The sequence below is a fragment of the Bos mutus genome, chromosome 13 (assembly GCF_027580195.1).
Source record: "Bos mutus isolate GX-2022 chromosome 13, NWIPB_WYAK_1.1, whole genome shotgun sequence".
In the NCBI taxonomy this organism is placed as follows: Eukaryota; Metazoa; Chordata; class Mammalia; order Artiodactyla; family Bovidae; genus Bos; species Bos mutus.
The window spans coordinates 17424703-17668495 of NC_091629.1; the positions used below are offsets into that span (position 1 = coordinate 17424703).

Here is a 243793-nt window from a genome sequence, read left to right on the forward strand (position 1 = left end):
CGCCAGGCTCCTCAGTCCATAGGGATTTTCCAGACAAGAATACTGGAACGGGTTGCCATGCCCTCCTCCAGGGCAGCTTCCCAACCCAGGGATAGAACCCAGGGTCTCCCGCACTTCAGGCAGATTCTTTACCAGCTGAGCCACCAGGGAAGCCCAAGCTGCGCAGTACACCACCCCACATTCCCATCTGGGCATCGCCATGTGAATCTGCTTTGGTTGTTGAGGTTCCTAGAAAGGACATCGCTTTATGAATTAAAAAAAGAAACCACCACAAAGAGAAGGCTTTTGTCTCTGCCTCCTTCTACCAGCCTGGAGCAGGTGCAGCCATCTTGTAACCATGAGGATAAACGCCATGTGCTGAAGATAGCAGAGAAGAAATGTGGAAACCCTTCCCTAAAGGCATTCTTGGCAATAGAACTGACCCCAGCTTTCCTCTCCCAAATGCGTGGTGGCATGCAGCACATAAATCTTCATCTGGAGAAACCATGGAGTTTGCTGTTACCTGTAGACACACCCATTCCAGAACGATCTATCATGGCATACACAAGATAAAAAGAACCTTAGAAAAGACCCAGCACGTAGTCGAAGTGTGTTCCTCAGGAGACTAGTGCAATGAAATGTTAGTGGTCACGTGTGAAGCATGGACAGGGTGTCTGTCAAAGAGCACGGGAAGTTCTCAGTCAGCAACGCAAACAGGGCTTACTTCTGTAGGACTTGTCAGGGCCTTCAGGATGCCAACGGACCTAGGGATCTCCTAAGAAGATAGACCCTAAGCTATTTGACTCTAAACTGTCCTTTTACAGGGCAGCGTTTCTCTGAATTGTTGTTTTTGTTCACTAAGCCCTGTTTCTTTGTGACCCCGTGAACTGTAGCACACCAGACTTCCTTGTCCTTCACTCTCCTGCAGTTTACTCAGACTCATGTCCATTGAGTTGGTGATGCCATCCAATCATCTCACCCTCTGTCGTCCCCTTCTCCTCCTGCCCTCAATCTTTCCCAGCATCAGGGTCTTTTCCAATGAGTCAGTTCTTCACATCAGGTGGCCAAAGTATTGGAGCTTCAGCTTCAGCATGGGTCCTTCCAATGAACACTCAGGAATGATCTCCTTTAGGATGGACTGGTTGGATCTCCTTGCAGTCCAAGGGACTCTCAAGAGTCTTCTCCAACACCACAGTTTGAAAGCATTGATTCTTTGGTGCTCAGCCTTCTTTATGGTCCAGCTCATATCTGTACATGACTACTGGAAAAACCATAGCTTTGACTATAATATACCTTTATTGGCAAAGTGATGTCTCCACTTTTTTTATTTCTCTGAATAAAGCTTCTCAGAACACACTGAAAGGCGGTCCACGAGTTTAGCGCATGAGGACCTGACAGTATCGGGCCGTCTGACACCCAGTTAGGGGTCCACGAGATGGCTGTTGTCTTCGGGCCGCTCTTCTTGGAGGTCTCATGAGCTAATTACAGCCCCTCTCTGGAGGTTTCTAAAAAACTCCAGAAGAAGAAAAAGTCTTCTTTCTCTGTCTGAATGTTGCCGAGATCTAGTGTTCTATGGCCAGGATTGCAGCCTCGTGGGGACGTGGACCTGAAAGGCTGGAGCCGACAAGGAGGAAGCTACAGGAAAGACAGATGGGATTGTCCTGGGGGTGTGAGGCCCTCAGCAGCATCACCCATGAAGCCAACTCCTCAGGAACCCTGTTCTGTCCTAGTCTCGATTTCCTCCGGGAACCTCGGTGTCTTCTCCTCACATATTGTGACACAAAGCAGCCTGCCTCCCCGCCACACCCCAAACCTCCATTTCTGGCTGACACTGATGGGCAGATGGGGGCGTGGAGGATGGCAGAATGGAAGGTGGAACCTTACCTTCTGCCTCACAAAGGCCTAGGTCTCCTTGCAGGAGTTCAAGGGCAGGCACTTTTCTGCCTTTGAAAACACAGTGTTTCCTGGGCCTGAGCAAAACAGCAGCATTGGTGTCTTGACACTGAGGGGGTTCAGTTCAATTGCTCAGTTGTGGCTGACTCTCTGCGACCCCATGGACTGCAGCACGCCAGGCCTCCCTGTCCATCTCCAACTCCCGGAACTTGCTCAAACTCATGTCCATTGAGTCAGTGATGCCATCCAACTATCTCATCCTCTGCTGTCCCCTTCTCCTCCTGCCTTCAATCTTTCCCAGCATCAGGGTCTTTTCCAATGAGTCAGTTCTTCACATCAGGTGGCCCAAGGGGGTTCAAAACAGCCCAAAACCGATGGCTGTGAACTCAGGCCCTCGAAAAACAGCAAGTGCCAAAAAGTCTGTCCAATCTCTCCTGATCTTCCTGAAAGCTGGAGATGAACTCCCCCAGGAAAGATGCTCCCCCACACCTGGAGGAGGAGAACATTCGAGTCACAGGAGTCCTGGGGGTGGGGGCTGCTTTGAGCCCAAGAAGAACCAGAAGGTTCTGCATATGTTTTTTATTTTATTTTTTTGCCACGAGGCTTGCAGGATCTTAGTACCCCAACCAGGGATTGAACCTGGTCCCTGGCAGCAAAAGCACCGAGTCCTAAGCCCTGGACCACCAGGGGATTCCCAAGGCTTTGCACAAACTTTGTCGAGAAGCTCTCATCTGCCTGTAGCGTCCCTATAGAGTTTACTTTTCCACAATCTATTAGACTGAGGGTATAAGCACTTAGGCCCAACTGCTTGCTTGCTTCTTTGGTTCGATATATCCCTTTTTAAATGTATTTTTATTTGGAGTAAAATTGCTTCGCAACGCTGTGATAGTTTCTGCTGTGTGTGTGTGACTCACTCAGCCGTTTCGGCTGTACAGTGAGCATCAGCTGTAAGCATACGGGATGCCCCTCCATCTGGAGTCTCCTTCCCAGCCCCCTCCCCAGCTGCCTTCTGGATCTTCATGTTCCTGAAGGGCTCCCATGTCCACGTCATAAAATTATTAAAGTACAACGCAGGAATTAGGGGTGCCAACCCCTGGGTGATTCAAAACCAGAGGTAACATTACAGTCAGCCCTCTCTTCCTGTGGTTCCACATCTGTGGATTCAGCCAAGCGTGGGTCGTGCAGTATGTATTTAGTGAAAAAGATGCGCACCTGAGTGGACCCACGCAGTGGGCCCCGTGTAGTGCAGAGCTCAGCTGTGCACACTTTTCCCTGTTCATCTGTCCTGTGTCAGCTTAATTCTCAGGCTTAGTCAGAGACCCTAAAAGTAGAGGAAAAGTTTTGCCTCTCCTACAATATTATTATTCTTTTTTTAGGAAGCTGGAATGATACCTTGTTTATTTTTTATTTTCAAATCTGAGTGCAAAGCAAACAGGCACACAGTAAACAGCTTTTAAGTGATCTTTTCTGTCTGCAATGATCTATAAATATTAAATAGTACAACAGCAAAAAAGTGGTTTTGTATAGTCAAATCAAATATTCCCCCAAACCACAAAATAAAGCCCGTGATCTATATGGAAGTGACAAACTCTCCACGTCTCTGTCCTCTCAGTTTTGTGGTTTAGCTGCTGAGTCGTGTCTGACTCTTTGTGACACCCCCCTACCTCCCATGGACTGTGGCCCTCAGGCTCCTCCGTCCTGGGATTTCCCAGGCAAGAACACTGGAGTAGGTCGCCATTTCCTTCTCCCACCTCTCCTACAATAGTATCTGTCTTAATTCACAGCCGTATTTTCTTTAAAGTGAAATATCATTAACTTTGCCTTCTGCGCCTTCTCCTTAGCTGTCGTCCCACCCAAGAGAGCACCACAGTCAGGGATCAAGCTTCTGCGGAGAGGCTGGTCTGAGTCTTCCCAGGCAGGATCAATGGGGAAGGTCATGATGACAAAAAGTTATCTTAGGAAATGGAGACTGGATCCGTCCTGGAGGGAAAGAGGCAGAGCTGAGAGACTAGCCCGGGGCAGGGGTTTCCAGGCCCCAGGAGCTGGGTGAGGCACCCCGCCCTCCCTTTCTCTCTTTCCACCACACTCCTCCTGTTTTCCTGGGTCTCCCTCCCATCAGCCCCTACTCCACTCTGTTCCAAGTCCAAAGCAGCTCTAGGGGAAACAGCTGAGTCTCACTAATCACAGCACGAGAAAAATCTAAATCAACCACAACTTCCAATTATTAAGACTCTTCCTCAGCGAGCTATAAACGCAAGCAGACCGAGTCTTGTCGTATCACACTTCACTTTATTGTGTTTGGGAGATACAGCATTTTTTTTTTTTTTTTTTTTTTACAAATTGAAGGTTTGTGGCAACCCTGCATTGAGCAAATCTATCAGCACCGTTTTTCCAACAGCGTTATTTTTTTTTAAATACTTATTTATTTGGCTGCACTGGGTCTTAGTTACGGCGTGTGAGATCTAGTTCCCTGACCAGGGATCAAACCCGGGCCCCCTATACTGGATGGGTCCCAACCCCTGGGCCACCAGGGAAGTGCCAGCAAGTTTTTTAAACAAGTACACATTTGATTCGAAATATCTATGCCCCTGGGAATGTTTCAAGGCACCAATTCTTCTGATTTCATGTTTTTTAATTTCATATTTTTAAGACTAAAATATCACACCAGCAAAACTATCAATATTGCAGTTCTTAAAAACCCTATACAAGGATATTAAAATCTTCCAAAGTGGCTTTGCAATGAGTAACTGCTAATTGCAAATAAAATTTAAAAGGAAGGGAGAGTGGCTGAGTAAATACAGTCCTAGACACGGGGTATGTGGGGTGAAGGGTTGGAATTCCACAGAAGGCTTTTCGGCGTGGCTGTACAAGTGAAGAGAACCCTCCACTTGTTAGGTTGTGTTTGATCATGTGCTCCTGTTAATAAACTTGCAGGACTCCAATTGGGCAAACACCCAGCCGTGCTGCAAAAAGCCTTTGTCCCCAGAACATATTTAAATTTCAAATGCACGCCTAAAATAATAAGCCCAAGCCTAGTGCGGGTTAAATTCTCTGTATAACTTGAGGGGTTGTTTCATTTCGCTCCAGCTCTTTGGAGCTCTGCAATTGGGTTTTGTCTACTACCCGCCCTCCCCTCCCATCCCCCCACTCCACCCCCAAGCCCGTCTTCCTTTCTCTCTGCAATCTCTAGTGGCAATTAGCCTAAAAGATATACCTCTCTGCTCTGGTTTGGTTTAAAAAGGCATTAATCTTGCTTGTGGGGAATACTCTATGCTAATGTGTGTTTTAGTTCAGCAAGTCTTATTGATCTGCACTTTCCATTCTTCCTTATTAATGTCCAGCAGCCCAACTTTTAAAGGGTCCAATTTCAAAGAGACGACATCCTCTCCTTGGGAAGTACTCCCCTTCATGTTTCTGGAAACACAAGTAGACTCTGCCCGCCGCCTCCCATCCATATGCATGGATGGGTTAACGTGAGCATCCTGGGTTGGAGGGCTCTAGATGCAGGCCTGGACGCTAAGGGTACCTGAAGGAACATTTCTCACTGCACAGCTGAGTGTGTGTGTGTGTGTGTGTGTGTGTGTGTGTGGGGGGGCACTGGGGAGGGGGTGGGAATCAAAATCACCTCTTTTGAATTTGAGAATCTCTATCTTCTGTTTGGGGCTTCCCTGGTAGCTCAGCTGGTTTAAAAAAAAAAATCTGCCTGCAATGCAGAAGACCCTGGTTCAATTCCTGGGTCAGGAAGATCCCCTGGAGAAGGGATTGGCTATCCACTTCAGTATTCTTGGGCTTCTCTGGTGGCTCAGACAGTAAAGAATCCTCCTGGAACGCGGGAGACCTGGGTTCGATCCCTGGGTCAGGAATATCCCCTGGAGAAGGGCATGGCAACCCACTCCAGTACTCTTGCCTGGAGAATCCCATTGACAGAGGCGCCTGGCGGGCTACAGTCCATGGGGTCACAAATGACTGATCAACTAAGCACATGCACATATCTTCTGTTTGGGACCACCTAAGCTTACCATTTACTCCTGCTTTGTACGGCAATTAATGTCGTCACTTTAATGGCTGCTGTTAATGACAGCAATAGAAACTTCAAAGCAGAGAGATGAGATTGTTCCAACTGCTGGACCTATCCTTTTCAAATAAATTTCTCATTTTGGGATCATTTTAATTTTACAGAAAAATTGTGAAGATGATTTTAAGAGTTCCTACATGCTCTTATTACCTCAGTTCAGTTCAGTTCAGTTGCTCAGTCGTGTCCGACTCTTTGTGACCCCATGAATCGCTGCATGCCAGGCCTCCCTGTCCATCATCAACTCCCGGAGTTCACTGAGACTCACGTCCATCGAGTCAGTGATGCCATCCAGCCATCTCATCCTGTCGTCCCCTTCTCCTCCTGCCCCCAATCCCTCCCAGCATCAGGGTCTTTTCCAATGAGTCAACTCTTCGTGTGAGGTGGCCAAAGTATTGCGGTTTCAGCTTTAGCATCAGTCCTTCCAAAGAACACCCAGGCTGATCTCCTTTAGGATGGACTGGTTTGATCTCCTTGCAGTCCAAGGGACTCTCAAGAGTCTTCTCCAGCACCACAGTTCAAAAGCATCAATTCTTCGGCCCTCAGCTTTCTTCACAGTCCAATTCTCACATCCATACATGACCACTGGAAAAACCATAGCCTTGACTAGACAGACCTTTGTTGGTAAAGTAATGTCTCTGCTTTTTAATATGCTGTCTAGGTTGGTCATAACTTTTCTTCCAAGGAGTAAGCGTCTTTTAATTTCATGGCTGCAGTCACCATCTGCAGTGATTTTGGAGCCCAAAAAAATCAAGTCTGACAGTGTTTCCACTGTTTCCCCATCTATTTCCCATGAAGTGATGGGACCAGAAGCCATGATCTTAGTTTTCTGAATGTTGAGCTTTAAGCCAACTTTTTCACTACTCTTTCACTTTCATCAAGAGGCTCTTCAGTTCCTCTTCACTTTCTGCCATAAGGGTGGTATCATCTGCATACCTGAGGTTATTGATATTTCTCCCGGCAATCTTGATTCCAGCTTGTGCTTCTTCCAGCCCAGCATTTCTCATGATGTACTCTGCATAGAAGTTAAATAAGCAGTGTGACAATATACAGCCTTGACATACTCCTTTTCCTATTTGAACCAGTCTGTTGTTCCATGTCCAGTTCTAACTGTTGCTTCCTGACCTGCATATAGGTTTCTCAAGAGGCAGGTCAGGTGGTCTGGTATTCCCATCTCTTTCAGAATTTTCCACAGTTTATTCTGATCTCTTTACCTAGGTTCCCCTAATTTTCACACCTAACATATCATGGTTTGTGTTAGTCGCTCAGTCATGTCCCACTCTTTGCAACCCTTTGGACTGCAGCCCACCAGGCCCCTCTGTCTGTGGGATTTCCCAGGCCAAGAATACTGGAGTGAGTTGCCTTGCCCTCCTCCAGATGATCTTCCCAACCCAGGACTTGAACCCATATCTCCTGTGTCTCCTGCATTGCAGGCAGATTCTTTACTCTCTGAGCCATCAGGGGAGGCCCACATATCACAGTACCCTTGTCAAAACTGAGAAATTAACATTGATAAAATACTATTAACTAAACTCCAGATTTTATTATGATTTCATCAGTTTTTCCACTGACTGTTACCCTGTTTCTGCTCCAGAATCTAATCCAAGATACCACCGTGCATCTTTAGTGGCTTTAAAAAAAAATCTTGTTTTGTTTTCATCTCATCGACCTCCCCACAGCATTGCTTTTTGTTTTCTGGGTTTTTCCCTTTTTCCTGTTTTTGCCATTAATAATAAGTCACAGGGGAATTCTCTGATGATCCACTGGTTGTGCTGTTCAATCGCTTAGTTATATATGAGTTTATGACTCCGTGGACTGCAGCACGCCAGGCTTCCCTGTCCTTCCCCATCTCCTGGAGTTTGCTCAAACTCATGTTCTTCAATCCAGTGGTTAGGAATCCGCAGTCTCACTGCTGAGGGCCTGGGTTCCATCCGTGGTTGAGGAACTAAAATCCCACATGCTGTGCAGCACAGCCAAAAAAAAAGTCACGGGAGAATACAGTCGTCTGAAAGGAATCCTTGAATCTATTTATTTCCTAAGTGACGGTATACATCCCAAAGGTGGTACACATGAGGTATTTCAGGTGTTATGCCAACAGACACTTTTCATTTCAAAAATTATGTGTATATTTCAGTGGCTTTTACAGAAAATGTAACAAGCCAGTAAGACCATTTTACAAACATCATTTGCCAGGATGAGGTTGAATGTAAAAAAGTGAGTCAAAATCAAGAAGACTTAAAGGAAAATGCTAAGTAAATAATTGTGTGATTCACAGATAAGACAAGGAGGGTGCTTAAAGGCCTCAATTTTGGAAGCAGTAGGAAAGCTATGACAAACCGAGACAGTGTATTAAAGAGCAGAGACATCACTTTGGCAACAAAAATCCACATAGTCACAGCTATGGTTTTTCCAGTAGTCATGTATGGATGTGAGAGCTGGACCATCAAGAAGGCTGAGCGCCAAAGAATTGATGCTTTCGAATCGTGGTGCTGGAGAAGACTCTCAAGAGTCCCTTGGACAGCAAGGAGATCAAACCAGTCCATCCTAAAGGAAATCAACCCTCAATATTCATTGGAAGGACTGATGCTGAAGCTGAAGCTCCAATACTTTGTCCACCTGATGCGAAGAGCCAACTCACTGGAAAAGACCCTGATGCTGGGAAAGATCGAAGGCAGGAGGAAAAGGGGACGACAGAGGATGAGACGGTTGGATGGCATCATCGACTCAATAGACCTGAACGTGAGTGAGCGTCAGGCGATCGACAGGGAAGACTGGAGCGCTCCACGGGGTTGAGAAGAGTCAGACACGACTTAGTTAGGACAGGGAAGACTGGAGTGCTCCACGGGGTTGAGAAGAGTCAGCCACGACTTAGTGACTGAACAACAATTGACAGCACCTGGTCTTGTTTGAACCCTTTCTTATGCACACGAGGAAACTGAGGCCTGTATCACCACTGCCAGGCCCACTTCTTTCCAGGTGGCCCCATCCCCACGGAGCGGACAGAGCCGGGCACAGTTCACGGTGACCTGTGTGTCCTGGAGGGTGACGGCCACAGTTACAGGCTTGAGATCATTCCAGTCCAGCAGACGGGAGAGTGGAAGCTGCCAGGGGCTTCGGGAAAGTCGTCCTTCATCTTAAAAAGGGATGCGCTCAGAACTTCGCTGGTGGCCCAGCAGTTAACACTCTGTGCTTCCACCGCAGGGAGCGCAGCTTCCATCCCTGGTCGAGGAGTCAAGACCCCACATGCCGTGTGGGGCAACTAAGCCCACGCATCACAGCTGGAGAGAAGCCAGCTCCCAGCAACGGAGATCCTCAGTGCCGCCACGAAGTGCAGTGCAGCACAAAATCAATAAACTTTAAAAATCAAGAAAAGAACTAAAAGTAGGAGGACCTGGTACACGAAGGGGGCTCAGTAAAGAGCTGTAGAGTGGCTGGACTCGTGTGCGGCTGTGCCTCCATGTGTGTACACCCAACCTTTGTACGATGTGTGGACATACGTAATTGGAGAAGGTGATTTGAAGGAAAATTTATCATTTGACCATAGGCTATCACCTGCCAAAAAGTCACATTCAGACTGAAGCAGAGGAAGGCACAGCACCCAGAGATGCTGAAATGGAGACAGATGCAGCCCCTTGGATGTTGCGATGCCACTCTTAGGGTTGAGTAAGTCTGTTTTACTACATTAACACTAATTAGCAGAGGCAACATTATGGACATTTCACGCAAGGAAGAGGGATATGTATGTCTGTGTGATTCTATGAGAATGGTGGCCCTGCAGTTGTACCGTAGATTGCTCTCATCTTCCCAGCAAGATTGTCCTACCTCCTTCAGGAAAGTTTGTCTGCACTCCACAGGATCCTGCAGATCAAGGTGCCTTATTATGTAATTCCACCCTGCCCCTGCCCATGGATCAGCCAATCAGAGATCTCTATTCCACTCTGGCTACCAACACTGCCTCTTTGATTGGTTCAGAGATGAATGAGGGATCACACTGAGCCAATCAGAGCCCTCCCTGGGACTCCTATGCCAGAGTTATCATGGAGAATACTTTTAAACTTAAGGAAAATTTCCCAAATCAAGTGTCTTTGTTGTTGTTGTTGTTTAGTCGCTAACCTATACCCAACTCTTTTGCAACCCCATGGACTATAAGCCCACCAGGCTCCTCTGTCCATGGGATTTCCCAGGCAAGAATACTGGAGTAGGTTGCCATTTCCTCTTCCAGGGGATCTTCCTGACCCAGAGATCAAACCCCTTAAAGGTAATAAATAACATAAGTTAATTTATCCATTAAAAGAAGTATAATGGAAAATACACCAAACTCGTAACAGTGCCTTTCTCTGAGGCATGTTGTAGACTTTCACTTTTATATCATATATTCATACCATATTTGAATTTTCAAATGATGATAAGAATTTATTTTGAATTTAAAAAGTAAACAAATCCCATAAAATAAAACCAGATTCTGAAATTTGTCTCCTGTATTGGCAGGCAGATTCTTCACCACTGAGTGCCTTTAGACCCTTGTTAGTCTCCCTCCAACTCTAAGCCAGGTAGGATCAATCTACTTAATCGCATCACCCTGAAGGCAAAACAGATTTCTGTCCCTCCCTCAGTGCTCTGTGGCCCATCCTCAGTGTTGATCCACAGATACCAGATATTAGACTTTGGGAGGGAAAGGGGTTGGCAGTTATAAGGAAAAAGGAAGTATGGGCCTCCTTCCTTTATTTAGAGTGTTCTTTACAAAACAAACAAACAAAACCTGGTTGCTTATTGGTACCAACAAAGACGAGGTTTCAGTTGGATGCTGAGTTCCCGGCAGCGGCGGGTCTGGGTCATTCTCTGCTTTTGTCTCTGTCTGTTGCGCAGCAAGTCGACGCCATTCGTTGTGGGGAGCACTGGGGTAAGGGGCGCACTGCCGAGGCTTTCAACCCGCCAGAGCGGCAGAGCAGTGCAGTTCTGCTCTGCTTCTTCATTAGGCATAAAAACTGCTTTCTAAATCCACCTACCAAGAGCCCCAGGCCAGCCCCGCCTGAGTGGCTTCACAGTTGCCAGCCCCATCCTCTTCCTCAGGGTACATGAGATTCTGATAATTACTCGGATTTGTCCTCTAATCATGTTACCTGTTCATTCAACTCGATGGGATTTGAAATTTCAGAATTTGGTTTTACTTTATGGGATGTACTTATTTTTTAAATTCAAAATAAATTCTTTTCATCACTTGAAAATTCAAATATGGTATGAATATATGGTATTAAAGTGAAAGTCTACAACATGTCTCAGAGAAAGGCACTATTACGAATTTGGTGTATTTTCCATTAGACTTCTTGTAATGGATAAATTAACACATGTTATTGATTACCTTTTAAGGGAATTATTCCCTTCTTACTATTTTTCCACCAGCTTTTTTCTCTAAACAATACATTATAGAACAATGCATTCTAGACGTGTGCTGCTCAGTACAGTACCGTGAGCCTCATGTGGGTACCGTTATTGTTCAGTCACTAAATCACGTCCGACTCTTGGCGACCCTGTGGACTGCAGCACACCAGGCTTTCCTGTCCTTCACTATCTGCCGGAGTTTGCTCAAACTCATGTCCATTGAGTCAGTGATGCTATCTAACCGTCTCATCCTCTGCCACCCTCTTCTCCTTTTGCCCTCAATCTTTCCCAGCATCAGGGTCTTCTCCAATGAGTCAGCTCTTCGCATCAGATTGCCAAAGTATTGGAGCTTCAGCTTCAGTATCAGTCCTTCCAATGAATATTCAGGGTTGATTTCCTTTAGGATTGACTGCTTTGATCTCTTTGCAGTCCAAGGGACTGTCAAGAGTCTTCTCCAGCACCCCAGTTCAAAAACATCAATTCTTTAGTGCTCAGTCTTTCTTGATGGTCCAACTCTCACATCCATACCTTATGTGGGTATTCAAGCTTAAATAAATACATAATTAAATAAAATTAAACCTTCAGTTCTTCAGTTACAATTGCCACATTTCAAGTGCTGTGTGTGTTGAGTGGCTACTATACAGGGCAGACAGAGAACATTTTTATCATCACAGAAAGTTAGCGCTGCTCTAGATAACTTTCTGTGTTCCTCTATAGACTTTCTACTTCATTCTTTTTTTTAACCTCATCATTTTTCTTTGCATGAATATACATCAATGTATTTCATTTCTACTAATGGACATTGAGTTTGTTTCCAGTTTTTCACAGTTGCAGCAATGCTGCAAAATATATCTCCATATATAAAACAAGCCTTACTTGTGCCCTGACTCTGCAGAATGAAATCTCAGAAGTGAAAATGCTCAGTCAAAAGTTATAACACTTAAAAAAAGTTGTACAACTTGATTCAAAGTTTCAGTTTTTAAAATAAAACCTTTGTTCTCCAGGAGCTGAGACTGAGAATAGATATTACTGTTGATTGATCAGACAGTTAATCAATAGGAATATCTATTCTCAGCCTGTATAGGGCTTCCCTGGTGGCTCAGCTGATAAAGAATCCGCCTGCAATGCGGGAGACCTGCGTTCGATCCCTGGGTTGGGAAGATCTCCTGGAGAAGGGAAAGGCTCCCCACTCCAGTATTCTGGCCTGGAGAATTCCATGGAAAAAGAGTCAGACACGACTGAGGGGCTTGCACTGCCCTGCACCGCATGTCCGTATAGGGTAGCAGAAAGGAGAAGTATCCGTAGCTTTGGGTGAGTTTACTGTCCACAAATTATAGCAGTACAGTTGTGAAGTTGCATCTTAAGTGGAAATTTGGTTTGGAAGCCAGTATGAAAGTAAAAAACACATATAGTCATAAAACTATCCTTAAAAAAAAATCTGTTAATTTGTAAATAAAATGCAGTCTGCATTTGCATGCCGCACCATATAAGTCTGATATAGCCTGTCATTCATTCTCTATGGTAGGAAGCACTGAATGTTTAAAGGGCGGAAAGCCAGATAACGGAATGGTCACGGAACTCCCCTGGTGGTCCAGGGGTTAAGGATCCACCTTGAAATGCAGGGGACGTGGGTTCAGTCCCTGGTCGGGGAACTAAGAGTCCACATGTCAGAGCAACCCAGCCCGGCTCGGAGACTGCTGGGGCCCGCACACACCCCAGAGAGTGCTCATGCTGTGACAGAAGATCCCACGTGCTGACTAAGGGCTGACGCAGCCCAATCAGTAAATAAATGTGTTTTTAGAAAAAAAGAAGTGGCCCCACTTTAGTTATCAATTTTTCCATCCATTCCATTCCTACCTGAAATGGGTAGGTTGAAAGTCCCAAACTCTTTTCCAGGCAGAATGGTCCATGACACCCAAAAACATTCTGGCTGGACAATATCCATTTAGTGACTGCCTGTAAGAAACAAACTCTGCACCATAGAAGCCAGACATCTAAGGAAAACAAATAGCCGTCATTCATGAAATGGTGTTTATGAATCCAGTATTATAACACAATGCTTCTCAAGCCACTCACTATTTGAGGATGTTCAAATAGACTGTGTATATACAGATTTCCACTTCTGGTCACGGTGGGTAACAGACACTAGATCTACCTTCATTTATTATATAATTAAAAAACAAAACTGCACTGAATATTCAGTCTACCTTTTCAGACACAGGACGATAGGAAAAGATCATGACAAGTTGTCCCAGAAGAAGGAAACACGTCCGTGAGCCTGGTGGTTGCTGGATTTTGCCTCGAGGCACAGTCAGCAGTGCAGAACATTTCTCCAAAGAAGGCACGGGTGGCCATCAGGCACATGGAAAGATGCTCCACATTGCTGGTTAAGAGAAATGCAAATCAAAGATACTCAGAATGGCCTTCATCAAAGAGTCTACGAATAATAAATGTTGGAAGGAGCATGAAAGAAAGGGAACCCTCCTACACTGTCGGTGGGAATGTAAACTGGTGCAGCTGCCATGGAGAACAGAATGGAGGTTCCTTAAAAAACTAAAAATAGGACTTCCCTGGTGGTCCAGTGGTTAGGAATCCACCTGCCGATGCAGGGGACGTGGGTTCAATACCTGGTCAGGGAACTAAGCCAAACAGTTACAGCCCCACCTCCCACCCACGCCAAAAAAAAGTGAGGATAAATGGTACATTTCAAAATGAAAACAGGGTCAATCCACCAAATGCCATAATGCTAAATCTATATATTCTTAGTAACACAGAACTGAAAGTAAAATACAAGCACATAGTGTGGAACTCAAGACAAACAAAAATATCAATTGTTTGACATACGGACTGGGAGTTTGTGAGATAAATGTCTATCAATTTAAGTGCTGGATCAAAGCAGATATTGATGAAAAGTGTGATGGAGACTGCCCGATTACTGTCCATGGGAGAGCGTGGAGTAAAGGCACAGTTGCTGTTAACAATAACCTGATAACAGCCAAGATTGTTTTGAGTACCTAGTGCACGCCAGGCAGTTCTCACTCATTAACTTTTTACTCTCAGGGAGGCACTCTGCGTCTCTCCCATTTTCTGGAAGACTTCCAGGGTAGAGGATTATGAAAAGGACTGTGAATGTAGGGAGGGCAGATAAACAAGCCATGCTCATCACAAATGCTGGAAATCTTCATTAATGCGCATGTTTAATTTTTCCTGTGTTCCTGGGTAGCTAAAAACGGAGAAGACAGTAGCCATTTCATCTTCATGACTTTTTTCCGCTCTTATTTTGCTCTAGGCTGGAAGCTAGAAGGCTGGAAGCTGCCTTCCAACTCAGTTTTCTTAACGGACATTGAAAACATGAATTTCAAAGTTTTCACACATAATCTTCTTTGGATTGTTTCTCAACCATTTAGCCAGAGTAAAGTGCTTCACCGAAATTGAACACCATGCCCCTCTCCTTCCCAGATTTTCACCTCAGTACCCCTACCCTGCCCCCACCCAGCTTAACATGCTTCCTTCTATTGTGAAAAGAAAATTCCATGAATGCAGAAGCAAGAGACTCATGAATTTTCCTTTTTTCCCTCCTCAAGGTGCTTACCTAAGATGAGCTTTGTGATTGGAATGCAAAGGGGCATCAAACGGACTCCCAATCGCATTAGGGAAGATAAGCAGTTATCAGATGGTTTGACTGATTGGGTGGTTAAGTATTTTCCTGAGGAAGCCACTTTCAATATTGCCTTCCAAGGGGCTTAACAAACTAGCTCTAGCCTCCTAAAGTCATGGTTGCTAACTTTTGCTTTTGGTACACTATTTTTTTTTCTGATCAGTTGCAGCCAATACAGGTTTTGATTTTGCAAATTTTACAAAAGGGCTGGAGAATCTCCCAATGTTTTTGCCCACGAAGGCAACCTCCAGATCACTGAATGTTACCCACTGTAATCACGGGATCATCTCTGTCTTTTCTAAAATGGAAGGTGTGGGACAAAGTAAGTTTCTTTTAGGATTTTCTTTCAAGATGCCACCTTTCATTTCTAAAAGTAAAATTCCAAGCTGAATTGAGAGCCAGCGGCAATGCCTCCTAATGTGAAAATTCTCATGGATTTAAAAAAAAAAAGAGATCCTCAACTGCTCCCAAAACATACTAATCATTTTTAATCAACCTGTTTTTTGTTTTTTTTTTCCCTTTCTGACTAAAGACATTCTCAGCATTTGGAAAAACCCATTCACCAACAAGTTGTAACAGTCATTATAATCATAAAAATGACAAGGATTTTAAAAGCCAGATGCTAACCTGGTGACAAAGAGCTTAACAGGGCTCGTGGGCCGAGAAGCCCAGGGAGATTTTGAGTCTGCAGTGAGTGACTTGAAGGGAAATCCTGACTCCAATTATAAAGCAAAGACAAAATCCTCTCGGTCCTTTCAAACCATCCACTTCTCTGACCAAATTGTATTGTTTCTCCTCCCCACAGCCTCCCCCCCTCCAGCATTTCCATAAACAATATAACCATCAGACCAAACCCCTCGGTCAGCAAATAAAGGCAGAGAGCTAAGTAAATTTGCTTCCCAGCAATTATTTTTGTGAGGTCATGGAGTTAAGCATTAAAAGCGTACTACTGCGAACGGAGGTATTCAGTAACTGTATGATTTGTGCTGCGGAACTGACAGAAGACCCAGACTCTCTCCTGCTCTCATACACGGGGGTCTTTGTTCCCTAAATTCATCTAAGAGGAATCTTTCACATGAACGCCCCTGCATTCCTGTTAATCCCCTCCCGCGCTCTGCTTCCCAAAGAAAACCCGTTTGGTCATTCGGTCTGAGTCTCCACCTGCAAATTATCAGGATAATTATGATCTGGGCGGGAAAAAAAAAGAAAGAAAATAGAAGCAAGCAAGAAAAAAAGGAAAAAAAAAAAAATCCACCAAGATGTTTAGTATCCAGAGAAGGGATGAGCAAACTTTTTCTGTAAAGGGACAGAGGGTGAATGTTTGCAGCTTTGTGATTTTTAGTTTCCGCACGAGACTGCCCACCAATGTATGTGAAATGAAAACAGCCACAGACGCTACTTAATTACACTATAGTGTCAGCCGGGCTCCGATAAACGTGTGGACACCGAAATTGGAATCTCTATAATTTTCACATGTCACAAAAGTAGTATTATTTTGGTTGTTTCTCTACCATCTCAAAACGTAAAAAGCAGTCTCACCTCATGGGCGGATTTGGTCCAGGGACTGTAGTTTACAGACCCTCGATCTACAACAATCTGGCCTTGGAAACCGCTTCTGGTCTGAATGATGTGGATCAGTTTTGATGGGTTTTGCTACTTTCACTGGAGATGGAAGTGGCAGCCCACTCCAGTGCTCTTGCCTGGAAAATCCCATGGATGGAAGAGCCTGGTAGGCTGCCGTCCGTGGGGTCGCAGAGTCGGACAGCTACTGTCACAGGCAAATGTACACATTGGACAATACAGCTGGAGGATGATTTCTGGATTTTAATATCCTATTCAAAGATGTAGGGAGGAATTCCAGGAATTGAAGCCAGGAAACTAGACTTCATGCCACATACACCCAAAAGTACTCACCAGGCTTTTAATTACAAATTAAACCATCCAAATCCTAGGACACTTAGCATTCTGGTCAAACAGAAAACTGTCACCTACGTGCCTTCCCGTAAGCCGTGTGCCTCAACCTCAGCACTCTCGGCGTTTGGGCCAGCTGGCCCTTGCTGAGGGGCCACTTCCCGCACCGCTGCTGGCAACGTTGCTGGCTTCTACGCCCACTAAATGCTGGTCGCATCTCCCCAGTCGTGACCACCCGAAACGTCCCCAGATATGGCCAGACACCCCCGGGGGACAGTCAGCCTCCTCGGAGAATCACTGATCTCCATCAGCTCTGCCAGCAGACCTTTCTGATGGTGGAATCATTCTCTATCTGGACCGTCTCCTAACTGTGAGACAGTTGTCCGTGCTGAGAACTTAAAATTTGCTAGTGAGCCAGAGGAGCTGAATTTTTTAATTTATTTAAGTTTCATCACTTTGAAGTTAAATTTAAGTCGCTATGTGTGGCTAGTAGCCATTGCATTAGATGTGCTATTCTAACTCGACCATCTCTGACCCAGCCCCAGCCCCAGCCCCAGCCCAGAACAGGAGCTCAGGCCCTGACGTTCATCCCCTTACCCTGTTAGTACGCATTTATTCAGCATCCGCTGCGGGTCTGGCACTGTGCTGAGGATACAAGATGAACAAGAGGAATGCAGTCCCTGTCCGGATCGATAGTTCAGTCTAGTGATGAGGAGAGAGAAATATAACTTAACAGAGAGTAATTGAAACTTACGATCAGGGCTCTCTGCAATAGAAAAAGCAGGTTGGGGGAGGCTGTCTTTTAGATCACGTGTTCTAGAGATAGCTCTCCAAGTGATGTTTAAATTAAAATTGCCGGGATTTCCCCAACAGTCCAGTGGTTAAGACAACAGCGTCCAATGCAGGAGGCACAAGTTCGATCCCTGGTCAGGGAACTATAGACCCCACATGCCGTGCAGCCAAATAATAAATAAATGCAGTTTAAAAAAATTAAGATTCCATTGTGATTTGCTTGACACGGTGCGCAATGGAATGGAACAAAGCCTATATGACTGTCAGCTGCTTTCCTTAAGAGCCAGCATTTCTTGAACTTCTATGACATTTCCTCCTTGCTGGGAACTCTTCTAAGCCTCACAACGTTACACCTATTATCCCATTTTATGGATGAGGAAAACTGAGGCATGCTAACTTGCTTCAGTGCATATCTAAGATGTGACAGAGTTAGGATTAGAACCCAAGCAACCAGAAGGTGTCTGGGCCTGCTATTCTACGAACCGTAGCAACTCATGTGGCTCTTCCAGGGCACCCTGGGACCAAACCATACCAGTGTCAGTTTTTAAAGAGCCAGGCCTGACAAACTAGAGGAAGGGAAATAATAACAAGTGTGCTTTCCTCAAGATGTGAGGGAGAGGGACCTCCGCATTCCTCATCTCTTGACTGAAATCTCCCAGCCACTGAGAACTCTAGGTAATAAATCGTAACTCGTCTTGGCTGTGTGAAATCTCTTGTTTCCGGGTGCTAGGGAAAACACTGCCAGGGCTTCATAATTTCTGGTGAAATATGAGGCAGAGTCAGCTAGGAGTCTCTCAGCCGCACATACGTGAGACATTTCAGCTCACACGTCTCCAGCCCTGAAAGCTCGACCATCGGAACGAGGCGGCTGCCTCTTCTGACTGCATCCCCGCCACGGTCGTCCTCCAGAGACAGTCAGTCCTCACCGCTGCAGAGGTGCGTGCTTCAGCCTCCCAGCAGAAGCGCATCTGCTACCGCACGTCAGCACGTGGTTCTCGCTCAGCCTCTTGCAGACACGCGCAGAGCGGGCGGGACACCGCTCTGCGGCTGGGCTCAGCTCTCACTCCGTAAGCAGCCTTTTCTCCGTCCACCTAGTGCGATATTTCTCCCCCTTGTGCTCTGTGTTGATGTCATTGTTTAAAACGGTCCCTGAGCGCAGGGCTGACGTTCTGGCGACAGTTGCTAGATTAAGGAGCTGTGTGTGCCGTAGAGGGAATCGCACGTGCGACCAGCTCCCCCCAAATCAGTCCCCATGTGCGGTAGTCCCCTTCTGCCGCTCCTTAATCTGATTCTGCCTCTGTGGGTCATGGAGGTGGAGTCACACGGAGCCCCGGTCCTCTATGTCTGGCCCCTTTCACCTAACCTAGCAAAGCATCTCCGAGGCCCACCCATGTTGTAGCGTGAATCAGTACTTCATGCCTTTTTGTTTGTTTTTATCAGCTTTCTTTGTTGTTGGTGTTATTTTAATTTATCCTCGAAACAAATTTTCAGTGTATGTTATGGTCTAACCATAGACCCATCCTTGTACAGCTGATCTCGAAATCTTTTTCATTTTGTTAGCTGAAACTCTAAACCAGTTGAAGAGTAACTCCGGGCTTTCCCCTCCTCCCAGCTCCTGGTGACCCTACCCCCGACCACGATCCTTCTGCACTTTATTTCTACAGATGTGGTTTTAGATATTTTATATAAATGGGATTATGTAGTAATTGTCTTTTATGATTATTTCACTTGGCATAATGTTCTCTAGGCTCATCCACATTGTAGCATATGACAAGATTTTCCTTTTTTAAGGCTGAATAATATTTCACTGTATTATGTATGTAGGCCACATTTTCAGAGAAGGCAATGGCACCCCACTCCAGTACTCTTGCCTGGAAAATCCCACAGACGGAGGAGCCTAGTAGGCTGCAGTCCATGGGGTCGCAGAGAGTCGGATACGACTGAGCGACTTCCCTTTCACTTCTCACTTTCATGCATTGGGGAAGGAAATGGCAACCCACTCCAGCGTTCTTGCCTGGAGAATCCCAGGGATGGGGGAGCCTGGTAGGCTGCCGTCTATGGGGTCGCACAGAGTCAGACACGACTGAGGCGACTTGGCAGCAGCAGCAGGCCACATTTTATTCATCCATTCCTCTGTTGGTGGACACGCTGACTTCACATCTTGGCTACTGTGAACAACATGACGATGAGCATGGGGGTACCAGTGTCTGTTTTGGGTCCTGTTTTCAATTCTTCAGGACATGCCCGGAAGTGGGCGAGCTGGGTCATATGCTAGTTCTATTTTTAATGTTTTGAGGAACCTCTATACTGTTTTCCTTAGTGGCACCATTTTACAACCACACCTACAGTGTGTGAGGGTTTCAGTTGCTCCACATTCTTGCCTGCACTTGCTACTTTTTTTAATGTGGTATCCATCCTAATGAGTGTGAAGTGCATCTCCTTGTGGGTTTTTTAGTATTTGTCGCAGTTGCACTGCGTCTCAGTTGCGGCACGCAGGGTCTTTAGTGGCGGCGTGTCCGCTCTAGTGCCCGGATCAGGGCTAGAACCTGGGCCCCTGCACTGGGAGTGCAGAGTCTTAGCCCCTGGACTGCCGGGGAAGCCCCTCCTTATGGTTTTGACGTGCGTTTTCCTGACGACTGTTCAGCAGCCTTTCATGCACTTGTTGACCATTTGTATATCTCCTTTGGAGAAATGTCTATTCAAGTCCTTTGCCCATTTTTTAATGGTCGGTAGTGTTATTGAGTTGTAGGGTGACTCAGACGGTAAAGTGTCTGTCTACAATGCAGGAGACCTGGGTTCAATCCCTGGGTCGGGAAGTTCCCTGGAGAAGGAAAAGGCAACTCACTCCAGTACTCTTGCCTAGAAAATCCCATGGACGGAGAAGCCTGGTGTCCAATGGGGTCACAAAGAGTCGGATACGACTGAGCGACTTCACTTTCACTTGATATATTCTGGATATTAACCCTTTTCTGATATTTGGCTTACAAATATTTTGCTGGGTGCCTTTGCACTCTCTTGATGGTCTCCTTTGCTGTGCACAAGTTTTTAAGTTTAATGTAGTCCCCTTTATCTATGTTTTGCTCTTGTTATCTGTGGTTTTGGTGTCATATCCAATAAATTGCTGCCCATTCCAATGTCATGAAGCTTTCCCGCGATGATTTCTTCTGGGGGTTTTATAGTTTCAGGCCTTATGTTTAGATTTTATTCTCTTTTGAGTTAACGGCTGTATATGGAGTAAGATAAGGGTTTGTCCTCATTCTTCTGTGTGTGGATACACAGTTCCCCAGCACCGTTTGTTGCAGACAGTCCTTTCCTCATATTGTTATCTTGGCACCATTTTTGAAGATCATTTGGCCATGTACATGGGTTTATTTCTGAACACTCTATTCCGTTTCACTTATATTTCCTTTTTATGACTGAATAATATTCCATCACATGGATATACCATACTTTATTTATCAATAAGTAGATATTTGGATTATTCCACTTTTTTGGCTATTATGAATAATGCTGCTGTAAGTATTTGTGTACCAGTTTTTGTATAAGCATATGTTTTCAATTCTCTTGACTACATACTTAAAAGTACAATTTCTAGATCAACGGAAATTCTATATCTAATATTTTGAGGAGCTGCTGCTGCTGCTAAGTCGCTTCAGTCGTGTCCCACTCTGTGAGACCCCATGGACAACAGCCCACCAGGCTCCCCCATCCCTGGGATTCTCCAGGCAAGAACATGGGAGTGGGTTGCCATTTCCTTCTCCAATGCATGAAAGTGAAAAGTGAAAATGAAGTCGCTCAGTCGTGTCCGACTCCTAGCGACCCCATGGACTGCAGCCTACCAGGCTCCTCTGTCCATGGGATTCTCCAGGCAAGAGTACTGGAGTGGGGTGCCATCGCCTTCTCTGTTTGAGGAGCTACTGAACAGCTTTCCAAAGTGACAGCACCATTTACATTCCCACCAGCAATGTATGAGCATTCCACTTCCTCTGTATCCTTGTCAACACTTTCACTGTCCGTTTTCTAAGTTGTAGCTACCCTGCTGCTGCTGCTGCTAAGTCGCTTCAGTCGTGTCTGACTCTGTGCCACCCCATAGACGGCAGCCCACTAGGCTCCCCCGTCCCTGGGATTCTCCAGGCAAGAACACTGGAGTGGGTTGCCATTTCCTTCTCCAATGCATGAAAGTGAAAATGAAAGTGAAGTTGTTCAGTCACCCTAGAGGGTATGAAATAGTATCTTATTGTAATTTTGGCTTGCACTTCCCTGATGACTAATGATGCTGAGTATCTTTTTATAAGCTTATTGGCCATTTATATATCTTCTTTGAAGAAATGTATATTCCATCTTTTTGCCCATTTTTCGTTGGGTTATTTGTCTTAAAAATAATAAAATTGTTAAGTTGCAAGAGTTCTATATATATTCCACATATTTGTCCCTTATCAGATATACGATTTGCAAATATTTTATGGCAAAGAGTTAATCAGGCAATAAAACGATCAGACTAGTGGTTTACAAAGATATCTTGTACCAGCTAATCCATCCTTAGCTGTTAACCAAGAGAGGGAGTTGATAATGGTACCCCGTGGATTTCTTTGTATGTCAACTCATCGACCAGGAATGGTGTGATTTTATTAGTGGTGGCTAGAATAGTGATTTTATCTGTGTGTCAGTCACCATGTATTAGACACTGTCTTGAGCATTTTACATGTTTTAGTCCTTCTGTGATGATTCTCATCCAGCCCATTTTGTAGGTGCAGAACCCAGGGAGAATCTGTGTCCCTTCCCCAGGGTCACACAGCTAGTGAGTGATGGCACTTAGATTCGAGCCCAGGCTTCTGGATTCCACGTCAGAGTATTTAATCACAGTACCGTGGTGAGACTCGGAGACACCTGGGGATCTTTCTTCTCCTCTGAGATCCCGTTCCTACTTTGTAACCGAGGGTGGGCTCTCAGGCTCATCATTCTAAAACTGGGTTCTTTAACCAGGTAATTCATAGTGCCTTTTTCTTCTCTAAAGCCTGTGATGCCTTGGCCACACCTCCCTGAACCAGGCCTCCGTCGTGTCTGACTCCTTGCAACTCCGTGAACTGTAGCCCACCAGGCTTCTCTGTCCATGGGGTTCTCCAGGCAAGAATACTGGAGTGGGGTGCCATTCCCTTCTCCAGGGGACCTTCCTGACCCAGGGTTGAACCCCAGTTTCCTGCATTGCAGGCAAATTCTTTACTGTGTGAGCCACCTGGGAAGTCCTCTGAGCCACCAGCGAAGTCCCATTACCTAAGTGTAAACTGCAATGAAAATAGATATTCGTAATATAACAACTATCGACATAGTTATTATTGGTTTCACTTTACTAATAAATATATTTGGGAGGGAGAGTTTCCTGGTCGTCCAGTGGTTAGGATTCCATGCTTTCAGGCCGAGGGCATGGGTTCAATCCCTGGTCTGAGCATTATGATCCTGGAAACTGAATGACGCAGCCAAAAGAAAAACAATTCCAGTCCAGTGGCAGCGCGATGGAACGGTCCTGAGACCACACTGCACGATGGCGAGGTCCTGAGACCACACTGCTGCTGAGTGTCACCAAGATTTTCACTGTAGCCTTCCAGCACCAAACGTTGTAGGGTTTTTCCTCCCATAATACTTCCCTAGGGATATTATTTTCCTAGAGAACCAAGGGAGCAAATATATAGATTTTGCATATGAATTAACTGGGTTTCCCTCGTGGCTCAGACAGTGCCCATGCAAATGTCAATCCCTGGATCGGGAAGATCCCCTAGAGAAGGGAATGGCCACCCACACACCAGTATTCTTGCCTGGAGATCTCCATAGACCGAGGAGTCTGGTGGACTACAGTCCATGGGGTGTTCAGTCAGGTTCTGAAAATACCATAAAATCCTGCATGACAAAATAAGTCACACACTTTATATTTCACTCAAGTGAAATGTAGATATATGTTTCCAAGTTAAATATTAATTGCATTCCATCAAAAGGAACTATGAAAATAATAGAGATTGTGTAAAATGCTGATATTACAATTTAATAGCTATGAAAAAATTCAATTATGAGATTTTTTAATTGAGCTATCACTGACATATAACACTGTATAAGTTTAAGGTGTACAGCGTGCTGATTTGATACATTTATATGTTGTAATGTGATCACCATCACAGCCTGAACTAATATCTCTGTCACGTCACATACTTACCTTCTTTGTATGTGATGACAAACATTTCAGATCTAGTGTCTCAGCACTTTTTTTATTTTTGTTCTTTGGCCGCTCTGTGCAGCATGTGGGATCTTAATTCCTCGACTAGGGGTTGAACCTGCAGCCCTCACACTGGAAGTGTGGAGTCTTAACCACTGGACTGCCAGGGGAGTCCCTCTTTGTACTTTTGAAGTATTTAATACAGTTTTATTGACCAATTTTCAGTTTTAACTGCGTAAAGTTAAGAAGGGTCAATATACATGGTGGAATACAGGTTTTTCTTTAAAATATATGTATATGTGTGTGTATATATATATATATTTCCAAATGAGAAGGATATAAAGGGTTAAATCATTTCCTTTTTTGCTCAAATTATAGACTCCAAGATTAAGCCTGAGGTATCTGGGCATCTCTGTGCATCCCAGACGTTGGTGTTTTTCATCACTGACAGGTAGCATATCTTTTGGGGTGGGGGTGTGGCAGGGAATAAAAACCCCAAGCCTTAAATGAAGCCTATTTCAGGAAGAATGCTGACTGATTAGTACAGCTCCACCGTATTTATTTGCCAAGGCACTCCTCTCCCTGCTAAGAAGCAAAAGTTGTCCTTGCTTCTTTTCTTTCCAAGCATCGCTGTTCATTCCTCACCAGTGAGGAGAGAAACACGAACAGTCAAGTCCTCAGATCCTTCTGTCCAAACTCAATGGAAAATTGCCTTCATGGCGGGTGGACCCGGCCGACTTCCTCCGCAGTGAGCAGCCTGGCGAGGAGAAGCCTTGGTGACGTTTAATAAGGTTTAATTCAGCTTGCGGCTGAAGCAGCTTGGGCGTGTGAATTGTCGGAAGCGCCCCAGAACTAAAGATGCGCCCTCGGAAGCTTCCGTCAGGAAGGGGTGGTATCCAGGGTCATAAATCGCCCTGTGGCTTTTCAGGAGTTTATGCTCCCAGGCCTCTTGCACAATAGGCTACAGGATGACTCTTAACACCTCATTAAGGTTGCTTTTTTACCAAATGCTAATAATAAAAAGGAGCCCTAAAAAGCCTGGCTCATTTTTATTCAGAATCCTCTCCTCTGAAATATAACAAGATGTCATAAAGTGCAAATACAATGGCGTGCTCACATCTCGGGTAGACTCATTAAAACCCTTGTGTTGACAGGAATCCGGGGAAGTCAAGGCTGGGCTCTGGGTGGGAAACTGTCTTACCCTCTGGGCCACGGCGCCTGCAGTCTGCCGAGAACGGCCAGGCCAGTGGGGCCGTAATGCCTTTAAGGCTTCATCTCCTGCTGTGAGGTACCATCTCCAACTTTTTCTTTCTGATCCCAGCAGGGCTTTGCCAATGGGGCCTTTTCTTCCGCTGTCCCCAGAGTTCTTCTACTTATTATATGGTCCGTGGCACCTATTAGGGCCAAAACTAATTAAAAAAAAAAAAGCTCAGTGCTGCGAAGAGTGATGTATGCATAACTCCCAGGACAGTGAGACTAGTCACGAAGCCCTGGAAGCTGTTCGTTTGCAGAGACTCTGGAGTGACACCAGGCAGCGGGGCTGGAGACGGACTCCGCCGCCGTCCAGCTGTGTGACCCTCTCCCTGCACCCTGGTTCCTGCTCCATAACCCAAGACTGGAGGCTGCAGTGCCTGCCTCTGAGACAGGTTCTGAGGAGTGAAGGAACCAGATGGTGCTGGCAGCTTGCTGGGCGTGAAGCCTGGCAGATAGAAAGCCCTCGATGAACGGTACTTCATATTCATCCATTCATCATGCAACAGGTATTTCCTGGGCGCCCTTTTTCGTGCCTAGCACTGTTCCAGCATCAGACAAACACAAAGTCTGTCCCCTCCTAAGCTGACCTTTGATTGTCCTCTGAGGTACAGGAAGGGGAGGACAAAGCGGAGCTAATGGCTACCTCGCCCCTGGCGAGGCCTGAGACTCTAGGTGAACCCCTCAAGCTCTGGGCGATAAGGCCTCTCAGGAACCAGGGACCTTTTCCTGGTTTACATTTTATTTTATTTTTCTGGCTGTTCTGGGCCTTTGCGGCTGTGCAGGCTCTCTCTAGTCGGGGTAAGCGGGGGCTCCTCTCTGGTCCTGGGGCACGGGCTCCTCCTCGCGGGGCTCCTCTTGCTGCAGAGAGCGGGCTCTAGGGTGTGTGGGCTTCAGTGGTTGTGGCCCGTGGGCTTGGTTGCTCTGTGGCCTGTGGGATCTTCCCCGACCAGGGATCGCACCCATGCCCCGTGCCTTGACAGGTGAATTCTTAACCACTGGACCAGCAGGGGAGCCCCACAGTGGGTAATTCTTAACTGGGGGAGAAGGGGGCCGTCTTGTGCATTGTGGAGCATTTAGAACATCCCTGGTCTCTGCCTACCAGATGCCAGTAGTGCACCCCCCACCCCCCTCCCCGCCAGCTTGTGACAACCGCAAGTGTCTCCAGACATCGCCCGTGTCCCCTGGGGACAACATCGCTTCAGTTTCCTCAAGCCTGAGCTGGAAGAATAGCCTTATCTATTTCACAGATAGCGGAGATGTGGGAGAGGAATGAAACCGAGCCCAGCCTGGCACCTCATAAGCCTCAGGCTTTCCCCTCAGTCACAGGTGCTCTGGGCTCCTATCCGCGCAGAATGTGGCGGGAATCCTCTGCTCCTGCTGTCTCAGGGGCGCCCCGGTGGTAAAACAAGCAGGGTGGGGTTCACCCAGCCACGGCCAGGACCCATCTGCAAGTGATTTACTGACCACCCCTGGAACCTGGCCTTTGCCGATGAAAAGGTCCAGACAGTTACAGAGAATTAGACTTGACTTTTGAACACGCAGACGCAGTTCAGCCGCAAGCCTGACCCTCTGGGGCCTGCTCCCCCTTCCTGGTTCATGAGGACTGTGTGCAGGCTTCCAGACCCTTGTTGGTGGAAAGTTTCTAGAAAGCCCAGAGATCCCCACTTGTGCGTCCATGCGCGCTGAGTCGCTTCAGTCGTGTCTGCCTCTCTGTGACCCCACGGACTGTGGCCCGCCAGACTCCTCCATCCATGGGACTCTCCAGGCAAGAACACTGGAGTAGGCTGCCATTTCCTCCTCCAGGGGATCTTTCCCACCCAGGGATCAAACCCCTGTCTCCTGCAGCTGCTTCTGCATTGCAGGCAGATTCTTTTCTACTGAGCCACCAGGAAGCTCTCTCCATTTGTTCAGGAAGGAGGCTGATTCAGAAAAAAAAAAAAAAAAGGAAAGATAAATAGATCCGTTCAGAGCATGAGCTGTGGAGGCATGGATACTATTTCAGTGTGACCTTGGGCAAGTCACTTCCACTTTCTGAGCCTCAGTTTCTTCACCAGTCAGTTGAGAATCACAATACTACTACTACTACCCCCCAGTTGCTTATGAGGATTAAAGGAGAAAATGCCAGTAAAGAGCCCTCGTTGCCTGATCCACAGTAGAACCCAAAAAATGGTAGCTCAATATGAAACAAAAAACTTCTGTTGCTGAACTGAGTCCCAGGCTTGTCCTCAAGGTACAGAGAAAGCAGGATGACCAAGCCACCCGGGTCTGCCTGTGACTTCCCCAAATCTACTCCCAGGAGTTCTGCAGTACCTGGCGAGCTAGGGAGAGTTGACCACCCTGAGAAACGACTTCAAAAGTGATTTTCTGGTCCAGGGTCCTGGACCCAGGGCTCAGCAAGGTGAAACGGGGACTAGTGGCCAGTTTGGGAAAGGCGGTGAGCCCCTCACCACGTGGGCTCCTCCGAGAGGGAATATGCTTTGTGAGTTTCAAGGAGAGGTTTACGAGCACTCTTCTTGAAGGTTTAATGGTCCCAAGTGATTTATCTTATCTGGAGAGTCATTGCTATAGGAGAAACCTGCTCCTCCGAGCTTCTGCTTTCCTTTACCATCAAACCTTTCATCTTCTCAGAGAGTTGTCTCCCTCCTCCATAAATAACCTTATTACGGCCACACAAAGGCAGGGCCCAGCCGCCTGCAAGACAGGACTCCTCAAATCGTGGTTTCGTAAACCAGTTTGGCCAGAACATGGGACTACCTCATAGGATCCACTGGGGTGTTTTAAATGAGCGGAAGGATGCAGGGGGACTAGGGTGGCAGGTCCATGGGATTAAATAGCCCAGAATCACACGTGACCTGCTCTCAGAAGCGGGGGCTTAAGGAGAAGTTATCCGCCAAACTACCTTCCCTTGGCTGTCTCTGAGTAATTAAGACACAGGATGCCTTTCCACAGTGGAAATCCTGTCAAGTGTGGTAAACAAAAATGTTTACATATCGTTCTGCTTTTAAGCAGTACTGTCCAGTAGAACCTCCCACACTGATGGACCACGCAACATAGCCACTAATCAAAGTAATTCTCGGGCCTTGGAAACGGTGCTCATGTGACTGAGAAGCTAAAGTCTTAACATTATTTTACCTTAATTAATTTACTCTTAAAGAGCCATATGTAGCTGGTGGTTTACCATATTGGGCAAGGCAGTTTTTAGGGGATAAACTTACAATAACAAATATCACTCAAAGGCTGTGCTTATCCTTTCCTTTACAGATCCCAAAAGTATGGAGGGGATTTCAGCAACTCTATCAGAGCAGCGGTCCTCTGCTTTTGCACGGTTATATCTGCTGGTCATGTCAATGTTACACACCAGCTCGGGGGAAGCAGGTCACTGGAGCTTTGCTTTCCATTCCTGTGATGGTCAACAGAAAATCTGGACACTTAGAATGAATTAAACCCCAGAAAAATGTTTGCTAAAATGCTATTAAAATGTTAAATTACAGAATGAATGCATCTTGTCTTAAAGACTGAAGAAAATACCCAAACAATTTTAAAAGACTATAAAATGAAAAGTGAACCAAACATATACCACCTCTCCTTTCCCTGTCTTGCCACCACCCCTCTTCTCACAATCACTCTGGGTGAATTATTTCAGGCTTTTTTCTCTATATATTTTTTAAAGTATGTGTGTTTTTGAAAAATAATTTCTATATTTTTTTCAAAACTTGGATCAATAATGCATGCTGATCTACATGTTGCTTAGTTTTTACTTTAATTTTAATAAGAAGCAGATGAAACATTTCTGTTACAAAAATAAATATTAAAACATGCCAAAACTATACAAAAAAATAACCCTGGAAGTTGGTGTCACAGCCCTCCTTTTTCACTCTCTTCTTAAAGAGAATCAGTACCGTGGTGTGTAGCCTTACAGATTTTCCTGTACATTGACACCCATATAAAAATATATTGCTTTATTTTTGTGTGTTCAAAAATACCTAAACTGGATCAAACTGTACATATTTTCCCTAACTATCCCTTCTCGCTTGAAAACACTGCCACTGCTACTACCTGGAGTATCCCTCATTCTCTTCACCTGCTTCAGTACATTTTCTGAATGTGAGTGAAGCCGTTTATTTGGCTCATCTGTCCCTAGTGGAGAGCTCGCTGGTTTCCAGCTCATCACTAGCAGCACGGGGCCGCAGTGCGCATCTGACACCGGCCCTGCCATGCCCTTGTGGGAACGGTCCTTCTGGACATACGCCTGGGAGAGGGGGTGCTGGGGGAAATGGGATCCGCATCTAAATTGTCTTCTTACTGAGCTGAGCACTGTGCCCCTAAAATTCTTTTCCTTCCCAGAACCTCAGAAGTTGACCTCGTTTGGTATTTCCATGGGTCATGGGAGATGTAATTAATTAAGATGAGGGCATACTAAAAGTGGGGCTTCCCAGGTGGCTCGGTGGTAAAGAACCACCTGCCAATGCAGGAGACATGGGTCAGGAAGGTCCTCTGCAGAAGGAAATGACAACCCACTCCCGTATTCTTGCCTGGAAAATCCCATGGACAGAGGAGCCTGGCGGGCTACAGTCCACGGGGGCACAAAGAGTTGGACAGGACTGAGTAACTGAGCACGCACACACACATACTAAAGTAGGTTGGGCCCTTAACCTAGATTTGGTGCCCTTATAAGAAGAAAGGAGACAGGAGCAGAGACTCGAGGAAGATGCTGTGTGAAGACAGAGGCAGAGATCAGTCTGATGCAGCGACAAGCCTCGCAACAGTCAAGGTTGCCAGGAGTCAGCAGAAGCTCCTGGAGCCTTCAGAGCCTGGCCCCGGTGACACAATGATTGCAGATGTCTTGCCTCCAGAACTGTGAGAAAATCATCTCTGTTTTACACCACCAAATTTGTGATTATTTGTCAAGGCAGCCCTAAGAAACTGATACACGCTTAAAACAGTGACACTCCCAGTAACCAACATGTAAGTGTGCTTGATAGTGCTGAAGTCCACACCCTCAACAGCACTGAGTGTTACCCTCTTTTCATCTGTTTACTTGGCTACCCTGGGTCTTAGTTGCAGCATGTGGGATCTAGTTCCCTGACCAGGGATGGAAGGCTGAGCGCTGAAGAATTGATGCTTTCAAACTGTGGTGCTGGAGAAGACTTTTGAGAGTCGCTTGGACAACAAGGAGATCAAACCAATCAATACTAAAGGAAATCAATTCTGAATATTCATTGGAAGGACTGATGCTGAAGCTGAAGCTCCAATACTTTGGCCACCTCATGTGAAGAGCCAACTCATTGGAAAAGACCCTGATGCTGGGAAAGATTGAAGGCAAAAGGAGAAGGGAAAGCAGAGGACGAGATGATTTGATAACATCACTGACTCAATGGACGTGAATTTAACCAAACTCTGGGAGACGGTGGAGGATCGAGGAGCCCAACATGCTGCATTGGGGTCGCAAAGAGATAGGCACAACATAGCAGCTGAACAACGATGACAAAAAGCTGGAGGAAAGCAACTTGAGGAGAGTCCGTCAAATCTTTTTAACAAACCTCTTAATAATTGTATATTTGGAACTATTTCAAATGTTCAGAGAAAAGCAAATAAATAACAGATAGACCTGTTACTCCATCCCTATTTAGTCAACACTAAGACCTACAAGCCCGTGATTCTTGATCTGCACTCACAGAATATAAAAAGCCCTGAAAACCAACAAGTGCTGTGAGGCTGTCTATTACCCTAACACTTCACCTCATTTGGAATACTGACATTTCATTGCCAATACAGCAGTATTTGATTACAGGGGCTGCCCCAGGTTCCCCTGGGAATATTGTGGATCTCTATCAAATTAGTTTTAAGTATCTTTTCATACAATTTCTATTTTGTTCAGTCACTCAGTCATGTCCAACTCTTTGCAACCCCATGGACTGCAGCACACCAGGCCTCCCTGTCCTTCACCACCTCCCAGAGTTTGCCCAAGTTCACGTCCATTGAATTGGTGATGCCATCCATCCTCTGTCGTCCCTTCCTCGTCCTGCCTTCAATCTTTCCCAGCATCAGGGTCTTTTCTAATGAGTCAATTTCTATACAATGTTAAAATCATAACAGGTAGAGTTATCCTCCCACTCACCTTTCACGAGCTCATTTCCCTCTGTCCTTCCCTCAAGGGAAAACCACACCCTGAAGCTGGAGTTTCTCTTTTTTCTGGCTGTTTTGATAATTTTACCTAAATAGTTGTGGAGGGCTTCCCAGGTAGCACTAGGGGTAAACAATCTGCCTGCCGATGCAGGAGACAAGAGTTCAATCCCTGGGTCAGGAAAATCCCCTGGAGGAGGCTATGGCAACCCACTCCAGTATTCTCGTCTGGGAAATCCCATGGACAGAGGAGCCTGGTGGGCTACAGTCCACGGGTTCGCAAAAGGGTTAGACATGACTTAGCGGCTAAACAATAACAATACTTACAGAAAGAAATGATATCATTTTGTGTTCTTCACTACAAAAATAAAGCACGCTTCATCCAGTTTCAATTTTATCTTTCATACCGTGTTCTCTGACTAAAATGTTAGAAATCAATAACAGAAAGATGACTACAGAAACCCCACACATTTGGAGCATTTAAAACACATTCTGGACTTCCCTGGTGGTATTCAATTAGAGGAATATACCAGAGTTTGTTTATCCATTCTCCTGGAGATGGACTTTTGGGCTGTTTCCATTTTAGATCTATTGAGAATAAAGCTATTATGAACATTCTTATATAGTGTTTCTGTAGACATAGGTTTTCATTACTTAGAAACGAAATTGCTGGTTAGAGAACTTCCAAACAGTTCTCCACGGTATTTATCCCACCAGCAATCTGTGAGGTTTTCAGATGCTACACATATAATCCGGTATCGGGTGTGATCACTCTGTTTTTAACTTATTTATTTTTAAGTGAAGGATAACTGCATTACAGTGCCGTGTTGGTCTCTTCCATACAACATGAATCAGCCGTAGGTGTACCTGGGTCCCGCCCTCCTGGGCCCCCCTCCCCCATCCCACCTCCAGGTTGTCACAGAGCCCCCGTCTGGCTCCCCGAGTCACACAGCAGATTCCCACCTGCTGCTTTACACATGGTGGTGTGTGTGCTCCCACGCTACTCTCTCCGTCCGTCCCCCCCTCTGCTTCCCCCGCCCCGACCCCGCCCGGGTCCGGAAGTCTGTTCTCTGTCTGCATCTCCACGGCTGCCCTGCCGATAGGTGCGTCAGTCGCATCTTTCTAGATTCCATACGTGTGCATTAATATACGACATGTGTTTTTCTTTCTGACATACTTCACTCTGTATAATAGACTCTAGGTTCATCCACCTCATTAACACTGACTCAATCACGTTCCTTGTGGTCAGTCTTTTTATTTTATCCATTCTCCTGGGTCTGTACTGATAGCTCATTGTGGTTTAATTTGCATTTCTCCAGTGAGCATTTTTTCATGCCGAGTTTCCTTTTTAATAGATTTCAGTCTGACTGCTGGTAGAGACCAGACTGGAAAGGTTCAGAAGAGGAAGTGGATCCACTTAGAAGTGGCTCTTAGAAGGGGTCTCTTAGAAGGCTAGCTGCGAAGTGGTGAGGACGGGTTAGAATGGGGAGACACACACATCTGGCTTCCCTAGTGACTCAGAAGGTGAGGAATCCGCCTGCAGTGCAGGAGATGTGGGTTCAGTCTCTGGGTCGGGGAGATCCCCTGGAGAAGGGAATGGCAACCCTCTCCAGTATTCTTGCCTGGGAAATCCTATGGACAGAGGAGCCTGGCGGGCTATAGTCCATGGGGTCATAAGAGTCGAACATGACTGAGCGACAAACACACTCAGTAAAATATAGATTTTACCTCGCAACTTGTGGGATCTCTCTTCCCAGATCAGGGACTGAACCCAGGCCATGACAGTGAAAGCCCAGAATCCTAGCCACTAGCCACCAGGGAAGTCCCAGGATGGGGATATGTTTTGAGATACAACCAGGAGGAGTCCTTAGTAGATTGGATAGGAGTTGCAAGACAAAGAATCAAGAAGGATGTTCAGCTTTTGCCCTGAAACAAGGGGTGACTGGTGATGTCAGTCACTGCGGTGGCGACTATTAGGGAGGAGCAGGTCTGGAGGGAACAGGTCGCTTGACTCTTCCAAGACCAAATGTCCATCAGGTGTTCAATGGTGATGTTTGAGGGGAAAGATAAGCCAATCTGGAACTCGAGGAAATGGTTACAAATGGAGTCATCTGCCTGTTTAAACCCGTGTGTGTGTGTGTGCGCGTGTGCACGCCAGTGCTTAATTGCTCAGGGTTGACTCTTTGCAACCCCATGGACTGTAACTCGCCAGGCTTCTGGGTCCATAGGATTTTTCAGTGCCGAATACTGGAGTGGGTTGCCATTTCCTTCTCCAGGGGATCTTCCCAACTCTGGGATTGAACCTTAGTCTCCTGTGTCTCTTGCTTTGCAGGCAGATCCTTTACCCGCTGAGCCACCAGGGGTGCCCCCTTTAAGGCCATCAGATCAGATCAGTCGCTCAGTCGTGTCCGACTCTTTGCCACCCCATGAATCGCAGCACGCCAGGCCTCCCTGTCCATCACCAACCCCTGGAGTTCACTCAGACTCACATCCATCGAGTCAGTGATGCCATCCAGCCATCTCATCCTCTGTCATTCCCTTCTCCTTCTGCCCCCAATCCCTCCCAGCATCAGAGTCTTTTCCAATGAGTCAACTCTTCGCATGAGGTGGCCAAAGTACTGGAGTTTCAGCTTCAGCATCATTCCTTCCAAAGAAATCCCAGGGCTGATCTCCTTTAGAATGGACTGGTTGGATCTCCTTGCAGTCCAAGGGACTCTCAAGAGTCTTCTCCAACACCACAGTTCAAAAGCATCAATTCTTCAGCACTCAGCCTTCTTCACAGTCCAACTCTCACATCCATACATGACCACAGGAAAAACCATAGCCTTGACTAGATGGACCTTTGTTGGCAAAGTAATGTCTCTGCTTTTGAATATGCTATCTAGGTTGGTCATAACTTTCCTTCCAAGGAGTAAGCGTCTTTTAATTTCATGGCTGCAGTCACCATCTGCAGTGATTTTGGAGCCCAGAAAAATAAAGTCTGACACTGTTTCCACTGTTTCCCCATCTATTTCCCATGAAGTGATGGGACCGGATGCCATGATCTTCATTTTCTGAATGTTGAGCTTTAAGCCAACTTTTTCACTCTCCACTTTCACCTTCATCAAGAGGCTTTTTAGTTCCTCTTCACTTTCGGCCATAAGGGTGGTGTCATCTGCATATCTGAGGTTATAGGGATGGCTAAAGTCACTAGGCAGTGGGTGTTGACTTTGGCTGCGCTTCTGAAATCAACTGGGGAGCTTCAAAAATACTGATGCCTGGACTCCACCCCAGGGATTATGATGTAATATGTCTGGGGGTGAGGCTCAGGCATAACGATTTTTAGAAGTATCCTGAGTTATTCCTCTTGGACTGCAAGGAGATCCAACCAGTCCATCCTAAAGGAAATCAGTCTTGAATATTCATCGGAAGGACTGATGTTGAAGCTGAAACTCCAATACTTTGGCCACCTAATGCAGAGAGCTGACTCATTTGAAAAGACCCTGATTTCTTTGCTGGGAAAGATTGAGGGCAGGAGGAGAAGGGGACAACAGAGGATGAGATGGTTGGATGGGATCACCAACTCGATGGACGTGGGTTTGGGCAAACCCCGGGAGTTAGTGATGGACAGGGAGGCCTGGTGTGCTGCGGTTGATGGGGTCGAAAAGAGTTGGACACGACTGAGCGACTGAACTGAACTGAGCTGAACTGAGTGATTCCAAAGTGCAGAGGTTGACCACCTCTGATGGGAACAACACAGCGTTGTAGAGCAGATCTCTGGGCTTTCACCTCGTGTAATTGAAACTTCATGTCCATTGACCAGCAGCTCCCCATCCAGCCCCTCTCCTCTGCCCCTGGCAGCCACCATTCTGCTCCCTGTTTCTATGAGTTTGACTGCTCTGGATGTAAGTGAGATCACACAGTATCTGGCCTTCTGTGACTGGCTTTACGTCACTTGGCATTATGTCCTCATGGTTCATTCATGGGATACTTCATGCCAGGCTTTCCTTCCTTTTCAACGCTGAATAATATTCCCTTGTATGTGGTTATCACCTTTTCTGTAGTCATTCCTCCCTTGATGGACATTTCGGTTGCTTCCACATCCTGTTTCTTTGGTTGGTTAGTTTCTTCGCCACACCACGGCATATGGGATCTTAGTTCTCAGACCAGGAATCTAACCCATGCCCCGCTGCAGTGGAAGCGTGGAATCTTAACCACCAGGCCATCAGGGAAGTCCCTACACCTTGATTATTGTGAATAATCCTGCAATGAACATGGGAATGCAGATCTCTTCAAGATCCTGGTTTTAATTCGTTTGGATACATACCTGGGAGTCAAATTGCTAGATCATGTATTACTTTTGGTTTACAGTTTGGTTTAACTTTTGAGGAACTTTCAAGCGGCCCAGTTTTCATTCCTGGAGTTTTCAGGTACATGAACCCAAGCATCAGCGCAGAGGGTAGTATAAAAGGCAGGTGCTGGATTCTGAAGTCTGACTGCCTGGATTCAAATCCACCGTGCGACTTTGGGCAAGCTTTTTAACCTCTGTGAACCTCGGTTTTCTCATCTGCACAATCAAAATTTATCTATTAAGGAAATACTGATTGAGTGCTATAATGCTTCTAACACAGGGGATGGCGACTGGTACAGAAGAACTTTGGCCCTCTTGATGCTTACATTCTGTTTAGATTAAGTAGATTAAAAATTTACTTCCTAGTAAAACACATGGCAACTTTTATTGGGATCAATGCTAATGAAAAAAGATTAAAGCAGGAAAGAGTTACAGAAAGCATAGCTTTGTGCCCACGCAGTCGTGTCCAACTCTTTGTGATCCCATGAACTGTAGCCCACCAGGCTCCTCTGTCCTTGGAGTTTTTCAGACAAGAATACTCCAGTAGGTTGCCATTTCCTTCTCCAGGGGATCTTCTGGGGCCAGGGATTGAACCTGCGTCTCCTGCATCTCCTGAATTGGCAGGCAGATTCTTTACCACTGAGCCATGGAGAGGCCCTTGAAATGCTTCCTTGCCATCATCAAATTGTCACCAGGAGGGAAATTTAAGAGTCAGTTTCTCTGGAGACTCACTGCAGCCCCCAGCCCTGCTCTTCAGCCCTCAGAAAAGAAACCTGGAATCCTTTTTAGGAGAGCTCTCCTTTACAGATCTTGTTAATCTAAGGCGTTCTGTTTTCTCTATAAATAAGGCAACAGTCCCCAGCGTGGCCTGGGTGGTATCTCCTCACTGTGTATGGTATCTGGTGCAGAATAGAGGTGAGGGAGTTTGTGGAAGGAAGCAGGGGAAAGATATGGAAGAAACCCAGAAGAGCCTTTTACTTTTGAAGAATGCGATAGCCTGTCACCCTTGAACCCAAATTACGCCGTTTGTTTGTGGGGTGGGGGCCTTTCGCAGAAGCTGAAGCACCGCACTCTTACCGACTGTGCTGATCAAGCCCTGTTCGTCCCCTGCACTCTGAGCCATCAGGAGTCTCGGGAGACGAGTGGGTATCACATATCTTCCTAAACAACCCCCAGAGCTGGGCCGGAAGTTAAACAGTTCCCCAGGCTTTCTTTCTCTGTTCCCTGCAGGATCAAATACTCCCTACAGCCAGAGGCCTAACTGTGTCTTTTCATCTAAACTGGGATCTCCACGCAGTCAGGGGTTCTGTCTTCTTTGTTTTTGTAATCGCCACGATCTGGCATAGAGCACCAGGCAAGGGAGGCGTGAAGGAGTGGATGACGGATGGATGGATGGATGGATGGGGAGATAAGTATATGGAAGGAAAGTAGGAAGACAGGGAAAGGAGGAAGTTTGGAATGAGTGGAGATGTGGAAAGAAGAAAGGAATGAGGAAGGAAGGGAGGAGGGAGGGAGAAGGATGAATAGATAAATAGATGGTGACTGAGTGAATGAACAGAGGGATGGATGATAGATAATAATAGTGAGCATTTTGTAAGCGCTTATTATGTGCCAATTTCATCTTCTCCACCATTTTCAATATATGAAAAGTGAGCTTCAGGAGAGCTGTCAGAAACCCAAAATGATATAATTCTGCCTGACTCCTGAGTGAGCACACTGACCCATTATACCTGATGTTGAATATATGGATGGATAAATGAATGATTTGTCTGCATGCAGACTTTTCTTAAGGGTTTCCTGGGTAGCTCAGCTGGCAAAGAATCCGCCTACAATGCAGGAGACCCCGATCAATTGCTGGATTTGGAAGCTCCCCTGGAGAAGGAATAGGCTACCCACTCCAGTATTCTTGGGCTTCCCTGGTGGCTCAGACAGTAAAGAATCTGCCTGAAATGTGGGAGACCTTGGTTTGATCCCTGGATTGGGAAGATCCCCTGGAGGAGAGCATGGCAACCCTATGTAGTATTCTTGCCTGGAGAATCTTCATGGACAGAGGAGCCTGGCAGGCTACAGTCCATGGGGTCTCAAAGAGTCGGACACGACTGAGCAACTGAGCTCAGCACAATACACCGCACAGACTTTTCTTAAAGGACGTACGGAAACTAAACGAGGACAAAACTGATGTCTTCAGCGTTACCTTTTCTAGCAACAAACGGGAACGTTTCCCCCACTGCTTTGCAAACCAAACAGTGGAGATTGGAAAGACAGCAACAAAATCGTCTAGGTGTGTAAGAAGGTTCCAACTTACAAATCTGGGGGCCTTTGACTGTAAAAAGGTTAGAAAAACTGTGGATGGAGCAGTGGTCTGAGAGTCTAGGAAGAAACTGATTCTGTACCTGGCTGTCCCAGTTTTGACCACAGAACTTGCATGGGCTCTGTCGACCTCAAAATCCTGTGGGTCCCGTGAGTAGCTTGGACTGAATGACTGACTGTGGAGCCCTTTCCCCAGACTCTTCTGGTTGAGATTTACACCCACCCTTGGCCAGGACAGGACGTGGTCCCCACTGTGACAAGACGCATTGTCGGGAGGGGGGTGATGAAGCCTGTGGGCTCTGAATCAGGCAGCCTGGGTGCCATTCCGACTCGAGTGGCCTTTTAGACTCCTGATTTCACCTTTGTGTCTCAGTTTCCTCTTCTGTAAAGGCAGACGTGACATACTTTATACCTTGTAGAGTGGTTGGAGAGCGTTATCACCGTGTCTGGCCACTGGGAACCTCAATTTCATGTCAGCTCTTATTGTTTTTTTTAAAACTTTTTGTTTCTACTATTCATTACAAAATTAAAGCTGTACAGATAATTCAGCTTTATTTTAGAATAAAATTATTTCAAATACAGCGATAAAAATTAATCAAAATTTACCTTTAGTGCCCCATTGGCCATTACTCTCCCTAGACATAACGGCTTTGTCTATTGTCCTTCTAGAGTTTCTTTTTATGTGAATTCAGTCATTCCATGTAAAGGCTTTTTGCTTGATAGTGAGTCTTGCAAGGATTTCTACAGAAGGGCCATGGATCTGCCTCACTATTTTTCATGCTACATTGTAATTCATGGGTTGTTTGAATTACAATTGTTTTTAGGCTTCGCTGATGGCTCAGATGGTAAAGAAACTGCCTGCTATGTAGGAGACCCGGCTTCAATCACTGGGTCAGGAAGATCCCCTGGAGAAGGGAATGGCTACCCACTCCAGTACTCTTGCCTGGAGAATCCCATGGATAGAGGAGTCTGGTGGGCTATAGTCCATAGTATCCCAAAGAGTCAGACATGACTGAGCGACTATCATTTGGATTACAATTTATCTAGCTGTTCTTCTATAAGTGGACTTTCTCCTTTTCTTGAATTAATTTTTAGGCTCACTAATAATATACGAACATATTCTCTTTGCAAAAAAGCTAAAATATTACAAATAAGACTGAAGTCCCCTTTGACAACCTGCCTGCCCAAACTTCTCTTCCGCCTCTCCCCCATTAGAAACCTCAGCCATCCATTTGAAATGTAGATTTCTAAGACTTTTTCAACGCACGTCCATAATGACGCATCTGTAGAGGATACATAGCATTGCTTTGTGTTTCCTGGTTTTGTCTTGCAACTTGCTCTGAGTCACTTACTAGTGTACGTAAAGCTTCCCGAGTCTCCATAAGCCTGCCTCTTTGTCTTTCAGTGCTACAGAATATGGCCTTCTTCTAGCTATAGTTTGGATATACCCCTCGCCGTAATGGTTCCCTGTTGGTTGACATTTGAGTAGTTTCCAGTTTTTCCTCTCTCACCATTAACGCGCCAGCCTGCATCCCACCACCAGCGGGGACCTCCGTTCATCCGTAATTTGAAAGCCATGTATGTAATACAGAGTAACCGACCAACGAAAGCCCTGTGTTCTTGGGACTTTAAACTTAGTCATTTTTTAGAAGCGAGTGTACTTCTTTTCCATCGGTTTAGACAGTGTGACCCAGTGGGAAAGAGAAAGGGCTGCAGAGCCAAATAGTATTCATTTCACCCCAGCTTCTTGCCACCTTGAGTAAAGCTTACTTCTTCAGAGTTTTGATGCCCTCAGTTGCACCTCTCATAGGACTAATTGTGAAAGCTGACTTGAATAGTGTGGGGGTCACCTGCCCCTTGGGAAACCCTCAACACATACAGAGTGTCATTGTTAAAATCTAGTCTATCTCCTATCTCTCAAAGGATCTGAGGTGTCTAGCTTAGACTTTTCGTGCTGCTGACTTTTAGGTTAACTCTAGCAACCCCTTTCTAAAGTGACAATAAAATAATTAGCAAAAAACCAAAACAGAGCTGAATATTTAGATTTCCTGCCAACTACAAATCAGCATTAGGTAGCGGTACCTGGCCCTCAAGAGAGAGGACACTTCTAGAGGCTAGTTCCGACGATTTGGGGCTTTTCCCACTCACCCCAACCCGATAATTAATAGGAGTCAGGAAGAAGCCCCTCTATTTCTAAGTGCCGATTCCCGCCTTGCTGGCACTCCAAACATCTGAAGGAAAAACAGTTTGTTAATTGCTGTCTAGACAGTTTATTGCGGCAATAAGATCAAAACCCAGAATCCTAAGGTTTGTGGTATGAATCATGCAGACTAAACAATTGTTTTATTGCATTTACAGAGAAGTTGATTTATCACATCACTGGGTAATAAAATTCCTTCATGGTTTATCCGAAATAATTTTGCTCCTTTTACACCACTCTGTGATAATTCCACCTCTCTGGGGCTGTTAAAATGTGTTCTCTGTCACATCTAAAGAGCTTCTTATCCGGTACCCTGTTGTCATCAAGGGTGAGGGTTCGATCCACCCTGGGAGCCTTTGTGAGGGCGGGCGGCCTGAAGAGAGTGGCTGTCATAGCTGTATCTGCTCACGCCAAAGTGAGCAGACAGTCCCTGAACCTGAAAACCTCTTGTTTGTTGGCAGAGGCCAACTTGGTGTTTGGTTTTTTTTTTGTTTTTTTTTGCCACACTGTGCAGCCTGTGGGACTTTAGTTCTCTGACCAAGGGATTGAAGCTGTGCCCCCTTCATTGGAAGCACAGAATCTTAACCACTGGACCACCATGGAACTCCATGGCAAAGACCAATTTGATGGTTTCACCCCATTGACTATCTGGGTGAAATGGACAGGTGCCTCTGAGGCTCTGGCTGATGCTCCCTCTGCTCGCCGCTGAATGTGTACCCTGATCGCCTGTGGACTATGAAAGAAAAGACCAGCAGTCCACCCTGCATTCGTCACCGCCCCAGACCCCACAGCCGCCTGTGGAGTGGGGCCGCCTCCACGAAACAGAGGCTCAGGGAGCTTAAGGGGCTTCTTTGGTGCTACGTCCAGGGCTTTGTGACACGGGAAGCCAAGAGACTTGGGAGATTAGCATCAAATACATTGCAATATCTTTGCTAAAGGAGGCACTCCCCTTTTGCTCTTCTCTTTTATGTCCCTGCCCTGGCGACAGTAAAAATCCAGGGTGAGGAGCAGCTGGTCTCCAAACCCCTGGAATCAAGTGATAATTTTAAAAACTGAGGGACTTCCCTGGTGAGCCAGTGGCTAACACTCCATGCTTCCAGTACAGGGGGCGTGGGTTTGATCCCTGGTTGGGGAACTAAGATCCCACATGCTGCACGACGTGGCCAAATACAAATACAATTAAAAATTGATGTGGAATTTGTAAAACATAAAATTATTTTAAAGTGAACAATCCAGGGAAATTTACTGCTAAGTCACTTCAGTCGTGTCTGACTCTGTGCGACCCCATAGACGGCAGCCCACCAGGCTCCCCTGTCCCTGGGATTCTCCAGGCAAGAACACTGGAGTGGGTTGCCATTTCCTTCTCCAATGCATGAAAGTGAAAAGTGAAAGGGAAGTCGCTCAGTTGTGTCTGACTCTTAGCGACCCCATGGACTACAGCCCACCAGGCTCCTCCGTCCATGGGATTTTCCAGGCAAGAGTACTGGAGTGGGGTGCCATATTGTGCAACCAGCACCTTGGTCAAATACAAAACGTTTTCATCACTTGAGAAGAAAATCCCCTGTCCATGAGGCGGTGCTCTGCATCTCCCTCTCCCGCCAACCCTGTCAGCCGCCAATCCTTATGGATTTACCTATTCTGGATATTTCATGCAAGGGAATCCCGTAACGTGGCCTTTTATATCTGACTTCTTTCACTTGCCATAATGCTTTTGAGATTCATCCACGTTGTAGCATGTATCAGTGCTTCGTCCCTTTTTACGGCTGACTAATATTCTGTCGTGTCTATAGCCCTCGTTTTCTTGTCCATTTGTTATTCGATGAGCATCGGGGTTACTCACCGCTTCTGTCTGGAGTGCTTCAGTGCACATGTATTGAGCACTTGTTTGCAATTCTTTTGACTATTGCACCTAGAAACGCAACTGCTGGATCACACAGTGATTCTGTGTTTAGCCTTTCAGGAAGCCACCAAACTCATTTTCAGAGGGACTGATTTTCAGAGTGCGGGTTTCAAGTTTTTCCACAACCTTGTCAACACTTATTATTTTCCATTTTCGTGTTTCTCTAAAAGATATTTTTGCTGTGAACCATTTTTAAAGTTTTATTGAATTTGTTATAATATTACTTCTGTTTTATGTTTGTTTTTTTGGCTGCAAGGCACGTGAGATCTTAGCTCCCCCACCAGGGATCGAACCCTCACACTGGCATTGAAAGGCAAAGTCTTAACCACTGTACCGCCAGGGAAGTCCCTGTGTTTTCCTTTTTGCTGACTGCTGTCCTTCTGAGTATGAAGTGGTGACCCACTGTGGCTTTGATCTCCATATCCCTACTGATGTTGGCAACATCATCCCTAATGATGTTGGCATTTTTTCATGTGCTAGATGGCCATTTGCCCAACTTCTTTGGAAAAATCCTTTGCCCATATTTTGATTGGGCTATTTGTTTTTTCCGCTGTTGAATTGCAAGAGTTTTTTTTATATATTTGACATCAGAGATATGATTTGCAATTATTTTTTCCCATTCAGTGAACCGTCTTTTTCTTGATGATGTCCTTTGATGCACAGATGCTTTTAGCTTTGTTGTTGCTGTTCGGTCGATAAGTTGTGTCCGACTCTGCAACCCCATGCAGACTACAGCACGCCAGGCTCCTCTGTCCTCCACTGTCTCCCAGAATTTGCTCAAATCCATGTCCATTGAGTTGGTGATGCCATCCAACCATCTCATACTCTGTTATCCCCTTCTCCTGCCCTCAATCTTTCCCAGCATCAGGTCTTTTCCAATGAATTGGCTCTTTGCATCAGGTGGCCAAGATTGGAACTTCAGCTTCAGCATCAGTCCTTCCATTGAATATTCAGGATTGATTTCCTTTAGGATGGACTGGTTTGATCTCCTTGCAGTCCAAGGGGCTCTCAAGAGTCTTTTCCAGCACCACAGTTTGAAAGCATCAACTCTTTGGTGCTCAGCCTTCTTTATGTTCCAGCTCTCACATCCATACATGACCACTGGAAAAAACCATAGCTTTGACTATACAGACCTTTGTTGGCAAAGTGATGTCTCTGCTTTTTAATATGCTGTTTAGGTTAGTCAAGAGAACACACTGGTCATAGCAAACACCCTCTTCCAACAACACAAGAGAAGACTCTACACATAGATATCACCAGATGGTCAACACCGAAATCAGATTGATTATATTCTTTGCAGCCAAAGATGGAGAAGCTCTGTACAGTCAGCAAAAACAAGACCTGAAGCTGACTGTGGCTCAGATCATGAACTCCTTATTGCCAAATTTAGACTTAAATTGAAGAAAGTAGGGAAAACCACTAGACCAGTAAGGTATGACCTAAATCAAATCCCTTATGATTATACAGTGGAAGTGAGAAATAGATTTAAGGGACTAGATCTGATAGACAGAGTGCCTGATGAACTATGGACGGAGGTTTGTGACATTGTACAGGAGGCAGGGATCAAGACCATTCCCATGGAAAAGAAATGCAAAAAAGCAAAATGGCTGTCTGGGGAGGCCTTACAAATAGCTGTGAAAAGAAGAGAAGCCAAAAGCAAAGGAGAAAAGGAAAGATATAAGCATCTGAATGCAGAGTTCCAAAGAATAGCAAGGAGAGATAAGAAAGCCTTCCTCAGCAATCAATGCAAAGAAATAGAGGAAAACAACAGAATGGGAGAGACTAGAGACCTCTTGAAGGAAATTAAAGATACTAAGGGAATATTTCATGCAAAGATGGGCTTGATAAAGGACAGAAATGGTATGGACCTAACAGAAGCAGAAGATATTAAGAAGAGGTGGCAAGAATACACAGAAGAACTGTACAAAAAAGATCTTCACAACCCAGATAATCACGATGGTGTGATCACTGACCTAGAGCCAGACATCCTGGAACGTGAAGTCAAGTGGGCCTTAGGAAGCATCACTACAAATAAAGCTAGTGGAGGTGATGGAATTCCAGTTGAGCTCTTTCAAATCCTGAAAGATGATGCTGTGAAAGTGCTGCACTCAATATGCCAGCAAATTTGTAAAACTCAGCAGTGGCCACAGGACTGGAAAAGGTCAGTTTTCATTCCAATCCCAAAGAAAGGCAATGCCAAAGAATGCTCAAACTACCGCACAATTGCACTCATCTCACACGCTAGTAAAGTGATGCTCAAAATTCTCCAAGCCAGACTTCAGCAATACATGAACCGTGAACTTCCATATGTTCAAGCTGATTTTAGAAAAAGCAGAGGAACCAGAGATCAAATTGCCGACATCCTCTGGATCATTGAAAAGGCAAGAGAGTTCCAGAAAACATCTACTTCTGTTTTATTGACTATGCCAAATCCTTGGACTGTGTAGATCACAATAAACTGTGGAAAATCCTGAAAGAGATGGGAATACCAGACCACCTGATCTGCCTCTTGAGAAATTTGTATGCAGGTCAGGAAGCAACAGTTAGAAGTGGACATGGAACAATAGACTGGTTCAAATAGGAAAAGGAGTACGTCAAGGCTGTATATTGTCACCCTGCTTATTTAACTTCTATGCAGAGTCCATCATGAGAAATGCTGAGCCGGATGAAACACAAGCTGGAATCAGGATTGCTGGGAGAAATATCAATAACCTCAGATATGCAGATGACACCACCCTTATGGCAGAAAGTGAAGAGGAACTGAAGAGCCTCTTGATGAAAGTGAAAGAGGAGACTGAAAAAGTTGGCTTAAAGCTCAACATTCAGAAAACTAAGATCATGGCTTCTGATCCCATCACTTCATGGGAAATAGATGGGGAAACAGTGGAAACACTGTCAGACTTTATTTTTGGGGTCTCCAAAATCACTGCAGATGATGATTGCAGCCATGAAATTAAAAGACGCTTACTCCTTGGAAGGAAAGTTATGACCAACCTAGACAGCATATTAAAAAGCAGAGACATTACTTTGCCAACAAAGGTCCGTCTAGTCAAGGCTATGGTTTTTCCAGTGGTCATGTATGGATGTGAGAGTTGGACTGTGAAGAAAGCTGAGCACTGAAGAATTGATGCTTTTGAATTGTGGTGTTGGAGAAGACTCTTGAGAGTCCCTTGGACTGCAAGGAGATCCAACCAGTCCATCCTAAAGGAGATCAGTCCTGGGTGTTCATTGGAAGGACTGATTCTAAGGCTGAAACTCCAGTACTTTGGCCACCTCATGCGAAGAGTTGACTCATTGGAAAAGACTCTGATGCTGGGAGGGATTGGGGGCAGGAGGAGAAGGGGACAACAGAGGCTGAGATGGCTGGATGGCATCACTGACTCGATGGACATGAGTTTGTGTGAACTCCGGGAGTTGGCGATGGACAGGGTGGCCCGGCGTGCTGCAATTCATGGGGTCGCAAAGAGTCAGACACGACTGAGTGACTGAACTGAACTGAACTGAGGTTAGTCATAGCTTTTCTTCCAAGGAGCAAGTGTCTTTTAATTTCATGGCTGCAGTCACCATCTGCAGTGGTTTTGGAGCCCAAGACCTTCATTTCAATGGGGTCCAATTTATCTATACTTTCTTTGCTTGCTCATGCTTTTTGTGTCATATGTAAGACTCTATCACCAAATCTAAGGTCATGTTACAATTGTTGGGGTTTTAGCTTCTATGTTTATGTCACTGCTCCATTTTGAGCTAATTTTTACATATGGTGTGAAGGAAAGGGCCATTTGTTTGGGTATTGATAGCCAGTTGTCTTAGCACAAACACTAAATCTTTTGGATACTCTTCAGGTGTGATTTCCAGAAGCATCTCTGAAGCCTGAAAAGGTTGAAGAATACCTCCTCCTGTGCTCTAGGGTTCAAAATCCCTATCAAGCTATCAACAGTATTTTTCAGAGAACTAGAACAAATAATTTCACAATTTGTATGGAAATACAAAAAACCTCAAATAGCCAAAGCAATCTTGAGAAAGAAGAATGGAACTGGAGGAATCAACCTGCCTGACCTCAGACTATACTGCAAAGCTACAGTCATCAAGACAGTATGGCACTGGCACAAAGACAGAAATATAGATCAATGGAACAAAATAGAAAGCCCAGAGATAAATCCACGCACATATGGACACCTTATCTTTGACAAAGGAGGCAAGAATATATAATGGAGAAAAGACAATCTCTTTAACAAGTGGTGCTGGGAAAACTGGTCAACCACTTGTTAAATAATGAAACTAGAACACTTCCTAACACCATACACGAAAATAAACTCAAAATGGATTAAAGATCTAAATGTAAGACCAGAAACTATAAAACTCCTAGAGGAAAACATAGGCAAAACACTCTCTGATGTAAATCACAGCAGGATCCTCTATGACCCACCTCCTAGAGTAATGGAAATAAAAGCAAAAATAAACAAATGGGACCTAATTAGACTTAAAAGCTTTTGCACAATGAAGGAAACTATAAGCAAGGTGAAAAGACAGCCTTCAGAATGGGAGAAAATAATACCAAATGAAGCAACTGACAAAGAATTAATCTCAAAAATATACAGGCAGCTCCTGCAGCTCAATTCCAGAAAAATAAATGACCCAATCAAAAAATGGACCAAAGAACTAAACAGACATTTCTCCAAAGAAGACATACAGATGACTAACAAATGCGTGAAAAGATGCTCAACATCACTCATTATCAGAGAAATGCAAATCAAAACCACAATGAGGTACCATTTCACGCCAGTCAGAATGGCTGCTATCCAAAAGTCTACAAGCAATAAATGCTGGAGACGGTGTGGAGAAAAGGGAGCCCTCTTACACTGTTGGTGGGAATGCAAACTAGTACAGCCACCATAGAGAACAGTGTGGAGGTTCTTTAAAAAAACTGGAAATAGAACTGCCATATGACTCAGCAATCCCACTGCTGGGCATACACACCAAGGAAACCAGAGTTGAAAGAGACACATGTACCCCAGTGTTCATCACAGCGCTGTTTACAATAGCCAGGTCATGGAAGCAACCTAGATGTCCATCAGCAGACAAATGGATAAGGAAGCTGTGGTACATATACACAATGGAGTATTACTCAGCCATTAAAAAGAATACATGTGAATCAGTTCTGATGAGGTGGATGAAACTGGAGCCTATTATACAGAGTGAAGTAAGTCAGAAAGAAAAACACCAATACAGTATACTAACGCATATATATGGAATTTAGAAAGATGGTAACGATGACCCTATGTGTGAGACAGCAAAAGAGACACAGATGTAAAGAACAGACTTTTGGACTCTGTGGGAGAAGGCGGGTGGGATGATTTGAGAGAATAGCACTGAAACATGCATATTACCATACATGAAACAGATCGCCAGTCCAGGTTCAATGAATGAGACAGGGTGCTCAGGGCTGGTGCACTGGGATGACCCAGAGGGATGGGGTGGGGAGGGAGGTGGGAGGGGGTTCAGGATGGGGAACACGTGTACACCCGTGGCTGATTCATGTGAATGCATGGTGAAAGCCACTACAGTATTTTAAATTAATTAGCCTCCTATGAAAATAAATAAATTAATAATAATAAAAAAAGAAATCCCAAACTCTGTTGCCTGCTAATAAAATGGAGGGACTTCCTAGTCGGTTCAGTGGTTAAGACTTCAACTCTGTGCTTCCAATGCAGGGGGCGCAAGTTCAGTCCGTGGTCGGGAAACTACAGCCCACATGCCACAGCAGGTGCAGCCAAAAGATATCCAAATAGATAGATAAATATTTATTAAAAGAAGACAAAATTAAAGTGCAACCACCACCGGGCTTCCCAGGTGGCGCTCGTGGTAAAGAATCTGCCTGCCAATGTAGGAAACGCAAGAGATGAGGGTTCGATTCCTGGGTCTGGAAAATCCCCTGGAGGAGGAAATGGCAACCCGTTGCACTAATCTTGCCTGGGAAATTCCACAGACAAAGGAGCCTGGCAGGATACAGCCCATGGGTCACAGAATCAGACACGACTGAGCGTGCCTGTGTGCACGCACACACACACACACACACACACACACACAACTACCGTATGTCCCAGCAATGCTCCACTCGCATTTATCCCGAGAGATGAAAATTTATGTTCGTACAAAAATCTGTACATGTTTGTCGCCACTTGATTCACTATAGGCCAGACTGGAAACGACACAGATGTTCTTCAGCAGGTAAACGGTTAAAATCTGGAGTACCAAAAAAATAAAAATAAATAAAAAAAATAAAATAAAATCTGGAGTACCGCATTCCAAGGAGTAAGGTTCAGCACTGAAAAGGAACAAGCGCTTGATACAGTCAACTACCTGGATGAACCTTCAGAGATTCTATGCGTGGAAAAAGCCGATCTCGAAAGGTTACGTACTTCCTGTTACTTAGCATCCTTGAAGTGACAAAACTATAGCAATATAGAGTGGCTATAGACCCAGTGGCTAAGACTCCATACACCCAATGCAGGGGGCCCGGGTTTGATCCCTGGTCAGGAAACTACATCCCGCGTGCCTCCACTAAAGATGCCCCATGCTACCACTAAGACCCGGCACAGCCAAATAAATAATAAATATTTTTTAAAAAACTATAGCAATATGGAACAGACCAGTGGTTGCCCGGGGCTAAGGAAGGGGTCAAGACAGAAGGAAAGCAGGTGTTGCTGTAAAAGGACAGCATGAGGAAGCCTCGTTTGAACAGACCGAGACGTTCTGTGTCTTAAGTGTATCAGCGTCAACATCCTGGCTGTGACATTAGAGTGTGGTAAGATGTTACTGGATCTTCCCTGTAGCTCAGACGGTAAAGAATCTGCCTGCAATGCAGGAGACCTGGGTTCGATCCCTGGGTCGGGAAGATCCCCTGGAGAAGGGAATGGCCACCCACTCCAGTATTCTTGCCTGGAGAATCCCATGGACAGAGGAGCCTGGCGGGCCACAGTCCATGGGGTCGCAGAGTCGGACACGACTGGGCGACTAACACTACAAGATGTTACTGTTCTGGAGACTGGGTACCCAGTTCGCAGAGTACTTGAAAGAGCACCTTGCTTCGCTGCATTATGTCCTGCAACTGCATGTGAATCGATGCATATCTCAAAGCTAAAAGCCTGTTTAAAAAACTCACATAGGGCCTTCCCTGGTGGTCCTGTGTCTGACTGCAAGCAGGGGCCGGGGTTTAATCCCTGGTCAGAGAGCCAGATCCCACAGGCTACAAGTAGGACCCAGCACAACCAAATAAATAAAAAATAAATATTTTTAAAAACGTACATAAACTATATAAATGTATGTGTATTTAAACCGATAGATAGCAGATAATATATATAAATATAGTTTAAAATGCATTTAGCATTGAATCTTACTTGTGTTTATAGGTCAAAAATGGCCTCATGTTGGCACTTTCACATGGCTCAGCCTGATATTTTTTCTTCACTCAAGTGAATTGGTAGCATCCAAAACCCGTTTTGGCAGCTCATTTTTTCATCTCACTCCACCGTGCATAGAATATTCCATATCAGTCCAAACACAGCTGCCTCCAGCTGCAGAAACACAATGCCATATTATAGATGACCGTAACTTATTTTGACAGTTTCCTCTAATGGACATTTTGGTTGTGTCCATTATTTAGCTTTTACCTACAATATTGCCATGTATTTCCTTGAACATACATCATTTGTCATGTGTTCAGTAGAGGGTCTATAGGATAAATTTCCAGCGAATAATTACTAGGTCAAAGGATATATATAGCTTTTATTTCCGTAAATGTTTCCTAATACCCACCAAAGAGGCTGAACCAATGATAACTCCCAGCTTCCCCCATCAAGGCCGTGTTATAAGAGCCTGTGGTCCTACATTTTGTAAAGACAGTATTAACATATCTGCTAATCTTATGAATGGGGAAAAACATATCTTGGAGTAATTTATATTTGCATTTTTCTTGTATGCCTAGGTCAAGAATCTTTTCTTATATAGCCTGCTAACATAGTATTCATTTGCAATCTCCTAAAGGGATTTTGTTTTATATTTCTTTTTATCGCATAGAGTATTTACGTACGGTGGAAGATTAAGAAATCCTTGCAGATTAATCACCACACCTGGCCCCAAACCCCCACCCTCTCTGAGCCTCACCCTCACCTCCTGAGGCTACAAGGACAGAAGGAGAAATCAGAAATATGCCTTAAGATGAACAGCAAATGGAACTGGACAGGAGGAGGGGTCAGATCCAACAGAGAACCAAGGGTTGCTTTGCCTTAATTTTCAGGGTTTTTTTTTCATGGGCGGCTGGGACAGTAGGTTGAGGGGCCCAAGGAGCTTTGCACCGGCTAAAGAAAATACAAAATTCATAAATGACTAAAGTGTCTCATCGATCTAACCGTCACCTGCCACCGACCTGAACTTAGTTTTTAGGTCTTTCAATCCCAAGAGCAAAATATTCCTCTCTTAACAAAATCCATAATCGCACATTTAATTTTGGAACACTTCAAAAATTACATGTATGGTATACATCCCAATAAATACCATTATATTACATTCCCTGTTGTTGGTATATACATGTATATATCTGGTCATTCCAAGTAAACAACGAGACATTCACTGAAACACTAACATTCACTGGAGAAGTATTTACGTGAATTTACAAATGCCCCGGACCTTTCTGGATCCATTAACAGATCCGAAAGAAAATTGCCATAGCTTTTTATTTTGAAAAATGTGTGGAACTCAGGCTGATAAGAAACCTTTCATGCATTCATGATTGCTAACTAGGAAGATAGTTGGGAGCATTCCAAATGTTTATTCCTCTCTCTCTCTGTCTCTCTGTCAGCAGCCCCCCACCCCCACCCCACCTTGGGTGCGCCTAGATAACCATGGTGGAACTTGGAAGGCTCTTTTATTAAGCTGTCCCATTGTATGCTAAGTTATGGTGGGCTTCAGGCTGATCCCTTCACAAAAGTCCTTTGTTTGGGGGTTTCCCTCTATAAACTGGGACTCAGTGAATTATGCTCTTCTAGGAGGCTTTCCTTAGCTGATTATATTTACCTAACCAAGCATTATTTTCTGTCTTGTTCTCTTCTTTTTCTCAAGCATCATTCAGCTCTCAGGAAAGCATGAGAAAGATAAGGAAAATGCTAGAGAAACAAGGAGGTATGTTTGGCTTCTCTGCTCTGAAAATGATTGAGGTGTTTTTGTAACAAGCACGTGCCACTTTTTGGAAAACTGTATTTTTCAACAGAATTTTTCCCCTGGGCGCCGGATCTGCGGGCTACAAAGGACGTGCAACGTCCTGACTTTGACATGTTTTCCTTGGTGTTGTTTCTGTTCACTTTGGGTTTTATTTCGTTTTGTTTCCATAGTTTGGGGGTGAGGGTGGAGGGTAGAAGGAGGAAACCAGCTCTTTCCTATTCCTCACTTTAATCCTAGAATAAGAGCTTTATTGTTTTGTTTTTAAACGAGATGGTTTAGGAGGAAAACGACAGAGGTTTTTATTTGGGGTACTCTCTTTAAAGAAAACTAGTGGGACCTTTAAGAAAAAAGGCTGAGTCACATAAAATGAGAGCAGCAAAGGGTGAAACGGCAATAAAGGGGCATCCGAGGATGTGTGTGTGCCGTTAGGATGGGGACTGTCCCTCTCCTTCCGTGAAAAGCAGCCTTTTCATGGGAAACCAAGCCCGTGGGTTATTAGATTCACAATGAGTTCCCCAGATGGAGTTCCCAGGAATACGGATTCTCAGAGGAATAAAGAGAACCCTAGAGGCTTCTGTTTGTTTTGTTTTGTTCTTGTTTCAGTGAAGTTTTGACGAGGTACGGCATGCAAGTGGTTCAAAAAGCAGAGAGAAGCGACCTCTGTTTCAACTGCGGTCCCCTGTTTGCCTGCTCGGAGTGCAGCCCTTCTGGGTGATCTCGTGCAGTATAATATTCGGAGGTGTTTGTGTGCATCGGCAAGTCTCAGTGTAAATACATATTCCTTCTCCCTCCTTTCTCACACAGCATTAACATGCCTTACAGATCGCTTGGCACTTTCTCCCATGGATGACCCATTGATCTTGGCCACTGTTCCACCTCAATACACAGCTAACTCATCAATCTTTTCTATGGCTGCATACTGTTCCACTGTAAAGGCACCTTAACCTATTTAACCGTTTCCAATGGATGGGCGGTTAGGTCGCCTTTGATCTTTTGCTGTTGCAAACAGTGCTCCCTTGGCTGGTCTTGGTGGGACATCATTTCACACATGTGTGAGTAATTCTGCAGGGAATTTCCTCCAAGTGGAAATGGTGGGTCAAAGAGTTTGTTATTAGCCCATGGGCCAAGAGGGAAGACTTGAGATGTTGGTGTTATCTACAAGGCTAGGTTTTCATGGCTTGTTTTACCCTACCTTAGTATTTACATTTAGGTCCCCCAAATAAGACATTAACAGGTTCTCCCTGTAGCTTAAACCAATAAACAAATAGTCCAGAAGGCTGCATGGTAAAATGTGAAAGTTCCCCTTGAATTCTCAACCCCCTGACCTTCACCACCGCATTCTTCTCAAAACTGACCACTGTGAGTTCATGCAAGTGATCCCAGATCCATCTATGTACTTACATTTCTACTCATGTACATGTTTCTGCGTATATCCAGGGAGATGCCGACAGAGACGGCTGGATAAAGACAAATACAGAGACAGGTGTTTATGCGTGGATACATAAATAGAGAAGCTTACGGTAGTGCTTGTTAAACTTTTCTGTGCTCGAAACTCACCTGTGGATTTCGTTAATGGAGGATCTGACTCCGTGCATCTGGGGTGAGAGCCAAGTGTCTCCATTTCTAACATGCTCCCAAACGTTACCGACACTGCTGAGTTTGGGTATCTTTTTGGTTTTGATTTGTTTTAACAAAAATGAGATTATACCTTCTTACTGTTGTGCAACTCACATTTTCCCCTGACCAGTTCATTTGGAAAGATAATATGGATGAGGTCCTGCGAAGGTACTGAACTGTGTATACACGTTGATACCGTCAACTTTCATGAAAGAAAAATCACTGCATTTGATTTCTCAACTTGGGAAGCCTCAGAGACCTTCCCAAATTGATTTCATTGAATTCCAAGCGTCAGTGGTGGTAATAGAAGCAGTTTTTATTGGCTGACGAAGATAAGCCTCAAATGGCGTGAGAATAGGTTCATTCTTGTCTCCTGGTCCTAATCGTGTGTCTTTTGAGAGGAGAGGAGTTGCTGAGCATCAGTGAGTGAAGCCAGTTTCCATGTGGGCATTTTTATTCATTTATTTCTAATTTATTTTTTTTAATTGGAGGATAATTGCTTTACAGTGCTGTCTTGGTTTCTCTACACCGGGATGAATCAGCCATAGGTGTACATGTGTCCCCTCCCTCGTGAGCCTCCCACCCCAGCACAGAGCACTGAATTGGGCCCCTGTGTTATACAGCAAGTTACCGTTGGCTGTCTGCTTTACCTGTGGCAGTGTATGTGTTCCAGCCGCTGGCTGAATTCTCCCACCTTCTCCTCCCCCCGTGCCCACAAGTCTGTTCTCCACGTCTGCGTCTGTTCCTGCCCTGCAAATAGGTTCATCAGCACCATTTCTCTAGATTCCATAGACATGCATTAGCATATGATATGTTTTTCTCTTTCTGACTTCACTCTGTGTAACAGGATCTGGGTTTATCCACCTCAGAAGAACTGACTCAAATACGTTCCTTTGATGGCTGAGTAAATTCCGTTGAATACATGTGCCACAACTGTATCCATTCGCCCTTCAGTGGACATGCAGGTTGCTTCCGTGTCCTGGCTGTCGCAAATAGTGCTGTGGTGAACGTTAGGGCACGTGTGTCTCTTAGAGCTGTGGTTTTCTCAGAGGCTGTGCTCCATGGGGCATTTTAATTAGCATAGAGAGAACCAAAGAGGACCACACAGTCTTTCTTCAGCAGAGAGACTCCTCTGTCACTTCTTACCTGTGCATGGGAGGGCGGCCGGTGTGAATTTGGGAAGGTCACCGGAAGGTCGCTGCCAGACCAACAGTGAGCCGGAGCCAGGGACCTCTCCTCCCCTGCTCGCCTCTGCTGGGTTCCATCGCCAAGTCTCCACGCTACAGGGGGAGCCCATCTGTCTGCACCTCCACTGACCCCAGCCCTGTCTCAGCAACAGACTGGCAGGACCTTCCTCACTGCTCTTCTCATCCACTCTTACTCCCTCCTGTGGGTTCTCCAGCCCCAGCCAGGCTGGGTTGGACTAAACTCACGCTGATCCCCGTGATCGCCCTGTGTAAGGCCCCAGAGGTGTGCCCTGTCGAGCCTCGTAGTCTGACCTCAGAGCCTTCCCGGTAGGGCTCCGCCATCCCCTCTGGTCTCATCACAGGGCCCTGCTCCCTGCTCAGCATCCTGCAGCCTGCGGGCTTCCGTCCCAGCCTCACCCAGCCTCCCAGAGACCACGCCGTTCCCTCTGCCTGGAACGCTCTTCTGCCCCCTTCACCCCGAAACCTCATCCTACGGGTTTCAGCTCAAACGTCCCTTCCTCCGAGAAGCCTCCTTGGACTAACCCACTCCCCCAGTAGCACCCTGCACCTCTTCATACCAGTTTTCCCAGCGTATAATGGTATCTGTCTACATGTTTGAGGGGGATTGCTGGACTGAAGTCTGCCTCCCTCCAGTATACCCTGGGCTCGATGAGGATGGGAACCGCGTTCGCTTTTCTTTCTTGGTGTGACTCAGTGCTAAGCACAGGGCTTGGCAGGTCACGCGTGGTCACGGGATACTTTTGTTCTTCGAAGGAAAGGAGGGAGGGGCACTCAGGGCCTGTGATGTGAGCTGTTGTGATTGCTGTGGACACTGTGGCGAGAGTGATTTGGTGAAGATGCTGAGTGAGGAGGCAACGAACAGGCAGGCCGGTTTGGAATGGTGGAGGGGCTAGAAAGCGAAGCTACAGCGGTCCTCAGGGGCTGGACCAGAAGGGAGGATGGCGGGGAGCGGTGGCATCTCGGGGCCTACCGGAGGTGACGGAGTTTTGGCAGGATTAGCACTTGACGGAGAAAGAACAGCCCCCGCCTGCATTTCAGGGCAGTGTCTTGGCCCCCCACCCACACCTCAGAAGTAAGAGTCAACCAGACTCCGCCAACCCAGCCCTTTTTTAAAGAAGCAGTTTTTTAAAGTACTTTTGCTTCTTCTTGGCTGAGCCGGGTTGCTGCCCAGGCTTTCTCTGGTTGCAGAGAGCAGGGGCTCCTCTCGAGTTCCGTGCGAGGGTTTCTCTTTGCCGTGGCTTCTCCTGTGACGAGCGCAGGCTCTAGGCGCATGGGCCTCAGTCGTCACAGCAGGCAGGCTTCAGCAGTTGTGGCCCACTGGGCTAGCTGCCCTGTAGCTTGTGGGATCTTCCCGGACCAGAGAGGGAACTCTGGACCACCAGGGAAGCCCCAGATTCAACCCATCTCTGTTACAGTGTGGAGCTGTGAGCAGCACCCACCAGGGGCTGTTCGGATCCACACCAGGGTCGGCCCTTGTCTCGGCCGGTCTTCTTTACCTCGGCCACCTCTCCCAGGGTACACACCAGCTGTGACCTCAGTCTGGAAACCTGGTAACAATCGTGGTCCCACTTAGTGAGGCATGGGGTAGGTTCGCTCGGTCTGTGCATCTGGAGCGCCAGACGTTCGTAAGCACCCAGGAAGCGGGATGTCCCATTGTCAGAGCCACCCCTGGAGAAGCAGAGAGAAAACCCAGCGAAGGCAGGACTTCACAAGAAGGTCAGCAACTCCAGGGTGAGGGGCGGGCAAAACTCCCAACACAAACAGCTGACCACCGTACTGAAAGTGAAAAAAGGCTCAGTCGCTCAGTCGTGTCCAACTCTTTGTGACCCCATGGACTGTAGCCCGCCAGGCTTCTCTGTCTATGGGATTCTCCAGGCAAGACTGCTGGAGTGGGTAGCCGTTCCCTTCTCCAAGTAAACTTCCCGACCCATGGATGGAACCCGAGTCTCCTGCACTGCAGGCAGATTCTTTACCGTGTGAATCACCAGGGGAATCCATAATATCCAGCCTTAAACTATGAAGACCCGGTCATGTGTCCAGCTTTCTTTCCCTCTACTGATGTGTTTTGTTCTCCGCTGGAGCCTCAGCGCCCGGTGCAGTGCCTGGCACGGGTCAGGATGAGAATGGAACAAGGGCCGCCCTCACCTTGGATGCCCCAGCCCCCTCCTTGCCTCATCCTGGTCCCCACCCCGGCCTGGCATATGATGGGTGCTCAATAAATACTTGTTGGATGAATGAATCCAGGTATGTGGAAGCAACCAGATCTCTCAGTTGACTTCTCCCACGTGTTTTGACCTCAGATTTGAGCAGCCTCGGGCTACTTGATGAGTTTCTCTGATCCTTGCCTCCCAGGAAACAGATACGACGATCATCAAAACATCTGTGATAAAACTGATACTCAGCCTTTCTGGCGCCCCACGTCTCTGTCCTCTCCAGACCTTGCCAGAGCGTGTACAGGAGCTCTGTCTGTTTTTAATGTGCCAGGACTGTGCCCTGGGTCCTGTAGGCCAGTGGGAGAGGAGAGACAGAGAGTGGCTTGACCTCCGTTGATGAAGATAATTTTCGTGTAGATAAGGCAGTATGAGGGCTGACTTCACCAATGTTTTCACGCTGCTCCAACCTGCTTGCCAGCTAATTTAGTTCTACAATTAACCTTTACATCAGAACCAAGGTTATGCTGTTATAAAACGTTGAGACATATTGCCTCTGCATTCCTGACTGCTTTCCTTCATTTCCTATTGTTTACGGTAAAATTTTTTTTGCATAGCATTTTTTTATTAAAAAAAAAAAAAAACTTTAACATTTATATCTCCACAGAAGATTTTTTATTTTCATTGTGCCATGTGGCTTGTGAGATCTGAGTTCCCTGACCAGAGATTGAACTCAAAGTCTCAGCAGTGGAAGCGCAGAGTTCCAACCACTGGATCAGGGAATTCCCCCGGAAGATTTTTTTTAAGTAACTCAAATTGTTGAATAGATAATACAGTCACATGGTCTACAACCTGAAAAGAATGGACATGATGGAAAGACTCCCTCAACTCTTGTTCCTCCTCCACCCAGAGCCTGCCCCCATTATTTCTCACAGAGCTCTGCTGAATCTCTACGCGAATGCAAATACGGGCTCTTATTCCCCTCTGTTTCTTTTACATATGTTAACATACTATGCACACACCCCCGGCCCCCAGCTTGCTTTTTCCATTTTAATCAAATTATCTTGAAGCTCATTTCATATCTGTTCTAGGAGCCTCCTCCTTCTTTGAAAGGACTGTATTACAATGTACATAAATGTGTGGTGTATATACGGAGTATGGGATAAAAACTCTGCATCTGTTCCCAGCGCGAGCTCTTACACGCTGGAGTTTCCCACTCACCACTGCTAATAGTTCGTGCTTCTTTTCTTTTATTGGAAACGTATTTTTTATTATGTCACTTTCAAGTATACAACACAGTGATTCAATATTTCTATAGAGTCTCCTCCATTTCAAGCTTTTATAAAACGTTAGCTATGTATATTTGTGCTGTCCGTAACACCCTTATATCTGTTTTCTTTTTATACTTACCAGTTTGTACCTCTGAATGCTTTTGCCCCGTCTTGCCCCCACCACTTTCCACGCTGGGAACCACTCATTTGTTCTCTGTGTCTCTGAGTCTGTTTCTGTTTTGTTATAGCCATTCCTTTAAAAAACTGTTGAGGTTCCACACAGAAATGAAAACGTGCGGTATCTTTCTGTGTCTGACTGACTTCCCTGAGCGGAGCACCGTTCCCGACTCCCACCCACCCGTGTTATTGCACGTGGCCAAATCTCATTCCTTTCCTGGCTCATATTCTATTGCGTGTGTTCATATATGCGTGTGTGTCCCACATCTTCCTTATGCATTCATCTGTTGAGGAAACTTAAGTTTCTTCCGTAGCTTGGCCACTGTGCGTTTGTTTGTTTTTGGCTGTTCTGGGCGTCCGCTGCTGCTTGCGGGCTCTCTCTCGTTGCGGAGAGCGGGGGCTGCGCTCTAGCTGTGGCGTGTAGGCTTCTCCTTGCAGTGGCCTCTCTTCCTGTGGAGCACCGGCCCTAGGGCGCGGGGGCTTCAGTATTTGCGGCAGGTGGAATCTTCCTGGACTAGGACTCGAACCTGTGTCCCCAGCATTGGCAGGCAGAGTCTTATCCGCTGTACCGTCAGGGAAGTCATTGGCTTTCGTCAATAAGTGACTCTTCTAGACCTCTTGGCGTTCGCACACAAATACCTTCCGATAATTCAAGAATATTTTTGCAAATGTATTGAAAATATTAGTTTTTCTGAAACTTACTTCTTAAATACATGATATGTCTTGGGAATTTTCCCCCAATCGTTATCTCTAGTCTTAGCTCTTTTTAAATTGGTTCTATTTTCCGACAGCTGCGTAGTATGTCATGACTGAAACACACTTTCTTTAACCCTTCCTCAACCAACCTGGCCAAAGTTTTTATTTCCCAAGGAATGAGATTTTCAGCATATTGTGAAAAATAAGTACAATGTGACAAAAGAAGAATTCTCTGCAGCAGTCATAAGGAAGGAATCACACTTAGCATCATCAGTAGATCTGAAAATTATGAAGATAATACCTCAACCAAGGGATCAAGGTCAACGTCACTAACCCTAAGACATATTGACAACACACAGGCCTCAGTAAGACACATCACTTCTGTAGTTTCCTTGCCAAAATGCATAACCTCTTTCTAATCAGAAGAAAACATCACATACTCTCAAATGAAGGGACATTTAACAAAATAACCGATGAAAATTCTCTAAAAATGTCAAAGTTATGAAACATAAGGAAAGATCGAGGAACTCTCACAGCTGCCATATGGGATCCTGAAACAGAAAAAAAAAAAATCAATGAGAAAACTTGAAAATTGAAAAAAGTCTGCCAGTTCAGTCACTCAGTCGTGTCCAACTCTTGGCAGCACGTCAGGCCTCCCTGTCCATCACCAGCTACAAAAAAGCCTGTAGTTTCGTTAATAGTGTTGCACCAATGTTAACAGTAATATGCCAAAGTTAATTTCTTGATTTTGATCATTGCATATTCAGTTCAGTTCAGTCACTCAGTTGTGTCCAACTCTTTGGGACCCCATGAACCGCAGCACGCCAGGCCTCCCTGTCCATCACCAACTCCCGGAGTTTACCCAAACCCATGTCCATCAAGTCAGTGATGCTATCCAGGCATCTCATCCTCTGTCATCCCCTTCTCCTCCTGCCCTCAATCTTTCCCAGCATCAGGGTCTTTTCCAATGAGTCAGTTCTTCGCATCAGGTGGCCAAAGTATTGGAATTTCAGCTTCAACATCAGTCCCTCCAATGAACACCCAGGACTGATCTCCTTTAGGATGGACTGGTTGGATCTCCTTGCAGTCCAAGGGACTCTCAAGAGTCTTCTCCAACGCCACAGTGCAAAAGCATCAATTCTTTGGCACTCAGCTTTCTTTAAAATCCAACTGACTATTTAAAATCTGACTATTTAAAAACTGACTATTTAAAATCCCAACATGACTATTGGGAAAACTATAGCCTTGACTAGACGGACCTTTGTTGGCAAAGTAATGTCTCTGCTTTTTAATATGCTGTCTAGGTTGGTCAGTTAATATGTAAGATATGAACATTAATCGTAAGATATTAACATTAACTGGAGAAAAGTGGTGAAAGGTACAAAGAAATCTTTGTAAGAAGTTGCAAAATATTATTTATAAAAGTTAAGCTTGTGCAAAATAATACTGTGTACACGCATAGACACATATATGTGTATATTTAAAGATATACAACATAAAGAGAAGATGTAGAAAGTGGATTGGTAGGACTCATTTTAAATACACAAGGGTGGCTATACATGACAATGAAAGAAATAGAATTGAAGATGGAGATGAAGGGGAAAATTGTGAAATAATTTGTAGGGGTGGGTGCCAGTATTCTACTCTGTATACTGATCTAATGACTATTCTTGCACATGTATGCAATTATATATACACATCCATGTGTACAAAATTATACACACACTGCATCCAGCCACTAAGCCAGAGAATTGCTTATCATCACAAAATACTAAAAACAGCCTAAATACTTAGGTATAGGATAAGGGTTCTGACCACCTTAATCATGGTCCATTCATTTGGTGAAATACTATGCAGTCATCAAAAAGAATGGTGCAGGGACTTCCCTGATGCTCCAGTGGTTAAAAAAATCTGCCTTCCAATGCAGGGGACATGGGTTAGATACTGGTCAGGGAACTAAGATCCCACGAGCCGTGGGGCAACTGAACCCATGCCACAATTAGAGAGAAGCCTGCATGCCAAAACTAAGACCTTACGAAGTCAAAATAAATTATTTTTTAAAAAGAATGATGTAGTTCTATAGGTGAGGCTAAGTAATAAACTCCAAAATATATTGTTAAATGAAAAAGCAAGAAGCAAGACAGTGTGTAAACAGGAGGCTCCTCTGTCCATGGGATTCTCCAGGCAAAAATACTGGAGTGGGTTGCCATTTCCTTCTCCTGGGGGTCTTCCTGACCCAGGGATCCAACCCAGGTCTCATGCATTGCAGGCAGATTCTTTACTGGCTTAGCCACCAGGGAAGCCCTTCCTTTTTTTTTTTTAATATTTATTTTATTATGTATTTGGCTGTACAAGGTCTTAATTGTGGTGTGCAAATCTTTAGTTGTGGCATGTGGGATGTAGTTCCCTGATCAGGGGTCGAACCTGGGCCCCCGGTGTTGGGAGCTCAGAGTCTTAGCCTCTGAACCACCAGGGGAGTCCCCAGGTAAATAACTTTAGAAGCATCTTCTTGCACGGACCAGCGATAGAAGCCTGAATGGAACCCATGATCCATTCCACTGTGTGCCCTGATTCCTCCGAATAAACCCGCAGGTCAGTGACAATGCAGACAACAATACGGGGATGCGTTCTCTTTCCTTCAGGAGACCATCCTTGGAAGAGCTCAGACTCTGGACCCCAGCTCCGGTTAGTTTCGTGACCTTCAGTGGGTCATCACACGTCTGTGCCTCAGTTTCCTCATCTGTGAAACGGAGACAACACCATGACCTTCCCGGGAGTGGTATGGGGAAGCTGAAACGAGATTGTGCACACATGGCTTCCAGAACTAGCCTGGCACAGAACACGCTCCCGAGGGCGCCTCCCCTTCTGGGTTTTTTTTTGCCACCTCTACGTGTTTTGACAGAGATGACTTCAGGAATTCAAAGCACTGATCATTGGGAGAAAGAAGAAAATATGCCTAATTCCAGAGATTGTTCAAGAATCTGCTGGTGGCAAGGGCTGCCTGTGGCTGCCTGGGCCCCCCCACCCCCGCCTTCTTTAAATAAAGAAGCGAAGTCTCTGGGTTTCTGCCGGAGGCCACTGGGCCAGGGCAAACCTGGCCATTTATTCTCCCTCTTTCAGCCTGTTCCTGTGTTTATACTACCCTGTTTAGTTTAATGCACATCCCAAGATTACCCCTAATACACATCCTCAGAAATGTTTATGGAAATTCTTTATAAGCAAACGGCTTTATTTCCCTTGAGTAGCTGCAGATACAAAGCAGCGGTCACTTTTTTTATTGACAGGCTTAAACACCTCGCAGAGCTCCCGCCACTCCCCCCCGAGTGGATCTGTTACCCCAGCCCACCCACGCGTCCCATCGCGGGATACCGAGTTCCAAGGAGCCTCCGCTTGCCTCCCCAGCCCCCGGCCATCTCCCCAAAGCAAGAATCCTGACAGCTGGTTCTTTCCCCTGCTGGTGATTCTGTTGGGGTCAGGGGAGGAAGAGGGAGAAGAAGGGGGTACATGTTGGCTTCCCCTCCCCACCCCCATATGGGTCCACTCAGTGTCTATTACATGCCAGGCGCCGTTCTAGACTCTGGAGATGCAGCCGTGAGCAAGGGAGTCCTCAGCTGTTAGAGGAGCTACGTGCTGATGATACAGGCAGACCGTAAGCAGACAAGTACACGCGTGCGGTTAACTCCCGGGGGTGAGAGGGGCTACTGAGGACGACACCATAAAACGAGGCAATTCAGCGGGGGAGCAGATGAGCCAAAATCATCGAGAAAAGGATGGCCAAGGAAGACCTCCATGAAGAGGTCATATCTGAGTGGAAACCAGAATGGAGTGGGGAGGAAGGCCTGTGTTCCCGAAAGGGCATTCCAGGTGACGAGAACAGCAAGCACGAGGAGCCTGAAGCTGGATCTACCTCTTATGCTAGAGGAAGAGCGGGAAGGCCCGTGCGGCTGGAATGTAGCGACTGAGGCGGAGAGCTGTAGGAAGTCAGGAGGGAGAGGCAGGCAGAGGCCAGCAGGAGCACGGAGTTACACAGTTTGCACCAATTTTAGTAGGAAATCAAGAGTTTTGAGAAGGAAAAGGCATAACGTGATCCATGTTTTCCTTTTTTATTTAAGTAATTTTTATTGGAGTCTAGTTGGTTTACAGGAGCTTCCCAGGTGGCTCAGTGGTAAAGAATCTGCCTGCCAACACAAGAGACACAGCTTCTATCCCTGGATCAGGAAGATCCCCTGGAGGAGGGCACAGCAACCCACTCCGGTGTTCTTGCCTGGAGAACGCCATGGGCAGAAGATCCTGGCAGGACCCGTCCATGGGGTCACAGAAGAGTCGGACACACCTCAGCAGTTACAACGTTGGGTCTCTGCTGTGCAGTAAAGTGGATCAGGTGTACACACATCCACTGGTTTTCAAATTCTGTTCCCATCTAGGTCGTTACAGAGTATTGGGTAGAGTCCTTGTGCTATACAGTAGGTTCGTAGCAGTTATGTATTCCACATATGGTGGTGTGTATATGTCCATTCCAGGCTCTCAGCTTATCCTCCCCCCACCCTGGTAGCCGCAGTCTGCTTTCTATAACTGTGACTCTCTCTCTGTCTTATTTGTGCCATTTCCTCTAGATTCCACATAAAAGTGCTATCACATGACGTGATTCATTTTTGTTCTGGCTGTATCGTCCAGCTTGTGGGAGTCTAGTGGCCTGATCAGGAATCGAACCCCGGTCCCCTGCGATGCGAGCGCGGAGTCCTCACCCCTGGGTGGTGGTGTTCCGTCGCTCAGTCGTGTCCGACTCTTTGCAACCCCGTGGACTGCAGCACGCCAGGCTTCCCTCCTCACTGTCTCCCAGAGTTTGCTTGAGACTCTGGTGCTGGGAAAGACTGAAGGTAAAAGGAGAAGAGGGCGACAGAGGATGAGATGGTTGGATGGCGTCGCCGACTCAACGGACATGCATTTGGGCAGACTCCAGGAGATGGTGAAGGCCTGGAAAGCCTGGCGTGCTGCAGTCCACGGGGTCGCAAAGAGTCGGACACGACTGAGCGACTGGACACCAGCAATAAAAGATGTTGTTCATGTGCCAGGCCCTTTGCATCCTCCCACTCTTTATTTCATAAGATGCTTGTGGGCATCCTGCAAAGTGATTGCGACATTATCCCCATTTTTCAGCTGATGAGATGGAAATAGTTATTTCAACTATCTAATAGTTTAAATAACTTGTCCCGGAGTGACCCAGACCAGATTTGACCTCACCGGTGCTGGACTTGGTTACGGGTGGAGCTGTGTCTCCTCAGAAAGCATACATTGCCATCCTCCTTCCCAGGACCCCGGAGTGCGGCCCTGTGTAGACACAGGGTCTTTAGAGAGGTAATCAATCAAAATGAGGGCATCCGAGTGGCCCTGATCTGGGATGGCTGACGACTTTTCTCGGAACTTTAGATGCTGAGACAGTAATGATGGAGGGAAGACACTGTGAAGGCCCACCTCTACAAGCCAAGGAGAGATGCTTAGGACAGACCCTTCCCTCTCAGCTCTCGGGAGAACCAACCCTGCCGGCACCTGGATCTTGAACTTCCAGCCCCCGTATCTGTGATACGATACCTTTCTGCTGTGTAAGCCACCCCGCTGGTGACAGCGGCCTTAGCAAACTCGAGTGCTAGTACCAGGACCACGCTAAGCCACGTTCCTCCTGTACTATGATCTTTCTATTGAGTTGTGTGTCTTCTCTGTTAACATAGATGTTTTCTGGACAGTTGAGATCACGCATAGCTTGCACCTCTAGTAGGCAAAAGGCACCTGCTGCTGCTGCTAAGTCGCGTCAGTCGTGTCCGACTCTGTGCGACCCCATAGACGGCAGCCCACCAGGCCCCTCTGTCCCTGGAAATCTTTTCCAGGCAAGAATACTGGAGAGGGTTGCCATTGCCTTCTCCAATGCATACATGCATGCTAAGTCGCTTCAGTTGTGTCCGACTCTGTGCGACCCCACGGACGGCAGCCCACCAGGTTCCTCTGTCCATGGGATTCTCTAGGCAAGAATACTGGAGTGGGTTGCCATTTAAAAGGCACCTGAAAGATATCAGATATTTAGGGGTTTGGGCTACAGTCCTGAGCTTGACCTCCCTCTACAGGACGGATTTTCTTCTCATTGGGACCACAGCATGAAAGTTCAAGCTCATCTAAGAGTTTGATTTCTAACCTTAATCCACTATTAATGTCAGTCCATGTTAGGGTCCCAGCAAAAATCAGAAGGCTTAGAACTCCCCCGGTGGCCCAGGGGCCAAGCCTCCTCGCTCCCAGGGGGCGCGGGTTCTATCCCTGGGCAAGGAACTAGGTCCCACCTGCTGGAGCAGGGAGTCTGCGAGCTACAGTAAAGATCCCGCCGGCCTGTGGATCACAGGTCCTGCGCACTGCAACTAAGACCCGGAGCTGCCAAATAAATACATAAAATGAATATATCAGAAAAAATAATAATCAGAAAAAAATAATCAGAAGGCTCACTCCAGCAGGGTCACGGAGGAGAGTTTCAAGAAGTAGGAATTTACAAAGGTGCAGACAGGTACAGAGAAGCCTGTAGGGGTAGGGGAAGCACCCTGGGGCTACTGACAGCAGGGAGCCCTTGCCTCCTCCAGGCTGGAAAAGGCAACGGGAGGGAGCAGTTAGCAGGACCTGGCCTGAGCTGCAGGGAGGAGCCGCCCCCCAGGAGCTGTGCCTTCAGTGGTGGCCGGCCAAGGGGTCAGCACCCCAACCGCACTCTCTCCTGACTGCCCATCTCCAGCACCTCCTCCCTGTGGGCCGAAAGCCACAAAAGCCCAGATGTCACAGGAGCCAGGGACTGAAGCCCCCGAAGGCCGGGCTCCTAGGCACAGGGCAGGAAAGAGAAAAAACGGAATATTCTGCACTCTCGGGATGTCCGCAGAGCTGGTACTGGCGACGCTTCAGACCCCACCTCTCCAAAATCATCCTTTCCCGCTGGTTATTTATGTTGCTACCCTTTTGCAAGGACCATATAAAATATTTTACATGCTTTTAAAACTCATAAATGTAATGAAGCCAAGATGTTTCAGCAAATGTGCTTGACAAATCCTGCCACAGATCCACTCTTAGCTGACATCAGGACCAAAGGCACATCTCATGACCCTCTCAGCATCTGACGTGGAAGCCAATAGATTCATCTCCAGACCTGCTCAGCCCCCAGGATGGCCGAGCTGTCACTGGGTTTTGAGATTGTACCTATCCCTTCATTCATGTACAGCCATCCACCTCTTACAAATAACCGCTGCTTTTTGAAAAATGGGATTCAGTCAGTTGGAGATATGTTGGTGAAGAGAGATTCTTGCAATGTGTTCAGGCGTTGTGCCTATAACCTCCACTCTGAGCTTTCTGGAAAAAGACGCATGCCTCTGAACTTGGGCTGATAATCTCAGGGGCTCAGAGTAAAAGTCGGTAAGAGCTCAGCACAAAACCAGGTATGTGGAAAGAGTAGCTCCCTTGAGGACACAGTATGCATGCTTGAAGGCCTTCAGCCCTGTGATGGGTGTATAATGTATATATTATTATCCCCATTGTACAGACGGGTAAGTGAGGCCCAGAGGGAGCTGAATCACCTTAACTGGGGCCACACAGCTGGCAAATAGAGCCAGGAGTCAAATCCAGGCAGTCTGATTCCAGAGGACACTCAACATTTATGCAGTGTCATCTTTCTATTTTTTTCTCCAAACTTTAAACTTTTTTTTCTGTGTTGGAGTTTAGCCGATTAACAATGCTGTGATAGTTTCAGATGAACAGTAAAGGGACTCAGTCATACATACACGTGTGTCTATTCTCCACCAAACTCCCCGCCCATCCAGGCTGCCACGTAACATTGAGAAGAGTCCATGTGCTATACAGGAGGTCCTTGTTGATGATCCATTTTAAATACAGCAATGTGCGTGACCTTACCAAAGTCCCTCAATTTCCCTTCCCCCCGACAATCATGAATTCGTTGTCTAAGCCTGTGCGTCTCTTTAGATTCCACATATAAGGGACTCCATCTGATACTTCTCCTTCTCTAACCCACTTCACTCAGTACGACACTCTCCAGGTCCATCCGTCTTATGCAGAATCATCTAAATAATCGGAAGCTCTTCTTGGGAAAGTGGGGCCGTAACGTGTGTGGACCGCATGGGTTTGGGTGCATGATAAATGCGTCCAGGTGGCATATTTCAAACCTTTGTCTTCAGAATGGGGGTCCGGCTGAGCCATGGTTCTGATACAGGAGAATGCCCGAGGGCCACGGCTTAGGGGATCTGCTAAGTCCTGGCACTGTACTGGGAACACTCAGGTGGCACCTTTAGGGGAGACAGATCTTGGTCAAACTCACAAATAAGCCAAATTGTAGCCGTGATAAATGCTAATAGAGAGGTATCTAGCGCTCCTTGGAAAGAAAGCTATGACAAACGTAGGCAGTCTGTTAAAAAGCAGAGACATCATTTTGCCAACAAAGGTCCACCTAGTCAAAGCTATGGCTTTTCCAGTAGACATGTACAGATATGAGAGCTGAACCATAAAGAATACTGAGCACCGAAGAATTGATGCTTCTGAATTATGGTGCTGGAGAAGACTCTTGAGAGTCCTGTGGACTGCAAGGAGATCAGACCAGTCAATCCTGAAGAAAATCAACTCTAAATATTCATTGGAAAGATTGATACTGGAGCTGAAACTCCAATTCGCTGGACACCTGATACAAAGAGCCAACTCACTGGAAAAGATCCTGATGCTGGGAAAGATTGAAGGCAAAAGGAGAAGGAGGCAGCAGAAGATGAGACGGTTAGATAGCATCACTGACTCAATGGACATGAATCTGAGCAAACTTTGGGAGTTAGTGGAGGACAGAGGAGCCTGCTGAGCTGCAGTCCATGGGGTCACAAAGAGTTGGACACAACTTAGCCACTGAACAACAACAAAAATCCAGCTCTCCAATGGCCATGTGTGAGACAGCCAGAACCTGAATTAGTCAAGGAAGTACAGGAGACAGGACTGAATGCAAGATGCCTGAGTTAGGGCTCAAGTTTTGCTTTGTTAATTAATTTATTTTTCAATTGAAGGGTAATTGCTTTACAAAATCAAGTTTGAGTCATCAAAAAGATTTCAGGGAAGACAGAGTGTTCCAGATAGGGAGATGCAAAGGCCCTGTGGTAGAGAGAAGGTCTGAAAAGAAGCTGGTGGAGACTTGGAGGCTGAAAGTGGGAGGGTCATGAAAACTTGATGAGAATTTTGACTTCTTCCCCTGGCAGAATATGCTGGTGTGCACAAAATTTGTTATATCATGGCAGAGGCTTCATGGTCCCAGCCCCAGACCTTGGACTTCAGGTTAAAAATTGCTGCCTTCAAGAAGAGCTTCATTTACACGTGTAAAGGGAAGCTATTATCATAATAACTGGTGATATTAAGTCACCTGATGAATTGAGCAAGAAGCTTCCATGCCTCCAGTTTAGATTTTTTTCAGCCACACCCTATAGACCTCAAGCAAAACACTAAAGGAATTTAAAAAATAGAGAGAGGGAGGAGACAAATAATCTAGAGGATATTGAAATGTAAGCATAACAAAAGAGATCTTGGAGACCTGAAATCCAAAAAGAGATTTCTGTCTTTGTCCCACCTTAGAACACACCTAAAACCCCACCTGGGGATGCTTCCCTTTGATTTTCCAGCTCAAAATCCAGAATCATTTTAGGCAACTGTCTTGAAATCATGCCTTAAAGCCACGCTGATGAGTCTGGCTATGGAATGTAGCAGATCTGGGTTCCAATGCAGACAGGGCCCCAGCACTTCAGAAGGTCATTTCACTTTTCAGTAACTTGGTTTTCTCATCTGTAAAACGGGGAGAATAGTAGGTACCCTCCCCACCCCCCACACTCTGCACCTTCCTTTCTTGTTTGAAAGTGAAATTTTAGTCACTCAATCGTGTCTGACTTTTTGCAACCCCATGGACTGTAGCCTGCCAGGCTCCTCTGTTCATGGGATTCTCCAGGCAAGGATACTGGGTGGGTTGCCATTTCCTTCCCCAGGGGATCTTCCCAACCCCAGGGATCAAACCCGTGTCTCCCACATTGGCAGGCGGATGCTTTACCACTGAGCCACCAGGGAAGCCTAAAGCCCAGATGCACAACCCCAGTTAATCTCACTCTCCACTTTCTCCCTACCGAGTCTCACAAGTCCTCAGATCTCTGACTAGCTCCCTGCTGCCCCACACCCCAACACCACAAGTCTCAGTCTCATTCCTTTCATTGTGCAGGAAGGGGACTCCAATCAGAAGGGTCAGCCCCAACTTGCCCCAGCTCGATATATAAATCCACTTATCCCTACATCCATTATCTGCCCCCCACTCTACCAGGAAGTGGGGCTTCAGCTGTGAGACTAAGGCATTAAGAGGGAGCAGATGATGAATCAATATATGCGAAATGTGTGATACACTGCTTGTGGATTGTGCTGGGAAACCCGCGCAGGACAAGGACAGGATGTTGATGACAACAGGGACCTGCATGGCAGGAGGGTGCTGATACCCACGGCGGGGGTTCTGCAAAGGGGACGGACCGCAGAGACCAACCAGTGAAGGACTGAGCCCGGTGGCTCTCTGTTTGTGTCCCAGGTAGAGGGAAAAGCGAAGGGGAGAAGCCTGGTTGGAGGATTTGAAAACAGGGAAGGGAGGAACTTCCCTCGTGGTCCAGTGGTTAAGACTCTGCACTTCCACTTCAGGGGACGTGGGTTTGATACCTGGTCGGGGAACTAAGATTCAGCAAGCCTCAGAGCCAAAAAGAAAAAAGAGAGAGAGGAAAAAAGAAAGAGAGGCAAGGGGGCAGGTGGCAGAGCAGAGTGAGTAAGAGGCTGATGAGGGAGAGGAGAGATGAGGCCAGAGAAGAAGTGGAGACCCGTCCTGGAGGGGTTCCACTGTGCATCTTTGGAAGGTCTTCAGGTTCCCTCTTGTTGTTAAAGGATGTCTTCCTTCCACCTGAGGAGACTCCACCTCTTTCCTAGGACCACAACCCCAAAGCACCGTGGAGAGCTCCAAGGACCTTGTCACTTCTTGCTGGATACTCTCACCCCAGGATCATCAGTCTCTGTACCTCCTAAACCACCTGTTCACCAGTGTCTCCCCACTTTCTCCAACCCAGACTTCCCTTTTAAGATGCAACTGTTACTGCTGCTATTTAGTCCCTAAGTCCTGTCCGACTCTGCGATCCCATGGACTGTAGCCCGCCAGGCTCCTCTATCCATGGGATTTCCCAGGCAAGGATACTGGAGTGGGTTGCCATTTCTTCTTTAGGGAGGCTTCCCGACCCAGGGATTGAACCCAAGTCTCCTGCATTACAGGCAGATTCTTTACTGCTGAGAGAGATTTCTCCAAAAACCCCCAAACTCCATGGGGGCTTGCCTCGGGGTCCAGTGGTTAAGAGTTTGCCTTTCAATGCAGGGTTGCAGGTTCAGTCCCTGGTTGGGGAGCTGAAACCACCCCTCTTACCCCATGGCCCTCAGGGAAAACACGAACCAGAAGCAATATTGTAACAAAGTCAGTAAAGACTTTTAAAATGGTCCTCACCAAAAGAATCTTCAGCAAAAACAAAAATTCCATGGGATTTCCTGCTGTGAGCCAAGCTCTGTTCTAAAGGCTGGGATTCAGAAGTGAAAGAAACAGCCCCAAATCCCTGCTTTTTTTCTAGTGGACAAAACCAGTTATGTTAAGAATACAGTGTCAGGTATGAAGAGTTTCTGCTGTGAAAACAATAGAGCGGGGTAAATAAAGAGCAGGCAGCCAGGGCGCCGGCCACTGTGGGGTTGCCGGCCACAGCGGGTGCGCCGGCCCTGACTGCGGGGTTGTTGGCCACTGCGGGGCGGGCCTGGATGCCAATCCCCAAGACAGGGGTGAGTCTGCAGGCTTGGCACATGGCAGGTGTTCAGGGAATAGCTACTGAGCAGCTCTAAAGTTGTCGTGGTAGAAAGAGAAGGATGAAATACAGAGCGTGCAGTCTGACCCGCACGGGCTTCCCTGGTGGCTCAGTGGTCAAGAATCCGCCTGCCAATGCAGGAGACGTGGGTTCGATCCCTGGGTCGGGAAGATCCCCCAGAGAAGGAAATGTCAACTCTCTCCAGTAATCTCACAGACAGAGGAGCCTGGGGGGCTACCGTCCACGGTCACAAAGAGTCAGACACGACTTAGCGACTAAACAACAAAAAGAACAATCTGCCCCATGCTAAGCAGAGTCCAGTCCGAAACACTGATGGCTTGGATGGATAGTTTAGAAATGTGTATTAAAATAGTTCCTGTTTGTGGTGATGATGACATAATTCCCCTAGTGCTCTTATTTTTTTAATATTTATTTATTTTGGCTGCACTGGGTGTTAGTTGGGGCAGGCAGGATCTAGTTCCCTGACCAGGGATCAAACCCAGGCCCCCTGCCGTGGGAGCGCAGTGTCTTACCCACTGGACCCCCGGGGGGTCTTGGGTCCCCCTCTAGAGCCCTTAGTGCACATGTGGTGGCAGGTACAGGACCTCCTTGAATCCCCTGAAGCACTGGGGCGAGGTCAGCATTGTCAGCCTCAGGGTCAGGTCCCCTGGGATGACCATGGCTTAGGAGGCTCTGATTGCAGGCGGGGAGGGGAGCGGTGCCCCCGGGCAGCAGGACCTGACGTGCCCGGCGCTCAGGACGGGCAGCTGCTGTCGCCTTTCTTGTCTCAGGGTCCTCACGGGCCATCTAGAGCAGGGGTCTCCAGCGGGGGCTGTTCTGCCCCCTCTCCCGTGGACATTCTGCAATGTCTGGAGACGTGTTTGGCTGCCATACTGAAGGGAGGGGCTGCTACTGGGATCCAGGAAGAGGCCGGGGATGCTGTTCCACATCCCATGATGCTGTTCAACATCCCATGATGCCCAGGACAGCCCCCCACAAAGCACTATCCACGCCCCAAGCCGTCACTAATGTGACGTTTAAGAAAGCCTGATGGAGAGCTTAGATGAAGGGCAGTGAGTGGGAGGGGCAGAGGCGCCCTGGAGAACCTCAGGAGAGCTTCTCCCCAGGAAAAGGCATTCGATCTAGGACCCGCAGTCAGGAGGCTCAGCCATCCAGGGATCCGACTTCAGAGGACAGAGCGGAGGTTCTGAGCCCTTGATTTCAGGAAGGGCTTCATTTCCGCAAGTGATGGTGTTCAAAGTCTTGACAACTATGTAGCAATTTTTAAAGGAGCAGATATTTGGTTCTACCCCCTCCCCAGCTGAACAATTTCGACCTAGAGTATTTTCTATCACCAGTGAGACCTCAGGGCAAAAACACACACAGAAAAAGGAAAAGAAGAGGGGGGAAATGGCAATGAAGAATGATTGCAAGTAATAAAAAGACCAGTCCCAAAGGTGACCGGTCCCAGCCAGCTTCAGCCTTGCTCCAAACCTTGACGCGAGCTCGCTCCGCCTGGGGGGCGCTTCCTTTGAGGAGGCGCGGGTGCCTCTTCTGCTGGGCACTGTCCATCGGCCTCATTTCTGATCTTCAACTTGTCCAAGCTCATTCCAGCCTCAGGGCCCTGGCTGTTTGTGAAGCATTCTTCCTCCGCGCATCAGCAGCTCTGGACTCATGAACCCATGAACTCAGGTGGCCTCTGCCTCCGGTCACTCTGTAATCATCTGTTCCCTGCACGGCATGTATGTACCTGTGTGTCTGCCGCCTGTCTGTAGTCTTCCTCACTGGGCTCTGAGAGCTGGCTCTTCTTTACCGAATCCTGGGGCCTAGCACCTCGCCTGCCCCATAGGTTGTAGCAAGAAGCAAATGGGTGGGACTTCGCGGGTGGTCCGGGGGTGAGTCCACCTGCCAATGCAGGGGGCACGGGTTCGATTGCTGGTCAGGGAAGATTCCATCTGCCATGGGGCAACTGAGCTCCTGCACCCCAAGTGCTGAGCCCGCGCTCTGCCGCAAGAGAAGCCACCGCAACGAGAAGCCTCTGCGCAGCAATGAAGACTCAACAGTACATTAATTAGTTAGTTTAAAAATTAAAAAATAAAAAACAAATGGGTGACTGGCAGTCAGAGGAGCTGATAGAAAGCCTGGATTGGCTGCTTTTGAGGTGGGTGCCCTGGGTCACAGCTATTCCCATCCTCAGTTTCTGCATCTGCAAAATGGGAATAATAATACCTCTCTAGGAATTGTGAGGTTAGTTCCATAAGGGCCCCAGAATGTTGTCTTTAATTTAGTTGGAACCCGATAAATACTGGTCTTTCCTGATAAACTCTTCTCAAAAGACTAGCCTTCCAGAATCTTCCCCTCCCTCTCCAACCACACCCAGTTCTTTTATACTCCCTATAAAAATATCCCAGAGGTATACAGGGCTTTCTGCATAGCTATGGAATTTTCTGTCAGAGGTCAGATACCGGAGGACAATGGTGGGTTTGCTTAGATTGAGTTAGCATTTCCCTGGGTTTATGCTGACCTAATCAACTCTCATCTCCAACAAAGTTTCTGAAACTAAACTCACTGCTTCTGACCCTCCCCGTCTTGATATGCTCTCTGTCTTGGTGAAGGACACTGTCACTCTCCACCCCCACCCCACCTCCAGCCTCTCCGCCCAACCACTCATTCATTCATTCACTCATTCATTTAAGGGCTAACATTTTGGATGATGTCACCCACAAGATGACTCACAGCCTGGTTGTTTTAAGTCCTAAGAATTAAGTGCCAGTGATAATTACAGCATCCTGTTTCCAACCTGACATGTTGAGCGTTTCCTCCACTAAGAGACGGTTGAATAGAATACAGAGTTTGGCAAATGTTCTCTGTAAAGGATCAGATAGCAACATTTTAGGTTTTGCGGACCAAGGAGCAGAACTGAGGATTTTTGTTTTAAGCTTGTACCCGGGTATTTACAGCAGCTTTGCTGTTTGTTCAATCGGCTGTGCCAGGCCTTAGGTGCGGCATGCAGAATCTAGTTCCCTGAGCAGGGATCGAACCCGGGCTGCCTGCATTGGGAACTCGGAGTTTTAACCACTGGACAGCCAGAGAGGTCCCAAAACTGGGGATATTATGTGGATACTTATGTAAGGGAGAAAACCAAATTTTCAGTTAATGAACTTCAAAATATAATAACAATACTTGATTATAATTTTTTTTTCAATGTTAAGTCTATGAATGAAAAGAATGGAATTCTTTTGGAGGATAACATTGCTAGATTGGAGTTCAAAGTCATGTTTTTTATCCTGAAAGAGATAGTGAAGTTTTCTCTGTAAGAAAGAAAGAAAAAGTGAAGTCACTTGGTTGTGTTCGACTCTTTGCGACCCCATGGACTGTAGCCTACCAGGCTCCTATGTCCATGGGATTTTCCAGGCAAGAGTACTGAGGTGGGCTGCCATTTATCTGTAAAGTCCCTGGTTAACGCACAGGTCCTGCAAACCAAAGGCAGGCTGGACTTGGCCTTGGGGCTGCTATTTGCTGGCGCCTCGCATGGCCCTCAGGAAGTTGCTCAGTTCTGAAGGTCGGCCCTAGCCCTGTGGGGACTTGGGTAAGTCATTTACCTCTCTGTGCCATAATCTGCTCCCCTGGAAAATGGGGGTGATAGCGACAGAAATTACCCCATAGGGTACTTGATTTTTTTAATATATACATGCGTTGGTTTTTGTTTTGTTTTTTTGGTGCTGGGTCTTCCCTGCTGCACGGGCTTTCCAGCATAACAAGTCCCAAGTGAGGAGTGAAGACCCCAGCGCCATACTGACTCCCCCCAGCCTTCCTGTTTCTGGACATGACGTGGCACTTGGGTAAAACATCTAGGAGCCATCCTTGGCCTCTCTCTTCTCTCCCTGTATCCAGTCATCCAGTCTGTCTGCACGTCCCACGTATTCCTGTCCAGGCATCTCTCCTGGAGCCGCCGGTCATCTCTTCCTCCTGGGCCCGTTGCCGGAGTCTCCACCGCCCCGCCCCCTCGAGCTGAGGTCCATCATCACATTCACACTTCTCCTTCTAAAACCTAATGAAAGTCACGTCATTCCTCCACTCCAAACCTTCCAGCAGCTTTTCATCTCACTAGACAAAAAGCAATGTTCTCTTTAAAAACAAGGCTGTTTCACTCCTCTTAGCAGTCATATCAAGATGAAAAGTGAAAGTGTTAGTTGCTCAGTCCTGGCTGACTCTGCGACCCCGTGGACTGTAGCCCGCCAGGCTCCTCTGCCCATGGGATTCTCCAGGCAAGAATATTGGAGTGGGTTGCCATGCCCTCCTCCAGGGGATCTTTCCAACCCAGGGATTGAAGCCGGGTATCCTGCATGACAGGTTCTTTGCCATCTGAGCTGCCAGAGAAGCCATATTAAGATGAAGCTTCTTTAAAAGTTTCAAGTCTTATGTGTTTTGGTGCAGGACAATTAAGATTTTCGTAAACATCCATCATAGTTACCCCCTCTTGAGTAATATTTTACATCTCTGAAATGTCCTGATACTTATTTGGGTATCTATTTGGTAGGGTGTCACTGTGATATGACATTTAATATAAATGGATGGGGGATTTTTTTTTTAATAAAATAAATGGAAGGAAGGAAAAAAAGAGGTAACAGAAGCTTTTATTTCAGATAGACAAATAATACATAGAAACCTGGGAAAAGATACTTAACACACTAATCGTTCAGTTCAGTTCAGTCGCTCAGTCGTGTCCAACTCTCTGCAACCCCATGAATTGCAGCACGCCAGGCCTCCCTGTCCATTACCAACTCCCGGAGTTCACTGAGACTTACGTCCATCGAGTCGGTGATGCCATCCAGCCATCTCATCCTCTGTCATCCCCTTCTCCTCCTGCCCCCAATCCCTCCCAGCATCAGAGTCTTTTCCAATGAGCCAACTCTTCGCATGAGGTGGCCAAAGTACTGGAGTTTCAGCTTTAACATCATTCCTTCCAAAGAAATCCCAGGGCTGATCTCCTTCAGAATAGACTGGTTGGATCTCCTTGCAGTCCAAGGGACTCTCAAGAGTCTTCTCCAACACCATAGTTCAAAAGCATCAATTCTTCAGGGCCCAGCTTTCTTCACAGTCCAACTCTGAAATCCACACATGACCGCCTTGACTAGACGGACTTTTGTTGGCAAAGTAATGTCTCTGCTTTTGAATATGCTATCTAGGTTGGTCATAACTTTCCTTCCAAGGAGTCAGTGTCTTTTAATTTCATGGCTGCAATCACCATCTGCAGTGATTTGGGATCCCCCAAAAATAAAGTCTGACACTGTTTCCACTGTTTCCCCATCCATTTCCCATGAAGTGATGGGACCAGATGCCGTGATCTTCGTTTTCTGAATGTTGAGCTTTAAGCCAACTTTGTCACTCTCCACTTTGGGAAATGCAAATCAAAACCACAGTGAGAAACTACCTCACACCCTTTAGATAGTTACTAACAAAACCCAGAAAATAACAAGTGTGAGTGAGTATGATTTCCATTCTAAAGGAAATCAGTCCTGAATATTCATTGGAAGGACCGATGTTGAAGCTGAAACTCCAATACTTTGGCCACCTGATGCGAAGAGCTGACTTTGAAAAGGTCCTGATGCTGGGAAAGATTGAAGCCAGGAGGAGAAGGGGACGACAGAGGACGAGATGGTTGGACGGCATCACCGACTCAGTGGACATGAGTGTGAGTAAACTCTGGGAGCTGGTGATGGACAGGGAGGCCTGGCGTGCTGCAGTCCATGGGCTCGCAGAGTCGGACATGACTGAGTGACTGAACTGAACTGAGTGAGCATGCAGAGAAATTGGACTGTTGAATACTGTCAGTGGCGATGTAACTGGTGCAACTGTTGCTGAAAATAGTATGGCAGCTTCTTGAACAATGAAAAATAGAATTATACACACTATGCTATGCTATGCTAAGTCACTTCAGTCGTGTCCGACTCTGTGCGACCCCATGCACACCACTATATGTAAAGTAGACAATCAGCAGTGAGCCACTGTATGGCACAGGGAACTCTACTCAATACTCTGCAATCACCTGTGGGGGAAAGGAATCTGAAAAACAATAGATATATGTATGTGTTAATTGCTCGGTTGTGTCCAACTCTTTGTAACCCCCTGGACCGTAGCCCACCAGGCTCCGTTGTCCATAGAATTCTCCAGGTAAGAATACTGGAGTGGGTTGCTATTCCCCTCTCCAGGGAATCCTCCTGACCCAGGAATCGAAGCTGGGCCTTCCTGCATTGCATGCAGAGTCTTTACCATCTGAGCCACCAGGATGCAGATTCTTTACCATCTGAGACACCAGGGAAGCCCCAAGATATACGTATAACTAAACCACTTTGCTGTGCCCCCGAAACTCACACCACATTGTAAATCAACTATCCTCCAATAAAAACTGAAAGAGAAAAGTTAAAAACTAAAAAATTGAATTACCATATGATGTAGCAATTCTACTTCTGGGTATATATACCGCAAAGAATTAAAAGCCAGGTCTATGAGAAGATAGTTGTATATTCATATCCATAGCAACATGATTCCCAATAGCTAGAAGGTGGTAGCAACCCAAGTGTTTATGACGCATGAATCCATAAGTTAAATGTGGTATATACATACAAAATAGTATTATTCCCTTAAACATGAAAAATTCCAATACTGGGCACACCATGGATGTACCAGAGGATATGATGCTAAATGAAATAAGCCAGTCACACACAGGCAAACATTGTATGATTCCTCTTGCATGGAGTACCCAGCGTGTTCAGACAGACAGTAGAATGGTGGCTGCCAGGCCGAGTTGAGAGAACTGGGGAGTTTGCGATTAATGGGTACGGAGTTTCCGTCTTGCTAAATGAAAAGAGTGATGGAGATGAATCGTGGTGATGGTTGCACAACAATGTGAATGCATTTAATACCACTGACCTGCATTATTTTGAATTATTAAGATGCTACATTTTATGTGTATTTTCCACAATTTTTTAAATTGTAAAATAAAACCCAAAAAACTAGAGTCATGACCTCTAAGGCCATACGTGTGCTTGCCTCCCCACTACCTCTCATTCACTCCAGTCCCGCCCCAGTGGCCTCTTTAAATTTCTCCAAACAGGGCAAACACATTCCTGCCCCGGGGCCTTTGCACTGTCTGTTACCTGGAATGCCCTTCCCACAGATATCAGCCTGGCTGTCACTTCCTTCACGTCTCTGCTCACATGTCTCCTTATCAGTGAGGTCTTTCCTCATTCCTCTGCCAAAAAAGCATCCTCTGACGTTCCCTATCCCTTTATGCTGTTGCACTGTCTTCGTGGTATTCGCTTCTAGCTGACATGTATTAAAGGTATTTGTTTATGCAAAGACGAATGAAGTGAGCAGGGTGCCTTCTGTCATGGAATGACAAGTCTGCGAGGTAACGTGTGCCTTCCACAGCTGCATCCCCGCATCCCATCCCAGGGCCATTCTCGGCGGCGTCCATGCACCCTTGACCGCCACTTTTTCGCGTGGCCCAGTAGTGTCCACGTTAGGTTTGTGGTGGGAAGGTGCCATTTTTTTTTTTTTTTTGAGTGCCTCGCACAGCTTGTGGGATCTTAGTCCTCTGCCAGCGATTGAACCGGGGTCCTCTGCAGTGAAACGCAGAGCCCTGACCCCTGCACAGCCAGAGAATCCCCTTTTTGCCCATTTTAGACCACATGAGTTTTTTCATCCTAAAATTCTCAGCACTCAGCCCAAGGCCTGGCACCTAGAGGACAAAATAATTCTTCATTGAATGAATGATAGTCAAGTAAATCAAACGACTCTGGCCCCCAGGCTATCATGTATGTTGTGGGTCTACTTAATATTATCAGAAACCTTAATCTTCCTACTATAGCCTGAAAAAGTGTGCGTGATAACCATATGTGCTTCCTGAACACCAGTATAAGCCGGAGGCTTTACTACCATCATTTCTAATTTTTGAAGCAGAGTAGAGATTAGTCTCTCCATTTACTGGCAAAGGAAACCCGGTTTGGAGAGACTGAGAGAGGCCAGAGGATAATGGCAAAGGCAGGGCGCACATCCCGGCGTGTCCATGTCGCCCAGGTTAAGAAATGAACTTTCAGGACACTCCCTGGTGGCCCAGGGCTTAGGAGTCAATGCCTTCACGGCTGGGTCCTGGATTCGATTCATGGCTGGGGAACTAAGATCCTGAAAGCTGCATGGCACAGCCCCAACAAAAAACTCAAGAACAAATCAAACCAACAGCCGTCCTTAGCTCTTGTCCTGTTTCCTAGGCGCGCCTTCCTTTTCGGCGTCTATTTCTTCCTCGACATTTGTCTCCCCTCCCTTCCTCCCCTCCTATGTTTCTTCTTCACCCTTTGCTTCTTTCTGCTCTTTTCTGCTCTCTCTCTGCTTTTCCCTCCGTTTCAGCGCCTCATCTCCAGTCTTTGTAACCAGACCAGAGCCAGGTCATTTGTTTATTTGGAAGTTGGAGCTGAGAAAAGAAGTCAAAATCTCTCCCTGCACATTAAAACAAAGACGGGGCATTTTATATTCCCTTTCATGGTCAAAAGATGATCCTTCCTTTCTTCCCCTTCACAAAATCCACTTCGGTGTTTATAGACCGGTTATCTTAACAATGACTGCCCTTTGCTTTTCTCTCTGTGCCAATTAACATTCTTAATTGCCTCGCTCTAACCCACTCACTTTTTGTGTCTTGGGCAGAGTTCTCTGACAAGTTTATTTTCAGTTATAATTTATATTACAATGATAGATAGATATTTATGACAGTAAACTTTCCAGTGCTGGGCTTTTAGCTCTTAAAGGTTTGTTATAATAAAGAATGTTTGTGGCACATTGACAGAAGTGCCTTCCCAGTGTTATTTTTTTTTTAAGACAAGTTCGGAATAGGTATTTTTTGGAAGGCGGGGAAGCAGGGTGTGTGTCTGGAAGGTAATCACAAAAAAGAAAGAGGAAAAAGCAAGAGAAAACTTTTAGGAAAGGTTGTGGGGGCCAATACAGAAATGTTTAAAGATTGAATCAGAACAGCTAGCAAAGGGAATGCAGCGGAAAGCGCTTTTTAGCAGAAAAATTGTTCAATCAATTGAACCTTCAACTTGCTTTTGAAAATCTATACATTTCTCCTGTCCAGTTACGAAATATCTGAATGTCCTGATAAGCATGTTTATGGTTTTACCCTTTTAGCTTGGCCACTCGTGTTACCCAGGCTCGTGTCTTGCACAAGAACTCACAAAGGAATGAGAGAGTATTTTCGGAAGCTTTTGATGGGTTGTGAGTGTGAGAAGCACCAACACTTATTGCAGAAAAACTCAGGGTGTGTGGTCTTAAGAAAAGAAAGCCCAAATTTGCACAGAGCCAAATCAACAGGATGTTCACTCTCATATTCTCTATAATAAAGACAACTCAATATATAACAGGGATTGGTTAAGTGGATTAAAGGTTCATCCATAGAGTGAAAAAATGACATGATAGAACACATTGACAAAGATTTGTTGTTAGCAAAGTAGAAAAGGCTGATGCTATCCCATTCAAGTAAAATAGAACTGCAAAATGTTTTCTTTGTTTTTTTAATGTATTTTCAAATAGATCTCAACTCTGTAAAAGTTATGATATTCATGAAAGAAAGATCAGAAGAAAATTCACTCAAATATTATCTTTCTCTCATCTGTAGAAGCAGCAGAAAAATTACTCAAATCATCCCAATGTGGGAACGAGGGAATTTAAGCCTGTACAATCTGAGAGAAAGGCGGGGATGCATGGGTTCGAGTCAGTTGGGGGGATTAACAAGGTTCCCCTGGAGAAGCTGTTGTTGTTCAGTCGCTCAGTCGTATCCACTCTTTCAGCTATATACCCAAAAGTGGACATGCTAGATCCTATGGTAATTCTATTTTGATTTTTTTAAGAAATCACCATACTGTTTTCCATGACAGTTGCACATTGTACATTTCCATCAGTGGTCAGCTCAGTTTAGTTCAGTCACTCAGTCATGTCCAACTCTTTGCGACCCCATGGACTGCAGCACGCCAGGCCTCCCTGTCCGTCACCGACACCCAGAGCTTGCTCAAACTCATGTCCATTGAGTCGGTGATGCCATCCAACCATCTCAACCTCTGTCTTCCCCTTCTCCTCCTGCCTTCAATCTTTCCCAGCATCAGGGTCTTTTCAAATCAGTCAGCTCTTCGCATTAGGTAGCTAAAGTATTGGAGAAGCTAAGGATTCTGTTTTAGTTGAGGTATAGGCTTAAAACTCAGCATTCAAAAAATGAAGATCATGGCATCCAGTCCCATCACTTCATGGCAAATAGATGGGGAAGAAGTGGAAACAATGACAAATTTTCTTTTCTTGGGCTTCACAATCACTGCAGACGGTGACTGCAGCCATGAAATTAAAAGACACTGGCTCCTTGGAAGGAAAGCTATGACAAACCTAGTCAGTGTATTAAAAAGCAGAGACATCACCTTGCTGAGAAAAGTCCGTCTAGTCAAGGCTATGGTTTTTCCAGTAGTCATGTATGGATATGAGAGTTGGACTATAAAGGAAGCTGAGTGCTGAAGAATTGATGCTTTTGATCTGTGGTTTTGGAGAAGACTCTTGAGAGCCCTTTGGACTGCAAAGAAATCAAACCAGTCAATCCTAAAGGAAATCAACCCTGGATGTTCATTGGAAGGACTGGATGCTGAAGCTGAAGCTCCAATACTTTGGCCACCTGATGTGAAGAGCCAACTCATTGAAAAAGACCCTGATGCTGGGAAACACTGAGGGCAGGAGGAGAAGGGGGTGACAGAGGATGAGATGGTTGGATGGCATCACTGACTCAATGGACATGAATTTGAGCAAACTCAGGGAGATAGTGAAGGACAGAGAAGCCTGGCGTGCTGCAGTCCATGGGGTCACAAAGCATCAGACACAACCTAGTGACTGAACAACAATAGTTGATGTACAATATTACACAAGTTACAGGTGTACAGTATAGTGATTCACAATTTTAAAGGTTATACTCCTTGTATAGTTATTATAAAATATTGGCTATATTCCCTGTGTTGTACAATATGTCCTTATATCTTATTTATACATAATAGCTTATACCTCTTAATTTCTACCTGTTATCCCTTCCCGCTTCCCTCTTCCCACTGGTAACTAATTGGTTCTCTATAGAAGATAAGAGGATTTACTGTGATTGTGATTTAGTACCTTGTTTCATTAGAAAGGGCTTCCCTGGTAGCTCAGATGATAAAGAATCCACCTGCAATGCAGGAAATCCGGGTTTGATCCTTGGGTTGGGAAGATCCCCTGAAGGAGAGCAGGGCAACCTACTCCAGTATTCTTGCCTGGAAAATTCCATGGAAAGAGGATCCTGGTGGGCTACAGTCCTTGGGGTTGCAAAGAGTCAGACAGGACTGAGTGACTAGCAGTTTCACTTTTATTAGGAATTATTATTTTATTTTTAATACAAATTTAAAGAAATAAAAATTATTATTTTATTATTATTGGGGGAAAAAAGGATTAGATAGATACTAATATGGCCAACCAGTCCATCCTAAAGGAGATCAGTCCTGGGTGTTCATTGGAAGGACTGATGCTGAAGCTGAAACTCCAATACTTTGTCCCCCTGATGTGAAGAGCTGACTCATTTGAAAAGACCCTGATGCTGGGAAAGATTGAGGGCAGGAGGAGAAGGAGACGACAGAGGATGAGGTGGTTGGATGGCATCACCGACTCACTGGACATAAGTTTGGGTGAACTCTGGGAGTTGCTGATGGACAGGGAGGCCTGGCGTGCTGCAGTCCATGGGGTCGCAGAGTCGGACACGACCGAGCGACTGAACTGAAACTGAACATGGCCTTGAAAATCATATTACCTACAGACCTGGTTTCTCAGCTTTGGCACTACCGACTCATAGCTCTCTGTTGTAGGTGGGCGGCTGTCCTGGGTCCCGTGGGGAATTAGCATGCTCTCCCGCCTTAGCCTGCTGTCTTGCGGCTTCTACGTACTGTGGATCAGCAGCTCTCCTTCATTGCCGTGTGTCCCCAGGCGGTGGGGAGGTCAAATCACCCCCGTTGAGAACCACTGCCTTGGACTTAACAGTGTAAGGCCTGACCAATCTTCTCTAGAGCATGTAAGTGCCCCAGATTGCCCTAAAGACCTGTAGGCATGGGCCACAGTGGGCCCGTCAAGGGACTGAGGGAGCACAAAATCCCAGTAGCCTCAACTTTCTCATTCCTAGTCCATCTCCTCTTCAACCGAAGGAACTGGTAGAAACTCCTGTTTCTGATAGTTCATTCCTGCTTTAATGAACTTGCTGGAGTAGCTATACTTTTTTTTTTCCTTTGAGTATGCAGTTGTGGGATTTAATATATTAGAGGATGTATTAACAGGGAAGACTAATTGGAGCTAGAAATTGTTCAATACCAATTTGGGATTGATAAAATGTTAACAAGCAGAGAGACATTAAAACAGGAATAGGGAGAGTATCATCATTTAAGCGGTGATTACTGCAATTAGCCAGATTTTGCAAATATAAATCATCTCAATAAAAGAGTTCTGGGCCAGGACACTCAGAAGAGTGGACAGTTGGCCCCATAATAAAGCACTCCCAGTGAATGACAAAGATGAATTCTGAAGCAATTTTCGCTCAACTTCTAAATCTCTAGATTTGAACGGCTGCTTCCTGATATACAAAGCCTTCTATTTGAGGCAGGCAGATATCAAATCGATGAGTCCATAGCCTCCAAGAGGTTGGTCCATGTTGAGGAAAAAAGCCACTCTTTTACTTCCTGAATTCAAACCTTAGATTCCCAAATTAAAGCAGCAGGTGTTGCCACATTGGTCCGCTTAGCTGTTTCCTGGTACAAATAATTAGGGACCCAAAGGGGCGATCATTTCACAGCGGCACACTGTGCTTTACAGACACCAGCCTTGCCATCCCTGTCTTTTCAAGACTGAGATGTTGGGAATCCACGTAGGAAAAAAGCACGCAGGTAATTATGGCTCTTACGATTATAGGGACAACCAACTATCTAATCGGGAAGCCCAGATGGCTCAGTGGTAAAGAATCGGCCTACAATGCAGGAAGACATGGGTTCCATCCCTGGGTCAGGGAGATCTCCTGGAAGAGGATGTGGCAACCCACTCCAGTACTCTTGCCTGGGAAATCCCACGGACCAAGGAGCCTGGCGGGCTACAGTCCACGCGATGGTAGAGTTGGACATCACTGAGCACTCGACGTAACATAAATACCTAATCACCTTCTTAACATAAATACCTAATCACCTTCTTAACCACAGCGTCATTTAGACATGCTGTACACGTCATAAAACTCACCCACTATGGGTGTACACTTCAGTGATTTTTAATAAATACATATGGTTGGGCAGCCATCAGTTTGTAATTGCCTTTTTTTCCAGTTGTGGTAGAATATACATACCATAAAATTTCACCATTTAACCGTCTTTAAGTGAACTCATCAGTGGTAAGTAGGAATCATTGTGCAGTCTCCAGCACTCTGCATCCTGCAAAACTGAAACTCCGTACCCTTTAAACTACAACTCCCCGTTTCCCCCTCCACCCAGCCCCTGGTGATCACCCCTCTGCTTTCCGTCTGCACGAATGTGACTTCTCTAGGTACCTCATAGAACTGGAATCGTATTTGTCCTTTTGGGACTGGTTTATTTCCCTTGGCGTAATATCTTCAAGGTTCATCCAGGTTGTAGCAAGTCAGAGTTCCTTTCATTTCTAAGGGTGAATAATATTTCATTGTATGTAGACACCACAGTCTGTTTAGCCATTAACTTGTTGATGGTCTTGGGTTGCGTCCGCCTTCTAGCTCCTGTGAATAATGCTGCTGTGAATATGGGCGAACAGGCTCCTGTTGACGTCCCGGCTTTCAGTTCTTTCAGTTACATACCTAAAAGTGGAAATGCTGGATCCTGTGGTAATTCTATTTTGATTTTTTAAGAAACCATGACAGTCGCACATTGTACATTTCCATCAATGGTCAGTTCAGTTCAGTCACTCAGTCGTGTCCGACTCTTTACGACCCCATGGACCGCAGCACGCCAGGCCTCCCTGTCCATCACCAACTCCTGAGCTTGCTCGAACTCATGTCCATCGACTTGGTGATGCCATCCAACCATCTCATCCTCTGTCGTCCCCTTCTCCTCCTGCCCCCAATCCCTCACAGCATCAGGGTCTTTTCCAGTGAGTCAGTTCTTCGCATCAGGTGGCCAAAGTATTGGAGTTTCAGCCTCAGCATCAGCTTCACCATCAATGGTACCAGCTTTTAATACCCTGTTTTATATTCAGCCTCCCAAAATCCTTCTCCAAAGTCACTGACTGTGATTTCAGTGTTCTGTTACTATGGCTGTGCTAGAGACACAGGGGTGAAGGTGTCTGCCCTTGTGGAGCCCGCACTGTGCAAAACCAATCATAAATGCATACACCATTCAATCTATAACTATCCATCTTGAACTATGCTATGAAAGGAAAGAACTGGCTTCTAAAAGATCTAGACTAACAGGCGAGACTGTTCTAATTCGGATGAGAACATACCGGTTTTAGGAAAAAAATTCGAGCTGAGACTGGGGGCTTAGTAGAAATAGGCAGGTGAAGAGAGGCAAGGAATAGGAGGGGAGAAAGTTCCTTGCAGAACACCGCAGAGGTAGGATTCCATGGACTTGGAAGGTTTGAGTTCCACAGACAACTATACCTTTAACTGGAAAGTTCCTGAATTTATATGTTCAGCATACAACTGTTAGTACCCAGGAGGCGTTGGGTGAAATGGGAATAAAAAAGGATTTTAAAGATGATAAAATGGGATTATGTATCCCAAATACCCTTAAACACAATAAAGCCTCAGTGTTCATAGACTGCTCATGGAAAGGTATAAAAGAAGTCAATTTCCCGACAATTTCTGTCTGGGGCAAACAGGGAGAAGAACCTGATTATACACAAACCCAGTCATCTAACAAAAGGCATTACAAAGTTTAATCCTGTGCAGTGATCTTTTTTTTTTTTTCTTCCCTGACTCTTATCACACGTGCAGATCTTTTGGTTGTTTAAGGAATATTAAATACTCAAAAAATTACCTTGGCTTAGCGACTAGCCTGCCGCACCACTCAGCCCCCTCCGCTTTGTTCTAAGGTCTTACTTTGCCTCTGGATTACTAGCTGCTGGCCGCAGCTCATCAGTTGGAGGTAGATTTGAAAAGTGTACTGAATCTTTCCTTTCAATATTCATGGAAGATTTTCCTTTGGGGAAAACTTCTCTTTGACTTTATCTGTAGAAGTTATTTCTGCAGACCCTGGATTTTTCAGGACAGGCTTAATGTAATATGTTTTCATTTACCACAATATTTTCTTGTTTGGCTATCTTGTCTATATTCAGCTACAGCTGGATAATGGGCATCGGGGTGTGATAAAAGAATTTTGAAGTTGGGTTTAGGGATTGAGCTCACCCGCTTCTTAATTATGTTACTTTGGGTCCTTAAACCTCAGTTTCCTCATTTTCAAAATGGACACAACAATGCCTCTCCCTCTTGGAAGAGAAAACTAGGAAGTGTCCATCTCGCGAAGTCTGTGGTGCATGCCAGGGGCTCAATCAACTGTTATTATTATCACTTGGAGACTCAGGAGGCACACTTTTACTACCTTGTCCTGAGCAGAACCGACTATCATGTTTTCACTGTCACCAACTAAAATAAGTGAATATAAACACCTACATGAGACGAACTTTTCCTTAAACCACTAATATTTCACGAGCTGTAAGCCTCTGTGCACATGCGTTTACACTGGTAAATTACATCGCCTACCTTACACAGAAAAGGTGTTGGGAATATAAGCAGATTAGTCAGCGAGGCAGGCGTTAATTGGCTTTTTTACTCAGTATGAGAATGCTAAACAGCTTCCATGTATTATGAAACCAAATTATTACCTTTCCAACTTGGGCTGTTGACTGTAATTCTATCTTTTCTGGTTTAGGAACTTAAAACAATTCCAAGTATTCAAACAAAGACTCAAAAACTGGAAGTTAACCTCACTTCCTTCAGTAAATTTTTATTGATGACCATGAATATCAAAAAGACGATCAAGCTGGTTTAGTTTCTGCCTTGGGTTGTCCAAACAAGCAGGTGAACATGTTTATCAGCTTAGCCTTCTATTTTGCTTGCATTCCCGATAAGCTTACAAGAAACTGTTACAAGCTGGGAACCTGATGAATAACTAATCAAGAAAATGTAATGCACAAATGTGGAAGAAGGGTTTATAATTGCATAGTTCCTTACCATGGAGTCAGTGCTAAATTAAGACGCACGCAGAAAGGTACCAGGGAATCACCGAATCAAAGACTTAGAAGGCTGAATATTTCATCATTTATTCAACATTTATTGACATCATACAAGGCAGTTAATGGAATAAAATACATCGAGATTTACTATAGTTTTTTATACATAGAATATTATACACACATACACAATTTTAGAAGATTTCAGACGTCTCCATGTCAGGATGAGGCAATCACTTTGAACTATACACATCTTTTCGACAGTAAAGCTGGTATAGCAAAAAATTCCAATAATGGCTAGTTTGGCAACACCCAGTTTCTCTGACAATGCCCATTGCTCATCCATGGGAGAGGATTGTCTCAGTTATAAAATGATGTTAGCAGACATTTATGGCTTGTGGGGGAAAAAATTCAGCCTCTCCATGTTTTGATATTATCTCTGACTATACTTGTTTTTAATCTGCTTTTTCTATATTTAGTATCCAGTCATTTTAAAGTTAAAAAAAAAAAATCAAGATCTGCACTGTGACAAAAAACCCAGACTTTGTGAGTATGAATCCTGGAGGTTATTATTTAGCATTTAAAGGAAATAAATCATGGCGAGGGGCTACTCTGAAATTTGGGAAATTTGAAGGCCACTTCAAGTGTTGAGATGAGGGGGGAAGGTTGAATATACAGCCATTCTTCGGATATCTCAAAACTCAATTTAAACATTTCAATGAAAAAGGAGATGGGAGGGGACAAGGGTCAAATCTCAGGGTTTTTTGTTTGTTTATTTTTTTGTTAGAGGTAAAAATTGAGACAAAATATTTCACGGAAAAGACCTTCCTCCCCAGCTTGCGCGGATATCAACCTTACAAAAGTAATTTTTGGAGCACACTACCAAATACGCTTGTTCCAAAACTGTTATGGAAACTCCTAGTTTTTAGTAAGTACACAATTATTTTTCTCTTTCTCTCCCAGAACTCAGATAGCTGAAGCGAGGATGGTCCCCCCTCGGATTTCGCCCAGCACCCAGCCAATCTGAGCCCGAATGCTAATTAGTTGCTCTCCCCAGATGAACACGCCTTTGTCGCTTGTAGGGCCGGACTACAAAGCCCAGAATGCCTCGCCCCTCCCTGATCAATGAGGGCTTATTTAAATGATCTCTGAGGTCTTGGACCCAGGCCAATCAGCTGTCAGGGCTCATGATAAATCGCAATGCATTATTGATAATAATAATTACTGGGACATGCGCGTTCCGGCCGAAGGGGGGTAAATTTCCCAACTCCAGGAATTTGTGGCGGAGTGGGCAAATAACCGCGGCTCTCCAGGCGCCCCGATGCTCGCACCATGTCGAGGCGCAAGCAGGCGAAGCCCCAGCACATCAACTCGGAGGAGGATCAGGGCGAGCGGCAGCCGCAGCAGCCGGCCCCCGAGTGTGCAGATGCGGCCCCAGCGGCGCCGGCGGCGGGGGCGCCGGGTGAGTGGGGCTGGGGGGCGCGCGCCCCGGGCGGGCAGCTTCTCAGACGCTCGCCCGCCCCTCGGAGGCGCGGGCTTTGGCGAGGCCGCGACTCCCTCCGCAGATTCGGGAACTTGGATCCGGGGGCTTAGTTCCAGGGGCTAACCGGCAGCCTGGTTCCCCACCCCCACCCCCGCCCTCGTTAATTTTACACTTTTTCTCGCTTCTCTCTCGTGGAAGTTTCACCCCCAGGTCTCGCTCTTACTGTAGGATTGACCCCGAGCCTCTGCCTGCCCCTCGTTCCTGAGAGGTCCCCTTCTCCTCGTCCTCTGCCCCTCTCTTAATTGGCTGCACTCCCCTCACTAGTAACCTCCCCCCCACACTTGTAACTTAGGCTCCCCTCCTCCCTCCCTGGCGCCGCTTTTAAAAGAAAAGACCCCGGGGGTCCCCACTCTATTGCCTCACCCGTTGGGGGCTTTTCTAGGCGCCTGGGGAAGGGGCGCACCTTTGGAAGACCCCCCGGGGGAGGCCGATCTGTTGCACGCGCCCCTCCCGTGCCGTGAGGGGGAGGGGGCGCGACCTCTCCCCACCCCCCAGGAGCTGGGGTGCGGGCCACCCGCGCTGCGGAGGGGACTGAGGGCCGGAAGAAGTGGAGGACGAGGGCACAAGATTGCCTTCTTTTCCGTTTCAAAAATTTCTTTTTTTGGTTTCCCTCTTTGCTCCCGGGGCTACGCCGCCTGCCGATCTTCGCCCTAACCTTTCGGGGCCTGACCTCCAGCCATCTTTGATTTCCGACTTCCTAAAAATAACCGCGGGCGGCGGGAGGGGTGCGGGCCCCGGGCGCGGGGGTCGCGCGCGCTCTGCAGTCCCGCTGGGGTGCACCCGCCTGGCGTTGCGCGTGGCTTTTCTGGCGCGCCCCGCTTTCCGAAAAGCGCGCCCCGGGGGCCGGAGGGGAGAGGTCGCGCCAGGGCTGGGCGGTCGCGGCCAGGGCGAGCTCCCGGGGGCTGACCCGGCCCACGCTTCCGCGCCGCGCCTCTCCGGGGTCGGGAGGAGTTCGGGACCCCCAGCCCAGTCGGAGCGGCCGAGCGGACTCCTCTCTCCCTAATCATTTAACCTCGGGGGCTTTAGGAGCGAGTCGCTTTCTCACTATCTCCCCTCCGCCCTGGCCCGCCAAATTGTCGCCTGATAAGTTTTTCGCGTACGCGTGGGGGGAGGGGGCGTCTTTAAGCTCCTCTCGGGCCTTGTTGGTGGCTTCGCTCCCCTCGCCGCCTGCTTTCTAATTTCCCAGCGGGTGATAGGGGTGCGCGCGGCGACCCCAGTCGCTCCAATCCACTACAACGAGGGGAAGAGCCGTCGCCACTTTTTGGTTACCGTACCCTTTATTTCGGGGAGGGAATGGAATACATTTTCTGAATCTCTAAGATTAATGTAAATCCCTATCCCCACCCCACCCCCCAAATAATTTTTTCCAGGGCAAGTTAAAGAGATCGGCTTGACCAAAGGGGCGTCTCTGCGGTTTTGGGGGCGTCCAATGGTCAGGGCAGCGCGCACCGGAGGTCGGAGGAGGGCGGCCTCTCTTTGTGCCTTGGGAGGGGGGTGGGGGGGAAGGACGGAGAGGCTTCGTTGCCTGGCCCACCTGGAACAAAAGGGTTAACCCTCCGCCCGCCCGCTTCCTCCCGGGAAGGAGGGGCGAGCTCCTGGCTCTGACCCCTCCCCTGGTCCTGCTCTGACCTCCCCTTCCCCCTACCCGCTTCGTTTTGGGTGGGCGCACTCTTAGTGCGGCTTTTGGTGGGATTCGGCACCTTAGGGGGAGCTGGTTACGGGGGGCGAGGGGACGTTCTTAAATGAACGCTAGCTGGAGTCGGCCACCAGTTAACCCGAGCTGGTTAGGATCGCGAGCCTGGCCGTGCGCTCCCTCCACAATTGGGGAGGGGGAGTTGCTATTGATCGCTGGGGTTGCGGTGGCCGCTGAGCTGCGCGCGGGCGTCCCCTGGAGGCCCAGCCGGGAACCTCGCGCTCTGCTGAGAGGCGGGTCCCCTCGCAGGTACCGGCTCCCACCTGATGGGAGGGACGCGATGGGCCGGGGGTTGAAGAGCTCTGGGCTGGGCGCTCCTCGGGACACCAGTCAGTTCTTTGCGCTCTCCCTGGCGGTGCCGAAGTTTCTTTGGCAAGTCTTTAGCATTCTTGGAAAGAATTCTTCGATTCTAATATATGTTTGCAGAGCCCCCAGTTGCCGCCGTGAAACGGAAGGTAGTAGTACATTCCCATTTTAATGGATATTTTGTGTTTGAGCCCCCGTTTTTTTGCGTATAATTAAAGACATCCAGTTTAGACTGATCTTACAGTGCACAGCGAATTTGAGACCATTTAAATGCACTTTTTGAGGGAGGAAAATGAAGTTTGGCGATCTGTTAGATCCAAAAATCTGCAGGTGGTCAGGGGAGTCAGGCCATGTACAGAAAAATTAGCATTTTTTTCAAAAGAGGTTCAAATGGCCTTTGTGCTAAACTGGATTACAACCATCAACGATCAAGATTTCCCCCATTTCAAATAACCGCTTAGCCCCAGTTTCTGAACTGAAACGACCTACATCTGCGGTAAGGAGTCAGAATGGGACACTTGGGAGTTTCTGTTTTAATTGAGGGAAAGGGAATTCTTGGTGACAGTAACCTTGGTGAATGTTGCAGGCCAAGTTTCCGTGTTTGCATCTGGCTTTCTAAAAGAGAAGGGCTACAGTTTGCCCGAACCTCTTTTGTTCCTTTAAAAAGAAGTTGCACAAGTCGCTGCTAGCTGATCCTTCAAGCCCCTTCAGCCTTCCTCCTGTTAGGGAGCCATCTTGGGAGGGAGGGATAGAGTTAATGCTTCCTCTTTTTAAATGAAATGAAGTTTTTTGTAAGGTGTAAGAGTGAGGTGTGCATTCCAATCTGGTTGTAGGACTTTCAGCTGCGTAAGCTTTGCTTTCTGAGCTTCTGGGTTCTTTCTCTGTACCAGGGAGATGAAACACCCTATTTAGATAGCTTCAACTATAGAAGGCCCACTGTGTGCTGGAAATGTGATCGGTAATTAATTTTATTCAAAATAACAATTAAAAAAAAATTGTGTCAGGACAGCTGAACTGCCAAATTGGGATAATTCTGCAGTTTTATCTGTAGCCCACGCCAGGCTGGAGACCTCACGTACATTACCTTTGATTTCCGTTTTTGCTCAGTTTAAACTTCAGCTCCTGGTTGCAATGGCTTGCCAGAGTTTCCTTGTTCTGTTTGATTTAAGCCGTGCTCTAAATCCAAGAAGTTGTGATTATCGTGGTTTTAGAGGAGTTGGTTATGGGATGGAATTTTCTGTCAGTATTCTATCAGATGGAGGAGCCATGCTGCTGTAGGCTTTAGAACTTATTCTATTCCAGGAAGCAATTTGGAAATTAAACAGTTTGCATTTGGTGCTCCAGGCTTTACTGCCTTGGAAAAAATGATGGAAAGTTTAAGATATCCCTTTTTCATCATCCTTCACCTGTGTGCCTTTGATTGTTTAAACAAGCATCTAAACCATCTGTAGAAGCCTCTAAATCCAGATAAGAACTGCATCTCCAATCATTGCCATTTTTCCCCTAAAATTTCGAGTCCATGTCAGGTATTATTCTAAGGGGTTCTGGGGAAGGAGAGAGCAAAAACTGCCTGCGTGAAGTTAACAACTTCCTTTTAAAAGATGAGCTCCAGTTGAGGCAAAGTGGGATCTATCTCTAGCAACAGCAGAGCTTGCACACATTAGCACAAAAAACTTTGATTTTTTTACTTCTTCCTTTTCAGCAAACTTGAATTTTGATCCAAGACAGTTCGGAACAATTTTTTTTTTTGTACCTTTATTAAATGGAAACTTAATTACAGCTCTAATTTGCCACCTACAAATTGAGTTAAAGGCATTTCTCAGATTGCTGAATGCAGATGTAAAATTAAGCACTTTTTTTGAACTGGTTCAGTTCTTAAGGATGTCTCAGTTTCCTTTTGTTTTTTGGTAAGCAGTTATCCTGCTGGTGGGGGTGTGGGGTAAGAGATATTAAGTACTTTAGATAATCTACTCATTGTAGTTCTTTTAATATAGGAATGGGAGGGAAAAAAAGATAAGCTTCAGGCATAATGCTTGTCTCAAGATATACGGTTGGTTTCTTAAGCATTTTCATAGGCTTCAGAATTTGATTGGCCTCTGGCAGATGAGCTTTTCTTGCTATACAATAGTAGGAGTATTTTCTATCCATTTGGCAGTGATTGAATCTAAGCCCCCTGCTGGGTTTCCTGCATTCTTCCAACTTATTGGATAACTAGATGCTGAGAGATAACATTCCTAAAATTCGGGAGTGGGGGTGGGGTGGAAGGATGGAAGATGGAGTTGCTGTAATCCCTCTGAACTTTGCTTTTTCCTTTTGGGAAGGGTTAACTTAAGCATACCCAGCGATTGTTCATAACAGAGTCCTCTTACTCTTGGGCAAATACGCTTTCAGTATTTGCCAATGGTGGTTTGGATGTCGAAGTACTTTACTGCACCAGCAAACAGAGCTCCTGCTGTTTGAAGACTCAGAGTGGGATGTTGCCAGTATTGCTTGGAGGCTCCAGAAGAGGCGAGCCTGTGTATACAGTGCCTGCAAGCTGGTATTCAGGTTGTAAATCACTCTTGGGAACTGCTGGGTCCTTCTGGGGCAGGGAGCTTAACCTTTTTCGTGCCACAGTTCCCTCCCCAACAGAAATATTGAAACGCGTACAGTGAAATACATAGAAATACCAAGGAAATAAATCGTGTTGAGATACACTGAGCGAAAATGATTGGAAACGTTTGTGATACAGTAATACGTGCTTCTTCATGAACACAGTAGAGAAGATCTAGCAGTCACTCAGGTAACCAGAATTTCCAGTAACACAACCGCTTTAACATCATAGGAAAATACCTGCTTTCTGTTGACGACATAGGCACGGGCTCTGCAAATACTGCCGAGGTGTGTGCTCAGTGGTCACGACTGAAAGAATATTGTCTGCGTGGGGGTGAAAACTTTTTCTTGAACGGAGAGAGGGAGACAAAAAACATATATTTGGGACTTCCCCGGTGTTCCAGTCGTTAAGACTTCGCGCTTCCACTGCACCGGGCACAGGTTCCTGAGATCCTGTGCGCTGTGCATCCTGGCCAAAAAAAATATGGGTGTTAACAGTGGTTTGTGGTCTTCCAAAGAATCATAGTGCATAAACAGATACACAGAATGTTTGTGGTATTAAAGTTTTGGACGGGGGTGAGGGGTGGGGAGAGTAGGGGGAAAAAATGCTTTAAAAGCTTTCCTAGAGGGGTAAAATGAAAAAAAGGAAGTGTTCTAGCAGAAACAGTAATAAATGAGGCCGCTAACTTTAGTGCCTTTTTCAGTGTATTTAAGACTAGAGTCCCTGCTCTTGTGTTTTCTAGTGAACAGTGTGGCACCTTGAGTCATTTATTCCTGAGCCTATTTCCACGCTTGCACGTTGGAAGCAAAGATGCTTGTCTATGTGGCTGCAAAGATAAATGAGTTAAGGTGTGAGAGTCTGCAGTGGGTGCTCTGTGGCAATATATGGGGATGCTCGTAGTTGTGCTTTGGCGCTTAACAGGCAGAATGGGCATTTGTACACAGGCTTTGCTAGAGATTTCCAGAAGTAGCTTGGCTGAGACGAGGGGTGTAACATGCTAATTTAAAAAAAAAAAGCCAAAAGTGTATACATTTTGAAGTTTCTCTTCCACCCCAGGCCTGTGCTCCAGAAGCCAGGGACCAGCCTCAGCAACTCTTACTTCAGAAGTTTCCCACGGACATATTTATGTCTCTTCCCAAACATGGCAGGGGGGAAGCACATTATCTGTACAGCCTGTTCTGTGCATTTTTTCCTCCTTTTGAAATCACTCTTGAGTGGTTGTCCTATAGAGCAAGCACCTGTAGTAAAGAGCTACAAAATAGTCATCTTTTTTCTGTACCCTGATTTATTTCATCAGAATCTTGCTGGTGAACCCCAGTGTGTCCATTTTTGTTTGGGCTGTTTCTTGCTATGAGCCCTGAACCCCGGCATCACAGAAAGTAAATTCTTACCAAGGGAGTTGCTGGGTGGAAGAATTGCAGTATAACCATGGTGGTGGTGGATTGTACTCTGAAGAAGTTGTATCTATTTATGCATTTACCTGGCTGGTATATTTCCCTCCCAAGAGAAACTTTCTAAGTTTCCCTTGGAAAGTTCTTGACACATAATTGCCAGAGTTGCACTTCCAGAAAGATGGTGCCACTTAACACACCTCCACAAGCACCCCATTACAAATGTACAGGTAGATACACCATCTTAATGATTCTGGGAACTGATGAATACTTTTAACTTGATTCTTGGGACTTTGGTTGCTTTAGAGCAGCTGTGGAGTTGGAAGGAAGCTGGCACCTACCTACTGTTCCCCATGGACATAGCTGGGGTGGAATTGATGCTTTTGAACTGTGGTGTTGGAGAAGACTCTTGAGAGTCCCTTGGACTGCAAGGAGATCCAACCAGTCCATTCTGAAGGAGATCAGCCGTGGGATTTCTTTGGAAGGAATGATGCTGAAGCTGAAACTCCAGTACTTTGGCCACCTCATGCAAAGAGTTGACTCATTGGAAAAGACTCTGATGCTGGGAGGGATTGGGGGCAAGAGGAGAAGGGGACGACAGAGGATGAGATGGCTGGATGGCATCACTGACTCAGTGGACGTGAGTCTGAGTGAACTCCGAGAGTTGGTGATGGATACGGAGGCCTGGCGTGCTGCAATTCATGGGGTGGCAAAGAGTCGGACACGACTGAGTGACTGATCTGATCTGATCTGATTGTGTCTTAACCCTCCCTGTCCCGCCCCCACCCCAACCTGCCCCTTCAAGCTTTCCTGTCCTCCCCAGGGGTTTCTGCAAGAGGCAAGATAGTTGCCATCTCAGTAAAAGAAACAGTAGGAGAGGAAGGAAGTGCATGAATGAAGAGTGTTCACAGGAAGGATCTGTGCATGCCTGGCTTTAGCTTCACAACCTTGAGGAAGTTAATGCCCCGTGCCTCAGTTTACCCCTCTGTTAAATGTAATAGTCTCTTTTGTTAATTGTTAATAACATACAAATTACACCTGTACATAATAAGTGCTCAAAAGTTATCTATGACTACATTTTTTATTGTGTTGTCTTGGGTAAAAGTCAGTCACATCTCGGAGTCTGTTTTTCTCATCTATAAATGGGGCTGGTGTTTAATAGGATTGGATGGATGTAGCGTGGACCACGGGGCACCTAGAGGTTCTCGTCTGGACTGTAGGGGACTTCCAGGCTGCTCATCTTTGCATCATCAGACCCCTAGCCCTGCCTTGCACTCCGTAGGAAGTGAGAAGGGATGTTAAAATGAGTGAGGCTTTAAATGACTATTAAGTCTTATTTTCAGCAGCCCTAGTTGCCCAGGTAACCAAGCCACGGAAATAGACAAGGTGAAGAAATGGCTGTTCACTGAACACCTGCAGTGCTTGCACTTTGCCCAGACCCTAGGACGGTGCCAGGCTCGTAGCCAGCACTCCCAAACACTTACTAATCACATTACTGAAGCCAGGCCTCTACCTTAGGTCGCTGTCATGATTGTACACATTTAATAGAGATCCTGAGGGGTAAACCTACCATTTCAAACCTGTGAGTGATAGATTACCATAATTTCTGTTTTCTTTCCCTTGGCTCACACCAGCCCACACACACCTTGCTAAACTTCTGATTACTACCTAGTCTGAAATTAGCAAAGATTAAGTCAATTTATTAAGGCTATGCTGTGGAAATTTAAAAGAGTCAGTGTTTGAAACTGTGTTGGAAACTATAGATCTTTCTTAAGAGAAATACACTGTTTCAAGATCAATCCCTCCCCCAAATTGTTGACTGACTCCTCAGTCAAAACCCATGGTGTTGGGAAATGTAATCACCCAAGAAGAGGCAAAATAGGTTCATTTATTTTTAAAAAGTGATTATTTTACTTAAAAAATAAGTGAATACTTCCTGACATCCTGGCCATTTCCCCATTCATTTGTACATTTCAAATAGGTGTGTTTTTTTGTTTTAAACAAAAATGGTCACGTTGCATACTATTCTGTAACCTCCTTCCACCTAATTTCTGTCTCCGAATTCAGGACATACGGAAATTCTACATTGTTTTCATACTGTGGGTATACCAAAGTTTATATTCCCCGTCCTCCCCCCCTTTTTTTGTGGCTGTAAACATTTTTGTGAAAAATACCCTTCTTCCTAGGTGGATCTTTGTATCCATATGCAAAGGTCTGTGATTTAGCTCAGCACACCTGGGATTGCGGAGTCTGAGGTGTGCCTGTGTGACTTCTCCCGTCAGGGTGTACATACAACAGAACAGCCAAGAAATGAAAACAGTCAAGTCACTTACAGAGTCTCCACTCGCCAGGGCCCAGGCATCTGGCTGAAGCATGGCTGCCCAGTAGGTGTTTTGACATACAGACTGATCACTGTGAAGGAAATGGGACCCAACTGGCAAAAGAAACCCAGGGACCAATCATTTTCAGCAATGGAACTGCCCAGACTATGAACGTTGTTTGATTTAATGTAACAGTAGTAGAGGCTGCAAATGGAGGGCGAGGAATAAATTCTATCATTCCATCGTTTCCTGCTTTTCTTGGGCTTCTTTGTTTAATGACTTGTTAATCCTTTAATGTCATGCTAAGGCATTTCTACAGGTTTTCCATAATCAGGAAGGTCAGTAAAGTCTTTTTCTTGGACGTGCAGTCTCCCCCTTTTTTTTTTTCAGTTTTTTTTCCCCCTTCACACATAAAAAACATTCCTCGGGTATCGGCTTTGTCTTATTTAGGTGTCCATATTTTAGGTGAATTTAGTACCACCGTCATAGTTCTTGGCACCTTTAAACTTCCAGCGTCTCTGGTGGGAAGGTGGAGTTCCCACATTGTCTGAAGGAGTGATTTATTGCAGTTTCACTTTTTGATGGACCCAGGGTGGAGATGAACAGCAGGCTTCCAATGTCATTTTAATGAATGACATGAAATCCATTTGCTTTTGTAAGCCAGCTCTGAGGTGGGGCAGAGAGCTCCGTGGGGATTATTTTAATAAATTATATTGAGTTTCCCAGCACTGCCTTAATAATAAGTTGGTACAGATTACTAGATGGCCAGTGCAGGAGATGCAAGATACCCAACTTCAGTCCCTGGGTCGGGAAGAGCCCCAGGAGAAGGAAATGGCAACCCACTCCAGTATTCATGCCTGGAAAATTCCATAGACAGAGGAGCCTGGCAGGCTACAGCCATGGGGCCCCGAAGAGTCGAACGTGACTTAGTGAATGAGCACACACTAGGTTGCCCGAGACAAGTCTGTTTGCACTCTCCTGGAGGCTGGACCCCTGAGGCTGAGGAGCAGCGGGGTCGTTTTCTCTTGGAGGCTCCAAGGTGAGTGCGGCCCACGCAGCCTGCTTGCTGCCTTCGGTTGGGTCCAGCATCCTTGGCTTAGAGCTTTGTATCTCCTGCCTTGGCCTTACGTGGCCTTATTCTGTCTCATGTCTTTTTTTTTTTAATTTCTATTTATTTTTGGCTGCACTGGGTCCCTGTTGCTGCATCCCGGCTTTCTCTAGTTGCTATGCAAGGGCTCATTATGTGGTGGTTTCTCGTGGCAGAATATGGGCTCTAGGCCCATGGGCTCAGTAGTTGCGGCACATGGGCTTTAATTGATTCGAGGCATGTAGCATCTTCCTGGACCAGGGGTCGAACCTGCGTCCCCTGCCTTGGCAGGTGGGTTCTTAACCCCTGGACCACCAGGGGAGTTTTCCTCTTTCCTCCTTCAGGACACCAGGCGCTGGGCTTGGGGTCTACTCTAATTACACTCCAATTATACTCTAGTTATACAGAGCCCCCCCCCACCCCCAGCAAGAAGACCACATGCACAGGGGAACGGGTTAGGGTTGGATATTTGGGGGGGTTATGATTCCACCCACTACACCAACGGTTGGCTCACTGAGCCCCTCATTCCCTTCCACGGTCTTCTCCTTGTTAGGACACAGATCATGAAGACCTCTGAATTGTGAGTTGTGGTTCTCCCCTCCAGAGATCGCCCTGTGCCCTTCCTAGGGTGGAATTCTCATCTCCTCTTTCCCTCTCCTCGCAGGTGCTCCAATGAACTATCTTGGTGGCCGCGGCAACGACGAGCTGAATGGGGATGGAGCAGGGATAAAACGGCCCCGGCGGGAGGAGACCCACGTTTGCGAGAAATGCTGTGCGGAGTTCTTCAGCTTCTCGGAGTTCTTGGACCATAAGAAAAATTGCACTAAAACGCCCCCCGTGCTCATCTTGAAGGACAGTGAGGGGCCGATGTCATCCGAAGACTTGTCAGGGACTGTGCTCAGCCCGCAGCCGCCGAGCCCGGGCCGGAGGGAGGGCCACCGGGACAAGGGCAGCGGCGGAGGGGCCCCCGGGGACTTGAGGGAAAAGCCGGGGGCGGAGTCCGTCCTGTATCTGAAGACGGAGGCCGCCCTGCCGCCCGCGCCGCAGGACATAAGCTACTTACCCAAAGGCAAGGTGGCCAACACCAATGTCACGCTTCAGGCGCTGCGCGGCACCAAGGTGGCGGTGAACCAGCGCAGCGCCGACGTGCCTCCGGCGCCCGTGCCCGGCGCCGGCAGCCTGCCCTGGGTCCTCGAGCAGATCCTGTGCCTCCAGCAGCAGCAGCTGCAGCAGATCCAGCTCACGGAGCAGATCCGGGTGCAGGTGAACATGTGGGCCTCGCACGCCCTCCACGCCGGGCACGCGGCCGACTCGCTGAAGACGCTCGGGGGCCACGTGTCGCAGCAGGTGTCGGCGGCCGTGGCCCTGCTCAGCCAGAAGGCGGGGAGCGCCGGGCTGCCCCTGGACGCTCTGAAGCCCGCCAAGCTACCTCACGCCAACGTCCCTTCCGCCGGCGGCTCCGCCTCCCCGGGGCTGCCGCCCTTCGCGCTGAAGCCGGACGCCACCCGGGTGCTCCCCGGCGTCCTGTCGCGCCTCCCTGGGGCGCTGCTCCCCCAGGCCCAGGGCTCTGTGCTCTTCCAGAGCCCCTTCTCCGCGGTGGCCTTAGACCCGTCCAAGAAAGGCAAAGGGAAGCCACCGAGTGTCTCCCCGGTGGAGGTCAAACTCAAGGACGAGGCTCTCTGCCGGCACAAGTGTAAGTACTGTAGCAAGGTTTTTGGGACTGATAGCTCCTTGCAGATCCACCTCCGCTCCCACACCGGAGAGAGACCCTTCGTGTGCTCCGTGTGCGGCCACCGCTTCACCACCAAGGGCAACCTCAAGGTGCACTTCCACCGGCATCCCCAGGTGAAGGCAAACCCCCAGCTGTTTGCCGACTTCCACGACAAGACGGCGGTGGGCGGCGGCCTTCCCTTCGCGCTGGCCGGCCCCGTCCCCGCTCGAGGAAGCCGGGCTCTCCCTAGACAGCAAACCCGCGCTCGCGGCGGGGACCCCCAGTGTCGTAGGGCTAGCTCAGAATCTCCCCTCGGGGCCTCACCCCAAGGATGTCGCGGGGGGCCCGTTGCCCGGCGACCTGCAGCCCGGGCCGTCTCCGGAAAGCGAGGATGGCTCCATCCTGCCTGGGGTGGGGCCGACCCATCCCTCCCCCAGGGTCGGAGGCTTCCCAGGGGGTGGGCCGCCGGAGCCGGGGTCGGAGACCCTGAAGCTGCAGCGGCTGGTGGAGAACATAGACAAGGCCACCACCGACCCCAATGAGTGTCTCATCTGCCACCGCGTCCTCAGCTGCCAGAGCTCACTCAAGATGCACTACCGCACGCACACCGGGGAGAGGCCTTTCCCGTGCAAGGTCTGCGGCCGCGCCTTCTCCACCAAAGGCAACCTGAAGACGCACCTGGGGGTGCACCGCACCAGCGCGTCGGTGAAGACGCAGCACTCCTGCCCGATCTGCCAGAAGAAGTTCACCAACGCGGTTCTGCTGCAGCAGCACATCCGCATGCACATGGGCGGCCAGATCCCCAACACGCCTCTGCCCGAGAGCCCCTGCGAGTTCGCGGGCCCCGAGCCCTCAGCGGCTGGGGAGAATGGCAGCCCCGGCGCGCCCGCTCACGACGGGGTCATGGAAGCCATCGACGTAGACGAAGCCTGCCCCCAGGAGGCCGCCCCCAGCAGCTCCTCGAGGGTCCTCGGGCCCCTCGCCGGCGTCCTCGCGGCGTCCCCTACCCCGGGGCTGGCCACGGCGGCTTCGCTGGACGCCCCGGTGAAGGCGGGGCTCGCTGCGCTCGTCCTGCAGCGGCAGGGCAGCCGAGAAAACGGGTCCGTGGAGAGTGACGGCCTGACCAATGACGACGCCTCCTCGGTGATGGGCGACCCCGAGTGCGCCAGCCGAAGCCCAGACGTCCTAGAGAGCACGTCCTTCCAGGCGGTCTCGCCGGCCCATAGCCAGGCGGAGAGCGTCAAGTCCAAGTCTCCAGACGCCGACGGCAAAGGGGACGGCTCCGAGAGCAGCCGCACTGAGATGGAAGGTGATAGAGCTTTGGATTTCACTTAGGTCCATTCTGGGCTCGAGGTCATCTGGAAGGAACCCGGGGTGACCTTGACCAATGGAGAGTGAACTAGCTCCTCTGTAGGGCAATTAGTGACCACCTCTGTCATAGTCCTGACATGCTTTTACTTAGGACAGTTCTTGCAGATTGGGCATGGACAGTTTACTTTGCTTGGTTTTGATTTTTGTGTTGGAGGCCCGTGGTGGCCACACGGGGATTCTTTGGAGTTAATGCTATCCTAGAAGAGTATTTCAGGAAGTGGACACCAGTGAGATAATTCATAGTTCCTTGATTCAGAGATCCCACTCCCTAATGTAAGAGTCACAGATGGGTAATTCTTGAGGGAGAAAAGAGAATCTAACCTATTTTAAATTGTGGGGTGCCTGTTGATGGCATTAATGAGGGGACACCATTGTAGAATCAGAAAGATGGTGTCAGAGCAGACTTTAAAGGTAACTTGATGTGGGGATTGAACTTGGAATTGCCTGCATGCGTTTCTGATGCCGATACCTTTTAAAATCCAAAATATTGGGTTGGCCAAAGAGTCTGTTCGGGCTTTTCCACCTCCTGTTTTGGGGAAACCCAAAATATCTTTTGGCTCACCCAATAGGAAAAATTCTTTTAAGTTTTGGAGTTGTCATTCTCTGTGTAGCTAAATAAGAAGAAAGCTGCTTCCAAGGTGTAAACTTCCTGAAAGGTGTTTCCAGACTCTCAAACGGCGGCGGGGCAGTGGTGGGCAAAACTCCTTTCTTGGTTTGAAGGATGAATGAATGACGTGATGATAAAGTTTTTGTTTTTTCCTTCTCTTTTCCCTGCGCGCAGGTCGGAGCAGCGTTCCATCCACATTTATCCGAGCCCAGCCAACCTATGTCAAAGTTGAAGTTCCCGGTGGGTTTGTGGGTCCCACGACCATGTCCCCAGGTATGACGCCTCTGTTGGCGGCCCAGCCCCGACGACAGGCCAAGCAGCACGGCTGCACGAGGTGCGGGAAGAACTTCTCGTCGGCCAGCGCGCTGCAGATCCACGAGCGGACTCACACCGGTGAGAAGCCCTTTGTGTGCAACATCTGTGGGCGCGCTTTCACCACCAAAGGCAACTTGAAGGTGAGCCTCCTTAGGGCTTCCGCTGGGGGTGGGGGGCTCAGTGTTAAGCGGCGACATTTATCCCTAACGAATCCTTCCATCAGGGCCAAGTGACTGCGTGCCTCCACTGCTGGGTCCCAGGTTCAAGCCCAGGTTGGGGAACTAAGATCCTGCCAGCTCTGCAGTGCAGTGAAAAAAAGAAAAAAGAAACAGGCTTTCTCACATTACAGCATCTCTGAAGTTGGGATGTTCGTTGCCTTCATAAAATCCTGCAGATCGGGAAACACAGACTGTGATTGTCATGTTCGTAATATAAAATGGATAAATCCTGTATGGGTTTGTCTTGTGCTTTTAGACTTGATGACTGGTCTTCAACTTTGGGAAAATAATTGCAGAAAGGAGGCCGGGTTGAAGAAGCAGGAGGCAGTAGAGTATCTTTGCTCTTCAGAAGAGTCCCTTTCTTGTTTGCCACCGTAGATGAAATAACATTCGTTCCTGGTGGCTTGTGTAACCTTCCCAGCCAGGCTTATTTTTGCCTCAGCAATGATTGCTTCTGTTGACACTATGTATCTGGGATGTCAGTTCCATCAGGGCAGGGTCTGTTTTGTTCAAAAATTAGTTTTTATAACTCAAATTTTTTATTCGGGTCAGTTCCCACAAAGGGGGAAGTTGCACAGAGATGCTCACACACTTTGCTAATTTCTCCCAGTGGTAGAACTTTAATTTTACTCACCTGTAGAATACATGGGCTTCTCAGGTGGCACTAGTGGTAAGGAACCCACCTGCCCGTGCAGGAAACATACAAGAGATGTGGGTTTGATCCCTGGGTCAGGTAGATCCCCTGCAGGGCATGGCAACCCACTCCAGTATTCTTGCCTGGAGAATCCCATGGACAGAGGAGCCTGGAGGGCTACAGTCCATGGGGTTGGTCGCAAAGAGTTGGACACAGCTGAATTGACTTAGCGTACGTGCAGAGAATCAGTCGTAACCAGGGCATTGACACTGATGTAAGCTCCTGGTCTCACCTGTTTTCCCATTCCACCTGCGTTCAGTGTCTGCATGCCTTCAGTTCCATACCATTCGTTACCTCTGTAGGTTTGTGTGTTAACACCTTGTAACCCTAGCACTCTGAAACAACACTATACTACCTAGTAGGTGTTGACAGAACTGCACGTGAATAGATGGGGAAGATCGGAGTGTGCATCCCCAACTTTGTTTGCCTCTAGGGAGGAATGTGGGTCCATTGTTGCTAGATGGTCTGATTGTTCCCGGCCCCCACCCCCTCAGAGAATAGATAATCTGGATTTTTTAATATGAAATCTAATTTTTCTCTTGGCTGCTCTCTGCAGCTTGTGAGACCCTAGTTCCCCGATGCAGGGTTTTAACCTGTGCCCCTTGCAGTGGGAGCATGGAGCCATAACCCCTGGACCACCAAGGAAGTCTCCGAAATCTCATTTTAAAAACAGAAGTGTAGACGGACCAAGCCTGTGCGCAGACTTGACTGTGATTGGCCTACACGCAAAAGCCTCTGTTTTGGTGGAAACCCTTCTGTCCCTCTTCCCACAGGTCCATTACATGACACACGGGGCCAACAATAGCTCGGCACGCCGTGGTAGGAAGCTGGCCATCGAGAACACCATGGCTCTGTTAGGAACGGACGGAAAGAGGGTCCCCGAGATGTTTCCCAAGGAGATCGTGGCCCCTTCGGTGAGCGTGGACCCCGTCGTGTGGAGCCAGTACGCCACCATGCTCAACGGTGGTCTGGCCATGAAGACCAACGAGATCTCCGTAATTCAGAGTGGTGGCGTCCCCACCCTCCCGGTGTCCCTGGGGGCCAGCTCCGTGGTGAATAACACGGCCGCCTCCAAGATCGACGGCTCCCAGTCTGCCGCCGGGGCCGAGGTGGAGAAGCCAGGGACGGCCGACAACGTCCCCAAACACCAGTTCCCGCACCTCCTGGAAGAAAACAAGATCGCAGTCAGCTAAGCCGCAGGAGGACGCACCTCCGAGGAGCAGTGCACGCAGCGACCTCTCTAGAGAACTGTGTCTTTTATTGTTCTCTCTCTTTTTTTAAGGCCCCCGTCTCCTCCAGTTTTCTTCCTGATGTGCAAATAACGTTTACAGTTGTGGCCACAACCTCAGGCACGGCTTACAATCACAATGTTGCTATGCTGCTTTGCAAAAAAAGAAAAGAGAGGAAAAAAAAAATCCTTACTAAAACAAATACTAGTATTTTTTTAAATTTTGGAAGAAAGCGGGTCTTGCAAAGTAGTTTTGTTACTTGCAACAAACTATATACATAAAAATCTTTGTACAACCTCGAGTAACTGTTTCCAAAGACGGTCACCTCTTTCAAGTTGGAAGGTATTGAACCACCATGGAGAAGACACGTGTTTCACCTGCTTGGGGGTGGAGTGGCGGGGGGGGGGCGGCTGTATACTTAATTCTGCGGGGACTGTATGCGGGTAAATGGACATGGTCTGTCATCTGTTTCGGGACCTGTTTTCATATTCTCCCAACCCTGCACCCATTTTTCTTTTGTTTTTTTGAATGTACTTTTTTTTTTTTTTGAAAACCAAGGTTGTAGAATTCCAAGGTGTTTTTCAACCTTGGAACCTTAAGTAGGATGCCCTCAAGTGGACTGATTTTAGTCCTTAGAGAGTCAGTGTGTGTGTTGCTGCTTATTTAAATACAGTTCAGTTGGAGCCTCAAGAGTGCCAAGGTCCTCTCTACCCTTCCAGATGCCACCTTCTTCCTAAAACCAGGAGAGGTGAACACCTGAGCAGGGAATCTCAGGTGAGGTAACTTAGTTCACCAGTGTGCCTGCTCTGTTGAAGAGCTCGGTGTCCATTCTTGAAGAAACAAACTCATGGAAGGGCATGTTTTCTTATTATATACTAAAAACTTCTTACACTAATTTGTACCAACATTTCCTTGATTGTGACTTAATGCCGAGTAATTATGAAGATTTTTTTTTTTTCTTCTGAGTATTGCATGAAGGCTACCAAGTTGGAACAGGCGAGTCCTGGATGTGAAAGCTTTAATTTATCTACCTCATTCGTGTGTTATTTTTGTAGCTATAGTCTCTATTTTCCTATTGGATGACCGCTGAAGTGTTCCTAGACCCTATCATAAACCTAAGAGTTGATGTATTGGTGGGAGCAGCTGGAAGTTCAAGATGATGTTGTGATTCTTTTTTTTCTTCTAACCCTAACCCCTTTTGTATATGTGATATTAAGCAGACGATGAAGCGTTCCTCTTGAAGATTTAACAAGCGAGGAGAAAGACCCACATTTCCGGGTGGGGAAGTCTTTGCCCCTCTGGAAGAGTGGATTGTGGCTTTTCTCAAGTCTTGTCTCATGGTAATTGCACCTGACTTTAGGATCCCCCCCCCAAGTTTTTTTGTTTTGTTTTGCCAAGTTGTGCCTTTCCTTCTGGAATTGTAAGTGAACACAATGGTAGTGCCTGTTTACACTGTGAAGCGGATATTGTTACAGAAGATAGACCAGAGGCTTTCTCACTTGTTAAGCTTAATAATGCCTTGTGAATGTATGATCTACGGAGAAACCCCTGTAGTTTTTACCTGCTGATGCTGTCTGTCTGTTGGAGAATAAATTTTGAATGGTTCTTTTTTTTTCACCACCAGGCGTGTATGTAAATTTTTCTGTTAGTTTCTGCTCCACACTTGAGAGTCCTTTCCTGACAATCATTTCCAGCTGCCTTGGGAGAAATTCCACCCAACTAAGTAGGATAGGGGCTTCCGCAGTGGCTCAGTGGTGAAGAATCTGCCTGCAGCGCAGGAGACACGCTGGGTCAGGAAGATCCCCTGGAGGAGGGCATGGCAACCCACTCCAGTATTCTTGCCTGGAGAACCCCACGGGCAGAGGAGCCTGGCAGGCTCCAGTCCATGGGGTTGCAAAGAGGCGGCACGACTGAAGTGACTTGAGCTCGCAGCACAAATAGGCCACGTCCAGCTTTCTGAACCAAACAAGCAAAATGAGAAGGCTAACGTATTGAACACTTACTATGTCCCAGATGAGATGGGCATAAAAATTGGTCCCAACTCTGGATCACGAGGATTCTCTTGGTTCAGTCTGTTGAGACTGAGGAAGGCAGGCATGTGGGGCCAAAGCCACCAGGCGGTGGGCGCCTCCTTCACCTTCCAGACAGTGGTTCTTGGCAGTTCGTAACCCAGGAAGCATGCATGCAATGGCATACTTCAGCATTCTCTAGTAATGTACAAAGAAAGTAGGCCGGTGGGGGTAATTTCTAAGGTGGGTTTTCTGTGTGTCTTCAGATATGGACACAGCAACAGTATTTCGGTGGGAGTTGCAGTTTCACCGGTTCCAGTGAGTGCATTTGATCCCCCTCCCCACCACCACCTTCATCAGGCTACCCTAGCACGTTTGAATGCTTGTGGCTGGAAGCTGGAAAACGGCAGAACGTTGGTTGTAGGCTCTTCCCTGAGTTTGGGGGAAGTCTATTTTGAATCCATCAGAGAGGTATATTTGGCTAAATTTGTGATTCTGACCTTGTGCTTTTTGTTTTTTTTTTTTTTTTAATTTGAGTGAACTCCGGGAGTTTGTGATGGACAGGGAGGCCTGGCGGGCTGTGATTTATGGGGTCGCGAAGAGTCGGACACGACTGAGTGACTGAACTGAACTGAATGTGGAGCATGTTTAAAGCCTTTATTGAGTTTGTTACAATACTGCTTGTGTTTTATGTTTTGTGTTTTTTGGCCACAAGGCATGTGGGGTCTTAGCTCCCCAACCAGGGGTCAACCGAGTGCCCGCTGCATTGGAAAGCGCAGCGCTAACCACTGGACAACCAGGCAGTCCCCAACCTGGTCTCTGATTAAGATCTAAACAGTCTCTGATTAAGATCTAAACACCGTTGTGGCTAATTCACGACTTCGCTTTCTTCTCTCCTTGCTTTCTTCTCTCCTCGGCCCGTTTATTTTACGGATTCGGTAACCATAGTCATTTAAAGGGGCACTTTTTCTGGTGGAGAAAGCATGTGCTTCTTGTGGCGTAACCATTGTCCTGGTAACTCCCTCAGTTCTGTTTCCTTGTTTCCAAACAAAATCATTAATGACTACAAGAAATGTGCAATTCTCTTCACAGAAAGTGAGTTATTAGCTTTCAGAGCTATTAACATCTCCTAATAAGCTGAGAGAAGCAACTGCTTTTGGTCTAGGGATCCTGCTTTGGTCCTGGTATACATGAAAATTCAGATTTCCCCCTAAATAAAAAAATACCAAAAAAACCCCAGGTCCTTACCACTTTGCCGTGATTCAACTATTTCTAAATAATGAAAATGGAGCATTAGCTAAACATGGCCAAAACGAGGAGCAGGAAGCAAATTTGCCTCTCAGAAGTGGATGCTGCAATTGAGGTATTAAGGGAAAGACCTCAGAAAGTGTTTAAAAGAAGCATCAAACTGCATTTGAAAGTCTAAAAGAAATTTTTAAAAAATTTTGGATTGTGCTGGGTGTTCGATGCTGCTCGCAGGCTTTCGCTGGCTGTGGCGAGTCGGGCTGCTCTAGCTGCCGTGTGCAGGCTCCTGGTTGTGGTGGCTTCTCTTGGGGAGCCCGGGCTCTGGGGCTCCAGGACTTGAGTAGCTGCAGCGCCTCAGGGTTAGTTGCCCAGAGGCACATGGAGTCTTCCAAGCTAGAGCCAGGGATTGAACCAGTGACCCTGCCTTCCAAAGCAGATTCTTAACCCTAAAGTCTAAATGTTTGAAAGTGACCTTTCTGGGAGAAGAAACTTCCCAAACGATTTGTATTTCTTCCCCTCTTGTCCCCCTCTTCTATCATTTCCACCCTCCAACCCTTTGTAAGTTCAGTTCAGTTCAGTCACTCAGTTGTGTCCGACTCTGCGACCCCATGAACCGCAGCACGCCAGGCCTCCTTGTCCATCACCAACTCCCGGAGTATACCCAAACTCACGTCCATTGTGTCGGTGATGCCATCCAGCCATCTCATCCTCTGTCATCCCCTTCTCCTGCCCCCAATCCCTCCCAGCATCAGAGTCTTTTCCAATGAGTCAGCTCTTCGCATGAGGTGGCCAAAGTGTTGGAGTTTCAGCTTCAACATCAGTCCTTCCAATGAACACCCAGGACTGATCTCCTTTAGGATGGACTGGTTAGATTTCCTTGCAGTCCAAGGGACTCTCAAGAGTCTTCTCCAACACCACAGTTCAAAAGCATCAATTCTTAGGCGCTCAGCTTTCTTCACAGTCCAACTCTGACATCCATACACGACCACTGGAAAAATGTCTCTGCTTTTGAATATGCTATCTAGGTTGGTCATAACTTTCCTTCCAAGGAGTAAGCATCTTTTAATTTCATGGCTGCAATCACCATCTGCAGTGATTTTGGAGCCTAAGAAGATAAAGTCTGCCACTGTTTCCACTGTTTCCCCGTCTATTTCCCATGAAGTGATGGGACCAGATGCCATGATCTTAGTTTTCTAAATGTTGAGCTTTAGGCCAACTTTTTCACTCTTTCACTTTCATCAAAAGGCTAACTCTTTGTAAACCATCTATTAATTCAGTTGTTTTGTTGTGTCTGACTGTGACCCCATGGACTGTGGCTCGCTAAGCTCTGTCCATGGAATTCTCCAGTGAAGAATACTGGAATGGGTTCCCATTTCCTTCTCCAAGGGATCTTCCCGACCCAGGGATCGAACCTGTGTTTGAGGCAGGTTCTTTATCATCTGAGCCACCAGGGAAGCCCATTAATTCAGGGAAAGAGGTAAACTGAAATACCCGTGTTCTAAAGGCTTGGGACAAAGGATACAGAGGTTTATTTTATGCTAAAGGGATAATTGTTGGTCCTTAAAAGCACTGAAACAACCTTCTGTATCATCCCGTGGTTTGTGCTGTAGATACACCTGGTGTCAAGTTTGCCTCTTTAACTGTTTACTTCACCCGAACCAGCTTTTTGTTTTGTTTTGCTTTTTAATGCTTGCTGGCTATCCTGATGGCTTCAGGCCATCCTGGTGGCAGAAATCATTTTCACTGACCTTCCTAAATATCCTGAGTTAATTGTGTTGGAGGCCGATTCTGTCTTCACTTTCTTGTGTGGTAAAGACCCCAGGGGACCCAGGACAGGAAATTATAATGGAATTTAGGGTTGCTCATCTTTGGGATTCCACAAAACAGGAAATTGTTCTTAAAAATGGGGAAATAAAAGAGAATTGCTTACAGTTGCCAACTTTTTATCAAGTAAGAATGATAAACGCACCTCTTTTTTTGTGCTTCCCTTTTGTATTATCTACATGGCGTTTTGCACTCTCTGAAATGTTGGCTTGTTTATTCTGTCTATCCTGTTAAAGTATAACCTTTTGGAACGGGAAAATCAAGACTCCTACAAATGTAAAATGAACATGTATCCGAGATTCTATCAACAGTTACAACTGATTGAAAGAATTGAAAAAAGTCCTCAATTTCAGGTAATCAGGAAGATTGAAGTAAACTGATGAAAAAAGGAGTCAGTCTTCACAGGGCTAGAATCGGCTGCATTCCACTGGGCAAAATTCATTTGCATCTCTACCAGGGAGAATCGTTTGTGTTAACTGCAGTATTCTGTTGGAAAATAGCTCAGTGACCATGAAAGAGGCAGGTAACCCCGAAGGCCTGCTAGACGGGTCATCTGGTCATCTTGATGATTTCGGTCTTTTCTTAGATCTAGGTACCAGCAGAGACCTCAGCTCTGGGCAGCAGGTATTGTGTGTCTTGTTAACTATCCCCAGTGGCTGGAATATTGTAGGTGCTAGGTGAATATGGCTTGAATGAATGAATGTTGAGTGGTATTTTCCTTAAACTCCCCAATGTCTGGGGATAAAAACAGTACCATACAAACTAATATAATTAGATCTTAACTAGATATAGTTGGTAATGGAAAGCACTTAAGAGAGTTCTTTCCCCAAAAAAGGGGAACCGGGAAGATGAGGTCAGTGTTAGAGATACTGTCTTACTAGATTAACATCATGTTCTAGCTGGGTGGGTCTCAAGTAGGGACAGTTTTACCCTCGGGACATTTCGCCATGTCTGGAGACTTCAGTGGAGGTCACAGCCTGGGAGAAGGGGCTGAGCTGCTCCTGGCACGTCACGGGGAGACACCAAGGCTGCTTCTGCACATCGTCCAGTGAGCGGGGCAGCCCCCCACAATCTGGGAATAGCCCCAAAGTAAGTAGCACCCACGTTGAGAAACTCAAAGGGACGACCTGGGGCATTCATCCACAGAAGACTGTAGGCACCAAAGCAAGTCCCCCCAGTCTGGGTTTACCCAGAGCATTAACAAGGTTTGGCTGCCCTGAGTCTTGGTTGCAGCATCTAGTCGGGGCGTGTGAACCCTTGGTTGCAGCATGTTAGAGCTGATTTCCTGACCCTGCACTGGGAGAGCAGTCTTAGCCACTGGACCGCCAGGGAAGGCCTATCCAAGCAGTTTCATTAAGTCTTTGGTCCCCTTTTCCCTGCCTCGCCTTGAGCCCTGCTAGTACCCTGCACTCTGCAAACAGCGTCAGCCAGCTTGGCGAGCTATGGAAATGAGGCTCCAGGGTAGGCTGGACTGAGTCTCAAAATAGATTATGGTCTGGGCCCAATATCTGTTGGTGAGGTTTGGTGACCTCTGTGGGCCTCTGTGGCAAGACGAGGCTGGACTAGGTTGGCTTGTCTGTCAAAGATCATTCTGTTCCAGGTATCTAGGGGTCAGTGACTTGTTGGATGGAGCCTGCTCCAGAGCCTGTTGGGTGGACAGGGCTGTCCAAGGCCGTGAAAGGGGCTCCTCAGAAAGCAGGACCCTAAGGTAGCTGTTTCTAGGGCCGTCGGGAGAAGGCAGGGCCGAGCCGGGAAGAGGGCTTCTGATGCCCTCCCCCCAGCCCCACCCCATCACTGCCCCACTCTGCTGCTCTCCTGGACCCTGGCACTGTTCCCTCCAGCCCCACAGGCCCTCTGCTATGTCACACAAGTATCTGGATAGATAAAAGCCTTTAAGTGCCTCCCTTCCTCAGGGACTGCCTTCCTGGAAGGGAGTCATTTTTGTTTTCTGCAGTGATTATAAAAGCACACAGAAATTTGGAAAATACAAAGGCAATAAAAAAGTGCCTCTCTTTTCATATGAAAATATTTTTACCTTTGGAGATTAGGAGGGGCTCTTGGTCTTTTCAAAATTCATTTAAAGAAAAACTTTTAAAAAATGATACCTGTTGACTAGAGAAAAAGCAGAAAGTAGAGACGAGGAGAATTTTCAGATCCATTTAGATGTACCACAATCATGCAAAATGTTAGGAAAATTGCTGGGTTTGGGATCAGGGTGGATATGGAGTGGGTATATGGAGCTCTCTGCACCTACTCCTACAGAAATGATTATTAAAGTTCAAAAATCTACCTAGAACGTTGTCTGGAGACCCCGTTTGATAACACTGATGGTATTTTTTATTTTATTTTTTACTATTTTAAAAAAAGAATTTTACTTTTTTTTCGTTTTATTTTCTTTGTGCCGAGCCGTTGTTGCTGCAAGGGCTTTTCTCTAGTTGTGGAGACTGGTTGTGGTGCTTGGGCTTCTCACTGCGATGGCTTCTCTTGATGCAGAGCACGGGCTCTCGGGCACGTGGGCTCAGCAGCTGGGTATCTGGGCTCGAGAGCACAGGCTCAGCAGTTGTGGAGCGTGGGCTTAGTTGCTGCTCAGCATGTGGGATCTTCTGAGACCAGGGATCAAACCCATGTCTCTTGCGTTGCCAGGCAGATTCCTTACCACTGAGCCACCAGAGAAGCCTTGTTGTTTCTTTAATTAGTAAAAAATCCTAACATTTATAGGAGGAGGAGGAGGAGAAATTATAATCACTAACCTTGGTGAAAACTTACTATGTGACATGCATTGCACTGCTTTACATTTTGCTATTACTGCCCCGAATTCTTGCAACAATCCTGAGCGCCCACAATTCTCCCTGTATGTATGCAGCTTTCCAATTGCTGTGTGTACACAATTGGTTCTAATCCTTCCAACAATCCTATGAGGCCAGTGTGTGCGCGCACGCGCGCGTGTGTGTGTATGTGTGTGTGTTGCTCAGTTGTGTCCGATTCTGTGACCCCTGCCAGGCCCTCTGCCCATGGGATTTTCCAGGCGAGAATACTGGAGTGGTAGCCATTCCCTTCTCCAGGGGATCTTCCTGATGCAGGGATCCTTTACCATCTGAGCCACCAGGGAAGCCCCCCATTTTACAGATGAGGAAACTGAGGCCCAACTGTTTGTAAGTTGCCTCTGGTTCTACAGTTGTGAGGTGCTGAAGTGATACAGGATTTCAGATGAAGGGCCACTATTATTACTCTGTACCCTAGACAGTGAGGGCACAGCCTGGTGAGTGAAGGCGGCCAGAGGTGGGCGCCCCGAGGACCAGAGGGAGCTGGAAGGTGTTTGAGATCAGGATTCGTAGTTGCCTGGAAATGTCAGGATCACTGGTTCCACTGGTCACTGGAGGGCATCTTTCCTTCCTCTGGAGCAGAGAAGACCAGGCCTGGGAGCCCAGTCTTGTTCCTTCCTGACCACGTTGCTTTGTGCAGGCCGCTCTGAGTGTCTTGTTTCCTCATCTGTGAAATGGGTGTGCTCATTTAGACTCAGCTGGCAGGGCTGCTTGGAGGATGAGATAAGGGATTCCATGGCGTTTTAGGTGCTTGATAAAAACACGAGCTAGCGTTTATCGGCTCCCAGCTGTGTGGGGGCCCTTGGATTAAAGGGCCATGATCTCTTTGGTCTTTTCTGTCCCCTTGTGTGGTGGTGGAGTGGAGAAGAGGCCTTGAGGTGGGTGGGGTTTGAGAGGGGACCTCTGGGGAGCAGGTGGGAGAGGGTGGGGCCCCCTCTGATGCCATAATTGGTGGGTCAGGGTGTTTACATTGCCTCCACTCCATAAGCCTTTCCTGAGAGTTGGCTGTGCATCCTGCCGTGTGCCTGGCACCGTCCTGCACGACGCAGAGCAGATCAGGTCTGTTAGCCAAAGAATGCCGTTTCCCCTTCAAAGGTGCAATACAGCAACCTCTAGCGACATGCTTTTCTTGAGGAACTTCATCGGGACATGAGATAAGTCACACTTCTTGGTTTGGTATCCGCCTTCCTTCACTCAGGGCCCTGGACAGATGCTTGGTGGCTTTGCCCTTATTCATAGCAAACAAATTAAAAGGCACCCACATCCCACATCAGATGTGTTAGGTGTAGCTACTTAAAATTTCCCTTTAGTTGCAGTAGGTTAGTTAACACGGTGTTACACTTTGGGGTTCTTTCATTACACGTGGATTTTTAACTTCCCTCCCTCCTTCCTACACCACTGTTCGTTTTCTTTCTGTTCTTAAATTTTTATCGGGGTCCTTGGAAAGTGAGTGGATCCTGGACACTGGGAGAGGAGGTAGGTGTGGACGCGGGTCTGGGCGGAGGAGTCACTGTGTGTGTCTCAGTGTGGTTGAATGTGTCTGTGTGACAGAGCACACGTGTCAGCCCCAGAGGCAGGTGAGGGGTGAGTGTGAGATGGAGGGTGTGCAGGTGTGTGAGTGCACACTGTGATGGGGAATTTCAGGATCCAGGTGGGAGAGTGAGGGGCCAGCGATGGTGAAGGATGGTGGCTGAGGGAGTCTGGAGAGCACTGAGGCAGTGTGTCCCTGTGATTGTGATTCCTGGGGCTCACGTGGGTGAGGTCCAGGATGGACAGTGGTGTGCGGGTGGCAAGGTGTGTGCTTGTGCGCGTGAGCGAGAGTGACTGAACGTCAGATGCTGGTAGGGGGGAGCGGGTGAGAATGTGTGTGTGTGTGTGTGGCTCGCGTGTGAGTGCAAGAGTGAGCCCGTGAGAGGATGGATGCAGTGTGAGCTTGGTGGCGTGTGCGTGTGCACACAGGCGGGCATGTGCGGGTGAAAGTGGCGTGCGCGGGGGCGGGGGGAGGCCGGGCGCGCGCACGCGGGGCGTGGGCGGGGGGCGCGCGGCCGGGTGGGCGCTCGTGGGGCGCGCGGCGCGGGCCGGGGCGGGGCCTCTGCGGCGGCCGCGCGCGGGCCCGGCGGGCCGCCCCCGTGGCAGGCGCGGCGCGGGCGGGCGGGCGGCGCGCGGAGCTCGGGCCCATGGTGCGCCCGTGTCCGTCGGTCGGGCCGCGCGGGCGGCTCCGCGCGTGGCCCGGCGCTCGCGAGCTCGCCCCGTCGCTGCGGGCCCGGCCCGCCCGCTGCCGCCGCCTCCTCCCCCGGGGCGGCGCGGCGCCGGCGGGCGGTGGCGCGGAGGCCGGACCGGGCGGCGGCCCAGGCTGCGCTGGGGGCGCGGCGGTCAAGGCGGGCGACATGACGGACAACATCCCGCTGCAGCCGGTGCGCCAGAAGAAGCGGATGGACAGCAGGCCCCGCGCCGGGTGAGCGGGGCGCGGGCCGGCCGCCCTCCTTTGTCCGCGCGCGGCCGCAGCCCGGCGCCGGGCGGGGCGGGCCGGGCCGGGCCTGACAGGTCGGCCGGCGCCATGAGCCGGCGGCCGAGCCCGGGGAGGGGCGGGCGGGGAGCGGTCCGGCTCCGCTCGGCCTGGCCCCGCGGCGCGATCGCGTCCCTTTCGGGCCCGAGCGCCCGGCTGCCGGGCACCTCTGCCCGCCTTGCTTTAGGCACCGCGGGAGGCCGGGCCCGCCCGGCGCTGTGGACCTGGGATCAGCCTCGCCTTCTATCCATTTTATTGTTTCCTCATTACGCCTTGTCTTCGTAATTCCGATTTGGTCAATATCGAACCTCGCTCTTCGCCTGGAACCGCCCTCGGGAGCCGGGAAATTCTCGGTTGGCATTGCCCCCGCCGCAGACCCGCCGCGGGGTCCCCGCCCGGCCCCGGCTGGACCGCTGGAGGGCGAGAGCAGCTCCTGCTGGTCGCCTGCACCCCCTCCCCGCGGTCCCCACAATTTGAGGAAGGAGCCTTGCCCGGCAGGGGCGGCGGCTGCCACCTGCTGTACCCTTCCGCAGAGGAAGGGCCCTGGGCCGCCTCGTGAGGGTTGCACTCACTCGGAAAGCGGAGGCGCGGGTGTTTTGCGCCCTGACAGCTTCCCATTGGGAGGAGGGCGCTGACCTGTTGAGGTTTTAAGGGGCTGTGGCATCACCGGGGCAGAGTTAACCTGGGGAGGGGGTGCGGGGGGAGGCGAGCTGGTTAAAATGCCGATTCCTGGCCCGCCCCGGCCCGCTGGTGACTGCTTGGGGTGGGACCTGGAAGCGTGCATTTCCCGAGGCTGCCCAGGTGGGGCTGCAGTCGCCGGAGAAGGCAGCTGGGCGGGGCCGGGCCCCGCGGGCAGCCCTGCGCTTTGGCGTCGGGTTCTCCCCGCGCACTCCCGGGTGGCGGCCGCTTTGTGCCGCGTCGGTTGCTTGATGCAGGGGCGTGGGCCGGATGAACCCCTAGGGTGACTTCACTAGGTGTCAGTGGGATTTTTTGAAAAGTGGGGGAAGGGATGATGCCAGCTGCCATTTTGTGGGGTCTTTGTCCCCAGTCTTCCTTAAACCTTCCGGGGAGGAGGCCCCGTTGGTAGAAGACAGGCCCAGCGGAGTCAGGGCCCACTGCGAAGATGCTGCAAAACGCAGACTGAACTCAGGATCTCTGAGCCAGAGGTGAACTGCCCTCCACAGCTTTCTTCACTTTTGGCCTACGTTTTAGTCCCGACCTCTCGAGGCTAAAGAACGGTGACAGCTTGAGCCCTATGCCTGGAGGAGGGCCTGCGCGTAATAACACCCTCAGTGAATATTTTAATGAGTTTATAAGATCAGTGGACTCTGAGGACTCTAGTTATTAATTCATGCAACAGTTATAAAAATGCCTACTGTGTGTGGAGGCTGTGCTGGGAGATGGGTGCAAAGCTGAATTAAACAAGCCCTGACCAGAGGTGTGGGCCTCCTGTCGCTGCTTGTGCATTGGAATCACCCTGGCAGCTTTAACAATTACCATTCCTGCCGCGGTTTTGACCTTTGAAATAAAAATCTGGAGTGGGACCTTTATCTTTATCTGTCTTATCTGCCTTATTTTTCATGGCTCCCTGGATGGTTTTAATGTGTCCGCATAGTTGAGAACCTCCCATTCAGTGCAAGAGAGAAAATGCAAATAATTATTTAAAAGTGATGATTACCATGGGAGAAATATGCATCCTTAGCATAGGGGCCCAGACGGAGTGTGCCAACAGTTGGGAAAAAAGGTTTCTGTTTAGTATTGGAGTGGAGGATTGCTTCTCCTTTGGAATTTGCCACCTGGGAGCTAATTTATCAAGTCAGGTCTCTGGAATTCCAGGTGTTTGCATATATGTTCTTGTATTTGCATTTTTAGGAGTAGCCATGTCAAGTTGGGGATCTTGGTATCTGGAAACACTTTTGGAAAGCCTTCTTGTAATTTAAGGGTGGGAGGTGAGGTAAAGAAATAAGAAGCAAACATATTTGTGATGGTCAGACTCTCTGCTGGGCACTTGAGGTAAATGCATACTTAATTGCTCAGTTGTGTCTGAGTCTTTGCAGCCCCTGCCAGGCTTCTCTGTCCATGGAATTTTCCAGGCAAGAATACTGGAGTGGGTTGCCATTTCTTGCTCCTGGGAATCTTCCCAATCCAGGGATCAACCTGAGACTCCTGTGTCTCCTGCATTGGCAGGTGGATTCTTACCACTGCGCCACCTGGGCTGTGTTTAAATCCTCATAACCACTGTGTGAATTTTTGGAGTTAGTTTCTTCATTTTATAGCCAGGGAAACTAACGTTCCGTGATGCTAAATAATTTGTTGGAGGTCATAGGGATAGTCAGTGTGGGGGGATGGATTTGAACCTGATCAACTCTTTTTATCTAATGGCTCTAAGCTGTAGGATGGTTGGAGGATTTTGTGGTTAAAGAAACCAAAAACCTAGGTGCCACAGGCCCCAGGAGACAGAGTATAATTAGTGCTGGGATCACTCAGCATATGCCAAGACATGCAGTTGATTTGCTGGAGGAATCCCGTAGCCCCAAAGCTCTTTTCTGTCTTGAGAAAGTTACCACATCCTGATGTTGAGAAAACTATTGCAGTGGCTTTGTTAGGACATGAGCGTTTGCCTCACATCTCTGGAAACCTTTTTTCTGACATCATGTGCTTTGGTTCTGGCTAAGTGAAATCCTCCTCCTGGTGATACTGGTTAGGAGCATGGGCGCAGGATTGGAGAACTGCGTGCAAGCCTGGGTTTTGCCACTCAGTAGCTGTGTGACTCGGGGGAAATTACTTAACCTCTCTGGGTTTTAGTTCTTTCACCTGTAAAGAGGGACTAACAGTAATTCTGTGTGTGTGCTTATGTGCTCAGTCGCTCAGTCATGGCCAGCTCTTTGCACCCCCATGGACTGTAGCCCTCCAGGCTCCTCTGTCCGTGGGATTCTCCAGGCAAGAACACTGGAGTGGGTTGCCATGCCCTCCTCCAGGGGATCTTCCCAACCCAGGTCTCCAGCATTGCAGGTGGATTCTTTACCATCTGAGCCACCAGGGAACCCCGTAATTATGTGTACCTCCTAGGATTGTTTGAGACTTAATCCATCGTAAATCTGGAACACTAAGCACTCAATACGTCTTAGACATTTGCTGGGCCAAATAGTGATAATTAGATTTTTGTGTGAGGTTTGCCTTTGGTAGTTTCTGGAACGCTCCTTTGAGAAGAAGGACTTTTGATGGTGGGAAGTTGAGAAATACAGACTTCATTGCTGTCTCCTGATCAAATCCAGGAAATGATTAACCACATAAATGATTCCAGCCAGATAAGTAGGTGCCCTGGTGTGATAGGTAGAGAGCAGGTTGGGCAGAACTGAGACTTTGCCTTTCCTGAGTAATGATAAGGGCTCTCATGGCCAAATTGGACAGGATGCTTTGACTTTTCCATGTATTTGGACTTGGGGAACAAGGAAATTTTGGATGTGAACTGAATTAAGAAACAGCTGACTATTTACAGTTTACTTCAGCTTTTTTTGGGGGGGCACACAACTTTATTGGGGTTGGTGGCTTCCTGGTGGCTCAGACGGTAAAGAAACCGCCTGCAGTGCAGGAGTGCTGTGTGCTCTGCTTAGTCGCTCAGTCTGTCCGACTCTCTGCGACCCCGTGGACTGTAGCCCGCCAGCTTCTCTGTCCATGGGATTCTCCAGGCAACAATACTGGAGTGGGTTGCCATGCCTTCCACCAGGGGATCTTCCCAACCCAGGGATCGAACCCAGGTCTCCTGAGTTGCAGGCAGATTCTTGACTGTCTGAGCGACCAGGCAATACAGGAGACCCGGGTTCAATCCCTGGGTTGGGAAGTTCCCCTGGAGAAGGAAATGACAACCCAGTCCAATATTCCTGCCTGGAGAATCCCATGGACAGAGGGGGCAACAGTCCACGTGGATACAGTCCTCGGGGTCACGGAGTCCGAAGGGACTGAGCAGCTTACACTTGGGTTAGTTTATATCACATAAAATGCATCCGTTGTTAAGGTACAATGCATTGATTTTTTAAAAATTAAATTTACAGAGTTTCTGTAGTTCCTCACAGTCCAGTTCTTGAACGTCTCCATCTCCCCCAGAAGTTCTCTCATGCCTTAATCCCAGGCTGATTTCTGTTTCCATAGGTTTACCCTTTCTGGAAATTTCATATAAATGGAGTCATAAACTGTGTTGTCTTTGTATCTGCTTTTTTTGGGGTCATTTAACAGAATGGTTTTGTAATTTTAATTTTAATACAGTTTTTAAAGGTCACTGTCCATTTATGTGCTAAGTCACTTCCTAGTTACGTCTGACTCGTTTTTGCAACCCCCTGGACTATAGCCCACCAGGCTCCATGGGATTCTCCAGGCAAGAACACTGGAGTGCGTTGCCATGCCCTCCTCCAGGGGATCTTCCCAGCCCAGGGATCAACCCCAAGGATCTTACACCTCGAGCATTGGCAGGTGGGTTCTTTCCTACCGGCGCCGCCTGGAAAGCCCTGTGCCTTTACAGTTGCCGCAAAATACTGGCTGAGTGTTGTGATACATCCTCGAGCCTGTCCTGCACTCAGTAGCTTGTATTTTTCCCTCAACAGCCCCCTCCCAACTGGTAACCACTAGTTCGTTCTCTGTAAGCCTGCTTCTTTCTTAACGTCTTATTTTATATTGGAGTACACTTGATTATCAGTATTGTGTTGGTTTCAGGTGTACAGCAAACGGATTCAGTTTTGCATATACATGTATCCTTTTCAAATTCTTTTCCCAATTAGGTTGTTACAGAATTTTTGAAAAAAATTTTATTTATCGGCTGCAGTGGTTCTTAGCTGCAGTACTCGGGCTGTTTGCTCTTTATTGCTTCATGTGGGGTCTTACGTTATGGCATGACAACTCAGTTGCAGCTTGGGACCTAGTTCCCTGACCAGGGATCAAACCAGTGCCCCCTGCATTGGACGAGTGGAGTCTTAGCCGCTGGGCCACCAGGGAAGTCCCTGTTACAGAGTATTGAGCAGAGTTGTTAACGCAGCGGTTTTAAAGTTCCCTTTTATTGCTTAAAGATTTCCATCGTGTAGGTATACCATACTTTATGTCTTCACCACGATGGACATTTGGGTTATGTCTTGTGTTTGGCTGTTGTAAACAGTATCACTAAGAACATTCAAGTCTTCATGCGGACATGCTTCCCTGTCTCCTGTCCACGGTGAGCGTTTGAGACGGAGTTTGTCGGTCGTTCCTGGCTCTTCCATGGTGGTCCTGTGGGTTCCTGGTGTCATCTTCCTCTGTCTTCCCGTTCAGAGTTGTGGTTGCTCAGGGCTTGCTCCTGGCCCTCTTTGCCTTTGGAAGTCTGGGTTGAGCTTGTGTGTGCTCATGGCTTTGTGTGTGCAGACTCGGTCGCTTGGTCACATCCAACTCTTTGCAGCCCTTCCAACTGTAGCCTGTCTGTCTCCTCTGTCCATGGGATTTCCCAGCAAGAATACTGGAGTGGGTTGCCATTCCCTCCTCCAGGGGATCTTCTGGACCCAGGGATTGCACCCGAATCTCCTGCGTCTCCTGCATTACAGGCAGATTCTTTACCTACTGAGCCATGGGGGAGCCCTTCCCTGGTGGCTTAGATGGTAAAGAATTGGCCTGCAATGCAGGAGACCCAGATTCAATCCCTGGGTTGGGAAGATCCCCTGGAGAAGGGAATGGCTACCCACTCTAGTATTCTTGCCTGGAGATTTCCATGGACAGAGGAGCCTGGCGGGCTGGAGTCAGTGGGGTCAAAAAGAGTCGGACACGACTGAGCGACTAACACTTTGAACCCATGGCTTCAGTGACCTTCAAGTCCTTCTGCCGTCTTCCTGAGTCCTCCTCTCAGCCTGGCTCCCACTGCGAGCCGGTCTTCCTCCAGTGTTCCCATGCACGGAGAATGGTGTGCCAGTTCTTCAAGGCAAAACCCTGACTCCCAGGATCCGGATGCTGCCTTCAGCCTCCTCCTCCTTTGCTAATCCTTTCTCAGGGCCTCCCCCTTTTGCTCCCTGAGTTGGTCTGGAATCTGTTCCTCTTCTTCAGCATTGCTGCCACTGGCTCAGCCTCCTTGTCTTCTTCATCATCATCGGTTGATACCCTTCATCCAAGCTTTTAATTGTCCAGTGAGGTCTCCACCTCTCAGCCAGAATGTGTGTGCTACGTCGATTCAGTTGTGCCCGACCCTTTGCGACCCTATGAACTGTAGCCCTCCAGGCTTCTCTGTCCATGAGATTGACCAGGCAAGAACACTGGAGTGGGTTGCCATGCCCTCCTCCAAGGGATCTTCCTGACCCAGAGATCAAACTAGCGTCTCCTGCACTGGCAGGCAGGCTCTTTACCACTGAGCCGCCTGGGAAGCCCAGATATGGCCAGATGCTTTGATCGTGGGCATGTTCTGCTCAAAGCCCTCCAGGGAACCATCTTACTAGGCGCTTTGGCCCTGTACTGTCCAGCACGGCAGTCACTAGCCTCCTGTTTAAATTCCGGTTTAGAATAATTAAAACTAGATTAAAGTTTCAGTCCCACGTTTCAGCGTCCAGTCCCCACACGGCCAGCGCCTGCTGTACAGGTTGGCCCAGAGACCAGCAATCCCGCCGTTACCCGAAGTGCTGTCGAACGGCACTGCCAGGACCCTTGCCGCCTCCTGAGCTGATCTCAGCACACTTCGGCCCCTTCCTCCACCGCGTCCAGCCACGTGATCTGTGCTCACTGTCTCCTCCCGGCCCCCTCTGGACGCAGGGCTTCTGCACGTGCTGTCCTCTGCCTGGAAAGTCCTCCTCTCCCCTCTTCATCTGGCCGAAGCTCCGTCTTCCATTAAATCCCACTGAGGCCTCAGGTCCTCAGGGGAGACTTGCCTGACGTCCCCTCTGCAGAGCGGGTCCCATTCTGGGAGCCTCTCAGAGCGCCTGCTCCTCTTCTATTTTGCTCAGTTGCAGTTAGACATGTCCTTGTGTGACCCTTCAGCTGGGAACACTGAGGGGCCCTGGCTGGGGACAGGTTAGTCACCATCGCATGGAGCCTGGCACGGAGTAGGTGCCCAACACATCCTTCTTTTTTTAAAGAAGAGAACAAGTCTACACTTTTATTTACTTTTCAATAAGTTTAAATCCTTGAAGGGCACACCAAGAGTCGGATTCTGTGTCCAGTGGCCTTAGCAAAACAAGTTGCTTTGCAATTTGGCATGAATCACGCTGCTGTTTCCACAGGCGTGCTGCCTTTCCCCAGATTACTCTGGTTGTGTCACGTTTTCCTCCCGGAGTTACTGTGCTGTTCTTTGTTTGGTACACATAAGCACGTCTCTTGCCTAGATAGAACTCAGTGTTATCTTGAGCGCGTGTGTGTGTGACTGTGTGTGAGCACACATGTGCTTGCTCGCTTGCTTGGTTGTGTCCGACTCTTTGGGACCCCATGGACTGTAGCCCACCAGGTTCCTCTGTCCATGGGATTTCCCAGGCAAGAATACTGGAGTGGGGCTGCCAGTTCCTCCTCCAGGGGATCTTCCTGACCCAGGGATTGAACTGGCATCTCCTGCATTGTCAGGGGGATCCTTTCACCACTGAGCCACCTGGAAGCCCAGTATAGCTTCAGTTTTCAGGCTGTGTGCCCCCTCTGGTTCCATAGGCCCCGCTTGTAGCCAGCGAAAATGGCCACGGACCGCAGCCTTGCAGAATGTTTGTCGTTTTACAAGTCCTCCTCCTAGCCGCCTCCACAGGGGCCAAGATGACTGAAAGGGCTGTAAATCCTTGTTGAGAGAAAGCGTGCCTGAAGCAGGTCTCCAGTTTATAAAGAAACGGAGCCGCCTCTGCTGTTGAGAATGGGGCGGAAGGGACCTTCCCAGCTGGTCCAGGCGGAGTCTCGGCGTCCTCAGCTCTACGTCCGAAGGACGCCTGTTGGACGTTCTTGGAGTGCTGCTCACTAACCATCTGCTCCTGTGTTTTCCTGGCTCAGCGGTCTTCCCTGGTTGGGGGGATCAAGTCTGCCTGTCTTAGCCGTGTGGTCTGAAGGCAGGGCTGGAGGTGCCCGAGGGGCTTGTGACGTGAGTGCCAGGAGAGGGGAGTCTCAGGCCAGGAGACTGGGTGCCCTCTGTCTGCCTCTCTCTCCCTCCGCCGAGGGGCGCCAGCCCGTCCACTCCTGTGATGGGCTCTTGGCTGCCTTGGATGAGAGAACAGCCCGGGCAGGCGTTGGCAGCGGCCCACCCGGAAGCGGCCTTTGTGCCCTCTGCCAGCCCCGCTGCACCGGTGCCATCCATTTCCTGGTACGGCCTCCCTGCCGTGGGCCCGCCCCGGTGCTGACCAAAACCAGACCAGTGCTCCCTGCCCAGGTGGGCACAGGTGGTGACATCAGCTGTGGAATTACACACCAACCCAGGTGGAGATGCTGAAAGGGAGCAAGTGGGCACAGGACCGAGGAAGGCCAGGGCGCCTGCTGCACACCAGCCCCAGGGCAGCAAGGCGGCCCTTTGAGCTTGACCTCTGGCCCCCATGCGTGCAGTCAGTGGGAAGGAGGAGCCAGGGTCACAGGGTATGGAATAAGCCATCTTCAGACTTTTTGGGCTGTTACTTTTCAGCGTAGAAAGTTCTCTCAATATTTCTACCCAGGTGCAAATGATGGAAGTCACTCGTGAGGGCTGTCCAAACATGAAGGCCACCTTTGGGAATGGCCATGGAGTGGCTCGAGCTTCACTCCCGAAAGCGACTGGGCTTTGGTTTAATTTGGAAAGAAGAAAACCCATCGTAGCATATCTTTTTGATGACTTTTACTGAAAGGGAGAGAATGTGCTTAGTCACTCAGTCCTGCCCGACTCTTTGTGACCCCAAGGACTGTAGCCCGCCAGGCTTCTCTGTCCATGGGATTCTCCAGGCAAGGATACTGGAGTGGGTTGCCATGCCCTTTTCCAGGGGATAGTCTCAACCCAGGGACTGAATCCAGGTCTCCTGCATTGCAGGCGGATTCTTTACTATCTGAGCCACCAGGGAAGCCCAAGAATACTGGAATGGGTAGCCTGTCCTTTCCCTAGGGGATCTTCCAGACCCGGGAATGGAAGGAATCAGGGTCTGCTAAATTGCAGGCAGATTCTTTTCCAGCTGAGCTACCAGGAAAGTCAAAGAGAATGGTGCTGATTTTTTTTAAAGTGAGCTTTTGCTGAATTTATGTGATTTTGAAAGATTGATTTACGCATTCAGAGCTTGGCCTGTGGAAAGCATCACCGAAGATCACTTTAGGTGGCTCAGGGCCAAACATTGAAAGGCTTGCAATTATGTTTATGGTTCCTTCTGTTTATGCCAAACGATACTTGTCTTCTTTTTGAAGTAGTGACAGGAAGTTGCCTTTCTCATACGTTTCAGTAAAAAAAACACAGAGTCAGTTTAGACGTATGAAGTCAGTAGTAGTTGGGGAGCTTTGTAGATGTGCTCGCGTCATGGCTGACATTTAGGAAGCGCTGGCCTGTGCTGACATGGTGCTCTTGGTCTAAAAATATAATGGTATTGTTACAAAGGGGAAAGAAGAGGGATAAGCTGGTTGTGCTAATAGAGTTAAAATTCTAAAAAATTATTTTTCTAATTTTATTGAAGTATAGTTGATTTACAATGTTGTTAGTTTCTGCTTTATAGTAAAAGGATTCTGTCATGCATTATGCATTCTTTTTCATATTCTTTTCCATTATGACTCTGTACAGAATATAGTAGGACCTTGTTTATCCATCCTGTGTATAATTGTTTGCATTTGCTAATCTCAAACCTGGCTTCCCTGGTGACTCAGTGGTAAAGAATCCACCTGCCAAGACAGGAGGCCTGTGTTTGATTCCTTGGTCAGGAAGTTCCCCTGGAGAAGGAAATGGCAACCCACTCCAGTATTCTTGGGCTTCCCTTGTGGCTCAGCTGGTAAAAAATCCACCTGCAGTGCGGGAGACCTGGGTTCAATCCATGGGTCGGGAAGATCCTCTGGAGGAGGGCATGGCAGCCCACGCCAGTATTCTTGGCTGGAGAATGCCCATGGACAGAGGAGCCTGGTGGGCTACAGTCCACGGGGTCGCAAAAGAGTCGGACACACTGAGCGACTGAACAACAAACCACAGCGATCCGAAATCCCCAAGCCACCCTCCTGCACCCCTCCCCCCACCGCCGTTGGCAGCCACAGACTGTTCTGTCTGTGGGTCCGTTTGTGTCTCATGGATGCTCCTTTAGATCATACTTTAGATTCCACACAGAAGCGACATCATGTGTTCGTCTTTGTCTGACTTACTTCACTTGGAATGGTACCTCTAGGTGCATTCATGTTGCTGCAGGTGGCATTATTTCATTCTTTTTTCCCACGGCATGGGGGGTCTTCCCCAGCCAGGGATCCAGCACGTGCCCCCTGCATCGGAAGTGCAGAGTTTTAACCACTGAACCACAGGGAAGTCCATTTCCTTCTGTTTCATGGCTTAGCCATGTCACTGTGTTTGGTTCCACATCTTCTCTATCCACTCTCCTGTTGATGGGCGTTTAGGCTGCTTCCACATCTTGGCTGCTGTGAACAGTGCCGCAGGGGGCTTTGGAGGTGCGTGTATCTCTTCAAATTACCGTTTTGTCCGGGTGTGTGGCCAGGAGTGGGACTGCTGAGTCATATGGCAACTCTGTTTTCAGTGTTTAAGGAACCTCCATACTGCTTCCCAGAGCGGCTGCACCGGTTTGCATTCCCAGCAGTGTGGGAGGGCTCCTTTTTCTCCACACCCTCTCCTGCAGTTGTTATTTGTAGACTTAAAAAATCCTTTTTCTTTCGCCAAGTCATCCAGGAAAGAAATGCTTTTAAAACCGTGGTTGGTTTGCCCTGTTGATCGGGGATCTTATCGTTGCTTTAATCATTGTCTAAGGTTTGAGGGGATTGTGCGAAAGGACAGTTGGAAGGGGCCCCATGGAAAGAAAGGCTTCTTGTGTGAACTGGCAGTTGGGGTGAGCTGAAGGCTGTTACCTCCTTCCCCTTAAATCTCTGTGGCGTTTGCCCTGTGTCGGGGCGGAGCCTGCTGGCTGCCCTGCCTGAGAAAGAAGCCACCTGCGGAGGGAGCAGTGCCCTCCCCGTGGAGCCGGGCCTGGCAGGGCGCCTCCCTCTGCCCGGCCATCTGCTGGGCCACGGATGAAGTCGGGTTTGGCCAGGTTAGACGTCAGGGTTTGGCTAGCCCTCAGCCTCCGCCCCGTCAACGTCTTCGGTTTGACAGTTCTCTGCCGTGGGGCCTGTCCTGTGCGTTGTGGGAGTTTGGGCAGCAACCCTGGCCTCCACCCTCTGGAGGCCAGTAGCCCTCCTATAACCTAGGGTCCCCCAGCTGGCACAGCCCGAAGGGCCCCCAGATGTTGCCGCGCCCCCGGGGGTGGGGGAGTAGGAGTGGGCAGGACCGCCGCAGTTAGGAACCCCTGGATGAGTGGAATGTACGTGTTCTGTGAATGGCCGTGGCCTTTGTTGTCCTTAAGGTGAGTCATCGTCTCTTTACAGAAATAAAAGAAAAACCCGTTGGGCAAGAAATTCACGTTTGGACCATGTTCTCAACTCTGAGTTCAGCTTCTCGACTAAGGAAGCCTTGAGCTGTTGGAATAGAGCATTTGGGAAGTATTCTGGGCTGATGTGTATCCCTGGTTGAATTTACACACCAGGGTCCTAACTGTGCATCTTTTAGAAAGTACTGTGTTTGCACACAGGGCCTTTAGAGAGGGGATCAAATTACAGTGAGTCATCACGGCGAGCCCGTAACCAAGCTGAGTGGTGCTCTAGGAAGAGGAATTTAGGATGAGAGGAGAGACACCAGGGACAAGACGACAGGCCACGAGGACCCAGGACAGAGGTGGCCATCGGCACGCCAAGGAGCAAGGCCTCCGAAGGCACCAAATCTGCTGACACCTTGATCTGGGACTTTGCAGCCACCAGAATGATAAGAACATAAATTTCTGTTGTTTAACCGCCCAGTCCGTGGTGTTTTCGTATGGCCGCCTAAGAAGGCTTAATGCAGGAAGCGTCTCCTAGTTATTTGTAGGTGAGGAGTCTCTTGGTGTCAGTGGTAAACTTTTATTTTAAACCGATGGATGAGTTCTTCAGTGATTTTCTTTAGACAGTCCAGTCTCCCTAAGCGTATTGCAAGGTCATGTGTGCTAGAGCTGAGTACCACCCGCTCCCGTAACCTAAAGCACACCCCGCGTGCTCCCCAGGGAGGAGGCACCGGTTCCAGATGTTTCCTTGTGTTTACAGAGTTTACGGTGGTCACATTTCCAGGTTGTGCTTTGGATGGTTGGTTTGTTAATTTGGACTGTGCTAGATTAGTCTGATGAGGAGTATAATAGTTGCTCACCCCAATGTGTGCTGATTGGGCTTCCCTGGTGACAGCTGGTAAAGGATCTGCCTGTGATGCAGGAAACCTGGTTTGAACCCTGGGTCAGGAAGATCCCCTGGAGAAGGGGATGTCTACCCACTCCGGTATTCTTGGCCTGGGGAATCCCATGGACAGGGGAGCCTGGCGGGCTACAGTCCAGGAGGTCCCAAGGCGTCGGACACAACTCAGCAGCTAGCACACTATTGGGCTTTTCTGTAAGGGCTTGCGGATACAGATGAGCGAACTTTTTGGCTAAGCCAATACGTGCTTTGCTTCTGGCGGAAGCAGAGAGCAGAAATGATGTGACGGGGAACTTTTAGGAACTTCAGATTATCCCAGTGATTGTGAATTCTTCAGAAGCGCAGTTTCTGTTTTCTGGGTTAGTTTGCATGTTGATCCGTATTTTCCTGATTCACTCTGTGTGAGGGAGACGTTCCTGGTAATGGAGGAAAAGGGCAGAACACGTGTTTCTAAAACGTCTGGACTCACCCTTTGAATACCTTTTAGCTTGTATAAAGCAGTCAGTCCCCAGGGAGGGCCAAAGAAAATGTAAAACCGGAGAACTGCCCCACCGTCCTGTTCTTCCCTCTTTTTTTGTTCTCCAGATTAAAGGCAATTTGAGACTCTCCTAGAAGGGATGACACAATTGTGTCCGGCTAAGTCAAAGGACCGGGAAGTAAACAGATAAGGCCACTTGTCCCGCGGGCAGGGCTTTTTTTCCCCTAAATCACCTGATTAAAAACTATGCACATATACACACAGGGGAAGTGCGTAAATCTTAAACGCACAGCTTGATGAGTTTTCATGAAGTGAACACACCCCTGTAACTGGAGGTGAGTAAACAGGCTGTGACCTCAGAAGCCTCCCCTCCTCACCTTCCTCCCCCGTCCCATCGGCATCCTGACTTCTAACAGCAGAGACTGGGCCTGTTTCTGACCTACAGGTGAATGTGGTCATGGAGCGGGCACCCATTTGTGCCAGTTAATTCTCGCTGCGTCTGTTGTTCGTAAGGGGTGACCACGCTGCCGTTTATTAGAGTTTGCTCACTTCTGTTGCCAGATGAAGTCGGTGTAGGAATAAGTCATTGATCTGTGAACAAGGAGGGGTTTAGGAGTGTCGACCCTCAAACAGTCAACAGTCCAAGGACTGGGCTTGCTATCTTTGCCTCAAAACCAAAAGAATTGATAAATGACTCACCCAAGGGCAGAAGCTGAAACAGTTTGGGTAGAATCAGGACTCAAACCCTAGTTCTTTTTTTTTTTTTTTTTTTTAACTCTTTGTTTTGTTTGGGAGTAGAGAATCTGCCTGCAGTGCAGGAGACCCAGGTTTGATCCCTGGATCGGGAAGATCCCCTGGAGAGGGAATGGCAACCCGCTCCAGTATTCTTGCCTGGAGAATCCTGTGAACAGAGGAGCCTGGTTCTTCTCAGATATATTCTTGGAAGCAGCTTGGTCTTTCTTTCTTTTTAACTTGGCCATGAGGCATATGGGATCTTAGTTCGCTAACCAGGGATCAAGCCCATGCCCCCTGCATTGGAAGCTCGGGGTCTTAACCACTGGACCACCAGGGAAATCCCTTTTTTATTTTATTTTTTTTGCATTTCTTAGTTTACATTTTTTTTTTAAGAATCAAAGTACCATTGGTTTCTCACCTTATGTGTTTTCTGGGAGCAACATGTTATTTCTGCTTCTGTTTACTCTACAGCCAGAGACCCCTTCTTAAGGGCAATAGTAAAAAAGTCTCAGTTGTATTTTAATTGTAAAGTCAGTGCATGTGTATTAAAGAAGAATTGGAGAACAGAGAAAGCTACTGACTGAGATGCGGGTGTTAACTTCTCCGTTCAGCGGCACCGCAGTTAGCGCAAACCTTTCGGCAGACGCTGTCTTCTCCCTGTCTTGTTTCGTGTGGACGTCGTTTGGTGAGTTAGACCCATGCAGCACGTGTGCTTTTTTTCCCATTTTTTCTCACCCAGCATTTTAATGTAAAGCTTTTGTTTGGTGTCCTGACGTGCTTTGTAAACGACACTTTCAGTGGCAACCTGCTGTCTCTGAGGAGGCATCTTTAATTCACATAACCCAGGACCCTGGATGCTCACAAGCTGGTTCTTACCGTGTTGTCACTTTATATTCTGAACGCTGGCCCTCCAGAGCAGAGGCACCCTGTACCCGCGGAGGCCCAGGCCTGGGTTGCCGTGACCTCGTGTTTGCTGCGTGACTGGAGATGCCCCCGTTTCGGTCCACCTGGCCGCTCCCTGATGCAGCCCACGATCTCTCATGTTTCCAGGCTGTTGCGTTAACTGGGGTGGACCTTTGTCAGACAGGCGCTGATCGCCCCTAGACAGCCGGGGGGTGTCCGGGGAGCCTGGGCTCGCTGGAGAAGAGCCCCTGTACCACCGCCAAGGGTGGCTGCCAGGCCCTGCGGGGACCTGCCTGACCTGCCCAGAGCCCCCCCCACCGGCTCCCACATTGGAGACTTCTAAACACTAGCATTTAATTGTTTTCCAGTATAAAAGTAATAATTTCTGTTAAAGAAAACTAGTGGTTTCTCTTATAGAAGAATTAAAGATGCAGTAGCTGCAATTTAAAGCCCAACTTCCTGTTAATACTAGGTATGTTTCCTTCTGGGCTTCCCTGGTGGCTCAGTGGTAAAGAATCTGCCTGCCAATGCAGGATACACAGGTTCTATCCCTGGGTTGGGAAGATCCCCTGGAGAAGGAAATGGCAACCTGCTGCAGTGTGCTTGCCGGAAAATCTCAAGGACAGAGAAGCCTGGCGGGCTACAGTCCATGGGATCACAAAAGAGTTGGACATGACTTATTGCCTCAACAACATATTTCCTTCTGATCTACACTTTTATCAGATGGCTACTGCTGCTGCTGCTAAGTCGCTTCAGTTGTGTCCGACTCAGTGCGACCCCAGAGACGGCAGCCCACCAGGCTCCTCCATCCCTGGGATTTTCCAGGCAAGAGCACTGGAGTGGGGTGCCATTGCCTTCTCTGCAGATGGCTGTTAGGTGACATTATTCCATTGGGTTTGCTGTTAGAAAAGAAAACTTAGTACGTAGAGGCAGTCTTGATGCATGAATTTTTGCTACCCCTTGGGCAACTTTCATGGGCTCACATCCCCAGGTCTCTGGGTTAGATGGAGCTTGTGAGTACTCAGGGGTTCTCACCATGTCTTAATCACTGAGCTACTCTTCTGGAAGGGCTTTGCTGTGTTACACCCTGGAAAAGCCAGAACGGCCCCTCCCAGGTCAGGAGATGGGCGGTGGCCTCCTCCAATCATTTACATTTTTCCTTTTGCCGAGTGCATACCCACGAGATTGGGAAAGTTTTAAAAAAGGAGAGAAAAAGAAGAGGAAAAGTTTTTCCTTTCTCTGTTTCCGAGTGTCTGAGATGGATGGAGCTGGAGGGCAGGGGGCCTGCAATTGACTGCCCGTGGCACATTCTGTGTATGGACTGGGGCCCGACCGCCTCGGGATGGTGCATTTGGTGGTCATGAGACATTCAGTGTTTGCTGAGTGAATAAAAGTCCTTGTAGATCAGTTTCTCCTGACAGAGCTGCGTACAGACATCACGTCTGCCACCCTGCAGAGAGAGGAGCCCCGGTCCTGTTCCCGGGGGGCAGCAGCATCAGGAGAGGTGTGACTGTGTCCCCCTCGGACCAGCCCCTCCACCCCCTGGTTCCAGAAGTCGACTACCCCCAAGCGACAGGTGCTGTAACAATCTGGCGTTTTACAGGTGCCCTTGGAAGCTTCACTTGTGGCCGTGCGGGGCTGTCTCAGCACCAAAGCCACGCCTGGTGGGCAGCGCAGCCTCTGGGCTGCGGTCCAGGCCTCCAGGGGGCAGGGGAGGAGCCAGGCTGGGAGGAAGGAGGCTTCCTGGTAGAGGTGCTGGCTCCCCGCGGCCAGGCTCCGCTGCCCAGGACCCGGAGGGGCCCAGAGCCTGGATGCGAGCGGGGATGCCTCTCTCTGGCCCTGTGACTCTGGCGGGGTGAGTTCAGCTCTCTGAAAATGGGCATCGTGATGGCACTGCTCAGGGGGTGTGAGGACCGGATGAGCTGATGTCTGTCGTGTGCTTAGACCTCAGTGTGTGGCCAATGGCAAGGGCAGGAGCAGAGATAGCCACTATCAAGGCTGACCTCGGAGGGAGGAGCCAGCAGGGGGTGGGCAGCGGCCTTTGGGACCCGCATGCGTCCTGCTATGCCTCCATCGTTGAGTTCTGGTGGTCTGGACAATCCAGGCATGACTCTTGGAGTCTTTGGTAGCGTGAGGTCTCCAAAGGCGGGTTCTGGGATCTGTCTGCTAAAGCCACAGTCCCCTCAGCCCCCTCCAACTGCAGGACTCAGTGCAAGATGGGGAGCAAGGAAGGGATGCACGTTGATGGCTTCTGCCGGCATCCAGCGCGCACCGAGAGCTTTCTGCATGTGCTCGCTTGGAGTTCTGCCCTCTGGGGACTTGCCTTCCGTGTCATCACTTAACTCCATTCAGTTCTCTGGGATCATGTGGTCCCTGCAGTGTGCCTGGCTCTGCCTGGGGGCGGCTGCACTCAGACCTCTTCTGGAACCTGTGAGCAGATGACCTAGCTCAGTGTCCATGCGTGAGGTCAGGTCCCTGCGTGCTGGGGGCCTGGGGCGTGTGGAGGGCTTCCCAGCAGAGAGACCGAGCACCTGCCGTATGCCAGGCCTGGGGCGGGAGGTGAGTAGAATCTGGTCTCCGACCCACAAGCTTGGGGCTGAGATTTTGGCTCCAGACTGAGAGCTGTGTGCTGTTTTGCAGCGGGCTGGCTTTTTGGTTTGTTTTGTTTTTAAATGTAAGAAGTTTAATCCGTCACAGTCATGTAGTTCAGTGTTGAAAGGTGCAGAAGTGTGTGCATTGCAAACCCAGCCTGCTTCCCACCTGCTCCGTTCAGCTACCTGGTGCCCTTCCCCAGGCGAACGCTCGTCAATTTCTTCAGTGTTGTTCTTTAACCATTGATGAAAACAGTACAGGTATTTTGTATCTAGCTAAAGAAATGCACATAGATTTTTCCCTTTTTTATTCACTTGTTAGTACCCCTTACACAATACAACATACTTTTTTCACTTAACATTATACCCTGGGCTTGTTCCATATCAGTACATGAAAAGCTTCTTCGTTTCTTTAAAAACAGTTTGTTTAAAGTGGCTTCATAGGGTTCCGTTGAATAGATGTACTTTTTTTTTTTTTAATTTATTTACTTTTGATCGGAGGATAATTGCTTTACAGTATCGTGTTGGTTTCTGCCCTATATAGGCGCGAGTCAGCCATAGGTTATCTGCGTGTCCCCTCCTCTTGAACCTCCCCCTCCCTTCCCACCGTCCACGCCCTTTGGTTGTCGTTCAGCACCAAATGTGAGCTCCCTGCATCATACAGCAAATTTCCACTGGCTCTCTAATCTTCTAATCTCCCATAGGGTCACAGAGACGTACTGTGTTTATTTAACCAGTTTACTGCGGAGCGCTTGCTGTATCCCAGGCCTGGGGTTCAGGTCATTTCTAATGGTTTGCTCGTACTAGTAATATTATGGTGAATGGTCTTTGTGCCCTTTTCTGAACATACGGAATATCTCGAAGGGTAACGGTTGGGTCAAAAGGAATGTCCATTTGTAATTTTGGGAGCTCTTGCCAGGTTGCCCTCCAGGAGGTGACACTGATTTAGGCCCCTCCCCGCCGTGAAAACGCCTGTTTGGCTGTCCTGGCCAGACACAGGTGTTGTTAGGCTCTTTGATCTTGGTCATCATGCTGAGCAGAAAAAAATAATACCTCAGTGTGGTTTTAGTTCTGCCTAGTATTTTAAAATTGAGTCAGTTGCCAACATTTAAACCTGAGGGTTGGCCCCTTAGGTGTGTGTTTGTCTTGTCTTGAAGAGCGGGAGGGTCTGTTGCGCTGGGCCTGTGCAGAAACATCCTGGAAGGAGCTGCGTCCTGCCCTCGGGGTCTGGGCTTCTCAGGAGCCCTGTCCCACTGGGTCGTGCGTTTATTTTTGTTTGTTTACTCTTTTTTGCCGGGCTTCTGTGGATTTGAGTTTGCCAGTCCTGGTTTAGAGAGAAGCAGGTAAGTTTAAGGGAGAACAGAGATGCTTCCTCTTCTTTTTGGGAATAGCAGAATGGGTTTCGAAGGATAAGGAGAAGTTGGATGGTGGGCTTGCTCGAGAAAGTCTGGTGTGGGTGAGTCTTGCAGAGAGGTTGGAAGTTGGAGGAAAGTAGACCAGCAAGGAAAGATCTCTCGGAGTTCTGGAGCCCGCCTGTCTTGACTGCAGTCGGTGGCCTGACAGTGAGGACCTGGGATGAACAGGTAACAGGGATGCACACGGGTTCGTCAGTAGTGAATCATCGTGGGGTGGGATGGACGTGAGAGGCGTCATGCGTGGTGAATAGCCGGAGACCAACAGGAGACAACTTAAGCCATGAGAAATAGGGAGAGAGGAGTGTCCGCCGTCCGTGGCTGCCCCCACCCCCAGAGAACCTGAGTTAATCCCGTGCGTGTGTGTTTTCCAGAATTTTTCCTCATGCATACATCAGCATACATTACTTTCATTAAAACGTAGCATAGTAAATTGCCTGTCTTGTGCTTCGTTTTTTTCCTCCCACTTTATCGCTTGGATCTCGTCCAGCCAGCGTGTGCATCCCTCCCTCATTCTGTTCATGCTGCAGGTTCAGTGTCCGGGGGTCCGTCTGCCACGGGCACCTGGTTGTCCCCAGCGTTTTGCTCTCTCTGTGTGTTGCTGCTGTGAGCACCCCAGTGCGTTTCCCTTCAGTCACCTTGTACCAATATTTGTGAAAGATGCGTCCAGGGTGGCCTTCTAGGTGAGAGGATCTGGGCTTTACATTTGCAGAAGTTGCCACGTTGACGTGACCTTTTTCACTGATACACAGTAGTCCCACCTTTTTTGAGCTTTTGCTTTCTATGGTTGCAGTTAGGCGTGAGGGACCCAAGAATCTTACGTGGAAAGTTTCAGAAATAAATGTATTGTAAGTTTCACGTTGTCTACCCTTCTGAGTCGCGTGATGAGACTGTGTGTCTTGCTGCTCAGTCCTGCCCTGGACTTGAACATCATCGTTTCTCCCGCCTGTCCGGCCTGGTGGCCACTCAGCCCCCTCTGTTACCAGACCGACTGTATCGCAGTGCTTGTGTTCAAATAACCCTTATTTGACTTAAAAATGGCCCCAAATAATGATGTTGGCAATATGGATATGTCACAAGGAAGCTGTAAAATGCTTCCTTTAAGTGAAAAGGTGGAAAGTTCTTGATTTAAAAAAAAACCTTATGCTGAGGTTGCTAAGATGTACAGTAAGGCTGAATCTTCTGTTCATGAAATTGTGAAGATGGAAAAAGAAATTCCTGCGAGTTTTCATGACTTCAAACTGCAAAGATTACGGGCACAGGGTGTGTGATAAGTACTTAGTTAAGGTGAGAAAGTCATTTAATTCGTACTGTAAGATGTTTTGAGAGAGAGCGCACATTCACATAAATTTTATTGTTTCAATTGTTCTATTATCAGTTACTCTTGTTAATATCTTACTGTGCCTAACTTATAAGTGAAACTTGATCGGCAGGTCTGTTCAGGGAAAGCACAGTGCCTGTGGAGTTTGGAACCACCCTCGGCTTCAGGCACCCACTGGGGGATCTTGGACCGCGTCCCCCATGGATAAGGGGGTAACTGTGGTCTTGCTTCTTCTCCAGACAGTAGCATTCCTGTGGCCAGAGATACTTCAGACTTCAGTGGACTGCTTCCTTCTTTGCATTCTTCTAAATTTTACATTCTCCCAGTTAAAAATCCCCTGTTTCTGGAACAAAGAGCAAGGTTTCCCTTCATGCCTTCCCTTCCATTCCTTCCAGTGCCCCCCACCCCGCCCCGCCCCCAAGTGCTTAACAGTTTGGGTCGGGACCAGCCGTTCAGTATGGCAGCTCCTAGACTCACATGGCTGTTTTTGGTCATTAAATTCACGAACTGAAATTTAAATTTTGTGTTTCCAGTGCTCAACAGCCGTGTGTGGCTAGTGGCCGCCGTGTGTGACAGTGCAGCTAGGGAATATTTCCCGCATCACTGACACGTAGGGGACAGACTCGGGACTGTTCGCATTTTTGTTGTTGTACAGTCGCTAAGTCATGTCTGACTCTGCGAGCCCATGGACTGCAGCACACCTCTGCAGGCTCCTCTGTCTTCCACTACCTCCCAGAGTTGCTCAGACTCATGTCCCTTGAATCAGTGATGCCATCCAACCATCTCATCCTCTGTCACCCACTTCTCCTTTTGCCTTCTGTCTTTCCCAGCATCAGGGTCTTTTCCAATGAGGCGACTTTTCACATCAGGTGGCCATAGTATTGGAGCCTCAGCTTCAGCATCAGTTCGATATGAATATTCACAGTTGATTTCCTTTAGGATGGACTGGTTTGATCTCTTTGAAGTCCAAGGGATCCTCAAGAGTCTTCCTCAACACCACAGTTCAAAAGCATCAATTCTTGGCATTTGGGGCCAGGTTACCCTCTGCACGGGGCCAGCCTATGCACCCTGGGATGCTCAGTGGCACCCTTGGCTTCTACCCACTCAATGCCCTTAGCCCTTCCCTCCCCTGAACCTGCAGCTGTGATAACCAAACTTCTCTCGAGACGTCGCCAAGTGTCCCCAGAGGCAAACTGACCCCATACTCACATTGAGAACCACTGCTGCTGGCTATTCCTCTGTGCTGCTTTTTAGAAACACTGTGTGTATTTAGTGTACAGTATTATCCAAGTTTCAGATGTACCGTGTAAGGGTTGCAGTCATCTGTAGTTACTATAAAATATTGGCCACATCCCCTGTGTCGTGCAGTATATCCTTGCAGCTAGATGGTAGTTGGTGCCTCTTAATCCCTTTCCCCTCTCTCGCCCCTCTCCCCAGGTACCCACAGTTTGTTCTCTGCATTGCGTTTAATTTTTCCTTGCATTCTTCCTGGATCTGCCCAGTGTCAACACTGAAAAGTCTAGATTTCTGGACTCCGGCTTCAGGGAGGGTGGATACGTCACAAAGTCAATTTAGCAAATATTTGCTGAGTGCCGGCTGCTGGCGGCAGCACCAAGGCGGAAGCGATCGTTTCTTTGGAGGCTGCTCCTTGTTACACGAGTTACCTTCTCCAGAAATGCTGTTCCCTTGGCACGTCCCTCTGTGGTGTTTGCTTTACCCCTTGCGTTTGCCCAGGTTGTGTGAAAGCACTGCACATCTGGCCAGCAGGCTACTGGCCATCAGCGCTTCTGTTTGTTCTAGAGTCAGACCGTAAGAACGTCCCCTTTGGTTTCCCTTCGTTTAAATGGTCTAAGCTGGGAGCAGCGTAAGCTCAGTTATTTCTAGCCTTCCATCTTAACCTAGTTGAATCACTGTTGCTAGTGACAGGCGAGAAACTTTTCATGTGTTTTTTTAATCTGAAAAAATAACTCGAGAAATAATACGTACTGTTAATGGAATGCCTGTTATGTGTTAGGCATTGTCTTATGCCCTTTGTATATAACGTCCTTAATCCTTTTGATAATTCAGCAAAGCAAGCTTTTTTTAAAATTATTTTTATTATTATTTTTATTATTATTACAGACAGGAAGAGAGGGAAGCATAGAAGTGGAATTGTCCAGGGGGGTGCATAGCTGGGGTGGAGCTGGGCTGGGGTTTGCGTGTAGATCTGTCTGGTTTATAAGCCAGTGTTCAGGGACTTCTCTGGCAGTCCAGTGGTTAAGGCTCCATGCTTCCACGGCAGCGTTCGATCTCTGGTTGGTGAATGAAGACCTGACATGCCAAACAGCACAGCCAAAAAAAAAAAGGCAAGCCGGTGCTTATTACTTCGCCCACGTGGTCCTGCTGTTCTGAAACTGGGACTCCTGTTCCTTCTTTTCCAGCCTCTGTATTAATTTCCCACACTCAGGGGTTCTATCTTGCAACCCCTGTCCCCAGCCTGTCTAGAAGGTGGGATAGGAGCTAATGTGTCTGGGAAAGTGACAGACGGCTCAGTTTGGTGTTGAGAAGCAGCAGCAGGGTGACAGCTGCCCCCACAGCTCCAGGCACGCCCCCCTTGGGCCTCCTGTGGGGCTGACTTCCACCCCTGGACAGATGGGGTGTGGGGCAGCTGCTGGAAAAAGAGCCATGGGTATACATCCAGATGTCAACTGGGGGCCTGGCTGCTCGCTGCCTCTTCTGTTTTGACTGATGGGAGGTGCCAGGGGAGGACGTCATCACTTGGAAATTTGCCACCAAGCCCACAGCTTCGCTGCAGGACAGTGGTTCCCCAAATACAGGCAGATGCTGGCTCCAGGTGCTACAGTGGTAATATCTAAGTAATTCAAGGACAGGAAGTAAGTCTCATGCAGACATAAAGTGAGACCCTTAACTTCCCTTTTCAGTTTTCCTTCAATATTTCTAACCCTGTCAGGACCCACTTTTTTTTTTCTTTTTCTTTTTAATTTATTTTTTTATTGAATTTTGTTGTTTTCTGTCACACCTCTTTTCTTAAACAAAATTTTGGCCGCACTGCACCTTCATTGCAGCCTGCAGACTCTTCGATGCATTGAGTGAGACTGAGTTGTCCCGTGGAGGGTAGGATTTTTGTTCCTCCACCAGGGATCGAACCCACGTCCCCTGCATTGGAAGGTGGATTCTTAACCCCTGGACCACCAGGGAAGTCCCAGGGTCCACTTTGGAACAGCAGACACTTGCTAATGTCTGTGCAACGAAGAGAGGACGCAGAAGCAGCAGGCTGGAGGCTTAGGGCCCAGGGCCCCTGTATCAGTGGGAATTTAGTAACATTTGCTTCTCCTGATGTGGATTTTGTTGTTTACCTTCTATTTATGGCAAGTGATACTAGTTTTCCATTTATGATAGTGTTACTGTGGAAAATTCTGAAAGAGATGGGAATACCAGACCACCTTACCCGCCTCTTGAGAAATCTGTATGCAGGTCAGGAAGCAAGAGTTAGAACTGGACATGGAACAACAGACTGGTTCCAAATAGGAAAAGGAGTACGTCAAGGCTGTATATTGTCATCCTGCTTATTTAACTTCTCTGCAGAGTACATCATGAGAAATGCTGGACTGGAAGAAGCACAAGCTGGAATCAAGATTGCTGGGAGAAATATCAATATGCAGATGACACCACCCTTATGGCAGAAAGTGAAGAACTAAAAAGCCTTTTGATGAAAGTGAAAGAGGAGAGTGAAAAAGTTGGCTTAAAGCTCAACATTCAGAAAACAAAGATCATGGCATCTGGTCCCATCACTTCATGGGAAATAGATGGGGAAACAGTGTCAGACTTTATTTTTGGGGGTCCAGGATCACTGCGGATGGTGATTGCAGCCGTGAAATTAAAAGATGCTTACTTCTTGGAAGGAAAGTTATGACCAACCTAGATAGCATATTCAAAAGGAGAGACATTATTTTGCCAACAAAGGTCTGTCTAGTCAAGGCTATGGTTTTTCCAGTGGTCATGTATGGATGTCAGAGTTGGACTGTGAAGAAAGCTGAGTGCCAAAGAATGGATGCTTTTGGACTGTGGTGTTGGAGAACTCTTGAGAGTCCCTTGGACTGCAGGAGATCCAATCAGTCCATTCTGAAGGAGATCAGTCCTGGGTGTTCATTGGAAGGACTGATGCTGAAGCTGAAACTCCAATACTTTGGCCACCTCATGCGAAGAGTTGACTCATTGGAAAAGATTCTGATGCTGGGAGGGATTGGGGGCAGGAGGAGAAGGGGACAACAGAGGATGAGATGGCTGGATGGCATCACCGACTCAATGGATGTGAGTTTGGGTAAACTCTGGGAGTTGGTGATGGACAGGGAGGCCTGGCGTGCTGTGATTCATGGGGTCGCAAAGAGTTGGACACGACTGAGCGACTGAACTGAACTGATTAAGTTATCTTTTTTTTTAATTTTTTTAATTTTTTTGGCTGTGTCGTGTAGCATGTGGAATCTTAGTTCCCTGACCAGGGATCGAACCCAAGACCCTACATTGGAAGCTTGGAATCTTAAGCATTGGACTGTCAGGGAGGTCCTTTAAGTTACCTTTTAAGGTACACTGGTTGAAATAAAGGACAGGAATTCTCAACCAAGGCATAACTGGCATTTGGGGCTGCATCATTCGTGGGGGGGGCGGTTTGCATTGTCCTGGGTTTTCTAGAATGTTTAGCAGAATCTTGACCTCCTCCACCTAGGAGACACCAGTAACTACCCCCCTTCTTCCTTCTGAGAATCACTGATTTAAGATATGCAGATTGAGAGGACTTCCCTATTCCCCTAGTGGTTAGGACTCCCACAGGGGACGCAGATTTGATCCTGGTCTGGGACCTAAAACATTCCACATGCCTTGAAATGCAGCCACCCCCCCCCCCCGAAAAACACGTTCAAATTGAGGCAAACTTAAGAACTTAGAAAGTGGAGGTGGTTGGTATGTGGAAATCCCGTGTGTGTGTGCGCGTGTACGTGCGCGCGTGTGTGATTGCTCAGCAGATTGCCTTCAGTTGGGGGTCCGCTTACTGATGTTCCCTTGGCTGAGGAGAGTTTAACCTTGTAGTTTGCTGTGTGGAATCTTCTGCCAGCAGAAAGCAAACAGAACTCACATAAATAGTCAGCCTGACCGTCCGTGGTTGTCTTCAGCTTTCCTTAGAAACATTCCGCTCTGGGAGTCATCATTACAGGATCATTACAGGATAGGGAGAGAGTTGCTGTGCACGGCAGAGTCAGTGACCACGAGGAAGGTTTCTGCAACCGGAAGGGTGTGCTTGTGCTCAGTGCGTCCCCTCCCCGTTCTTTCCGCACTTTGCCCCACGCTGGGCCTGGGGCCTGGGTGACTCACACCCAAGAGCAGGAATGGGGTTGGACTCCTCCAGGTTTCCCCGTGTTTCTCTGGCCGACACGAATGAGTTACTTAGAAGTGAAACCTGTCCTCATGGGAGCCACCAGCAGCCTCCCTGCCCCACCCCCAGCACTGGTTTACTGGAACCAGGATGCTATTTTTAAGAAAGAGCATCGTGTTTCATCATGGAAATTTTGAGCATCTGAGCAGGCGACTTGATGGCTTGCCAATCTTTAGAGTCCTGAGCCCACGGCCTGTGTGTGCTCAGCTCTGTACCCAGCACCTCAGCAGGACATGCCTGGCCCGAAAGCGGAGGGACAGAAGGCGGGTCTGCCGCTGACAAATAATTATGTAAGTCGTGATGGCCACATCGGGATGCTTTGCTTTCAGCTGGCAGCATCTCAAGGGGCTGGCGGGGCTGGCAGTGCTGGGCTTCCTCCTTCGCAGCCTGTGCGTGTGCTGGGGCCCCGGGAGGAACATTCTGCCAGTGGTCTTTCTACCACAAGGGGCTGATAAGGGTCGTAATTCTCAAGATGCCTTGTTTACAGGCCCTCCTGAAGGATGTGGTGCCTTTTTTGGGCGAGAGTCGGGGTTGGGGATGTGTGTCTCAGAGCAGCCTAATTTCATCAGAGCCGGGCAGGTGCCCAGGCACCTGAGGAGCTGTCCTCTGAGGGCAGCCCTTGGGGTCAGCTTGCCTACAGCTGGCACGCTGGCCCGTCTCCTGGTTATGTGGGGCTCCGAGTCATCTTCCTGGCTGTTCCTCCAATGTGTTGCTAAAAAGGAGAGATGGGCGTGGAAGGAGATTATTTTCCTTCTCTTCTTTGATAGTAATCTTGGTGTGACTAGCACCCTGCTTAGCTTTGAGAATAAGACAGACCTGCTTCAAGACCAGAATCAGCTGTTTCTCACATTTTGTCAGACTCAGGGTTTTTTTTTCACCTGTCCCGAGCTTTCCTCTCTCATCTGCAACATGTCAAAGTGATAAAAGTTCTTATTGTTATGTATTTACTTTCTAAATCTTAAAAAAAAAAACAAAACAGATCCTGCTTTTCGAAATAATTTGGGCTTGGGGACAGAGCATCTTTGATTTGGACCACAGCTGGCTTTGTAGATGCATCAGCTCTGTTTTCCCTGCCCACTGAAGGATGAAGCCCCATGTGGGGCTGCGGTTCTGACCCAGTGATGATGCTTTAGAGAGAGAAGTTCTGGGAGGGCGTGGCCTTGACGGTGTGGGCGTGTCTCTTCCACAGGTGCGGCGAGTGGCTGAGATGCTGCGGGGGAGGCGAGCCCAGGCCCCGCACCGTCTGGCTGGGGCACCCGGAGAAGAGGGACCAGCGGTACCCTCGAAACGTCATCAACAACCAGAAGTACAACTTCTTCACCTTTCTGCCTGGGGTACGTACCGGCCGAGACAACGTTGTTTTTTCCTTCTTACAGCACGCGTGTGCAGTGGTACCAGTCTTAGAAGACCGAGGCTCCTGCCGCAGGGCCTGTGAGCTCCCCGTGTGTTTTCCACGTCACCCCAGCCACTGGCCGTTCACCTCCCTTAGTCCTGAGCACCTGAAAGAGGTTGCCTTCTGTCTGCAAGTCTGTGAGACGCCACCTGATCGGTTGGAATAACTTCACATTTATTTGGTGTGTTCGGCCTAAGAGGAGTGAAAAAGATATTTTGAGGGCCTAGCTTTGTTACCAAAAAAAAAAAAAAAAAAATCAGTGCCTATATTTCCCCCGTATTACCCTCTTGGAACACATATTCAGAATAGAAAAGTTGGAGGATAAAAGTGTAGCGAAATTTTTTATTTCTTTTTCCTTTGGCTGTGCCGTCGTAGCTGCAGCCCGGGGGTCTTTTGCTGAGGCGAGCAGGCTCAGCAGTTGAGGCACACGGGTTTACTTGCCCCACAGCATGTGGGGTCTTAGTTCCCCGCCCAGGGATTGAACCTGCATCCTCTGCGTTGGGAGGTGGATTCTTTTTTTTAATTTTTAGAAATATTTATTTATTTGGCTCTGCTGAGTCTGAGTTGTGACATGCGGAATCTAGCTCCCGGACCAGGGATCAAACCCGGGCCCCCCTGCATTGGGAACTTGGAGTCTTAGCCACTGAACCAGTAGGGAATCTCGGGAGGTAGATTTTTAACCACTGGACTGCCAAGGAAGTCCCAAGAAATCTTTTTAAGATAGATTTTAATACCTCCAACCAGAGACATTTTCTATTAACATATTTGCTAATGTTTGTTTTGCTTATATTGCCCTGCAATTGTCTGTTTTGTTCATTAATTTATACACATCAACAGACAAGCCTTCTGAAAACCTTCCCCCCCCAGCACACCCTTAAGTTAAATATCGATTTTTATCCATTGTGACCTCCAAAACTTCACCAGCTGGCTGCAGAAGCAGCAGCAACAATCAGTTCCAAAGCTGAAAGAAAAAAAATCACTGATTTACTGAGCGAACATGGAAACAAATACTTTATACTGTAGCATAAGGTCAGCCTGAATTTCTTTTTAATAATTGATTGATTTTTGGCCGTGCTGGGTCTTCGCTGCTGCCTGCAGGCTTTTCTCTGGTTGCAGCGAGCAGGGGCTTGCTCTCTAGTTGCAGTTCGGAGGCGTCTCACCGCAGAGGCTTCTCTTGTCGTGGGGCTCAGGCCCTTGGGTCACACAGGCGCGGTGGCTGTGGCTCACTGGCCACAGGGCCCAGGCTCAGTAGTTGTGACCCACAGGTCTCGTTACTCCATGGCCTGTGGGATCTTCCTGGACCAGGGATCGAATCCGTGTCTCCTGCATTGGCAGGCGGATTCGTTACCACTGAGCCCTGAGGGAAGCCCCAGAATGTTTCTTTAAGGGTGATTTTTGACTCCTTTTATCAGTACCTGGTTCAACTCTCTCCCCTGGCCCCTGAAATCTCAGTATCTAAAGTCAAGTGCAAGTTAATTCCTCATTCATGGAAACTCTGAGGCACGCCAGGCCACTCTCCCGCATCTCACAGCTACACCGCCTGGGGTATGTGGAACATCCATGTCTCCATGGCAGGGCAGGAGCGAGGGGCTGGACGGTGTCCTGAACACACTGGGCATTTCTGCTTGTTGCCTGATGGCCAGATGAGTCGGGGTATGGATGACACTCCCAGGGCATGTGGGGCCAGTGGAAACCGCCAGAACCCTCCTGCCATGTGGGGTGGAATTCTGCTGTAGTTACTTCTGACGTTGGAATCACACCGTCGAGACATCAGTGTATCTCTCTTTTGATTTAGTCTTACAACATGAGCCTTTTGCATTAAACCCTCTTCAGTGGCATTTGGAGTGGCCTTTTCTGCACTTGGAGAAGAAGTTTAAGAAATAAAACCTAACAGCTGTTGTCAGGGACTCCACGCCCAGAGGTGCCCGCTGTGTTGAATGTGGTGTTTAGCATTCCGACGGGTATCATGTGCTTCTTTACTTTGACAAATGATGTTTTCATCACCCAGGTGTGTTTCTTAGTTAACAGGTGTTAGAGTGTGAAGTGTACCAGGTACCACGTGAGTTGCGTTCTCCTGGGGGAGTGCTTGAAAGGTCACCCATCTGCCTCGCTCCGAGTCCACCAGCCTCGAGTGTCTCCTGTCTCTCTCCACTGCAGGTGCTGTTTAACCAGTTCAAATACTTCTTCAACCTCTACTTCCTGCTGCTCGCCTGCTCCCAGTTCGTCCCTGAGATGCGACTCGGAGCGCTCTACACCTACTGGGTTCCCCTGGTGAGTCAGTTGGGGCATCCTTTCGGGGGGGTCCGAGGCGGCTTCTGTCCTTCAGGCGGCTGGAACAGGACGTGGTCTTTCAAGGGAGCGGATGCCCCCAGCCCAACATGCTGGGAGCCCCCGAGGTTTTCTGGTGGCGCTCTGTTCCGCCCACCGCCAGGGCCCACGGCCGCGGCGCCTGGGCTCCGCCTTCCGTCTGTCTGTCCGCTGTCCAGTCTCTCCTTGTTTCAGCAAGCGTTTCCCACCTGCTCACCGCGGGTTGCTGGGTACTGGGCTGGCACACAGTGGTCCCGAGAAAGGCAGGGCCTCCGACCCTGTGGCTTGTGCTCTTTGAATTGTTTTCTGTTTATGATGTAGTCTGTGTCAGCGTGAGGGGTTGACCACGGTTCTGCGCTTGGGTGTGTCTGTGTATGGAGTGTGACTCACCTGAGACTTGTAAATAAATACATGGAGGTCTGGAAGGTTCTTCACCAAAGCTAGTAGTTTTCTTTGGAACAGGGTTGAAAGTGTTCGTCACTTAGTCTCTTTGTGAGCTCATGGACTGTAGCCCACCAGGCTCTGTCCATGGGATTCTCCAGGCTAGAATACTGGGGTGGGTGGCCATTCCCTTCTCCAGGGGATCTTCCCAGCCCATGGATCAAATCTGGGTCTCCTGCGTTGCAGGCAGATTCTTTACCTCTGAGCCACTAGGGAAGTCCTTGGAGGGGGGGTGTGGCCTTTTATTAGGTATTTTTTATCTTCAGGTACAGAGACATCTGTCTTAAGTCACCACAGTGCCTTTCTGGAAGCTGGAAACTTATGGGAAACTACATTAGCTCAGATGTGTAGTCAAGGTGTTTGAAACCGCTTATAGAGTTGCTCCCTCTGCAGGGGAAGACCACGTTGGTTCTTGGGGCTGGTGACCAGGGATCAAAGTGTTGAACACAACTTGAAGGCAGGTGCTGTACCCGGTTCTGGTCTGGGATGTGTTCCGCATATCAGTACTGATGATGCTGACCCCAGGGACTGCAGAAGCCCCTCAGGGAATACAGTGGGGGCCCGTGTGGGGGCCAGGATGACTTGCAGGGCTCCCGCCCTTCCATCGAGAGCCCCGCTCCAGTTCTAGCCCGTGTCTCTTTGCTGAAATGATGCTCAGACTTTCCAGGAGGAGCCAGGAACCTGACTTCTGGTACAAACAGCCAAGTCCTGGTTTTCCTGGGCCTCTGGCTGTAGAGAGAAGCCAGGGTTACCAGCAGCCTCCGGCAGTCCTGAGGCTTCTAAGTGCCCATGGCCTGAGTTTCCTGTGATGGTTCATACAGGAGGAGGCAGTCGTCTTGCACAAGTTCTTCCTCTCTTTCCACGGGCTGCAGAGAAGGGGGCTTAGGGGTCAAAGACAACTGGACGACACCTGTTTCCCGGTGACTGCAGCTGATTTCTCCTAAGTCCCCTAGATGTTTATTCGAGAATCAATATCCAGTGCTTGGCTGAAGTACACTTTGAAATGTGTCTGACCGCCCTGAGAGTCCTCTTGTTTCACGCCCAGCTGGGAGCTCAGTGGTTCAGAACGAGGGCTGTGGGGCCAGATGGTCGCCCTGCAGCCTCTTTGAGAAGCCGTGTGATTGTAACTAGCTTTTCCGAACCTCGGTTTCCTCATCTGTAAAGTAGGGGGTGGGTGATCGTGTCTGTTCCCATGGCTTGTTGGGAGGTGTGGTGAAGTACAGCCAGCAGAATGCTTCGAATAGCTCCTGACACATGGAAAATTCTCAGGAAATGTCCTCATTTGAATTTTAAAATTCTGGTACCAGTGCCATTGTTGGTCGTCGTGTGGATCACGTCTTAGCTGTTGGTGACAGTTTTTCTTTTTTTAAAAAAGGTATTTATTTATTTGGCTGACTTGGGTTCGAGCTCTGTCCTTGCGGTGCACAGGCTCCTCTCTGGTTGTGCTGCGCAGGCGTAATTGCCGTGTGCCGTGTGGGGTCTTAGTTCCTGGACCGGGGGTCAACCCCACATCCCCAGGATTGGAAGCAGATTCTTAACCACTGGACTCCCAGGGAAGTCCTGGTAACTTCTTTCTTGATGCTAATGTATTCGTGGGAGATGTTCCTCAGGAAACAGATGAGATAATCAGTAAAATTGTATGAAGATCAGATAATAAATCTAGATCTCTTTGTTATTAAGGCTCAGCCTACACGATACCGAGGTTTCTGTTCCCTGGGTGTCGCCAGGACCTGTGGTCGGGGCAGGATGTTGTCACCAGCCCAGAAAGCTCTCTTTGCCCCTCTCAGTCAGCCCACCTCCCCACCTCCCCTGCCTTTCTGATTTCTTTCAGGAGTTTTGCTTTAATAGATCTTTTTTTTTTTTTTTTTTTTTTACTGCACCTTGTGGCTTATGGGATCTTAGTTCCCCAACCAGAGATCTAACCCAGGCCCTCAGCAGTGGAAACATGGAGTCCTAACTTCTGGACCTCCAGGGAGTCCCCAGTAAATCTGCTCTTGATGTACAGCTTTACAGAAGAGTCTCAGCGCCTTCAGGATTCTGTCTGTTCACTGTCACCACCTCTGATTTCCTTACAAGTTTAGACAGCCCTCCACTGCCATTCAAGCTTCTTTTTCAGTATCTTTGGCCCTTCAGCCAGTTCAGTTGCTCAGTTGCATCCGCCTCTTTGTGACCCCGTGGACTGCAGCACGCCAGGCTTCCCTGTCCATTGCCAACTCCCAGAGCTCGCTCAAACTCCTGTCCATTGAGTTGGTGATGCCATCCAACCATCTCATCCTCTGTCATCCCCTTCTCCTCCCGCTTTCAATCTTTCCCAGAATCAGGGTCTTTTCAAATGAATCAGCTCTTCCCATCAGATGGCCAAAGTATTGGAGTTTCAGCTTCAGCATCAGTCCTTCCAATGAACACCCAGACTGATCTCCTTTAGGATGGACTGGTTGGGTCTCCTTGCAGTCCAAGGGACTCTCAAGAGCCTTCTCTGACACCACAGTTCAAAAGCGTCAATTCTTCTGCACTCAGCTTCCTTTATGGTCCAACTCTCACATCCATACATGACTACTGGAAACACCATAGCTTTAACTAGATGGACCTTTGTTGGCAAAGTAATGTCTCTGCTTTTTAATATGCTGTCTAGGTTGGTCATAGCGTCTTTTAATTTCATGGCTGCAGTCACCATCTGCAGTGATTTTGGAGCCCAAGAAAATAAAGTCTGTCACTGTTTCCATAGTTTCCCCATCTATTTGCCATGAAGTGATTTGGCCCTTAGGGACCTCCAAAGCTGGAAGGTTGGAATTTATATCTGGACCACATTTGCATCTCTTTGTAAAGCAGTTTCTAGCTTAAGAGATGGCAGGTCCCCTGGGATTGGTGAGGGTTCTGTGTGTGTGTATGTGTTGGGGGGGGGGGCGGTCACAGACGTGGTAACTGTGCGTGCGAGCTCCCTGGCTCTTAAGGAGTTTCACTCAGTGGACAGTCACTTTCAGCTCTGGGTCCCAGCACCTGACTGTGCGCCTGTGTGCGAAGTTACTCAGTCATTTCCAACTTTTTGCGACCCCTTGAACTGCAGCCCGCCAGGGTCCTCCGTCCTTAGGATTTCCTAGGCGAGAATGCTGGAATGGGTTGCCATGCCCTTCTCCAGGGGATCTTCCCACCCAGGAATCGAACCTGTGACTCTTGTGTCTCCAGCATTGGCAGGCAGGTTCTTCACCACTGTGCCACCTGGAAGCCCATGGTGACTTAGGAAGCAGTGTTCATATGCAGCAGGGAGGTTAGCCCCTCCTGTCTTTGTGATAAGCACACACTTACCATTAACATCGATGGGATTTAGCCAGACCCACCCAGAGAGAACTGGAAACTGGAACACTTGAAAAAACGAACAACCGAAACCTGGATTCTGGCCCAGGACAAAACAGCAGCGTGCAGCGTGGTGGGGGCGGGTCCTGCAGGCGTGGGCCGCGCTTCTCCTGACCAGGTCTTCTCACCTCCCTGTGTGGTCTGGTCCTGCTTCCATTCTGAAATGTACCGGTTCTGCTGTGGCTTCAGCGTGTACTTTCCTTCTGATCGGAAACAGGAGAAATCCTTTGATGGCAAAGATGTATGGGCCTCGGGAGGGGTTCCACGAAGCGGCACATCGCTGGCTAGATTTACATAAGAGATTTAACATCCTTTGAATCGAAGTTAATATATCGCCCGGGGTAAACAGTATGAAAATGAAATCTTCAAAGAATTCACGACTGCTAATAACCTCAGGGGCAGTTGTGCCCTCTGTATTAAAAAAAATGACTTTAAAAAGAGAGATGACAAGGCTCTTTTGTAAGAAAAATGAATGGCTGCTCTTGCTTTTATTGATACGAGAAGAAAAATCAAGACGAAAATAGATCCCTACCATGGGTGACAGACGCCAGTCCGCACCAGGTTTTCCGAGTGGGGATATCAACGCGGGAAGCGGGACGGCTTAAAGTGGGGATATCAACGCGGGAAGCGGGACGGCTTAAAGTGGGGATATCAACGCGGGAAGCGGGACGGCTTAAAGTGGGGATATCAACGCGGGAAGTGGGACGGCTTAAAATTTTCCTTTTACGAATGGGTGCTTATGTACGAGTGGGGATATCAACGCGGGAAGTGGGACGGCTTAAAATTTTCCTTTTACTAATGGGTGCTTATGCAATCAATACTTTAACATGAGGATTCCCTTGGTGGTTCAGTCGTTAAGACTTTGCCTCCAGCGTAGGGGGTGCAAGTGTGTTCCTGCTAGGGGAGCTAAGAGTCCACATACCTTGTGGCCAAGTAAGAAGTCCCCACCCCACCCCGTCCCCTTCTTACAGAGGAATCTAACCAACAGTTAAGGAGTGGGGGCTTCCCAGGTGGTGCAGTGCTAAAAAATCTGCCTGCCAATGCAGGAGATGTAAGACATGTGGGTTTGATCCCTGAGTCAGGAAGATCCCCTTGGAGTAGGAAATGGCAACCCACTCCAGTATTCTTGCCTGGAAGATTCCGTGGACAGAGAAGCCAGGTGGGATATCGTCCATGGGGTCACAAGAGTCGGACATGATTGAGCTCACATACACACACACACACACACACACACACACAGAGACCTTATAATAAAAAAAAGTTCAGGATATTGGAAAATCTTCAGCAGTGTATGGATATTTGTTGGTGTTTATGTGAACAGTGTTATGGCTGGAAGTTGATTTCCCTACTGGCGGGTCAATACAAATAGGCATCGTGACTCATTTTGTGCTCCGGTGGCCCCCCTGCTTGGTTCCACCCATCCAGGTTTCTGCAGGTGCAGAACGTTGCGGCCCCTGAGAGCAAGGACTCTGGAACAGGAGCCCCTGAATGATCACTCAGGACCTTGACGTCCCTGGTTTAGTTGCTAAGTCGTGTCTGACTCTTTGAGGCCCCGTGGACTGTCGTCCGCCAGGCTCCTCTGTCCGTGACATTCTCTAGACAAGAATACTGGAGTGAATTGCATTTCCTTCTCCTGGGGATCTTCCCGAACCAGGGATCCAACCCAGGTCCCCTGCACCACAGGCGGATTCTTTACCAACTGAGCCACCAGGGAGGCCCATTTTCTTTACCTCTGAGCGTCTCAGTCTCTTCCCGGCTAGTGTGGCCATCCCAGGGGTGAACTGCTCCAAGGGGGAAGTGCTCCGATGGCACCCGGCGTGTGGCGAGTGAGCCACAGACGTCAGGGGCGTCCCCGCCGCTCAGCCCTTACCAGCGGCCGGACGGCTCTGGGGCTTCTGTGTTTCTCACTCTTAGGAGCCCTGGGTGGGGGCGAATGGGACGTCCTGGTATCTGCGAGGGTTTCTCGGGGGTAGGAGATGCAGAGAAGTGGGCCTGCTGGGGCTCGTGCACCTGAAACCCTGCCGCCCTGGTCTTCTGGTCTCTTCTGTCCCGGCCCCAGGGGAGGCCGGTGGCTTTCAGGCCGGCTCACCCTCTCTCTCTCCCCCTCTCACTCTCACCCTCTGTATCTCTCTCCCTCTCTCTCTCATGCAGGGCTTCGTGCTGGCCGTCACCATCATCCGAGAGGCGGTGGAGGAGATCCGATGCTACATGCGGGACAAGGAGGTGAACTCCCAGGTCTACAGCCGCCTCACGGCGAGAGGTCAGCCTCCTGCTGCCCAGCCCCAGGGGGTGGCGGGCGGGGTGGGCATTGGGTCCCAACTTGGCCACGGGCCGCTGACCGTCAGGGAGCAGAGTTCACAGCCCAGGGCCGTGGGGTGCGGGCGGTTGGGGCGGGACAGTTGCTCAGTGGCCGAGCGACTAAGGGAGGCCAGGGTGTGCCCCGGGCCTGGGGGAACTCTGGCCACATCCCTGGGCCATCACTGTGCCCCTGGAGCCCGTGCTGACGGCTGACCTGTGCCTTATCCACCCGGGATTAATTGTGCGCTCGTGACTTTCTCCGAGCACTCGCCCCTTTCCCCCGCTGGCTGAGGAGGCAGCCCTTCTGTTGGCGTTTGGGTGTGTGCATGCTCAGTCGCGTCTGACTCTCTGCAACCCCATGGACTGTAGCCCACCGGGCTCCTCTGTCCATGGGATGCTTCAGGCAGGAATACTGGAGTGGGTGGCCGTTTCCTCCCCCATGGGATCTTCCTGACCCCAGGGATTGAACCCACATCTGCTGCATTGCAGGCAGATTCTGTGCCACTTGAGCTCTCTTGGTGCGGAGACTGTCAACTCTGTCCTACACAGGTTTTCAAGGGAGCATAGCTCTAAAACATATTCTTTCAACATTACAAAACTAGTGTGACAACTTTGCAATGTTAGTTTTTTAAGAAGGCACCAGACTTCATACTAAATGTTGCGTCTGTGAAGGTTTCTTTGGAGGGATTTTATAAATTTTCAAAATGGAAGAATAAAGAGTGAATAATCTGACCCGAAGAGAATTGACTAGGCACACTTTCATTTGAAATTTTGAAATGGTGGAATTTAAAAAACCCATTCAAACACACCACGGAGAACCCATGAAACAACCCAACTGATGTCGACTTTTATTTCGAAGTACGGATTCTACCTAGATTTCCCATAGGAAATAAGAATATTACCTTAAACACCCAAGGATGACTGATCCCGTTCAGGGATTAATGTTTCAGGAACCGGTGAGGGGGATAAAAGCTGTGCTTTGCCTCCAGGAAATTGAGAATTCTGAAGGAGATAAGATAGATGCCTGAGGGAGCCTGCACCCAGCCGGGGTGTGAACTGCTTTATGGGGAGTGCCTCAGTCTTCGCCAGAAGCAGTTCATCCGTAGTTTCTGGGATCTGAGAAGACTTTTCCTTCTAGGAAAAATTTTGGAGAAATTTATTTAAGACTCCAAAAAATTTTTTTTTTTTTTAGTATAGACGCATGACGGCTTGCTTCCTATGTGGCTCAGTGGTAAGAATCTGCCTGCCGGGCAGGAGACGCAGGTTCCATCCCTGGTTTGGGAAGATCCTCTGGAGGAGGAGATTGCAGCCCACTGCAGTACTCTTGCCTGGGAAATCCCATGGTCAGAGGAGCCTGGCTGGCTGCAGTCCACGGGGTCACGAAGACTCAGACGCGACAAGTGACTAGATAGCAACAGCAGGAGGGTGTGAGAGTATTTTGCGTTAGTTCATTTAAGGAGATTTTCATAGTCGGTGGTCTTAAAAGTTGCCAGTCTCTGGGAAAAGGTGGGATTTAGAGTTGGTATAGAAATGTCTTATTATTGCCGCTGCTGCTGCTAAGTCGCTTCAGTCATGTCCGACTCTGTGTGACCCCATAGATGGCCTCCCACCAGGCTCCCCCGTCCCTGGGATTCTCCAGGCAAGAACGCTGGAGTGGGTTGCCATTTCCTTCTCCGATGCATGAAAGTGAAAAGTGAAAGTGAAGTCGCTCAGCCGTGTCCATCTCCTAGCGACCCCATGGACTGCAGCCTACCAGGCTCCTCCATCCATGGGATTTTCCAGGCAAGAGTACTGGAGTGGGGTGCTATTACCTTCTCCACTTAAACTACTTATATTTAGGGCGTTTTGCTACCTAAAGAAAGAAACCCCAACATAATCTTTGCAAAGGCAGGTGGCGTGGGCTTTCCACGGGGGTAACCAGAAGACCCCCCTGCAAGACATGTTTTTGTGGTTCGTGTATATTAATCCTCCATTAATAACATATTCTGACTATAATGTTTAAAACACTCGGCAGCCCACAGAAGCTTCACCAGACAGGGTGCGGTGGGTCTCTGTCCAGCTCAGGAGGAGGGTCTGGGGACCCCGTGCATCGCCGTCCAGGCTCCACACCTTCTTTGCTTCTTTTCATATTGCAATTGCTTTTCCCGTGAATGATTTTTTTTCTGCCCTCCCCTGCAGACCCCCTTTCTCAGCCCCCGCTTTAGCTTCCTCCAGCTCTTGAAAAGATCGTAAGGAGAACTGGCAGATGCTCCTGCGGTAAAAGCTTGTCGTCCTTTGTGGGTCTCCTTCTGTGGTCTGTGGTTCCCATTGTCACGCCAATCCAACGGGACGGGAGAACGGAGCAGAGTTCTGAGTGTCAGCCCAGACCCTGGCTCCACAGAAAAGAAGGCACTGAAGAAAACCACCAGCTTGGAAAGCGAAAGCACAGTGGGAGTGTGTGTGGGGGAGGGGTGGGGATGTAGTTATTTGATACACTTTGGGGGAAGGGCCAAGGTAAGAAGCTAAAATTAGAGGATTTCAGAGAGAGGAAGAGAAAGAAGCCTTTTTTGACCTTACCATTCAATCGCTTAATATTTTCTGGAGTCAGGGTTTTCATCAAGATCTTTTAGTAAGTTCAAAAGCAAAGGGCAGCAGATACATGCATGTGTAGCCATGCAGGACTATTTTCTGTTTTTATCACATGGCATCTTAAAATGTACTTTTCAATACTATTTTTGGAATTCAAGAAAGTTTGGAAACCAAAACATCAAGTCCTTGATCATGAGATTGTAAGCCATAATATTTACCTACGTTCTGCATCATTTCCTGGTTTATAATAGCAACACTGTATTAATACTAATATAGTTAAATAATTGGGGAAAGAACGTGAAAGTGTTGGTCGCTCAGTCGTGTCTGACTCCTTGCGACCCCACGGACTGTAGCCCACCAGGCTCCTCTGTCCATGGACTTCTCCAGGCAAGAATACTGCAGTGGGTTGCCAGTCCCTTCTCCAGGGGATCTTCCCGATCCAGGGATCGAACCCGTGTCTCCTGCATTGCAGGCTGATTCTTTACCATCTGAACCACTGGGGAAGCCCAAATAATTGGGTAGGGGGATGGTGATAATTTCTAACTAGCAAAATAGTTGCAAAAATTATGTGGAAAACTCCTGTTTGCCCTCACCTAGGTTTCTCAGTTTTTAACCTCTTGCTTTTTAATACTCTCACCTCACCCTTTCCAAGTCCTTGGAGAATTAAGTTGCAGACATTCCCTTTTAACCCCTTCATGCCGGTGCTGCTGCTTAGTCACTAAGTCATATTCAGCTCTTTTCAACCCCATGGACTGTAGCCACAGACTGGTTTTCCAGGCAGGAATACTGGAGTGGGTGGCCATTTCCTTTTCCAGGTAACCCCTAAATGTGTGTGTCTGTGATAGTCATTAAGTTGTGTCTGACTCTTTGCGATCTCATGGACTATAGCCCACCAGGCTCCTCCGTCTGTGAATTCTCCAGGCAAGAATACTGGAGTGGGTTGCCATGCCTGCTCCCGGGGATCTTCCTGACCCAGGGATCGAACCCGGGTCTGCTACAGTGCAGGCAGATTGTGTTTAATTCCTAGTAGGATGTTTCTCTTAAATAACACAGTATAATTACAAAATCAGTAAATTTATCATGAATATATTACTGTTAACTTTCTCTATACTTTTCGCTCAGAATTTGCCATTTGTTCTTTAAATGTTTTTTAATAGTATTTTTTTTTTCCTAGTCCAAAAAGCAGTACAGGTTTGCCAGTTGCATTTGATTGCTTCCTTAATCTCCTCTAACTTGGCAGAGTGCCCCAGATTTCTTTGTTGTGACATTGACATTTCTGAAAAGGACAGGCCAGTTTCAGGCCAGTTACTTTGTACTCTGTCCCTCAATTTGTGTTTGTCTCAAAATTAGATTCAAGATATCGCAGAGTTAGTATCATTATAAGAATGTCAATGGCACAGATTCTGGGATGTTGCCAAAGTTTTAGAGGCATTATGTTAGTCAAATTGAAAGAGTTCTAAACTTGGAGGGAAAAAGTTGAGTTTAAATAATTGAACTTAAAACCCTGGAAATCATGAACTTAGCACTGGGAGGAAAAATGGATAGTGTTTTTTTAATTGCTGCTTCCAAGGGTTTAGATCATCTTATTTCAATCAAAATGTGTCTAAAGCAACACACCAGTAGATCAATTTTTAATGTAATTGTCATAGTTTAATAAGAAGTATTTGAAGCACTTTAATAGTAAAATTAACCTACGTGTAGAAATGACCTTTTATTCATTCTTCAAGAGTATTTGAGACTCCAGCGCTTTCAGATTTTGTGATGGGTTTCTGTATTGCAGAGATAAACATGAGAGATTGGGACTTCAAGGAATTAACAGTGCAGCAAGGTATCCAGACAGGCAATTTAGGATGATTATAAAATGTAACTTGTAATTATACTGTAGAGGCACAAGCATTATGGCCCTTCCAAGCCACCACTGCATTTCTGGTCCTGAGCACAGTGCCTGGTGGGGGAAGAAGTTAGTGATTCCGAGTTTGTGTGCCGCCCCTCTGCCGTGGCGGCAGATCCCTTAAGCAGTCAGTGAATTGGGGATAATAATGGTGCCTACCTTAGAGAGCTGCCGTGAGTAAAACTCTTGCATGAGAAGAGTTTAGCACTGGGCTGGGATTAGATCTGTGCCCGAGAAAGGCAGCACGAGTGGTATTGTAGCAGGGCTTCCTTAAATATTGGTGGAATGAGCTGGAAGTTATGGGAGGTTATGGGAGTGCATCAGGCAGGAGCTGCTGGTGTCTTCCCAGAAGAGGTGACCTGCACCCTGAGTCCTAGAGGACAAAAGAAGGCAGGGCTGGCTTTGTGATTTGCAGTGCTGAATGCAGGATGAACACAAGGGGCAAGGGGCCCCCGTTCAAAAATTGTTCAGAATTTCAAGATGGCACAGCATAGCGTTAAACCAAGTCACAGCCGCTTCCGAGTGCATCCCCCTGTGCTGTTAACGTGGATCACATGCCCGGGAAGTGGCCTGGTAAAGAATTCTCCGGGGGACTTCCCTGGTGATCCAGAGGTTAAGAAACCTGCCTTCTAATGCGGGGGACTAGGGTTCAGTCCCTGCTCAGGGAACTAAGTTCCCACACGCTGCAGGTCAGCTAAGTGTGTGTGCCAGTTACTGAGCCAGCGCGCTGTAGAGCACGTGCTCAGCAAGTGGAGAAGCTTGTAAGCCTCCACAAAGACCGGGCACAGCTGGAAGAAAGGAAAAAGAGTCCCCCAAAGGTCACAGACAGTGATGGTTAGAAGCGTGGGGGACAGAATTCCATGTTCTGGCTCCATCTTGTTCTTCCCAATTCAGCCTTGTTTCCTGAGCCGCTCCTTCCCGGGAAAATAGAAGAAAAGACCATATAGGCCAGTGAAGACCTGAGACTCCGGGCAAGTTCATTTTGTGATCCAGGAATCTGTCATCACGGCATGCAGCAGGGAGATGGTGGCATTGGAACTGTTAGAAAAATGCTGTCCAAAGTGGGAAGCAGGAGAGGAAAAAACAAAGAAAGGTTTTCGACTATAAACCAGCCAGGCGCTGGGTAAGGTCTGCTCTGTACTTTTTAAAACAGCCTCATGGAGGTGGGTTTTACAGATGGACGTCCGAGGCTCAGAGAAGGATAGCGTCGTGTCTGAGACGGTGGGGCAGTTACAGGATAGAGCTGTGGCGTGAGCCTGATGTAACACCTTCATCTGTGAGTCTGGTCACTGCTGGGCCCTGAGCTGAGGCTCAGACTTTCCCGTAGTCTCTTAATAATTGTCACAGTGTTCAGCTTGAGCACATAGTTTAAAAACGCGTTTTTGAAATGGAAGTCTTGGTTGATTCACAGCGTGGTGTTACACTGTGTCTGTTTCTGGGGTGCAGCGCAGTGATTCAGTTATATGTTGAGTTGGCCAAAACGTTTGTTTGCATTTTCCTGTGAGATCTTTTTGGCCAACCCCACACATATATATGATGGTGGTTTAGTCACTAAGTTGTGTCCAACTCTTTGACCCCCATGGTTCCTCACTAGATTCCTCTGTCTGTGGGATTTTCCAGGCAAGAATACTGGAGTGATTTCCTTCTCCAGGGGATCTTCCCAACCCAGGGATTGAACCCACATCTCTTGCATCTCCTGCATTGCAGGCAGATTCTTTACTTCTGAGCCAACTGGGAAGCCTTTTCAGATTATTTTCCGTTACAGGATTTATTACAGGATATTGAATATACAATATGACAAAACACATTTCTGAGTCCAAAGAAGTCGATCCAGCCTCCTCATTCTGAGGCAAACTGTTGAAAGCCATATAAGAAGGGTGCTTTTAAATAAGTAATCATCCCCTTTCCTCCTGCTTGAAATCCACATTTAAACCTGATCAGAGACTTAAGAGAGGTTCTCTGACCTTTATGCGTTTTATGACTTTAATGGTAGAGCTGTCTTTCCAAATTAATAGCATTCAGTGGCCCTGGAAACACCAAAGCCGAAGGAGAGAGGGTCTTAAAGTCATAGCAGGCTCAGCAAAACTTTGTTTTGTTACTTGAAAGATCTGGCTTGGGCCAAGAAATAATAATTGGTAAAGGAATTATTTTTCTTTATCTTTGACTTTCCCCAAACCCAAACTTTTTTTCTGAAGTGGGGAACCTGCCTTGCTTATCACAGGTGGGGTGTGGGTAACTGGTTTCAAATTTTCACCAGATGAATTCCAGGGGTCTTCATGCCAGGAATGTTTTCCCAGCCTAACTTGTGATCAAGGGCTAAATGAAGCAAGTGGATAATTAGCCTTGAAAGAAAGTGCAAACAGAAGCACAATTAAACAATTGCTGGTGCTTCTTTCCTGCTGGGGACATCTGGGCACAGGGTGAACCGTAAGTCGTAAGTCAAAGGTCTGTGCAAAATGGAGGGAATCTGTCTTTTCAGCTTTTTAGGACAGAGGTGGTGTAAAAAACGGAACTGGTATCTTCACCCTTCCGTTCTTTCCAGAGTGTTCCTCCCTGCTGCTCTGTGCACCCTTTGCCAGGTACAGAGCAACCTCAAGGATCTCACTTCCATTTGAGAGTGATGCATTTTTAAAGATTTAATTCAGAATCCACTTTACCGCATTGCTTAGGACTGCAGTGAATACGACTAAAATTTGAGGTATAAAGACACACGTGTTTCCTTTAGGACCTTGTATCGCAGTGGAGTTCGTCAGGAGATTGGATAGGGCAGGGAGCATGGGGTCACGAGTGGCTGTTGTTTAGCTAATAGTTAATTAGCTAAACGGAAACTCTGTATTCTTAAACACGGGCACCATTTACGTTTTCAGAGTATGAACTCTGTCCAGACGTGGGATGACACTAAAAAAGGCTTCATACTTTTTTTGAGAAGAGAATTACAGTCATGGTCTTTTACAACTTTTTTATTAAAAATCATTGTAAACTTTATTTTTGAAGTTGGCGTGTAGGTGATTTCCAGCGTTGTGCCAGCCTCTGCAGCACAGCAGAGCGACTCGGTTAGACACATACAGATGCTTCTTTCTTCTGTGTTCTTTCTGCTATGGCTTCTCACAGGACATTGAATGCAGTTCCCTAAAAGTCTGATTTTCCTGAAATATAGTTGATTTACAGTGTTATGTTAATTTCTGGTGTACAGCACAGTGATTCAGTGATACATATATATATTCTTTTGCACTGTGGTTTATTACAGCTCATTGAATCTAGTTCCTGTGCTAAACACTAGGACCTTATCCATTTTATTCGTAAATAGCTTGCATCTGCTCAGTGATGGTCATTGGATATTCCTGCTGCAAGACTACTGCAAAGGTTTTTACTGAGGCTCTCAAATACAGCTCAGTAAGCAAAGCATTGCCCAGGCTTCTCTCATCAAGATTCAGAGCATTAGCTTTTACAAGTCTTAACTTAAAATAGGTCTTGCCAAACACTTTCCCATACATTTTCTGACAGATACGAAGTTTGTTATTTCAGACTCATGAGGTTCCTTTTATTCTTTCAAACTTCTCAAAATTCACTTTATTACAAACCACTGGTGAACTGATCTACTGTTTAACCAAAATAAAAAAGCAACCCCGGAAGAAAATCTCCCGTGCAAATTGCTCTGTTATCTTTCCCGACAGGTATTTACCCCCTGCCGGGGGTGTTGGTCTCGTCCATCATTATTGGGCACCAGAAGCAGGGGAGGACCATTTACATATTTATTTTAGAAGCCTCTGTTGAGTATGAACTTGTTAAATTTCAACTCCAGCCTCTCTTTTTAAAGTTCCCGCTAACGTAAACAAAAGCCCCGGGAGGCGGCCCGTGGGGTTTATAACAATGCTCTTCCACGGTTTGCCTGTTTTCACACAACAGTCTTTTCTTCGGCTTTGGGCAACGCGAGACAACCCGACTGGAAGACGAAAATGTCAACTTCAAACCTGTGAACTCTGCCGGGTCTGCAGAGGCGTTTTCGTGTCAAGCCCAGGAAACGTACACATGCTATAGAATTTACAACTCATCACTGTCACAGTCAGATTAGAGTGCGAGTTAGAGAGTTGTACATTAACCAGGGTTAGTGCATGGAGCTTGCTGCAGAGACCTACAAAGGCAGTTAATGTCCTGCGTTCACAATGAAAAATAGAAGCGTAGCTGGAGGTGTTCGGGGGTCAGAAAATTGACCCCCACGCACTAGAGCCCTGGAATTTACTGTGTTTTTGCGGGCGGTTCTGCAGTTTGACTGAATTGTCATTTGCTTGTTTCGACTCATGGAAAACATCTGGTTTCTCTCTGCAGTGTAGACAAACTGCCCTTATTCTGAAGCTCTCATCCATGAAAAGCATGGTTTGGGCTCAATAGGTTTGCTTATGAAAGGCTTGGGGGTCCATCGCTGCAGAAATAAACAGATCTAGTAATTGGAAGTTCGTTCCCCATTATAAACTCCGACTCAAGAGACGGCTTGGGTGAAGTGGCCGAAGCTGAACGGGGTGCATTTATTTTATAGAAGGCATTTCATGATTTAGGATGTGGCCGGCAGGCAATCTGCCACTTAACCTTTGAAAAATCTCTTACCCAACTTCTGTAGAGTTTCTGCAAAGATGGTGAAAATCCCAGAGCCAAGAGGTTGGAGGTTGAGTGTGACAGGGTCTGAAAGAGAAGGGAGGTCTGGGGGGCAAGGTGGGGAGTTCTGTGTCTTCAGTCCCTAGACCAGATCTTCTCCTCCGTTTGTAAAGGTGTGAGTGCACATTTTCACTCCTGTGCAGGACCAGCTGTGTAATTTGTGGTGCAGAATGAGAATCCAGGGTCCCTTGTTTAAAAGTTATTAAGAATTATGGTATGAAAAGAGTAGACCATTCGCCCAAGGGTAAGGGGATCAATGTGAATACACAGGTCACATGAATACACAGGGCTGGGCTCTGTCTCTAGAAGCTTTAGGAGTCTCTGGAGTAGATGGAAAAAAAAAAAAAAGGAACAGAAAATCGGACCCCCTGGGAAGTAGGTCTGCTGACTCCCAGTGGAGTGTTAAGAGAGAATTTTCTTGCAGTCCAATAAGGGACTGTAGGGAGAGTGCCTCTCTCTCTCTCTCAGAACAATTTATTTATTTTTGGCTGTGCTGGGTCTTTGTTGCTGCACTAGGGCGTGCTCTAGTTGCGGTGCGCGGGGGCTCCTCCTCACTGCGGTGCGCAGGTCGCATTGCAGTGGCTTCTCGTTGCAGAGCACCAGCCCTAGGACGTGTGGGCTTCTGTAGTTGCAGCCCATGGGCTCAGGAGTTGTGGCTCCCGGCTCTAGAGCACAGGCTTAGTCGTCGTCGTGCATGGGCTTAGTTGCTCCAGGCCTTGGGGGATCTTCCCGGACCAGGGATCGAACCCACGTCCCCTGCGTTGGCAGGCGGACTCTTCACCACCGAGCCACCGGGGAAGCCTCAGGCTCCCGTCTCTCTTGAGGTCCAGGTCATCATCACTGTCACTGTGCTATTTCTCAGGCCTTGTTTTCCTCTGTCAGGAAGATGGGGAGCTCTGCGAGAGCGTGACGGTTTCTGCTCTTACTTTTTTGCAGGAACGCTGGTGGAGCACTCAGAACAGTGGCTCAGGCATGGTTAGACATCATGCGCTTTGGACCCCTTCCACAGTTCTGAGATTCTTCTCTTTTGGGGAGTTAATCCCAGCCACTGCGTGCCTGGGTCTTCACCAGTGACTCTGGTCCTGTTTCTGTCCTGCCGCAGCGGTGGTTTCTTTACCACTCAAGGCCTTCTTAGAGATGGCGTGTCATTCAGATGTTGGATGTGGGCAGCAAAACCCCAGTGATGGAACCGAAGCATGGATCTCTGCTTCCCCTTCTCTTTTCTTCCGGCCGCTTTCCCTCCTTTCGTTCTTCTGGTTTTGCCTTCTCTCGTCAGAACGAGCAGGTACATGTGTGTTCTGCACACAGATGTGAGCCAGACATTCTTGTTTTTTTAATTTGGAGGATATTGGCTCCCCAGTGTTGTGTTGGTTTCTGAGGTACAGCGGCGTGAACCAGCTGTGAGTGTACACATGTCCCCTCCCTCTCGGACCCCCTCCTCCCCTTGCCCACCGTCCCACCGCTCTAGGCCATCACAGAGCACCCAGCCCAGCTCCCTGTGCTGTGCGGCAGCTCCCGCTAGCTGCCCTTTTAATGCTCGTGAACCGCGCAGTTTTCATCACCCCAGAATGGCAGCGTGACCCGAGATGTGCAGACTTACAGTCCGGCCTGTGTGTTGGCTCAGTGGAGCGGGTGAGACTGAGGGTCCCCCTGTGTGGAACCTGAAAGCTGAGGCTCCTCCCCCCGAATACTAACATGCTAATGAGGGGCTGTGACTGAGACTCCCCAGGGACCTCGGGGCGGAGGTGCCCCTACCCCCCGCCCTCCTCCCGACCTGGAGCCCGGTACAGTAGGAGGGTTTGTCGGAGGGATCGGCCTGCTGGGGTTGGTCAGAAACTGCTCTGCAAGCGCAGTGGATTAAAGGGGTTTTTGTTGAGGCAGAGCAGATGGACAGAGAGGCAGAGTTCAAATTAACTGACCGTAAATCAGAACCCTGCCATGGAAGGGGAAAGTCTGGGCCTGGTCACTTAGAGGTTGGAGCTAATTTAATTTATTATATATTTTTTCTTATTGGAAGAGCCCCTCATGTTAACTCTTAAAAAAAGAAAAATCATCGTGAAGCATTTAGAAAGTACATATGCCAAAGAAAAGGATAAATCTCTTCTGTCCCTAGATTAACCTTTTTAGGATAATCCCCCTGATTTTGTCCTCTGTCTTGCTCACATACCCAGGCACATCCAGATGCAGTTATTGTTTAATAAGAATTATAACAGTGTTCTTCTTAGGGTTGGCCGTTCGGAGAAAACGTGTGAGTAGGTCTTGAAGATCAGAACACAGGCTCAGGGATGGTTTGGGTCAGGCCACCAGCATAAATTCCAGTGAGAACACCAAGGACAGTGTGTAAATTTATGTTTGGGAAAGTTGGGGTGGACTCAGGCGAAGGAAAAGCTTACGGGCACCGGGGGGTGGGGGCAGGGGGACGCGCTGAATTTACCATCTTCCCTCCAGGAAGATCCTTGATAAGCTGCTCAGAAACAGCAGTGTGTCTGCTGTGCGGTTTTTCCCTGTTGCCCCCCTGGTGGGGCCAGAAGCATTGTTCAGGCAGGAAGAGAATTCTCTGCTTCGCACCCCCTGTTCATTCATGCATTTCTAATGAGCTGACTCTTAGGATTAGCACAGGTTCTCTCTGCAAAGACCGCAGCCTCACCGTCACCGATGCTTTAGGCCAGTAGGTTCCAAGGGTGCCCCCGCTCAGGCTGTCGGCTTGAGTTCTGGTTTATGGAAGCGAGGCTCTGTGGGAGTCTCCCTTTCCAGGGGAGGGAGGGTCCAGCTGGGACCAGCTAACCATCTTGAGAGCCCTCTGCATCGTGTCTAGACGTCATTCGTGTTTGAGAGCTCCCCTTTTAGCACCAGGTCTCCTCACTGTTACCATGACAAAGTTTAATTAAGGACAAACATTAGTTAAAGATCAAACCCTGTGGAACTCAGAAAGAATTGTTTCAGTTGAAGTCTTCGGAATGCTTTGAAGCATCTCAGCAGTGATGAATTACTGGAAAGACCTGTGGCATTAAATGATGTGAAAAGTGTCAGATAAAATAATCTGAGCTGCGTGCACAAGTTCCTGGTGGGTGAATGTTGGGTGTATGTCAGATGAAGGAGCCCACAGTGGGGGACAGCAGATTCAGGACCCCTGGACTTACTAAATGGGGCTAACAGGAGGTGCCAGGAGCATGAAGATTTTGGTGGTGGTGCTCCCTCGTGTGGGGATCCCGTCCATCACGAGGGTAAAGACCCGCATCCTCCGCAGGCTTGTTCACAGCGTGCTGGGCCACCTGGCCGCCCACAGACCTTCATCTCTGTGCTCCACGCGATGCTTCTGGTCTTGCTGAAGGAGTTCCAGCTTGCGGCCACATGCATACATGTGCTGCTCTCTTTGTCGTCTCATGCCTTTTTCCCGATGCTGGTAGCCAGAATCATCTGGTCAGGTCTGACCTCATCTCTTCTGTAAAGTGCTTGCTGACACCTCCCCAAGCCCCACTCCATTCACTTATTATGTGTCTCTTGCCGCCTCTGCTCCACGGGTGCAGGTCCACGGAGCCCACCCTTGGATCCCCTGGCCTCCAGCAGGTGTTCCACTGAAGGGGCTTGAACGTGGGGGGAGTCGTCACGTGCCTTCGGGTGCCAGCCACCATTCTCCGTCCTCCTTCAGAGGGGGCGGTGTCCGTCCTTCCGGCTTCCTTTCTGCACCCACCTGTCTCCTGTCCTTCCACACACTGTTTTGTACTCACAGCATCTGTCCTGCTGTCTCTCTCACAGCTCATGGGTTTGCAGACTGCAGCTGGCAGACCAAATTCAGCGCACCACCTTGGCCCGGGAGCCAGGAGTGGTCTTGACGTTGTGCAGCATAAACGCACAAAAGACTGTTGGCCTTTGGGGGGAACAGCTGTTGGGAGACTTGAGTTGTTTATTGGCTGCAGAACCTAAACCGTGTTCTGTCCCGCACTCCCCAGGACGCCTCTGTTGACTCCTGCACGGGACTGTGGGCTCTTTTAGGATGAGGGACTGTCTTCTTTGAATTCCTAGACCATGGCACTTTAGTAAATGTTTTTTGAGTTGAATTGAATTTCTTGTTTTTTCTTCCTTCCTCTGAAGTCAGGTGGGGTGCGCCTCTTGGTGCTGACCTGTGAGACTGGGAGCAGATGGGGCCTCTCTGAGCCCACTTCCCTTGTCTGAAAGCTAGAGATTCTATCTTTTCTGATGGCCATTGAGAGGAGGAAGTTAAGCCATTAGGATGTCAATGTGTATACAGCGCTTAGCATGGAATCCATGTTTAATGTTATTATTTATCCAGATAAGCATGCAGCCAGAGTTGTGTGGTCTGATTATAATCATGTAAGCCATTTGCTGTTGTTGAGTCGCTAAGTCATGTCTGACTCTCTGTGACACTGGACTGTAGCCCGCCAGGTTCCTCAGTCTGTGAGATTTCCCAGGCAAGAACACTGGAGCGGGCGGCCTTCTCCTCCCCCACATACAAAGCATGCCGTTGTGTTCATCCCTCAGCTGTGTCCGACTCTTTGGGACCGTGGACTGTAGCCCACCAGGCTCCTCTGTCCATGGGATTCTCCAGCCAAGAATACTGGAGGGGGTCATTTCCTTCTCTAAGGGATCTTCCTGACCCAGGGATGGAAGCAGGGTCTCCTGCATCGCAGGCGGATTCTTTAGTGTCTGAGCCACCAGGGAAGCCCGTATGAACCATACTGCATAGCAGTTGCAAATTTTAAAAAGTCATTTTGGGTTAGCTGCTTTCTTTTTGGTGGTGCTGAGAATTCAGTGTTGGTCTTTTGACCGTGGATCTGCCTTTGGATTTTCTTCCCCATTTCTGTGTGTGGATGTGGCTAAATGAATCTTTTATAGTGCTGATTGAGAAGAGCCTCTAAAGTGCCATGAGGACAGAAGATCTGACTTGAGGCCTGTGAGCCCTTCCAGGGCTCTCAGAAGTGGGGATCAGGTTTTGAATTGGTCTCTGCAGCAGATGAACCTTTTTTCAGAGAGGCAGGAGATGCTGTAGCTGCTGGGTTTGGGGGGCACATCCTTCAGGGTGTGCAGGCTGGCGGACGCTCTGTAGAGACACAAGGACTTGAAATGAATTCAGACGTGATATATCATGGGCATGTTTCCTTGCAGGGACGGTAAAGGTGAAGAGCTCCAGCATCCAGGTGGGAGACCTTATCATCGTCGAGAAGGTGAGAGCGGAGTCTCGCGGCTTGTGACTGCTGCTGCCTGGGTGCGCGTACGCGGGGCGTGGTCACGCTCACTTCACGAATCCTGCCCTGCGATTCCTGGATCTGTGGCCATAAGCTTTCTGGGCTCTACCCAGCACCTTTGCCTGGGAGAAACATGAAGCACACACACAAAATACTGTTTCAAGGTTTCTGTGCTGCTTGGCCCGAAATCCCGCTTGCAAACACGAAGAGTATAAGCTCTGCTTTCCTGTTTGATGTATTCTTTGTTTGGGAGTCTTTTTGTTTTTAACTCATCATAAAGTTTTTTCCTAGAGGCCCGCTGCCCGTATCAGCACATAAAAATATTTGGCATTTGCCTGTTGAACAATTTCAGGTTGTGTATTTTTGACTTGAATGTTGTGCTTTTCTGTCATTTTATGGGGAATAGGGGTTAAGTGAAACAGAAGTGTAAGAAGGCCACAAACGCACTTTTAAAAAGAGCACTGTTGTTATGTTACTCCAGCCAAGGCTCGTATCTCCCGGTACTGTGTACGCTGGGAGGTGCTGGATGCGGGGTGGCCCCGGAGAGTCTTGGAATCATACTTGATTAGGAAAGGACTGCATCTCAGCTTCTTTCTGTAGGAAGTGAACTCTGCTCTTTTAAAAGGATTAAATCTAAGAACTCACAGTTGATTTGAGGTAAAGCAAAGCTCTCCTGAGTGGCAGCTGCGAAGGCCCTCGCAGACCTCTTTCTCTGTGGCACACTTTCCTGTTCACAATTACACGTGGGCTGCTGCTGGCGACCCTCTATTTTTTTTGAGCGTGGCTTTTTTTCGCTTCTTCCTACTTGACTTCCTTATGTAAATCCCACCCAAAGCCAAACATCAAGCCGAAAAACTGGTCGAAGCAGAAAGATGAGGCTAGCCTACGTCTGTCTGTAGTTTCGGCAGACAGCCTGGACGAGGGCCAGCTTGGGGAGCAGGCTTTGGGCCTCCCCGGCCCGGGTCTGCAGGCTGCAGTTGCAGGAGGTAATGGTTGGGTTCGCCAGAAAATGGGAAGCTCTCTTTTCGAGATAAGATTTCAATAGGGGATTAGCAGTGTAACAGCAGCAGCCCAAGATTTTTCAGATTCAAAAACAGGGTAAATCCCCAGCTCTGTCTCCGACAAAGGCAGACACTTAAAAGAGGCTGTGGGTTTTGGTTGCCCCCTCCACTCCCCACCGAGTGGGCAGGGGGTAGGGGGGTGCGAATCCCCACACAGGGGCACTCACGGTAACAGTCTTTCTGTTCATAACACAGAACCAGCGGGTCCCTGCCGACATGATCTTCCTGAGGACATCAGAAAAAAACGGTAAGCATCTGGGATCAATTTTGGAAACAGCCATTAACCTTTCAGTGGTGATTTGGCAAAATAATCATTTGAAAATGTAACAGAAGCGGATGATCATTTTGGAGCCATGGAGGCAGACCAAAAATGTTTCTTTTCATAGAGCAGTCTTTAAAAAGCAGGGAGGGTGGGGCGGGGGGCTTGGTGCGTGCCGGTCAGCAGCTTCTGATCACGACAGCAACAGTGGGACCTCTGCTGAGTTGCTGCTGGGGGGTCACATGCGGTGGCTGGGCATCCCCCGCCCCGCGCTGGGCTGCGTTCAGCTCAACCTCTGGAGTTGGTGGGATGAGGAAGTGTTGTCTAACACACAAAAGCCAACAGCAACAGACTCTTCTGAGAAGATACTGGGAGGTGTGTCGCGAGGTGGGGCAGAGAGAAGCCGGGCCGGGGAGAGCGGGGTGGCCTTCCCCAAACCTCGGCTCAGGAGCGGTGGGGCCACGGTCGCCCCGCCCGTCCGTTTATTCTTTGTTTACAGCCTGTTTGCCTTAGTGACCCTCTCCAGTCTCCTTCAAGACCCGACGTGTCACAGTTACCACTGTCTTCCCGTGTCCTGGGGGTTTGGTTCCAGGACCTGCCCCCCTCCCCCCGCCAACCGTGGGTACCAAATCCACGGATCCTCACATCCCTCACGTGAAATGATGCTGGTCACTCAGCCGTCCGCATCCACAGCAGGGTTGGAGGCCCGGCTGTATTCCCCGGGGTGGCTGCCCCCTCTGCTGCCTGCCTGCCTGCCTCATCATTTGACTCAAATCTCCTTTTTATTTTTGTTATTTAAGCTGTTCTCAGGAAACAAGGCCATTTTTCTCTTGCCTAGCAGGCAGAAGCAGAGATCTTTGAACCTCAGAAAAATCCACGTTTGTATTCTTTGGAGCTTGCTGCAACCTCATTCTGTGACGAATTTAATAAAAGTGAGGATGAGGTTCATATTTAATTTGTTGTTGTTGAGTCGCTCAGCTGCGTCTGACGCTGTGACTCCATGGACGGCGGCACGCCAGGCTTCCCTGCCCACTGTCTCCTGGGCTTTGCTCAGACTCCTGTGCATCCAGCCATCTCATGTTGGTTCTCGCCCCCTTCTCCTCCTGCCCTGGGTCTTTTCCAGCCTCAGGGTATTTTCCAACGAGTTGGCTCTTTGCCTCAGGTGGCCAAAGTATACTAATGAATGATACGTTAAATCATCCAGGGTGCGTGGAATGCGCTCCCGTTAAAACAGTCCTTTAAACAGTACAGCTTTGTCCTCGGGTTGGGCCTTGTTTCCTTGTCAGTGAAAATGGATTAGGGTCTCAGAAGTCTTCTCTTTTTTCCAAAAACAAAACAAAAAAAGATGGACTGGAAGGGGTCTTCCTGAAAGTTCTCAGAAGTCTTACCTTCAGTGTCGGGATATTCGGTGGCTCCTCTGGTGAAACGTAGAGCTGCCTGCTCAGACGTGCACACGTCAGGCTGAACCACGGAGCTGCCTGCTCAGACGTGCACACGTCAGGCTGAACCACAGAGCTGCCTGCTCAGACGTGCACACGTCAGGCTGAACCTGGCACCCGTCACATGTGCGGGGGAGTCACGGCCGAGGGCTCCGTGGTCCTTCCCAGGTCGGAGCAGTTTGCGTGAAGCAGCTCTCTAGTCCTCAAGCTGGGAGTCGGCGCTCTGACACCCTCGTCTGTGCACGCGAGGAGACTGAGGCTCACAGGGAGCAGCTTCCTCAAGTTCCGCAGCCTGTGAGCCGTGGAGCCTTGAACCCAGGAGGTTCGGTTCCTGAGAAGGTGCTTGCAACGCCTGCACCTCGTAGAGGCGAGTGCTGGTGAGCCTGTGCCAGCCGCTGTCTGGGGGTACCATCACTCCCATGGAATCCTCTGCCGCCAGCTTGTGAGGTCTGCATTTCTCCCCAGTTTACAGACACGACAGGCTGAGGCTTAGCACGGCCAGGAGCCCAGCCCCGGCTCCTACTGTGAGTGGAGGAGCGGGGATTTAAACCCAGAGCTGATGGCGAAAGCGGGAAGTTGGGTATTACTTCTTGCCTCTTGGCCGTTGGTTGGCTCTCCTGACACGGACCAGAGCAGGAGCTGTCAGCGCCCCCGTGGTCGGGGTCAGGGTGGGCATGTGGTCCTGACCCGCAGGTGTACAGAGGGCGCCCCCTCTTCCCTCCACAGGGTCCTGCTTCCTGCGGACGGATCAGCTGGACGGGGAGACAGACTGGAAGCTTCGGCTGCCCGTGGCCTGCACGCAGAGGCTGCCCACCGCCGCCGTGAGTAGCTTTCCCTGCAGAAGCCCTCCGACAGCCGTGTCTGGGTGGGACTCTGATGCCCACCTCGGGGGCCACACGGGGGGCCGCCCGCTGTGAGGCGGGGCTGCAGGGGCCCCAGATCCTCCTGGTGCCTCAGGCGCTCGCTGGTTGCGGGCCACGTGGCCTTGTGAACCCCGATCTGGCCGATGGGGTTGATGGTCTCTGGCGGGCAGCTCCAGCCCTTAAGAAACCTTGACAGAGCACCTGGGATGAAATTAAAAGGCGACACAGGTGCCCGCTCCTCCGTGCATGCTCTCCGAGGGCGTCGCGGCCGCCGGGACTCGGTCCTGCGGCTCTTGTCTCTCTGCGGAGGCCCTACCCTGCCCTAGAAGCCCTCAGACAGGCCAGCGAAAGGACTGTTTGTGATGGATTTCCCTCTCGCTCTGTCCCCGTGCCCGCCGGCTCCAGCTCTGCCTTCCGACCCCGGCCCTCGCCCTTCTCCTCCAGGAGCAAGCAGACCCGCTCCTGCCTTGTGTGCACAAGTCCCTGGGGTTTCGTTTGCTTTTGAAACCTCGTTGATTTATTTGCTTCTGTCTGGGCCGCGTCTTGGTTGCTGTGCAGGCTTCCTGCAGTTGTGGCGAGTGGGGGCTGGTCGTGGGGCACGGCTTCTCATCGGGGTGTCTTCTGTTCTTGGGGCGCCCAGGCTCTAGAGGACAGGCCTGGTAGTTGTGGTGGGTCCACTTAGTTGCCCCAAGTGAGGCGTGTGGGGTGTCCCGGCCCAGGGGTTGAGCCCGTGTCCCCTGCATTGGCAGGTGGCTTCCTAGCCACTGGACCGCCAGGAAACTTAGTCCTCTTTCCTATTGTTTTGATAGTAGCCACCCTGATGGGTGTGAGGTGTTCTTGCACACTTGTTCACCTCTCTGCCCTTTCCGAGGCTTTGCACAGAGTCAGCGCCCTGTGGCCCTTTGTTGAATGAGCGAGGGTTTCGGTGGGTTTGAATGACTCTTGTAAACGAGAGTGTCGCAGAGCGGGAGGGATGTGCACCATCAGTTAGTTCTGGAAAAGCCGGGTAAACACAGACTCTCCCCTTTAGGGCTTCAGGGTGTTTGGGGATCTTGCAGGTAGAGATTCCCGGACTAACTTGCGGGAAGGTTTCCTTCTTCTCCACCTGCCCCGTGGTTGTGAGGCCTGTTTGGAAAGTACAGTTGCTTTTGAAAAACAGTGGATGCCTTCCGAAATCCCTTTTAATCGTGCACTGACTTTGTTTCCAAAACGTCACCCCCGTGGGACAGGACCTTCTTCAGATCCGCTCGTATGTGTATGCAGAGGAGCCGAACATCGACATTCACAACTTCGTGGGCACCTTCACCCGAGTGAGTGAGCCTCGAGGGGCACAGGGTCCTGCCTGGGGGCATGACCGGGGTGAGGGCCCGCTGCCCACTGCCAGCAGGGCTTTGTTGGGGCGTAGCTTTGTGTCATGTGGGGGTGATATCCCCATCAGAACACTCCACCTTGAAAACTGACATGATTCTCAGTAAAGGCGACACAGCTGGGAGTTTTTCCAGCCTCCCAACAGCTGTCGTCGCCTGACTACTTAGAGCCAAGTGTTCTTGTAATTAATGTTATTCTTTATGTCTTTTTCACATGAAGCCATTTGCTGTTGTTCAGTCGCTAAGTCATCTCTGACTCTTTGTTACCCCATGGGTTGCAGCACACCAGGCCTCCCTGTCCATCACCAACTCACCACCATCATTTACTCAAACTCATGTCCATTGAGTTGGTGATACCATCCAACCATCTCATCTCTGTCGTCCCCTCCTTCTCTGGCCTTCAGTCTTTCCCAGCATCAGGGTCTTTTCCAATGAGTATCCTCCAAGTCCTGTCCACCATGGTTACAACTTTTAAACCATATCCCAACCTTTCGGAATAGAAATTAAATTTGGATTTGAATTATTTCAGGCATCTGAGATGATAGGTTTATGGAACCTGTATTGAATTGTTCCTGCTCTTGTTCTAGAAGCCCTCAGATAGGCCAGCAAAGGGCTGTTTCTGATGGATTTCCCTGTACGTTATCAATCCCACCTTGTGAAATGTTCCTCCAGTGCTGGAAGCTTGCGTTTCTTAAATCATGAACTCCTGTTTTCAAGTATTTCCATGGGACTGAAACGCCAAGAATAAGGGTTTATGAGTTTGGTCCTTCTCTCCTGGCTGGGCTGTTGGCTTCCAAATGCGGGGGTCATCCTCTCTTCCTTTCTTGCAAAGAGCAGGCTGGAGACAGCAGCAGGCTCTGTGCAGACTTGGGTGGGCCAGCTTATGTCCATCTGCTCTTTTGCAGGAGGACAGCGACCCCCCGATCAGCGAGAGCCTGAGCATAGAGAACGCGCTGTGGGCCGGCACAGTCACCGCGTCAGGTACGTGCCGTTATGGAGGAATGTGTTAGCAATTTGAAGAGGAAAGCAGATCCTCCGGTATAATGAGAATAATCATCTGTCAGTTGGGAAAATGAGCTGTCGGTCAAATGGCGTTTTCCACTGGCTGCTGCACCCCCGGGGAATGAAACGGCCATCTAATTGCCCCCGGTGCTTGGAGGCGTCTAGAGGGGAGGCTGCCCTGGCCTGTGGACTCGGCCACAGCGTCCGCCCTGGGAATAGCCCCTAATTGCCACGTGAGATTGACGTCCTAATCTGTACCAGAAAGTGGGTCAGCCTGGATGTCCGGGCTCTTGTGTCCATGAGGGCTTCCCAGCTGGTCCTGATGGTGCCCTGGTGTCGGAGACTCCCAGGTGACGTAGAAATTGTCTGGTCCTCTGGACTCCAGAACACAGTTTGTGGGATGACGTGTTGAGGCGCAGGAAGGAAAGGTTGGGACCCTGGGGTGCAGCTGAGCAGAAGGGCTCCAGGGGCTGTGCACTCCTGGGGCAGCTGGAGTGATGGAGGTGGGGCCGCCAGTCTGTTGGCACCTGCTGTGGGTCACGTGGTTCACTCACCCCCCAGCAGTACCCCGCACGCAGGTGCTGGCATCGTCCCCATGCTGCAGATAGGGAACTGAGGGCCGGTGAGGTTAAGCAACTTGCCCAAGGTCACACAGCATGTAAAAGGCAAAGCTGGGACTCGAGCCCAGGCGTTTTGCCCAGAAGCAGAACTCTGTTCCCCTGTTATCACTATATTATATATGTCATTGGCTTGGCCAAAAAGTTTGTTTGGGTTTTTCCATAACATCTTATGAAGAACTCAAACAAACTTTTTGGCCAACCCAATATGTAATTATTAACATGTAATTCCACTTCTGGCAACTTCCTGTCTTTACTATGGGAGAAGTCTGTGCCGCGCCCCACCTCCCCTCCCAGCCCGCTTCCCTCTGCTCACTGCTGCCCTGCAGCTCTTCAGTACAGAAGGCGCTCAGTCAGGATGCTCTCTGAAAGGAGAGGGACCCGCACAGCCTCTGCACAGGCTGCTTCCCACACACTCTGCACGTGGGCAGAGACGAGCTCAGCTTCTCAGCCTCAGTCTCAGAGATTAGAATAGGAAGGCGTATCTGCCGGGCACTGTGTGTACAGAGTGTTGTATCCTCCATTCCCTTGTTTTGATCTCACAACGCTAAATGAGGACACTTAACGGAATAAGGAGTTGAGTCTCAGAGAGGTCGAGCGACTTGCCTAAGGCCACACAGCCTTGGGGAGATCGTCTCCTTGGAGGAGGAGACGGGAAGGCACACTGAGACCTGGAAGATGGAAAAAAGGTTTCACATAGCTCCTCAGAAAGGCACCGTGAAGTTAAAACACGCATTCTTTCCCCACTTGTGTGAATTCTTTGTGTTTGGTGAGGTGGGACGAGAGAGAGCCGTGACCCCCAATCCAGAACTGTTACTCGCCATGCCCCGCAGTGGGCGTCTGCTTTGCAGTGGGTTTGAGGAGCTGGGCGGCTACCATTTCTTTAGCCGGCCTCCACTTCTCCCCGCGTAGATGTCTGACCACACTCTGGTTCTAATATAAACACAAAGTTAAATGCAAGCCATTTTCTCCTTCCGTTTTCAACTCCAGAAGCAACCCTCGAGAGTAATCTTAAGTATTTGAGATTTCACTTCTGTGTTCCCTTCAGAATCTAGTTCCTGTGTCTTGATCAGTCCACTGTTATCAGTTGGAAATTTAAAGAATAAAAAAGCTTCCCAGGCAATGCTAAGGGTCCAGCTGCACTGGCTGGCATCAGTCTGTAGGAGGATGCAGTTGCCATGGTAACCGGGCTGCTAGGCTGCGGTGTCACTGGGGTGATGATAGACGGGAGAGGCTGGTGGGGGCTCGGCAGAAGCGGAACCTGGGCGTCGCAGATCCCAGTGCTTCTCAGGCTCTCCATGGAAAGGGACGTTTCTTGAGCCCCTGCCCCCATCCCCAGTGTGCAGCACGTCAATCGGTGCCCCTGCTGGGGCTGAACTGTGACCAGCGTGCGGGTCACACCGTGCGGGTCTGATAATGCCTACTGGTCTGTACCCTGTTCCTCGGGGCTTGTCCTGGAATCGCAGACTCGTGTCAGAGCAGCGTCTGGTTGCTGTAAACCTGTCGAATCCTCCCTCTCTGGGGCTCACCCTCTCTCTCTTCTCGGACGGGGTCAGAGGTCGCCGGCAGCAGCACTGTGGTGGAGGGTCTGAGGGGCTGGGGGAAATACCTGACCCCAGCAGCCCGGCTGGCTGGAGACCCTGGCAGGCAGGATGGAGTGGACACCACAGCGGGCAGGCGGCCGAGGGAGGGCTGTGTGAGGGGCCGCCGGGGATGTAGCCTCAGAAGTGGGGTCGGGGTCTGGGGGAGTGGAGGGGCGCAGGTCAGGGGTCTTCAGGGCTGAGTGGGGACCGTGATGAGTGGAAAGTGGGAGCCAAGCGGGTTGGCTGAGCTCAGCACCTGCCGGAGATGCGGTGAGGACTGAAGACCCAGTGGCCTCAGATCTGCCAGTTTTCCAGAAGAAACCATAAATCTTTATTTGTATATATATTTTAACATGCAAGCTTCTGTATTTAAAAGTTGGCAACTACTTCAAAACCTTAGGGACTTCCCTGGTGGTCCAGCGGTTAAGAATCCGCCTGCCAGTGCAGGGGACGTGGGTTCAATTCCTGGTTTGAGAAGGTTCCATGTCCTGTGGGACAACTAGGCCCATGCACCGCAACTCGTGAGCAGCCCCCGCACCCCCACTCCACTCACTGCAGCTTGAGAAAGCCCACCTGCGGCAGTGAAGACCCAGCACAGCCAGAAGCTGAAGAGACAGAGCTTTTGAGCACTGGGCAGACCAGCGCGGCTCTGTGGACTGCTGGCGTGCTCTTGCGGGGTGACTGAGGCTGGGGTCTGCATCTCCTGGAGACCGTTTCGGTCCTGGGCACAGAGGGGTGTAGGGGAGAGGGCGTCTCCAGCAGCCTTTGAAGGCACCAGGATTGGCCAGTACTAGATGGGGATGCTGCCCTCGGGGGCCCCTGTTATTAGGACTCTCTAGAACCCTGGACGCTGGGGATTGGGACCCACCCATGTCCGCTCTGGGGTGAGAGCCGTGGGTGCACGGCCACCCCTGCACACCCTGAGCTCAGCTCCCCCTGTCCGACCGTCTGCGGGGGGTTGGCTTGCACTCGCTGGGGCTTGCCATCTTCCTGGGAGCAGGCAGGCACTCTCCAGCTCTCCGTCTGCTGAGCGCCTCCCTGGAAGGGAACCACATTGTGCAGGAGACTGTATCGACTAGGGGCCCTTGGTGTCTCCCCTGGGGTCTCTGTCTGAAAGACATGGCCCCAGCACTCCATCTGGGGTTTGCTCCTTTAGCGACTCTGTTTGAATCTCTTGGCGGTTTGGGTGCGTCCCTCTGCTGGTGCTGTGCCAAGAGCTGAGGGGCCAGAGGAGAGAAACTTAGGGATTTCCTTTATCCCGCGGAGCCCAGGCTGTTTGTATTCCCGGGATCTTCCCTGAGTGCTTGGCGGGGCTGCCCCTCTCGTGTTTCGGGTTTCAGCTTAGATGTCCTCCACTCTGAGCCCGCGTCCCCGGTCACCGGCGCACGCCGGCCCCCTCACTCCGAGCCCGCGTCCCTGGTCACCGGCGCACGCCGGCCCCCTCCCAGCCCCTCCTGTCTGTTTCTCTCCTGGTTTCATCAGGGTGCCGCCAGCCCCGTGCTGACCGGGGTGCTGCTGCCCTTCTTGACTCTCCACCTGCCCTGCTGTGCGGAGCATTTCCCTGGCACATCCTGAAAAGGGGAGACAGAGGTGCAGTTTTGATGGCTGTTGCCCGTTTTCCCCCCAGATAGGCTGCTCCAGCGGATGCCCCAGCCAGCAGCGTGTGCCAGTCCATTTCCCCACCTCTGGGCTCACGCTATGTTCTCACGCGTCTGAATTGCTATTATGAGGATGGGAATAAGAATTTCCCATTTTTTTGGTTTTTGAGTAGGGTAAGCATCTTTTCTCATGTTAATTGGTTTTTTGGGTTTCTTTTAGATATTGTGTATAACAATTGATGTCTTTTTTAAAAACAAATGATGATGGAAGGGTGGAAGGAAGGGGTAGGGGAGTTCTCAGGAAAGAGCTGCCATCCAGACAGACGTCTGCCAAAGGTTCTGGTTGCACACCAACTCTGAGCGGAATCACAGTCCGTGGGAAGAACGTGCTCTGATAAGAGGGGCGTGTTCATAGGTTTCCAGGGTAGTTTGTGAATTTGCAGGCACCTCTGGAAGCCTGTGAGGCCAGTGGCATGAAGGACAGGCCCCACCTCCCCCCGACCTCTTCTGTTCTCCGAGGCAGCCAGGCCCACAGGCCAGCAATGCCCAGTGGTGTGCCTTTTTATTTGTTTGTTTGTTTTTGTTTTTTTAAATTTTTTATTTTTTTTGCGCCTTTTAAAAAAATTAATTTATATTTATTTTTGGCTGCACTGGACCTTCATTGCTGTAGTTGGGCTCTCTCTAGTTGCAGAGAGTGGGTTTCCTGTTGCCGCGGCTCCCCTTGTTGCTGTGTGTGGGCTCTGTGTACCTGGCTCAGCAGTTAAGGCACGCAGGCTCTAGGGTGTGGGCTTAGGAGGTGGGGCACGGGCTTAGCTGCCCTGCGCGTGGGCTCTGTATACCCAGCTCAGCAGTTTAGGCATGCAGGCTCTAGGGTGTGGGCTTAGCTGCCCCACGCGTGGGCTCTGTATACCCGGCTCAGCAGTTACGGCACGCAGGCTCTAGGGCGCGGGCTCAGGAGGTGAGGCACGGGCTTAGCTGCCCCGCGGCGTGTGGATCTCCCCAGGCCTGGGGTCGAGCTGCTGCCCCTGCGTTGCCGGGCGGGTCTCCTCCACTGGGCCCGCAGGGAAGCCCTTCCGGGGCACGTTCAGCAGTAGTGGGGATGCCCTGCGCCTTCACCGAGCTGGATGGCCTGCTGCCCTTCTGTGGCTGTTGAGCCTGAAATGAGGCTAATGAAAGTGGGGGCTGCATTTCACTGTCTTTTTCACTGAATTGAAGTGTGAATGGCCACACGTGGCTGGGAGCTTTCCTGCCGTCTGTGTGGACACAGACATCAGTTGGCCCTGGTGTAAACTCGGGGACTTTTCTCGCACTGCAGACGCTGGACTGAGAAGAGGTGTTCTCGGGCGCGTCAGACCCTCTGAAAGCCTGCCTGTCTGCACTTACATTTCTCTGGGTTGTGTTTCCTTCGTCTTAGGTACTGTCGTGGGTGTTGTTCTTTACACGGGGAGAGAACTCCGGAGTGTCATGAATACCTCGAATCCTCGCAGTAAGGTCTGTACATGGTTGTGGGATGTGTTTTCTTGCCAGAACTTTCTGACTGATGTGGTTCGATGATTGTTGTTGGTGGGGTGAGAAGCAAGACTCAAAAACAGGAACCCCTAAAAGTGTGACTTCATTCGTATAAACTTACTGTCTTTTTGTGTACATGTTTGTGCATAAGTGTGTGTGTGTGTGTGTATGCTGTGCTAAGTCACTTCAGTTGCGTCTGACTCTTTGCGACCCCACGGACTGTGGCCCACTAGGCCCCTCTGTCCATGGGATTCTCTAGGCAAGAATGCTGGAGTGGGTTGCCATGCCCTCCTCCAGGGGATCTTCCCGATTCAGAGATTGAACTCGTGTCTCTTAGTCTCCCGCACTGCCAGGCAGATTCTTTACCCCTGCCGTGACCTGGGAAGCCCATATATATATTTACCCACACAATACATAAACACATATTCAAATACGTGTTTGAAGATATTGTGGTTGGGTTCCAGACCATCACGTCAAGTGCGTGTCACTACAAAGCAAGTCACATGAGTATTTTGGTTTCCCAGTGCATATAAGTTATGTTTACACTATTCTGTAGTCTGTTAAAGTGTGCAGGAAAAGCATTGTCTCAAGAAATGTACACACTTTAATTTTAAAATATTTTATTGCTAGAAAATACTAACTCTTATCTGGCACACACACCTTCAGTTTGTAAAAAAAATGGTATCTGCAAAGCTCTCTGCAGTTAAACAAGGGCTGCCTGTGTATGAATACATAACATTTTAAAAGTTTTAAAATGAAGTATTGAGTCTTGAGGGGCTCCCCAGGTGGCGCAGTAGTAAAGAAATCTGCCTGCCAGTGCCGGAGACTCAGATTCAGTCCCTGGGTCAGGAAGATCCCCTGGAGAAGGGAATGGCAACCTACTCTAGTGTTCTTGCCTGGGAAATCCCATGGACAGAGGAGCCTGGAGGGCTGCAGTCCATGGGGTCACAAAGATTCAGACATGATTTAGCAGCTAAACAACCACAGCTGAGTCCTTACTGTCTGCCACGTGTAGTTGGGCACCCTGTACCCACATCACTTTTAATCCTTACACCGGCCTGTCAGCACACGTCTGCAGCCTCTTCTCAAGAGGAGAAATGGCCTGGAGAAGCACCGTGCTCTGGCAAAGCTGCATAGACCTGGATTCAAACCCACACCGAGCTGCTGGCTCTGGCACAGCCTGCAGAGTCAGCTCTGGAAGTTGACCTAATGGCCCTGTTCCTGCTTGAACACAACAGGACCCGCCCGCCCAGCCCCACCCCTCCTCCAGTTTCTTAGAGTCAGAATATTGCAGAATGATTTCCTTTGTCAGTACCGTGAAAAAATATCAGTCATTTCACCTCACCGTTACAATCCCCATGACCACCATCATTACAACTATCATTTCAGTTCAGTTGCTCAGTCGTGTCCGCCTCTTTGCGACCCCATGGACTGCAGCAAGCCAGGCTTCCCTGTCCATCACCAACTCCTGGAGTTTACTCAAACTCATTTCCATCGAGTTGGTGATGCCATCCAACCATCTCATCCACTGTCGTCCCCTTCTCCTCCCGCCTTCAATCTTTCCCAGCATCAGGGTCTTTTCAAATGAATCAGTTCTTCGCATCAGGTGATCAAAGTATTGAGCTTCAGCTTCAGAAACAGTTCTTCTAAAGACTGTTCAGTACTGATTTCCTTTAGGATGGACTGGTTTGATTTCCTTGCAGTCCAAGGGACTCTCAAGAGTCTTCTCCAACACCACAGTTCAAAAGCATTAATTCTTTGGTGTTCAGCTTTCTTTCTAATCCAACTCTCAGATCTATACATGACTATTAGAAAAACCATAGCTTTGACTAGGCAGACTTGTTGGCAAAGTAATGTCTCTGCTTTTATAATATGCTATCTAGGTTGGTCATAACTTTTCTTCTAAGGAGTAAGTGTCTTTTAATTTCATGGTTGCAGTCACCATTTACAGTGATTTTGGAGCCCCCCAAAATAAAGGCTCTCACTGTTTCCATTGTTTCCCCATCTATTTGCCATGAAGTGATGGGACCAGATGCCACGATCTTAGTTTTTTGAATGTTGAGTTTTTAGCTAGTGTTTTCACTCTCCTCTTTCACTTTAATCAAGAGGCTCTTTAGCTTCTCTTTGCTTCTGCTGTAAGGGTGATGTCATCTGCGTATCTGAGGTTATTGATATTTCTCCCAACAGTCTTGATTCCAGCTTGTGCTTCATCCGGTCCAGCATTTTTCATGCTGTACTCTGCATAGAAGTTAAATAAGCAGGGTGACAATATACAGCCTTGATGTACTCCTTTCCCAATTTGGGACCAGTCTGCTGTTGCATGACCAGTTCTAACTGTTGCTTCTTGACCTGCACACAGATTTCTCAGGAGGCAGGTGAGGTGGTCTGGTATTCCTGTCTCTTGAACAATTTTCCACAGTTTATTGTGATCCACACAGTCAAAGGCTTTGGCATGGTTAGTAAAGCAGAAGTAGCTGTCTTTCTGGAACTCTCTTTCTTTTTCTATGATCCAATAAATGTTGGCAATTTGATCTCTGGTTTCTCTGCCCTTTCTAAATCCAGCTTAAACATCTAGAAGTTCATGGTTCATGTACTGTTGAAGCCTGGATTGGGGAATTTTGAGCATTACTTTGCTGGTGTGTGAGATGAGTGCAATTGTGTGGTAGTTTGAACATTCTTTGGCATTGCCTTTCTTTGGGATTGGAATGAAAACTGACCTTTTCCAGTTCTGTGGCCACTGCTGAGTTTTCCATATTTGCTAGCATGTTGAGTGCAGCACTTTAACAGCATCATCTTTTAAGATTTGAAATAGCTCAACTGGAATTCCATCACCTCCACTAGCTTTGTTTGTAGTGATGCTTCCTAAGACCCATTTGACTTCACATTCCAGGATGTGTGGCTCTAGATGAGTGATCACACCATTGTGGTTATCTGGGTCATGAAGATATTTTTTGTATAGTTCTTCTGTGTATTCTTGCCACCTCTTCTTAATATCTTCTGCTTCTATTAGGTCCATACCATTTCTGTCCAATATTTATTGTGCCCATCTTTGCATGAAATGTTCTTTGGTATCTCTAATTTTCTTGAAGAGATCTCTAGTCTTTTCCATTCTGTTGTTTTCCTCTATTTCTTTGCATTGACAGCTGAGGAAGGCTTTCTTATCTCTTCTTGCTATTCTTTGGAACTCTGGGTGTATCTTTCCTTTTCTCCTTTGCCTTTCACTTCTCTTCTTTTCTCAGCTATTTGTAAGGCCTCCTCAGACAACCATTTTGCCTTTTTGCATTTCTTTTTCTTGGCAATGCTCTTGATCAGTGCCTCCTGTACAGTGTCACTAACCTCCTCTCATAGTTCTTCAGGCACTCTATCAGATCTAATCCCTTGAATCTCTTTGTCACTTCCACTATATAATGGTAAGAGATTTGATTTAGGTCATACCTGAATGGTCTAGTGGTTTTCCCTACTTTCTTCAATGGAAGTCAGAGTTTTGCAATAAGGAGTTCATGATCTGAGCCAGTCAGCTCCTGGTCTTATTTTTGATGACTGTATAGAGCTTCTCCATCTTTGGCTGCAAACAATATAAGCAATCTGATTTCGGTATTGACCATTTGGTGATGTCCATGGGTAGAGTCGTCTCTTGTGTTGTTGGAAAAGGGTGTTTGCTGTGACCAGTGCATTCTCTTGTTAAAACTCTGTTAGCCTTTGCTCTGCTTTATTTTGTATTCCAACTATATTACAACTATAAATGCCACTTACTTGAGGTTTTAGCCTTATCTAGGGCCATGTTTCTGCAAAGTGATGAGTTTCATGGGCTGGTTCCATTTTTTAAAATCATGTATTAAGATAAATATAGTCATTAAAATAGTAATGTTCAGGAATGCATCACCTAAAAATCAGATGCCACGGGTCATGTGTGCCCTGACTCTCCGTGCAATACAAAACCAGTGCGTGGTGTAGAGCTGGGTCACTTCACGGGTTGCTGGGAGCACGGTGGAGGCCATGCAGAGCCCAGCACCACTGAAGGCAGCAGTGACCCGCTTATATGTTTCCATGCTAAATCTTTAAATCATTAAGAAAAAATCAAAATGAGATTCATTGAGGTCCCTGGGATGTCGGTTACTCCGTGGAGCCCAGTATTCTCACCCAAAGTTGTGGGGATCCACAGAGCCTGCTGTCTCACCCGGGGTGCAGGTGTCCAGGGGGAGGCCCAGCCCTCCGGGCGGGCTGTGGGCCGCAGCAGCTCACGGCGAGTTTCCATCTGTGCCGCCCGGGCGGGCGGGCTGTGGGCCGCAGCGGCTCACGGCGAGTTTCCATCTGTGCCGCCCGCAGATTGGCCTGTTTGACCTGGAGGTGAACTGCCTGACGAAGATCCTCTTCGCAGCCCTGGTGGTGGTGGCCCTGGTCATGGTCGCCCTCCAGCACTTCGCCGGGCGCTGGTACCTGCAGATCATCCGCTTCCTTCTGTTGTTCTCCAACATCATTCCCATCAGGTGCGCTGAGAGCGAGCCGGTGCCGCAGCGTTTGCGCGTCTCTGTCTCTCTGAAGGTTGTGCTTTTGTGGTTTTGAGAAGGAGCTGGTCCCTTGTAAGGGGTGACCTGGAACAGGTGGGGTGTCATTTGTGCTGATGTTACGGCACCCGCGGTGTGTGTGTTGGAATCGGCGTTGAGATACAAGCAGCTTTTTGTGTGTGTCCTGTTAACCCGTGTGCTCTGGTTTTCTGCCCAGCCTGCGTGTGAACCTGGACATGGGCAAGATCGTGTACAGCTGGGTCATTCGCCGGGACTCGAAAATCCCCGGGACTGTGGTTCGCTCTAGCACGATTCCTGAGCAGCTGGGGAGGATTTCCTACCTACTCACAGACAAGACGGGTGAGTGTCCGGGGCCCTTGCAGGATTCAAAGTCAAAGAAGATGCTTGGACTATCTTTCTGGAGGTATTAGAGATGAGTGTTGCAGTTCTTTTATCCTCTTCATCTTTGGATGAAGATAGACTCCTTGGTGGACATGATGATGATAGCAGCAAAGCCCTACTGAGTGCTAATCGTGTGGAAAAGCACTGTTCTGGGTGTCTGTATCTGGTCACTTAATCCTCCCCTGATATTGTGAGCTTGGAGTTATTAAGTGACTTGGTTGCATGACTTGTCAGAAGCATGTCGTGGCCGAAGTAGACTTTGAACTCAGACAGACTGGCTTCAAGTCCTGACCCTGAAACCACATCTTAAAATGCCTCTTTACAGTCTAGCACCTGTCAAGTTACGAGGTGGTTGTAGTGGTTGAGAGCAAGTGGGGAGACCTGGGTTCAACCTTCATCTCTGCCATCTAGTGAACATGGGATAAAAGGGGATCTGTTGCAAAGATCTGGGAAGGCAGAGCAAAGCTAGATTTCAGGAAGAAGAACCAGGCAAGTTCTAGCTGTGTCAGTATCAGGATGGTCTCTTGACTTGACAGCAGTCATCTGTTGTCTGTGCGTCTGTCTGGTCAAGGTTTTGATTCCTTCAAGATTGAATCTGATTGGCCTCGTGTATGTCATGCCCCGCCCTCTTGGCCAATGGAATGAGTCAGGCACTCTGATTGGCATTCTCTCTAGACCATCCCACGAACCAAGGATGATCATTTCCCCTGGACCTCTAAGATTCTGTTTTTAGAAGAAATTCTTGGATTCCAGGCTGACAGAATATCACAGATGTCTACTCCAGCAGAAGCAGTGCTGAAACCAGCGTGTGACATAGAGTAAACTCTCAAAAAAAACAAAAACAAAAACAAACAACTCTCGTTGCTGTTAATAATAGTAAGAGCTTCAGGATGCAGGCACAGTTACTCCTTGCTTTGTGTTTCAGGAACTCTTACCCAGAATGAGATGGTTTTCAAACGGCTCCATCTTGGCACTGTAGCCTATGGCCTCGACTCAATGGATGAAGTTCAAAGCCACATTTTTAGTATTTACACCCAGGTAAAGCCTTCTGTTTTGATACCCAAAGTGATTTTTAAAAATATTTACTAGCATCTCTATTGGGAAGGATTCATAATGCCATATGATTCACCCATTAAATGTGTACAACTCAGTGGGTTGTTTTGAATACTCAGAGTTGTGTAACCCTCGCCACAATCTGTTTTTATCTTCATCACCCGAAAGAGAACTGCCATACCCACGAGCAGTCACTCCTCGCTTCCCCGCACCCACCTTTCCTTCCAAGCCCGTGGCAATCACTGGCTCTTCATATTTTGAATAAACCTGCAGTTGAGGTTTTTCCCGTCTTCCTCATCCCAAGGGTTGATCTACTGAACTACAACTAATGGATGGTAGGGGAAACATGGAAGAAAATTATTTGCCAATAACTAGTATCAGAAACGGAGAAGGCAGTGGCACCCACTCCAGTGTTCTTGCCTGGAGAATCCCAGGGACGGGGCAGCCTGGTGGGCTGCCGTCTCTGGGTTCGCTAGGAGTTAGACACGACTGAAGCGACTTAGCAGCAGCAGCAGAAAAAGCTCTGAGAGTGTGATGGTTCTCCTTCAAGCTTATAGACATGTTTACTTTTCCCCAGTTATGAGCAAGAGCAATCAGTAGTTACTGGACTGCCTGTGACATAATCACGGTGTAACTGATGAGCTTTAGTTCCTCATCTCTTTTCAACTCAGCAATCTCGTGGAAGAAATGATCAGAAATGACTATCAACTTATCTGCTTCTGGTTTTCTCCCCTGCTACAAGATTTTTCAAAACCAGTCTTTTTTTTTTTTTTTTTTTAGAGAAAGATATTACTTGTAAGTGTCCTAAGAGTCCTAAAATGTTAGACCGGTGGATTGCCACCTTGGCTGTTCATCAGAATTCCTAGTGATGTTTTAAAAAATAAATAGAATAAAAGCAAAACAAAAGACATTGGCTTGGGCCTGATCCCCTAGAGATTCTGGCTCATTCAGATGCGCTTCTGTGTGTTAAAGAAAGATGATAAACAAGCAGTTCCCTTGGTAATTCTGAAAACACACCCAGAGCTAACATAGATCGCATTAGACCAGCTACGGGTTATGACAGTGGTTTGAGGACAAGAGAATAAAGAGGCCATATTTTGCTTGAATTTGTCCAAGTAGATACTGATTCTGTAGTCAGAAGGCCAGTTAAAAATGTATTTTTGTGTAAGGATCGGAGAGGGACTCTCTACGTGCTTAGCGGCACAGTCAGAGTCAACGTTTCATTTTCTGGGACGTTTGCCAGCTGGCACACCTGGACGTCCGGGGCGTCTCCTGAGCACAGCGGGCGGGGAGCGGAGTCTGGAAGCGAGCGTGGGTTTTACGTGAAGAACAGCTCGCTTGATCCACGTCGAGTCATTACCTACAGCCAGCACGAAGCACCTGCCATTCCGCTGGCTGCCTGTGTGGGCATCGTGGCTTGACTCTAAATGGATCCATGGACCTTTTTCAAAGATGGACTTTAAGACTGTTGGAAAATCACAAGGATGCGGTTGGGCTGGGGGGAGAAGCCACAGCCCACCCCGGTTCCTTTCCCCCCTGTCTGACCCATCTCCCAACGTCGTGTCGTGGGGTCTGTGCTGGGCTCCGAGTGTCACTCTCTAGGGGGCTTCCCTCTCTGCCAGCTTCTGCCGCCCTGTCAAAGCTGATGGCTCCCGTGTCGGCATCGACCCGACCTGGAGCTTTAGCCTGGAATCCTTGGCATCCCTGCTCACGCATAAGGAGAGCAGTGTACCCACATCCCGTCCTTCTCCCTGCATCCCCTGTGTGCTCAAAGTCGTTCTCGTCTTTGTAAGCACAGTGCCCCTTTGCCCTGTGAGCTCCGTCCGGGGGTTTGGGAAGTGGCCACCTGCCTGCAGTCACAGGCCCGCCCCCCTAGACCACCTGCTTGGCTTTGGTTGTCATCCCCTCTCGCTCAACAGGCAGAAGCTGCAGTCTCCCTTGCCTGGCTGTCTGCAGAGACCCTGCAGGGTTTCCCTGCTTCGCTCCTCCCCACCCTGGTCCTGGCAGCAGGGTCTGTGGTGTCCAGCGTGGCCTGCATCCCCTCCCCACCCTCGCCCATGGTTCAGCCTCTCCTCCCGCTCACCCCAGTACACCACGGCCTGCAGCTTTGCGGCCAGGGTCGGCCACTTCACTTCTGTGTCTTGGAGTAGTCTTCCCTCTGAACCGCCCCCCTAGTGCCCTCCGGACTCCCCCGCAGGGGTCACCGTGTGGATCGTCACGCTTCTCAGCCCCTGGCCGGGTCCCGCCCCCCTCGGAGCCCCGTGTCAGCGGTGCCGGCCTGCCGACGGTTACGTTAGATGGCGTCGTGCATTGCAGTACGAGCCCTGGCAGGAGGCGCACCCCTGCCCATCCTGGTATTTTTAAGAGCTCGTGGTATTGACAGAAGCCACCCTTTCTCCGATGTTTGTCTGGTTCAGCTTTGTGGCCCATTTTGGGGGAGCGCAGATAAGCCTCTCTGTCAAGTGCTGAGAGTCAGAAAACAGCCTTTTTTACGGTGAACTCTCAGCACCCTTCCTTAGCAGAGGCTCATAAATTGACTTGCCCATCCTGGCCTTGGTTTAAAAGAACGGGGTGTGATGGGGAGAGGCTGGGGCTGGTGTGGACACCCCTCCCCCAGGGAGGCCATCTGCACCCTTCTCTCCGGACAGCGAAAAGCTGCCTCACAGATTCTTTTGTGAGGACAAATATGAAGCCTTTCCTGTGTGTGTGTGTTTAACAGCTTTATTGAAGTATAACGTACATACCATAACATTTAGCGATGTTAACTATACTGTTTAATGCTTTTTTTCAAGTAAATTTACAGAGTTGTGGAATCATCCCCACAATCCAATCTTACACTGTACCCACCCCCTCAGTGGGATTCTCCCGAGCCCATTACAGCCGTCCATCTGCCCTTTAGGGATTAATAATAGGATGTTTATAGCAGTGTCTCCTAAATACAGCGTTTGGAACTCCTGGGTGAGATGGCCAGGGACCGAGTCAGAAGCTCTCGGAGTGGTGGCTGGACTTACAAATTTTAACAGGTGAACCAGGTGATTCCAAAGGGCAACAGAGGCGCTGCAGCTGCTTTGATTCTAATTATCTAGTTGCTCAGCCATGTCTGATTCTTTTGTGACCCCCATGGACGGTAGCCCACCAGGCTCCTCTGTCCCTGGGGTTTCCCAGGAGTGGATTGCATTTCCTTCTCCAGGGGATCTTCCTGACCCAGGGATCGGTCCTGCATCTTCTGCACTGGCAGGGGGATTCTTTATCACCGCGCCACCTAGGAAGCCCACCTTGAATCTAAGGTCCGCCGTTATTTTTCAGAATATCGCTGTTCTAGATCTGTGAACTCCAAAGCAGAGGGTGCAAGGTGACCCGTGGAGGTGCAGGAAAGAAAGATTTGAGTGTTCACGCACACTTCAGTTTCATCTTCAAAATTAAAGCAAAATTTAAACCTTACTAAGAGCATGAAGATTGACCTGGGACCCTCCCTCAATTTATCAGACGAACATTCGTCAGGTACAGTCCTTGAAGTGTCCTTCAGAAGGAGTCAGAATTCTGGAATTGTTTATTTTCGAAACATTGGAATACAGACTGTGTTTTATGAGTGTCTAGGTGACTGGTTTTAGGGATGTTATTTAACTAAATTAACCTCATAAAAAAGGCAGGTGGTTTTACAAGATTCCTGCAGGGAAACTCCAGATGATTAATACAGGCCCAAACAAACCACAAAGAAATGGCCAACACATTATGAGGGAAACCCATGACAGGCTAGGGAGATGTGATGATTTTTCCTCTGGCTTATTGATTCACTTACTGACACCTTTAAAAAATTGAGAGATGGCTCACAAACCATAACATTTGTCCTCTTAAACGTACGGGTCAGGGTGTATTAGTACATCCTCAGTGTTCTGCAGTCACCACTGCTATCTAATGTCAGCGTGTGTTCACCACTCCAAAGAGGGACCCTCCCTACCTCTTAGACTCCCACCGTTGCCCAGCTCCTGGCAACCACCCTTCTACTTTTTGTCTCTGTGGGTCTGCCCATTCTGGACATCTCAGATGCCTGGAATCAATCAATACCTTTTGCACCTGGCGTATTTCACTTGGCGTAACATCTCCAAGGTTTTTCCAGGTTGCGGCCTGTGTCAGCACTTCATGCTCCTTTATGACAAACAGATACAACAAGTTGAATCTGTAATTTTAAATAATTATAATTTTAAATCTATAATCCTCAGCATATGTCATTTTGAACTTTTAGCTAACTCTGTGAAATATGCTCTCTTCTTTTTAACACGTCATTTTATAATCTTTTGCCGTTTCTCAATGCACAGTATAACTTGAATACACATGTGGGAAAGGTACTTAAATTTTTTTCTCAACATGGTCAGAATATGGCAACCCACTCCAGTGTTCTTGCCTGGAGCATCCCAGGGACGGGGACGGGGGAGCCTGGTGGGCTGCCGTCTATGGGGTCGCACAGAGTCGGACACAACTGAAGTGACTTAGCAGCAGCAGCAGCAGTCTGTATATTGCCTGGAATATGGAATCATCTGTTTTATTTTACTCACCCTGGCAAGTGGAAGTATCTTTAACTTTTATTGATACATGTGTCTGAGAAAAATCATGACTGGGAGCCACGTGGTGTCCTTTGTCAGAGAAAACCAAGACTAGTGGTTTTGAGTGTTCTTCTAGGCTGTTTTATATGGGCGCATTCTTATTTTTTTTTAAAAAACGTAGTTCACCTTGTTACACATATTTTGATCTGTGAACTGTGATTTTTCACTTAATAGTTTGTCTCTGATACTGTTGTAGGATTTGGTAGAGTTGGAATTTACTGAGCGGTTTTTCCCTTTTCTGTTTAACGAGTATGTTGGTGAGCGTGTGAGTTTGTGCTTTACTTTTTGCACAAGACGTGCGCAGCGTGTGCTCGGCCGTCAGTGGGTGCTGTGCCCAGCTGGCGCGTCTCTTGCTCTCTGCATCCATAGGGAGCACAGAGAAGACTATGTTTTCTCAGGGAAGAATTTTTACTCGTGTGTTTTTCTCTAGGACACAGAGCTTACTTTGTTTTTTAGTCATTAAAAAAGAATTCCAGTCCTTTCTTAAGATGCATTTTTTTGTTTTTTGACTACAGAAAAAATAAATTAATGTGGATCGGTACAAAGAAAAAAAATTGAGGTCACCTGTATCCACATCAGTCAGAGATTCCCGGTACCAACTGCATAAAACGCCATGCCGGTTGACTGCCTTTGTGCGTCTGCGGAGATGTCTGCTGTGTTTCTCTCTCTCTCTCTGGTTCTTTTTTCTTTCCAACAAGAAGTCATTATATTTTTGTAATTCCTTTAAACTAGAGCTGAGGATCAAAATTATGTGTAGAATTGAAAAATATGTATATATGCCTGGACCCTACTGTATTCTTTAAGTGACCGGGACCTGGGCATATATATTTAGATTTCTTAAAATCTTTCCTGGTTATTCAGTGAAGCATTTCTGCCTAAGACCCACTGTTAGGATAACACTGTCCAGCTTCCCTTTTTTCCCCACACGTGTCGTAGTTATGACCCTTTTGAATGGTTTTATAACAGGGCCAGGTAGGGGTAGAGTGAGGAATGCACCTCGGAAGGAAAATTCATTGAGATGGAAAAAAACGCAGTCATTAAGACAAATCATATTGTAATGCAGTATTTAAAAAACTCAAAACGAAAGTAAAAAATTCAAATCTTAAATCGACAGGCTCCAGTTGAGCACTTGCACAGGTTGGTCTCACCGTCCTGACCCTGGTTTTGTGGCAGCAGAGGGTGCATGTCTGGTTCCCGGCCTTGCCGCGATGACGGGATCATGGCGGGATCATTCTTGGTTGTGGGGGCCAGCCTGTGCATTGCAGGCTGTCCGGCAACATCCGTGCCCTCCACTGTCTAGCTGCGTGTAGCACACTCCCCCTGCTCTTTGTGACAACCCCACGTATCTCCAGACACTGCCCAAGGGGGAGGGCAGAATCTCCCAAGCTGAGAACCCCTGTGTTATATGTGGTTCCATTTCAATAAATTGAAATTTGTTGCCTTTGTCATACAGAAAGGTGTGTACTGTCACATGGTAAGTGTTAGTTGCTTAGTCGTGTCTGACTCTTTGTGACCCCATGGACTGTAGCCCACCAGGCTCCTCTGTCCATGGAATTCTCTAGGCCAGAATACTGGAGTGGGTAGCCATTCCCTTCTCCAGGGGATCTTCCTGATCCAGGGATCGAACCCAGTTTCCCACATTGCAGGCCCATTCTTTACACTCTGAGCCACTGGGGAAGCCCAGCTATTACGTAGTAAATGTTATATTTTTTCAGTCACTTAGCCTGTAAGTCAGTTGATTCATTTGGAAGTTGTAGCTCTGAGCCTGTCTCTAGAAGAGTGGCCCTTTGAGGTTAATGAGTTATCAGCTCTGAGCTTTATTTGGAGAGTGATGTGGACCTGTTGAAACAGGAATTCCTTCTCTTCAGTAGTGTACTTTTAAGCAGTTGCAACCCATTTGTGGTATCTGTTGATCTTGTGAATGTTCAGAAGTGGTAGTGTTTTCACTGCATTTGGAATAGAAGATGGGTAAGAGAAGGCAGATATTCATGGTGACTGAGCATTTAGTTTTTGTATTACTCTTTCCTGAAATATAGGCTGGGGTTCTCATCAGGAAATACCCTTGCCATGGATTATTAATGAGAAATGGAGGCCTCTTTTTTTTCATGGAGTCTCCAGGTCTCATTTGTTTGCTGGGGTGGCGTGGAATGACCGAGACACCCCACGGTGCGGGACACCCACCCCGGGCCCGAGGCAGGGGCCTGTGTGTGCGGAGAGCTTGATTCTTCACCCGACTTCTGACCTCACGAGGGCCTAGCGTGTCCTGCCCTCCTTAAGAGGACCTGTGGCTTCCCCCGTAGGGCAGAAAGGGCCGTAACCTGCCTCTGTGGATACCACATCTGTTTTTATTTTCCCCTGGTATTTTTTAAGTAAGAAGAAATGTGTGTAGGTTAAAGGGCCTATGGGGAGGAGGCTGGACTGTACAATGTGAAGCTTTTCCATATGGGCAACGTGGGGATGCTTAACAGCCGGACCCAGTGCAAACGCTGGCCGAGCCCCTCGTAGTGGCCAGTGCCTTCCTGGTGTGTGCGGATCACCATTTGGTGCATGGAGGAGCCTTTTATTTGCAAGTTAAATCAGAGTCGGTGGTTGTGACCCGTCTTCCCTGAAACATCTTAGTAGTGTGTGTCCTTAGTCTCTTCAGTCATGTCCGCCTCTCTGCGATCCCATGGACCATGGCCTGCCAGGCTCCCCTGTCCATGGGATTCTCCAGGCAAGAACACAGGAGTGGGTTGTCATTTCCCTCTCCAAATCTGACCTGAGACAGGCCAAAACGATCTTAGTCGTAAAGGGGGATACGTGTCAATTTCAGAGAGAGACAAAGGAACGTGGAGGCAGCAAGTCAGTTGCTTGCGACGTTGGTCTGATTCAGTCACCATCTTCTAGTTTATTGTCAAGTAGTTCCTTGATCTGAGAGTCGGGTCTTTGCAAAAATCTGGGCTGTGTTTCTCTTTTTGCCTTGCTCTGGAGTGGTTTCACCTGGAATGCAAAGCCCCAGGGCTCTGTGTTATCCCACATTTAAAATATTAGTGGAAGTATCTGACTCCTGTAGACATAATCAGATTGCTTCTAAAACCCAAAGGTTTGTGAAAGATACCCTTAATTCAGCCTTCCCTTCAGACCCACTGTTGCTGAAACTTGCCAGCCAGAGCAATTACTTTGTCAAAGGTCTTGTTATTGCTCCTAATGGTAAATAATAATTTGGTCCAGGTGCTGAGGAATGTGGGCAAAAAAATGAAGACACACGTCCATGGCCAGAACATAAATTACAGAACTTTGAAGAAAAAAAAAAATTCTTGATTTAGCCTCACTACGAGAGGGGACCTTTCTGTAAATCTTCAGTCCTCGTTATAATTTTAGAATTAAATTCTTTATAATTAAAAGCACTTGGCAAATAATGATTCATTTAAACTGTAGTTCTGATATATTACTCTAATTATTGTTACCATGCAGCGCCCTTTGGCCTGGAAGTGAAACCCGTGTCCTCTTGACACCAGAGGTTAACAGAGCAGGAAGCCAGAGCGGTGTGTGTGCCTGCGTGACCAGAATAATTTAGTAATTGTCTAATTACCTGAGCAGTCTGATGCCACTGCTAAAAATAGTATTAAAAAATTAAATGAAAGTCTTTTCTTGTTTCTCATAACCCATCTGTTCTCTATTTTGGGCAACCATGTGTTCATGGGTATAAAACATGATTCATTTTAAAAGATCAGATCGCTTCTCCTCTGTTGGATAAAATATGTTTTTAATGGGATGTACTATATAGTAACTCATAAACAGCTCTCGCTTCTGAGACTCAGTTGTGGAGGTAGGGAGGCTCTGATATTTTGTCCTAAATTGTGACTTAAAATCTGGAACCGATGTTGGTCAATTTGATATTTATTTCTTCTTAAAAATGGCGGGGGGGAGGGAGAGTGTCAGATGAGGACTTCTCACCATTATCTCAGGAAAATTAAGTTGTTTGTTCAACAAATATCAGAGGCAAGTTATCTCCTGCCCTTGGTACTAGAATTCAGTAGACAAGCTATCTGTTCTCACGATCTAACAGGAGAATTACCAGGTAAACAAGCCAGTTTTAGTCAGTGAAGACAACAGCCCGTGGTTCCCAGTGGGGTGGGCACATGAGGCAGAGCCAATTAGGGGGTCAGGGGAAGGCATCTTTGAGGAGGTGACGTTGAATCTGGGGCCTGAACAATGAGGTGGAATGAGCTAGTTCTGCAAAGATGTGGGAAACAGTCTTCCAGGCAGTGGGCACAGCAAGAGCAAGGGCGCTGAGGCAGGATAAGGAGCTTGGAGAGAGGCTGGTCAGGTGGGTCATGGGAGGCATCTGAGTTTTACTGATCACTAACTCATAGACTACTGACAAGTAGTCTTTCTAGTGGCCTTAATTTTTTGTTATATTTTAAGGCAGTAGAGCAACTCAGCACAGCACAGAGCAAAGCAGTAGAACCCATTCTTCAAAGCAGAGCCTTCATGGTACCCGACGGTACACAGGTGGGGATGGGACTGCTTGTCCTCCACGTTTGATGCTGCTGAGTGCGTTTCTCGGGGTTCTGCTACTCCACATGTGGGTTGAAAACCAGCCCCTAGCCCACTCCTCTCATTGGCAGGAAACCGAGGCCCAGAGAGCAGATGGGCCTTGCTTGAGGCCACACAGCTGTTGACACCTAACCCGAGTATCAGACTCAGATTTCTCACCTTCAGTTCAGTTCAGAAGCTCAGTTGTGTCCGACTCTTTGCGACTTCACGAACCACAGCACGCCAGGCCTCCCTGTCCATCACCAACTCCTGGAGTCAACCCAAACCCATGTCCATTGAGTCGGTGATGCCATCCAACCATCTCATCCTCTGTTGTCCCCTTCTCCTCCTGCCCTCAATCTTTCCCAGCATCAGGGTCTTTTCCAGTGAGTCAGCTCTTTGCATCAGGTGGCCACAGTACTGGAGTTTCAGCTTTCAACATCAGTCCTTCCAAGGAACACTCAGGACTGATCTCCTTTAGGTTGGACTGGTTGGATCTCTTTGCAGTCCAAGGGACTTTCAAGAGTCTTCTCCAACACCACAGTTCAAAAGCATCAATTCTTCGGTGCTCAGCTTTCTTTATAGTCCAACTCTCACATCCATACATGACCACTGGAAAAACCATAGCCTTGACTAGACGGACCTTTGTTGACAAAGTAATGTCTCTGCTTTTCTTTTTACCGTGTTGCTCAAAACCTTTTCCCCAAGACTTAACCCATAAGGAGGACAAGCCATGTGCTGAAAGGTATAGTGAAGAGGTGGATGAGGGCTGTGTAGGCTGGGCAGCCGCTTCTTAGACAAGAATTAGGGTCCTTGGTCGGTGCCAAAGGCAGAGCTTGAGCACACTTCAGTTAACTCTTGAAAATCGACCTTGAGTGCACTTCTGGTACCATTTTGCAGTATGTCTTTACTGATGTTCTCCCTGTCCTGCCCTGGGATGTTCGTTGCCCTTTAGAGCCCCATTGAGGCTGTCTTCCATTTTAAACTGCGAGGAATGTACAGGTAAAACGGTGGCTCTAAACTGGGCAGGATTTTGGTCTCCATGGGGCATGTGGCAACCTCTGAAGACATTTTTTGTTTGTTCTCCTGTGACACCTGGGGTTGTTTCTGGAGTCTAGGAGATGGAGACGGAGACGCTGCTGAGCATCTGCTACACACAGCATGCGCCCCCACCCAATAGAGAATCATCCTTCTCAAGAGTGAGCAGTTGCTGTTTACTCACTCAGTCATGTCCATCTCCTTTGCAGCCCCATGGACTGTAGCCCACCAGGCTCCTCTGTCCATGGGATTCCCCAGGCAAGAATACCGGAGTGGGTTGCCATTTCCTTTTCCAGGGGATCTTCCTGACCCACGGATCGAACTTGCGTCTCCTGCATTGCCAGGCAGAGTCTTTACCACTGAGCCCCCAGGGAAGCCCCAAATGTCGGCAGTGCTGAGGTCCTGGTCTGAAACACCAGCATCGCTGGCAGTATAGCAGAGCCCCCGACACCACCCACCATTCCTGGGTAGAATCGCCCACATACCCAAGACTGTCATTTCTTCCTTTGTTTATTTTGTTTGTTTTTGGCTGAGCCCCAAGGACTGAACCCCTGAAGTGCGCGCCCTAGGGTGGCACGTGCTAGAGCAGGCGGGCGGGAAGCAGCAAGTCCGCCGGCCCCTCCCGTCCCGGAGGCCCCTCCTGTCCTGGCCCTCCTCGCTGTTCTCCTCTGCCTCGCTGTTCTCCTCTCCCGCAGCAGCCCCAGGACCCGCCGGCTCAGAAGGGCTCCGCGCCGACCACCAAGGTGCGGCGGACCATGAGCAGCCGCGTGCACGAAGCGGTCAAGGCCATCGCGCTCTGCCACAACGTCACCCCCGTGTACGAGTCCAACGGCGTCACCGACCAGGCCGAGGCCGAGAAGCAGTACGAGGACTCCTGCCGCGTGTACCAGGCGTCCAGCCCGGACGAGGTAAGCCCCACGCATCGCCCGCCGCCCGGCTGCGCCTCGTGGCGAGGCCCGCGAGCCAGGTTGATGCTGGGCCCCTAAAGGCCCCGCCCTTCCTCCGGAAGGAGCAGTCTTGACCTTGAGATGCATCATAAATCAGGGAAGAGCAAGAGATCTGTGTGGTTCAGACAGACAGCGCACGGGTCACAGGTCCCTTAAATGAACCACATTCCTTCAAAAAGCTTTATTGATACAATCCACATAGCATGCAGTTGCCCCTTTAATGGAAATACAGCTCAGTGTTAATAGTATTTTCGTGGCGTTCTGTAACCTCACCACAGTTGATTTTATTTATTGATTAGTGAATTTTTATTTATTTTGGCTGCACAGGGTCTCTGTCGTGGTGCTTGGACCCAGTCGTTGCTGCATGTGGGCTTAGTAGCCCGACAGCATGTGGGACCTTAGTTCCCTGACCAGGCATCGAACCTGTGTCCCCTGCATTGGAGGGCGGGTTCTTAACCCCTGGACCACCTGGGAAGTCCCCACCACACTCGACTTTAGTGCATTTTCACCACCCCAAAAGGAAGCACTCCATGCCAGTCTTCCCACAGACCCCCACCACTCCTCCCCGCAGCCCCTGGCGAGCCCTGACCTGCGTTCTGTCTGGGTAGACTGGCTGTTCTGGATGTTGCGTTCAAGTGGAAACACCTGCTGTGTCTCGTTTTCTGCCTCATTTCTTTCGCTTCGCGTGTGTTTTCAAGATTAATCCACGTAGGGGTGTGGATCAATTCTTCGTGCCTTGTTTTGAATGAACGGTATGCTTTTGAATGGATAACACTGTGTTCCGTTTGTCTGTTCTCTGGTTGATGGGCCTGTGGAATGTTTATATCTGTTTTTCTGTGAACCTCTGTGTCCAGGTTTTTGTGTGGACATGTGTGTTCAGTTCCCTCGGTGTGCGTATAGGAGAGGGATTACTGGGGGCGTTAACTTTATGTGTGACCTCGGTTTCACAGCGTGTCCTTTGGGTTGTGTCTGTCTGAGCTTTGCCTATGATGATGTCAGGTTACGCGTTTCTGGCACCGGCCTTGGTGTCTGGACTCACACGACGTTGGCGTGTCCCGCTCTCAGAGGTTCTAACGTAGGTTTCTTGGCTAAGGTGGTGTCCCCTAGAAAACTCTCCTTCCGGCTGAAGTCGCCGTTTTCTGTGACTGACTCATAACACCAGCCCCCTGGGTGACAGGGTGAGGGCTTTAACCAGAGTTTGTTTTCAGAGCCCGGATTCTTTGACTTTTCTGCTAAACCTTTCACTAAACCATTTTTAGACACCACTAGATACCAATTTTCATTAATTTGAAATATAGTCCCTCTATTAGGTTTCAATGTATTTTTTTCTTAAAAAAATGAGAATATTAATATTGGCAAAGGTTTTACATCCTCCTTTTTTTCACTTAATGTTTTATCATGCCTGTTTCTAAATTTTGTTGAGTATTATTAGAACACAGTTCTTCAGATTTACTGCCCGTGAATGGACCGTGACATCTTTTAACTGCTCATGTTTCTGGAATTTAGATTATGCCTTCATTTCAAGCAGCAGTAGTTAGAAACATTTCTAACGGGCATCCTTGCACCTGATGTTTGCAGAAATGGTGTAACTGGGTTCATGATTTGGCCAGGTATCTCTGAGGGCCTCCCGTGGGCCAGGCACTAGGAGTCTACATTAAACAAGACACCAGGCCACGTCCGTAGGGGCAGCTGGAGTGAGACAGTGGAGCACGTGGATCCTGGGTTCCCAGCTCCACACCTGGGCAGGTTTCTTATCTTCACGGTGGATCTGTGGCATGGGACAAGAGGGTGTTGTGAGGCTTTTAGTGAATGGTCAATAAATCCCGCGGGTCAAACTGAATGAACATGTTTATGTAAATTACAAGAGCGCTTCCCGGGATTTTTTTTTTTTAACCATTTTACTCTTCCACCAGGATTGCAGGGAATCCCAACTATTATTAGTCTTACTAATTTCAAGAAGGAAGGAGGGGCTTCTGTGGTACATGAAGTTTTATTATTTATTTTTTTTAATATGTATGTGATGACAGTTGACTCATTGGAAAAGCCCCTGATGCTGGGCAAGATTGCGGGCAGAAGGAGGAAAGGGCGTCAGAGGGTGAGACGGGTGGCTGGATGGCATCACTGGTGCAGTGGCCATGAACTTGGGCAAACTTCGGGAGATGGTGAGTGACAGGGAGGGCTGGTGTGCTGCAGTCCGTGGAATCACAAAAGGTTGGATGCGACTGGGTTACTGAGCAACATCAGTGACAGCTGACATTCACCATGCACCTGGGATTGTGTGAAACTCTGTCTCTGTTATTATTTAATGCTCACAGCAGCTTTGGGGAAGTGCTGCAAGTATTAGTTACTCAGTCATATCTGACTCTCTGATCCCATGGGCTGTAGCCCGCCAGGCTCCTCCGTCCATGGAATTCTCCAGGCAAGAGTACTGGAGTGGGTTGCCATTCCCTTCTCCAGGGGATCTTCCTGACTCAGGGATCGAACCCTGGTCTCCCACATTGTAGGTGGATTCTTTACCGTCTGAACCATGTCAGTGACTATTACTATTTAATGCTTCCAACAGCATTGGGAGGTGGTTTCTATCATGACCTCTGATTTACAGATGAGGAGACAGACACACAGAGAGGGTAAGCAACTTGGCCAACGTTGCATAGCTGGTGAGCGCCAGAGGTTGGTCCCAGGCAGCACCTGCTCTTGCTGGCTCAGCCTTCAGCCTCCTGGTAAAGCGTGTGGTTGAATAAATTGTAGACAGAAGCCTTGGAGTTAAAGGAAATGTTGCAGGAAGGGAAACCTCTTCCAGGGTCTGAGAGCAGGCTCTTGTCTAATACTCAGAAAAGAACTGTCCGAAGAGACAGACATGCTGGAGACTTTACTGGGAAGGGGCACCCTAATAGAGAGCAGGAGGATAAGGGAACCAGGAGAACTGCTCCGCCATGTGGCTCCCAGCCTTGGGTTTTATGGTGATGGGATTGGTTTCCAGGTTTTTTCTGGCCACTCTGCCTCAGGGTCCTTTCTGTTAGCACATGAATTGCTCAGCCAAAGTGGCTGCCCGCGGGAAGGACTCTGGGAGGTGGCGGGACACGTGGTGTCTCCGTTTGGCCTTTCCCGAACTCCTCCAGTTGGTGGTGGCTTGTTAGTTCCGTGTTCCTCACTAGGACCTCCTGTCTCGTGCAGATGGTTACCTATGGTGCCTGGTCAGGGTGGGGGTTTCAGTGTGCTTCCCCTAACAGACTGAAGCGACTTAGCAGTAGCAGTAGCAGATACTACTCAGACGGAGGGGCCTGGTAGGCTACAGTCCATGGGGTCACGAAGAGTCGGACACGACTGAGTGACTTCACTTTCACTTTCCCCTAACAGAAGCAGGCTTTTCTCCTGTGCCCCATTCGGCTAAACTGTTCCTGGAAGGAAAGAATTCAGGCTGAAACTCATTCATGTGTTTTGAAAGTCTAGACCCCTCTGAGAACATCAGTGAGCTGGTGGTTGATGTGGTCGAGGGAGGCACAACGGGAATCTTCTCCAAAGGTCAGGAAGGACACTTGGGTGTGTCTTTCCCCGTGAGGTCCTTTCTTCCTCCTCCTCTGGGGCAATGGAACGTGTCCCCTGGGAGAATCCTCCTTCCGTCTTCTCGGTATTTGTGGAAGAGCTCAAACTGTGAAGCCCAGTTGATCCGTGACCACTGATATCTGAACCAGGCTTTTTAGGGGTGAAAAATGTGGTAGCCCTTGGCCACATTCTGAGATGGGACTTTTGTGCAGAAAGAGAAAAGGAGGGAGGGACTGTAGGTACGGATGGAGTCTACTGATCTCTTGGGACTTCTGCCCTGGAACAAAAAGCTTGTCTCTTTTGTCACTGTTTCTTCACCGGGGTTTGCCTGCTTGATCTTGCTTTTCCATTTGGGAATGGAAGGATGTTACCACTGAGTGGGCCTTGTGAGAAAGGACCAGAGTCTTGATAGTTATGGGCTGGGAACCAGTAGCTTGTGGGTGTTTGGTAGAATTTAAATTAGAACAGGTTCCAAATGTTGGTGGTTGGATGAGCACTTCTGCCTCTGGGCTCCTGTTGACTACTGACACGCATCTGTGGTGGTCTTTAATGCCTGCCTGCACCCCTGGTTCCTGCTGAACTTTGATATATTTGTTTTAGAGCTGTGCAAAGGTTTACCACAAAGGTAAATCTTCCATGGAATGCTGTGTGCTTCTCAGCTCCTTTTTTGTTAAAGAGAAGAGCCCTTTATCTCTGCTGTTCGCTAATTACCTTTGGATTCAGATTTGTTCTGTTTTGCTAAGATTCTGAATAGTGTTTCTTTGTAGAAAGATATTTTCTTTTGGTCTTCGGTGTCTTCATAGAGGTCAGTGTTACTTTCTTGGTTTCCTTTTCCCCGTGACTTTTATTTTTTTATTACTCAGTTATTTCAGGTTTATGATAGAGAATGTAGAGAAGAAAAAAGGTAAGCCAAACCCTACCAACTAAAGGCGTGTTATTGTTCAGTTGCTAAGGTGTGTCCAACTGTTTGTGACCCCGTGGACTGCAGCCCACCAGGCTCCTCTGTCCATGGGATTCCCCAGGCAAGAATACTGGAGTGGGTTGCCATTTCCTTCTCCAGGGAACCTTCCCAGATCAGGGACTGAACCCGAGTCTCCTGCATTGGCAGGTGGATTCTTTACCACTGAGCCACCAGGGAAGCCCCACTAAAAGGTGTAACCACTGTTAATATTTTCCCCACCAACCTTTTAAACTACTTCGAAAGATGCATACCTCGAAACAGAAATCTGTGTATGTAAATAGACCATCTGACAGAAAGTTGGCCTAATCTGTTGCCAATGAAATCTTTCAGAAAGTCGTCCTGTTTCCAGATCTCTTTGGGATTCCATGTAGGAGCAGCGGGGTCTAGAATCCTACCTTTGAAATTCTATATCAATAAAGCCTCACCGGTGCGGGCAAGGTCAGTTGATGGAATACATACAGAAGCCAGTATCCGTTTTACTTCGGAGCTGCTGGAGTAATTCCTACCAGTTGGCGCAGGATTCATTTCCTGTAACAGAAAGCAGGATTTCCTAAATTTGTTTCCTGTGCGCATTCCGCCTGGGAAGCCTTGAAGTGTCCTTATTCAGCTACTGATTACAGCCTGGGGGCAGCGCCCGCCCCCGCCCCGGTACAGTGGCTCCCCAGGGAAGTGAAATGGCTGAAGTCTGCTGGGGAGAATTCTGCCCTGACCGCATCCCATCCTTTCGAGGATGTTTGGCACCGTCAGAGGTGGGGTGCAGTGGAGGGGGCTTCTACAGACTCTAGAGGTGGAGAGCATCCCTGTGTCCATTAAAATGTCAGGGGCTGGGAGTGATGCAGACGGGGTGACAGAAAAGGGGTGTGCTGTGAAGGTACAGCGCTCTAGAGGTGGATTTTACTTTTTGTTCCCCACTCCGGTCTTCTCGCCTGGAGAATCCCATGGACACAGGAGCCTGGTGGGCTACAAGCCAGAGCTCTCATGTCGCAGAGCCAGACACGACTGAAGCAACTTAGCATGCTCTCATTATTAGAGTAACAGGGCTTCCCTGGTGGCTCAGTGGTAAAGAATCCGCCTGCCAGTGCAGGAGACGGGTTCAGTCTTTGATCCGAGAAGATCCCCCGTACCGGCGAACGATGGAGCCCGTGCACCCCAACTGCTGAGCCTGTGTTCCAGAGCCTGGCTTTGTGACAAGAGAAACCACTGAAGTACTGCTACTCGAGAGTAAGCCCTGCTCTCTGCAACAAGAGAAAAGCCTGTGCAGCAATGAAGACCCAGCACAGTCGAAAATAAATAAATTATATATATATATCTAAAAGAAAACAGTAGCAAGAGCTTTTTATAGAAAAGTAAAAAATTAAAGAAAAAAAAAGCCAAAAATATTTTGATGTTTTTGCTACCTCTGTCTTGTATGTGTGTGTATATATATACCTTATATGTTCAACGACCTTGACTCGTTGCCTTGCGTTGTCCCTTTCCGGTGACCATCTATGATGGGAAGGCTCTTAGTGACTGCTGAGATGCGGCAGGGGTCATTCTTCCTGCCTCCCAGGCGTAACACTTCGTGGCCCCTCTTTTGGCGTCGTGACTAACGTCGTGATGGAGGGCCTTTCGTGTTCAGCCCCCCTGTGCATCGCAGCGCCCACAAAAAGTCCCAGCTGTCTCATTTCGTGTTTTCTTAGCCCTGTTGCAAAGAGTGAGGAGCAAAGCTGTAGGGGAAGGGAAGCTCGTGGCCTTGAAGAGGGGCTGGCAGCCTCCCAGTCTGTTCACAGCCTTGAGGCTTTTTTCGCTTCCCTCCACGACTGCATCCCTGTCCCTCCTGAACGCCTCCTGGTGCCTGCATCTCGGCCCCAGGCCGTGGACAATGCCAGCATTCAGACGCGCGTGGGGGAGTGGAGTGTTGACGCAGAGTGGTTTGGGAGGCTGAGGGAGCTCCACCGTCACGTGGCCAGGCACTCGGGCCCGAGGGTGAGGTCAGAGAATGGTGGTCGGGAACTTGATAAAAACCCTCCGTCAGTGTCATTTATTAACCATCGGGCTGGAATCTTGAAATAGGAGTTCGGTTGCTCAGAACAGAGGGGTCCTGTGTAAAAGGCAGGACCGTGGGGTTGTGGGGGACACGAGAAAACTGTCGTATTCGCCTTGTTTGGTTTGAGCTCATCCGTGGACAGACGTGTGAAAGTTCGGTCCTTTATCGTGTTCGTTTTGGCCAGCGTGGATTAAGTAAATAGTAGTTTCTGAATGGCTAAATTTTAATGGACGGGATGCCACCCTTCCTTCTCAGATACTCATTTGCATCAGAGTTAAGTGATAGGAGGCTGAATTTTGAGTATAAGATCAAGGAAATTTAGATCAGGGAGTGGCCCTTTATTCTGCTACCTTGATCGCCGATTCTTTGTGAAAAGAATGTTTTAGCCGCAGTTCGTGGGGTGTGGGACCTTAGTTCCCCGACCAGCTATTAAACCCGCATCCCCTGCAGTGTAAGCTTAGTCTTTACTACCGGACCCCCCGGGAAACCGCCTGTCCACTGATTCTTAAACGTTGCTGGCTCCATGATGGTTTATTTTTTTAATCAGCAAACTTTAAAAATCACTGCATTCTGTAAGAGTCAGCTTCTCCTGAGAAAGATCAGAACCTGGAAGACTGGGCCCGCTTTCTGCCTGGCAGCAGCGAGCGAGTGGGGCGGCTGCTGCCTGTCCCCCGGCGCCCCGCCCCCGCCCCGGAGGCCCGCCCTGCCCCAGTCCACTGCCTGCCCTGTCCTGTCGACGGTCGAGCCTGCAGCCACCCTGTGGCACATTTTGGAAACTTTTTTTTTTTTTTTTTGGAGGATGGTTGCTTTCCAGTGTTGTACTGGTCTCTGCCACGCATCACCATGAATCAGCCACAGGTGTTCATGTCCCCTCCCTCTTGAACCCCCGTCCTGCCCCGGGCTGCATCCCACCCCTCTGGGTTGTCTCGGGGCCTCGGGTTGAGCGCCTTGGGTTATGCGGAAACTTCCTAGCAGCGCTCTGGTTGGCGTGTGATGCTGTGTGTGTTTCAGTGCCGCGCTCTCGGTTCAGCCCGCCCTCTCCTGCCCCCGCTGCGTCCTCAGGTCTCTTCTCTGTCTGCATCTCTATCCTGCCGGGCAAAGAGGTTCATCAGAAGTACCGTTTTTCTAAATTTCATGCATGTGCTTTAATATATGGTATTTGTTTCTTTCTGACTACTTCACTTTGTATAATAGGCTATAAGTTCATCCACCTCATTAGTACTGACTCAGATTTTACGTTCCTTTTAATGGCTACATAATATTCCGTTGTATATATGTACCATAACTTCTTTATCTGTTGGTCTTTCGGTGGACATCTGGGTTGCTTCCTTGTCCTGGCTATTGTAAACAGTGCTGCAGTGAATATTGAGGTATATGTGTCTTTTTCAATTACAGTTTTTCAGGGTATATGCCCTGTAGTGGGATTGCTGGGTCATATGGTGGTTTTATGAAACTTATTTCTTCAGTAAAGAATACCCTAGGTCTGTGGATACATTTATAATCCTGAAAGGCTGGCTTCAGGCAGACTGGCTACTCTTTGTAAGCCTGGCTGTTTATCTGATTGAAGGCCACCAAAGAACCCTTTTATTAATAAATCAGATAGTGGATTTGTGCGTGTTCTTACGTTTCGCATGTATCCTGCTTTTGACAAGAATTCAAGGCTCTTTAGCCTGCCTGGCATAATTCCCAAGCACACATTCCCAGGTACAAAGGGAAAGTTATTAAAACTTATCACAGATGGCTCGTTGCTGACCAACAAATGATGAAAAAGCCCTTTCATGGGCAGCTCTGGCGAGAGTTCTTCAGATGGGCTTTTATTTTCGTGGGGGCAGGGTAGAGTGGCAGACTGTTTTTTTTTCCCCTGACCCAAACCGGAATATGCAGCCAACTCACAGAGCCAGATCCCTGCTCTGGCACTTTCTTGGTTTCTAGCATTTGGCTTTGACTCTTAATTTGTTTATTCATTTACCTAATGCATGCGTGAACGCTCAGTCGTGTCCAACTCTTTGTGACCTCGTGGATTGTAGCCCGCCAGGCTCCTCTGTCCATGGGACTCTCCAGGCAAGAGTACTGGAGTGGGCTGTCATTTCCTTCTCCAGGGGATACTCGCTATGTAGGGATCGAACCTGTGTCTCCTGTGTTGGCAGGCTGGTTCTTTAACACCGAGCCACCTTATGCGACGTCTTTTCCTGCTGCCGTTTTGACCTCTAGATAACTTTACCCAAGGCCCTCTAAGACCCCTACTCAGTGAGACTCAAGACCCCTACTCAGACTCAGTGATACTTCAGGTGAGACTTGAGGATTTGGCAATATGGAATGATTCTTTTGAACTAAAGCTCTGACCGCCTAGGGGAAGAAGTAGCCTTATTCACATTCTCTTGTTCTGCGAAGGGATAGCTAGCGTCCCTTTTTGACCCCTGAAATGTCTGTCTCCACCCCAGTTGAGAAGGCCTAGATAGCCCCCCATTCTGAACAGCTCTCTTCTGAGTAGGCCCCAGGGGATTTTATGTCTTCTGATAGAAATCAGCTTTAAATTAAGGCTGACTTAATGTTAGTTGAAGTGAGAGAGTGGAAGGTGAGAAAGAAAGGCCCCCGCAGGGCTCATATCCTGTTGGAATCAGCCCCTGAGGAGACCTGTGAGCTTTTGATTAGGACCTTGGCCCGGGGGTGGGGGTGGAGGGCGGTGGGGGCGTTGCTGAAGCGGAGTGCGGGCCGAGAAGATGTTTCCGTGCCTGGCAGTTCACGCTTACCCGGAGCTCGCGTTGCTGGTGCTCATTTGAGATTTCCGGTTCAGCTTTCCCTCCAGCACAGTCCTGTGGGGTCTGTGCCAGGGGGCATCTGGGCTGGCTGAGGCCAGAACTGCCCCCACAGCCCTGCAAGCCGCTTCCCGTTTCGGATCCTTTCTTTTTCTTTCTTCTTTTTTTGGGCCAGCGCTGGGGCTCCGTTGCTGTACGCGGGCTCTCTCGGTGCCGCGAGTGGGGGCCGCCCGCCCGTCCCTGTGATGCACGGCTTCTCACTGTAAGGACCTCGCTTGTTGCGAAGTCCAGGGCACGTGGGCTCAGTAGTCGTGGCAAGCGGGCTGAGCTGCTCCGCAGCACGTGGAGCCTTCCTGGACCAGGGATCGGCCCTGTGTCCTCTGCATTCGCGTGTGGACTCTTAACCACTGGGCCACCAGGGAAGTCCTCTCGATTGACATTAAGAACAGGCTTTCGGGGACTTAGCGCATCTCCTTGAAGCCCAATATCTCAGACTTTTCACATCATTTCAGAACAATTAAACACGTTTTTAAGGAGTGAAATAATAGTTGTTTAAAAGCAGGGATAAAAAAAAATCTGTTCCCTAGCAGTCCTGTTAGAAAGCATCAGAGGAAGAATTATTTTTTGTTTGTTACTAAATTGGTATGTAAAGGAGGATGTAAATTTAGTCAAGCTTTTGAGTCTTGTATAGACCTAGGTATTTATAATCTCTCACATTGTGTAGGGATATTTATTTACTTAATCAAAACTAAAAATGCTAAAAATAAAAGAAATACATGTATACACTAAAACGTTTCAGTAGCATACATGGAGAAAAGGAAAGGCTGGAAGGAATTTCTCTTTGTGTGTATGACCCAGTGAGCATTTTAATGCACACAAAAGTGAGAGTCGCTCAGCCGTATCCGACTCTTTGCGACCCCGTGGACTATCCAGGTCTCCCGCATCGCAGGTGGATTCTTTACCAGCTGAGCCACCAGGGAAGCCCAAGAATACTGGAGTGATCTCCAGTGGATCTTCCCGACTGAGGAATCGAACTGGGGTCTCCTGCACTGCAGATGGATTCTTTACCAGTTGAGCTACTACTCAATGTTTTTTTTTCATATATATGGATGAGATTTTAAAAATATTTACTGATTTTTTTTCATTTTAAACTCTGAAAGAAAATTGTTAGTAGATAAGACGGCCATACTGAAATTCAGAGTGATTAGAACAAACAGTTACATGAATGCATTTCTGAAGACTTATGCAAGTTAGTAGCAAAAAATAAATTACTACTTGGGACTTCCTGGCAGTCCAGTGATGAAGCCGTTGCCTTCCAATGCAGAGGATGTGGGTCCATCCCTGGTTGGGGAGCTAAGACCTCACACGCCTGTGGCCCAAAAGCCAAAACATAAAACAGAAGCAGTAGCATAACAAACTCAATAAAGCCTTAAAAACTGGTCCACATCAAAAAAAAAAAATTACTTGATTAGCTCTGTCTTTGGAGGTGGAGGTTGGTGGGGACTAGGAGGTGGTGAAGGTCGGTGGGGATTAGGAGGTGGAGGTTGGTGGGGATTAGGAGGTGGAGGTCGGTGGGGATTAGGAGATGGAGGTCGGTGGGGATTAGGAGATGGAGGTTGGTGGGGATTAGGAGGTGGAGGTTGGTGGGGATTAGGAGGTGGTAGAGGTCGGTGGGGACTAGGAGGTGGGCATGTTTGGGGGCTGTTACTCTGCCCCCGGTGCCTCCTGTCCACTTCCTGATGGTGACGGGGAGTCAGGGGTGCCAGGCGCTCACGGAGGATGCGCTGATGTGCGTGCACCTGGTGTTCTGAGGACGGGCGTCTGGATGGCCCGGGATGGGCACTTGTCTTGGGCCTGGGTCTGCTGGACCTAGGGTTAGATCTCATCTCAGCCCGTCGTAGCTGCCAGTTGGGAGCAGCTCCCCTCCCGTCTCTGTCTGTTTCTTCATCCCCCATGTAGAGCTGGTTGGCAGTTCCTGCCTCCGTGGGCTCTTCTAACAAGTGGACACGATGCTGTCATCCGTACACCGTAGCTCATCATCCTTGCCGTCCCCCTTCCTGTGGCAGCGGGGGGTCGGGGCGGGGTGGTCGCCCCTTCCCAGCTCCCCCCTTTTCTACTCCTCTTTCCTTCTTTCCCTGAAGACCCCAGGCCAGATTCCTCTGCAGACATGTTTCATTTTCTTCACGGGCATTTAAAACATGCAGCTTACTCGCTTACACTGAAAAGTTGAGAGCGCTTTTGGACAAGGTCGGGTTTCTGGGTTTTCTTGAGAAGCTGGAGCCGTGCCCGCCCTGGGCGCCCATTCCCGGGGGACGGCCACCTCCAGCTGGGGCTCGGGCCCTTGCCGGCTGCCGTCCCCAGCGGTCTGGCCCTCGCCTTGGAATCTGCGTCCTCCGTGCCTTTTGATGCGCAGAGAAGCAAGCCTTGCTCAGGCTGTGAAAACCTCTAGCTGGTGACTGGACCCGTCCCCCAGCAAGCGCAGAGGGCGGCGGAGGGCATGGCTGTGCACCAGGTCAGCCCCCCAGCAAGCTCAGAGGGCGGCGGAGGGCATGGCTGGGCACCAGGTCAGCCCCCCAGCAAGCACAGAGGGCGGCGGAGGGCATGGCTGGGCACCAGGTGAATCCAGGTTCGGCCCCGGAACACCACCGCTCACAACTTGGGAGCTTCTCCGAGCCTCGGTCTCCTCACCGGCACAGACCAGCGTTCTCACCCTCATCAGGCCTGCCGCGTGGGTGGGCTGGGGGTGATTCTCTGTCGGGGCGGGGGCTGTTCCATGAGGTGTGGAATGTTTAGCAGCTCCTGGCCTCCCGACAAGATGCCAGGAGCGAATGTCCATCCTCTGCTTGGCTGTGACAGCCAGCACTGTGCCCTTGGGGGGGCAGAGCTGCCCAGTGGAGAGCTACCGTAGATTCCGTCCCAGTCGGGTATCCGTGAGGTTTAATGGGGAGCCTGGACGTGCGTGCCAACCCCCTCCCCCGCCACGCCCGCCTCGTGCTCCTTCTTTCCCCATATTTGCAGTTTGCTCGGTGCAGACTCTTCCCGATGGGACCCCTGGTTGCACTGGTCACCCTTGAACCTGTGTAGCTCTCTCCATGGTCTGGCTCGTGGCTGCTTTAGGGAAGAGAAGGCAGCCGTGAGCCCGGGGCGCCCGCAGGCCTGAGCTGGGTGCTGGCGTGTCGCCGTGCCAGTGCGCCTCCCCGAGGGACGCAGGCTCCGCCCCAGCTCAGCTGTCTCCGTGTGCCCGTCCGCCTTCCTGTTCGTTGGCTGGACCTGTGCACCGGGACGCCCGCTGTGTGTCTGACCTTTGGCCCTCGCCTCGTTTAGGTGGCCCTGGTACAGTGGACGGAAAGCGTGGGCTTAACGCTGGTGGGCCGTGACCAGTCTTCCATGCAGCTGAGGACCCCTGGCGACCAGATCCTGAACTTCACCATCTTGCAGCTCTTCCCCTTTACCTACGAAAGCAAACGCATGGGCATCATCGTGAGGGTGAGTTGTCTTTCGTTTATGGCTAAAAATTGTTTTTGTTTTTTAAAAACGCACCTAAGTCTGGTGTGTGTCTCTGGCTGGACGTTCTCTCTTACCCCTTTCTTCCTCTAGTATTGCCTGTTGTTTAGACCAACCAGAGGACACAGTTCCCTCTGCAGAAAGAGAATTTGTTCTTCAGTTGCACAGATCTCTGATAGCTGCTCAGCTTTTTGGTCAACCCCATTTCAGAGTGAAAGGTCTAATGAGCGTAGATCAGGCAACTCTTGGTAATAATATATTTCTCATTGTATATTCATTTAATTAAAATATATTTTTTCTATTGAGGTGAAATTCTGGACATGATTAACTTATTACCATTTAGTACATTCATAATGTCGTACAGCCACCGCTTCTGTAGGGTCACCCCCAAAGGAAACCTCATAGCATTAAGCAGTCACTCCTCAAACCTCCTTGCCTGTCGTCTTTGGAAGCCTCCAGTCTTCTTTCTGTCCCTAGGATTTACCTATTCTGGGCAGTTCATGTAAGTGAGATCACACAGTATTCCTGGCTCCTCTCACTTAGCCTAAAGTTTCAGACATTCATCCATGTCGTGCCTGTGTCCATGCTTCGCTCCTTTTTATGGCTGAATAGTATTCCACGTTGATGATCCATTCACCCATGAGCGGGTGTTTGGGCTGTTTGCAGCTTTTGGCTGCTGTGAGTAGTTGGCTGCTGTGAACACTCATGTAAAAGGATATAAGTACCTATTTTCAGTTCTCCAGGTTAGATGCCTAGCAGTGGGATTGTTGGGTCTGTTTCCCAGCTGCTGGATAATTCTCTTTTAACTTTATGAGAAACTGCCACAGCTTTTCTGCAAAATGATGCACTCTTTACATTCTACCATGTGAAGTTCTGGTTTCTCTTCCTCAATGCCTGTTATTTTCCATTTTCTTTTCATTGTAGCCATCCTGGGTACTATGATGTGGTATTTCATTGTGGTTTTGATTTGCATTTCTCTAACGGCTAATGATGCTGAGCATCTTGTCATATTCTTATTGGTCGCTTGTATTTCTTCCTTGGAGACGTGTCTGTTCAAGTCATTTGCCCACTTTTTAATTGGGTTGTCTTTTATTGTTGTCTTGTAAGAGTTCATTATAAGGTCTAGGTCCCTTATCAGAGATATGACATACAAATATTTTCTCTCATTCTGTAGCTTATGTTTTTGTTTTCTTGATAAAATTCTTTTCATGCACGTAAGTTACTCATTTTGATGAAGTCCAATTTATTTTTTTCCTTTGTTGCTCTTGACTTTGGAGAAGGCAATGGCAACCCACTCCAGTACTCTTGCCTGGAAAATCCCATGGATGGAGGGGCCTGGTGGGCTGCAGTCCATGGAGTCACTAGGAGTCGGACACGACTGCGTAACTTCACTTTATTTTTTCACTTTCATGCATTGGAGGAGGAAATGGCAGCCCACTCCAGTGTTCTTGCCTGGAGAATCCCAGGGACGGGGGAGCCTGGTGGGCTGCCGTCTGTGGGGTCGCACAGAGTCGGACACGACTGATGCGACTTAGCAGCAGCTCTTGACTTTGGTGTCGTACCTGAGAGTCATGAAACCCAAGGTCATGACAATTTACCCCCGTATTTCCTTTGAAAAAGTTTTTGTAGTTTTCTCTCCTCTGGTCATCAGTCCGTTTTGAGTGACCCTCCTGCGTGGTGTGAGGTGGGGTTTAGCCTCATTTGCCTGTGGATATAGAGTTGTCCCAGCATCGTTTGTTGCAGAGACCATTGTTTCCCCATTGAATAGTCTTGACACTTTTATCGTAGTACAATATTTTCAGTGATTTTTCATTCATACAATCACAAAAGTTACTGAAAACCTTGTGATCACGCAGCAGCGTGTCATTTTGGCCTTGATGTTTCAGATTTTCTTTTTAAATTTTTTGAAACTTTTATGGAAGTACAGCATACACAGAGAAAGGTGCAGACTTCATAACATGCAGCTTAAGTGTTTGCAAAATTAACACAACTTGCCTGGCGCCCAGAACAAGGCCAGAGTGCCTCCACCGCCACCCCAGAAGCTCCGTGTGCCCCTTTCTGGTCTTGCATCCTTCCTCCCCACAAGGGCCTAGCTGCTGTCCCATTTCTACCATGGACTGACTTTGTCTCTTTGAGCTTTACATGAAGGAAGCTGTAGATGCCCTTTTAAATCCTGCCTTAAAATGGCTTTTATTTTTAATTAGTTTTATATTTTACAAAAAACTCTGATTTTTTAAAAATTATTTTTAATCGAGAACAGATATACTTTTGGAGAAGGAAATGACAGCCCACTCCAGCATTCTTGCCTGGGAAATCCCATGGACATAGGAGCCCGGTGGGCTGTATAGTCCATGGGGTTGCCAAAGAGTCAAACACGACTTTGTGATCAAACAGCAGCAACAGCAGCAGCATTAGACACGCTTTTGGCTCATTCTGTTGGCAGAAGCGGGTCACTGGGTCCAGCCCCCTCACTTGAAGGGGGAAGTGGGAATCATTAAAGAGGCCGCTTCTCCAGGTTAAAGTTAGACGTGGTCCTGATGGTCCAGTGACCCACGGCAGGGATGTGCCTTGAAAACAACGCCCTTTAAGGGATTTTATGTCCCTGAGGCCAGTAGGTCCCCAGGGGATGTATATCCGGGGATACCGGATGTATATCCTTGGCAGTTTTAAGTGGGATGAGGGCTTTTTCTCCCTTGCAGTCCCTGCTTTCCCACTGGCCTGCATCCTGCCTGCTCCATGCCTTCAAACCACGTCTTGACTTCATGTCTGATGTCAAGAACATCCATGGCCTGGAAGCAGCCACATGAATCCTGTGGGCCGGTGTTTCCTGAGGAATTACTCATTATCTCCTATTTTAATTTTGTCCCAGCCATTATTTTTCCAAGTTCTAGGGCCGTGGGCTCTGCTGGAGTCATTTGGGGGTTGAGTCATCATCAGATAGTCCCGATATCAGCTCTTCTAGAAGCGGGCGCAGTATGCCCTGTCCCTTGCGTTGCGAAGGGCTCTCATGTGCAGACTCACGTCATAGATTACAAGCCGTGACCCCTGGCTCTGCCCACAGCAAGAGTGGGGTGTATGTCTGGGATACTGTTGGATAGGCACATCTGTCGTATTTTAAAATGGCTCTCTGTCCTTCCCAGGTAATACTTTAAAAAATCAGCAGTCGCCTAAGGCATTCAGAACAAATGCATGTTAAAGCCAGGGGGTAGATCCATTCATCTGTAGTTTCACCACCCAAAGACTCACTTGCTCATGCCTGCCTTTTCAGGGAATTTCCCTTCTGTTTTTTCTGTAAGCATAAATGAGTGTAAATAGCCACACACGTTTTTATAAAATTGACATCAAACTCTACCTAAAACTTTGTAAACTCCCACCCCCTCCATTGAACGACAGGTATGCTAAAAATATTCTCCTGCCATTAAAAGATGATTTTTATGATTTTGATGTGCACTCGGCGTTCTGTGGGAACGAATGCAGCGTTATTTAATCAAACGTCCCTTCTTGGACACGTGGATTGTTTCCTGTCTCTCACTACGAACAGTGAATCCGTGCATGTCCATCTGTGTTAGTTGTCTTTAATGAAACCCAGGTTATTTCGCGGATGTTCCTGTTTCCTGGCCTGTCTCCCTCTCTGGTTTTGCTGAGTGCAGCGCAGGGCCGTGGGGCTAGCTCACCTCTCTGCACAAACCTCACTGTCCTCTTTTCACCAAACGCCTCTCATCCTGGAGCCATCTTACCCCCGGGGACGTGGGGACGTCTGGAGACATTTTTTGGTTGTTACAACTCAGAGGGTGGTGCCACTGGCATCTAGTGGGTAGAGGCCAGGACAGCCTCCTAACAAAGAAGGTTCCAGCCCGAATGGTCCTCGTGCCAGGGCTGAGAAACTGTTCTCAGGTGTCCATCTTTTCTGCCTGTTGTTTGTCCAGTTACCTGATGTGAGGAGGTTTGCCCTCAGTTACAAAACGGTTCTCAACTTGGTTTAGTGACTGTTGACACTTTTTTTTTTTTTTTTTTCTTTATTTATTTGGCTCAGTTGTGTCTTGGTTGCAGCACACGGGCCCTAGTTATGGTGCTTGGGCTTAGCTGCTCTTCAGCATGTGGGATCTTAGTTCCTCGAACAGGGGTCAAACTCGCGTCCCTTGTATTGCAAGGCGGATTCTTAACCGCCAGGCCACCGGGGAAGTCCCTGTCAACCCTCAAACACCTGTGAGCTCGTGGGCGGAACTGAGCAGCATCTGAACAGTCACAAAGCAAGGTCTGGTCTTTGCATGAATCTCTCTTCTGAGAAGGTCGGCCAGGTTCGAGAAGCCGGCTTCCTTGGGGCTTGTGTGTTCGGCTCTGGGCTGCTGGTTTTGTTTTTGTTGTTTTACAAGATGTTCCATCGCCCTTCCCACACCCTTCCCATGTGGCGTGCCGAAGTCGGATCATTGGTAGAGACCCAATGACTCTTGTCATTGTCTGAATAAAAGAAGCCTTTGGACAGGTGCCAGAATCAGACCACAGTGGAAAAAGATGAGGCCCCCGAACGAGGCAATGCAGCAGGCAGATCTCTGTAAATTTACAGTGTGATCTTGCCATGATATGGGAACAGGGTAACCTTGCGATGAACTCGGTGGGAGGAAGTGACGAAGGCGAGGAGAGAGTTGGTGCAGCATTCATATTGGCCGAGATGCCCGAGCTCTTCCGAGCCCCTTCTGGAGCAGACGAAGCTGGGGTGGGGGCATCATTTCCCACAGCGCCTTTTGGGTGAAGGGGAAATGAAACAAAAAGAGAAGCCTGACGCTTTCGTGTTCAGACCCCATAGCTGTCTTTGGCCCGGGTCACAAGCAAGCGCAGATGCAATCCATCAAAGAAGCGACCTGCATTTGTAATGCTGCTAAGCAGGTGCCTCTTTGTGGCCTGTGGGTGCTTTTACGAGTAAGCATGCTGTTCGAAAAGATGGTCAGCGATCAGAGGCGCTCAGAAGTTACTTTAGAAGATGAAACCACTGATTTGGCACTGAGAATTTATTTCCTCTTCCATGAAGAGCTTAGAGACCATGCGTTCTGGGCTTCCTGGGGCAGCAGAATTTAGGCTCGGGCAGTGGTGGTTTTGCTGGTACCCTTGCCCGTCTCCACTGCTTCCAGGTTCCCTGTGATGAAGGTCATTGAGGAAAGAGTCATGGGATAAGAATCAGCAATTTCACCATCAGTTCCTTAAAGCCAGGGTTTCTCAACTTCCGCACTATTGACGTTTGGGGTCAGATGATTCTCTCTTGCGGGGACTGTCATGGGCATCATAGGCCGATTGTTGTTGTTCAGCTGCTAAGTCACGTCCAACTCTTCGTGACCCCATGAACTGTAGCCTACAGGCTTCTCTGTCCATGGGATTTCCCAGGCAAGAATACTGGAGTGGGTTGCCATTTCCTTCTCCAGAGAATCTTCCCCACCCAGGGATCGAACCCACGCCTCCTGCATTGGCAGGTGGGTTCTTTACCACTGAACCCCCCAGGGAGCCCCTAGGATGGGTAGCAGCATCCTTGTTCTCTAGCCTTTATATGCGGGTAGCACCTCTGGGTCGAGACAGTCAGATATGTGCCAGGACAAGTTGGAAGTCCCCTGGGGACAAAGCCACCCTCATTCAGACCCCTGTTTTCTACAAGCAGTGCAGCTGAGGGTCGTGAGGAGTTACTGTCACTCCAACAGGAATGATAACACTGGGCCAGCAGTTTTGTAGGTGTTGGCCCTTTGCTCCCTGCTCTCTGTAGATTATCTCCCTTAAGCCCCAGCAGCCACGTGGTAAGAGTTGTTAGGATCCTGGCTTCACAGAGGAGGACAGTGAGGTCTAGAGATGAGAAGCAGTCCGTCCAGGTGCACACAGCCGGGAGCTGGTGCTGGGTCTAAGCATCTGATGCCTGGGCTGCGATGTCACCCTCTCCCCAGAACAGCTGGTCGGTGTGCACCGAGAATCTGTGTACCTTCTTCTCTAGCTGACTCCTCGGGTTGACGGCTGAGTTAGGGTCCCGCTGGACCTCATCTAGGGTCCACCTCTACCTAGATTGGTGGTTCTCAGCTGAGGCACTGTGTCCTCCAGGGGATGTTTGTTCATATCTGGAGAGATTTTGGCTGTCATCATGGGGCCTGCTGCTGGCATCTCATGGGGAGAGGCCCAGGGACGCTGCGGGAGATGGTTCAATGCACAGTCCAGCCTTCTGGTGGCAAAGAATTCTCCAGCCTCTACCCAATGTTAACATCACCGAGGCTGAGAAGCCCTGACCCCGAGAATTATCTTACTTCCCAAACTCTTTCCGACACTGGCAGCCCTGTGTATCGATTTAAAACGGTCTTACAGCACGGGAGTCCAGTCCTGCTACAGTAGTCACACCTGTAAAAAATTCTTCTGCCCTTTTGATCTTGCTTCCATCCTTTAACGATCTTCCAAGTGCTTTGAGTTTTCTTCTGTTTTCTGTGGCCTTTGCCCCAAAGTGAGCTCCCCCTCCGTCTCGCTTTTCATCTCTGGCCGAGTGAGAATGCACAGCGACACCCGCGGCAGAAGGACAGTTCGTGCAGCACCGCTCGTGGGCAGCGGGCGCTGGCGCGGCAGGCGGGCTCCTCCCGCCTATTCACGCTTCCCGCCCCTCCTCTAGGATGAGTCAACTGGGGAGATCACGTTCTACATGAAGGGAGCGGATGTGGTCATGGCAGGCATCGTGCAGTACAATGACTGGCTGGAGGAAGAGGTATGTGCCACGTGGGACGTGGAAACGGGCCCTGGAAGCACGTTCTGGAGCCCGTCCCTTGTGTGGAATGGGGGGTGGGTGCCTGCGTGCATTTTCTGTGGCCATGTAACAGGTCACCCCCAAACTCAGCAGCTTAGAAAGATGTGTTGTTTCTTACAACTTCTGCGAATCCGCACTTCAGGCACAGCTCAGCCAGGCCCTCTGCTCAGGTCTCGGGCCGGGGTCAAGGGGTTGCACAGGGCCGGGGTCTCATCTGAGGGCTCGGCTGGGGCAGGACCCGCTTCTGAGCTCACTTAGCAGTTGGCGGCGGGATTCAGCTCCGCGGTGGCTCTTGGCTGGAGGCAGCCGTGTTCCTCGCGCTGTGGGTCTGTGCGTAAGGCAGCATACATGTGGCCCTGGCTTTGTCAGAGACGGCAAGCACAGGAACAGGTTAAACAGAAGCCGCCTTCTCTGAAATGACCTTCCCTCGCCTTGCCATGTTCTGTCTGTCGGGAAGAAGGCCCTGGGTCCGTTGCATCCTCAGAGCAGGTGATCATACAGGGATGTGGGTACCAGGAGGTGGGCGTTGTGGGGCCCCGATCCCAGGCTGCCTTGTCCAGGTTGTGATGTGGGAACTGGCCATAGCCTGGAGGGAAGGAACTGCCCGTGTCTCAGGCCATTTCTGTGTCATCTCCCAGCTCCAGGTGCAGAATTCACATTTTAAATTCAGTAAGAATAAATTTCTAATTAGCTAGATAACAGTCCCACATGCCGACAGGGGCCGGGCAGGTAACTCAGATGACTGAGACGGGCCGGGATGTGTTTCTGGCAGAGTCCCACTGTGTGTATGAAACATGTGGGCACGTCCTCACCTGACACTGTGTTTCACGGGAACAGCTGCCTCGTGGCGTCATTGACTGTGGTCATCTGGGAAAGTGCTTTTGTCAGAGGTTCAGTTTTTCCAACGAGCCAGAAATATCCACATTTAAGTCAGGCTGCGTTGACTTCAATTTTGAACCCCTTTTAGAAGGTTTGCTCAGGGAGACGGCTTTATTTGCCAGGGGTCCTCCCTGGACTGGAAGGGGGTCCCATCTGCTTCAGCCTCCAGCCATCCCCAGGGAGAGGTGGGGACTCAGAGCTCTCAGCACGGCTCTCCGCTGACCGCGGTCTGCTTTTCAGTGTGGAAACATGGCCCGGGAGGGGCTCCGGGTGCTCGTGGTGGCAAAGAAATCTCTAGCAGAGGAGCAGTATCAAGACTTTGAGGTAAGTGGGCTCTGTGACTTTTCTGTTGGCTTTGAGCCCCACCCCCCTCACCATCTTCCCTCCCTTCCTTCTGCTCTGGCCCAGGCCGATGTCATTTCCGAGCACACCAGGTTCTTCTCTCTGCCTAGAACTCTCCTCCCTCGTAGCCCCCCTCCCTTGCTGCCTTTGGGTCTCAGTTCAAATGCTTCCTCCTCCGAGAAGTCTTCCTGGCTCCCCGTCTAAGGCAGTCCCACCTCATCCCTTCCCTGTTACCCTGTTGAGCTTCCTTCGTTTGCATTTATCAACAGCTGTAATATGACGACTTTGTTTATGTGTATATTTCAACGCTCTTTTTAGTATCTTCTTTTTGGAATAAAATCTTCTTGAGAGCAAACTTTATTGGTCTGGTTTGCTCTTGTACCCCAGCACTTAGGGTAGTCATTGTAAATCTTCTAGGAAATTTGAAATGAAACCTTCAAATTTGAAATTGTAAACTTTCTTGGGGCTCTGATGTTTTTTAAGCTGTAGAAAGTGTTGGCTGTGAACTAGGTCATTGACTTTCACAGCCAAGGCTTCCGGTGTAAATATGTCTTGTTAATTGTCATCCTGTCCCATGGACTGTGTGTTCCTTGAGGGGGGGGTCCTTGTTGTACCCCCTGTCCTGGCACAAAGCTGAATGACCATATTTATACATGCCTGGAAGGGAGAGAGAGAGCAGGCTGCAGGGAGAGGCTTCTGGGGCCCTTGTCCTGCTTCACCCGGAGAAGCTGTGCTTGAGTCTGTCCCTTTCACATGCGTGAGCTCTCTGTGAAGTTAGATTTAACAGGAGTTCTAGCCCTGACGCATTCTGCCGTTTTCTCAACTTTAAAGGCATATGCTTTGAAATGACCATATCCTTGCTAACCGTATAAAGGGGGGATAAACGGAAGGGTTGGGTCAATAGTCTTTGGAAGTGGGACGTCATCTTTAGACAATCTGGTTCTTGGTTACAGTGTATGTTTATGGGGGAGAACCGACTGTTTTTTGAGGTCTGCTGCTGCTGCTAAGTCGCTTCAGTCATGTCTGACTCTGTGCGACCCCATAGATGGCAGCCCACCAGGCTCCCCCGTCTCTGGGATTCTCCAGGCAAGAACACTGGAGTGGGTTGCCATTTCCTTCTCCAGTGCTTTTCGAGATCTAGAGTTGTGCTAATCCTTGTGAAAACTCAGTCCAGTTGGAGCTATTATTGTCTCTTCATGGAGGAAGACAGCTGAGGCTCAGAGAAGTTTAGCGACCTGCTGGGAGTTGCACAGCAGGTGAGCGCAGAGCAAAGGCTGGGACTCTGGTCCCTCCACCTCCGGTGTCTGGGCTGATGAACTTGGAAGGAGGCCGAAGATCTCAGTTTCACCACTTTGAGGTTCACCCAGGGCTGGGGCCCCTGCCCTGCGTGGGCCTGGCCTGCCGTGCACCTCCCCACCCCATGGCGTGACTGTGGTCCCTGATGTGTCCCAGGCCCGCTATGTCCAGGCCAAGCTGAGCGTGCATGACCGCTCCCTGAAAGTGGCCACGGTGATCGAGAGCCTGGAGATGGAGATGGAGCTGCTGTGCCTGACGGGGGTGGAGGACCAGCTGCAGGCGGACGTGAGGCCCACCCTGGAGACGCTGAGGAACGCCGGCATCAAGGTATGGCGAGCCTGCCGCCTGGCAGCACATCCAGGCTCAGACGAGTGGTCTCTTCAGCGGAGGGTGAACATTAGAGATGGGGCAGAGGCTGGAAGCCATGACAGGGAGCACAGGGAACCGGGTTTGGACGGCGACCTGCAGCGCTCCATCCTTCCTGCACTGACAGCCCGCTTTCAGAAGACGTCTTGCGTGTCCTTTCGCTGGTGGCTGCCCTCTGCGTGCTGGGTTCCATGAAGGCAGGACCGGGAGCTTCACCTTAGCTCAGGCCCACAGTATCCTGCACGCTTGGGGTGTCTGTTACATGCTGTCGAGTGGCCGGCTAGCCATCTGTTTTATGGTCTAGGTGAATGAACGGCCGCCTGGCAGAGTGACCGCCCGCCCCAGCACCCTGCGGTGTTCACGTTTTCGTACTCTCCTGTTTTGGGGCCAGAAAGTTCATATCCAGTTGTTTAATCTGGAGAGGCCAGTAGAGGGCGTCTGGGGAGCACGCTCCATCTCAGTGGACCCAAGAAAGGGATTAGCAAGCTCTTGGGTTACAAGATGAAAGTGTTAGTTGCTCAGCCGTGTCTGACTCTTTGGGACCCCATGGACTGTAGCCCGCCAGGCTCCTCTGTCCATGGGATTCTCCAGCCAAGAATGCTGGAGTGGGCTGCCATTCCCTTCTCCTGGGGATCTTCCTAACCCAGGGATTGAACCTGGGTCTCCTGCACTGCAGGCAGGTTCTTTACCATCTGAGCCACCAGGGAAGCCCTATGGGTTAGAGGCTCCTGAAGATAACGTAGGTTAGCGGCTTATCTCTACCCAACCACGTCCTGGGGCCCCCGTCTAGCAGGCGTCGTTATGAGCAGGACGGTGTGAACAAGAGACATGAGGCCTGCGGCCATAAACCAGCTCCGGCCACCTTCTAGCCCACAGGGGCCTCACACGTGTGTGGGCGTGTCTCATCGCAAACCAAACCGTCCCTCGTCTTTGGCCCACAGGCCTGGTTCATTGCAAGGAAATTGCCGGCGAGATCCCATTTCTGCACAAAGTCTGACGTCGGAGAGGCCCATTTCTGACGCCTTGGGGGCGTGTCGTGTTGCTGCCAGTTCCTAAAACCTCTCCTCTAGGAACCTGGGAGACTCCGAGTTTCTGCCACTGGCTTTGTCCTGAAATTCTTTTACTCCTTAAAACCATTCTCTCCAAAAGAGGTGTTTTATTCATAGAGCGTGCACTGGACTTTTGCTGGTTTCCATTGTGAGAGGGGAGGGCGTGGAGTGTATAGTTAGGGGTCTGGCTAGCTTGTCATGAGGGTCTAACGTGTGGTCTTTCACAGGCCGGGGGGCATTAGAACTTGGGAACTTCCACTTCACTCCCTTCCCGGGGTGCAGCCCCCCAGGCCGTGTGAGGTGGCTCCAAACGCAGGCTCTCATGCCGGGAACCACAGACCTGGGACTGGAGCTTCCCCGTGGGGCCCCGCCTGTGCTCCTGCGAGGGATGCAGCCTCAGTGCGCTCAGGACTTTCCATGGTTTTCTGGAACTCTAGCCTTCCAGCTCCTGTCCCAGGGTTTGCTCTCACAGAGAACCCCGAAGACTGGCACCGACCTGGGATCACATAAAGCAATATTGTTATTATTTGTAATTGGAGGATAATTGCTTTAAAACCTTGTGTTGGTTTTTGCCACACATCAGCGTGAATCAGCCAGTGGTTATACATATGCCCCCTCCCTCTTGAACAACAACACTGCTTTTAAGACCAGGTGGGAGATGGAGGGAAAAGACTGACACACTCTGGGGGTCAAATCCAGAGGCAAGGGGCCCCCAGCAGGGCCTGGTGCCTCGTCCTGGGGGTTCAAATCCTGCCTCCCCACCGACGACTTCTGTGGCCCTTGACTGGTGGCCTGACTTCACAGCACCTCCATTTCCTGTCTCATAAGGGTGTGTGAAGGGACAGTGCCCTGAACGCGCACAGGGTTAAATGCCCAGAGCTGAGGCGGTGCCTGGCATGGTGAAGAACCTTCATGGCTATTTTCTTCCCTGCTCTTCCCCTCACGCCAAGGTGTCCCTGCCCCATGACTCTAAGGTGCCTGCACCCCCACCGCCCCTCCTGGGAGCAGAGAGAACAGAGTTAAAAAGTGAACAAGCGGAGCAGGAAGTACATTGGTTTAGACTCTGCAGATCTGGGTTCTGGGCCTGGTCGGGACAGGGGCTAACTCTGTGACTTTGGGGGGCTCACCTACCCTCTCTGAGCCCACAGCAGTGAGACGCAGAATGTTCTGTTACAGGGTGATGAGGAACTTGGCATGTTTACCGTTGGCAGTTTACAGCTAGGGTAAAGACTCCCTGGCTCAGACAGTAAAGAACCTGCCTGCAGTGCAGGAAACTCAGGCTTGGTCCCTGGGTTGGGAAGATCCCCTGCAGGAGGGAATGGCAGCCCACTCCAGTATTCTTGCCTGGAGAATATCATGGACAGAGGAGCCTGGCGGAGTATACTCCATGAGGCGAAGGAGTCGAACACGACTGAGCAACTAAACACTTCCACTTTCAAGCCCCCTGAGGTCACACAGGGGAATCCGACTGTGTAGAAAGACCCCATGTAACGTGGCAAATCAGTGTTTCTTGTAGGACATGGAAGCAATCCCCCACCCATATGGCCTTCCCCTTCATTGAGATATTTACTGCTTTAAGAAAAATTCCCAGAAAGGGGGTTAGGAGGGCAGAGGCTGGGCTCCATGATGTCTGCCGAAGCACGTGCCAGTTTCCCGAAAGTGCTGCGCCAGCTTTTGCTCCTCCAGCAGCAGGCACACAGGGTCTTGAAGCCATTGAACCAGGGCTTTCCCTGCAGTGCTTCGGGGACATCGTAAGCCTCGAGGTAGTTGGAGCTGATCAGTTCAGCGCGATGTGTTTGGAAACCCAGCTGACACGGGCGACAGGCCGGCTTGAAGGCTCACCGAGGGGATGTCTTCCCTGCGGTCATTTCAGGTTTGGATGCTGACGGGGGACAAGCTGGAGACGGCCACGTGCACAGCAAAGAATGCACATCTGGTGACCAGGAACCAGGACATCCACATTTTTCGGCTGGTAAAGCACTCTCGCTTCGGGGCCTTGTGGCGGGGGTGGGATGCTCTGTTTGCCCTGTAACCTCATAATCTCACGTGGGCCCGTGTAGGGGGACGGGGAGGACGTTACCACCTAGGGTGGGGGAGCTCAGGGCACTGGTTTGGGAGGACTTACTGAATGGCCCAGGTGAGGCTGAAGGATTCCTTCCGGAGGTGGTGCAGGGGCTCCTGGCGACCGCCTCGCGTTAACCCGTGCTCTTGACCTGCTGGGGGCCGTGGTCCCTTGGAGAAGCTGACGGGATCCAGATAAGCTCATACGCGTGAAACTGTGCATATGAGTCTAGGGTTTCACTGAACCCTTGAAAGCCAAGTCCTTGGGTAGGAAATAAATTTGAGATCACAGATACTGGCCTGCCTTCCTGAAGGAAACCCTTGAGGGGCCTTTAGAAGGAGGCATGGTGGGTGGCAAAGGAGAATTCCCTGCCCTGGTGGCAAGCCCTCGGCCGAACAGTGCAGGCGAGAGGAGCCCCTCCAGGGCTCGAAGCTGAGGGCTGATTGGCTTTACTGAGTCGTGAGGCGAGAGCCACCGGGTCTCCTCCGGGGCTGAATATGGTGGTCCTACGTGTCTGCCACCCGAGCCACCAAGCCAAACACCTGGGGGTTCTCTAGATGTTCTAGGGGTCTCCCCACACCGCCACCCCTGCCTTTAGTCCATAGCACGTTGAAGCTTTAAGAAATCTAGCGGTTTCTGGAATAGCCCAACCAGCATCACACAGAGGCAGATACAGCAGATCCTCATTATTCATGGATTCTGTATTTGCAAATCTGCCCGCTCATTAAAATTTATTTGTACCCCCAAAATTAATACTCGAGCTGCCTTCAGAGTCGTATACGGACATGTGCAGAGTGGCGTCGCCTGCCGAGCGGGTTCCCAGCTGAGGTGGAGTCAGGCGACGCGCTGTCGTCTTGTCTCAGCCCTCGGCTGGACGCAGGGGGCCTTTCAGTCTATTCAGTGCCACCTGGTTTTTTGGCATTTTTGTGGGTTTTTTTGTTAGCAATCTCACGGTTTAAAATGGTCCCCAGCACAGAGCTGAGTACTGACCATGTCCCTGAGTGCAAGAAGGCCGTGACGCACCTCCCAGAGATCAGCTTCCTTCAGGTGTGAGTTACAGTCCTGTTGGCCATGAGTCTAGTGTTAATGAGTCAACTATACCTATGTATATTACTAAAAAAATTTTTTTTGAGGTACAGTTGATGTACAATGTTATATGTTGCACATGTGCAACATTTTGGTTTATAGTTTTTTAAATGGTATATGCAGAAGGAAATGGCACCCCACTCCAGTATTCTTGCCTGGAGAATCCCACGGACAGAGGAGCCTGGCAGGCTAAAACCCATGGGGTCGCAAAGGGTCCGACATGACTGAAGCACCTTAGCACGCACTGCATTTATAATTATAAAATATTGGCTGGATTCCCCGTGTTACACAATAGAGTCTTGTAGCTTATTTATGTTATACACAGTTGTTTGTGTCTTTTAATCCTTTACCCCTGCCTTGCCCCACCTCTTCCCTCTCTTCACTATTCACAGTTAGTGTGTTCTCTGTATCTGTCTCTTTATATTCATTAGTTTTATTTTTCAGATTCTACACATAAGTGACAACATGCAGCATTTGTCTTTCTCTGACTTATTTCAGCAGTATGTATTTCCAAAGATGTCTTTAAACAGAGACACATAGAAATCAAGGTTATGTAATGACCGATGGACAAAAATATTGTGACCAGAGGCTCACAGGAGCCTAGCCCTGTATCTCCCCCAGCAGCGGTGGTTCAGTCATCACTGAGTGTTCACAGCGACTTCACAGAACGTAACTGTTGGACATAATGAGAATACACGGCATGCTCTAGGATTCTGGTGGACTATGGCTGTGTGCTGGTCACCTATTTTTTTTTAAATAAAGTTTTATTTAAATGCAAGATCTGCCCATCTGTTCCGGATTGTCTGTGCTGCTTTGGCAGTGTAGGGGTGGAGTGGGGTAGTTGGGGCAGACTGTGTGGCCCACAGAGCGCATCATATTTCACAGCTGATTCTTTGTGGAAAAGCCAGCCGCCCGGCTAGGTGCCTGGCTTCTGAGGCCTGCTCTGAAATGGACAGGCTGTGCTCCTCTAGCCAGGCTAACACATCCGGCCTGCGTCCGTTTCCTTGCACATACAGTAGAGCCTGGAAGAGCCCTTGTGAGAAAGAGGGGGTGAAAGTGCAGGAAGAGTACTTAGAGCAGTGCCGGGCGCAGAATGAAAGGACACGGGCCTTTTGCTCTTCCCTGGATTATGTGGGTCCCAGCCTTCCTGGGGGAAAGGCGAGGGGACGGTTGGTGTGCAGACCCCCCTGATGCCCACAGTCACAGCAAACGGTCTGCTCTGGCTCGGGGGTCGGTGGCAGGGGAGGGTGGGGTTCCAGGCCGGGGGCCCCAGGAAGTCGCCACTTGTTGCCAGCGGCTCAGAGCGCAAGGCCTCCTTCACTGTCTTCCCTTCCAGGTGACCAACCGCGGCGAGGCGCACCTGGAGCTGAACGCCTTCCGCAGGAAGCACGACTGCGCGCTGGTCATCTCCGGAGACTCCCTGGAGGTGGGCGCGGGGCCCGCCGGGAGCTGCCGTGGGGGCGGAGGGGGGGCCGTGGCCGACCAGCCCCTCTCCCCCGCTGCCGCCAGGTGTGCCTCAAGTACTACGAGTACGAGTTCATGGAGCTGGCCTGCCAGTGCCCGGCCGTGGTCTGCTGCCGCTGCGCGCCCACGCAGAAGGCGCGCATCGTGCGTCTGCTCCAGGAGCGCACCGGGAGGCTGACCTGCGCAGTAGGTAGGCCTGCGGCCGCGCCCGCTCACCTGCGGGGGACGGGCCCGAGGCTGCGCGTGCCCCTCCAGGGGACGCCTGGTGACCTTCGGGGGATGGCCCACGGCTGCGCGTGACCTGCGGGGGACTGGCCGCGACTGCGCATGACCTTCGGGGGATGGGCCCGAGGCTGCGCGTGCCCCTCCAGGGGATGCCTGCTGACCTTTGGGGGACGGGCCGCGGCTGCGCCTGGCCTGCGGGGGCGGGCCCCCACTGCCACACGCTTCAGGTTCCCAGGCCCCTTGACCCAGGCCATGGCATTGATACCCCTTCCCCCCTCTGACCCTGTTTCTGTCATTATTTTCGAGTACTTTGCTCTGAGAAAGCGTCCAGAAGGACGCTGAGGGCGTTCCGGGCCTTCCTCCTCGGTTGGTGCCTTGTTCACTATTGACACCAGCACAGCAAAGCCCCGGAGGTGAAGAAGACCACGCTACGGAGAGGGGTCTGGGTCCAGTCTGCAGGTTTTCCCTAGCTGGGGATCCACGGGGGTCTTAGTTTGCCCATCGGGAGCCCGTCTGCTCATTGGTAGAATGAGAGAGGACCCGCGGCTCCCTCGAGGTGCCTAGGCGGATTCAGAAGGGCGGTAGCCTTTACGAGGCACGTGCTTCAGTCGCAGTAAGCCGGGTAGCATCTGTCATCGCTGCTGCTGATGGGACCCCCACCCCTTGGAGGCAGGCCCCGAGGGGCTGTAGACCCCCACGCGGCTTGGACATAGTCCCCTTGCTCAGTCAGCCAGCCAGGCCCCTCGGCCGGTCGCCCGGTCCCTCTGACTCAGCTCCTCTGCCGGTAAAAGAAGCTGATGCCGCAGGCTGTTGGAGAGACTGAGTGGACAGACAGGACAGAAACTTAGCCTGCGACGGGAGGCAGCAGTGGACGAGTCTGTAAAGTGACCATGAAAGGCGCGGTCGTGTTTCTCGCCTCTCCCTCCTTGCTGACCTTCCTGTCTGGTCTGTGCGCCCCGCAGGCGATGGCGGCAATGACGTCAGCATGATCCAGGAGTCAGACTGCGGCGTGGGCGTGGAGGGAAAGGTGAGCACGGATGGGGCGAGTGCGCTGATTTCTGCCCCGGGGTCAGCGTTAGGGCATTAGGTGGTGGTCGTGAGGATGTCAGAGGGGAGCCGCTCTGCTCCAGCGGCTGGGGTTTCTCTTTCCCTCCGAGATGCAGCTTCGGTGCTTCTGGAAATTCTCTATTAGAATTACAGAGCATAAGGAACCAGGTCTGGTAATTACCTAGTGTTACTACCTGGAAGTCAGAGATCCGTGTCCCGGTATCTTACAGACAAATGCTGTCTTTGCTTGCCCGGACCTAATCTTTGTTAGTGTCTTGCTACATTCTTAGGGAGCAGCGAATGCTTCCCTGGTAGTGTTGTCAGTAAAAGCCTTAGTTTTGCACTGGGGGTCCTCTCTCAGGGGTTATGGAAGAACGGGCATGGTTTGCTCCTCCCTAAAATGCTGTGGCAGCTGCGAATTTTTAAAGGTTGTGTGTTACAGTCGTTTTTCTTTTTCCTTCCCTGTCAGCTGTGTGCCTTCCACCGATCGTTTGCCCTGCCCTGTCCTTTGTGGCTTGAGATGACCATAGGCCAGAAGGTTGAGCCCACATTTGTTAGCTCTGTGTGTGGAGTGAGAGTGCGGAGGCCTTGAATGAGGGCCAGAGATGCTCTCTCTGCATTTTGTCCCATACATTCATGCATCTGGATTTCCCAAAAATGTTTTTTTTTCCTTTCCACCTTTTTCCCTGGTTTTCTGGTTCTCATCCAGTTAACAGCTGCTTGAAGTTGCAGAGCTAAATGATCCTTGAAGAAGACGCTAGGTCTGAAATCTGTGTGATTCCTTTAATGCAGGTTGTAAAAAGCACAGTTGAGGTTAACAGATGGAATTCTTTACACGATGCCGTATAGTACGGGAACATTTTCTCTTCTGTTAAAAGTTACAGTCTGCTTCCTTTGTTTTCTGGAGAATAAAAGTGACAAGTGCTCACAGTAAAAAAAACCACAACAATGTAGAAGTGGGTAAAGAACAGTTTTTCTTTTAGACAGCTGCATCAAACTAGTAAGTGATTATTCTCCTAGAATTTTTGTCTATGTGTATACTACTTGTAATGGGGATGTATATAATTTACATGTACACACACATATATACATGGGATTCCCAGGTGGCTCAGTGGTAAAGAATCTGCCTGCCAAGCAGGAGATGCAGGTTCGATCCCTGGGTCAGGAAGAGCCTCTGGAGGAGGAAATGGCAACCCACTCCAGTGTTCTTGCCTGGGAAATCCCATGGACAGAGGAGCCAGGTGGGCCACAGTCCACGGAATCACAGAGTCAGACACAACTTAGCGACCAAACAACAACAAGCTATATATGTACACCTCACGCACATATGTGTTATTCTCATGTGCAATTTAACATTTAAAACATTGTACTCTGTTTGTTTAAAATGAAACTTGCCTAAATCTGCTGTAGCTTAGATTTCTTTATGCATCAGTACATGTAGATCCATCATTTTGTATATTTCCTCAAACTTTCTATTTTGAAAAATGTAACTTCGTCAGAAAAGTCAAATGAGCACCTGTTTACTCTTTGCTTTGATTTACCAGTTATTCGAATTTGTCACATGCTCCTTCTCCTTCCTTCTCTCTCTCAATCAGCTGAAAGTAAGTTGCAGATATGTTACCCCTCAATGCTTCAGTGTGGATCTCTTAAGAAAGAGGGCATTTTTCTACATACGCAAAATAGCATCGCCACAGTGTAACATTGATGTATAGTGATAGTATATAATATTCATGGTCTCATTTCTCCAAGGGTCCCCAAAATGTTTAGAAAGGAAATCTCCAGAAGCGGTGGAGGCTCACAGCCTGCGTTTACTTGCGTGCTTCGCGTCTGTACTCTCCTCTAGTGGAGGACACGTCTCTCCGCCTGTTTTGTGGGCGAGGCGGTGTATTTCAGGACGTTGATTTCTGAAGCGTTCAGGCAGTTGGAGCACAATCCCATGACGTCTGTGGGCCGGGAGGGTTTGCTTATGGTTCTGTGTTTTTGGTGTAAAGGGCGCATAAGAGGAGTTTGTGCCTTCCTGTTCACCACCAGGAGGCCGTGATGTCCGTCTGTCCCATTGATAGCATCTGTCACGTGCCTTTAAAGAATCCCATAATATGGCTGCACTCTAAATTATTTCCAGTTCTGTGAATGTGCAAAGCTGTGTTTGGGAATGTTCGATTTAGTACCATCGGGAGCATCGGCTGCCCCTCCGCCCCATACGTTAACTCTTAAGGGAGCTGAGTGCTCACTGCCTGTCTTGGAATGATTCTTTGCTCCTGACTCCCATTATGGGTTGGGCCTAACCCCCAAGGCTTAATACTAGATCCGTTTGACCTCCTAATTATGACTATCTGTGCTTTGGAATGTTTTTTATTTAAATAAATTCCTCTTTTAAAATCAGATTTAGACTCAGACCACCAACTGTGTATAGCTGGAAACCAAAGAATTTCTTTATTGAAGTTCTTCAAAGATCTCCTTACCAAGGTCTTGCTTTTTCAATTAAAAAAAAAAACATGTGTTTGCCTTGACCTCCCGTGTCCCTGATGGCGCCCGATTCCGACGTCCGGTCCCAGGAGGGCAAGCAGGCTTCGCTGGCCGCCGACTTCTCCATCACTCAGTTCCGGCACCTCGGCCGCCTGCTCATGGTGCACGGCCGCAACAGCTACAAGCGCTCGGCCGCCCTCAGCCAGTTCGTCATCCACAGGAGCCTCTGCATCAGCGCCATGCAGGTGGGCGTGGGCACGTGGGGGGCTGCTGCGGAGAGTGCCTGAGAAGCAGCTTTGGAAGTGACCCCGCCGGGCCAGTTCCAGCCCTCCTCTCTGCACCACTCCCCCCGCAACTCCGAAAGAGCTCGGAGCGCCTGCCTGGAGCCCTCCTGTGTGGGGGCCAAGGCTGTGCTTGCTCTGCAGCGCGTCAGCGTGGGGCCTGGCCGGGGCACGAGATGGACGGTGGTATAGGTGACTTGGGTCCGTGTATCGGGGTGCGTTGTCCCCCTTAGTCTGCCAGAGAGAAGGACACAGAGGTAAACGCCAAATGAACACTCCAGCTCGGAGTCTTCCGCATGCGGAACCGAGGACCGGCAGACAGCAGCCGTAGACAACAGTGTGCTTTTTTGAGAGCGTCCTGTGCCCTGGGGCTGAGTGTTCAGAGCGCGGGGGCACGTGCTTTCTTCACTGTAGTCTGTGCCCATCCTTCAGATGGGGAGGCTGAGGCTCAGTGAGGGCGCGGAATCGGCACAGTATCCCTCAGGGATTTAGTCCACCCAGGCAGGGGCCCCTGGTGCCTGCCCTGTGAGTCCAGGTCTCCCCTCTGCCCTCCATTCTGGGGGGTGCGTGTTGCCTCCACCTAAGGGGGCGCTTGGTGGTGAGAGTGGGGCAGCCCAGGGCACCTCAGCTCTGTCTCCAGCGCAGCCCGGCTGGGAGTCCAGCGTGCTCCTGGCAGTCGTCCGTCCTCTCGGGGAGTTGAAAGTGTTCATCGCTCAGTCGTCTCCGACTCTTTGTGACCCCATGGACTGTAGCCCATCAGGCTCTTCTGTCTGTGGAATTCTCCAGGGTAGAACACTGTACTGGGTTGCCATTTCTTCCTCCAGGGGATCTTCCTGACCCAGGGAGTAAAATCTTGCTTTTCACAAAGGATTCTAGAATGTATAAGGTATCTTCCTGCTTTCTGTCCCCCCCAGCTCCTTCATAGTCTGTCGTCGGGCTGTGGCAGTGAAGTCGTGGTAGGGAGGGGGCCCAAATCGGGGAAAGAAAACATTCTGGGTGTTGACCATCTGTTGGCTGATTTTCTTCCTCGGGCATTTAGGTGAAAAAGAGCCCCAGTTAAGTGGTGAGAACTTAGGAATGGTACATCTTGGAACCCGTATCCCCAGGTGTCTCTGAGACCTTGAGCAAGTCACGTTACCACTCTGGGCTTCGGTCTTTCCACCTGTCAAGGGGGCATCGCTCTGTTCAAGGATCTTGGCCCTGGCCCCGCAGAGAGGCTACTTGAGAAGCAGAGAGTTTTATTAAGGCATCAAGTGCTGAAGGCGTCCTTAATCACAAATAAAAGCAGAACAGGCTAATGTGTAAAGCTAAGGTGGGGTTTTATCCTTTTACTTTTTTATTGTGGTAAAAGCCACGTAAAACATCGTTTAAACCGCATGTAACCGCGCGCTTCAGCGGCACTGAGTACAGCCTTCACACAGCTGTGCGATTCTCATCATCGTCCGTCTCCTGAATTTCTCACTTTCCTAAACTGAAACTCTGCCCATTAAGCACCAGCTCCCCGTTCCTCCTCCCAGCCCCTGGAATCTGCCAGTGCGCTTTCTGACTCTCTGAATTTGACTATTTTAGGTTACGGTGTTGTTTTAATTTGTGGGAAGCTGTTTAAACGTATGTGTAGGACACCCCGCCTTCAGGACTCCCCTCTACTGGCTCATCTGTGCATCTGCGGGCTGGGCTGGGGGCGGTTCTATTTTCAATATCTATCGCACTTATGACTGAAGGAGCTTTAAAGTCATTTTCATCAACACAATCAAAACGCTAACAGCTGCTGTGGTTCATCAGACCACATCTGTGCTCTTATGTTATGTAAGCTCATCAGTTGGACTGGATAATGTCATGGTTTTAATCACTGGGAGATTAATCAGCTCATTCCCGGGCAAACACACACAAGCTGGCCTGGATGAATTTACTTCTGTAATGCCCGTGTGTTACCATAAACATGGATTCAGAGAAAAACAATTCTAGCGTGAGGAATTGTTCTTTGTGCTATCGAGGGAAAAACAAACAAACCATCCCTTCATGCCCAGTAAAAAACCCCTTAACCCTGTCCACTGTGCCAAAAGTAACTGGCTGAGAGAGTCCCCTTAGAATTGCACCTTGACAGTGGCCTCCGAGATGGATGAAGATACAGTGTGTTTATTTTCCACAGTGCTGTTTCCAGGGCGAAGACGGCGTGTTCAGTCTGGCCCATTTAGAGAAAGAGGTTCCTGACTGATGTGCAAAACTGAACACCAGGATTCTTGACCTTCTTCTGGCCCTCCTTCCTGGGCAGCAGTCTGTGTGAGAAATCATCTGAAAGGAGGCTTTCATCTTTCATTTCCTTAGTCACACCCAGGGCAGAGCCAGGCTGCCCGTGACCATGGCCCTCGCTGCCACCTGCGTCCTGAGCTGTGCGCCAAGCCAAGGCCCGTGACGGGTGATGAGGGGAGAGGTCTCTGGTCCCACGCTCTTTCTAGCCGCCAGGCTGGCCCAGCGTTTGCTCCCATTTGTTGCTCAGCCACTCGGTTGTGTCCGACTCTTTGCAACCCCGTGGACTGCAGCACGCCAGGCTTCCTTACCTTCACTATCTCCTGGAGCTTGCGCAAACTCATGTCCATTGAGTCGGTGATGACAGCCAGCCATCGCATCCTCTGTCCTCCCCTTCTCTTCCTGCCCTCAGTCTTTCCCGGCATCAGGGTTTCCCATCTCTTCGCATCCAGAGTACTGGGTCTTCAGTCTTTGGTCTTCTCCAGTGAGTCATCTCTTCGCATCAGGTGGCCAGAGTACTGGAGCTTCAATGTCAGCGCCAGTCCTTCCAGTGAATATTCAGGGCTGATCTCCTTTAGCATGGACTGGTTGGATCTCCTTGCTGTCCAAGGGTCTCTCAAGAGTCTTGTTCAGCACCACAATTCAAAAGCATCAATTCTTTGGTGCTCAGCCTTCTTGATAGTCCAATTCTCACATCTGTACATGACCACTGGAAAAACCAAAGCTTTGATTAGACAGACCTTTGTTGGCAAAGTGATGTCTCTGCTTTTTAATATGCTGTCTAGATTGGTCATAGCTTTTCTTCCAAGGAGCAAGCGTCTTTTAATTTCATGGCTGCAGTCACTGTCCACAGTGATTTTCTTCCATGTTCAGTTTTTAAAATCCTTCAGGCAACAGCTGTCCCTGGCCTCCGGTAGGTTTTGTACTAATTAGCTTAGGCGGTCACTTTGCTTCTGTTGGCGTCGGTAGATGTTCAGAGAAGGAAGTAACAGAGCGTCAAGCCTGGTTTTATCTCCCCAGCCAATTTTTCATTGCTAATATTTTCCAAATCAGGAAGCAGACATTACAGCAGGGGTTGGTAAATATCTTTATTGCTTTTGTCTGATTGCAAAAGTAGTAGGTTATGGGCTCTTTGTAAAAATTTCCAAGAGAAGTAGAACGTGTAATATGAGAAGGGAAGCCTCTGTGATCCCACCCTCCAGGGTAACTGGTACATATCCTTAGGGTGGAGGATATTTTTCTGTGTCTGTTTCCATGCACATGCCAGCTTGTTTATCGGTTGTACACCTAGAGAGGCGGTGGTTTTGAGCCATTGGGTGTGAGGGTTCTGGGGACAGCACAGGGCTTGAATCCTGCAGGGCCATTTATCTGCTCACTTTCCTCTTCTATGATGTAGGCGGTATTGCGGCATGATCTCATGGGTTGTTGTGGAGACTCACCAAGATCAGATACAAGGTATTCCCAGGTCCGGCTTTTGTGCAAGTTAAATGTTTACAGAGGAGCTAAGAGTGGACCCTGGAGCTAAACCCTCTGCTGTGACTCCTGGCTCTGTCCCTTGTGAGCTGTGCTGTCTTGGGCAAGTCACTTAAGCTCCCTGTGCCTCACTTCCCTCATCTGTAGAATGGGTGCGATGATAATAGCACCTCCTTTGTAGGGTTGCTGTAGGAATTAAATGAGCTGATAGCTTAAAGCACTGCAACAGGCAGGCATAAAATAAGCACTCTATGAGTGTTGATGCCATTTTTGATACACACACAGGGGCTTTGCTTACAGTTTTTGGTAACGTCCTTTTTTCTCCTTGGCACAGGCTGTGTTTTCCTCCGTGTTTTACTTCGCCTCTGTCCCCCTCTATCAAGGATTCCTCATCATCGGGTAAGAAAGTCCAGGCACAGTATTAATTTTTAATGAGCCACCCCTAAAACACCACAGAAGAAGGAAGACGCGTTGTGTTAAAGACGCCTGGATCCCCAAGTCAAGGCTGGTCTGGCAGTCTGGTTTAGAGCCTTCTTGAGTGGATACAATTTTGCACTGAGAGCTCGTAACCAGACTGCAGAGGTGGAGTCCAATCTGTGTATGGTCCCTCTGTACCTGATGACTGAATAGTGCTTGCCCGCGAGAGCCTGAGGGTATCAGATAATTGGCAGCCAGGCAAAACTTGAAGTCCCTGAGGGGTCTTAGGAAAAGCAGAGAGAGGGGCTCTGGGAAGGACCCTCGTTGCCATGGCTGCCTGCAGCGAGCGCCTGCTGGTGAGTCTCTGAGGCAGCCAGAGCCTGGCTCCCGGGGGCACATGCCCTTGGGAGAGCTTGTGCCGTGACCTACGCTGTCCCTTGGACGTTTGCTGCCGTCACATCCACCCCTGTTCCTGACCTGGAATTTGTGGCGTTCCTTTTGACCTTTTCAGAGGATGTGCTGGTCTCTGAGTTACCCAGGGAGGTGGAGTCTGGTTTCCACCCGCCCCAGGTAGATGCTGGTAGGGCGGCTGGTTACCAAGGCGGGAGGCACAGAGGGGCCGGCTGGTCCCAGGGCCGTCTTACAAAGTGCGTCTTCTGACGTTCAGCCTGAGAGCCGGCACTGGGGTTCTGCCTGCTTCTAACTGGGGAAAACGGCCTGCCCTTTGTCAGGCCCTGGAACCGGGGCGGAACCTGCCAGATCAGAGCCAGGCCTTCAGGCTCCACGTGCCTCCCCGGGACCTGGTCCCCCTTCCCTCGGGTTTCATCTGCTCGCTTCCCCCGACCTGCGCGGCTCTGGCCACGTGGGCCGCCTCGTTGCTCTTTGCACAGGACAGACACACTTCCACCTCAGGGCCTCTGCCCTTTGCTGCTGTGTCCGCCTGGGAGGCTCCTCCCTGGACACCGACACGGCCACCCCCTTTCCTCTTGTGGGCATTTCCTCAACCATCTCACCTCCCGCCCACCTTCTCTGCAGTCACACCATCTCACCCCATGTCTTGTTCCCTCTTCCCCCTCGTGTTTCCTTCCTCAGCACCTTACCTCCAACGTGCAGCACGGTTTACGGAGTTTGTTTTTTGACTCCCAGCACGGGAGCGCTCTGAAGGCAGGCGATTTTGTCTGCTTTGCATCTCGCATCTCCAGGGCTTCACACCGGCCCCGGCGTGCTCCAGGCGCTCCGTGCACGGTTGTTCAATGGAGCGGTGGAGCTGGTCTCCAGAGGCGGGGGGCACCTGGCTGGTGTCCACTGGCTGGCTCTTCGCTGAGGGGACCTTCTTTCTCGCAGGTACTCCACCATCTATACCATGTTTCCTGTGTTTTCTCTGGTTCTGGACAAAGATGTCAAGTCGGAAGTGGCCATGCTGTACCCCGAGCTCTACAAAGACCTGCTCAAGGTTCCCCAGGCGCCCGCCGGCTTCCTCCTCCAGCCCCGCTCCCTCCTCCCTTCCTGCTTGCTTCCTTCCCACCCTCCCTGCTGCTTTATTTAAATTATAAATTAACGTGTATTTAATGCAGCATGTCTGCCTTATACAGGCAAATGTTTTCTGACTTAACCCACAAAGCTATTCTACGGCTGTGGTCACGTCTTTATTTTTATGATACGTTTCTTAGACCTTTTCTCACCCTGTCAGCAGAACGTATAGTATAGACGCGACTCACACGGTTCAAAGACCTCACCTTTCTGCTTCTTTTAACGTATTTCTCACGGACACTCCACGTCTGATGTGAATACACTTGGACTGATGGCTTTCTTTTGAGAGGAAGGCGTGGGGGCTTATCGTTTTCCTTAAACTGTCGTATGCACACACAAAGACTTAAACCGTAACACAGATAGGTCAATAGAAAACAAGCCCCTCGTACCTTTTTACAAGCCCCTGACGGTTCTGTTCTGCAGCTGCTCCGTGTGCCCCTGGAAATGCTCTTAGGTACCGTCCAGAAAAACCTTTGTGTGTGTGTAATTGCATATTTTTGTCCTCAAGGAATTTTTAATAAGGAGCAGCTTTATTTCATCTAAAATCACTTATCTTTAAAAAAAGTCATTTCTCTAATGCATTTCGATGTGTGTGAGCCACTGTTCCCATGAAAACAGGCAGATTGTCTTGTCTGGCTGGCAGAGGGGCGTCTGAAGGCAGCTGGCGCCCTGGCTGAGCCCCGCCCACTGACCCACCCTGTCTCTTCCTCTCTTGTTCAGGGACGGCCACTGTCTTACAAGACGTTCTTGATATGGGTTTTGATCAGCATCTATCAAGGTAAGGATGGGTGAAACCATTGGCTGTCTTGTGCTCTGGCCTTGGCCTGAGGGTCAAATTTCCTGTGCTGTGTCTGTAGAACATGAAGAGAAAGAGCTAGAATCTTGAGACAGCAGTCAGGAGCGTGGCATTGGGCCCCCGGAAGCCCCCTCTGCAAGTCCTGAGGACGTGGTCGTGGGGCCCAGAGTCACACGTGTGAGGTGGTGCTGCCAGCTGAACTGAGACAAAATCAGAGAAAGAGCTACTCGCTCAGTCGTGTCCCACGCTTTGTGACCCCATGGACTGTAGCCTGCCAGGCTCCTCTGTCCATGGGATTTTCCAGGCAAGAACACTGTAGTGAGTTGCCATGCCCTTCTGGGGATCTTCCCCACCCAGAGATCGAACCTGGGTCTCCTGCATTGCACGCAGATTCTTTACGCTTGAACCCCCAGGGGAGCCCAGAGAAAAACGTAACCAATACCAATCAAAGCTTGCCGGGGTGTTGGAGTCACTGTAACAAAAAATGCTTGCTTTCTGGGATGTCCTGATAGGTTTTCTGAGGTCCAGCCTTAGTTTTTTAACAACGTATTTACTTCCGCAGGCTCCAGAGAGGGTCCCTCAGACTAGAGGCTTTGTGAGATGATATACTGGATATACTTTGTGAGATGATATACTGGATATACTTTGTGAGATGATATACTGGATATACTAGAGGCTTTGTGAGATGATATACTGGAATATGGAAAGGCTGTCTCCCAGGCGGACACAGCCCTCTTTGTATATACTTTTTTCTCACTCTGTTTAGAATTTCTGTTTACTGGTGTGTTTTGTAATGTATCTGATGTATTTGTACAGTGGGCCTGCTTTCTATGTCTTTCTGCACAGGTACACATGGATAGTTCACAAATACATATTGTCCGTTAGGGATTCATGCTTAGTGATTTTTACTGATGAGGTGATGTGCAGGTAAAAAGTTTAGCAACCATTGCATTTGTTGGTGAGAGGCTACCCTGTCATTAGAACAGTCTGAAGGGGTCTTTTTGATAGGTGTAGCAAAGTGACATGTGTGTATCTGGTTGAAGAAAGCAAAGCCAATGTGAAAGCTCCTAGTACCAGGCAGTGGCCCTTTCCTGCACCCCTGCTACCCCCAGCTCTGTTGTGATAGACTCACCTGAGCTATCACCAGGGCTTCACAGTCTCCTGGCCCTGCTCTTAAGCAGTGGCCTCACATAGCTAGTGTGTTTGATGCACACGAGACATTGTCCGTTCAGTTCCTGCAATTCTGGATGAAAAGGTGCTTATCTAGACTCTCCGCCACTTTGCTTTCTCTTCTCAGCACGGGTGCAGCATTTTTCGAGTGTCTCTCAGCTGCCTGTTTCTTTGGTGCATGTTTGGGGTGGGTGGGAGGTAGAAGAGCCGAAACGTACCATTCACCGTCATGACTGTTTTGAGGTGCCCAGTTCAGCAGTGTTCAGTATATTCCCGTTGCTGTGAAACCAGTCTCCAGAACCTTCTCAGCTTAGAGAACAGAAACTGTGTGATCTGTCCAGCAGCAAACACGCCTTTCCCTCCTCCCCGCAGCTCCTTGGTAATCACTCTTCCCCTCTGTGTCTCTATGAACATGACTACGTCAGCCCTGGTGTCAGTGGATCCCACAGTATTTGTTCTTTAGTGGCTGGCCACGTCTGTCATTTCAAATAAAGTACAAAAACCTCTGTCTCTTGTTGCACCCAGTCCAGATAGTTACCACCTTCTTCTGCCTCTTTGCCTGTCTTTCCTATCTATCTTTTCCTCTCCCTCCCGGGGATCAACGCTCACTTGCATGTAAGTCAGAAGCAGTGTAGCAGAACTAGGGACTTCCCTGGCTGTCCAGCGGTTAAAACTCATGCTTCCAGGGGTGTGAGTGTGATCCCTGGTTGGGCAACTAAGATGCCACACGCTGCGCAGCGTGGCCAAAAAATTTAAAAGGAAAAACAAAGGAACATAGGAAACCTAGGATCTGCTGCCTGTCTCTCAAACTCCGTGAAGGCCTCTCATTACCGTCCTTGACCAGACGGTACCCTTCACGTCTAAATGCAGAGGAGAGGGGTCAGGCTGGGCGAGCAGGGGGGCTGCGGGGTTGGCATGAGCCCCTCCCATGCAGACCCCCTCCCCATGCGGACCCTTCAGGCAGACCCCCTCCCCATGTGGACCCCCTCCCCCACGCGGACCGCCCCCCACGCGTACCCCCTCCCCATGCGGAACCTCCCCACGCGGACCTCCTCCCACGTGGACCCCCTCCTCATGTGGACCCGCGCCCCACACAGACTCCCCCACGCGGGACCCCCGCCCCACACAGACCCCCCCAGGCAGACCCCCTCCCCCCGCGAACCCCCTCCCCCACGCGGAACCCCTCCCCATGCGGAACCTCCCCACACGGACCCCCTCCCCCACGTGGACCCTCGCCCCACGCGGGACCCCCACGCAGACCCCCCCCACACGGACCTGCGCCCCACGTGGAGCCCCTCCCCACGCGGACCCCCTCACACACGGACCCCCGCAGGGAGCACCATCATGTACGGGGCGCTGCTGCTGTTCGAATCGGAGTTCGTGCACATCGTGGCCATCTCCTTCACGTCGCTCATCCTCACGGAGCTGCTCATGGTGGCCCTGACCATCCAGACGTGGCACTGGCTGATGACGGTGGCCGAGCTGCTCAGCCTGGCCTGCTACGTCGCCTCCCTGGTGTTCCTCCACGAGTTCATCGGTAAGGGCCCCGCCCACCCCCGACGCAGACACACACAGCCTGCCCATCGGGTGGAGGGGTCTCAACTTGGGAAGGGAGGCGGCCCCTCGTGGCCTGGGCCCTGTGTCCAGCAGGCCTTTGCACTCAGCAGCCCTCCTTGTCTCACTGGCATCCCGTGGGGCAAGGGACCGTTGACAGTCGGCCTCCTGGAACTGAGGCCGGTGGGCGTGATCTCAGTGCTGAGTGTGGTCTTTAAATCACGCCCTGTGCCCACTGGCTTAGAAGGGGATTTGTTTAATGTGAGGACCTGTTGGGCTTTCTCCAGGGAGCTGGTCACCGTGCTGGGCTCCGTGGAGCTGGTGCTCCAAGTCAGGCTTGCTGGAGAGTAAGTGACAGTCAGCAGGACTTAACACTGCTCTTGGCTCGAGAAGCTCTGCCTTATCGCAAAGGCATCTTCCATCCCGCCTCTTGTTTATCAGCAAACTGCTCCTTAAAATTTTGATAAAGCAGCATTCCGATGGAAGGTGAAGTCTTAGAACAGTTTCACACTCGCTTGAAAAGCCTCCCTTCGGGTTTTGTGAGCACCTACATGTGCGCTTCAGTGCTTGACTCCGGGGAGTCACAGAGGCTTGCCAGACAAGCCTGCCCCCAGGAGCTTCAGTCATTGCTTTAGACGCGGACCTGCCCTAGGACTGGGCAAGCAGCCCATGGGGGGGCCTTCGGGGTGGCACTTAGTAGGTGCTTACTCAGTGCCCACTGCATTTCCCCAGCTTCTGCTCAAGAGGCAGGGGAGATGCCCCCAGTTCTCCTGGTACTCACTAGCTGTCGCTCCTCTCGCAAAAACCACCTAACCGCAGGGACGACTGTCCTGCAGCCAGGAGGGGATCTCACGCCAGCCCCCCTGCCCCCAAGGTCATGCTCGTCCTGACCAGGGGTCTCCACCCCCTCGTTCCGCCCTCAGACCTGGCTCCAGCTTCTGTGACTATTGCCGAGATGAAGGCAAAAAGCCGCTCCGAAGCAGAACCATGTGTTTGAGTGTCCCTTTCTGCCAGGTTTAGAAAGAAAAACCTCCAGCTGTCAGATTCCAAACCAAAAGCACCTGGAAGGCCCCGCCCCCTCACCCCCCACGCCGTAGTTTTCCTTTCCCAGTTGTTGAAAGTAGCATTTCACGGAAGATCCGGAAGCCGCAGAAGCAGGTCAGAGGGAGGAGGGGAGCGCAACTGTCCGGCCGATGGCCGGGCGCCTACCCCCGCCCACCGCTGTGCTCTGTCTGCCCGCAGACGTGTACTTCATCGCCACGCTGTCCTTCCTGTGGAAAGTGTCCGTCATCACCCTGGTCAGCTGTCTGCCCCTCTACGTCCTCAAGTACCTGCGACGACGGTTCTCGCCTCCCAGCTACTCGAAGCTCACGTCCTAGGCCGAGCGCGGGAGGGGACCCCGGGCTGCGCACACGCCTGGCGGGCAGAGTCCAAGCCGCTTCCTGTTGACCTCCGCCCGGGGACTGTGCGGGCCCGCCGCCGAGGCTCTGGGCTTCTGCGGAGCCGTGGCCTGGCACATGCAGGAGGCAGGCGCCCGAGGGCCCCACAGGCCTGTCTGAGCCCCTGGCGGTTCACGGAGGACTGAACGTGACTCTGAAACCCCATGGCCCAGCCAAGAGGTTGGCCCGTGTGTCGCCATGCAGGCTTCCTTACGACTTGAATTTCGTTGTCCTGTGCTGAAAGTTTCTGTCCAGTTGAAAACTGTAGAGGGTTTCTTGTTGTTGTTTTAAACCATCCCAACGTGTGTGCACTTTTTACATTTTTCTGCCCTTAAGATAACTGGTTTCAGAGAAAGATAGAGCTCCTGGTGTCGGTTTGGGGGAAAAGACGGTGCTGTTTGGTTAAAAAAGTTCAGCAGACGGTAATCTAAGTTTTGAAACGCTAAATATCCTCTCGAAGGCAGCCTGGCTTGTTGAAACGGCTCTGGATTCCTGGAACTACAAAAAAGCTGTGAGAAGGGAGTGAGAGAGGCACGTTATCTTTCCCCCAGCTCAGCGTCTACAGCCCCAGTGTTCACGTTAACGTCACCTACCACCTCGTAAAGAATTTCAAAAGTGTTATCTTGCTTCGTTTGGACCTGGTAACAATTACAAAGCCCGTGGCTATCTGAGGACACCCTGGGACTTTGTTCTTTTTCAGCAGGAAACGTGCCACTGGGCGGCCCCTCGTCGTGCCGACAGCGTGACAAGAGACTCAGCTAATTCTTTAGACAACGTCGCACATGTGGCTCAGACCCTCCGAGTCCGAAGTGGAAAGGTCAGGGACAGGAGTCTTGACGTCCACAGGAGTCTGTTTCCAGTTAGGAGGGATTGCTGAGGATGCAGCGACAAAGGGGGACGTGTCTTAGCATGTTGCGGGTCATCGGTGGCAGCTTTGAGTGAGAAGCCTGGGGTGGGGGAAGGCCTGGGCTGTAGCTCTGCAGTCAGGGCTCGCTTGTACTGCCTCCGGATTTCAAGGGAAGCTTGCTCAAAGGCAGCCGCGAGTGGAGATTCCTCTCCCCAACCAGGGTGGGGCCCTTGCGCGACTGTTTCTTATAAAGCCATGGCTTCTGGTTTCAGAGGAAGAAGAGACTTTGCGAGCGCTGGCCGTGGCCCGGCAAAGCTTTCTTGGGTTTTCAAGTCTCCCTCCAGAAGCCACATGTGCGTGCCAGAAGGGTTAGGTTGGTGGATCTGCAAGAGCTGATTGTGCTTGAGATCTTAGATTTGTGATAAATTCTTTCTGACTGTGTCCCCTCCAGCTCTTTGGCCTGGTTCTTCTTGTGCTTCAGAAGTGTAAGTTGTGGCCACCCCTCCACGGGTAGGCCCGCCCTTGGATTGCTGGGGACGCCAGGTCCTTGCGTTTGGACCGCTGATACACTGATGTGTTTCCGTTGCCCTCTTAAAACTTTATAGAATGACAGTAAGTTGCAGGCGTTGCTAAATTGACTATGACATCACTTCTATTTTTGTTTCCAAGATTCTGCAGTTTTGTGAGATTTTTCCCATTCTGTCCCAGCCATTTCTGCCCCACAGGAAATAAATGTTGCATTAAATGAATGGTTATTTAGGAAGAAGATCTTGCTCCAAAACTTTGAGAAAGGCTGAGCCAGTCTGACGTCTTTGCTGGGTGATTTTATGTGGTTTCAGAGGTGGGACGGGAGGAAGGTGTGCTCAGTGTTCTCGCACCTGTCTGTCTGTCTGGAAGTCAGCCCTGTCGACTCAGGAGTCTGAAGGTCCTTCTCCCCTTTCTCAAACCCTGACCTTGACCTTGTTCACAGACAGGTGATGGCTTCCACAGGAAGGTCTCCTGGAACCCTCAGTAGGAAATGTTTAGATTAACAGCAGAGATGGGGAATGAAGATGGTCTCTTTGGATTTTTTTTTTACTTCCCAACTTTGATCGAGGTGCTTGAGTTGACTTGACTGAACTCCTTACTGGCATCTGAGAGGGAGAAAGGGTCGAGGGGAGTGGAGGAAGCGGTGCCCGGAGGTCGCACATGCTGTTTTGTGCTGTGCACAAACCCGCTTGCTCAGTCTGTCGACCACACCCCGGTGGAGGCAACCAAGAGCTGAGGATCCGACGTGCGCGTGGAGATGGGAGACCGTGGCCACCTCAGAGAGCTGCCCTGCCGGCAGGCAGCCTGTTGCCACCGCCTGCAGGAGTGCCGAGTGTCTAGGAAAACACACACCCACTTCTCAAACGCTGGAGACCCGCAGGGTGGGAGCCGCGAGTCAGCTGAGGGCACTGGATCCTGACCTGCACACATCAGACGTAACCCTATAGAGCCAGTGCACACGGGCGCTTCCTGGCTTAGCCTCTCTGTGGGCAGAAGACAAGGACAGAAGCAAAAGCCCCCATTTTACAGGAAGCTCCTGAGTCATAAACCTGAAGCATAAGAATTCTGTTCACCACCTGGGAAGGAATTTAGGAAGCGCCGTTGACAGCTTGGAGAGGTCCCTTCACCTTGGAACTCAGTGGCCCCAAGTCTCCCACAGCCAGTTTGATTGGAAGCCAGAGGACCCCCCCCACCCCCTCCCCGCACACAGGCACAGTGCTGTTTAAAGACTTTCCTTCAAAGTTTAACAAAAAAAAATGACACCTCCTCCTGCCCTGCAACAATACTAGATACTTCTTTTGTTATTGATGATGATTTTTCTTGTCTTTTTTGGCGATGGTGGTCTGCGTAGGCAGGTGAGCACTCCGTTTGGTGTGTCTTTTCTCTCCTCTGTTCCCTCCTCCCTTTCTTCAGGGGAATGACCCGACGAGCTTCTCTGGCTTGAGTGACTTCCTGTCTCCGCCTGCCTTGATGCCCGTTTTGAGAGCCTGTATGCCCCCGTGTGCGTTCCCAGTGGTGCTTGGTGAGGCTGGCCACACTGACTCGGGCTGCTTGGGGCAAAGGACGTTTCCCCGAAGCGAAGAAGGGCAAGCCAGGCAGCACCTACACTTTGGAGCAGGACCATCTGTTTACAGCCACCTGGAGCTGGGAGGCCGAGAGCTGAGATTGCTCCTGCTTCATTGTATCCAGATCCCAGACTGACTTTCCTAGCGAAACCCTTTTCTGTAGCAGTGATGTTAAATGCCAGCGTCTGCTTACCCTTTTCCCCGTATGGTTTCTGCTGAAAATTTAGACTATGCTGACAGTACTTTTGAATGTATTTTGAGCTTTTGTGCTCACTGGGAACTGACACGATCATGCCTATTTTTCCTCCCCCAGACTTTTGCTTTCATACTTTTGTTTTGTTTTTCCAAGGGTGGGGATGGAACGCCCTTGAGCGTTGATGGGGCAGCATTTTAAACCTCCGCCAAAATTGCAAATGGGACCTATATGTTCTTCTGCTCCATCCTTTTTAAGGCCAACACCCATCAGCCATTTTTATCTTTGACCTTTTTTGCGTGTTTGGAATGTGTGTGTGTGTGTGTGTGAGCGCATGACGTCACCTCAAGTGTTTGAAAGACGTTCGTGGTTTTCACCGTGTTAGAATCCTGTCAGTCATGGTTTCCTTTTTCATTAAGAAATATGCAAGGAGCTTTGCAAAGGCAACAGACTTTATTTCTCTCACCTTCTTTTAACGTAAAGCACTTTTTTTGTCGTTTATATATACTTCTTAGGAAATAGTCCCATGAATTATGTCCACTCTCTCTTAGGAAAACGTGTGTATGTTACGCTTTTGTGTGCAACCCAGTAGCACGGGGGCAGTGTGGCGGCGCTCGGGGATTTGCAGGATCTTCTCCAGCCAGCACCTTGCGCCCGGAGTCTGGTCTTCTCCATCACAGTGTGGCTGGAGGCACTGTCTGTCGGTGTTGCTGGGCAATGTCTGTGAATATTGTATTTGTTGGGGGGCAGCTGGGGAGGGGGCATGGTATTTGCAAAAAAAAAAAAAAAAATTGTGGCTCATTTATTGCTCTGTTGTCATGGGTCTGACTGAATTCCTCTAGGGCTCCTTGACTTCCTCATTAGTAGATTATCTGTAACCCTCACGGCAGATATTCACCAGGACAGCGTTTTTTGATTAGAGAGGAGCTCTGGTACAGAACTTGAATTTAGCAGGAACTCCCAGATGATTTACATTCTTGATCCCGTGATGACACACATGTGATCCTGCGTGATTCTGAACGGTTCTGTTTTCATTGTGTGCCAGCGTGGCCTGTTGCTGTTGCCCAATAAAGCTTGTGTACTTTATGCCTTCGGGGATCATTTTAATTTGTGCGGAAACATGAAATTCTGGTGTCAGAATGAGAGCTTTTTATGAGAATGCTATTTTGTGTGTGTCTTGTACATAAAAAGTAAAGAGCTTTTTCTCTGGGTAAAGAACTATCTCGATTTCAGCAAAAAAACCGCCACAAATCCATGCGTTATTTATTATTCTGTACTGTTGCCTATTCCAGACATGTTAGAACTTTAAAAAATGATCTCTGTTAAAAAAAGGCAAACATTCATGATTCATATTTTATTTATACCCACAGTCTTTGATTGCTTTGAGTATGTTTTATTGGGGGCTTCCCTGGTGGCTCAGTGGTAAAGAATCCGCCTGCTGATGCAGAATACATGGGTTCAATCCCTGAGTCAGGAAGATCCCCCGGAGGAGAAAATGGCAACTCATTCCAGTATTCTTGCCCGGAAAATCCCATAGACAGAGGAGCCTGGCGGGCTACATACAGTCTATGGAGTCACAAAGAACCAGACACAGCTGAGCAACCAACCAACCACCTTTTGTTAAGTGACAGAAGATTCAGGATCACAGTCACTTAAGTTTTAGGGAAAAGAGGTTTTGAAGCTATTGTGTAGAATGCAGAGGACATTGTGTTTCATTCAACATGTTTGTCAACCAGGGGCGATTTTGTCCTGCAGGGGACATGGGCAATGTCTGAAGTCATTTTTGGTTGTCACAGCTTGGGGGGTGTGCTCCGCTGGGATCCAGCGAGGACCCTGCAGGGACGCTGCAGGTCACCCTCCATGTCACCGGGCAAGCCCACCCACCACAGAGGCTCACCCAACCCAGCGTCCGAAGTGTTGAGGCTGAGAAACCCACCCGCATCCTGCACACGTCAGTTCTGCCCTCTGTAGGAGCCTTCATTTCCAGAGGAGCCCAGCAGTATAAACTCCTTGTCTCAAGAAGCCGGTTAGCATCCAACGGGCCAAATGTTTTAATTAGCAGCTTTTAGCAGTGCAGGCTGCTGGTGTCCTCTCGCTGGCTGTCAGCTGAAAGGGCCGTTCTCAGCTTACGGATTAGAGAGGGGATTGTACATTAGCTGTGCCCTCGTCAGCGGCGGCTCCCTGGGCCCATGGGGGACGCATGCGCTCCAGGGCAGAGGGACGGTACTTTTCCTAACCGCATGCGGTCGATGTAAAGGCTTCAGACCACACTTGCCTGCTGTGAAATTCCATGACCGTGCAGGCACTGCTCCCGCCGCGCCGCTAGGGGGCACCTGAGGATCAAAAGACCTTTCTATTTCCTGTTTTCACCAGCCCGCCGGGCCCTCCATACCCGACTGTTGTTTCAAGATGCTGCTTTCATAGCTTCAGAATTTTATTTCATGGCCAACGGCTCCCTTAAAAACAGACATTTCTTTTTATGTTGTTGACCGGACTGTTTTGCTGGACTTAGCCTGAAAAAAAAAAAAAAAAAAACCAGCAAGATGGGAGCAGGCTGAGATGAATATTTATTTGATCCGTATATTTGCATTTTTGAATAATTGGCAACTGGGAAGCCTTGCCCTCCTCGCTGCTCTTCGGGCTAATAAGGTTTAGAGACGAAATGTTCCATCACCCCAAGTACTTTAGCTGTTTTTGTTATGAAACTTTTCAGGGTGACATGAAACCCTGCGGTATTTGTGAGCTGATCTGTAAATGATGGATTTGCTCACCTCAAAATAGAACTGTAGTCGCTCCAGACTTTCCACAAGTCGGAGCACAGTAACAGAATTCATTCAGGACTTGCTAATTTCCTACTTTAAATGGGTTACATAACAGAGCGTCCCGCCTTCTCGCCTCTCAAAACTGCCCATGAAGTGATGGTGAGATGTATCGTTAAAAGCTAGAAATAGCTTTGCTAAACTCTGGGAAAAAGATGAGTTGTTTTTTTTTTTTTTCCTTCTAATAGTCCCCCCTTCCCTTTTCTCATCCAAACATTGCATAATGTTAAAAAAAAAAAAAAAGTCAAATCTTTCCGTGGGATTTAATTTCGTTCTCCATGTGGCTGTGGTCGGAGGGGTAACTTAAGTACTTTGGGGGCTGGCAGATTTTTGGAGGGTCACGCACTCCCGGATTGGTTTTCATCTGAAGCTTTAGCAGAGAAAGACACCCGATCCTGGGGTTTTTCCCCTTCCCTTCCCCCCGCCTTTTGTGGATGAGTTATCTACAACGTAGCATCTTTTCAGAAAGCCTGCCTTCTCGTAGGCATGCCAGAGTAAAGCCACACTCCACTTTCCATACTGAGGTTTTGATTTTGAAATGGATTTGCCTTAAAATTTGGGGTAATTGGATCATATGTAAAGTCCCCAGCCCCACAACGTACGTTCAGTGACCAGCCGGGTCTCGTATCTTAGAACTCAACCTGCAGGTTCTTTTGCTTACGTCGGGAGTTTGGTGTTTCCAAGAGATTTAAGAACTTTTTTTTTTTTCCCCTTTTATTGGGTCTAGATAAACCCAGGAATATGTATTATTTTACTTCCTTCCAGAAAGATTGCCGAATCCAAAAATAAGGGATCAGAGTTGTGTGGAATATACTGATATTTTAATTCATTCTTTTGCTAAATATTTACTGAGCACCTACTATGTGCTGGGTACTGTTCTTTAGGCTGGAGGCACAGGGGAGAACAAGATGGATAATCCCTGCCCTCGTAATGATTATCGTCTTCTGTGTGGGAGACACGAGACATGCAGATACAGACTCCAGTGTCCTCTAAAGAAAGCAGGGCGAAGGGGAGACAGAGGGATGATCTGGTATAAGTAAGGAGAGAGGAAGTGATGGGGTCAGAGAAGAGCCCTTCAGGGTGGACTGCTGGCACAGAAGCCTGAAGGATGGGAGGAAAGGAACCGGGGGAAGTGGTGTTCAAGTAGCAGGGTGTGCAAAGGCCCTGGGGTTGAAAAGGCTGAGTGTGTTGGAGGAGCAGAAAAGAGGGCGCATGGCCAGGGTGCTGAGATGAGGGCGGGGAGGCAGATGTGCCCCCCACCCCCGTCCATGGCATCCAGACTGAGTGCTATGAGAACCAAGCAAGCGTGTTAAAGTTGGCTCGTGAGTGTGTCAGAAGCTGAACTGTGTCCGAGGGGCCCACTGACCCATCCCTGCCTGTCTCTGTCTCCACCTCTGTGTTCCAAGGGGGTTCCGGTGAGACCATTCCCACTGGAGTCAGCCCTCGCCCATGCCGACTTTCTGCATGACTTCACTGGCATGAGCGACACTAACTCTTACATAAGGGGGAGAAGAAGCTGGTCCTTGGCTGAAGTTTCCTCTTGCTTTTCCAGCAAATACTACAAAGGGTCTCTGTTCAGCCCCGCCTGGGGTGCTGTGAGCAGAGCTGATTGTTCTCAGGCAAGCCCTGGAAAGCCGGCCACCCCTGATGGAGAAGGTGAGTCTGAAGGAAGAACCAGTAGAAGGTACTTAACTGGGTCACGTTCTCTGAAGCTGCCACATTTCTTGAGTGTGCCCATTTGGGCTGGATTTCGAAGAGGAAGCCCTTTGCAGTCATGAACTGCGTGCGGGAACCCAGGCTGTGTTCAAATTCCTCCTGAAGAAAGAAATAATAACGAGAAACAGGCTGTGGAAAAGAATGTAGTTAGTGTCTTAAAGATGGGCAAATATTCATTCTCATTTGTCCCTTTATGTGAAACAGATTTTTTAAAAGGCAATTGGAGTAGCTAACAACATCCAGAGCCCTGCTGATTCGAGTGGGGCTGAGGGTGGAGGCTCCCCTCGGCCCACACGACTAATCAGACCCAAGAAAAGAGGTGAGCTGATTAGCCTGGAAGTTGCACAGGAATTCTTCAAAGATGCGGCCAGTAATTAGAGTGTAAGATGCTGCTCGCTATGCACATAACTTAGCATAATTTTATTAGGCAGCTCATCACCACCAGAATTAAAGAAAATCAAGCCAGAAAAAAAAAAAAAAACCCGCTCGCCAGGCAGCCTGATGCAGATGTGGAGACTCCCGCTCCAAAACAGCTTCATGCTTGAGAGACACCAGGGGAAACACCACCTTTCTTCTGGGCCTGATGGTGGGCGGGAGGAGAATGAATGCAACGGCCTTTCAGGGGATGGGCTGGAATTCGGTGGGGGGGGGCGGGCAGCAAAGGGCACCATGCCCTGGACACAGCTGGGATGAGACAGACCCGAATACCCATCCCCACACCTACTGAGTGAACCGAGGCTGATGCCTTAAGTTCTCTGAGCTTCAGTTCCTTGCCTGCTATTAGGAATGGGAGCCCCACCTGTGAGGCCAGCCTCGAGGCTCAGGACACAGCTGTGGTCTTCATTCCAAGCGGAGGGCGGGCTACAGATAGAGGATTGGGTGTCTCTTCCAAGCTCCAAGTCCTTCACAGAAATGGGCTACTGTGCATGTTTTCTTCCCAACCTTGAGGTCACCTGTGTGGATAGAGGTTTTGAAAGATTTCAGACTCTGGGCACAGAGGTCATATCCCGCCTTGACTCTCGCCACGCCTTCCTTGACTTCACAGATGCTTTCCCTTCAGAAGGCCCTGCTCTGAGCGGCCCCTCTTCCCCGACCCACTCCTTCCAAGACGCAGTACTCGGCATAGGACGCCCACCTGCCCGCCTTGCGTGGGGCTGACCTGGACATCCCTGCCCGGGGCTCACACCCCTGCAGGACTGGGGGTAGATGGAGCCAAAGAGGATGTCCCCCAGGCTCTACAGACTCAGCAACTTGGGGTGGAGAATGAGAGTGGATCAGTCATTGGATTGGCAAGTCATTTAACACATTTTTTTTTAACATGAAAACAGATTAATAGAGCAGAGGGCAAAATCTGCTTGAGTTTGAAAAAATAAACCAGGAGACTTGAGAGAAGTGAAGGGGAGTGGGTGACGGGAGCCCATGCTGGGGTGCTTCCTCCTGGGCTGGGCTCTTGAGGGTCGTGGAGGGGCGGCTCGGGAGGGACTGACTTCCGGTTTCGTCCTCAGCCAGCCCGGGACCTGGCCCGTGGCGAGGGTTCCATAAACCTTTGTGACTTTGAGTTTGCTTTTTTGTGGTGGTAAAACTTACCCAAAGTGTACCATTTTAAACCTTTTAAAGTGTACGGTTCGGTGGCGTTAAGTCATCGAGCTGTTGTTTTTTGTTTTTATTGGGATGTAGCTGATTTACAGC

The 243793-nt window shown here is 48.9% G+C and overlaps 2 protein-coding genes across 6 annotated transcripts; both read left to right on the forward strand.

The window, feature by feature from the left end:
• The first annotated feature begins 90035 nt into the window (after nt 1-90035).
• On the forward strand, nt 90036-105215 carry SALL4 (spalt like transcription factor 4). Its single transcript, XM_070382153.1, is given in 5 exon segments — nt 90036-90084; nt 98118-99376; nt 99378-100473; nt 101317-101597; nt 103143-105215. Coding segments are annotated over 5 exon segments (3105 nt in total). The 3' UTR covers nt 103563-105215.
• An 8387-nt stretch (nt 105216-113602) lies between these two features.
• ATP9A (ATPase phospholipid transporting 9A (putative)) lies at nt 113603-238655 on the forward strand. Of its 5 annotated transcripts, none has more exons than XM_070381025.1 (28): nt 113603-113953; nt 140425-140569; nt 142786-142899; nt 148879-148987; nt 163259-163317; nt 164595-164646; nt 166824-166918; nt 168190-168270; nt 169233-169308; nt 174542-174618; nt 178963-179123; nt 179359-179501; nt 180469-180581; nt 191452-191661; nt 204311-204472; nt 211116-211208; nt 212367-212450; nt 213921-214091; nt 217053-217151; nt 219664-219753; nt 219837-219981; nt 220979-221043; nt 223619-223774; nt 227865-227929; nt 229292-229400; nt 230198-230255; nt 232777-232980; nt 234240-238655. In XM_070381025.1, exons 1-28 carry the CDS (start codon nt 113676-113678, stop codon nt 234374-234376), a joined length of 3351 nt encoding a protein of 1116 aa, XP_070237126.1. In that variant the 5' UTR covers nt 113603-113675; the 3' UTR covers nt 234377-238655. The 5 variants fall into 5 exon arrangements, with proteins under 5 accessions (XP_070237126.1, XP_070237127.1, XP_070237125.1 ...); XM_070381024.1 differs by having other exon boundaries at nt 113604-113953; nt 191449-191661; XM_070381027.1 differs by lacking the exon at nt 113603-113953 and adding an exon at nt 130295-130341 and having other exon boundaries at nt 191449-191661.
• The last annotated feature ends 5138 nt before the right edge of the window (nt 238656-243793 follow it).

Excerpts from the sequence above, each read along its gene's own strand:
- ATP9A (XM_070381024.1), top strand. The coding sequence starts at position 113,676 with ATGGTGCGCCCGTGTCCGTCGGTCGGGCCGCGCGGGCGGCTCCGCGCG. Across the intron at positions 166,919-168,189 it reads AGAGGCTGCCCACCGCCGCC|GACCTTCTTCAGATCCGCTC; the intron begins GTGAGTAGCTTT and ends CCCGTGGGACAG. Across the intron at positions 229,401-230,197 it reads TCTACAAAGACCTGCTCAAG|GGACGGCCACTGTCTTACAA; the intron begins GTTCCCCAGGCG and ends TCTCTTGTTCAG.